The sequence below is a fragment of the Monodelphis domestica genome, chromosome 8 (genome assembly GCF_027887165.1).
Source record: "Monodelphis domestica isolate mMonDom1 chromosome 8, mMonDom1.pri, whole genome shotgun sequence".
In the NCBI taxonomy this organism is placed as follows: Eukaryota; Metazoa; Chordata; class Mammalia; order Didelphimorphia; family Didelphidae; genus Monodelphis; species Monodelphis domestica.
Window position 1 is genome coordinate 145,311,266 of NC_077234.1, and position 288,358 is coordinate 145,599,623.

General features: G+C 33.2%; 1 protein-coding gene across 3 annotated transcripts; it reads right to left on the minus strand.

Moving 5' to 3' along the window:
* Positions 1 to 229,956: 229,956 nt before the first annotated feature.
* On the minus strand, positions 229,957 to 238,736 carry SLITRK6 (SLIT and NTRK like family member 6). 3 transcript variants are annotated; one of them, XM_007501402.3, is made up of 3 exons: positions 238,278 to 238,736; positions 238,134 to 238,187; positions 229,957 to 235,650 (listed from the first exon to the last, which is right to left on the minus strand). In XM_007501402.3, the coding sequence occupies exon 3, from the start codon at positions 235,624 to 235,626 to the stop codon at positions 233,101 to 233,103; it is 2,526 nt and encodes an 841-aa protein (XP_007501464.1). In that variant the 5' UTR covers positions 235,627 to 235,650; positions 238,134 to 238,187; positions 238,278 to 238,736; the 3' UTR covers positions 229,957 to 233,100. The 3 variants fall into 3 exon arrangements, with proteins under 3 accessions (XP_007501464.1, XP_001366967.1, XP_007501463.1); XM_001366930.4 differs by lacking the exon at positions 238,134 to 238,187; XM_007501401.3 differs by lacking the exon at positions 238,134 to 238,187 and having other exon boundaries at positions 238,257 to 238,736.
* Between the last annotated feature and the right edge of the window lie 49,622 nt (positions 238,737 to 288,358).

The window sequence follows — 288,358 nt, forward strand, 5'->3', positions numbered from 1 at the left end:
GACTTGTACAAGTATATTCATAGCAGCAGTTTTTGTGGTGGCCAAAAATTGGAAATGAGGGGATGCCCTTCAATTGAAGAATGGCTGAACAAATTATGGTATATCTTGGTGATGGAATGACATTGTTCTAAAAGGAATAATAAAGTGGAGGAATTCCATTGAGACTGGAACAACCTCCAGGAAGTCATGCAGAGTGAAAGGAGCAGAACTAGGAGAACATTGTATGCAGAGAATGATACACTGTGGTACATTCGAAAGTAATGGAATTCTCCATGAGTGTCTATGTAATATCCTGAACAGTCTGCAGGGATCCAGGAGGAAAAAACACTATCCACAAACAGAGGACAACCTGTGGTAGTAAAAACACCTAGGAAAAGCAACTGCTTGACTACAGGGGTTAAGGGGACATTTCTGAGGAGAAATTCTAAATATACACTCTAATGCAAATACCAACAATATGGAAAAGGGTTCGAATCAAGGACACAAGTGAAACCTAGTGGAATTGTGCATCCGCAAAGGAGGGGGGGAGAAAATGATTTTTGTTCAAATGAATAATGTTTTGAAATGACCAAAGAGAATAGTTAAAAAAAAAAGAAACAGTAAACTCTGATCCATAAACATACCACTGAACCACTGAACCTTTGACTCTCAGATATAGAACCAACTAATCACAGAATCTGAGTTGGTAAGGACCTTGAGGGATATAGAGTTAAAACATACTCATGAAGTAAATGCCCTAACTTTGCTTTAGGGTCTTTAGTGAAGGGGAAACCATTAACTACAGATTAAGTTTAATCCACTTTAAAAGGGTTTTTCCTAACAAATTTTAAGGTTTTTTTTCTTTTTTTTTAAATATATTTTATTTGATCATTTCCAAGCATTATTCGTTAAAGACATAGATCATTTTCTTTTCCTCCCCCCACCCCCCATAGCCGACGCGTAAGTCCACTGGGCATTAGATGTTTTCTTGATTTGAACCCATTGCTTTGTTGATAGTATTTGCATTAGAGTGTTCATTTGGAGTCTATCCTCTGTCATGTCCCCTCAGCCTCTGTATATAGGCAATTGCTTTTTCTCGGTGTTTCCACTCCCATAGTTTATCCTTTGCTTATGAATGGTGTTTTTTTCTCCTGGATCCCTGCAAGTTGTTCAGGGACATTACACCACCACTAATGGAGAAGTCCACTACGTTCAATTATACCACAGTGTATTAGTCTCTGTGTACAATGTTCTCCTGGTTCTGTTCCTCTCGCTCTGCATCACTTGCTGGAGGTTGTTCCAGTCTCCATGGAACTCCTCCACTTTATTATTCCTTTTAGCACAATAGTATTCCATCACCAACATATACCACAGTTTGTTCAGCCATTCCCCAATTGATGGGCATCCCCTCGTTTTCCAGTTTTGGGCCACCACAAAGAGCGCAGCTATGAATATTTTTGTACAAGTCTTTTTGTCCATTATCTCTTTGGGGTATAGACCCAGCAGTGCTATGGCTGGGTCAAAGGGTAGATATTCTTTTGTCGCCCTTTGGGCATAGTTCCAAATTGCCCTCCAGAATGGTTGGATCAGTTCACAACTCCACCAGCAATGAATTAATGTCCCTACTTTGCCACATCCCCTCCAGCATTCATTACTTTCCTTTGCTGTTATGTTAGCCAATCTGCTAGGTGTGAGGTGATACCTCAGAGTTGTTTTGATTTGCATCTCACTGATTATAAGAGATTTAGAACACTTCTTCATGTGCTTGTTAATAGTTTTGATTTCTTTATCTGAGAACTGCCTATCCATTTCCCTTGCCCATTTATCATTTGGAGAATGGCTTGATTTTTTGTACAATTGATTTAGCTCATTATAAATATGAGTAATTAAACCTTTGTCAGAGGTTTCTATGAAGATTTTTTCCCAATTTGTTGTTTCCCTTCTGATTTTAGTTACATTGGTTTTGTTTGTACAAAAGCTTTTCAGTTTGATGTAGCCAAAATTATTTATTTTACATTTTGTGATTCTTTCTATATCTTGCTTGGTTTTAAAGCCTTTCCCCTCCCAAAGGTCTGACATGTATAGTATTCTGTGTTTACCCAATTTACTTATGGTTTCCTTCTTTATGTTTAAGTCACTCATCCATTTTGAATTTATCTTGGTGTAGGGTGTGAGGTGTTGATCTATTCCTAGTCTCTCCCACACTGTCTTCCATTTTTCCCAGCAGTTTTTATCGAATAGTGGATTTTTGTCCCAAAAGCTGGGATCTTTGGGTTTATCGTATACTGTCTTGCTGAGGTCGCTTTCCCCCAGTCTATTCCACTGATCTTCCTTTCTGTTTCTTAGCCAGTACCAAATTGTTTTGATGACTGCTGCTTTGTAATATAGTTTTAGGTCTGGGACTGCAAGGCCCCCATCATATGTGTTTTTTTTTCATTATTTCCCTGGATATCCTTGATCTTTTGTTCTTCCAAATGAACTTTGTTATGGTTTTTTCTAAATCAGTGAAGAAGTATTTTGGTAGTTCAATGAGTATGGCACTAAATAGATAAATAAGTTTGGGTAGGATGGTCATTTTTATTATATTGGCTCGTCCTATCCATGAGCAGTTAATGTTTTTCCATTTGTTCAAGTCTAGTTTTAGTTGTGTGGCGAGTGTTTTGTAGTTGTGTTCATATAGATCCTGTGTTTGTCTTGGGAGGTAGATTCCTAGGTATTTTATTTTGTCTAAGGTGATTTTGAATGGGATTTCTCTTTCTAGTTCTTGCTGCTGAGCTGTGTTGGAGATATATAGAAAAGTTGATGATTTATGTGGGTTTATTTTGTATCCTGCAACTTTGCTAAAGTTGTTGATTATTTCAATTAGCTTTTTGGTTGAATCTCTAGTATTCTTTAAGTAGACCATCATGTCATCCGCAAAGAGTGATAACTTGGTCTCCTCCTTGCCTATTTTGATGCCTTCAATTTCTTTTTCTTCTCTAATTGCTACTGCTAGTATTTCTAGTACAATGTCAAATAGTAGAGGTGATAATGGGCATCCTTGTTTCACTCCTGATCTTATTGGGAATGCATCTAGTTTATCCCCATTGCAGATGATATTAGCTGTTGGTTTTAGATATATACTGTTTATTATTTTTAGGAATGACCCTTCTATTCCTATGCTTTCTAGTGTTTTTAATAGGAATGGGTGTTGTATTTTATCAAAGGCTTTTTCTGCATCTATTGAGATAATCATGTTATTCTTGCTAGTTTGCTTGTTCATGTGGTCAATTATGTGGATGGTTTTCCTAATGTTGAACCAGCCCTGCATCCCCGGTATGAATCCTACTTGATCATGGTGAATGATCCTTCTGATCACTTGCTGGAGTCTTTTTGCTAGTATCCTATTTAAGATTTTTGCATCTATATTCATTAGGGAGATTGGTCTATAGTTTTCTTTCTCTGTTTTTAACCTGCCTGGTTTTGGAATCAGTACCATGTTTGTGTCATAAAAGGAGTTTGGTAGAACTCCCTCTTTGCTTATTATGTCAAATAGTTTGTATAGTATTGGGATTAACTGTTCTCTGAATGTTTGATAGAATTCACAGGTGAATCCATCAGGCCCTGGGGATTTTTTCTTAGGAAGTTCATTGATGGCTTGTTGGATTTCAATTTCTGATATGGGATTATTTAAGGATTCTATTTCCTCTTCTGTTAGTCTAGGCAGTTTGTATTTTTGTATATATTCATCCATTTCTCCTAAATTGGTGTATTTATTGCCATATAATTGGGCAAAGTAATTTCTAATGATTGCCTTAATTTCATCTTCATTGGAGGTGCTGTCCCCCTTTTCATCTTTAATGCTGTGAATTTGCTTTTCTTCCTTCCTTTTTTTTTAATTAGATTGACCAGTACTTTGTCTATTTTGTTTGTTTTTTCAAAGTACCAGCTTCTTGTCTTATTTATTAAATCAATAGTTCTATCACTTTCGATTTTCTTAATTTCTCCCTTAATTTTTAGGATTTCTAATTTGGTTTTCTTCTGGGGGTTTTTAATTTGATCGCTTTCGAGTTTTTTCCTTTGCATTTCCAATTGATTGATCTCTGCTCTCCCTTGTTTGTTAATATAAGCATTCAGGGATATGAATTTACCTCTGATTACCACTTTGGCTGCATCCCAAACGGTTTGAAAGGATATTTCGCCATTGTCATTTTCCTCGATGAAATTATTAATTGTTTCTATGATTTCTTCTTTAACTAAAAGGTTTTGGAGCATCATATTGTTTAATTTCCAATTGGTTTTAGATTTGGTTTTCCATGTACCATTACTAATCATTATTTTTATTGCCTTGTGATCTGAGAAGGCTGCATTCATTATTTCTGCTTTTTTGTATTTGTGTGCTATGTTTCTGTGACCTAGTGTATGGTCAATTTTTGTGAATGTGCCATGTGGTGCTGAGAAGAAGGTGTATTCCTTTTTATCCCTATTTATTTTTCTCCATATGTCTATTAATTCTAACTTTTCTAAGATTTCATTCACTTCTTTTACCTCTTTCTCATTTATTTTTTATTTGATTTATCTAAATTTGATAATGGTTGGTTTAAGTCTCCCACTAGTATGGTTTTATTGTCTATTTCTTCCTTCAATTCTCCTAGTTTCTCCATTAGAAATTTGGGTGCTATATTATTTGGTGCATACATGTTGATTAATGATATTTCCTCTTTGTCTAGAGTCCCTTTTAACAAAATATAATTACCTTCCCTATCCCTTTTGATCAGGTCTATTTTTGCATTGGCTTTATCAGATGTCATGATTACCACTCCTGCCTTCTTTCTATCAGTTGAGGCCCAGAAGGTCTTACTCCAACCTTTAATTATAACCTTGTGGGTTTCTACCTGCCTCATGTGTGTTTCTTGAAGACAACATATGGTAGGGTTTTGGATTCTAATCCATTCTGCTATTCGTCTACGTTTTATGGGTGAGTTCATCCCATTCACGTTCAAAGTTATGATTGTCATTTGTGGACTCCCTGGCATTTTGATTGCCTTCCCTAATTCTAACCTTTTCTTCTTCGGCTCTACCTTTTAGTCCAGTGATTTACTTTGAATCAGTCCCCCTTGTCCCCTCCCTTGATGTTTCCCTTTTTAGTCCCTCCCTTTTTGTTCCCTCCCCCTCCCCCCTCTCTTTCCCTCCCTTTTTGTTCTCCCTCTCCCCCTCCCCCCCTTGGTTTTCCCTTCTCCTTACCCTTGTTGGGTAAGATAGAATTCAAGATCCCAATGGATCTGGATGTTTTTCCCTCTCAGAGTTGATTTCCCTGAGATTGAGGTTTAAGTAACCCCCCCCCCTCTTCCTCTCCTTCTTATAGGAGTTTTCTTCCCCTCCCCTTCCCATGTGAATCTTTGTGTGAGAACGATCATTCTATTTGTTCTTTCTTTACCCCCTATTTATACATTACATTTTCCCCTCATATTAGTATACATAGATTGATATAAATGTAGTCCTTATAGAAGAGAGTTTGAGTAAAAGAAGAAGATAACATTTTTCCCCTTTCCTTAATATTTACCTTTTCAGGTATTCCTTGCTCTTTGATTTTCGTTATCAAACTTTCCACAGAGCTCTGGTCTTTTCTTTGCAAAGAGTTGGAAGTCTTCTATTTTGTTGAATGCCCATACTTTCCCTTGGAAGTATATAGTCAGTTTTGCTGGGTAGCTGATTCTTGGTTGGAGACCCAGCTCTCTTGCCTTTCTGAAGATCATGTTCCATGCCTTACAATCATTCAGAGTAGAACTTGCAAGGTCTTGTGTGACCCTGATTGGCATTCCTTTATATCTAAATTGTCTCTTTCTGGCTTCCTGTAGGATTTTTTTCTTTTGTTTGATAGCTTTGGAATTTGGCAATTACATTCCTGGGAGTTGTCTTTTGGGGGTTTAGTGTAGAAGGTGTTCTGTGAGCTCTGTCTGTGGCTGTATTGCCCCCTTGTTCTAGAATCTCTGGGCAATTTTCTTTGATTATATCTTGTATCACCATGTCCAGTTTGGTGTTTATTTCTGGCTTTTCTGGGAGTCCAATTATTCTTAAATTATCCCTTCTCCCTCTATTTTCCAGATCTATCACCTTGTCGGTGAGATATTTTATGTTCTCTTCTAATTTCTTGGTGTTTTGGCTTTGCTTTATTAGTTCTTGCTTTAAAGCCTGGTTTTCTTTTACAGTTTGGTCAAACTGGTTTTGTAGATGCGTGAATTTCTTTTGCATTATTTCCCACTTTTCCTCCCAGAAGGCTTCCATCTTTTTGGTCATTTCTGATTCAAATTCTTCATGGGTTTGTGGAGAGTTTCCATTTCCTTTGGAAGATTTTGGAGCATTTTCTTGTATATCTTCTTCTATCTGCTCTGTATTTTGTATTTTGGCTCCATAGAATGTGTCCAAAGTCACCCCTTTCTTCTTAATTTACTTGGTATTTTGGGGCTTCTGTGCTTCTGTGGAGTTTGCCATCTCTGAATGTGGAGGATTAGCTTTTCTTATCTCTGTCTGGTGATCAGAGGCTTTAGTCCTGGGCAGATTGTTGGTTCTATGAGCTTTCCCTGGGTTAAACTGAATATGCCTCACTGGAACTGGAATGGAAGGGTCGGACCACATTGCTTTCCGGAAGTTGCCTTCAGAATCGCTGGCCATGAGGCTGTTTCGTAGGCCTGCGGGGGCATGGGCTGCAGCTTCCACAAGCTCGGAGGGCAGGGACTTTCACTGAGACATGGATAGCAGGATCCAACCCATAAGGCTGTCTTGCTCCAGGCAGTGACTTTCACTGGGACTCAGATAGAGGGCCCTGAGGGTTGTTGTTCCGAGGACCCTGCTCTCTGAGCCGGGCCAGGCTGCGGCTTCCCGGAGCCTTGGACTCTGCGCTCCTACCCCTTAGGTCCGAGTGATCTCGGGTTCTGGCTTTTGAGGGGAGCCGTACCTTTTGATCCGGGTCCAGGTCCAGGAGGAGGGTTCCCAGGGTCTGTGCTGTTGATTGTTTTGAATTTCGGCGTCTTAGGAGCTTATAGTTTGAGATCGGTCGGGAAGGGTTTTCCGGAGATCTGAACTTTAGCTTTCTCTAAGCCGCCATCTTAACCGGAAGTCCCAGGAAGACAAATTTTAAGTTTTGCTCTTCTAAACTTTTCCCGTTTTTTCCAGGTTATTCAAACCAATGGATAGGCAAAATGTCTCACCTCACTTCCACAGTTCAGCCCTTTTGAAACATTTTGAGCACCATAGTAGGTACTTAATATATACTTATTCACTTACTTTCTTTTTTAGAGAATTACCAAACCAAAGAAGTTAACTGATTTCAACAGAAAATCAGTAAGTCATATAATGGGCCGAGATTGAGCCTAGATCTTCATAACACTGAGGACAATTCTGTATCCACTGTCCACAACTACCTCTCTAATTCAATGCCAAATATTTATTGTGTCACAGCCCACTAAAGAAAGAGTCCAAAAATGACATAGAGGTAAAGGAGAGAAAGAGATCGTTCAGAAATCATTATTTGAGTCTGTCCGGGAAGATTATTTTGAAATGTGAACATCCTGAAAATAGTTTGTAATAATTATCAGGGGAAAAAATTCAGGTTCTCTTGGTTGAGGCACTAGGGAGGTAAATTAATGATATCACCTGGAATTAGGGAATTATGGGCAAGGTCTAATGGTTTGGAAGAATATATTTAATGGGTCAAATTATAAAACAATGTGCATGAGTATGTTCTTTTTTCTTTAATTTAAACCTTCTCATGGCAACCTTTTTCTTCCTTCCCTCCTCTATTCCCTTCATTTTAGATAGGTCATTATATTTAATTTTTGTTTATGCTTATCATTTACAGCATAACAAGCCAACTGCCACTGAAACTGAAAAGAATTTTGTTCAGATCTTAATCAGACATAAGAATGACCTCAGATAAATTGTTCATTATCTTTGTCACCAATGGATGCTATAACCAGATTATCAATAAGTAAACATGACAAAAGAAGTTTTGTTTTAATTTTATTGCTCTATTGAGAATCTAATTTAAAAAATTCTGCAAAAATAATGAGAAATCTGAAACATTGACACCCTTTAATATGGCATTAGGCTGAGCAAACTATCTAAAATTATATTGAGTAACCTATAACCTAGTATAGATCTTCCTATGTATTTATTAAACACATTCATTATTAGCTTTAAATGGCATTCATTGATGATATATATATATATATATATATATATATATATATACCAAGTTAAATCTAAGGTCACATTTCTCTATGATGGTAGAAATAAAGTTTTTTTTTTTTAATATTAATGAGAGAACAGCAAAGTGTATAATTACACTGCTTAGTCATTCAATGGATACTATACTTTGTTTTTGAAAATGAAAAACAAAATAAAGTTTTTACTTTTTTTCCTCAGAAAGTTTTTTACTACAGGTAGCATAGACATTTCTTAAATGTACACTAGATATCCATATATAACTTATGTTAGCAGCAAATTAAATAGCTTTAATAGTATATTTTACATAAAAATGAATTGTTGTTAGCAATCCAAATGTACAAAATATAATAAAAAATTTAAAATACCCTGTAATTCATAAAATCAAGGAGATACATTTTCAAATGAGCTAATATAAAATTCCTTTAGAATTTTCATCCTCATAGTGTCCTGATTGCTAACTTAAAATTATAATTAACATTCCCATTTGTTATAAGTTAGAAAAGACTTAGAGCCATATTCAATCCAGTTCAAATTTAAGGAGTTGGAATACAGGTGTTTGTGTGTGTGTGTATGTGTATTTGTTTGTTACTTAGATCTTCAGGAATTATGATATACCTCAGAAGACTGGGGCAGGGCAATACATATCTTTTCAGATTTTCAGAATCAGGAAAGGGATGATAATGTCCCAGCATTTAAAAAAACAATTGCAATTGAGGTTTTTTTTAATTTGTTTTTTCTTATTCAGTCAAAGTGAAGTAGTCCAAAAAGGGTAGGATAGTAAAATTAAAATAGATAAAATAAATAAAAAAACTCTGACAGCATTTTTTAGGGAACAGACCTGCCTTCCCTCCCCCCTGAAGTCAAGCTGTTTATTCAGACAGCAGACCAGTCTCTAGTTAGCTTGGGGGTGAGAATTAGAAAGGGCAGGAAGACAAAGGAATTCCAGGACTATCAAAGAGGTCAGTATGGAAGCAAGATAACATATGGCTAAATAGGGCTAGGTAACTTAATGGATGTGAAAATAAACAGCCCCTAAATAACAACTCCCACATAAATCTGAGGATTGTATCCTCATCTTTGACCCCACATTCCTGTGTCAGTAATAAGGGCTTGTTTGATTAAGAATCTATATGTAAAAGGAAATAACTTTGTATGTTGTAACCCTATATAAACTATTCCAAAATGTTAGATTGAGACAGATTCACCAAGGGAAGGCTGTCCCAGCTGGAAAATTCTCCATTTGTTCTTTTATTAATAAATCGCAGTTCCAGTCATTTTATTCTGGGTGTTTGAACTCACTTTGTGAAGTGTACCTCTTCAAAAATACTATTAAGGAATTGCCTAATATTATTAACTAAAGCAGACCATTAGTGAATTATTCAGCTACTTCAAAATAGTACAGATATTTCAAAAAATTATAGATTCATAGGATTTCAAAAGTCAACTAATCTAAACCACTGATTTGATCAATTAAGAACCCGAGGCTTTGTTAAGTTGACCAATTTGTTCAAGGTAATTTTCTAGGCAGATTTTAATTGGATTTTATAAGTGATGACTCAAGAACATAAAAGCAATCAGAAAAATAAAATATAATAATAAATTTGAGCCTCATGGTGAAAAATAATTAATTTTTCACTTAAAAGAATGTTTCTTAGGCTTTCAGACATTTAATTATCACTTTAAAAATCCTTTCTAAGAAGCCTTTTGTAAACCTTAAAATTTCTTAGACTTATGAATGTTGGAAATTTCCCCATTGGGAAATTTCATACTTGAAAAAAATTTCCTACTGATAGTAAGAACTCTATTGGAATATGAAACTCCTTGGCATGGGAGGATCCTTCTCCTCCCTACTTAAGACTACTTTAGGACAGAAACCTTTTGCTAAACAATGGAAAGGGCTTTGACCTATGCTTAAGCATAGAACTGGAAGTTCTTTGAGTCATGATTGATTTTAGAATTGATACAATAGAGATACTTGGAATGACAGAACCAGGTCTTGGAAACAATCTCCACTCTACTCAGAGTGACAGGATTTAGGAAGGGCTACAGCAAAGATCAAGATTTAATTATTTGAGAATATGACCTTCAACAGACATGTGCAAAGGGGGCAGACCTCTGGGCGGTCCTGGGTTAAGTTAGAGCCACCATTGGCACAGGGGAGACATCGACAGTGATTGATAGATGTGAGAACTGAGGGGAGGGTGGATGCTCTGAAGGAGGTCTGAGAGGAGAGAGCTCCTGGAGGGAGGAGGTTGATGCTCTGAAGGAGGGCTGAGAGGAGAGAGGTCCTGGAGGGAGAGCTCCCGGAGAGGTCTTGAAGGAGGCTGTGGAAGGAGAACTTAGGAGGAGTCAGGAGGAGGATTCTCTGGAAACATTTCTTGAAAGGAGGCTCTCTTGAAGGTGGAGCCTGAGGTTAGCATGAGAAGCCTTACCTAGAGAGATCTTGGGTGAGTGATAAAACCAACTGATTTATCTCTTAGGACTGAGGTCTAGGCCTTATTGGCTTGAGGCCCTTCATTCTTATTCCTTTCTTCCTTTCTCTCTTTTTCTATTGATTAATCAGTGTATTATAAATTAAATTTCCCTATAAAACCCAGTTGGCTTGGGCATATTAATAAATTGGGAATATATTCCCTGGTGACCATCTTATATTTATATAAATCCAAGACACAGTAGAAAACATATTTCAGCGGTCATAATTGTTATATATTTCCCTTGCTCCCAAACATTTTAATTATCACAGTTTATGGCTCCCACTCTCTTATCTACAACTATTTAATGCTGAAAACTATTTTAAATCTAACACTTTACAAAATTTATGAATACTGGCCATTTGATTCAATTGTACTTATCAACAAAGAACAATTTACCATTGTTACAAAACTTAGTATGTGACCATGTTACATTATTTATTCAAATTTATATAGTGTCCATTCATAGGATTTAACAAATAATTTTACTCAATATCTAGATATCATGAGTAAAAACAAACAAAAATAACCCTGAAAATGCTTTTTTTTTTATATTTCTAAGTTAAATTAGTGATATTTAACTCAAATAATAATGGGGCCAATAAACTGTATATTAAGGGTCACATAATGATTCAGATAACCACAGGATTTTATTACCTTAGATTCATTCTGTTTTTACTTATTTTGTTAAATATTTAGCAGTTACATTTTAATACAGTTCAAGCCACACTCAGAAACATTGGGGACTGGCCACATGCAACCTCCAGCCATGTTTTTGAAACCTCTAAGTTTGGTGATATTCAATTAAGTTTTTGTTGCATATATTCGTATGCCAAGAATCTCATTCATCAGTCTTAGAACTGAACCTCATGAATGAAAACATTTTCCACAGAAAAAAATGTTCAATGACTTAAAATATAATTTAAACTTCTTAAAAAGCAGTAATTAAAAGCTTTATTTGGCCTAAATTTCACCTAGAGTATTAAAATGGGATTAGGATATTGTATCTGTTCTGATGGAAATATTTATATTGTGGGCTATCAGCCACCTGCTTAAATTATATTCCAGATGCCAGAAGCATTATGAATCAATTTACACACAATAGACCTTCACAGGAAATAATAGCTTTTATATTTGAATATTTAATTTCCACCCCCTCTGATTTCATATATTGTAGGAGTAGTTTATAATCTATAATAAAAATCTTTCTAGTTGATGAAAGATTCATATAGTATAAGCCAAGGCAAAATGTGATTTAAAAATCAGGAAGTAACAAGAATATCATTAGCAGGTATTTGCCATGCTTTATAAGGAATCTGTTTGTTAAGATCAATTTACCATTTCCTAATACATTTCAAGCATAATTTGATTATCTTCATATACTTGAGACAAGAAAAAAATTGATTCTTTTACACAAAAATAAAAATAATGCTTTCTTTTCCCTTATCCAAATGTTGAGTCAAACATTTGGAAGTCAATAGTATTGTTGATTGAGCATTGCCAAAAATGTTAAGTGTCTCCTATTTAAATTGCTATCTATATCCTAGGACTGTGAGGCTTACTTGAGATAATATTTGCTAAGCTCTCAGCAGAGGGCCTGAAACGTAGTAGGTGATATATAAATGGTAGCTATTAACTTTATTATTACTCAACAAATGAGTCTCTCAAAATGTGATCTTATTAATCTTATCTATAACCATTGTTAGGATTAATAATTATAAATAATATCAATTAATTAATTATTAATTTATGAAATATTGATTAATTAATTAAAATTAATAATAAAGTTACAGATATTTACACTTAAAGTAAGTGCATGAATAACAAATACAAGATGGTCTACATATAAATATGGGTCAAAATCTCTCACAAGTGCTCTCATTCTACAAAGTAGTATATTAGATTTTCAATTTTTATTGTGAATTGAAAAATATCTCAAGACAAGAAGAAAAACAGAGATGATAAAAATAGAAAACTTTTAATGATTGTGTTTTGTTGTAGATGTATATAAATTAAAGATTTGTATATGTGCATTCATGTGTGAGCATATGTATACATGTATGCATATATTTATATTTAACAAACATTTTATGTGTATTTGTTCAGAGATGTGTATTTAACCAGGTGATAACAAAACAATTAATAACTGGATTTTTAAACATTCTGTATCTCTTCTCTCTTCCCTCTGCAATTTTAAAAATCAATTCATAAGACACAGCTGGGTCAGGTAGTGTATAGAGTCTCATGCCTGGAACTGAGAGGACCTCGATTCAGACTTTGCCTCAGATACTTCCTTGCTGTGGCAACGATCCTGGGCAAATCTTTTCACTTCAGTTGCCTCATCCTTGTCACTCTTTTGTCTTAGAATTGATACTAAGACAGAAGGTAAGAGTTATTTTTTTTAATAATTAGTAAGAGAATGGGAAGGGAGAAGATAGAAATTAATGACTTTGTATTTTTCTCCTGCATGTATTGTTCCCTGACAATATTGTACAGAGAAAAATCACTTACAATTCTGTTTTACCTGGGAACTTCCCTAAACCTCTAAGTTCTTTTCACCTGAGTACATCAAACTATCCCAGCTATCTGTCAACCTGGAATATCCCACTGTGAGACCCTTCCCTTCTTCCATTGTTGAAGAGAACCCACTGGTTCCAACATGTTGTGTAAAAGTACCAGGCATCCTCCTTTTCTCTAGAACCATTTCTTGACTTCTAGAGTTCAAAATTATACCCCACCCTGAGTAAAAGTCCCTTCCCTCTTCAGACCTTTTTTGCATGTTTTCTTCCCACATTAGATTATAAATTCCTTAAAGGAAGGATGATCATTCTTGCATATATGTACATTTATATATAAAAGTATTGCTAGTACAGAGTCTAGAACATTGTAGGTGCTTAATAAATGTCATTTCTTTCATTCTTGGAAGTATGTAAGTTAAATAAAATGATGTGTATAGGAGAATATATATTTTCATTCAGAATATAAACCTGGTTCTGTTACTCTAATACATTACTTCTCTAAGAAGAGGTTGATCATAGGATTTATCCTCTGCCTTTTGGAGACATGACAATTGGTATCTGATAAAAACCAGTTTGACTGGTATAACCCCAACCCCATCATATAAAGCTATTACATTCAGATCAAGGGCATTTTCAGCCTCTTCCTGGTTATTAGGTTTTTCTAATTTACAAAGAAAAAAAGTGCATTTACAAATATTATTTTACAAATAGGCCCTTTCCCTACATACTCTACCTCATTAAAATACATGTATAGTAGCATCATTAAGTCAGTCAATGTATCATTTAGAGAATTGAGGGTTATAGTTTATAATTATAAATCATTTCCTTTAATTGAGGAAATTAACATATTAAAATGTACCAAGAATATGAATGTGCTCGTTCATCCTCCTACAAAACATTTAACATTGTGGAATTGTGGAAATCCTTACTTTTTTCAAGACATTTATCACAAGATCCCTAGTACTGATTATTCAGGTATATGCCATGTATGTTTTCCTACATTTAAGATCCCTACAGTTTTATAGGAAAAGGATCTGGGTAGAAGTGTTGTGTGTTCATTATGTCTAGGAACATCATACTATTTCTTAAAAAAATTAATAAATGAAGAGAAAGAAGCTATGGCATATCATTATTTACTGGTGTACAATTTGTTACAATCAAAATAATTGCAAAGTTTCTTCAGAATATATGGTTTGGGGTAATTGGAATAATTATTTTCTACATAATTAGTAACTCTAATGATATTTGTTGAAAAATGATCCATTTGCATTTTTTTCTTTTTAGTGGTTTAGATACACTTGCTTGGTGAATGCAAAGAAAAAAATCCCAATTTTGTCATAACGCCTCCATAGGAAAACATTTGTATAATAGGAATAAACCCTTAACCAAGAGAAATCATGTGTTAAATATTTTCTTCTTTTTTGATATCTTTAAACCTGAAATCTTCTCTAAAGCTTGGTATGCTTTGGAAAACAAAATAAATCAGGATTAAGTTCAAGATTTTATTTATATATTTATCTATATACATATATAACTATTCAATTTTGGAGTTTTCTTTTTCACATTTTCAAAATGAAGATATAATTGAATAATAACATTCCAGTAATATTTATGATAACATCAATAATAATTTTCTTTTTCATTTTTAATCAGGTGATTGAAATTATTATTTTTTCAAACATGAGTTTATACTAATATTATATCTTCATAGCCATGAAGATCTCATGGAAGAATAGGATAGAAAATGATATTTCTCTTATCTCTGTTTCTTTGGAGATATATAAATCCTTATTCTATTTTAAACTATATCCATTAAATAATATCCTTAATGCACATATGGAGATGCATGTCTATGTCATTCATATATGAAAGGAATGAAGATATATGCTATTTTTTCATGACACAGGTCTTTTTACATATAATTTCATATGAAGTTCACATCATTTTCTACTCTAAAATCCATGAAACTCACAAAATTTACCTCACAACTTCAAATTAATAAGTGAAAAATTTATCTTCATTTTCAACCATATGTAATAAAAAAGTTATATATTTCTTTATACATGGCACCAATGGATATAGAGTTAAACATTAAGGAATATTAAGGAGAATATCTTGAAGAATTAATGGCTAAATAAGCATAGTAGTATCATGTTTTTCATGCATAAAGAGCATTGTGAATATAGGCTAATAAGCAATTTTAACTCTTTGGATTAAGTTCCAATTATATCTTCTTTATGGAAAACTTCCACTTTGTCTAGTGGTACTGGCTCTTTCAAACAAAATCCATCATCAGGCTGATGTTCTCCTATCATTAAGAAATTAGTAAGGATATCTATGGGGATCTCTTTACTTTGTTCCCCAAATGTGAAGACATTGGGTGAAGATTTGAAAAGGAAAGGATTTTATATGCATTACCCTCTTCAAACACATTTTAATGTTTCAAAAACCAACTTCTACTTTATTGAAGAATTTCCTTTCAACTTAATTCTGAATTCTGTTCTACCAACAAAATGTTCATAAAATATTTTTAGCTGAAAAAAAATAATCTCAACAATATCTTAGGTACATCATTCTTTGAATTTTAATAGTCATTATTGTTATTAATTTCCCTAAAGTTTATTTTAATTAATCCATATCTTGTATATATTTAGTGGTTTAATTATTTTCAAGGTCTTCAAATTTTAACATTTTGAACATTTCTTTAATGATCAAGCATTATTGGTCCATGTGGAGGTGAATAAAGTGATTTATGAATGATAACTATTAATATCTGTAGGTTTTGGAAATTTGTACATCAAAAGTTCCATTTACTTTTATATTCATAATCATTTTGTAAGCAGTTGTTGCATTGTTTTTCAATTGTATCTGACTCTTCATGATCCTATTTGGGGATTTCTTGTCAAAGATACTGAAATGGTTTGCTATTTTTCTCCTGCTCATTTTACAGATGAGAGATTGAGGAAAGCAAAAGTCAAGGTTCTAAAGGGAGCTTTTTCTGAACCACTTTAATCAAAGTTCCTTCAACATAAGATCATGTCCAATGTAATATATAATATGTATATATACATACATTTTAATTATACATAGTTATTTATACATCTCAAACGTGAATATGGACTCCTAAATATAGGAATTTTTTTTTTAATTTCAAAACTTTTCATAGGGTCTGGCATATAGTACAAGTTTATTACTCACTTCATGACATCACATGCAAGTTCATAGATTACTTACTATTTGAGTTAGGTTCTGTTGACAAAGGGGCAATTAGGTGGCTCATTGGATAGAGTGCTTGACCTAGTCAGGAGAAGTCATTTTCCTGTGTTTAAATCCAATCTCAGATAGTGACTAGGTATGTAACCCTGAACAAATCATTTAACACTCAGTGCCCCTGTTTTTTCATCTTTTAAATAAGCCAGAAAAGAAAATAGCAAAGTATTCCAATATCCTTGCCAAGAAAACCCAAATGGGGTAACCAGGAGTCAGACATAACTAAAGAACAACAACAAAAAGTGGTAAAAGGGAACCTTTGAGTTTTCTTGAGTAAAGAAGTGGCATGAATAGACCTGTCTTTAAGGAAGATGACTTTGGCATCAAGGTGGAGAATGAGCTGGAGAGGAGAAAGAAAGCCCCAAGACAAGAAGACTAACTGAAAGACTATCAGGATAGTCTGGGTATGAAAAAGTGAATACTTAAAATTAATTTGAGGTTAGTAGCAAAACTGGTTTTCTTTACCATATCTTACTGTATCATTTAAAGGAAAAGGACACTATAAAACTGTAGGTATATTTAGTGCACTTCTTTAAAGATTTCCACAAATTGGTATTTTTCCAATATGCTATTTTTTCCCAGTTTTCCTCAAGAGGACAAATATGAATAGTTACTATTAGGTTTTATAAATTGTATAATCAGCAGCAGCAGCAGCAGCAGCAACAGCAGCAGCGGCATGAGAATAAAGTCCTAGAAATAAGGGACATACTCATTTTTGTTTCTACCATATTATAGAATATATATGTGTATATGTATGTGTGTGTGTGGTATATCTTTACATATATATATATATATATCATTCTTATAATGGAGAGGTCTTATATGTATTTTGAAAACATTTTCAACTTTATACTTCCTAATGCCATTCTCATTAGTATTTTCTTTCTATACTTTGTGAGTTATGAATTTTATTGTATTTCTCTGTTTGCAAAATACATTAAATGAAATATAGTAGTATGGTTTCAATCTCATAAAAATCCTATTGAGAAACACAAATGCAAACTTGCTAAATAACATATTTGTTTCTAATATTGTTTTTGCCTTTTGTAGTCACTTTATCTAAACACCCTTTATATTAGACTTTTTTGTAATATAAAAGTCTCCGAAGAAATATGACTTACCTTCCACTAAAATATTTCATATTAGCGTGCTTATTTTCCTCTTTTTTCTTTTTTTATTTAATTCTTATGGAACTCAGACATATCATGACAATTATATTTTATATTTATATTTTCTTCATAACATTTTGGAGAGAGATAATGATCTTTTGTGGCCATAAGCTATGTTGTGTCCTAGTTTTTTTTTTTTTAACACAATCTTATGTCATTAAACCAAGGAATTAAATACCTTTCAAAGTTAGGTATACCCTAGAAAAATAGTTATAGCTAAAGAATGAATCACCTTCCTGAAAAATCTAATGAAGAGCCTATCCAAATTTAGGTAGATTTGTTCTCAGACAGCAATCAATTAATTCCTGGACCTGTACTTGAAGTTGATACAACTTATTAGAATCTCCCAGAGGTGTATTTGTTTGTTTTTCTACTCATTTGTACACTCCACCAAGGCATCACAGTTTATATTACTAAAGATTTTAACAAAGCACACCCAAACACACACACACATGTATACAGACACATCACACACATCAACTGAGAGTAGAGACACAGCATAAAACCTGAAGAAACTCTAAAATAAAATGAATCCCAAATATACAACTATCATTCTATGGATTTCTACTAAATTACATAGAATTAATTTTAATGATATGCCCATAAAGTTTTTAAATGGAAATAATATACTTATTATAATTTTAAAGTAATTTGTCTTTCTAAAATAATTTAAACTACTGTCACAAAAATACTAATTAACTAACATTCAAATGATCTAGTTAATTAGATTTTTAAATTAATAGTCAGTTAGAAAATGTTTCATTTTTTTCTTGACTTTTCCAAACCATGTATCTATTTTCCTGCTTTCTTACAATCAGGACATTGTATATAATAATGCTGTTGTATGATCATTTAAAATTTTATTCTGGCACTTCATCTTCATTCTGAACAAGGTCCCATTTTCATCAGACCAGCCTTTCCCCAGAGTGTCAGTTTAATGCCACTGACTCTCTGTTAGTTATTTCAAATGGGATATCCAAGGAATAGTTTAAACTAAAAAGGTTCAAAATAGAAGTTTCTTCTTCAATTCCAAATCCACCTTCATGTCAAAATTCTACATTTTTAAAATGTGTACCATCATTTTTCTAACATTTTCAAAACTTTGGAATTATACTTGACTCAACTGTTTGGTTAATAAAATTGGTTATCACATGTTTATATTACTTTATAACATTTCTCATATATATATATATATAAATATATATACATATATATATATACACCCTTATTTCACATGTCTACCTTAATCACACAAACCCTCATTATTTCTCATCTATATTATTGAAATAGACATCTGATTGTAACCCTTGCCTTAATTTTCTCCCTTAAATTCGTGCTCAACACAGCTGATAAAGTGACTAAGCCCACATCTGACCATTTTAGCTGTCTATTCAATAAATCAAGGTGGTTCCCTATTGCTTTTTGAATAAAATATAAATCCTTCTGTTTCTTTTAAACCTTTACAAATTGGCCTGTTTATATTTTGGTCACTTTTAGATTTTTTTTCCTATTCAGCTTTATTGTTTAGGTAAAATGGGCTCTGTCTTCCTTATAGACAGCTCTTCATCTCTTGTCTCTGTGCTTTCTCATAAGCCATAAGCCAGAAGGAATTCTCACCTTATCTTTACCACTGTGTACCCTCAAGCACCCATTTCTATGTAAACCCAATTTCTGATCTTGCAAAATACCCATGTCCTTCCACTATAGCTTCCTTGTATTTATTGTTTTTCTGAGTATATGTATATATAAATACACACATATACACATTAGTATATATGTATTTATATGTGTATTTATTATCTGTGATATATATATATATATATATGTATACCTAAATCTTTATAATCTGTCAATCTGTTTCTAATTTAACTCTATCTATCTATCTATCTATCTATCTATCTCTCTATTGGCAGACAGTTAACAAAAACTCATTAAGGAACTATTAAGTGTCATGCACAATACTAAGAACTGCAGATATAAGAAGAGAGAAAAAGCCCCTGCCCTCCAGAAGCTCACACTCCAATGGGGAAGAAAACATAAAGCCAAATATATACAAACAAGCTATATACAAGATGAATAGGAACTAATAAATTAAAGGCACTAGTGTATTAAAAGGAATTGGAAAACACTTCCTATAAAAGGTTAGACTTTATGTAAGCCTTGAAAATGAAAGTGGTGAATTTGTGGGTTATAATAATATGAAGTATGTGATTATATGTATCTGAGATGGGGTGGAGGAGTAGTTATGGGGAGGGAGTAGGTTGAGGAACTGAATGATTAGAGCATGTGAAGGAGAGGCAATATGTATGTTGCAGGGCCCAATTATAAGGGCATAAGTTACAGAGAAAATATTGTGAATTACATATTAACCTGTTTGAGGAAGGAAGAGAAGTTATCTAGAAGACAGTTGACAACAATTACCAGGATTTTGTTTGCTTGATAGATATGAAATGAAATGATAGAAACCGAGACAAAGATATTGTTCTTAGTTTTATCCTCATTCTTGTTTTTGTTGTTCTTTGTATCTCTTGCTCCTAGTATATGACAGATACTTAATGGATATTTGATGATTCATTGATGCAGGGTCATAATAGGTAGCCCTTGATTTTCTGTACCCCACTGTTCAGTGAGTTTGATGTAAGTGATTTTCTTTTCCATTTGCCTTTTCATAGTGAAAGTTGTTAAGGAAGGAGTCATAGCTAATTACTAGTAAACTTTATTGGGTATCTCAAAGTCAGCTTCAAAATAATGAAATTAAAAATACCTTTTGTTTGAAATTCTAGCCCAATATATAGATAGATGCATAGATATAGATGACAGATAGATATGAATAGAGATACACACATGAGTACTTCAAGAACCCATTTTTGGATTGTTGTGAACATTCCTGTCACCAGGATATAGCATGGTATATACAACCTGTTAAATGGTTTTCAAGAATGTTTATGAATAATCAAATTCAATCTTCTTCAGGGAAAAAAAAAGTGGATGAGTCTCCAAAAATATTCTATTAGATTGCTACTCAGATGAAAAGAATAAATATTACATCATGTAAAATCAAATACCTTTGGAGGAAATAATAAAACCAATACAATAACATTAAGAATTTGAGAACATTTTTATTAAATACCTATAGTTTTGCAAACAACATTTCAATCAAATAAGTTTAAAAAAATAGTAGATAAAGATTCTCTTTCTTATATTAAAAATATCATATAGTATATTTAATATCAAAGATTGGCTCCTGATATTTTAAATATTTAATTTAATTTCATATTTATTTCCATATTCTGATCATTGTTTCAGTATGGATATAAAATGTAGCATCATATTACTGTGAGATTTAAAATTGGTGAAGCCAGTAAACTGTAGTGAGTTAAAATGGTGGAAGATATAAATTGTGATAGATATAAGAGAGGGTGAGTAAATTTGACCGCAGAAAAATATGTTTCACTATAGTGTCTTGGTTTTTAAATCAAATATAAGGTGGTAACCAGGGAAATATTCCCAATTATTCAAATACCCAAGTCAACTGGGTTTTATAGAGATTTTAATTAATACAAATGTGGAATTAAAGAAAAGAGAGAAAGAGAGAAAGGGAAATAAGTATGAAGGGCCTTAAGCCAACATAGCCTAGACCTGAGTCTTAAGAGAGAGAGATAAGTCAGTCAGTCTTTTAACACTCACCACAAGGTCTGCCTAAGCAAGGATTCTAGTGACACCAGGCCAGATCCATCTCAGCTGACTTCACCAGAGAGAGTTCCAAAGGGCCTCTCTTCAGAGCCTCCAGAGGGACAGAGTTCCCTCAGAGGAGCTCCAGTGAGATCTCCTTAGAGATTGTCCTCCAAGAGCTTCGCTTCTCCAGAGCCTCTCTCAAGAGATTCTTCAGAAAAGATCCTCATCAGAGATCCTACAAAAGGATTCTTCTCCTCAAGCGATTCTGCTTCTTATATAGGTTTTTTTTCCTATGTCACCTCCCCTAAGTCCTTACATCTACCAATCACTGTAGACGTTTTCCAAAGGACTGCCCATCTGAATTCTTGCTAAGCCGACAAATCTCCTCAGTAAGTCTGAACCAGTGAAAACACAGCTGAGTCAACTAATCTCATTAAGAGAAAACTTGTCCGACCCTTTTAGGTACCTATCATCTCATTGTATCAATTCTAAAAAACAGGCATGGCTCAAAGAACTCCTTGCCTTATTATAAGCATGGGTCCAAGTACTTTCATTGTTTAGCAAGGAGTTTTCTCCCCTAAAGCAGTGTTAAGTACGGGTGGAGTAGAGGTCCTCCCATAGCAAGGAATTTTCTCATCAAAATGTGGAATGTTCCCAGTCCAATGGGGAAATTTTTAACATTCGCAAGTCTGAGAAATTTCAAGGTTTACATTACAAACAGTAGACTTTAAAAATATTTTTTTATTTTTTCTGTTATTTAATATGAGTAATGTCAATTAATTAATTAATGTCAATTCTTATGAAACCTATTGTTTTTGAAATTGAGGAAAAGAAAGAAAAGGAATTGAAATATTTTCAGTAACAATAGTCTTAAAACATATTTTAAAGTCTGCAAACTGAGATTCACTGATTGTCTTCTTTGTTCTAATTAATTGCAAAGAAGATTCTAATGGTATTAACTTATGAATTCCATGATATTTTTATGATATTAGTGAGGGAGAACAATGTGCTACATTTGATAAATATTTGACATTAAGGAATTTAACTTTTAGATTTTTTTCAACAATTCCCTGCCTATCCAAGAATATTTCTTAAATTTCAATGCCCACAGGCTACAGACTAAAATTAAATTGGAAGATTAAAATTAAGAAAATTAACTCAAATGTCTGTTAAAGTACTATTTGTTTACCTAAATTTTTCAAGTGAAAGGCGTTTGGATCAATTCATATTTCACATCTATACACAAAAGGCATTTAATAGAACATCTTAGTTCTTCTTTTCCTATTATAAATTTTCTAACTCCTGATTATTATAGAAGAAAACTGAAGCACATGTGATCAAATGGACATAATCATAAGACTTATTTTCATCCAGTGCTTTGCTTAATAACTTTCTTTGAAACTCTATGAAATATGTAAGTTAGAAATTATTCAGCCCATTTCACAAAAGGAAAAAAAAACTAAGTCACAGAGACTCATCCAAAGATGCATAGCTATTAAATATTGGAGTTCAGACTAGAACTCAATTTTTTCTAATCCTAAATTTATAACTTTTAACAATATATTCTACTATTTCTAGAAATTAGTGGAGCATCTATTTCCAGGCCCTAGATTAAGGAAATAAATGAGCTGATATAAACTGCTTAATTGCTCTAAACTTTAGTTTTCTTCTATAGAATTAGAGTCTAAATATAAATAGGCAGTTTCAAAGCTCAATCAATCCCATGTCTGGGATTTTATTAGTCTAGGAAACTGGTTGGAAAGAGTAACAAATGGATTCTAATAATATTTAGGGTGTAGATGATAGGTTTTGTCTTGTGGAATTTTTTGTTTTTTCATTTCTCTATAGGATCTCACAAAATTTGGGACACACAATGACACATGTTATTTAATGGGTAAATTATTTTTTTTATTTTGAAACTAACAACAAATATGTCAAAGATCTATGGTCTTATCAATGTATGTCTCTGAGAAGAAAGGGGAGGGATTTCATTCAACAGTCACCCATGACTTTTTATCCTTGTGAATTCTTGTAAAGAGATAAGATCTAAAATGAATAAAATAGTCTGCTTTCATGTGGCATCCATATATAATGAATAATACATTCATTAAAATTTTAAGAGACATCTTGAATACACATGGTATGCCCAGTAAAATTCTAGGCAATTGAGAGATACGGTTTTGAGGAAGTAATCTTTCTTTATCTACCCTTGTTGTATCTCTTTTGTAAAAATAAATTGGCGAGGTATGAAAACAAAATATTTATTAAAACGGTATGGATATATTTGATAAAAGTAATCAAAAGTATCTTCAGTGATAAAGTGAAGCTCAAATGTGAACTTCTCTTCATGGCCAGGTGCAAGGATGCTAAGGAGACTCTTATTAGTATAAATAAAATTATCACTATTATCCTTATAAATCTTAACTTCACCTTCAAATTATAAAATAGCAAAGGCTAGTGGGTTAAGTCTCAACAAAAATCAAATTAGAACTCTAAGCCTTGACAGACTCAGAGTCAAAACCAAAGACCAGATCTTTCTTTGATCTTCTCAGATATAAACCAAACTATAAAAACCACAATAGATAGTTAACAGTGTTTCCCAAGTTGGGTAAGGAAAGGACTTACCTTCTTCAGATCTTTCCCTCAGACAGAGAGGCAAAGATTTTTACCTCCTCCAGTCCTGAGAGAGAGTCTCTGAGAGTGTGTCTCTGCCAACTGCCAGAGACCAACTCCCAACTACCAGAGAGAGTAATTGACATAGAAAAAAAAAACAGTTATAACTGTCAACATCTGAAATCAACATGCTCTCTCAGCTCTACTTCCAACTCCAATTCTTTCTCAAGCCAGTCACTTTACTTCTTATCTCTAGACTAATAAAACAATACTTGTTTTCTGATATCATCTTTACACTTTCAATTCTTTATATTGGAAATTTCATTATACTCATTTGTGCACATATATTCCCTGATTTCAGAGTCTGTGTTCCACATCACTTCATAGGGGTCTTTCCAGTTCACATAGAAATTTAATTCTCCATTTCATCATTCCTTATAACACAATAGTATTCCTTCGCCATCATATATCATAATTTTTAAGCCATTCCCCAATCAAGGGATACCTTCTTATTTTCCAATTTTTTGTCACCACAAATAATATGGCTATGGATATTTGGGGGAGGTATAAACCTAGTAGTAGTCTATCTAGAATAAAGGGCATGCAGTCTTTTAAAGCCCTTTGGGCATAATTCCAAATTACCTTTCAGGATGGTTGAATCAATTCACAACTCCACCAGCAGTGTATTAGTGTTCCAAATCTGCCACATCCTCCCTGACATTTGTTATTTTCCTTTACTGTTATATTGGCCAATCTGCTAGGTGTGAGGTGGTACCTTAGGTTTTGTTTTTTGTTTCTTTTGTTTTTTTTTTTTGACTAGCATTTCTCTAATCTGGAAAGATTTAGAACAATTTTTCATGTGATTATTGATATTTTTGATTTCTTTGTCTGAAAACTGTTTATTCATGTCCTTTGACCATTTTCCAACTGGGAAATGGCTTGATTTCTTGTACATTTTACTTGGTTTCTTATCAATTTGATGAATTGGACTTTGTCAGAGATATTTTGCCAAGTGAGTCCAGGGCTATTGAGCTTCAAATCTCACTGTCAGGGCCTGGAGCCTCCACAGGTAAGTCTGTGATGTTTTTTTTTCCTTAGTGTAGCCAGTCTCCTCCAGTTCTGAAATTGCCCTAATCATGGTTCTACTTCTGACACTAGATGGGGGTGGAGGGGTGGTAAGCCAGAACTTTTCCTTGTGCAATTTTGCCACCTTATAAGGTGGAAATTTCCTCTTACTGCTTACCTTTCACAATGTGTGCAGTTGAAGAGCACCTTTACTCTTCCTGCTTTGACTTTTGTACTTTTGAGATACTTTGTAATGATAAGCTTGGAAAGAAATTTAGACTAGTTTTAGGATTTTCCTGCTACTATGTTGCCATCTTGGCTCCTGAAACAGTTATTTTTTTTTTAAATATATTTTATTTGATCATTTCCAAGCATTATTCGTTAAAGACATAGATCATTTTCTTTTCCTCCCCCCAAACAGTTATTTTTTTAACATTATTTTATTTGCTCATTTTCCAACGTTATTCATTAGAAAAAAAAATCACCTTTTTTTCCCTCCCCCCTCTCCCACCCCTCCCATTGGCAATGCATGATTCCTCTGGGATTCACATGCATCCTCAACCCAAGCGCATTTCCATGTTATTGATTTCCATAGTAGGGTGTTCATTCAAAGTCTCTCTTCGATCATATACCCTCCACCACTGTAGTCAAGCTTTTGTCCTTCCTCCCTGTTTTTATGCCCACCATTTGTCCTCTGCTTGTGGTTATTCTTTTTTTCTCCTTGGTCCCTGAAGGTTGTTTTGCTCTTCTCACTCTGCATCACTTCCTGGAGATCATTCCAGTCTCCATGGAATTCCTCCACTTTATTACTCCTTTGAGCACAATAATATTCCATCACCAAAATATACCACAATTTGTTCAGCCATTCCCCAATTGAAGGGTATCCCCTCATTTTCCAATTTTTGGCCACCATAAAGACCGTAGCTATGAATATTCTTGTACGTGTAGTTTTCTCATTATCTCTTGGGGTACAAACCTAGCAGTGCTATGACTGGATCAAAGGGCAGACAGTCTTTTATCACCCTTTGGGCATAGTTCCAAATTGCCCTCCAGAATGGTTGGATCAATTCACAACACCAACAGCAATGAATTAATGTCCCCACTTTGCCACATCCCCTCCAGCATTCATGACTTTCCTTCACTGTCATGTTAGCCAATCTGCTAGGTGTGAGGTGATACCTCAGTTGTTTTGATTTGAATCTCTCTGATTATCAGGGACTTAGAACAATTTTTCATGTGCTTATTAATAGTATTGATTTATTTGGCTGAAAATTGCCTATTCATGTCCCTTGCCCATTTATCAATTGGAGAATGGCTTGAATTTTTTGTACAATTTATTTAGATCTTTATGAATTTCAGTAATTAGACCTTTGTCAGAGGTTTTTATTATGAAAATTTTATCCCAATTTGTTGCTTCCCTTCTCATTTTGGTTACATTGGTTTTGTTTGTACAAAAACTTTTTTAATTTGATGTAATCAAAATTATTTATTTTGCATTTTGTGACTCTTTCTATGTCTTGCTTGGTTTTAAAGTCTTTCCCTTCCCAAAGGTCTGACCTGTATACTATTCAGGTAAACTATTAGTTTACCTAATTTACTAATAGTTTCCTTCTTTATGTTCAAGTCATTCACCCATTCTGAGGGTATCTTTGTATAGGGTGTTAGGTGTTGACTTAGACCTAATCTCTCCCACATTGTCTTCCAATTTTCCCAGCAATTATTGTTAAAGTGTATTTTTTCCCCAAAGCTAGGGTCTTTGGGTTTGTCATAGACTGTCTTGCTGAGGTCACTTACCCCAAGTCTATTCCACTGATCCACCTTTCTGTCTCTTAGCCAGTACCAAATTGTTTTGATGACTGCTGCTTTATAGTGATCTGAGACTGCAAGACCACCTTCCTTTGTATTTTATTTTCATTATTTCCCTGGATATCCTTGATCTTTTGTCCTTCCAAATGAACTTTGTTATGTTTTTTTTTTCTAATTCAGTAAAAATATTTTTTGGAAGTTCAATAGGTATGGCACTAAATTGATACATCAGTTTGGGTAGAATGTTCATTTTTGTTATATTGGCTCTTCTCTTTGGAAGGATGTCTCGACATTGTCATTTCCCTCGATGAAATTATTAATTGTTTCTATGATTTCTTCTCTAACTAAACTATTTTGGAGTATCATATTGTTTAATTTCCAATTAGTTTTTGATTTGGTTTTCCATGTACCATTACTGATCATTATTTTTATTGCCTTTTGATCTGAAAAGGCTGCATTTATTATTTCTGCTTTTCTGCATTTGTGTGCCATGTTTCTGTGACCTAATGTATGGTCAATCTTTGTGAATGTGCCATGTGGTGCTGAGAAGAAGGTGTATTTCTTTTTATCCCTATTTATTTTTCTCCATATGTGTATTAATTCTAATTTTTCTAAGATTTCATTCACTTCTTTTACCTCTTTCTTATTTATTTTTTATTTGATTTATCTAAATTTGATAATGGTTGGTTCAAGTCTCCCACTAGTATAGTTTTACTGTCTATTTCTTCCTTCAGTTCTCCTATTTTCTCCATTAGAAATTTGGGTGCTATATTATTTGGTGCATACATGTTGATTAGTGATATTTCCTCATTATCTAAAGTCCCTTTTAACAAAATATAATTACTTTCCCTATCCCTTTTGATCAGGTCTATTTTTGCTTTGGCTTTATCAGATATCATGATTGCCACTCCTGCCTTCTTTCTGTCAGTTGAGGCCCAGAAGGTCTTACTCCATCCTTTAAGTCTGACCTTGTGGGTTTCTACCTGCCTCATGTGTGTTTCTTGAAGACAACATATGGTAGGGTTTTGGATTCTAACCCATTCTGTGATTCATCTCTGTTTTATGGGTGAGTTCATCCCATTCACGTTCAAAGTTATGACTTGTGGACGCCCTGGCATTTTGATATCCTTCCCTAATGCTAACCTGTCTTCTTCAACTCTACCTTTTAGTCCAGTGATTTACTTTAAATCAGCCCCCCTTGTCCCCTCCCTTGATATGTTTCCCTTTCTAGTCCCTCCCTTTTTGTTCCCTCCCCGTCCCCCTCTTCTTCCTTCCCTTATTTGTGTTCCTACCCCCCTTGGTTTTCCCTTCTCCTTTCCCTTGTTGGGTAAGATAGAATTCAAGATCCCAATAGATCTGGATGTTCTTCCCTCTCAGAGTTGATTTCCCTGAGAGTAAGGTTTAAGTAAAACTCTCTTCCTCTCCTTCTTATAGGAGTTTTCTTCCCCTCCTCTTCCCATGTGAAACTTTTTGTGAGAAAGATTATTCTATTTGGTCTTTCTTTTCCCCCTATTTACACATTATATTTTCCCCACATATTAGTATACATAGATTGATATAAATGTAGTCCTTATAGAAGAGAGTTTGAGTAAAAGAAGATGATAACATTTTTCTCCTTTTCCCTTTCCTTCATATTTACCTTTTCAGGTATTCCATGCTCTTTGATTTTCAATATTGAACTTTCCACAGAGTTCTGGTATTTTCTTTGAAAAAACTTGGAAATCTTCTATTTTGTTGAATGCCTATATTTTCCCTTGGAAGTATATAGTCAGTTTTGCTGGGTAGCTGATTCTTGGTTGAAGGCCCAGCTCTCTTGCTATTCTGAAAATCATGTTCCATACCTTATGGTCATTCAGGGTGGAATTTACAATGTCTTGTGTGACCCTGATTGGCATTCCTTTATATCTAAATTGTCTTTTTCTGGCTTCTTGTAAAATTTTATCTTTTGCTTGAAAGCTTTGGAATTTGGCAATTACATTCTTGGGAGTTGTATTTTGGGGATTTAGTGTAGAAGGTGTTCTGTGAACTCTTTCAATGCCTGTATTGCCCTCTTGTTCTAGGATATTTGGGCAATTTTCTTTGATTATATCTTGCATTATGATGTTGAGTTTGCTGTTTATTTCTGGCTTTTCTGGAAGTCCAATTATTCTTAAATTGTCTCTTCTCCCTCGATTTTCCAAGTCTGTCACCTTGTCAATGAGATATTTTATGTTCTCTTCTAATTTCTTGGTCTTTGGCTTTGCTTTATTATTTCTTGCTCCTTGTCTTCGAGTTGCCTAATTCTGATCTTTAAGGCCTGGTTTTCCTTTTCACTTTGGTCCAGCTGGTTTTGTAGATGCATGAATTTCTTTTGCATTATTTCCCACTTTTCATCCCAGAAGGCTTCCCTCTTTTTGATCATTTCTGATTCATATTCTTCATTGGTTTGTGGAGAGTTTCCATTTCCTTTGGAAGGTTTCAGAGCATTTGCTTGTGTTCCTCTACTATCTCCTCTGTATTTTGTATTTTTGCTCCATAAAATGTGTCCAAAGTCGCCCCCTTCTTCTTGTTTTTCTTGGAATTTTGGGTTTTTTGTGCTTCTGTGGAGTTTGCCATCTCTATCTGAGTGGGGAGGACTAGCTTTTCTTATCTCTGTCTGGTGTTCAGAGGTTTTAGCCCCAGGCAGATTGTCTGTTCTATGCAGTTGTTGTTCTGTCTTCCTGGGGAAGCCAGGAATTGCTGGTGTTTCTGTGTTACTGCCCTCCTCAGTTCCCTCCCAGTGCTTCTCCTTTGCCTTACTTCCACGCTCTGAGCCTGGCTCAGCACTCTCCACGAGGTTTTTCAGTGCCTTAGCCAGCCAGAAGAGCCTACACTTTGAAGGGGGGTGGCACGGCTTCCCAGATCTCTGAGGGCTACTGATAAGATTAGCTTTTGCTGGATTGAACTGAGTGTGCCCTCAGGCAGGGACTTTAGGTGAGACTGGAATGGAAGGATCCAGACAGCCAGCTGGGGGTTACAGGCTCCCCCCGTCTCTCTCTGTTTCCCTGCTGCCTGTGTTGGGTGCCCCCTCATCTGAGTCAGGTTGTTTTCAGGAAGCAGCCTTCAGAATAGGTAGCCCTGAGGCTCTGAGGTTCCCTCTGCTGCCTGGGACTCAGCGCTCTGGGTTGGGGGGATGGGTCCTGGGACCTTCCTTCTGCCTACCCCTTAGGTCTGAGTGATCTTGTGTTCTGGCTTTTGGGAGGGGGTGTACCTTTTGGTCCAGGTCCGGGAGGAGGATTCCTGGGGACTATGCTGTTGTTCGTTTTGAATTTTGGTGCCCTAGGAGCATATAGTTTGAGTTCGGTAGGGAAGGGTTTCCAGAGATCTGAACTTTAGCTTTCTCTAGGCCGCCATCTTGACCAGAAGTCTCTGAAACATTCATTTTTAAGGAAAATATGATTAAACATAAAGTAGACTGACTGTTAATATGAGAGTTTTTATTAAAATGTACTTTTCTTAAATTCCAAATACATGTGAATTTTTTGCTGTAAACTTAGAATCATATTATCACATTTCTTTTCAATTTTACCAATAAAGAAATCTGAATGTTTCTATGAAATGTACCATTTCAAAACAGTCAATTACTTACCTTCATAATCTTGCTTCTCTTTCTAATTGTCTTTTTTTTTTAATATTCCTCACTCAACAATTGCCCATTATTTGTATTCCTTGGAATATTCTTTGTTTGTTTTTGATATCTCCCTGTCTCTGACATTTCACATCAAAATAGTTACAATGTCCTCTGGTTTTTTCATGTCCACATACCTCATGTTCGTTTTATGCTCTTTATTTCCATCATTTCCACTCCTAATTTTCTCATTGTAATAGCCTCCAATTCCCCTCCTCCTTTACCTACCCACTCCTCCAATATAAGTCACAGACAAATTTTGCTCATAAACCTAATCATAGTAAAATGGGAAAAAATAGAAAGGGGGGCAGGGGACTGAGGGTTTGGCAGAGAGTTGTAAGGCAACAGGTTAAAAACAAACCAAGAAGAAAGAACGAGGAATGGTTTTGAAGGCAAAGTATAAGTCAACAATAATGAGAACTAACCAAATAAAATGTCATTGAATTTTACAACAAGGAAGTTAGTGTTTACTGCTGAGAGAATAGTTACAATAGAATGGCTGACATACAGGCCAGGTTTAAAAGGGTTGAATAGAATATGTGGTGATGAAATGGAGGTATCAAATAGAAACCAGTTTTTCAAGAAGATTAGTAGTGAGGGAGAAGAAAAAAATTTGGTTAACAACAGAAGGGTCAGGTTTTTTGATGTTTATTTAATTAGGTTTTATTTGGGGGAGGGAATGGTTAGGCATCTCTGAGAAGTGTTATATAAGATTGTCTAGTGGACATTATTAGAGCTATATTGAAAAAATTATTTGAAATATTTATGTTATTGTATTAGATTTAGAGAAAAGTAAACATAAGTATTTCTACTTGGTGCTATGGGAATGCATTAAGAAAATGAATTTAAAAGTTCATAACATGGATTAACCACAGTAAAAAATAGGTTACCTCTTTTGAGATATGAGTGAAGGAGAGGGAGGTTTCTATATTAAGCAAGACAAAACAACTGCTTGAAAACCTAAATAGCTCAGAAGTTTTCTGGATCAGATGAAGTACCAGTTTCAATGCTTTTTAATAGATGGTAGCATAAATAGAGAAGAGAAGTATAAAAAGCATATTTCAATGGGACCAGAATTGACTAAACCATCATTTGTTGAGGAAATTCTGGGAAAAGTCATTATTCATGCAATAATTAGTCAAAATAGCTGACTAAGAGGATTTTTAGACCCTTACTGAATTTTTGCTTCAAGGATTTTTTGTCTTCTGTCCATTCAAATTTTCCGTTACACAGATTTTTCTACACAATTGCAAATATTTTTTAATGTTTGTTTGATGTTGTTTAATATTGTTTTTGTTTTGTCCTCCATTAAATTATGTGCTTGATGCAATTTCTAAGTATTTTAATTTCTATTGGTTATGACAGACACACTGCCAGGCCAAGTTTGACTTTTATTGTCATGTACAATAAACATTTAAAAAATTGGATTCAATCTTGTGAAATTATAGAAAAATATTCAAAGGAAAATTTTACTTCCTCAGTATAAAAGTAGTGTAAGGCAAACTACATAGAAAGTAATTTAATCTTATTACTAATATGTGTATTAAAAATTCAGATTATTTCTCTAGAATATTAGACTAAGTCATAGATAGTAAATTAATCAAGAAGGAAGCTTGCTTTTAAGGCAATGACTAATGACTTTTGAGGAAGATCAGTGATTTCCCTTTAAAGTTGAGATAAATAGGACTTGGGGGTCTAATATTAGTGAATTTGGTATAACAGGAGTTCTTTACTTTGCGTATATGTGTGTGTGTGTGTGTGTGTGTGTGTACCATAGATCTTTTGGCAATGTAGTGAACCTCATGAACTTCTTAGAATAGTGCAATCATATATCTATCATTAATATATCTAGTTACAAAAGTTTACAGATCCCACTTTAAAAACCTTTGATCTCATCCGTGAATGTACTCATCAAATGGAAGAGGATAGTATAGTGGATTAGAAGCCAGAATGCCACAATATGCTGGTGATAAGAAAATAATTTAAAATCGGGAGACATGCACAGAGTAAAGGTAAAGTCCTGGAACACAATTTATTTTGCTTCAGCTAAATTTTCTAAGAAGCAGAAATAGAAATTTTGATGTCAAAGAAAAAAATAAAAATTGACCTAATTAAGAGATAAGGAAAGAACATGAATATTGATTAAAGGAATCATAGACAATATCAATATTTGACACATAGACACCAAATGGCAGAGCATTCAAAAACTCTATGGATTTCAAGAAGAAATACATAATAAAACATTATTAGTATGGAACATTGACTTTCTCCTTTTACAATTAGATAAATGAAAAAAAAGTAAACAGCAAATTAAGGAATTGAATATCATTTAAGAAAAGTTAAAGTTGATAGACATGGACTATAGGGGGACTGTAAGGAAATGGAAAAGAATATATGTTTTCTCAGCAGTACATGAAATTCTGAGAAAAATTAATCATTTACACAAAAACCTCAGAAAAAAGCATGAATATTAAATGCATCCTTTTATAAAATTACATTGAATTGGAGTCTGTAGAAGAAAGGCTAAAATTAATTGCAACTTTAATAACTTTATCTTAAACAGTGAGTCAGTCAAATCAGAAGTCATAGAAATAATCAGCTGTTTCATTAAAGAGAATGAAAAAAATACCAAAATTTTATGGATGCAGACCAAACAGTTCTTAGAAGGTAAATTTATATCTCTAAATGTTTACTTCAATAAGACAGAAAAAGAACACATTAATGAACTGGTTATTTATTCAACAACAACAAACCCAGAAATAACAAATTAGATACCCCCAATCAAACACAAAATTAGATACACTGAAAATAAAAGGAAAGGTTATTGAAATTGAAAGAAAACAATTGAACTAATGAATACTACAAATAAGTAGGTTTTTATGAGAAATCAATATGATAGATAAGCCATCAATCAGTTAATCAGATTGGAATCAGATCCAAAAATGAAAGAAGAAAACAAAGTTACCACTATTGAAAGTGAAAAGTCCAAAATTTCAATCAAGGAAGAGGAAATTAAAGCAATTATTAGAAGTTATTTTCCCCTATTACATGCCATTAAGTCTGATAACCAAAGTGAAATAGATGATATCTAACAAAATATAAATTGCCCAAATTAACAGAAGGGAAAGTAAGAATTATTTAACAAATCCATCTCAAAAAAGAAACCAAATATGACAAGGAATTCCCTAAGAAAAAAGCCTGAGGGCCAGATGGATTCACAAGTGAATTCTACCAAAGATTTAAAAAAATTAACCCCAACACTATATTAGCTATTAAGAAAATAGCTGAAAAAGAAAATACAAAATTCCTTTTATGAGACAAATATGGAATTGATACCTAAACCATGAATAGAAAAAATAGTCAAAGTAACCTATAGAAAAATCCCAAATTAATATTTATATAAGGTTTTAAAATAAAATGCTAGCAAGAAGATTTCAGCAATATATTACAAGGATCATATAATAGGAACTGTTAGATTTTATGCCAAGAATATAAGAATGGTTTAATATTAGAAAAACTATCAATATAATTAATCATCATAATAAAACAACAGAAAAAATATGATTATTTCAACAGAAGTAGAAAAAGTTTTTGATACAATACAAGATACATTTCTGTTTAAAAAAATACTAGAAAACATTGGAATATATGGAGCATTCCTCAAAATGATAAAGAGCATCAGTATAAAACCATCAGCAAACATTACCTCCAATGCAGGTAAGGTAGAAGACTTTCCCATAAGATCAGTAGTGAAAAAAAGATGACCATTATCACCACTACTATTCATTATTTTACTTGAAATACTAGCTATATCAAAAAGAGAAGAAAAAAATGAAGAAATTAGAATAAACAACAAAGAAATAAAGGTATGATTCTTAAAATGATATAATGATATACCTAGAATAGCCTAGATAATTGATCAAAAATTATCAAATAATTAATAACTTTAGCAAAGTTACAGGATATAAAATAAACCTGCAAGAGTCATCAACAGTTTTCTATTCTACCAGTAAAACCCAAGAGCAAGCAATAGAAAGAGAAATCCCATTTAAAATAACTGTAGACTATATCAAATATCTGGGAATCTACTTGCCAAAACAAACCCAGGAACTATATGATCATAATTATTTTCTCATGGATAGACTGAGTCAGTACAATAAAAATTACAATAAAAACCCTTTGATCTAACAAGATAAGAAAAATTCCCTCTAAAGGCTCAATTAAAAAGGAAGAAGAAGAGGGAGAAGAAGTTGGAATATTGTGTAAAGCCCTGGACAGACACATGGAAAGAGAAATATTGACAGGGTTGACCAGAACCAGATGAAAGTAATTAGTATACAATGTGTTGCTGAGTAAATGAACATTTATTAAACACTTATTCTGTACCAGGCTCTGTTTTAAGTAATTTTTCTGTCATTTTCAATTGTGTAAAATTTTGTTTGATGTTGTCTTGGAAAAGATATTGAGTAGTTTGCCATTTCCTTATGCAGATCATTTTACAGATGAAGAAACCAGGACAAACAACATAAAGTTATTTGCCCAATGTCACAGAGTTATAAGTGGCTTAGGCTAGATTTGAACTAATGAAGTGGATAAAGAAAAATTAAATGATGGTTAAAGATAGAGGAGGGGGAACTATGATGGAAAAGTCAAAGAGAAGAATGACTTTGGGGAAATTAAGGCATGATTCCCTTGGGTATGATCCTTAAATAATTCAGGGAAAAGTCATTCAATAAGATGTAGGATATTCCAAGAGCAAACGATACTTACTATGTTGGAGTTCCAAGACTGAAGTAATTTCCCATGATGAAGAAGGAAACAAAGGTGTCCCAGAAGTCTTTAGTTTTTAGCTTTTTTTAAGCTTGAATAATTATGGCCATAAAATATGCATATATATGTGTGTGTAGATATATCTTTGCATATTCATGTTTATGAACATATCTGTAGTCCTGTAGTTTTTCCACAGCTGCTTTTCACTAACTAAAAAAGTACACAAAAAGGAGGGAAACAATCTTAGAGGTTCTTTATGGAATTATAGAGACTCACTTTTTGATTTTATGTCTATATATACATATATATATATACATATCTGTATATATGCTGGGATAAAATATCTTTGATCTTTATCTATTTTATGACCACCATTTTATTTATGTTTATAATACCACCAATGTGGAAGCAATGAGATAACTAAATGGAACAAGGATAATTTTAACTATCTGTATATATGACTAAGTACCTGGGACTTCTGCCTCCTAAGGTAGGAATTTTTTCTAACTTAAGTGTATCTCTCTTACTTGTTTTTAATTCAAGGGATAAAACCTTTTTTGGAATTTCTGTGTCTCATTAGTAAACATCTCTCTTGCTATGAATGCAAGAAGATTTGTGTTCCTAAATAAAGATTAAAAAACTTTAATCTTTAGAGATCAGAGAGACTTGAGGGAACACATTAGTGCCTATTGCATCTGCTGTCCCTCTGTGCTGTTGGAGTTCAATGTGTTATGGTCAAATAGAGCCACATGGGTACTAACATCTGGGGAAACTCATCAGAACACTATTTCACTAGAGGGTTTTTAGGACCACATTTTGAAGCACAGTGAAATTAAAAATCTTAAAGAGTCTGTTCCCAGAACCAAAAGCATGCTCATCTATTTACTCATGTGTCAAATGACCTGTATCTCTTTCATCTGCAGTTTATTTTTTGGTCAAACTATCATTCTATTCCATCCCTATGGATTTCCTGTCCTATTCAGCATAGTACATGTTCTAGCACCATGATGGTGAAACTATGGCACATGTGCGCAAAAGGGCATGTAGAACACTCTATGTGGTCACTCCTGCAGTTGCCTACCAGAATTTACTACTACAAAGCAAGGGGGACTGGAGTGGAGCTGTTCCCCTATCCCTCTCCATGCACCTGAAGACATTCCTCACTTCCCACACCCCTCTGCCTAGCAGCCAGTTGGAGTGCTTCCTCTCTCCCCTGTCTGCTATAAGTTACTGTGGGGAGGGGCTCACAAGCTGTCTGAGGATTCAGCATATACAGAAGCTTGTTGAGTCTGTGACAAAATTGATTCCTGTTGTCTAGCTACATTTGAGGAAGAGGAACTAGGTTTGAGGGGAACATAGGTCATAGTGTGACACATAACTGAAGAGAAGTAGAGTTTTAAGAGAACAGAGCACTTGGACCACTCTCCTCCTTACCTCCATATGTGCCTCTCATCACCTGCCCCTCTGCTCCAGCAGCTCAAAGGGATTTTTCTTCTCTACCCTGTTTGGGGTAAGGGGGAAGGTGGGGGACAATATGCTTGGGGGCTGGGGCATGTCACTCCATCTCTGAGTGGGGTGGCCAAATCACTCGATCTGGGGCTGGGGATGGTAGAGGGGCCCAGTATTCTGTCTCTAAATGGTTTGACATACCTATTCCAAACCTTCTCTTATCTCCTGAATATGTTCATTTATTTGTTTCTCCATTCTATCAAATTCCAGGAAAGGGTATTTGGACATAAAAAAAAATCCAAAACACAGGAGTAAACATATTTCCTTTTAGATCTAGTAATATGTGACTCAATGATTATTTTATTCCGGGTACTTAGATGTGTAGTAAGGAGATTTTGCAAACTCAGTCAGCTATTCCTCTGGTCTATCTTGTGACCAGGAGAGACGCAGCTTTTCCCTTCAATGTAATCCAGTCACAACTGATACACCAACTGACTTCTCCAGTAGCAATCTTTGTCTTCAGCCCCTGCTCCTGGGAGTGGTCTAAGTGGAATTTTGACCTTGCAACCTCTCATGCCTCTAGTTTTGCAAAATATTACTACAATTGCTAGAGTGTTTCATATGATTAACAAAATATAAAAATGATTTTATGAATTTTACAGTTCAGAATATATTTAGATCATGAAAACTGAAGACAAAAACTGTCTATTAGTAACACATTAAAAGAGAGAAAATCAGAACAATTCAATGGCTATTCATTTTAATTTCTCCAACAATGTGAAGCAGTTCAAATTTGAAATAATATAGCATATATAAAGCGATACTAAAAACTCAGGAGTTATCCAGTTACATTATCATCATTATTAATAATTTAATAATCTATGGATTTTTGATGTCATCAATTTTGATCAAAAGAACAACTATCAAATTACAAAATGTTTTACAGAAAACATCTCATTTGATTCATGAGTCTTATGGCCTTTTGTATTGGATGCTACAACATTCATCTTCTTAATTATACACATAAAGAAATTGATCCTTAGTCAGGAAAAGTGAGTCATATTTCTGGGCCTAAATAGTTAAAAAGTATCAATTTCTAATCCAGATCTCCCCCTGACTAAAGGTCTCACTCACAAGAGACTATTTGCCACCCTTCTATTCCACAACAAAGAGTTTTGTGAATCACAGTGGCAACAAAACCAAATTTCTACATACAAGCCAGTCCTTTTGTGATGGGCTACTTAGTAAATACTAATATTGTTCTTCAAAATCATTCATGATAAGCTTCTGGGCATGTACTCAAATAATTGAAAATTCTGTCATAACTTGAAGATTCATAGACTAGCATTGCCTAAAGGAACTCAGTGTCACATCTATGATATAATAAAACATAAGAGTAGAAGTTTATAAAAGTTGTTAATACTGGTACTACTATTGCATAGCTACACACCTATTATTTTACTACTCTTCATAATGTTTATATTATGCATAGATAGATTTCTTTGAATAGAGAGGAACCTTTAGAAACTGGAAGACTTCTCCTTGTCTGACATCATTTTAAAATGTATTTTTTAACATATTTATAGATTTTGGATTTTAATCCATTTTTATTTGTTTCCATTATATAGGTAAATTCATCCCATTCACATTTAAAGTTATAATTATTAATTGTGTATTTCACCCCATTCTATTTTTCTTCTTTGGTTTTCCTTCCTTGTCTCTCTTTCTATTTTATACCTCATCACATATCTAGCTTTCTGTTAATGATACCTTTTTAATTCCCACCCCTTTTCAGTCTCACGTTTATTTTCCTCCTGTGCTCTTTTAAAATCTCCTCCCTTTTCTCTTCCACTTGCCCTTATGGTTATTAAAATGAGAGACATATATAGGGTACAGATAGAGTTATGAAGTAGGATATATTATTATAAGCTGTCAAAAATAAAGCATCAGGGATAGTAGTAATGATCTCAGACAAGGGTAAAGCTGAAATGTATCTAATTAAAAGATAAACAGGGACTCTATATTATGTTAGAAAGTATAAATAATGAAGAATTATCATTAAAACTAAAAACACACACATGGAATGTTATTCCAAATTTAAAAAATTAATGTAGGTAGAGATGAAAATAGACAACAAAACTATAATATTTTCTTGAAATAAAAAAAAATGAAATCATTTGGGAAAATAAAAGGTCACGAATATAAAGGGAAATAATTCTTAAAACTAATGCAGGAAGTCTAGTATTTTCATTTAAAGTTTAGCAAGTGAATGCTTTAATTTTACCGTCTGCTAAAGTTGACCTCTGATCTTCTTTATTTCTAAAGATATCTGTGTTTGGATTCTTTCTCTTTTGCTTACCAAGTTGGTTTTTGTTGTTGTTATTTTTGTTTTGTTTTTGTTTTTGTTTTTATTATTAGCAGCTTTTTCTCTTAATTTTCAATTTTTCAAGTATTGGGCTCTTCTTCCTATGTGAGAATGATAATGTCTCAGGATTTAGTCTGTTGCTGTTTTATTTTTTGAATGCTCCAGCAGGGTTTGTTCTCTTGGTTCTTTTAATTTCTCTATTTCAGTATCCCCCAAAACGCTATCACTTTCAGCATTCTTATTCCTTGTGGTTTCTACAGAGACTCTAAGCATCTCTTTGTCCTGGAACTGCAATCAAGAATTCCATTCTTCCAGCGTTCACTCACTTGTGTACATTTGCTTCTCCTCTTCTGTAGCCACAGTTTGATACACCATCTAGTCAGCACATTTTAGGTACCACATTTTTCTCTTAATCAGCCACACACAAAGTCAGCTGGTTGAAGCTGAGGTTGTTAGAGTGTCGCTTAGGTCTCTCTGAACTTCTCCTCAACTTGTTTTATTTTGGACAATCCTTTTCCATGACTCTTAAACCCTTTTGCTACTTTAAAGTTCACTGATAAACATTATTTCTAAATATTTGCAAGGGAATTTGGATAGTGAGGGAATCTTCTGACCTAGTCTACCATCTTCTCCAAATACCACTGTAAATATTCTTTAAGGCATCTTGTTTTAAAGGATTTTGTGCTTTAGTCTCATTGTTCCAGAAACAACTGTTTGAACACAATACTGTCTTATATATGAATGTATAATCACCTTTTTTTTCATTTTTTCAATGCACTTTTTGTTTCATCTGTGTCTTGCACTACTTATTCTGTCACTAAGGGTTTCACTTTCTTTTCTTTCTCCTTATATGAACTTGAGTCAATCATCCTAAAATCTATCCTCCCAAGTCAAATAATAGGAATACCTGCTTGGGCTTCACTGTGAACAAAAGCAAAAAGGATTAAAAGAGAAATAAGTAATTGTGTCAACATTAACATTAAAAAATAGCTTATAAGTTCCCAGAACACTTTGCTTGCAAATTCTACATTCTGGCCATGAGAGCTTCTTAATATGTGTACATATAATTAATTTCTCCATAATCTTCCTTATTGCCTTCATATATATTTATTAAATTGTCTCTGCAAAGTGTTCAACAGGTTTTTCTTCCTCCAAAAAGGATCTTTTCAAGACCTGAATTTCAATATGGCCCTTGTTGTGGTAGAAATTACAGAAATAGAAATGAATTTAAGTGTAGTTAAAAATTGGTTTGCAGAGGATAGTACGACCATATCCTAGGAACTCTAGATGAAGATTCTGGAATGTGAGAGGAGAAATTTTGATGATACAATGACCAACTGTGCTTTTCCTGTCCTGGAGCTGAGAGGGCAAGGAGCTGATCTCACTGCTGAGCCTGTTTTACCAAGCCTATTTATGAGAGAAGGGAAACTTTTTGATTTCCTTTGGGAGCACCTTTTCTGACAAAAAGAAATATACCTGAAGAAGACCCTACATACTCTCAACCTTGACAAAGAATATCATTGTCCAGAGTCAGTTGTTGGTGTGAAGGCTGAGGGGTTACCCTCAGCCCTGGCCCAGCTAGGTTGCATTAAAATATTTAGATTGGATCCTTTTTTCATCTTGAAACCTGTCACATCTTGATAAACCAAACAAGGGAGAATTTTAGTGTCAGGAAGAATAGAGAGGGCTTTGGGGATATTAGCAAGAAGCAGGGAGAAAAAGAAGGCATCAAGAAAAAGAAGCATTCACCTTGCTCTGAATTTAGAGGGAAGAGGGAAATAAGAGACTTAAGTGATTAGGGCATCCCTGCTCCTAAATCCTCTCTTCCTCCCTTTTCTTTTACCAATAAACCTGCTAGTTTTTATATCAACAACTATTTGGAAGAGTGAGGTGCACTCTGGCCCAGTGTGGTATGGCCAAGTGCCTTACTATAGTAAAAGGCAACTGAGCTATCACTTGGTGGATTTCAACATACACACACCCCAAGGAACCTAAACTACTGTCATTCAAGTTGTCGGTGCCTTACCATCTACCAGAGGCAACCTGACCATATTTTTGTAGATGTTGATCTACAGAAATCCATTTTTAATGCAGAAATATGATAACTATTTCTAACATTAACAAAAAGATTTGTCAAAGCCAAGTTAGACTATTCTTAAAAATGTGACAGCAAGTATAACATTTAAATTATCTACTAAATCAATGATACAAACAGCACAAATTCATAAGTCATTCTAGTTGGATGAAAGGATGACACAGAAATAAATCAACTTGGATATCAAGGACAATGCAAAGAACCTTACAAAAATTTATCACTACCAATATGTTCCTTTGCATTTCCTTAACATTTGTGACCCTAATACTAACCAAAACATTCACAGTTGTTTGGTCTAGTCTCTTTGAATCCTAATCAAAAGCATTAAACAAATTTAGAAGAAAGAAACAAAATGTCTACAGGCAAACTCAGAAAATACTTAATCCCAGAGCAATGGACACCTTCAGAAGAGGCAGAGTAGTATATCCTCAGGTCTAGAAAATGAATTTATAGATCCCAAAAGGGGATATCCTCCTTTTTTTCTGAAAAACATAATACCATGCAGTATACACAGGGTCCAGATAACGAAAAAATGTAAATACTGAGTAGGAGTAATTGAGAAAACCTGAATAAAATAGTGAATATTTTGTAATGTCCTAAAGTTCATAAGGATTAGGTTTTCTGTTTTTTTATATATTTCATATTCTTTATTTATTTTTGTTTACCATCTCTTCCACAAAATGAAGAATGTGAAAAAAAATATTTTTATGATTGCACACGTAAAATCTATATCAGATTACTTACTATCTCAGGGAGGAGGGAAGATAGTACAGGAGGGAGGGAGAGAATTTGAACTCAAAAACATTTTTGTAAATGTTTAAAATTGTTTTATATATAATTGGTAGAAAATGTTATTTAAAAAGAAAGAAAGAATATGCTCTACATTTTTATCTAATTTGTGCATTGGGGTAGGGAAGAAAAAAGCAGTTTCTACCATAATCTTCCAAATATTGTCATATAATGGCACCTCTAGTGACATATTTGCATGCATGAGTATATGTAATATTTTTTTTCATTTCAAAGAAATCTCACTTTAATCAATTTAATCAAAATAAGTATATATATATGTATATATATATATATATGTATGTATATATATATATATATATATATATATATATAACTTTTGTATTATCCTTTAACTAGAAAGAGGCTCCGAGTTCAGTTTGTAAGGTGGGTATCTCATATAAGGCAAGTTCTCCTTAACTTTCAGACTCAAGTACTAGAACTATGAGAATGGCCGCCATGGGAAAAGCTGTCTTCTTCTTTTTTTTTTTTAAACCCTTACCTTCTGTCTTGGAATCAATATTGAGTATTGGCTCCAAGGCAGAAGAGTGGTAAGGGCTAGGCAATGGGGGTCAAGTGCCTTGCCCAGGGTCACACAGCTGGGAAGTATCTGAGACCAGATTTGAATCTAGGACCTCCCATCTCTAGGCCTGACTCTCAATCCACTGAGCTACTCAGTTGCCCCCTGTTATTTAACATTATACTAGAAACACCAGCTGTAGCAATTAGAGAAGAAAAATAAATTGAAGGTATTAAAATAAGCAAGGAGTAGAGCAAACTATCACTCTTTGCAGATGATATAATGCTCTACATAAAGAGTCCTAGAGAATCAACCAAAAAGCTAGTCAAAAATATTCAACAATCTTAGCAAAGTTGCAGGATACAAAATAAGCTCACATAAGTCATCAGAACTCTTTATATCTCCAACATATTTCAGCATCAAGAAAGAGAAATTTCATTTAAAATCATGCTAGACAATAGAAAATACTTAGGAATCTATCTGCCGAGACAAACACAGAAACTATATGAACCAAACTACAAAACAGTCTTCACACAATTAAAACTAGATCTAAACATTTGGAAAAACATCAACTGCTCATGGGTAAGACAAGCTAACATAATAAAAATGACCATCCTACCCAAATTAATTTACTTATTTAGTACCATACCCACTGAAATACCAAAATATTTTTTTATGGAATTAAAAAAGAACATAACAAAGTTAATCTGGAAGAACAAAATGTCAAGGATATCCAGGGAAATCATGAAAAAATATATGAAGGAAGGAGGCCTTGCCATCCTAGATCTCAAACTATACTATAAAGCAGTGATCATCAAAATAATTTGATACTGGTTAAGAGACAGAAAGGAGGATCAGTGGAACAGACTAGGGGTAAGTAACCTCAGCAAGACAGTCTATGACACGCCCAAAGATCCCAGCTTTTGGGACCAAAACACAGTATTTATCAAATATCAAATCTGCTGGGAAAATTGGAAGATAATATGGGAGATATTAGGTTTGGATCAACATCGCACACACTACACCAAGATAAACTCAAAATAGGTGAATGACTTGAATATTAAGAAGGAAACTACAAGCAAATTAGGTGAACACAGAATAGTATACATGTCAGACCTTTGGGAAAGGAAAGACTTCAAAACCAAGCAAGAACTAGAAAAAAATCACAAAATGTAAAGTCAATAATTTTGATTACGTAAAACTAAAAAGTTTTTTTGTGCAAACAAAACCAATGCCACCAAAATTAGAAGGGAAGCAACAAATTGGGAAACAATCTTCATAACAAAAGCCTTACAAAGAGCTAAACCAATTGTACAGAAAATCTAGCCATTCTCCAATTGATAAATGGGCAAGGGACATGAATAGGCAATTTTCAGATAACAAAATCAAAACTATTAATAAGCACGTGAAAAATTGTTCTAAATCTCTGATAATCACAGAGTAGCAAATCAAAACATCTCTGAGGTATCACCTAACACCTAGCAGATTGGCTAACATGATAGCAATGTAAAGTAATGAATTCTAGAGAGGATGTGGCAAAGTTGGTACATTAATGCATTGCTAGTGAAATTGTGAATTGGTCCAAACATTCTGGGGGTCAATTTAGAACTATGCCCAAAGGGTGCCAAAAGATTTCCCACCTTTTGACCCAGCCATAGCACTGCTGTGTTTGTACACCAAAGAGATAATAAGGATAAAGACAATGTACAAGAATATTCGTAGCTGCTCTCTTTGTGTTGGCAAAAAATTGGAAAATGAGGGTATATCCTTCAATTGGGGAATGGCTGAACAAATTGTGGTATATGTTGGTGATGGAATACTATTGTGCTCAAAGGAATAATAAAGTGGAGGAATTCCATGGGGACTGGAACAACCTCCAGGAATTGATGGAGAGTGAGAGGAGCAGAACCAGGAGAACATTGTACACAGAGACTAATACACTGTGGTACAATCGAATGGAATGGTCTTCTCCATTAGTAGCAACATAATAATCCTGAACAACTTGGAAGAATCTACAAGAAAAAATACCTTATCCACATTCAGAGGAAATCTGTGGGAGTATAAACACAGAAGAAAAACAACTGCTTGAATACATGGGTCAAGGGAATATGGCCTGGGATGTAGAATCTAAATGAACATCCTAATCCTTGCAGCCTATACACAGTAGTGACTCCAAGATGGAAGGTAAGGTTTTAAAAAATGTTAAATAACAGAGATGATAACGGGCATTCTTGTTTCACTCCTGATCTTATTGGGAATGCATTTAGTTTGTCCCCATTGCAGTTGATGTTTGCTGATGGTTTAAGTACATCCTGTTTATTATTTTTAAGAAAGGTCCTTTTATTCCTATGCTATAGAGTGTTTTCAATAGGAATGAGTGTTGTATTTTGTCAAAGGCTTTTTCTGCATCTATTAAGATAATCATATGACTTTTGTCAATTTGCTTGTTAATATGGTCAATACAGTGAATGGTTTTCCTAATATTGAAGCATCCTTGCATTCCTGGTATGCATCCTTCCTGGTCATAATGAGAAACCATCATTTTGACTTGCTGGAGTCTTTTTGCTAGTATCTTATTGAAGATTTTTGCCTCTATGTTCATTAAGGAGATTGATCCTCAGTTTTCTTTCTCTGTTTTTGACCTGCCTGGCTTTGAAATCAGTACTATATTTGTGTTGTAAAAGGAATTTGGTAGAACTCCTTCTTTGCTTATTCTGTCAAATAGTTTGTATAATATTGGGATTAGTTGTTCTTTGAAGGTTTGATAGAATTCATTTGTGAATCCATCTGGACCTGAGGATTTTTTCTTAGGGAGTTCTTTGATGGCTCTTTCAATTGTTTTTGTTTTTTTTTTGATATGGGGTTGTTTAGGTAGTCTATTTTTTCCTCTGTTAGTCTAGGCAATTTATATTTTTGTAAATATTCATCCATATCACCTAGATTGTAATATTTATTGCCATATAATTGGCATTAATAATTTTTAATGATTGCCTTAATTTCCTCTTCATTAGATGTTTCATCTTGGATTCTATAAATTTGGTTTTCTTCTTTTCTTTTTTAAAATTTTTTATTTAGGTTGACCAGTACATTATCTAGTTTATTTGATTTTTTCAAAGTACCAGCTTCTGGTCTTATTTATTAAATCAATAGTCCTTTGACTTTCAATTTTATTAATTTCTCCTTTGATTTTTAGGATCTTTAACTTAGTCTTTATCTGATTATTTTTAATTTGTTCACTTTCTAGTTTTTTAATTTGCATTTCCAATTCATTAGCCTTGACCCTCTCTAATTTGTTAATATATGAACTCAGATATGGATTTCCCCTGACTACTGCTTTTGCTGCCTCCCATAGATTTTGAAAGAATGTCTATCATTGTCATTTTCTTCAATTAAGTTATTAATTTTTTCTATAATTTGTTCTTTAACAGATTTGGAAAATTGCATTTTTATTTCCAATTTTTTTAAATTTAACTCTCCATGTACCTTTACTAATTATTCTATTTCTTTTCATTGCATTGTGATCTGAGAAGGTTGCATTTATGATTTCTTCTCTTTTGCATTTGTTTGCAAAGTTTTTATGACCAAGTACAAAGTCAATCTTTGTGAATATATTATGTGCTATTGAAAAGAAGGTGTATTCCTTTTTGTCCCTATTTATTTTTCTCTACATATCTACTAACTCTAATTTTTGTAGGATTTCATTCACCTCTCTTACCTCTTTCTCATTTATTTTTTGTTTTGATTTATCTTGTTCAGATAGAGGAAGATTCAGATCTCCCACTTGTATAGTTTTTCTATCTATTTCATCCTTGAGCTCTACTAGTTTCTCCTTTAGAAATATGGATACTATGCCATTTGGTACATACATGTTAAGTACTGAGATTCCCGCATTGTCTTTTATCAGGATGTAATTACCTTCCCTATCTCTTTTAACTAGATCTATTTTTACTTTGGCTTTGTCAGATATCTTTATTATGACTCCTTCCTTTTTTATCAGTTGATTCCCAGTAGATTTGTGTACATCCTCTTACTTTTGCCGTGTGTCTCTACCTTCCTCATTTGTACTTCTTGTAGAGAGCATATGGTAGGGTTTTGGATTCTAATTCACTCTGCTATTCCCTTGCATTTTATGTGTGAGTTAATTCCATTCACAATCAGAGTTATGATTACCAGCTTTGAATTTACAAGAATTCTGATTTGTACTCCTAGTCCTGCCTTTTATTATTTCACTATTTCCTTCTACACCAATGTTTTGTTTTTGATCAGTCCCCCAATTCACACCCTTATTTTACTTTTCTTTCTGCCCCTCCCTTTTTATTCCCCCCTTATTTTCTTTACAGTCTTTTTAAAATACCCCCATCCTCTCCCTTCCTTGTCCTGCTTTCCTCCCCACCAGTCCATTTGTTACCCTTCTACTTCCCTATAGGGCACAAATCAATTCTCTGCCCCAATGGATTGGATTGTTCTTCCCTCTTTGAGTAAATTTCAATGCATCTAAGAATTAAATATTTCCTTTCTCCAACCTCTTTACCCTTTCAGTACATTGGTATTCTCCTCCCTCCCACCATGAGCTTCTTTGTGACATATAAATTCATCCCCTTTTGTTTCTTTTCCCATTTCATTTATTATTAACCTCTATTTTTTAGCTCTAGTTGCATATATATATATGTATATATATATATATATATATTTACACACACATATATACACACATACATACATGTGTATATTTATGCATACATATATCTATATACATATTTATGTCTTGGCATTTCATCCTATACAGTTTGTCACTGTTTCCTCTAAGTTTAATTCTTCTATCTGCCCAGGTGATAATAACAGTTTTTAAGATTTACCAATGACCTTTTTTCAGGATACGTATTTAAACTTATTGTATCTCTTTAAAAAATTGTTTTTTTTTAATTTTAGATTAGTTTTTCTTTTTTCTCTCTTCTTTAATTACTTTTTGATGATTCTCTTGAGTTCTGTTCTTGGGCATCAAATTGTCTCTTTAGGTCTGGTCTTTTCTTTACAAATGCTTGGAATTCTTTTATTTTGTTAAATGACCATACATTCCCCTGAAAGAATATATTCAATTTTGATGGGTAGTTTGTTCTTGGTTGTAGACCTAGTTCCCTTGATTTCCAGTATATCATATTCCATGCCTTTTGGTCCTTCAGTGGAGACACAGGCAGATCCTGTGTTATCCTCACTGTGGTTCCATGTTATCTGAATGATTTCTTCTCAGCAACTTGTAATATTTTTTCCAATGTCTGATAGATCTTTAATTTGCCTATAACATTCATGGGTATTGTCAGTTGGGAATTAAGTACAGGAGGTGATCTGTGGATTCTTTCAATTTCCACTTTTCCCTCTTATTGTAGAATATTGGGTCAGTTTTCTTGAATAATTTCCTGTAGTATGTTGCCCAGGCTTTTTTTTTTTTGTCATAGTCTTCTGGTAGGCAAATGATTTTTAAGTTGTTTCTCCTGGAACGATTTTCTAAATCTTCTATTTTATTAATGATATGCTTCATATTTTTCTCAATTTTTTCATTCTTTTGATTTTGTTTTATAGTGTCTTGTTGCCTTGTGAAGTCACTTGCTTCTAATTGTTGTATTCTGGTTCTTAAGGACTGGATTTCATCCCAGACTTTTTGGTCATACTTTTCCTTCTGGTCTGACTTTCTTTGGAGGTCATATTTCATCCTCTTTGCCTCATCTTTCATCTCCTGTGCCTCATCTTTCATTTTTTTTGCCTCCTCTTTCTTCTCATTTTCCTCATTTTCAAGCTGATTAATTTTGACTTTCAAGACACTGTTTTCTGTTTCCAGATGATTTATCTTGCTTGTAAAGTTGTCTTCAGCCTCTCTTGATTGTATTTTGAATTGTATTTTGAGTTCTTTCAGGGCCTATATCCAATTCCCTGTTCTTTCCTTTCTTCCTTCCTTTCTTCCTTCCTTCCTTCCTTTCTTTCTTTCTTTCTTTCTTCCTTCCTTCCTTTCTTTCTTTCTTTCTTTCTTTCTTTCTTTCTTTCTTTCTTTCTTTCTTTCTTTCTTTCTTTCTTTCTTTCTTTCTTTCTTTCTTTCTTTCTTTCTTTCTTTCTTTCTTTCTTTCTTTCTTTCTTTCTTTCTTTCTTTCTTCCTTCCTTTCTTTCTTCCTTCCTTCCTTTCTTCCTTCCTTCCTTTCTTCCTTTCTTCCTTCCTTTCTTCCTTTCTTCCTTCCTTTCTTCCTTTCTTTCTTTCTTTCTTTCTTTCTTTCTTTCTTTCTTTCTTTCTTTCTTTCTTTCTTTCTTTCTTTCTTTCTTTCTTTCTTTCTTTCTTTCTTTCTTTCTTTCTTTCTTTCTTTCTTTCTTTCTCTTCTTTCTTTCTTCTTCTTTCTTTCTTTCTTTCTTTCTTTCTTTCTTTCTTTCTTTCTTTCTTTCTTTCTTTCTTTCTTTCTTTCTTTCTTTCTTTCTTTCTTTCTTTCTTTCTTTCTTTCTTCCTTCCTTCCTTCCTTCCTTCCTTCCTTCCATCCTTCCTTCCTTCCTTCCTTCCTTCCTTCCTTTTCTTTTTTTTTGCTTGGAGTTCCCTCATCTTTCTCTGTTCCATTTCATAAAAATTAAATTATATCTCTAATAATTAAATTATTATATTTTATGAGTTTTTAATGGTAATAAGGAATAAAGAAGATAGAAAATAAAAACCACATGCCCATGGCCCATTTAGAATCCACTCACTTAGCTTAACAATATACTCCCTTCATCATTGCAAAGGAAGAGAGCATGGGAGGCATTACTGCCAATTAAATACCAATTGTAATCTTGCCAACATGGAAACTCAGGAGAGATTATAGGGAATTTTGGGAAATACCAAGGATTTCTGGGGAATGAAGTCTAGGGTTCAAAATCTCCATTTTTACAATGTGCTCTTTATTCAATGCCTATATGGAAGCTATCGATTATAATTTCTTTTTTTCATTTTCTGTTGTTTGCTCACACTTACCCCTTCTTTACTCCCTGCTGTTGCCTGAGCTCTTGCTCCTCTCATTTTTTTGTGGTTTTGGGCTTTCATTCAGCCTTCACAATTTGAGTTTTGTCAGTAAATCTCTCAGTGTAGTCTGTGGGGTAGGGGTGTTGGAGATTGAGCTTCCCTGTCCTCTGGATGCTTTGATGGGATGAAGTCTGTCTGTATTCCTGGATTTGCCCTGGGGCCTAAACCTTGGGAGGGGGGTGCAATATGGAGTGTTTCCACTGATGCAACTATGCTTCTAACTCTGAGCTCTATGTTTCACCTCTATCTGCTTCCCCCCTGACTGTGTTGAAAACTCTGAGCGTGGCACAGCTCTATCCACAAGGTACTCCCTCCAGACCAGTCAGTTTGCTGACCCATAGGTTCTAGCTGCCACTGGAGGCTTAGTGGCCTAGATGGGGTATGGGCCCTGGGACCTTTCTTCTTCCTTCTCCTTCAACTGGAGTGTTCTTGAATTCCATCTTTTGGGGGTGTACCTTTTAAGTTGAGTCCAGCAGGAGGGTTCCTTGGCTTTGTCTTATTATTAGGTTTGATTTTCCATCCCCTAGGAGCATTTAGTTTGTAATTGGTAAGGTAGGGTTTTCAGAGGTCTCAACGTATGCTGCCTCTATGGTACCATCTTGACTCTGCCTCCCTATGTTTTCTATTTAGGGAAATTAGCCATATATGCAGATTTTGTTGTTCAGTCATTATTCTCATGTCTGACTTTTTGTGATCCCATTTGGGGTTTGCTCAGCAAAGATACTGGAGGGATTTACCGTTTTCTTTTCCTTATAATTGTAAAAAAGATGAAACTGAGATAAATGGAGTTAAATGGCTAAATTTCTCTAATATATAATGATTTCACTTTTCTAGTATAAGCTGTCTTTTTTTCCAGTGATTTATCAGAATAACATTTCTTTTTGTACAGAGAATTTTTCTTAGTACTCAAAGCCAATGGAATCCATTCCATACATTACAGATATTACATGCTATAATGGGGAAAACACTGGGCTAAAAACCAAGACGTTGGTTCTATTCTTTTATGTTAATATTAAGTGATATGCATAAAACCAAGACACAGAGATTTAATAAAACATAAAACTGATAGCTTTGACTATATTAAATTTTAGAAATTTTCACCTAAAGGAGCAATGAATAGAAGATTAATAGAAGATTTAATTAATAGAAGATTAAAAAACAAACAACAAACTGATATAAAATATATAGTAAGTCTCTCTGACCAAAGCTTAATTTCTCAAATATATAGAGAACTGGGTCAGATTGATATGAATATTAAACCTTTCCCAATTGACAAATTATCAAAGGATCTGAATAGGCAATTCATAGATTAAAAAATTAAAACTATATTTAGCCATATGAAAAATGTTCCAAATCATTATTAATTAGAGAAATGCAAATTAAAACAATTCTGAGATAATATCTTATACCCATATTATTGACTTGAATGACAAAAAATGAAAATGATGAATTCTGGAGTTATGGAAATATGAGAACACTAATATACTTGTTGGAGGTGTGAACTGATAAAACCATTCTGGTGAGCAATCAGGATGCCCAAAGGATCTTAAAACTCTGCATACCCTTTGGCTGCTATCCCACTACTTGGTCTCTATCCCAAAAATTAATGATAGGGGAACACACCCTACCTTTAAAAATATTCATAACAATATTTTTTGTGGTAGGAAAGAACTGAAAACTGAATTGATATACATTGATTGGGAAAAGCTGAACATGTTGTGATTTATGCTTGTAATGGAACACTATTATATCATGAGAAATGACAATCAAATTGATCACAAAAATACCTGGAAAGCTTTATATGAAGGAATGCAAAGTAAAGTGAGCAAAGCCAGGAGAATTGAGTATACAGTATGAATAATAATGTCTGATAATCACCTCTGAATGACTTAATAATTATTATAAAGGCAGGTATCCAAGATAATTCTAAGTGTCTCATCACAAAAAAAGAATATTTATCATCATAGAAGGAACAGAGTCCAAATGCAATTTGAAAAATACCATTGTTTATTTCATCCATGAACTTTTCTCAAGTATAAGTAACATGTGTCTTGTTTCATAACATGATGAATATGGAAATATGTATTTTATAATGCTATATGTACTACATATCATATTACTTGCCTTCATGGGGATGAGGGAGAATAGGGGTGTAGAGAAAGTATATGGATGGTAAAATATTAGAAATGAATATTAAGAAATTGCATTGTCATGTAATCCAGAAAAATATAATTAATAATAAAATAAAAATAAATAGTTTATATGACTTTGAATCAGTTACAGCCCTTTTTTGGGCCTCACTTTCCTTTTTATATGTTAAATAACTAATTTGAACTAAATTTCATAACTGATTTCATTTTTTGTATTTAATGACATGAAATTATTAATGTTTAAAATTAATAAAGATAAGGGATAAATAGGATTATAACTATGTCTTAAAGGAACATTAGCATTCTAACCAAATGCATTATTTTTACAGATGAAGAAACTGAGGTCCAGAGAAGTATGTGGCTTTCTTAGGGTTATACAAGCACTAAATAATTTTGAAATGAATGTTATTCACCTAGTCTCCTGCCTAGCAAGTTTTGAAGATGATTCTGTAAGTTATTCATAAATAAGAATTAGGAAATTATATTTGTTTTAAATTAGTGTGTGCATATGACAGAGGAATGTATTATTCTGTACATAAAGTTTTACTTTTTTCTGCACTGTATATACTCTTGACATTTTAAGAACCCATGCCATTTTTTGATTCTTTCAAAATCTAGCAAAAGACATTGAATATAGTAAAATCATAATAGATGTTTGTCAAAATGAATTAAACAAATTTTACTTGACATTGTCATGAGTTGTGGTGAAAAAATGTTAAAGAAAATACTTTGGTTCACATTGTCTTCAACTATAGATTCTCTGTTATTGGACCTATATTTTGGTCCTATAGCTAGCTGACATGTTATTCAACAATTTAGATTCACCTCTAGGTGCTGATGAGGTACTGAGTAAGCAGACATGATATTTTAATACTAAAATATAAGGAAACAATTCAAGTTTATAAAGAAAATATTAGAAACTTAAAAGATAATGTTTCTGGAAATAAACTGGTTTTGCAAATAAATCTATAAAGTTTAACTTATTTTTGTTTTTTCTTTAAGTTTCCTTGTTGTTTCTCTAAGTTTCTTTGGATGATCATTTTGCAAAAAAAAAGGTTGTAAGTAGTTAGTTTAAAAATGTAGTAAGGTAATTTGATAAAAATAATTGTTCAAATGTAAGAATTTCCTTTTTTACTGCACCTTGTTAGGCATTATATGTCCACATCAGTCACAAATTGCATTAGTTTTTTTTTAAGTATGCAAATTATTTTCTGCTTTAAAAATACAATAATATTTTTCAATATATTAATGTATATTAATAAAATAAAAATTTAAAAATTATTTATTTCTCAAAGCTCTATGAGGAGAGCTTTTTAAAAGAATGCTATCTACCTCCAGAGAGAGAACTGTTGAACTGTTGGGATAGAAATGCAAATGAAAACATATGATTTATCATTTCTTTAGTTGGGTATATGTTTTGGTGTTTTGGTTTTATATGTTCACTTACAAAAATGAATAACAGGGAAATACTTTTTGTGTGATAATACATGTATCAGTTAGATTGAATTGCTTGTTAGCTCTTGGAATAGGGTGGCAGAAAGAAAGGAGACAACTTGGTTCATATAACTTCAGAAAACTTATATGTAAATTACTAAAAGAAATTGAAAAAGTTACTAAAGGAAACAAATTCTCTAAAATTAAAAAAAAAATTAAAAGTTATATGAAGTAGTTTAGGAAAACAATATTTTTCTTGTTTTAGAGATGAATCAATTTCATCCCAGCTAGCAAGTGGAAGAAGCAAGAATTGACCTTAAGTTGTCTGATAAAAATATAGTACCTTTCTTGTATTATAACAAATAATAGCACCTTCTATATAATACTTTTACAGATTGACAAATGAAAAATGAACAATTATTGAGAAGCTCAGTAATGCATAAATAAATAAGTAAATAATAATTTAAATTTTTCTTTGTGTATAGGTGTATAAATTTACCTGTGTATATATATACATATACATATGTATTCCCATATTAATTTGTTTATTACATAGCCCTTTATGGTTACAAATTCAACTCAACAATCATTTAATCCAATATTATTTTTTGTCAGACATTTATATTAGGCTTTTAAAAGCCAAACTTCTTACCTTTTGCTGGGGAATATAATATATGCAGCAATAAATAAAAACAACAAAAAATGTATTTGAAATTAGGAAGATTAGGTTAAGGTGTTGATTTGTTTTTCCCACTCTGGCCTACATGCTGAAGTTCTTAATTTGGAGTGTCCTAAACAACAAGTATTTATAGGCCCATCCTAGAAAATATACTGTATATCATATGTATTTGTCAATCTTTGTATATACACACTCATAGATATAAGGCACAAGTATTAATATGATATATTAAAGAATTCTTGCTCATATTTTATTAATTTACACATAAAATTATTCAGTGATTTCACTATGTTCACAAAATTTTTAAGGTAATAAAATCAATAGTACCAAAATCTAGATTATTCAAATAAGAAGAGGGGAAAAAATATCTGATCCCCAGCATGCCATGCTATTAGTAAATTGGGATTTCCTTTATGATATGGTAGTAAATGAGCACCTTGTCCTTAGTATTTCTGTTTTAGATAAGCTTCTAGTTCAATGTTAAATGGACAGTCATATATAATTGCCATATTTTTGTCTTCCTTTCTTTAGGTATTGTCCAAGATCAGCCAAAAAACAAATATGATCTGTCCTTGCATTTTCAATGCCAATGAGAACAGATTAGAAAGTATATTCCCCCTCCATGCCTCAAAGCATAACAAATTGTTTGTGTCAACATGGAATCTAGGAATCCCAAATTTTGGCACTATAGGCAAAGTATCAGCTGAAGGTCCTGAGTTCGATCTTCAGAATGAGGGTGTGGTATACTGGAAAAGGCTTCAGGAGACAAAGAGTCACTGGACTTTGGCTTGGGTTTAGTTCTCACCTGAAGTGGATTGTCATTCCCCTGAGGGTCTCTCACTCAGCCTGAAACTGCTAGCCTGAGATTCCCTTCAGGGTAGATTCTCATGGGAAAAAGGGAACAAGTATAACTTTGGAGTCTCCAACCTATAAACTAGTCCCGACTTGGAGTTCATCAGATCTCACTAGGCCACAAGTTTGGGATTCCTAGATTCCATGTTGGCAATCCTAAGGCCAGCATCTGGGTACTTGTGACTGCAGCATGACTGGATGCTATACACATATCATTTTGGCAATATATAGGTAGCTGTGATAAAAGATTCACTCACAAAAAACCACCAGCTAAAGAGTCACAATTATTAATATTCTAAATAAGTCTTCTTCATACCTTGAATATATCAGTGTATGAAATTAAAAAAAATACTGACTTGAATTTTTAAAAAAAGTATATTTTTTGTTGTAACAAATTAAATTTCCTGGAGGTTACATTTTTATTTTTTTAAAATATTAGTTCATTAATCTGCCAATAGACTCCCCTCACAGCCCAGACCCCACAGATTTCAAGCCAGAAAGTCAAGCTGGTCCCCAGAGAGAGAAAGCAGAGACCTACACACCAGAAAAATTAGGAGCTATAGTTGGGGAAGGGGAGAGAGAGAGAGAGAGAGACAGAGTGGCTAGAAATTGGGGGCAAAAGAGGGAGCAGCCAGGCAAAAATGACTGAGTTCCTGGCCTGCAACCTCCCTGCTATGTATAGTGTGCTTCACAACATGACAGCATCCTACTTGAGATCATCACTTAATGAAGTCCTGGTTTAGAGACAAATATGGAGCAGGTCAAAAAACCCTACCAGCATTTATAGTTAGACAAAAGAAAGGAGGATCCAATCCAATGTCATAGTCTATGGGAGAGATAGTTTGTAGTTTTTTTTTTAATCAAACTCTTTTGGGAGACCAAAAGGGTGACATCTCCTCCAAAAATATCAGCTCAATACTCATTTTTCATAATTTCCATAATCAGAATTGAAACTTGTTATTTTTTGCTAACATGGCTCAAATGAATAAAAATAAAGCATTTATTGAGTACTTGCAATGTGCCATGCATGTTGAAATGAACTAAGGTTTCAAATACAAGATCAAGATAATCACTGAACTTAAAAAAAAAAAAAAAATATATATATATATATATATATATATATATATATATATATACATGGCAGAGTGATAGCCAGTATCAGACTTATGGTATGTTTATTTTGAAAGGCAATACAAAAAAGTGGGATGGAAACAGAGAAGATGATAAAGCAAATTTCTGGAGGCAAAAATGATGATTTTTAAGATAGAGTAGAATAAGAAACTTATCAGGGGCCATAGCTGGCTTTGAATTGGTACTCATACACATCATTCAGGCCAAAACAATGCAGCACAGCTTGAGTGTCAAATTCACCATGGCATGATCTCAGGAAAAGTAGATGTCTGAAAGTGTGCAGTACACATGCACTCATCAATCTGTTTAGTGTCCTTGAGTCTGTTTCGTGTCTATGCTTCTACATATTCTAGTCATAAATAAAATAAACTGAAAGAGAAGGTCAATATATCACATATGACCCATCTTAGGAATGCAAGCTTAATTAATTTTTCAAATTAAGTTCACATCCTGAAAGTGTTGAGTAGTTGCTCCAAAGTTGTTTTGTTTTAAAATAAGTTTTATAGTAATAGAGATCCTTGGATTTGGAGGCCAATGACCTCATTTTTCTGATGGAAAAACTTCAAAATAGAGGATTTAAATTAGTTGCTCAAAGCCAGATTTGTTATTGTTGTTGACATAGCTGGGAAAGGCATGTAGGTCTAAATGCCCTATTGGAGTGTTCACCCTAATATGCTACCCTGACTTACCTGAAAAACACTTTACAAATATAAACACATTATTGTAATATGTGTGCTCCTGCATAGTTTATCTATTCCACCAGAGTGAATTTTAATATTTCAGCATTTTCTTTTATTTTTAAAGTAGAAATTGTCTCTACTAGAAAATGAGAAATATGGGAACATTGGTTTAATTTACCAATGTTTATTTTTGTTATGGAAATAATCTCTTATCAAATTTTATACCTTTTCTTTTCAGCAAATTTAATAGGAAAGTACAAAATGTTTTAGCTTTTATATATTTTCTAATCAGACATTTTGTCTTAAACAGCAGTTTCTTGTTCCCCAATCAATTATATCCTGAGCATAGATTAGAATTGGTTTCATTCTCAAGTGCCTGAAGCATGAACAATTTCATTGGAACAAGCTTTTTATTTTGAAATAATTTCATAATAATAATTTGCTGACTATGTGATAGATCAAATAATATTACTGGTATTGAAAAATGAATATGACATCCACTATGTAGGTTTTAGAAGCTATATCCTCAAACACACCCATTCGCCATTATCCTAGAGCAATGTGACATTTTTATAATACTACTACTAATAAAAATGTCTGTAATCCTATGTATTGATATGATTATGCAGCATTTCATCAGGTAATTTCACATATTTTGTTAAAATTAACATTACTTTTCCTGAAACTTCTATTAGGGAGGCAGATGGGTTACATTATTGGCCTTAATCTATATGGAAATTGAGAAAATAGGAATCAGCCTAACTACAGTTGAAAAAGGTATTGAACATTGAGTCATTGGAATAAGATTCTTGTTGTATCTCATATAGCGATCAGTTTCCTTATATGTAAAACAATGAAGTTAAACTTTGGATCCTATAAACATTGCAAATTTCTATACCATGCTTATGTATGAAATAATTGCAACCAATTTCTTGTAATAAGTTGTAAGAGAAGTCGAAGTGGGAATTAGAAATTGATTTCTTAGAAAAAAACAATACTGATCAAACTGGTCTCTTTATATCTCAAACAACTTAATCAAGAATCAGTGTTCTCCATTTACAACTGCCTTCTGAGCTTACCTTTTCATTTGACAATTCTAATAGTCCTTTCTTGGTATATACTTTTACCTTGTTTGTCTTTATGACTTCAGTGATTCCTGCTAAACTATTGAACTTTTAAACTTCTAGCCTTAAATTTCCATAGGGAATAGCAACTTCATCCATAATGTTTTATGATTGTTCTATTTTATCTTTTTTTTTTTACTTTATTTATAATGTCTAACTGGGTTTTATCTTAGTTTTAGGAAAGTAGATTCTGTTCCATTATGATTAGGAGAAGTTATAGGGTGGGGACATTTGGGGGGCATTTTATTACTAAAGATTTTATCAGTATTATTAAAGAGAAAGTTATTCATCAATAATAGTCACAACTTCCACTTATTAACAACTAAAAAAGTTGATGATGACATTTGTGATGAATCTAGCTAACAGAGTACATTGTAATGAATTACAATGTGATTTTCTCCCCATATAATATTCTATTTCTCATTGTCATTAATTTTCCCCCCATTGTACAGATCACTAAAGTTGTTAACTTTTGAATTGGTACATTCAATCCATATATATTGGACAGTATGGTGTAGTGCAAAGAAAACAAGCTTATGCTATAAGACCTCACAGCTGTGACACCACAGTCCAAATCAGTACAAATTCTACCTTTGATACTTACTGTTTATGTGACCTTAAGCAATTTATTTACTTAAAGTCTCATTTTTCTAGTGAACATTCTAAGATGAAAATTTACAAAAATTTGCAAATGCCAACCCTTATCATATTGGAAACTCTCTTTGGAGTTCCATTTGCCAATGAATTCATTTATATAGTGCATGTTCCCTATATCTATTTTAGATCGGTAGACAGTGATCTAGATCCATAATTAAAAAAAAAAGTTAATAGCATAAATTGCACTTGGGAAATGACACTGTGCTTTTGATAATCTCAAACTTTTTCCTATAACATGACCCCATCTTTTTAACACCACTGCTCTCCTGGCATATGGGTATGGCTGTGAATTGAGGTATTTCTGATCATGATTCTTAACATTTAATTATCAAAAACAGAGCTTTGCTCTGGAAACCTGAAATCCAAAGACAAATAAATTTTGTTTATAAATGTGTAGATATAATTTCATCTATAGGTAAAAAAATATTTTAGTCCACGACTTCTGCTATATTTATTTTTCCATTTTTTTCTTTTATTCCCTCTTCTTGTTACTAGGGAATGTGGAAAAGGGCCATTTAAATTAATTGTACTAATTCATTTTTTTGTTTATAGAATATCAAGAAACTCTGGTAGTCTATAATATTAAGAATGAGAGATAAGAGATAAAAACAGGGAAAGAAAATAAAGACAGAGACAGAGAGACACAGACAGAGATGTAGAGAGAGAAAATTAATCAAAATTGTAGTCTTTTCATTTTCAAAACGTTTGTTTTATTAGAATATAGTAGGTAGCTGGCAAAAACTACAGAAAAGTAAACACTATGAGAGTACCTGTACCTCTCTATAATTTATTTGGTTGTGCTTAATGCTTTTTAAAGAACTGATTACTATGTTATTACTATGAAAAAAAATTGTCTTTATTATTATCTTTGATAATTCTAAAATAAATTATTTTTCCCAAGAAGTCTCAAGTTGGGAAAGTTATCAAAATAAGGATAATTACTAGAACTCATTTCTTCAGTCTACTACCTTTTGTTTTTGTTTGATCATTACCATACTCATTTAGAGCCAGTTTTTATTGTGTGAATAGCATTGTATAAAAAGGAGTTATTTTGTAAAGTTGAATAACAGAAAGAAAAATTGAATTATAAATTTGACTTTTGTATACAAGCAATTTTTTTTCTTTTTGCTGGATTATTTGAGAGATTTGTTGATAAAAGCTCATAGTAACTAAGTTTCCAGATTGACATTTTTTGTCAAATATAAATTGAATAAATTAGTTCTGACTACACTACTCAACTGATTGATATTAGTGATTGCACTAGGGAGTATGATACCATTCAAGGTTTGTGATAAATGTTTCATAGATAAATGTAATCTATTTCTGACACTAGGAACTGAGCTCATTCATCAAACTCATCTTTGCTGAGGATTATGATTTCCATTTTGAATGAATGTTTCTTTTATGATTATTTTAAAAATGAGGCTAGTATTCTTACTTGTTAGTTATACACTTTGTGATTTGTGATATTATTTATTTGATTTTGTTTATTGATTATTTATAATATTGTGATTTTTTATTAGCCAGCTTTTCATTTAATGGGAACAGATATGTATTATTATGTAAAACTTATTGGGAAACTCACAGAAAAACTGAAAAACAGATGAGGGGAAACCAGGGTAGTGCAGTGCCTTGAAATAATACTATGTAGGGATAATGCTGTATAATAAATTCAAATTATCTAGTGTACCTCAATAAAACTGGAGAAAATAAAATGATATATGGAACCATAATAAGGAATTCTGACACTTTAGGCAAATACTGTTGCAGTTGAGGGAGTTACTTAGTTTTTCTGAGTCATATGTAGCTGAGATAGACTTGAAAGTTCCCCAGATGAGGAATGGGGAGTCAAAAGTATTGTATAAATGGAGATTTCGAGCCTTTGGACTTCATCCCCCAGAAGTCCCTTAGTTTTTCCCAGGGTTCCAATTTCTTGTGCCCCCAATGTTTTGCGTGATTGTATTTAAGTGCTATAACTCCTCCTAGTCCTCATTTGAACCTGGGACCAGGCTGAAATCAGGCAGTTCTTTTGTTTTAGTTATTTTAATAAAACTTTATAAAATATAATATTTAGTTATTGATTATTAATTTAAAATCCCACAGTTTGGTGACCACGAAGGGGTTACTAATTCTCAAAAAAAAAATATTTTAAGCAGGTAGCCTTACAGTAAAGATAGTAAATTTGCCTGGTCGCTGCCCACCATGAGGATCTGTGGCAGTGTGTGTCTATGCTCCAGCTCCATCTTGCTGCCTGCCACTACTTGCTGTTTATCCTGTCTATCTGCTTGGCCAGCATTCCTCATTTCTCTCCATACAGAATCCAGACTACACCATGAAGATAGATACCTGCAGAGACCACATGCTGTACCAAAAGATCCAGAGTGAACTTTGGGATGTGAATTGAATGATGGGGGGGTTTTAAATGCCTTTTTTTTAATGTATACTCTGATGCCAAAGAGGAATGTCCCCAAATTGGTTGTTCTCAACCTAGTCATCATTGGTTTCCTTCTCTTTTCCTTTATCCAAAAATCATTGCAATTTTTAAGTTATGTTTCCACTATTCTTTCGGGGAAAATGGTTTCCCAAATAGGATCATAGGAGGAAATATGTATAATTGGAGATTTTAAGCCTTTGGACTTCATCCCCAGAAGTCCTTTAGTTTTCACAGAATTCCACATTTTCTGTGATTGTATTTAAATGACTATAACTCCTCCCTCATCCTCTTTTGAACCTGCCACTGGGCTAAAGTCAGGAAGTTCTTTTGCTTTAGTTATTATTAATAAAACTTATACTATAATATATATTATTTAGTTATTATTTATTAATTTAAAAACCCACAGTATTCAGCTTGTTTTATTGGTAGTTTGGCAACCATATAATTAATCATTAGGATTCATGATAAAGATGAAAATTCATAGGTGACAGCAATAAGCATCTGAATGTGACTTAATTTACTTTAAAAGTGGAAAGGTTTGTACTAATTTGACAGAGAGAGTGCTTGAAATTTCTTATGGGGAGCAAGGAGTATGGTAATTCTTCTTCTTGGACTTTATGTCAAAGAAGGAACACTAAGCCTTGGGGAGAGAATGCAAAAATGTGGTGTTTTCAAGAGAAAGTTGAGTTTTGAAGTACATCAGAAAATGGAAGCAGTGAAAGAGGACTAATAGCAATAATAAAAATGATAATTCAAATTGTTATGGCATTTTACTATGAACATGAGATCATATGATTAGAACTTATAGATAGGCTTGAGGTTATGCATCAAAATTACTCATCAAATAGAGGGAAAAAATAAAGTTCAAAGTCCAGATTGCTCATCAAATAAAGTAAAAAAAAATAAAGTTCAAAATGTCTACTACTATACAGTAAAAGACCAGGGACTCAAAAACTATCGTTGGAGCCTATATCTAAAGGTTTCCACCATACATAATAGAGGGCATGTAGTTATAACATTCTGAAAAATTATTAGATCCAATGGAATAGATGCCCAGGTCATCATGGTAGAAAAATAGCCCTAGCAAAAAACCTGTTGGACACTTTCCAATGATAGTCATAGAGATAAGCAAGAATGCAAAGGAAGCAGCAAGATAAGTTGAGAACTATTGTTGAAATGAGAAATTCATTTCAAAAGCAGATGGACTCATTGCCACTGGGAGATTACCATATGGAACAATTAAGCCTGCTCAGTCTTTGTTTGTGATTTGGATTGAAATAATAAGGGTTCTTTTTTTTAATCAGTTACTATTTTTGACCATCAGTGACAATTCCATTAATTGGTTCTGATGATCAAGAGTTAACCATATTTAAACATAAAATTCTAAAGATATTTTTTCACCACTACCCTACTGTTAATCTTCTTTAGGACTTTTAGTGAAAGGAAATCCAATGAACATGTTAATATTTATCTTTCTGCTTAAACATAATCAAACAGGAATATCAAGACAACAATAAGTCTTCTGTCAATAGACTTTGTCAATAGTTTTTTAATCTTGGATACAGGGAAGGTATTGGGAGGAGTTATTCTTTAGTTTTTCCAGATAGAAGTCAAGACACAGAGAAAAAACAATTCAGCAGAAAGGTTGAAAAGGAAGACAGTCAAGAAAGAAGTGAAAATTTGATTCACATTATTAGCTGATTACCCTACTACCTGCTCACTGTACTAATCCTACTAACTATATATGTGTATATATATATATGGAAATATATATATATACATATAGAAAAAAATCTTGGCACCAACTTCCTGGATTAGTAAGAGAAAACTCAATAGGCTAAAAAATCTCTCCCACAATCATTCTTTGTATGTTATTCTTAAAATGGAAAAATGTTACTTGAGAGGTAATAGTAATAATAACTATATCTATATAATACTTATGTGCCAAACACTGTGCTGTGCTTTAAAATTATTATCTCAACAATATGGAAATATATTTTGCATGATATGCATATAACCCACACCAAATTGTTTCCACCTCTGGACTGAGGGAGGAAAGGTAGAGAGGGAGACAATTTGGATCCTATAACTTCAGAAAAATTATGAAAAAACTGTTATTACATGTAATTGGTAAAATGAAATATCATTATAAAAATCATTATCTCATTTGATCTTCTCAACAACACTAGGGAGTAATTGTTATTATTATCTTCATTTTATAGATTAGGAAGGACCCAGGCTAGTCAACCTACTTCTTCCAGGTTCCTCCCTCTTCTCATAAGAGTACACCCATAATCATGATCTTCAGTTCATTTTTTTGTCTCCCATTATAATGTAAGCTTCTGAGACAAATGGAGGTGAAACAATTTGCTGAGGATCACACAGCTAGTATCTGAGGCTACATTTTTAATTATGTTTTTTCTGTCTCTGAGTCAAGTATGCTTTCCATTGTGTCACCTTGATGCCAGTATGATGTAATATTTTAGCTATTTTGATTCATTACATTAATACCTTTTATGAAATTGTTTATCATATTTTAATAAAAAGCAAGTTCCTAATAAAATAAGACTATGAGTAGACAAACCTTTGTTGTATGGAGCCAAGTTTGCTAGAAAAGGGCAATATGATGCTATACAATGTAAAGCCCAGGGCTCACATACAGACATTGAATATTATGCTCATGGTAAGGAGAAGATAATATTGGGCACCAGAATTTGTTATCTGGTACTGAAAAGACTTGATGAGGATGAACTTGGACAACTTCTTCATTTTACCTAAAAAATATTCTGTTTTTCCTCTCTGTTCCTGTCTGTTTCTATTTCCTTCTCTCTTTGTTTCAATGTCTGTCTCTGTCTATCTCTGTGACTGTCTCTCTGTATCTGGTTGTCTGTCGGATCTCCCTCCTTTTTTTTCCTTCTCTCTTATCTTAAATGTCAGTGCTGGATTTGCCCAGGAAGAATAAGCAAGTTTTGGCCATAAAGAATCACCTTGTTGCATTTGCCATTGTCACTCCTTTGGATAGAATGAACAGATTTCTTTAAAAAGCTAATTCACTTTATTGAAGCAAACTGGTAGATTTTTAGGAAAGAGAAACCTGGGCCTAAATAAATGGGTCTCTTCTTTCCTTAAAATGACATGTTACTTTGTCATATTGAAATGGGCTAAACGAAAAATTCAATTAAAAAAAACCTCATCCATAATCACCTTTTAAATGTCATTCTTATAGGTCCTTTCCTAGGCTCTTTAAAGTGACCTTGCTACCATTCTGTTAACTGGTTGTATTTTTTTTCCTTCTGCTGCAGCTCCAAATTTTATTAGTTTTTATTTCCTGATCTTAATTCTTCTAATTTTGAATAACATTTAAAAGTGCTTCCATTTTAACAATTATTTTACCTCATTTCCTTTTGTTAGACTCCAAATAGTTGAGCATGACAATTCTTAGACAAATTCATTAGTGATTGTCATATACAAACTACATTTTCACACAGGAAACAAAAGTGACCTGACTGGGAGGAAATGAGCTATTTGTTATTGCATCTTGAAGATACAAATATGCCAAATTGTAAATAATTTAATTCGTTTTTTATGTCATTTTATCTTACAGACTAAATGCTAGTTCTTGACCTCAAGTTGACTTTGTGCACATAATGAGAAAGAAGAAATATATATAGCTTACTTTATTCATGAATACATTAGCTCTTCTACTCATTCAATGAGCATTATTTAAACACATCTCTGCACTGGCCACTGTGCTATGCAAAGAAAAAAATGAAAATGAAAAAGTAATTCATTTTCCTGTGAGGTTTTTAAGCTATCCCTCCCTAATTTCATCCTCTATTTTCAAATGTCTTCTTTAGTGCTTCTTTGACCTCATTTTCCCATTGGTGGATTTTTCTCCAAATTCTACAATGGGGAAGGGTCTAGGCTAGCAGCCTCCCCTAAAAACCCTCAATCCTGATGGCATAACCTTCTCTTCTATTAGAATGTAAGCTCCTGAAGGCAGGAAATATTTCTTTTTGTGTGTATTAGTACTCACAGCTGGCACAAAGAAGTACTTCATGTTTGCTGATTTAATAAAAGCTATTTCAAGCAAACAGTATGTAATGACATAAATAAATATAAAACAAGAAAACAAATGCTTGTTAATTGAAAATAAATAATCAAAAGGAACTCAATGACAGCACATGGTGAATAATAATTAATTTGTAGTGGTGAGAACTTTAGAATATGGGAATACCAGAAGTGTCTCCTTATAGGAAATGATAGGAGCTGAACCTTGAAGAAAGCTAGGGATTCTCTGGTGCAGAAACAAGGAGAATGTGTATTCCAAAAACTGGAGATGATTGGTTCAAAGACTTTATGCTAAGGATGGAATGGAGTGTAAGTAAGCCAGTTTGCCTAGAAAATAAGGAGGATTAAAGGGAACAATGTGCAATAAACAAGGCACTGATCATGCAGGGCCATAGGTTTCAAGAAGAGAATACATGATAGTCTATCCTTTGGAGGAGATGGAACTTTGGAATTTTGTTTTTATTTGTTTGAGTAATCTTATTCAATTTCCAAGATCGTTTCATAGCATTTCTCTCATTTTGGGCTATATATATATATACATACAAGTATTTATTGATCCAAGCTTTCTTTTAGGTTGAAAATGTGTCACCATCTAAATAGGTAATATTTCATAACTCATAATTTCAAGTAATTTCCTATGTATGTGTAGCAAAAGAGTAAATAGGTGGAAACAAATTGGAAATAAATATAAAATCTTTATCAGAATTAAATATAATATCTTGTGAATCTAAATCTTTTAAGTAGGATCAAATGTTATTATTAAAATGTGTAGATTACATTTCAAAGAAATGTATCTGTAAAAATATTATCTGCCATTATTAAGTTCATATGTTATACCAGAAAAAGCATTTTTAGTCATTGACATTTTTATTTAATACTTATGAAGCCTAACTCTGAACTCCACTAAAACTGATTGCAACAAATTGTGCTGACAACCATTCTCTTACTAGAATTTTCAGCTTCTAAAAAGACATTACTATCTAGTGATTTCAGTGAAAATAGTTTATGATGCATGAAATAACCATTGGAATTTCTTCAGATTGTAAAACAAGCTTTTAGCTATGGAAACAATCTTTCTCATAGTATATGGATTATTTCTTGAAAAATTGTTATAAATGTAAATGTACCAATCATTTATTCTTCATGGGAATGAAATTATGTTTTACATTCATTGAAGTGAATAAATGTCTTAAAAATGACTTAAAGACATATGTTTATATACATATATGTATATGTATAATTCAAATACCTTAACTTGATAAGCTATATTGAGTACATGGAGAAAAATAATGGCTCATAAAAATTTTAAAATGTTGAGCTCAGCCAAAATGAACCATGAAGAATGAAGTCATAAGTAAGGCTCTTTATTATGGAGTATTGAAATGCTTCTGAATAGTTATGTTAAATGTCACTTCCTATACATATATTTCCAGGCAGTTCCAAAAAAGGGAAGTTTGTTCACTCCAAAGAGAACAGAAGCCTTACTCTATTACTCCCCCACAAAAAAAGCTATCCCTTCCTCTTTTCTGAATTAATCCATTTCTGATTGATTATTGGCAAGATTTTAAAACATATTTTTAAAGGATAGCTTGTTGGAGCAAATGGATGGTTCAGTGGATTGATAGCTAGGCATATACATGAGATGTCCCGGTTCAAATGTGACATCATATCCTGGTTCAAATGTGACATCATACACTTCCTATTTGGGAGATGCTGGAAAAATCATTTAACTCCATTGCCTAGCCATTACCACTCTTCTGCCTTGGAACTAGATAGAACACAGTATTGATTCTAAGATGGAAGGTAAGAGCTTATGAAAAATAAAGGAGAGTTCATGTATATTTTGAAAATGAAACAATGATTATAATTAGCCAGCATGGTTTCATCAAGATTAAGCTGTTGTTATATTCCCATGTTTATTTATAAATAATTTCCTTTATGTTATTTTCTATTATTTTTATTTCATTTATGTACATACTTTAATTATTTTCAATGAACAAAAACATCTTATCCTTCATAATTCTTTTCACTTGATAAATTGGAGAAGCAATTTTTTTACATTTTTTTGTATGGCTTTAGAGTCTTTATTTTATCTTTATTTCTTATCCAGGTAGAGTTTTCTGATCTACATTATGAATGATGGTAAGTCACATCCCTTACTAGCTGTATTGCCTAGTATAGTTTCTGAAATACATTTGTATCTATTCTGCAACTATTGTTCTTTTTTAAGAATTAAAAGGAAATACTGTTTTAACAGTGAGCATTATTATTGTAATGTTGGTCATTTTTTGTTCAGTGAGTTTGGATTTTCCCTTTATTGTATGAAAGAATGTTTTTAGTTTGTTATTACATTTCTATATTTCTCCATGGAATGTAGATATATGCCTTATTTGTATTGGTATATTTTTAGATGACATTTTTCCCAATATATGCCTGTCCCCAATGATTACTCATTAATCTATCCCTTGAAACATATATTTTTAAAGAAGATGAAATAAAGCAGTTTGGAAAAAAACTGCCCAACTAAACCCAACTAAAATATTACCAAATTTTACAGTATGTACAATATTTTATAACCACACACCTGACTCTTAAAAATAAGGGAGGGAGTCACATTCTCTTATCTCTTCTCTTTTACACATATTATTTGAGTCCAGTAGACAGGAAATAGAAGGAGAAGAGATAGTTTGTGAAGAAAATGTATAAGACACATTTCAAAACCTGAGCCTCCAAAGCTAAGACCATAGCTATTTTTACAATCTCTCCTCATCTTAACTTCAATTTAGCCATCTCAATAAAAATAATAAAACTAATTTTCTCATTTTTATTAATAATTAAGAGTGGACTGACCACTAAAGGACTTTAAGAAAGAGTCAAGTCTCTAGACTAGACTGGAGGAACTTAATGGTCATTTATCCAGGCAAAGAGAAGAAGAGAACATAGCCACTAGCAAATATTTGAAAGCCTTTCATGTATAAGATGTTTTGGAATTTTGGATTTGTTCTATCTCTCTCAAATAGATATACCTAGGCGTAATGGGTAGAAGATGAAGAAGGTCAGATATAGACTTGCTGCAAAGGTGAATGGATTATCTCAAATATGATTTCAAGGCTTATGTATCACTTGACAGTTAAGTCATAGAAGAGATTTGGGGAGTTTTGTTTGTTCAGTGAATGTAACCTGAGGTAATTGCTCAGGTTCTTTCTTTCCAAAACTGAAATTCTCTGATTTTCTTATGATTCAGAATAAGTACATGGAAGCCCATTTCAGTGAGACATTGTTACAGTTCACACTTAGGGAATATTTTTTATTCCTATTTCCCAGGTATCCATAAACTGAAGTATGAGCTGTGGCAGAATCATATTGGAAATCATTAGAAGTCACCTTGTTCAACTCTACCTTTCTCTGAAGAAATCTAATGAACAGGAATTTATAAACTGTGGGAGTCTATTCAATTTATATTCAGGAGTGTATATCTGCCTCTGAAAGTTCTACCAACTATAGAGAGACATATGAATACCCCATTTTTCTTGACTTTAATATTTGAATGCCTTATTACATTTAGTCATTAAATAAAGTTATTGTTCATTTTATTGGAATTTTTCTAGTAATAGAAAGCAGCAACTCCTATATGTATAATTATCTTATTTACTTGGAGAAAAGGAGATAAGTGCTTAGAGGGTAGATCTTCAACATCATCAAAAACAACAACAGGTCATGTTTATCTAAGGTTTGCAAAGTCTTGTGTGTATATTGTTTTTATTTTGCTTTGTTTTGTTTTGTTTATAAATATTCTCATTTTCTTTCCTTATTATATCCAACTCGTGAATCATTTTGTGAAAAGGAGTCTATTTAAACATTCATACTCCCATCTTGTTCTTGTTTTTTCAGATGCAATGCTATGATTTTGTTATGAATCATTTGCATCTTTTATCTAAGACTACATTATATAGTCATTTACTCTAAGAACTGAACTAATTAAGACCAGCAATAAGATCTTTTGCAATTACATAGCTTGTGTTTTAATTCACATTGGACAATTTTGTTAAAAACTTTATAATCTAAGTATCATTTTCATGGTAATCAAAACAAAAGAAAAATATAAGTTAAATAATGTTTATTTCTTCCTTTGAACATTCAATGTCTTATTTACCTGCTGGAGTGGGCTGATTTCAACTTTTTTCTTAAAAATACATTAAAGGCTTTTTCTTTTTTTTTGGTTTTCAACACAATCTCATTTCATCCTGAACATTAGTGTTCTTTCATGTAATTCTTTTGTTTTTATTCTTAGCAAGTTGTTCTTTCTTCAGTTTTTACATATCTTTTAAAATCAGATTTCTTCATAGAGTTTAAAATATCATTCTGTATAAACAGTATTTTTTTCATTTTTGTTGGTATCCTCTGGGATCAAGATGGCAATATCAGCTAAGCTCCTGACCCTGTGGGCCAGTGCTTATGAAAAACACTTTTGTTATTCAGATCAGACTAACACTCAAAGTTGAAAAAATGGCAATCTGTCATTTGGGAAATGTAAATTTAATAAAATAAATGCTAGTGATGATTTCAAGAGAATATGATATGATATGATATGACATGACATGACATGGAATGACATAATATATCTAACCATTCCAAATATACATTTTATTCTAAACTTTGAAAAACTTTTTTGTAGAAATTAGGACATTCAATCACAATATACTTTGATTCACAAATAGAAAATAATTTCCTCCAACTCCTTTTTGGATCATAAGTGAGTAAATCTGGGTTGTATAAGTTCTTTTAGTTCTATCAGTAAATGAGTACTTCCTTCCCCTAAATATCACAAAGCACCTAGATGGTACCTATTTTTATTCATGAGCCACAATATATGTGGATCTATAGTGGCAGTTAGGTGGCAGAGTAGATAAAATTCCATGCTTGGATACAGGAATATTACTCATTCTGTTTTCAAATCAAGGGCCTCATACACTAGCTATGTGGCCCTCACAAATCACATTGTTTGCCTCAGTTTACTCATCTGTAAAATGAAGTGAAAAGGAAAATGCAAACCACGCTAGCATCTCTACCAAAAGAACCCCAAATGAAATTAAGAATATTCAGACATGACTGAAATAACTAAATAACAATGGTTGGATGTGTTATTTCCCCCATGAGAAATTAAATTATATGAAGGCAGTGAATATAATGATGCCTCATATGATGGAACTCTAGCTGTAGATGTCGTACATGGTAGTTCCTGATCTCTTCATTATTGTTCCTCCCAATCTGGAAGTAACAGTAAAAACCATCCAAACTCTGCCTCCTATTTTTCCCTCCTGCAGAATAAGAGAATTTTCTCTTCTTTCTTCTCTAAAATATGCCCCATAGACAATTAATAATGAATCTTTTAGAGGTGGAGTGACAGGCCCTGCCCTCACCTCATCCCCCAAACCACAAGCCATGCCCTGCCCTCCACATGACTGCCAGTTTCTCCCTTTTTCCCCCTTTACCCCACAAAAGGGAGGGAGAAAGAGCTCCCATTTGGCTTCTGGGAAGAGGGGTGGGTGAAGTGAAGAATGTCCTCAGCGAGTGTAGAGAGGGGCAGGAGAATGACCCAAGGACTCAACTCCCCTTCAGCTCTTCCTTCTATGAGTCACCCACCTTACCCACTTTGTGCTTCCATTGGGCTTTTGGGCAGAGGGGTAGGTTACATGAAAAAATGTCATCCTAAACAGTAGAGAGGGGGAGGGGAACATCTCCACCAAAGTCCCTCTGTCTTTCTAGTAAGGGACTCTGGGGAGAGGGGGAGCAGAGTGACCATATGCCCAGAGAGAGCACTCTGTGAGCCATGTTTGGCACCTTTTCCATAGGTTTGCCATCACTGCCCTAGACTATCTCCTTAGCCAACAAACCAGGAATTAAGTGCTTTTATTATTCATATCACCTATCCCTCTTTTATTATTACATTTTATTTTATATTTAATGGGAAGTACACTAAATCCATAGATCTATTCTCACTCACCACTATCATCACCTTATCCCTCTCTGTTTCCATTTATAATCATGTTCATTTAAAAAGAAAGGATGTTTGTGGTTAGATTAGAGGGATGAGTTTATGCAAATGAATTAGAATTAAGAAAGCAAAACCATTAATGAACTAGTAAAGATTCCCTTTAGAAAGGTCAAAGAAACAACAACCTCCATTTCCAGAAAGGAAAGAGGAAAAAAGAGGAAACCCCAATCTCTTTCCTGAGCAGCCAATGTACAAAAAAAAATCTCCTTTTCTCTTTGGTGAAGAAAACGCCTGGAAGTTAAATCTCATGATTTATATCTAAGACTCAATTAGTTAAGATAAAATTATAACCTCTTTCTGTCACTACTCACCTTCTCCCCTCTGAGTTATGAGATACTTTCTCAAAAAACATGAGTGGGGCTAGATGTCTATTTAGCCTCCAGTAATTTTTGTATTTTCCCCAACATCTAGCAAAGTGTTAAGCACCTAATAAGGATAAGAGAAATATTTGTTGAATTTTGTTTCATTGAATTAAATGATATATTTTTGAGCTTCATAAACACAATAAAGAAAATTTTGGAAGTCCTCTGATTATAATTTTATAAGAAGGCAGAAAAGTAAGAGACATGCTCATCCAACATATTTTTATTCTCCTAAAGTACAGTAGATTTTTAAAACAGACATTGGAGCGTATATTAATGATAAAGTTCTCCCAATTCTTTTATTTAAGGATTATATTGTGGTGATTTTATCAAGTCCTCATACATGGCTGTGTTTCTTGTAGTTATTCTGAAGTCAAATAAATAAGCATTTAATAAAATGACCTTACAATACACATAGGGAGAAAGACAAAGAAAGGGAAGCAGAGGAGAATATCTACATAAAACCTACTTATGATGTACCAGATACTAAAATAATCACTTTTAAAATATTTCATTTTACCTTTTTCAATTACCCTGTGCAGTGATGGTGTTCATTATGGCTGAGGTAATTGAGACAAAGAAAGCTTAAATGTATGAAGATGGAATTAACTCTACCCTTGCCTACTTTTAGATGTAATCACCAGAAGCGTTTACATCCCCAGAATCCCTTAAGTAAGGGGAGGTCCATAACACATGTGCTAAACTGGGTGACAACTCAGAAACAACTGACTGCCCACTGAGCAGTCCTAAGAAAAATCTAAAACTGTGACTAGTCCACATAAAGTGGAAGGAAGGTACAGGAAGTGACACAAAGAAGGATCTTTAAAAGTAGTTGCAACTTCCTGTGACAAAGTCTCTTTCTGCTTTCAAACTTGGCCTTGGAGGCACTCTGGCTTGGGACCTCAGATTGCTTCTGGTAAGACTACTCTTGAATCATCTTTTTGGAGTATCATGTGGGTGAATGAAAAGGATTGACTCCTTTACTGGCTCCTGAAGGGACTAGTTTCCAGAGAGACCCCCTGTCTTAGAGAAGGCCTTGTGGCTAGAACCCTTGCTTTTTTCAGCACCAGGCCATCTGACCCATTGTCATATGGTGGAGAGTTAACAAGCCCTGCCTATTTTGAACCAGGCCAGAGTAATTATCTAGGGTGATAGGACAGATACCTTCTCTACTCTCTCTCTCATTTATCTACTTTCACTCTTTCCCTCTATTTTATAAGTAAATACTGCTTAAAAGTCATTTTGACTTGAGATATATTAATTTTGACAACCACATTTCTTTTATATTTAATCCAACTTTAAATGTTTTTACCCTTACAAATGACTTGTTTATGTTCACATAGATAATACATTTCTAATTCTGGATTTTAACTGAGGTCTTCCTTACTCCTATCCCACTATTTTTTCCCAGTGTACCATATGAATGCCAATAATACTTCTTGTCCATATAATAATATGAAGTTGGATAGAAAACTGGAGCTATCACATTAATACATATCTGGAAGAGAAGAATTCTTGGTGGACAAATAACTGAACCTTTCATCCACGAAACAAGAATGTAATTGATTGTGTTTTGAGAATTATACATTTTCAGTATAACCTCAAGCTTCTCCTTTATAAGTTCTCATCATTTTTTCAACATCCATATTCTTATTCTTATGAAATTACTTATGATTATCCATTATGGAATATCACAGTCTCTAAAAAATCAAACTTTTAGGTCACTCAGAGAGTAATGGAACAATTTTATGACAGGTATAAATAGACTGAAGCATATTGACAGTATGCATGAAATGGTTCAGAAGACATCATCCAAAAGGTCAATGAAAGTCATGTTGCAAAAATGAAAGAGATATCAGATGTGACACTAGACACTTCCTTAGAGCCACAAAAGTGGCAGCATGTGTCAGACAAATCATACTAGCACAAAGATAGTGGCCACCATTTACATCTCTTCAAACCCCAACATAGACAGCACAAGACTCTTGAATGAAGAGTCTATGAATATTAATTCCCTCCAGACTATCAGCTTTGTTTGCATTCTGGCCCATGAATCATCATTCCAGAAATTGATTCTATGGCAACCATTTATGTGCTATAGAAACAGCTATCAAAGAACTAAAATAGAAAATTCTTACTATTTAAATCCTTGTCACTGAAATAGTGCATGTTTTACTTTAAAAATCTTTTCATGTGTATTTAGGCAATGCATTTGAAAATCGCCAAAAGAACTCAAGAAAAGTAGGTGGGAAAATAGATAAAATGTTAGACATGGAGTCAGGAAGTCCTAAGTTTAAATCCTGCTTCAGATTCTAAAAAGCTGTGTGGTCCTGGACAAGTTACTTAACTTTTGATTGCTCTTGTTAACATTTTAAACCTATTTCTTTAAGAAAGGTATGGATATACCCACTCAGAGTATGTTTGGAACTTTGGGTTTGTTTCCTTCTTGAGTTCTGAAAAAAGAATATTTTCCTAGAGTTCTTGTTCACCTATTTCCACATCAGTGATATTTAATGTGCAGTTCCAATGGAAAGAAAATTTCATCTCTAGCACCTCTATAAATGAATTTTCCTTTCAAAGAACCTTGATAAATAAATCTGGGAAACAGATTTAGGACCCTTGAGAGCAGTGGTTATAGCTTACCAAAGGAAAGGAAAGTTTTCAGGACTACTAAAGACTTTCTTTGCAACACCTATTTCTATGAGATACAATAAAAGCTGTACTATTTTCAATGAATAGTGTTAGCTGAAAACCAATCACTAACATGGAAGGTAGGGAGGAAGGGAGGAATTGGTGATAAAAGAAAATTTTATTTGTTGTATAGCCATGAGTCAAAGTCTGAATTTCCTAAGAGAAAACATTTGTGTGTTGATATGATTCATATTAATATGAATTATAACCAAAGTCTATACCCAAAGCTTAGCCTCCTCTCAAAAAAAAAGGTCTTTTATTTCTCATAATTAATAATTATTTGATACGCCCAGGAAGGTGAGTGGTTTTGGAAAAACCAATGGGTGAATATTGTTTCTTTAAGGTTTCTAACTGATAGACATTGGTTATTTAGTGGAAAAAAATGTCATCTCTGATAGGTAAAGCCATTATTAGGTTTTGAATAAGCTAATTGTTCCCATATACCTCATTAATTCGAAAACTGTATATATTAGATATGTAATTTATTTCCAAAAATCTATATTTATACTCAATGGGTCCAAATTCTTATACAATAATAACCTCATATTATGAGTATCACTCCCCCCCTACATCTCAAATAATACAGGTTTCTTCCAGATCCAGAGCATATCCTTGTATTTCAGCAGTTCTGAGAATTTAGGGTCAGTTGGAAATTTGCCATTTATAGACAACTGAAAGTAGTTAGAATTTCTTTCAGTCTGGCTATCCAATATCTCACTGTTCCCCTATTCATATTATCAAACTTATCACCAGAAAGACCATAGAACTTTTTAGCTTTTTAAAAAGAGTTCTTCACGATTTCCATCTGTCCTGTGGACTTCTCTGTTACAGTCTTAGGTAACCTAGGAGCTAACCTATTTCCTTTTACAAAAGCTAAGGTTTATTCACTATTGTTATGTAGAAATGAACTGTAACTAAAGCTTCTTCTTGGGTAACTTCCCAGATGCTTTTCTTCCCATCATTTATGATGTGGCTTTTGGTGTAAAGACTTCATGGAGGTTTCCTATGCCCAGACAGTTTAATAATCTGATATTTCAGAATTTTTTGAATCTTTTACTTTAATCTGAAAAATGATGAATGAATATATTCTCTCTCTTACAGAGACTTTTGGGACTAAAAACAGGCTATCTCCTAAATGTTTTAAGCTTTTTGAAAGGAAATGTCTGTATAAATTAGTTAATTATATTTGTTCTTCTTTTCAAAAAATTTCTCAGTGGAGATATTTTTGTTTGTTTATTTTTTGTCTATAATTAAAGGGTTTTTTTTTGTTTTTTAAACATGTCTTACATTAGTTGCTTTATTTAAATTTTCAAATTTGGGCTCAAACACATCATCCAAAATTGTTAATCTGAATTCATAGGTGTAGAATCAAAGGTAATTTGTGTTTATGTGATATTTGTTCATACAATATACTTTCCAATATAGACACAAAATAAATTAGCGAAAAAGAAATATATGAACATCACTGAAAACAGAACAATGACCCCTTTTATACTTTGGACAGTAATTAGTCAAGTATCATTAACTAACTGTAATTTTGATGGAAAATATGTTGATTAGGAAAATCTGTAATAGTATAGACTTAAAAAAATGCCTTTCTTTCAAAGTAGAGTAAAATGAAATATTAAATTTCTCTCATGTGTACATTTTCATGCTGTTTTTGAAAATAGGTTTACAATAGACCACAGTTAAAAAATATTCAGTTATTTCTTAAGATAGATGCCTAACTATCAACATTGTTAGTAAATACGTGTATATGTATATATATATCTTTGCATATCTGTAGTCAGGTATCTAGCTATCAAATATTTATTACCATAACAAAGATAATTATACTCTATATTTATGATGCTGTAATAATATAATGGATGTAGTTCATTACATCATAATTAAAATTATTGACGAAGAAAATGTCAGTGATTTTACAAAAGTTGCATAGCTAATTTGTAGTAGATTTTAGACTAATATTTGATCCTTTAAAGTACCGTAAAGAGTACTTGCTCTCAGTTCAATATTCTTTACCCTATATGATGATATGAGGATGGATACTCACCACTCATGACTAAAACTGGTAATGGTTTACAAAAAAGTTGTTACACAGACATAGCCACATAACTTAATCTTATAAGAACTAAAACCCCATAAACTGGCTTATTTAAAAACCATTAGCAAGATATTTTGAGTGCTATAGCAATGCAGTATAATTCAGCTGAGCAGGTACAGTGTGTCACAAAAGTCTTAGTGGTTTAAAATTGCATTAAGCCTTTTGGATCATTATATTTATTGAATAGTTAGTGTGAGCAAGGTAATTTGTTAGTTGTTTCAGGAGACAAAAAGAAATGAAAAACCTAGTCTATATTCTTATTGAGTTTGTATTGTTACATTTTTCCCAATATTTATTAAAGAGAATCACTGTAGTACAGCATAGACTTTCATTAGGATTAATAAATGAAGAATTCATCTAATGTGGAGTAGAGATCCTGTTATGAGATGCCATACATATTTTTACAAAATGTACATATTTTAAGAATAAAATAATATGGTGTACTATTACTTTTATACACATTCCTAATAATATTTTGACTTTCACTTTCAAGTTTCCTTGGACAGACATGAAACCAGGTAATTCATATGAAAGAAAGCAATTTAAATGGCTATATGCTCATTGCAAGAAGGCTTCTTCTGCACAGCAGCTGTTAGTCTATTAACTTTGAATGGTTTCAACATGAAGTTTAAATCACCACAAGCAACTTATTAAAAATTAGAGAATTAAAGGCTCTAATCTCAAGACATAGTTTCTATACTAAAGGGTCACATTGAAGACAAATTTTATGAACATATTTTAATCTAAAACTCAGTACAGATCAAAGAATGTGTGGGCCCCAAACACTAGGAATAGATCTGAGGAAAGAAGACACACATTGAACAAAAACTAATAATAGATAATAGGTCTAAAGGTAAATACTAGCAATAGATAAACAAAATAAAAATAGCAAGCTCTATTAAAATGTACAATTTAATTAAGGAACTGTCATATTAAAACTTTGATCAAGATGATAAATAGTTCAGAAACTACATGGTATATTTTGCAGTAGTTAACTTAGTATATCACTGAAGTATGATATTGTTTAATTGATCATAAATAAATCAACTTGAATTAATTAATTCTATTGACAAAAATAGTATCCCCTGCATTTTAATTAGAATTTTCAACAAATTAGGTTCCCAATTTTTAATGATCCCAGGCTATCTATATTGATTGCAAAGTTGTAATATATAGGGGGCATCTGGGTGGCTCAGTGGATTGAGAGCCAAACCCAGAGATGGGAGGTCCTGGGTTCAAATCTAGACTCAGATACTCCCTAGCTCTGTGACCCTGGGCAAGTCACTTAATCCACATTGCCTAGCCCTTACTACTCTTCTGCCTTGGAACCACTACCCAGAATTGATTCCAAGAAGGAAGGTAAGGGTTTAAAGAAAGTTTTAATATATATTGATATTTAAAAGTTGATATTACAAAATAAACAGAAGTTACTTGTAATAAAATCTGTACAAAATGTTTAAAACATAAATAAATATATATGTGAATGTAAAAGAAAAAAGGGGAGTCAGGTTTTTGCAAGAGGAATAATTACTGAATAAAGATATCTGCTGTTAATTTGTGCTGGAAGGAAAGGGACAAATTAATAAGGCCCTACTAAATGCCAGGAGATGTGCCAAGCACATTACAAATATTATATCATTTGAACCTTATAACAATCCTTAGAGACAGTAGCTATGATTATGCTCATTTTACATTTGAATATACCATGATGAGAGAAGTTAAGTTGACTTGTCCAGGGTTACATATCTAATAAGTATCATATCCAGTAAGGCTGAACATAAACTCAGATCTTCCTGATTATGCTCCAAGTGTTGTAATCACTGTGTACCATATTATATGGAGAAGAAAATGACAAACTATCTAGTATCTTTGCCAAAAAAAATACATATGGGGTCATGAAGAATCAGACATGACCAAACAACTGAACTACAGGAAAGACCTTATGATACTTTATTTCATCTTTCAAATTGTTCTACATATTAAACTGTAATATCACATGGCTCATTTGCTTAGTCAATGAGGCTAAGCTGTTATGAAATAGACTGAAGGAACACATAGGAAGTCAGTCAATAATTCACTATTATATACCTACTATGAGCTAGGTACTCTGATAAGCATTAGCGATTCAAGGAAAAGCAAAAAAAATGTTTTTGCCTTTAAGAACCCACAATTTAATTAGAAAGACAATAAGCAAATAGACATGCACAAACAAGCTACATCTGGAATAAATAGGAAAGAATTAATAAAGGATAGATATTACAATCAAGAGAGATTATAGAAGATTATGTTTTTAGCCAGGAAGTAAAGATGAGGAGAAAGAGCATTCTAAGCAGGGGAAATGACTATGCTTAAAAGACGGAGTCTTACTTCTGGAACACCAAGGGGATCAGTGTCAATGGACAGACTATTTGAAAGGATGTAAAGTATAAGACTGAAAGGAATAATACATTATATAGATCTTTGAACACCCAACAAATCAGTTGTGATTTCTGTTTTATTCTTGTATTTCACTGTATGTTTAGTATGCAGGTAATCTGGTAGGACCCATACTTTAGGAAAATTATTTGGTGGGTTAGTAGGCTGGATAGGAAGACATTTGTGGGGGTAGACCAGAATAGGCTATAGTAATAGTCATGGTATGTGAGAGTGGTTGCAGTCTCTGATGAGAGAATGGGGTATATTTAAATAATATGACAAAGATTTAACTAATACTTCTTGGCAACAGTCTAAATATGGCAGAGAAGTAGAATGATATAGTACAAATATGGCACCTAATTTCCAGATAAAGAATGAGTTAAGGTTTGGACAATTCAAATTTAAGATATTTACCAGACATTTAAATATATCTGAAAGACAATTACAAATGTAAAACTGAACATCAATAGAGAGGTTAGAGCTAGAGCTAAATGAATAGATCTAAGAACCATCAACATAGAGATGATCATGAAATGCATGGGAATTAGTGAGATCAACCTAATTAAATTTATAGAGGGAGAAAAGATGGAGATACAAGACAGAGATCTGTAGAACCCTTTTTACCTCCATGCCAGCTCAGAGAAGTGGCTTCTTGCTCACTTGGCCTGAAAGTGGCTCCCTGGAAACATGTGGTAGAAGTACATGGCCCTGGAGTTTTTACTCCTGGGGGAGTGGAGTGGAGAATAGAAGACTCTTTCAAACCTCAGCTAAAATTTAGGCTATGCCCTGAGGAATTTACCTATGAGAAAGTATGTTTTAATTTGTCTAAAATAGAGTTTTTGCTTTTACCTGTTGTCCCTACAAAATTTAGTCTCTCTGGCTAAGATTTGTCACCCATCCTCCACTCAAAGTTTAATTGATTAGGGTGTGCCTGTATTTACAACAATTTTATTTCTCTGAAGTCTCTAGAATACCCTGCCTTCTAGCTTTGTGAAATCCTAGCCCCTTGTCAGTAGGGTCACCTACTGACAAAAAGTAGAATTCCAAGCAATTTAATAGTTCATTTTAAAAATATACAGGCAACCAACATGACACTAGACAGCATAACCCAAGTTGGGAAAATATGGTTTCTTGTCTATCTAAAATGACTCGTGATCCCAGAGAACATTTCACAATGGCTTTATTTAACACTATTCCTGGGTATATTTATAATAAAAAATCTTACATTTTATCCATCCCTCTTTAAGAAAACTCCATAATACATAGAAACATTCCTTGTCCAATCCAACAGGTTCCTCCCACTACTCAACCAATGCTTGACCTCAAATTTGCACTAAAAGACCACCTTAAGAGACAATTGGAAAAGATCTCAAGTGATCTTGATAAGAAGCTAGAGGATTGTTTGGAGGATCTCAAAACTTATATAAAAGACCTTGAGAAAATCTTGAGAAATTCACAGATTCAAAAGATAGATTTATCTCGCCATATTCCTCCTTTTCTAACTACCTCTATAGCTATCTATAATCATCCAACCTGACCAATTTCCACTCCCAAACTCATTACCCACTCTATGGCAACCCAAACATGGATTCATGTAACAGAAACAGAAAATAATTCAGCTAAAATCCTATTCCACAATTTTAACACATAATTTAACAAATATTAAATTTCAGAATAGCTGTTTGATTCCATTTGTGGATGATTTGCTTTTGACCTCAGCAAATGCTACAATATGCCCAAAATATAGTAAAATCTTCTTAGAACTACATAAGAGATGCCACAAGATCTCAAAGGCAAAGGTTAAGTGGTGTCTCCCCAACGTGGAATATTTAGGATTCATTTTAACTCTTGGTGTCTGCTCCATTTTCCCTAAGCAAGTTAAAGATATCCAAAAATTGAGTGTCCCCTCCACAAAGAAACAATGAGAGCAATTTTAGGACTAACAGGATTTTGTAGACAGTGGATTCCTTGCTTCGGGAAAATCACTAAATCCATTATAGCTCTGCCAAAAAAAAATCAGTCTCTGAAAAATGTCATTTTTCATGAAAAATATCATGGTAAGAGAAAAAGCAGTAAAAGTGGTGACCCAAAACCCTAGGTATAAGAGACTATCAAGGAAAGGAGTGATAAATAATGTTCTAGGCTGTAATGATGTCAAGAAGAATGAGAAAATGTCATTCAGTTTGTCATTTAAGAGATCATTGATTCATCTATTCAAAATATATTATTTCACATATTTCATTATTTCGAGAATCATTTGGGTGAATGTATTCCTACCTTGTAATATAAATATATCCTGATCTTAATGGTTATTTATACCATAGTTTCAATTATTTTTATTAGATTAACCTCTTAGCTATGATCAACTTTTGGGAAACAAAATTTTTGTCACTGGAAAGGAGAAAGAAAAATTTTGGGCAAAGCATTCTTAGAGCATGGGGTAATAGAGTTTTAGAAAGACTATAATTGATTGACATTATTTGGTGTAGGGAACAAAGTAATTATGGGTTGAAAAATATAGAAAAGAACTTTGTTAATTATCCTTCAGTGTTAAATTAAGAATAATAAATTAGAGATAAAGAACAAAGAAAAGAGATAAATTTAAAGACTGGCTCCTCTGGGAGTTGGTATTATTGTACTGCTTAGCTCCATTTGATTCAGTCTTTACTATATAAGAAATAAGACTACGAATAGCCAAAGCCTGACTTGAGTTACAAGGTAGTATGGTACTTTAGAAAAGTTCATAAACCCAAAGCAGCATAAATTTTGGTCTGAAAGAGAACAAGATCTTACCTCATCTATACTCCTCATCTTCAAGATGAATAATCTAAGTGGGAGAGGGGAATGATGTGCCCAATATCATATAGGGATTGAAAGTAGGAATTAAACCTAAGGTCTTCAATGACAAATCAAGTGCTTGATATATTGTGCAATAAAAGTGAGGCTTTCTCCTCTTCCTTTAAAGGCCAGAATAACAAAAAAAGGAGAATAGACAGAGATGCCTTAAATAAAATTTCAAAATGATGAACCAGTTACAGGATGATATGATAACTTTAGTACTGTGCACATAAATAAAGCATTTTTAAAATTGTGAATTGTGAATTTTCTTTTTCTGCTGAGTTGTTCCCCAGAGTCTACATACCATTTCATTAAGATAATGTACTTTAACAAACCCATTAATTGAGCTCTGTGTTTCCATTGTAGTTTTCTAGTAAATATAAGATTCAAAAGGAAGAGGTCCAGATTCATCAATTTTATGGCCAAATACACTAAAATTGGTTGGGGAGGGGGGTGATGAATAGCTCAGTGGACATAATATAAAGAAACTTAAATTTAATAGAGCTAAAGGACTGAAGATACTCAATAGTTATTTGCCAGGATCATTTGGTTCTACTCAGAAATTCCTTCACTTTAAAAACTTTCTTGAATGTAAGACAACTACAAATTAATGATTCTGATTAAAATTCCCATACTAGATGTGGTAATTATTGTTATTACTAATAAGAATAATAATTCAAGTTATTTTTATTCACTTTAATGTTTGCAAAATACTTTTTATATCTGTTTTCTCATTTGCAGAGATGGGTATTATTTTCATATATCACCTTGGGTGGTAATGAATTATTCCTATACTGCTACTCTTCAGAACATTGTGGTCACTCTAATTTTGAAATCCCAACAGAGTTAGTTTAAAAATTAAACAAAATTAATTAGCCTTCATCATTTTAGATTTCCAACTCTTGCATTGGTGGTAACTGCTTTTCCTCAGGTGAATGGAAAGGAATTTGTGATTTCCTTTTCACATACCAGAGGCACACACAACTTCAAATACTATAATGAAGAATGCTTTATTTTTTACTAAAATTGTTTACAAAATCTGGTAAGATAGTGAAACTTTTCTTTCTATATGAATTCCAAGAAAGGAAAAAATCTTTCTCTCCAAAGTTTTATATATATATATATATAGTTAGATTTAAAATAGTTTTGAGTGTTAAATAGTTGTAGATAAGAGAGTGGGAGCCATAAACTGTGATAATTAAAATGTTTGGGAGCAAGGGAAATATATAACAATTATGACCACTGAAATATGTTTTCTACTGTGTCTTGGTTTTATATAAATATAAGATGGTCGCCAGGGAATATATTCCCAATTTATGAATATGCCCAAGCCAACTGGGTTTTATAGAGAAATGTAATTTATAATACACTGATTAATCAATAGAAAAAGAGAGAAAGTAAGAAAGGAATAAGAATGAAGGGTCTCAAGCCAGTAAGGCCTAGACCTCAGTCCTAAGAGATAAACAGTCAGTTGGTTTTATCACTCACCCAAGATCTCTCTAGGTAAGGCTTCTCGTGCCAACCTCAGGCTCCACCTTCAAGAGAGCCTCCTTTCAAGAAATGTTTCCAGAGAATTCTCCTCCTGACTCCTCCTGAATTCTCCTTACACAGCCTCCTTCAAGATCTCTCCAGGAGCTCTCCCTCCAGGACCTCTCTCCTCTCAGACTTCCTCCTGAGTTCTCCTTCCACAGCCTCATTCAAGGCCTCTCCAGGAGCTCTCCCTCCAGGACCTCTCTCCTCTCAGACCTCCTTCAGAGCATCCTCTCAGAGCAAAACCTCCTTCAGATCAACCTCTCAGAGCAAAACCTCCTTCAGAGCAACCTCTTCTGTCCTCCTTCAGAGTCACCTATCTTTAAGGACACCATCTAAGTCCCCTCCCCTCAGTTCTCACATCTACCAATCACTGTCGATGTCTCCCCTGTGCCAATGGTGGCTCTAACTTAAACCAGGACCACCCAGAGGTCTCTCCCCTTTGCACATGTCTGTTGAAGGTCATATTCTCAAATAATTAAATCTTGATCTTTGCTGCAGCCCTTCCTAAATCCTGTTACTCTGAGTAGGGTGGAGATTGTAGTTTCTAAGACCTGGTTCTGTCATTCCAAGTATCTCTATTGTATCAATTCTAAAATCAATCATGACTCAAAGAACTTCCTGTTCTATGCTTAAGCATAGGTCAAAGCCCTTTCCATTGTTTATCAAAAGGTTTCTGTCCTAAAGTAGTCTTAAGTAGGGAGGAGAAGGATCCTCCCATGCCAAGGAGTTTCACATTCCAATAGAGTTCTTACTATCAGTAGGAAATTTTTTCAAGTATGAAATTTCCCAATGGGGAAATTTCCAACATTCATAAGTCTAAGAAATTTTAAGGTTTACAATATATATGTATATATATATATAGTAAACCTTATATATATAATGGAAAGTCCACTTCATGTAGACTGTAATATACATGAAAATACATGAAGTGGAATTTATATTTTTTTTCCCAATGGGAACATTTCTTTTGAATGGAGAGGAAAACTCATAGATATGGGTGTATGTCACTTTATTTATATCTAGTGAATTTAGTACACTGACATAAGGCAGATTAATTATAATACATTAACTTCAAGACATTTCTTTAGTAATTTCATATTGTATTAAAAATTAGGAACTCAGTCTAAAATTGTTCTTATTGTTATTAAAATCAAGGACAGATTAGCAGAGTTTTAGGTGCTGTTATTATTATGGAAATATGCAACTCATCTCTAAATTTGCATATTTGAAAGGCTAAAATATAATAGTTATGAATAAACATTAGCTGTGGAATAATAATGTTACTGAAAAATGGATATCCCAAATGCTGCCTAATTGACTTGTCATTTTAAGACAATAAGAGCAAAATTGTTTATAGGAAAACAGAATAGTGTTATCTACTTTAATGAATAAATTCTTTAACTAATCCTACATATTTTGGTTGAAATTAATCATTCATTTTTTAGCCTTTCTTTAGGCTCTTTGATTGAAATTTGAATCAAAAAACTAATTTACAAAAAAAGATTAAAATAACTTTGAATAATAACAACTATTATTGAGTGCTTTTTGGGGGAAAAATTAAACAAGGTTATATTATTCTTTATTTCTTTAACACTGAAATTATATTTGAGATATATTAGAGTGACTCTTTTATATTAGACTCAGAAACTGAACAAAGGTTGATTGGTATTTAATTCATAAAACAGTGAATGCTAAAGTTTGTGACTCTTTCAAGTTTATTTTATAGAAGGCTTACTATCATTCAGTTTTTACTATAAATATTTCTCTGTTTATCAACTTTGTCTTATAAACAATGTTGAAAATGAGACCGCCTTAGATTTCCAAACAATCTAGTTATGATTCAGCCACTTCTAGCAGAGTTTGACAACTCATCAGAACATCAAATCACAAAACAACTGCACCACATTCACAAAACTATCAGGAAAACCTGTGTGATAAATTTTAAATCCTTTTTAATCAATACAAAACAATTTTTCTGTAAGAGGTACCCTCTTCAGTAGAGAAAAGGGAATGCAGTAAGACTAGAGGTAGCCTTCCAAAATCATGGGTGATGTCTCCCTTGTATTGTTGTTGAAATATCTCTTCCCATTATCCTTATCTGTCAGCTGTCATTAGTCTGCTATTATATTCCAAAGTTGCCTTTGAGTCATTCATAGACATTGTTCTATTATATGCTATTGTTCCTACTTACCAATTCAGACCATTGCTTGTCCACACTTCTTTACTTCAAAATGGTGGTGTTCATTGTTTCTTTTACCTATTTCATATAACTGGGATTTTTTGCTATATTTAGAGTTTTTAAGCTTTAAATTTCCTGGTTCTTTTCTGCAAAAGTGAAATGATGTATTTAGAGCCGACCCCCACCCTCCAAGACCTTTGCCTTAGGACTTTCCTTACCAATTTTAGGCATTTTTTTCTTTCTTAACCTTCTTCAGAACTCTATCAGAGTGATTTCCCGAGAGGCACATGAACATTTCCACTATCATCCACACAATGATCCAAATCCATAGCATACTAAGCATAAAGCTTGAATATATGTGAACTTCAGTAATTAGGGAAGATCTAACAGACATATAACTTTTTTAATCAAATGAGCAATATTGTCCCTCCTGAAGTCTTGAGGTCATTAGTGCTTTCCATATTTTATTAAATAGTTGTTGTTTGTTTTATGTTAAAGAGACCCAAGTGATCATCTACTTTGAATTCATTATTTTCAAAAGCAAGGGAAACAGAGCAGTGAAATGATTTGCCACAGGTCTGTTCCATAGTTAATGTTATTGGTACAGCCAGGATTTGAACCTATGTCTCTTCACTTTGTCCAGTGTTTTCCTTTGCATCATTTTATGTTGAATTCTTTTAAATGTCATTTACTTAATATATATTTTGGTTCACATTTAGTAACAAGTAACTAAATGTACATGTTAACCATTTTTTCTGAGTTTACAAGCTAAACCATCTATTGGTCACCACAGAGAATCAAATTTATTTGTATCATTAAAAAACAAACAAACAAACATAACTTCACTTAGCTCTCCCTCATTCAGAGATTGATCAGATGCACTCCAAGAAATGTTTTCTCTTGAGTTTTATATTTGTTTTTTTTTTCACTTCACACTTTTAGGCATGCTACTTTTTATAGATGTTTTATGGTATTATACACATTAAGATACATATAATTTAAATTATTTTTACTACTTGATTGATCTCTCTTTCATATGAGAACAGAACAACTGAGTAACATTAAATTCCGTCTTATGTAGCACTTATGCAATTGTACTATTTATAGTTCATTGAAATTGTTTGCAGTGTGTTTGACTCATTATACATTGATTGCACCATCTTTACTCATCGCCATCACAAATATTTTCATTTTACTGATTCATATGCCTTTAAAGTGGATGATCAGGGTTATTCTCTCAGGAAAACCAAATTCCTGTGCAGCATGTTAGAAGTACCAAAGAAAATTAGTTGTCAGAGAATATAAGGTGATGATCCTGAAAACAGAGAATATTAGAATAAATCCTTGCCCTGCTATTTTGTATGAAGATTTGATCAAGCACCACTCTGGGTCTTCATTTCTTTATATGCCAGATCTGACAATTAGAATGGGTATATGAGATTCCTAGAGTTCTTTGTTCCATGCACATTTATGCTACCTCTTTAATAATATATTTCAAAGAAACTTTATTAGAAAATCTAAAGTGTTGTAGAAATGGAGAATAATTTGTGCTGCCATGGGAAGGTCCAGCCTCACTCATGATTCCAGGGGTTCCCAAGAGGTGGCTAACAATCAGTCAAGAAAATAACAAATGGAAGACAGCTGTATATCTTTCCACCATGGATATGCTTTGCACCTGATAACTGCTCTGTCATCCCCAGGTCTGGTGTTTATACCATGTTTTTATACCCATGTTTTTGGCACATGGATACATTACCTAATACATACACACACACACACACACACACACACACACACACATATATATATATAAATGGAGATAATTGGAAAAGTGAAACATTAACTTTTAACAAATCACTTGATTAACATTCTAAATTCTGGTATTGTGGTTATAGATTCTTGATAGAATAAAGGTTTCACACAAGATAAGTTATTTCATCACAAGAGGCTTAATTTTCTCATCACCCTGTGAGGATTTTGAGCTTCTAAACAATCAAGGAAATTTACTTATTACTTTTAATAAAATGAAACAATCAATCAGGAATTCTTAAAGATAATTCAACAATCATAATATAACATTGAGGTTGAGAGGTACTGAGAACAAATTTCAGATTGAATGTTAGATGGATCATTTATCAGGGTTTACTAGGGAGTTTCTCAAGGGGAAAAATCAAGTCACTGAGGCATAATGAAGCTTGGCGTACCCACACATTTTGTGTGGGCCTTTATGATTGATTTGTATCCTAGCTTCATAAGAATAAGTTTCTGTGAGTGGGAAAGTTCTAGGCTTGGCTTATAGCTATAGTTTTACTGGGAATTATATACCTAAGTAAATGTTAACCCATGGTAGTCTTTTGGGATTGGTTTTGAAGGTCTTGTCTTTTGGTGATGTTTTGGGGAAATAGAGTACAGTTATTTTACTCTTGTTTTATTCCTTCTGAGTTTAGGGAGAATAGCAATCACATCAATTCCACAGGTAAGGAATGTTAATGAGAGAGGTTATGCAAAGGGGATTGAGTGGGCAGTCAAATCTTTCCAATGGCCACTCTGTGCCCTCCTTAGCTATCACGAGTGACTTTGTCAAGGTGTTGGGGTCTGATGGCTCCCAGCATTGTGCAAAGGTAGGGTGACTTGAGATGAACAGAGTCTTAGGAAAAATCAGTAGGTCACTGACTATGATAGGGTAGGTACTCCATAAAGGTAATAATGTTTTTAAGTCTAAAAATAGTATGTTAGAGATGGTCTGTGAAGGGCTTCAAATGTCAAGCAGAATTTTATTATTTATCAGTTGGACAGATTGTAGTCAGTGATAACTGTGAATTTGGGGACCTCAATCTTTGGAAGAATGATGGTACCCTTGATAGAAATAGGAAAATTAAGACAAGTACAAAGATTTGGGGGAAGATAATGAAAAAATACACATATATTGAGTTGTTAGGGGTAAATTTAGTGTTCAGACTGAATATAATTTTAGTCATCATTAGGGATTTAAATTCAAAATCCCTATGAAATACTTAAGTAAGAATGGAATTTTATGGTTGTTTATTTACAATAGAAGGAAGAAATTAAGAATGAGAGGTGGGGGGGGGGGAGGGAATTGATCTACTCTGGCCTGATCTGAGCCAGGGAAGAGTTCAGAGGCCTTGGCCAAGAGGCCTCTCCAGAAAGCCAAGGGAAAGTGTAATAGATAATATTGGAGGGGGTATATTTGATGGACATTAGATAACTAATACATCAGGTAGCTATCTTCCTTTGCCTACCCTCCTCCCTGTAAACCTCCCTTCCTCCCTCTTCCAGCCTCTTCTTCTTCAGCCTCTTTCTTCTTCCTCTTCCCCCTTCTTCTTCAGTCTCCTTCGAAGTCACTCAGGGTGAATTTTGATGTTTCAAAGGAAATACTCTTTTCTCTTCTTTATCTCAAGTAAGGGTTTATTGGGGAAAACATGAAAGATGGAGAATAAAGGTAAGAGTGTTGGAATTTCCCTATTATCTACATTGAATTCAATCACTACCATGAAACAGAGCAAATCAGAGAGAGAGATATGGACTATTGTCCTTCTTCTTCTGCCTTCAAATTAGCCAGGCCACATCCAACTTGATTATCCCAAATCCCAGAGATAAACTCAGCTTCTACATTCAAAGTCACCACCATCAGCCAAGAAACCCCAAAAATCCAGTCAGTAGTTGGCTCTTGCCTTCAAAAGTTTCCCAGTCACAATCCAAATGGAATCTTGCTTTGATAGTCAGCTGATCAATCCCAAGCTTCTTGTCTTGCATGCCTTATAATTTCTCTCTTCTCCACAAAAGGAAAGTCAGCCTTATCACTCACCACGTGACCATCTGAAGGAAAGTAGTCTGAGATTTTATGCTGAGCTCCTCTAGCTTCGAGTTCCATAGCCAAGTCCACAAAAGGTCCCTCTTACAGGATGGGATGTGAAATATAAAGGCAGTTATTTACATCATTTCCTGTGTCTCACATGTACCAATGGTAGCTTAAACTTGGTTTCAGAGAGCCCAGGCAGTCAGTCAGTTGTTTATGATTTGTCACTTGCTAGCACACATGGGTCATAGACCTTCCTCCCCCCCATGTGTATACATTCCTGGTTACTAGAATTCTAAAACATAGGCAGGGTAGAGTAAAACTAAGATTCACAGAGTATGAGATGTCTTTAATAAAAAGAAAAAAGTGCCTTGAAAATTTGAATTTGAAACTATTTGATAAAGAATCTTCAGACCAGAAACTAATAGATCACATGAATATGGTTAATTAACCACATGATTCTAGAGCATTAGAATAACAGGATATTCCACAATATTATGGGAATCTACCAACTTCCTGTATTTGACTGAAATTATAAAAAAACTCATTCATCTTCCCACTCTAACCCACTTTATATTTAATTCATACTTGGTATCACTTTTTAAAATAATGTACTGCATTCTTTTAGCTGAGGTGGCAAAACAACTTTAATGTTATGCCCAGCTTTTTTCTAAGTGTGCTTCTTGTTTGGGGAGGAAGGGATTGGCATGAGCCTAAAGATGGGGTCATTTTGCTTTGTAAACAGGTCCCACTGAGATTTTGTGAACTCAATTCCTGTTACTTAAATTAGCTATTGATGGAGTATAGCAACCAATTAAAATGAACTTCCTCTCTCCAGATAGAGCCCTCAAGTATTAGTATACTGGCAGCCTGGAGTCAGAAAATCTTTTCAAATCAAGGAAGGTTTGATAATAGAGACTAAAGAAAAACCCTAGCAATAATTATAGTGTAGTTTATAAACGATGAGTTTATTAATATTCATAATTGTTGTTTGTCATAAATGAATGTTTTCTGGTCTGATACATGCCTATCATGTTCCAGTTAGCAAATCCTTTTCACAGTTAGAGCATGCTTGGACCTGTCCCAGGGATCAAATCATCTGCCCTTTTCCTCTAAATTTAAAATGGCTTCAAATGTATCACATCTTCCCTAAGCAATGAGGTTAAGAGAGAATGAATATTATGAAATTGTAGCTTCCTAATAGTTTTAGATTTCTGGGCTTTTGCCTAAACATTTTTGAAGAATGCCTGGACAGTCATTATCACTTCTAGTCATTTAGTTGCTGAGGAGCAGGTAACTACAATATGATTACTGGGAACTATGAAGTATACTTTAATATGTAAATTTCTTTTAAATCTTTTAATTTTAAAAGCCATGAAAGCAATCTAAATATTTACATTCTAACAGAATACTTTATCATGAAAGTATTGATTTTTTTTACCTTTCTACACTAATGGAATATTAGTTTAAATCATTTCATATGATTTATCTCATTTGATTTTCAAAGAGGAAAGCATTTCTTTTCTAGAGATATGGAAATTAAGGCCCAAAGAGTTTCAGAGACTTTTTCTAATAAAGAAGCCAATATTTTGCAGTTGGGGTTTGAACTGGTGGTATATAGGCTGATAAGCCACATGTATAAAGCCAAGAAACTTCTTATCTTTAAGACACATTGATTCTTACTTCATGTTTTTTTTTCTTTTTCCTTTTATTGATTTTTATCATATTATCCTCCAGACATTCTTGTCTTGTCAATATGCTAATGGAATTATTATATCATCACTTTTACACTTTAGACTTAACTCCTAACTGTACATTCCTTCAACTCCTATAATTTGCTCAATTTCTTATTCCGTGATTAATTCCCACAAAATTGTGAATTCAAAGGGCTATACTAAATATAATGTCAATTCATCTTTAAAAGACAAAAGTTCCTTTAACTAATTTCTTCAATTAATTTTACTATTCATAATTCCTCATAGATTAATCCTTTTTTAATATATTTTAATCTATAAATATTAGAAAATTGATTTTGTTTTGTCTAGTCTTTATATTTTAATTGTATTAACTCCAAGACAGAAGAGTGGTAAGGGCTAGGCAATGGGGGTCAAGTGATTTGCCCAGGGTCACACAGCTGGAAAGTGTCTGAGGCCAGATTTGAACCTAGGACCTCCCATCTCTAGTCCTGGCTGTCAATCCACTGAGCTACCCAGCTGCCCCCCATCTGTTCCTTCTAAGGTGATAGATATCCTTTTTTTTTTTTTGGTAATAAGTCTCTTGAATTTTCCTAATGTTAAAGGTCTTAAGTATCATCAGTAGCTAAAGTATCCTAAGTGTTTTAGGTAACTTAGGGGCTTCAAAAAACAGATAACTCTTAAAATTTTTAGTAATCACTTTCTTACTAGTAATGTCAGTTTAACCTTATTGTTTTCCTTTATTACCTTAAAATATCTTAAGTATTTTAAATATCTCTTGTATCATAAGTATCTTAAGTATTCTATCTATCACTTTCCTTTGCAAAGAATGTAATCCACTCTTTCTTTTAATTGTTTTAAGTAAATTAAGTACTTTAGGTATCTCAACTGCTATTGAAATCTTAAGTACCCTACTTAGTTTCCAATGTAGGGATATAGTTAGTTTAACCTCACTGATATCCTCCAGTTTTTTTAACCTTCATATGCTTCTTTTGATTGTTGAGTTTGATTATCAAATTTTCCTTTTAACTTTCCTTTTTTTTTGTCAGAATTGCCTCAATTTTCTCTGTTTCATTGTGTACATTTCACAGGGAAGCTGATTTTTGATTGGAGAACTATGGGGAATATCATATGCTATGCCTTATGATCCTTTAATATAGAAGCTGCTAGGATCTTGTGTAATCTTTAATGTAATTAAATTATATTAATTAATGTAAACATTAATTTTATTGGATTTTTTCCCCTTATTGTTTGTTATATTTTCTCCTCAGTTAGGGAGTTCTAGAATTTGACTTTAATAGTTCTGGGATTTTTAAATTTGAGATTTCTTTCTGGAAATGATTGATAGATTCTTTCAATTTCTATTTTCCTATATTTTTCAAGAACTTAAGGCATATTTCACTGATAATTTATTTCAATATGGTTTCCAGGTTCTTTTTTCTGATCCTGGCTTTCAGGCAATCCAATGATGCTTACATTATTTCTTCTGTATCTATTTTCCATGTCAGTTGTTTTTCCAGTGAGAGGTTTCAGATTTTCTTCTATTTGTTCATTCTTTTGAATTTGCTTTATTGTTTTCTTCTCTCTCATGAAGTCACTATATTCCATTTGCCCTATTCTTGGAGGCTTTGTACTTCCATTCTTAATGAATTTATTTTTATTTTTTGAGGTACTGTATTTTCATTTTAGAGAACTGCTTTTCTTCAGAAAAAAAATTTATTATGTACAGTTGATTTTTTCTACTATGTTTCTGTAATTTTTCTTATAAGTTTATTGTTATTTGCTTTTTTGTCATTTTGTGGAAATCTTCCAGGTTTTCATTTTAGGTTTGTGTGAGATAAAAATGATGGCAAGTGCCCCTCTCAGAAATGAGTACCATTGCCCCATTCACTGAAACAGACAAAACCTGGAATCAGAAATTAGGAACAACAAAAGGAAGTTGTTTAGTCCATTCATAAAAGAGCACTTCAATTATGGGTCCCAAGAAGTACAATTGACTAAACAGCAAACAGGCAATATGTATAATTTCCCAACACAAGGCCCTTTCCCCCTACCCTGTCAGGCTCCAATAGTGGGCCCAGACTTACAATCCACTTCCATTCAGTTCAGGTGAGGTAAGGGAAGCAAGTGAGTTGCTTATTATCCTTTCTATCCTTCATCAGTAACCCTCCTGAATGCTGGGGGCCATCAGGCCACAATGCCTTGACAGAATCACGTGTGGTAGCTAGGGGGACCACAGAGTGGTCCTTCATGAGATGTGACTGCCCACTCTATCCCCTTTACATGACCTCTTTCATCAATGCCCCTTACCTATGAATTGACATGATTATTCCCCCTAGTCTCAAAAGAAATAATTCAAGAGAAAAACACCTATACCCTAATTCTCTAAAACATTATCAAAAGATCAGATCCCTAAACCCAATCCCAAAAAGGCTATCATGGGTAAACTTTAATTTAGGCATATAATTCCCAGCAAAACCACAGCTACAGGCCAAGTCCAAAAATGTCCCTACTCACAGAAACTTATTCTCATGAAGCCAGCACACAAATCAATCATAGAGGCCCATACAATACATACAAGTACAGTACAGGTATACTAAACTTCAATATGCCTTAGTGACTTGATTACACAAACTCAGGAACTCAGGAACTCCCTAGTAGAAAGTCTGAGAAATGACCAGTCTAAATTTGAATTATGTTCCCGGTACCCCTCAACCTCAATGATATGATTGTTGAATTGTCTTTTAAGAACTGCTGATTAGTTATTCCATTTTATTAAAAGCAATAAGTAATTTTCCTTGATTGTTTGTAAGCTCAAAACTTCTCACAGGGTAAAGTCACCTGTGATGAAATAATTTATCTTGTGTGCAACCTTTATTCTGTCTTTAATCACAATACAAAAAATCAAGTGATTTGTTCAAAGTTAATGTATCACTTTTCCAATTATCTCTCTTTGAATATGTGTATCTGAATGCCTAGAAAATGGGTATAAGAATAAACACCTGGCCTGGGAATGGCAGAGCAGTTGTCAGATGCAAAGCAGTCCCATGGCCGTAATGACTAAGCTGTCTTCCATTTGTTATTTATTTTGACTGATCCTTCACCACCTGTGGGGAATCCTTGAGTGGAAGTGAGGCTGGACCCCTCCCATGGCACCTAAGCTAATCCTGGAGTCCTCAATCAATAAAAGGTAAAGAAGTAGCCTTTGTGATCTGAGTGCTCATCCTGAGAATAGCACACTCAATTCTGTCTCAGGCTTGAAATCCTTTCACATTTTCCTTAGAGGCTTCACATAGTTTCATTTTTATATTGCTATCTTCATCTGAGATTATATTTTGATCATCTTTCTCACTGAAAGATTTTTCTTGTGCTGGGCTTTTTCTCTTTCTTTGACTCATTTGGGGGTTATTCTCCCTCCCCTTATTTTGTCTATTTGTTGAAGTTTAGCTCTTTTTCTAAAGTGGAGTGAGTACTGTCCTGAATTTGTATGGTTCCTGGAAAAGACTCAGCAGCTTCAGTCTTTCACACTGATCACTCTGCAGAAACAGCCTGCTTGGCCTATTGTATGGAGCTTATCAGTACAATTTCCCTAAGTTGGGTCTTGCCCATTCCCATGGAGGCCACATTTTATGAGGCAGAGTTTTGGCCATTGCTATCTACACTGACTCACAACAATCCTCTTTTCTGACTGAACTGTGCTGGCCTACTTTCTTCCCAATGCTGCTGTTTCTATATTGAGTGGCTTTTTTTGATGAGCAAATGGGGAGATAACCTACAGACTTATGGTAAATCACAGCTATGAACTCTAGACTTTTTATCTTATTGGTCTATTCAGGAATACCATAAGAAACTTTTCTTTTGGTTATTGCTCCACTTTTCATCCCTTCTGCCCTTCAGATGGGGAAATATCTTCTCTTCTTCACTCAAACATAATAAAATAGCCACTTTTAATTTATAATCATCTTTAAAACAGAATTTTGAAAGCACTATCTTTTTTGAAGAAGGAAGGGATTATTAAACTCTCACTATTATATTTGGTGTTGGGGATACCAAAACTATAACAAATCAGTGGTTTTAGAAAGTAAAGAGGATATGAGTGATGTGGGTGAGACATATTTAGAAATGCTGGTTCCAGGAAAAGACCCACCAATTATTAGTCAGCAAAATGTACTAGTTGAACATATATTATATGTATCCCAAAGTAATTGATAGTGAAAAAAGCATGATATGTCTATGAGAAGACCACAATAACATCCACACAAATGAATAACATGCCAAATGAAAAATATTCAGAAATGGGGAATAAAACAAAAGCACTATACAGATCTTCTGAATATTGACCCCTCAACTAAATACAGAATTTGTAATACACAAAATGGGGCAAATACAGAGCTAGACAGTTTGATAAGTGAGCAATAGTGAAATGAACTAAAAGCAGTTATTTTTATTCTAGGAAATTGCAATATTTATCAAACTGATTATTTCTGGTCAAAATAACCAATTATTCACTCAAAACAATAGCTGTATTGTCCAATCAGAATGAAACTCTCAGCAAAATAGCTCAAGTAAATTCTAAACTAGATCAAAAAAAGGAAAATAGATTTGAGGGGAAGAAAGGAAGAAAGAAGGAAGGATGGAAGTAAGGAAGGAATGAAGGAGGGAGGGAGGGAACAAAGTGGTTTTTACACAAACATATCTCTCACATATTCCTCTATAGACTGTGAATGACATCTATTCTGAGCCATGCAATTATCCAAGACACCTCCAAGAGACTCATGACAAAAAGTCTATCCACCACCATAGAAGGAACTAACAGAATCTATATGCAGATTGAAGCATACTATTCTTCACTTTTTCCTCTATGAATTTTTCTTTACTCTAAGAGATATAGATTTTCTTTGACAAAAAGATGAAGATAGAAATATGCATTGTAAGATAACACAAGTGCAACCTAATTGTCATATCATCTACTGTCCTGGGGAAGGGAAAGGAGTGAGAAATGGAGAAAACGAGGATAAAAAATGCCCGAGAGAAATTATTAAAAGTTGTATCAAAATGTAAATGGAAAAAATGGAAACATATTTAAATAAACAATGTTATAGATTAAAAACATCAATTTTATATCATTTTGTGGGAGTAGTTTAATGTTATAAAAATAGATAAATATATATTATTAGTTAAAATATATAGAGATATTAATGTAAACAAAGTTTTAGGAAAAGAAAAATACAAGTACTATGTCAAGAGTTTATACCTATGGAGAATTTTGGCTTTTCCACTCATTTGCATATAACTTATTACATTGAATTGATAAAATGAAAAAAGTAATCATTTAAATATTTGAAAAATGAGAGATTTAAAATATTATCAATTAGATTCATGGGATATGGAGAGATCTGTTTTTTTGTTGTTTGTTTCTTATTTAGTTTTGTTTTTAATTTTTATTTATTTTTAAATGTAAGTTGAATAACTACAGGATGCAAGACTGGTTCAATATAGGAAAATATTATTATAATTGATCATATCAATAACAAGTCTAAATGAAATCATATGAGTATTTTAAAAGAGGCAGAAAAACTTATTTCTCTTTAAAAACAAAACAAAACAAAACACTATAATGCATAGTAATAAATGGAGCTTCCCTTAAAATTATAAGTAGAATCTACCTAAAACTATCAGCAAGCATTATCTATAATGGGAACAAGTTAGAAACCTTCACAATAAGATCAGGAGTCAAGCAAATATGTTTATCATCATCACTACTATATTCAATATTATACTAGAAATGGAAAAGCAAAAATAGAAAAAAAGACTTTGAAGGGATTAGAATACGCAATGAAGAAACAATTTTTTTCACTCTTCTTAGATATGATTGTATATTTAGATTAATCCTAGAGAATCCAAAAAATAGGTTAAATGATTATCGATTTTATTATTTATAGGATATTAGATAAATTCAATATATAATCAGCATTTCTATTTGACATGAACAAACCCAGTAGGAAGAGATAGAAAGAGAAATTCCATTTAAATTAACAATAAATATATGAAATATTTGGCAATCTACCTGCCACTACAAACTCAGGATTTTTATTAATGTATTACAAAAATCTTTTCACACAAATAAAATCAGATCTACGCAACTGGGAAAATATTAATTGTTTGTGATTAGGCTGAAGACATGATAAAACAACAATTTTATCTGAACTAATTAACTAATATTATTCATCTGAACAAAGAAAAGGCCAAGAATATCAAGGAAATCCATGAAAAAAATGAAAGTGGCCTAGCAGTACCAGATCTCAAATTGTTACAAAACAGTAATCATCAAAACAATTTGGTACTGGCTAAGATTTAAATTATATTTAATACACGAGTTTTCCTCTAGTATATGAACTGAGATATTTTAACTTCAGAGACACTTTTCTTTCAGTATAACAGTCCCCTTTCTTAGTGATTAACCATATTGAGATTATTATTATTACTTTTGTATTTTCTCTACAGAGAAGTCATAAATTTCTTAAAAGCAGAAAAATGGTTTGTTGTTACTCTGGTTTTCTCCTAACTACCTAATAGCAAACATGCAATCAAAACATTTTATAATTGAATTTTACTATTTTATCTTCTTTTTATCTCTGCAATAGCTAATTGACATCAATTGGTTAAACAGAACTGAAACTGTACTTACTGACAGCTAATGTGGAACAACACATCAGAATAAAGCTTCAAGCTGTTAGCATTAGGGAATCACTTCATCACATATCATGGATATTCTGAGAACCATGGAGTTAGTCTGGCTCTGGGAAAATAATTCAAGAGCCTCAAAACACAGGGAAATACTTCTTAAGAATCAGACCTATGGTGAATGAGATAACTTGCTATCACTCCTGCTCTTTAAATTGAGGCTAGAGAACCTTTTGCTGGGATGATACAAATAGGATTCCTGTTCAAATATATGCAAAATTAAATGACATTTACCAATTCTATAATTCACATGTATACAGTACTGTGCAATTACAAATTATTTTTCTTACAACTATCTTTGAGGAAAAGAGGATATATTTGCCTCATTTTAGATGTAAGGAAACTGAAACTGAGAACTATTGCAAAGTGATAAAGCTAGGATTTGAACCCATGTCTTCAGGAGTCTAAACAATGCTTTTTCATTAATGCCATTTTATTTTAATGAGATAACGAGGATATCATAAAGAAGGAAACATACACATCTTTATTTGTATATTACATTGTAAGGTGCATGAGTAAATATATGCATATACGTATGTACAGATGTGAATCTTAAAAACTACTCAGACTGTACCTTAGAAGATTTGGTTTAGCTATTCCCTTATTGTCACAATAGAGATACTTGGTCTAACAAGAATCAGGAATGTATTGGGAACTTTTAAAATTATTTCACCCTACTCAGACAGTACCTCAGGCATATGAGAACTAAGAACTTAATTCAACTCCAAACACTCAATTGCCTCCTTACTTTTTACCCCTTCCTTTTAAAGAAATTTTCTCTTATGTCACCTCCCCTAAATTTTCATGTCTACCAATCACAGTACATGCTTTTTTCCAGGACTGCTCATTCTTAGTTCTCACCTTCTTTTGTTCTCACCTTCTCTGGTTAGATTAAATCCTCTGAGTACTTCATACCTCTTTGTTAAGCTTGCCTTCTGTAAGTTCCTTGACCTTTTTGTGATTAATTTAAACTTTACAGGTACTTAACACCCTTTTGTTTTAGATCTAGAAATAGACATAGCTTAAGGTTTTAGCTTTACTATAAGGTATGAATTAGGGACTTTCATTGTTCAATCAGGAATTTATAATTTATCTTCCCCTAAGGCACTCTCTGAATAGGGTGGAGTAATTTTAAAAGTTTTCAATACATTCCTCATCAAGTACCTCCATTGTTAAAAATGGCGAATAATTTAACCAAAACTTCTAATGTAGAGTCTGAACAATTTTTAAGATTCACACACATATATACCTGTGTGCATATATGAATGTTGTATATAATATGTGTGTGTGTTGTGGTTGTCACTCACCTTGAAAATCAAATTTGTAGCAACTTTTAATTAAAAATAAAATAGGAGGCAGCTAGCTGGCTCAAGGGATTAAGAGCCAGACCTAGGGCTATGGAGTCCTGGGTTCAAATTTGCCTTTCTAACTGTGTAACTCTGGGAAAATCATTTAACACTTATTGCCTAACCTTTATATCAGAACCAATTCATAGAGTTGATTATAAGGGTTTTGAAAAGTATTTAAATAATAATAGAACACCACAATGAAGATGAACTTCAACCCTAAGTTCTTCCAGTGCTTATCATTCCCAGTTTTGGTAGAGTTTAGTAGCATTAGAAATCATAATACAGTAGCTGATTTTTGTTCCCCCACCCAAACAAATTGTTAGTAAAGCAATTAAAAACAAATATTAGCATTGCTTGTTAAATGTCTTTACAAGTTCTTCTCCCTTATATGTTTGACAAAATGTTTGTACTTTTGTATTTCCACACTGTTTTCCTCCATTGGAAAAAAAGCAAATGGTAATCGGACTTAGATATGCAATAAATATTAATTAGTACCTGAGGAAATGTATAGGGGTGAAAGAGAAGTCACTAAATTCTTTGTGCCATTTGATTTGGACATATATTAGGATACAAATAGAATTCTTGTTCAAGTGTATGCTGGATTAAATGACCTTTACCAATTCTATGATTCCCATGCATATACTATTGTGAAGTTACAAATTGTTTTTCTTACAACTTTCTTTGAAAAGAGTAGAAGTAATATTTGATATATTTTATATGTAAGGAAACTGAGGCTACAAACTATTATGGATTAACAGACACTCACTACTTAGATTGTATTCCAAGGATATTATTGCCAAAAATACATAAAAGCACTATTGTGTAAAAAAAATCAGAACAGCAATATTTATGGTGTCAGAAAGTTAAAATTATATATATATACATATATATATAACTGAAATAAATGAACAATTTTTTACAGATGAAGGTAATAGAATATCATTGTATTATAAGGAAAATTGAATATGAAGAAATCTGATAAATACTCCATGGAGAGTGAAAAATTTTCAGCAGAAAAAAACAATAGCTAGTGATTATATGGCATTTTAAATTTTGCAAAGTTTTTCACAAACATGATCTCATCTTTTTACTCCTACAGTTTTTAGAGGTAAGTACACTTTTGTCCATTTGAAAGATAATGATACTGAAGAGAGAGCTTAGAAGTAACTTGCCAAGGATAATATTTCTTTTAAGAATCTGAAGCAAGATTTGGATTCAAGGTCTTGTTACCCAAAGTCCATTGCTTTATGCTTTGTCTCAGTTAGTTATTTCTACAAAGTATGAACTGTAGTTCATTTAAATTTGATTTAATTAAATTTTAAAAAATTAAAAAATAAATTAAATTAATTAAGTGATTGATAATAAATGAACTAATTTTGTGTGTTCATGTTTTAGGAAATGTACTTTTTAGCACTTTTAGTTTGATATTTGGTGACAAAGCAAAATGTGTAAATAAATGATCATTTTTCAATCTATCCTACTTGTAACTATAAACAGTTAAATCATGTTATTACTAGGTATTTAATGCTTCTCATAATTTAATTTATTAAACATATGATGTATTAGCAGTTTATATGGTGGTCAAGAAATATCATATTAATTTGACTTACTGACATTTTAATTTTATCTTTGAAAGTATCTTTTTCTCATAAACAAGATTACTGTGAGGATGTTAAACTATCTCTAAGTCAAAGGAGGAAAATTATTATTTTTCCTTTTCAGCTAGGAAAATACATTTTGCTAGATAAAATCTGAAACATTGTTTTGTCTATTCCCACTCTAGAAACAACATAAATCATCACTGAACAATCACTAGCTATTAGATCATATCATAAATGACAGTAGATTTAGGAAGCATAAAAAAGATGAAATAAATTCAGGATTTATGTCTATAATATTGTTTTTCTCCTTAATCAATGTTGCTGTAGTGAAAGAAAAAAAAAGGCTTTGAAGAAACTGCTGCCCACACCCAATTCAATATCTTATTTCATATTTCAACCTCATGAAGAATTGCCCTGAAACTAAAAGAAAGCAGAGTTTATGAATTAGTAAATCAGATATCAGAAATGTAAGTGCTTTATATAAGCTTAATTATAATATTAACATGCTGAGAAAATAGTGAGTTCCTCTTTCCTATTATCTTCTTTTAAATAAAAGTTCCTTGAGAAATGACACAATTTTTATCTATTTGTGGTCTGATCAAAGTGTATACAGTATTTATCTCTGCATTTACCTTCATGCCTATACACTTTGTGAAATGCTTTGCAGAAATTTTCCAGAGTATCCACCCAATATAGTCAATACCTTCTTATTGTTCTGTAATATCTAGCAGACAACCCTTTAGCGTTGCTAAAATAATTTATTGAATATGCTTTCTTACTCATTAAATTCAACCCAATTACCTAAAATTAATAATTAAGCACCTGAAAAATGATGTATTAGTATAAAAATCCAAAAATTAAAAATTCCTTATTCTCAAGGAACTTATATCTTTCTGAAAGGATACGATATGTACACAAATAAGTAAATGCCAATTGTATACAAAATAATAAAAGGAGAAAGGGAAGAGGAGAGAATTGGTGGGGTGAGGGATTGTCTATTATCATCACCTTTTCTATGCATACTCATTTGGCTCAACAACCAATTGAAGACTTTTTCATCATTTCATAATAAGCTTATGAGAAACAATCGGAATATCTGGTTATGTCATGAATTTGGAATGGAAATTGTATCTCCATCACACATTCACAGAGGCAGGATCACCAATTTGTCACATGGATCATCAGGGCAAATACTAACCTTACTCTAAGTACTAGGTGTTTGTCCATCTATTACATTCATATATTTGCAAACATATCGTTTCTCCTTGTCAAAATGAGAAGTCCTTGAGTATAGGTGCATTTCTATTTTGTCTTAGCATCCCAGGGCATAGCTCAGCACCTAGTCCCAAATGGAAACTTAGTAACAAATTGTCAAATTTAATTGAACGCAAAATTTACTTGGAATTACAGTAAAAATATGAGGAAAACATACATTCTAGGCATCAGTGATCCATAATACTAAAGTATAGACATTGTGGATGAATTATGAAAGGTAGGTATAAGCCAGATTGTGGATAATTTTAAATGTTATGTTAAGAGGTTTAACTTTTCTAAATGCTTTTCAATTGTGTCTTCCAGATTTACAAAGATGGTCAAAGCACCTAAAGAACTCTAAGCCTTGACTTCATTTCTCCATCTGAATCATCCTGAAACATGTATTATCTCCTTCATTTTGAATGGAGTCATGAGTCCAATGAGTCAAATGAGTTGAATGAGTCAAAACAAATATTGACTCATAGTTCAGACACATATCATATAAGTTGCTATATAGTGTCCTTTTTTTCATTGAAAATAACCCTTGCATCTGGCCTTTTCAATTCATGCAACTATCCTTATTCATTACCTCATCACCTATTTCTTGAACCTTATGAACCTTCAGATCTCTCTACTCTGACTTATCTTGCACACAGATTGAAATGTGATTTTCTTGAAGCACAAGACCATATTGCTCTACTCAGTAAACAACAATGACTCTCTATTGCATCAAGAATAAATTGCAAATTCTTCCTTGGTACTTTAAGTCATTCAAAACTTGATTCCTTATACACTTTTACTCCTCTTCAAGTTCATTATGGTTCAACTACAGTATCCTTCTTGTTTTTGATATTTAAACAATTCATTTTGTACTTTGATTTCATTATATTCCATGCCTACCATGTCCGAAATTTTTACCATTCTCAATTCTTCATTCTGAGCTTGATTCATTTGCCATCTTCTATAGAAAGTCACTCATGCTTTTCTTCCCCCAGTTGTTAGTTAACCCCTTTAAAAATGCCTTGTATCAGTTTTTGTAAAGTCCTATATTCACATGATGTCTCTACCAACTGGAATGTAAGTTCCATAAAAGCTAGAACTGTTTCACATTTGTCAACTGTTTCACATTTGCTAGCATAATACATGGCACATAGTTGGCCCTCTAATAAGTGCTCAATGATTAATCAATAATCCATCAAATATTCTGAATAATGGAGAGGCAGGAGAGTGGAGAGGAGGAGATACAGGGAAAAATAATTTTTGCAAACACTAAAAGAAGAAAATATCAAGGAGGGCTAAGTTGTAGAGGTTTTGACATGTTGCAAAAGTATCAAGAAGGATGAGGAACACAAAAACACTATAGCTATGAAATTTCATTCATCCAGATTTTAATCAAATTTCAATTCATTTCTACAGATATTTATTATATGCTTATTGTGTGAAAAGTATGATTCTAGTTGCATTTGGGAATACAAAGATAAAATATAACACTATCCTTCAAACAAATAACATTCTAGTAGGGTGATGTGACTTGTATACACACAGGTATGATAAAACAGAGAAAGCAGTAAAGTTTAAGAAACAATGTACTAATATACTTTAAGAAAATTTAAGAAAGGGAAGATCCCTCTTCTTTTGAGGAATCAGTAAGGCTTCATGAATTAAATGACACTGCAGCTAAACCTTAGAGGAAAATATGAGCACAAATGAGTTAAAAACTTGGGAGAAGACCTGTTTGAATTCACAGAGATGAATGAACTCAAGTTCTCATCATCTCAGATTCTGTAAAGAAACTATAATGAGAGCTCTATCCTAATCCCATACCCACTGCTTTCCATTCAAGCAAATTAGCTAGTTTTTTTTTCCTTAAAAAGAGTTTTAAATATCCTTCAGATTTGATTGGTTCTGTGGGCTGAGGTTTAGGATATTCACATTGCTTCCTGATTTTCTGAGTACTAGAAACCACAAGTTGCTCTAGTCAAAATCTGAGAGTAGGTGGGTGAGCAAATGATAGGAAATTCATGCTTATTCTATATTTCAGTGAGTTATCCGGTCCTTGATAAGGGTTAGTGATTTTCCCTTTGTTGATGGTTGAATGGTCTTTAAAAGTTTTATATTCTTTCCAAACAAAAAATAAATAATCAATCTGCCTAAAACAGAGGTCAAAGAGAATGACTGCTGAGAAAACATCATTGTGTCTCACAATAAGGTAATTAATGGACATTCTTTCTAATTAGTTATAGTTTGTTACAGGTATGGAGATAGCTTTTAAAGATTTTTTTATGCTTAACAGTTCCAGCAAAAAATAATAATAATAATTGAGGGGGCAGCTACTCAGCTCAGTAGATTGATAGCCAAGCATAGAGACATGAGGTACTGAGTGAAAATCTATTCTTTGACACTTCATAATTGTGTCACCCTGGACAAATCACTTGAACTCCATTGCCTAGACCTTATGGTTAAATATCATCCAATGCTATACAGTATTGATTCAAAGATGGAAGGTAAGGATTTAAAAAAATCTGAGATAAATGCATTTTAAATATTGTTTAAACACAGGATGATTTATTTATCTGATGATTCTATTTCTGAAATTAATAGTGAAGTATGTTAAGATTCAAAAAGACATTTTAACTCTCTTCTCATGACCTCCATACCAAATCAAAAGTCAAATTATTCTTTGCATTGAACTCATATTTAGATTTTTTTTTCCAAAAGTAATCTAAGTCTGAATTGAACTGTTAATTATGTTTTAAATTGTTTGGATAGACTCATGGTATTAAAGAAGAGCTGGGAGATAAGATGGCAATTAGAAATGAACAGGTTTGAATTTCCCAAAGGAAAATTTAGACTTAATCAAAGGCAAAGCTTACAATTCAGTGTTTTTGAAATGGGAAATGGATTCCTGGGGACATACGGAGATCACTATCACTACTAGAGGTCTTTCTCATGAAAGTTTACACTTTTATATAGTGCATTCTGTTATGGCTTAGACAAAGTATTCTTTTAGTGCTGTAAGAACTCTGAGATTGATCACAGGATCAGCATGACATTCCCAATATAGTGGAATTTCATCTTAAATTTGGACTTGGAAATTGAGAAAAATTTGGGAATGAGCAATAGAAAATATATCCCAGGCAGGGGTTTCAGCATCAGATCAGAGAAGATTATAAGGTGATATCCTAAAACAACCAAAGATATATATTTAGATATACTAGAAAACTCAAATTTGTCAGTACTACTCATTCACTCTTAACAAGTGTTTATTGAGCACTTATTTTATTTCAGCCATGGTCATCCAAGGACAAAAATGAATTGGTACCTGTCTTTAAAGTTCTGCTATTCTAATTGTAGAGAGTTACAATTATTATTTTAAAAAATATACATTATACATGATATATACAAAATTAATACAAAGTGGTTTTTATAAGGAAAATAATAAAATTAAGAGATGTTGGGAAAAATCTTCAGGCAGGAAGTAGTTCTTGAACCACTAGAAGAGGTTCTGAATCTTGGGAGGATAAAAGGGATTGCAAGTGGAGGAATTACAATTCATGCAGGGTAGGACAGATAAATCAAAAGCACAGAGATGAAAGATAAAGGGCCCTAAAAAAATCAAACAATTTAGACTCAGCAAAAAACAGAAAACTCTTGGATATATGTAGGAGGAGGAACATGAAGGGGTTCTTTGGTTTTGCTATGTTTGAAGGAGTGACCATGAAATGATGAAAGGAGGTTAGTCTGGGAAACGTTTATGAACTAAAGTAAAATAAGGAGTTATTAAGTTCATAAAGCTAGTTAAGTGACTCATACAATAATGTCAAGATTAGACTAGATTAGAGACTGTGAAAATGAAGAGGAGACAAATACAGGAAATGTGTTGAAAGGAAAACTATTAGGATTTCATAACTGAGTATGAAAATTAAAAAGGAGGAGAAAAAAGTTTACTACAAATTTCAAGTAGATATTATTGGGAGATTTCAGTATCACTGATGGATGAAGTAGGTCAAGAAGAGAGATTCCTGGGAAGCAGAATTTCAGGGTAAGTCATTGAGGAGTTTGAGGTGATATGAAAATATCTAAAGTGCAATATCAAGTACATGGTTAAGTGCATGAGATAGGATTTCATTTTAAAGAAAGCAAGGAAGACAGAGATTTAGAAGTCAGAAGCCAAGACAGTGAATTGATTAAGAGAGCATAAAACTAAGCACAAAAAGAAAATTCATAGAGTACGAGTAGAAAAGGAAATCCATCAAAGAAATGAAGATGTCAGAGGAATAATAAGAAGACCAGGAGGATATCATATTATAAGAAAGAAGGAAAATATTTAAAAGGCATTATTTTTAAATTTGTATTGTTATCTATTTCCATTAATAAAATAGAAAACTGCTCATTATTAAGTGATTAACCTTTGGCCAGTATATTACTGTTTGAATTTCTCAAACAACCAATTAATTGCTTATGTGAAAGGATCAGGTAAATGACTCATTTGTTTTGGCACAGATAGTATTTAATAATATAATTACATTAGAGAGGAAACACAATAAGTTGATCTGTTTGACACATTAATGAATATTCCCTTTCAACTACTAAAGGTTAGTTCTTTGAGGGTAGGCCCTGTTATAATTTTGTCTTTATGTCTCTGTGGTATGTAACACAGAGGTAGGCACATGAAAGACAATATCAATATCTGTTTATTGGCTATTGTTTAATTAGAACACAAATGATCAGGGTTTTAAATCATAGGATGCCAAATTATCTTGGACCTGCCTTTATACTCACTTATAATCAACAAAAATAAATTATTTTAAAGTTTATTTTTACCATGTTGTTTCTTAATATTATGGTAGCTTCATGTTTAATATTTTTTGGTCCTTTTAGTTCTGTTTCATTTACACCATGGTACTTTCCTCAATTCTATATCTTATTATCTATCCATATGAGATGTGCAACCTTTTGCAATGAACTACTGAGAAAGCATTCCTCTTCCCAGTGGGGAAGCTCAGAGGCATATAACCATTCTGTTAGCAAGGATAGATAGGCAATTAAGACTCAAAAAGAAAAGCATTGGTTAGATAAAACATTTATATTTTTAAATTAAGTCTGACCTAGTCATGAGATGTGATAAATTACAAAGATTTTTAAAAATCATGTTAAATTTAGCAAGCTTAAGACAACTGAGGGTCTGAATCTTTTTAAAACAAAGTCTGAAGAAATCTTTTCATTGTTATTACTATTTGATTGCCATTCCTCTTTATCTTTGGCATTCAAATTTGGGAAGGAAGTAAAGGGGGAAAATCCCCCCAAACTAACTAAAGCACACATGGTCAATTTATAATCCCAATTATGATTAGCAAAGAGTACATTTTCCTGACCTATCTTGTATCTAGTAGTCATATTTCAGCATTGCAAAGATTACTACAACTAATCTTTTTATATTATAGGCTCTGTACAATTAAATATGGTACTCAAAGCTATATAGCAAGGAGTCAGGTAGGTGGCTCAGTGTATTGAGAGCCAAGTATGGGGACAAGAGACCCTGGGTTCAAATCTGTCCTCAAACACTTCCTAGCTGTGTGAGCCTGGGCAATCCATTTAATCTCCATGCCTAGCCTTTACTACTTTACTACTTTAAAGTACTACTTTACTACTGTTGATTTTTAGATAGAAGGTAACAGATTTAAAAACTTGCAAAATTAAACAAACAACATCATAGCCAAAGTATCTCTACAGATTTCAGTGGAAATGACTTAGATGTTGAAGGGGAATATAATCTGAATTCAAATCAAACCTCAGATTCTTACCAGCTATATAATGCTGGGAAATCACTGTCTTTCAGCCTCAATTTTGTAATCTATAAATTTGAGATAATATTAATACCTACCTCTCTGATCCACATCTGCTGCCCCTACCACTACTCCTGGACCACAGGACTCAATGAGTGCAGTTGAGGATGACATAAAGAAGTTTTGTACAAGGTTAGACAGGAGAGCCAGGATCAAGAAGAACTACAAAGACTCAGAAGAAAATGAAGCAAGTTGATGCTGACATGATGGATGAAGGCAAACTCTTCCCCCAGAAGCACCTTTCTATCCATCATCTTTCTAGTGTCCACCTGGACCAAACCTACATTCTGCCTATCTTCACAGTGTCAGGACAAGGGGAGCCAATCATAGTGAGAGGAAGGAAGGGACTGTCAGAGCTCCTTTCCTGGTGGATTCTTTCCTCTCAGATTTCTGCATGTACCAACATCATCACCACACCCCTCAGGACATGGTCTCATCCCTGCAAAAAGTAAATTCCCAGGAGTTTTAAAAGCTTGCCTGAATCAAATATTAGGTATATGTGCAAACATATATAGGTATGTATATATGTGTTCCTATTTTTAACAGATTTTTAAAGGATATAATTAATGCCTTAGTCAAAAAAATTCCTAAAAATGTTCCTCAAAATAGGACCAAGCATATATATCTAGAGGAATCTATAGAAACCTATTTCTTTCCAGGGTGATGTTGAACTATCAATGAATGCCATATGAATATGGCCATTTTATCTGTTCTGTATCCCCACAACTGTATTTTGATCTAGTCTACAATGCTACATCTTTTCCACAATAATATATGAGACTTTGTCGATTTTTTGCCAGAGATATAATTGATATTTACATATATACAGTCCTCTGAACTTCTAGGCTAATAACCCATCAAAAAAATAACCTGAGGTTAAACAAACAAGACATACTTTTGTTAAAATCTGATTTTTTGTAGTAGTTTCTTCTTTTTCCATGTCAAGAGAAAGGGAGGCCTTAGTCACACTGTATACTGTGTATCTGAACAATTAAGTAATAGATGCCGCATTTATTTTTAAGATGTTATATTATTTTATGTTTTCTAATAGCATCCTGATTTTGAATAAATATTGAGAAAGTATTGAGTGTGAAATTTGTTTCATACTTCTGGAGTTTTAAAACATAATAAAAGATTTTAAATATAGGAAACAATATAGCTTTCCCACAAAGTCCAAATTATCAAGTATTTACCTTAAAATAGGTAAAATTCCATAACTGTAATCATGTAATTTTTCAATGAAAGAAAGGTATTGTGAACATAATTCCTTTAAAATTAATTGAAAAATAAAGTATGGCCACAGAAAAACAAGAAGTTTAAGACCTTGAAGAGATTACCATAATTGAAATAACTCATTGGAAAAGAAAAAAATTAAGATCATTCATTTCAACAAAGCAAATATTTATTAAATATTAATAATTTAAGATGCTCTCCAAATCTTTGAGTGAATCAAACTGAGGTTCTTGTCAGTGGAAGTATTTATCAAAAATTTCAATGACCAGGGAAGAATTAATGGAAATTTCTACATGATGTGGGAGTTTGGAGTAGAAAATCTCTATGTTCTCTCCAGGCTCTCAAATTTTGTAATTATTTGATAATAATACTTGAAAATAGGAGGATAATGAGGTATCATGAAGGAGAAACAAAGAAAAATACTAGAAGAAACCATTAAGAGTCATCCAACCCACACTCACAAATGGACTTATAATATAAATAATTTATATAATATGATTATTATATAAATGTGATTATAATTATAGTGATATCAATTGATTAAAACACTTTAAATACAATATATTAACTTGATATTTAGTCCTTGCCTAGAGCAACATAAAGTCCTTTAATTAAAACTTTGAAAAGAAAATAAACAAGAATCTTTCATTCAGAAAGTATGTATATCCAGAATATACATAGCTTTTTCTTTTGACTTTATTGTTCAAATTTTTGACCTGAAAGTATTTGTTCCCTCTTTTAGAAATGGGGGGGGAAGGGGAGTCTGATAATGAGCTTTTCTGTCTATACACTTTTCAATTTGCCAACTGAGAAATAAAATAAGTGCCGGATTTCCTCATTGTGAAAAGGGATTCAATCCAAACAATGTTATGGCAACAGATAATCATGTAAGAGCTTATTCATGGTCTGACTATTGTTTAATAGGTGGAAAACAAAGGTAAGAGAGCCATATTTATTTGACAGAACATTTGCCAATTAAATTAGCCACAGGGAGATCTATGGGTTTGATTTTAAGAACAATTTTTACTTTTATGAGTCTTTTCCTTTGTGCCTTTCAGAAACTTAGTTGGCTAAGTTTATTATTAGTATGATGTTCTATTACTTCTTGAAAATTTGGTACTTATGTTGGCAGTTTATAAGCAAGAGTACATAAAGTCACATGAAGCTTACTTTTCATATCTATGTTCTCAAGTGATAATTATTGTTTTATTTTAAATAAGAGGGAAGCAAAGATAACATATAAGGAGGAAGAAAATTTAAATGAAACAAAAACAAATGAACTAACAAGTTAAGTGAGGCATAAATTGCACTCCTTTGCAAGCACATATGAGTCCTCTTCATATGTGCTTTTCTCTCTCTGCCTCTCTGTCTTTATATATATATATATATATATATATATATATATATATATATATATATCTGTCTCTCTGTGCATCTATCTGTCTCTCTTTTCTTCCCTCTCTTCATTCCCAGTACCTTCCATGGCTTCATTTATTATCTTGATATAGATGAGTCTCAAATCTATATATCAAATTCCCATCTCATTTCTGGATTCCAGGCTTTTCCCACCAATACCTGCTAGAAAGCTTTGTCTTAACATCCCTTCATTCAATCACACTTAACAATCTCAAAGTCAATCTCAATTTGTCACTCTCCATCTTCCACATCCATACAATTATGAAGTTTTGTTAATTTTATTTTCAGTGCAATTCTTGAGTCATTTCTCCTCTGCTGACATGGTCAATCCCTCCCTCTGTAGTTGAATCCCTCATCACCTCTCACTTGCAGAGCTACTATAGCCACCTAATTTGTCTCCATTCTTCTAGATTACCCACTCCCAATTAATCCTCCAAATAGCTTCATGATAAAAAAAAACATTCTTTTAAAAATATGTATTGAATTGAATTAAGTTCATAACATAGACAATAAGTGGTGCAAGTTCAGATAAGCTAGAGATCACTTTGAACAAAAATGTTCTTGAAAAGTTTTATTCAAGAGGAGGATGGGGCTCAAATTTTAGGGATGAGCAGGCTTTAGATAGATGAAAGACAAAAAGGGAGGAAATGTCATACTTGTCATTCCCACAGTTTCTTACCATCAGGAGCCAGGCTCATTCTTCATGTTAGCATTTCTCTTCCTCATGCTATCCAGTCCCTTGCTACCTTCCCATCTCAAATAAATTATTTAACCTCATTGACTAAGGCAGGGTACAGGTGGCTATTTCTTCAGTGTTGGCCTTACTAGTAGTCCACAATAATAAATACATTACTCTTTGCTCTGAAGCAACCAGACTGGCATGCAAACCTGTGCATGTTATGAGACATTTCTTTGTCAACAAGGATTTAAATCAGAGATCCTATAAAATTCCATCCAATTGAACATTCATTTCTCTGTTTGTCAAAAGATTTCTTCACTGATCTGTGACAGGAAATCATTATTCTCACTTTACAACATGTTTCTATGTGACACTTATATCGAACCTTGAGTTTGTGGTGATCCAAGATGAGTAAGATATACTGAGGCAGCATTCATTGAGGTGAAACAAGTCTAGGTGTTAAAGGCCCTCACCTAGGACTTTAGCAGAACTCTTTAGATCTAAGGTTCTTTATTTCCATTATAAGATAGATGTTAGCTTACTATTTATTAAACATCATTGATGATAATTTTATCTAAGATTCATTGTGTGCATCAATTGTTTCATTAATGTATAAATGTCTTTGTGATTTCCCTGGCAAAAAGGATGATTTGTGATGTATTTTATTGAAGACTATATGAAGAACCACAAAATTAAAAGGTACTTTCTTTCAATATGAAATTATGATTTTAATAATTATCATTAATTTTGTTATAATTAAAGGAGGCAGCGACCTTCATATTTATATGTAAAAAGATTAAATACAGTATTAAATCAAAATATGTGATTTGATTGATATAAGGATTCTCTATTGACTTACTCCATCTTGTTTCTATAGCTTTTAGTCATAATTGCACAAAACTCAGAGCATTAAATAACTTTCATGTGTTTCTCCAGATAATAAATATAAGAGAAAAGGTTTAAAGATAAGCATTTCTTAATCCAAGTCCAGCTCTTACCATGCTGTTTCTATCAGATTCCCTTATCATATAGATTGAGATCACTTCCTATGATAATAGAGGGTTTGGTATGTAGGCAACAAAGATTACAAGCTGCAGAGTAGAAGATGATCTGCATTAGAAAAGGGAATTTTCTCAGTCTGAGCAGATTTTAGTTTTCCAATGAAATCATATGATTAAAATATGTATGCATAGGCACATTACTTTTCATACACAAATACCTTTTTAATATGCACGTATGTATACATAGCTCATCTCACCTATTAGAATGTAATTTTTTTTAAACAGAGGCAAAACCTTTTTTTAAAATTTTAATAGCCTATCACACCTAGTTGATACTTTATACATATATATTGATTAAATTAAAGAATCTGCCATCAGTGTCTTTCCCTTATTGCAAACTATGTCTTTTTGACATTATGTATTCAGTATGTTAATGGTTCTATATGTCAAAGTAAAATTTCCCACTTAATTGTGTTATAAAATTTCAACTTTATGCTTTTAAAACATTTATAATATTTAAGTATCTGCTAGTGTGGAAAATTACAACTATAATCAGGAATGTGTTATAAAAATTAAAAATTATCATTTTAAACTGGCAAATAGATAATTTGAGTTCAAAAGGAAAGTCATTTCCTGGTATATTCTATTAGAATTGGGAATTTAATACACCATATCTTCATTCCAACTTTCTTTTTGTTTCTTTCTTTCAGTATTTGTATGGGAAATTAGAGTAAAAGAGAAGGTTTTCAAAAGTAATCTAAATCCTGAGTGTATATATATATATATATATATATATATATATAAATACATTGTCCATCTAGTTGTCTTTCTGTCATTGATTTTGTTGTTTTTCAGTTATTTTTGTTATGTCTGATTTTTCATGAACCCTTTCAGAGTTTTCTTGGCAAAAATACTAGAGTGGTTTGCCATTTCTTTCCCTAGCTCATTTTACAGATAAGAGAACTAAGGGTAACAGGATTAAGTGATTTATCCAGGGTTTTACCACCAGAAGTATCTGAAGTCAAATTTGAAATAAGGTCTTTCTGACTCCAAGCTTTATGTTCTATCTGAGCAATCTAGCTGCTCAACTATTATCTATTTGTATTTCTATTAAAGATAAATAATGGAGGAAATTAAAAGAAAATTAACAACTTTTCCTATGGGCTTTAGTTGTGCTCCATGCTTTTCTCCCCATTCCCTATTCATTTGTATCCAGAAGTGAATGATTTTAAAATTTGGGAAACTTGAACCCGGAACAGATAGCTAAATAGACTCACAGACTGACTCTAAAATTTATAACATTTGTCATCAAAATTGATGCTGCCCAAATGTAATTGACTAGTGAGGATTTAAGCAAAGAGTCAAAGAAACTTCTTACCCTAAGCAAAGAGAAAATTCTTAGAAATGCTTTATTATTTGTTCTCAGACAATGCAGGGTTTTGTTGTTAGTTGCTGTTTAAAGATTAAATTCTGGAGGTACTACTTATGAGGAGTGACGCTGTGATTCAAAGAACTTCATTCAAGGAAATCAGAAATCACCTTTGGGAAGAAAATATTCCTCTTAAGTTTGAGAAAAAGAAATATCATTTATAAGAGGAAATCCACAAAGTACCCTCCCCCAAACACACTCTTATCTGAATGCACATAGCACTTATTTTTACTAGACATGTTATATCTTTTGATGCCAGAAAGTCTTTGACCTTTAAGTTAGAAGAGTGATAACATGTTCTATTCAATGCCCATTGAGGAAGATGCAGCAAGTATTTGAGTATTCTAGCTGAAGCTAGAAGATGGAATCATGAGGCTCAGACCCAGAACTACTAGAACAATATCTAGCAACAACCACATGAAGCCACCATGTAACACTAGCTAACAAACATAATATGCCATACAAGACCAAAGAGGAGCAGAACAACTGGAAGTAGCGGGGGATAACACCAGACAATTTAGAGGTCCTGCAATGTTGAGGAATCAGAGGCAAGTTATCCCTGAATCCAGGGCCTGATTACTATATGTAGCCATTCTTCCCATGACAATGTTGTGCAAATGATTTTCCTAATTATCTTGTTATGCTCGAACTACACTGCTATGTGGATGATAAAGATGCTTTAGACTAACTTTATTTACCTGGGGACCCAGAATGATTTGGAGAAACATACTGTTTTTGAAAGTGTGATCAAAACAGTCTGACTGAGGTGACCATGGAAAGATGCTCTTGCAGTCCTGGGTTATTTGATTGGACTAGAGTCTAACCAAGCAGTGGCTCATTGCATGCCAGCTCTCAAAATAACTTTATCCCTAGGATGAGATAATTATTTGTCCTTACAGTTCACAAAAACATATCTGGTCCCATATTCTCTATTTCTCTTAACCTAGGTAATTTTGGAACTGTTTGCTATTATCATTTAACCTTGACAAGGCACTTACTGGTATTGATTCTGAACACTCTTTTTGCATTAAGGTCTGAGAACCTGATTACTTCATATCCTTGTTTACCTTGCTAAAGAATGTGCTTTCAAACTCCCCCCACCCCCTGCAGATGTGCCAAAGAGTCTATATTCCTCCTTGCACCTGGGAATCCCTAATCATACTATGACTAGATGTCTCTTTGGATCAGTTTCTTCCAGAACCTTCTGCTTCCCTTTGCTAGACAAAAATTATTCTGTTCCTTGTCACTTTTGAACTGAACTCCTAGGCAACAGAACAATTTGCTTCACATGCACAAGTACGTCCTTACTTAATAAAATCTATTCTTAATTTTATGGGCACTGTATCTTTCTAGTATCCTTTCCTTTGGGTATCAGGGAAGTAGGACTCGGGTCTCATTGTATGTCTGCTTCAGTTTACAATAAGTACATTTATGTTAACTAGATTTATGATGGAAACGGTTTGTTCTTATTTTTATTACTATGAAATTTCATAAAATATATCTACTTTGAACTAATTCCATTTTCTGGATGACTAATTAAAGTAAATACTTGAGTGGAAATCTATAAACCATGGGTTTCAGTTTATTTAATCCATTAGGGTAACTTGATACTGGGATCTAAAAGAAATTATGAAATGATGTGTCTCCTGTTACAATAAATGGAGAGGAAGAAAGAGACAGAAATGGAGAGATGGAGAGATGGAGAGAAAGAGAAAGAGAGAGAGAAAGAGAGAGAGAAATGGAGAAATGGAGAAATGGAGAAATAAAGAGACAATCAGAGAGAATAATTTTTTTTTAAATCTCCATTTCCAAAAGTCAGGTTGAAGATAATAAAATCTGTTCCAGTGGGAGTTCAGTGTTGGAATGTAATTGGAGAAGGAAAAAGGAAATATGCAATTATTAAATGGAATTTCCAGTGGTTATGGTATTGAACCTGGAATCAATGAGACTTCTTTTTTAAATGTATAGAAGACACTAGTTGTGTGTTTCTGACTGTATTACTTAATCTCTGGGCCCAGGCTTCCAATGCTGAGAGAGTGGGACTGTCTCTGTGCATCGACTTTTCCACTTAAATCTTCATGCACAGGTGTCTTTGTGCACAAAAACACACAAAGACAATCGTCATCCTTGGTTACCGAGAGACTACTACACACATTTAATCTCTGAGCATCAGTTTTAATTATTTGTAAAATAAAGATAATAAGATCAATTTAATACGGTTATTATGAAGATCAAATTACAGCTATATGTGTTTTGGAGGCTTCAAAGCAATACTTAACATACATCAATTCCATTTTAATAATAGACATATAAATACATACCTTTATGTGTATAGTTATTTTTACATGTGCATATGTATATAAAAGGTTCTGTGTACATGTGTGTATATTATGAAGCAAATATATTTTTAATTATCATAGTATATGTAGCAGTATGTACATATACATATATTTGAAACAATGGAATTAAGTCAAAATGTTGCTAAAAACACAAAATCAACTGAGATGCTTAACATCAGCAAAGGACCAGATATGGAAAAGTATAGTATATTAGGAATGAAGAACCGAAAACAGAAATGTTTCACAAGTATATGAAGTACTGGAACTGAAATAAAATGAGAAATCATCTTTTTTTTTTATCATTTTTAAAAGCACAACAGTATTCCATTACAATCATAAACCACAACTTGTTTAACCAATCCCCAATTTATTGCTATTCCTTCAATTTCCAATTCTTTGCCACCACAAAAAAAGAATTGCTATATATATTTTCCACTCCCTCATTTTTTTTTATCATTTTGGGATACAGATCTAGGAGTCCTCTTGTTGGACTTAAGGATATTCTTATTTTTAAAGGTTGTTGGACACAGTTCCATGTTACTCTCCTAAATGGTTGGATTTGTTCGAAACTCCAAAAGTTCATTAGTGTTCCAATTTTCCCATATCCCCTTCCATCATTCATTATTTTCCATTTCTGTCAACAGTTTCAAATGACAGAGGGCATGAGTAATCTGTGTTTAACCATGGGTCATTTAATATTTTATCAATGTTGTGAATAAAAACATAGATGTCAGTACTATCAAATGTGTTGGCAAAATAAAGCTAAGAGTTACAGAGAATTCATTTGATGAGTTAAGATCCAAAAAGATCTTGAAAATTGAAATCATTAGAAGAAATCTAACATGAACTTTTATAGTTACATATGTAGGCTTATATGAATTTGAAATTGACTCCACAAGAAATGAGGAAGATGTGGTTAGATAGCAATTTCTCTTAGTTATGTAAGATTACACACTCAATATGAAATTTTAAAAAGCCAAAGAAACTAATAGGATTATAGCTCAATTAAGGGAGAAACTGTTTCATTTCTGTGCAGATCCTTTCTGATGTATCTGTTCAGTTCTTGGTGTCACCTTTTAGGCAATATATTGTAAAATGTTAAAATATGTCATTTAGATAAGGAGAGCTTTAAAGTCACCCATGTAAAAATGAATTAAAGAAACAGACAAGGTTTTGCTTAGATAAGAGAAAACTTATTTGGAACATGAAACACATCCTCAAGTATTGAAAGGTAGTTTTATGAAACATTGACTAGACTCATTCTCTTTGGCCCAAGAGAAAATAACTCTGAGTAAGGCTTTTAATAACATGAAGGCAAATTTAAATATTTATAAAGATAAACAAAACAAAACAAAACAAAAGAAACACCAAAAAGCAGCTTCCCATTAGTTATTCAAACAGGAAATAGTGGGTCATTCCCGCTCCTTAGAAATAAAACTATATGAACACACATATGGTATAATGTAGAGAAGATTTTTTTTCAAGTAATGGATTGGTCAGTATGCCCTAAGATGAGAATAGTTGTGATAAAACCGATATTTGTATGTTTACAATTCACCTAGAGATATTCATAAAGAGATTGGTGGATTAAATATTTCTTAAATGACTGCTAGTTTGCTTGCCTGGCACAGTAAGAAATATTCTGAGTGATTTAGTATATTCACTTTAGTCCTTTACCTCCTATTTAAAGGACAGAAGCCATACATTTTTAAAATCCCCATTTCCAAAAGTCAGGTAGAAGATAATAAAATCTATTCCGGTGGGAGCTAAGTGTTGGAATGTAATTGGAGAAGGAAAAAGGAAATATGCAATTATTAAGTGACTATTAAATGACCGATGCTGTTTTTAGTGCCTTACAACTATTCTATTACTGCAGATTATAAGGTAATTTCATCTTTTATAGGTGTGATGGCAAATCTATGGCATATGTGCCAAAAATGGCATGCAGTGATCTTTCTGTGGACATATGTGCTATCTCTGCCAGATTTAGTTACTAGAAAGTCAGAGGGATTTGGGTGGACCTGTTTCCTTCCCCCTCTCTACTGTGCCTCGCTACCCCTCTGCCCAGCAGTCTAATGGAAGCACTTACTCCCTCCTTTTCTCCTTTCTCTATCTGGGGTAAGGAGGTGGAGAGGGGGTGCTGCAGTACATGGTTTGGGTGGATAGAGAACATCAGACAGTCTGGGTTTCCAAAAGATTCACCATCACTGTTCTATAGTCAGATTTGCACAGGTAATATTGATTCTTTTTGCTGTATTCTTTAAAAGTAAATGAAAGATTGTGAATTCCTCCAGCTGCAACTGATTATTTTATTCTCAGTTTGAGGCATTTTTACTGTTTTTGTCATCTGAAAAAAATACAAGCTGGCACTTTAGAGTGTTTTAAATATGTTTAAAATATTTTGATTTATTGAAAAAACCCTGAGTTTTTTCTTTCTTTAGTAAAAGGGAATAGGATTAAAAATTAAAAGTTGTTGGCATTTTCATAGCAGTTTCTATTTCTCATGTGCTGTGTTTCAAATTGGAACTTGTTCTGTCTTGCTAATTTAAATTCCAGGGATGTTTCTAGAATTTATTTCATCTTGGTGAAGTAATTCCTTTGAGAATAATCAGAACAGTATGAGAACATCCATATCATTTAGTTATTGACTTAATTAAATATTATAGTTTCTGATATCAGTGACTCAGCTTTTTTTTATCTTTCTTAAAGATAACATGTTGAGGAATATCTTTTATATAAAATACACTTATTGTAAGTCACGACATAAGTTATTGCAAATTGTTCCGATAATTTAATATCAATAAAGAGAGTTTCACAACATACTGATTCTATTACCTTGCAAAAATAATTCTGAGGATGAAAAATAGTAATAAAAATATAAAATGTAATACATAAGGAAATATAAGAATTAAGTGCCTAGTATATGTAATAACATTATGTGGAAAGTAACAATTTCTCTCCTTTTCATTTCTTCTGATAGAACTAGAAGTAGATAAATATAGGTATATAGGCACATATTGATGCATATAAATATTAATGTAATTATATTAAATATGCACACATATACAAACAGGCACACAGGTACAAATTCATATCTATACATATGAATAAAATGTATTACAAATGGAGAAATGAGAAAGAGAGATAGAGACAGAGATAGGGAGAGAGAGAGGGAGAAAGAGGAGACAGACAGACACTCAGAGAGGTATATGATCTATCCCCTTCTTCACCTCATTTGATGTGGTCACAGATAGTGTTCACAAATGATGAGGTTTTAACATATTAACAAGGAGTAATAGCCAATAATTCTTTTATGAGATGCATCACCTCAAATAGATAATGAGTTAATGTTAATGCCATTGTTGGAGATTAATCATTATCTCTGGGGAATTTAAGTAGATAAGCCCTATAGAAATTTTGGCAGTTCCAGAATGGTAGTTTATAAGCAGAGACATGTCTTTGGATGATATCCTTGACTATGAGAAGAGGTGATTTTTCTCTTCCCATCCCAAATTGGTTCTGAAGTTTTGAAGCAGAAATATAACATCCGATGGGAAACAATGATATGCTCCAGACAAACATGGATAATCAAAGTCCAGTAACCAAAGGAAGAAAACAGTTTTAAAGAGTAGAAAATTTAGCAACAGAGAATACAGTGGAACTATAGGAACCCAAAGGATTCAGTTGCGGAATCCATCAATTAGAAAGTATTCACCACGGGGAATTGTCTGAGAACTCTATAGAAAAAGGACTTCCACAATTTGCAGTATCAGGAAGTGTAAGCTACTAGAGCACTACCTGTACATTAAATGTGTGCCTTACATACTTGTCATGGTCTTTAGTTGACTAGGACACTGGGTTGATTTTTAGAATGAATGTTTTACAGCTATTGTTCTTGTTTTGCCATCTGAATAAATATTTTTGCTAAGAGCAACGTGACTGTTAATTGAAAGAATACTAGTGAATTTGGGGAATAAAAGTGTTGAATTCAATAATCCAAGAAACCAAAGTAATGACCATGCTCTGGGAATTCATCCTGAGTGAATATTAGAGGAACAGAACAAGGAGGATTAATATAGATGGATAGATAAATAGATAGATTGTTTTAATAACTCATGTAAAGTATATACAAATATAATTATGATAAATTTTATATTTGTTTTTGAAACTGCATCTGAAAATATGTTGATGCTTCCCATTTGACATAATCACTGAATTTCAAGTTATACTCTCTTCTATAAACTGTCACCAAAACAAGACATGATGTCTCCTTATGTAGAGCATTATGCTCAATGCCAATTAAGGTATAACATTACATATTGCACAGGTTTTGTCATGTTTACAATCCTGTTATACAAATACATGTACCTATATATGTATAATATAGGCACATAAGTTAACACAAGCACATAAATATATGTATTCACCATAAACATGGAATGTTACAGGGTATTCAAGAAGAGTAGTACCTCTGGGATGAGGGCATATTGAATCCTTTTAAGGGTTGCTTTCCATTTTCTTGTCCATCTGCCACCCAAATCTCACCTGTGGCTCCTTTGGCCTTTTCAGTTCCTCAGTCCAGTAAACTCTCTTGGCAGATGAGATAAACTAGTTTTAGGGTAACCAACTGGCCTCAAAAACATTAGTGATTCAGAGAGATGTTTACCTTTTTGCACAAACCTTTCCTGAGCAGAAGAGGCAAATGAGAATAATTTGATACAATAGCCAAGAAGGTGTCAGAAGCAATGTAAACCTCAAAATTTCTTAGACTTATAAATGTTGGAAATTTCACCATTGGGAAATTTCATACTTGAAAAATTTCCTATTGATAGTGGGTCTTGACTATTGGAATGTGAATCCCATTGGCATGGGAGGTTCCTTTTCCTTCCCTTCTTAAGATTACTTTAGGACAGAAACCCTTTGCTGAACAAAGGAAAGGACTTTGACCTATGCTTAAGCATAGAACAGGAATTTCTTTGAGTCATGATTGATTTTAGAATTGATACAATGGAGATACTTGAAATCAATCTCCATCCTATTCAGTCCTAACAGGATTGAGTAAGGGCTGCAGCCTAGATCAAAATTTAATTATTTCAATCTCTACCCTACTCAGGTTAACAGGATTTAGAAAGGGCTGTAGCAAAGGATCAAAGATTTAATTATTTGAAAATATGACCTTCAACAGACATGTGCAAAGCCAGAGACTTCTGGGCGGTCCTGGGTTAAGCTAGAGCCTCCATTGGCACAGGGAAATTGATGGACAGGTGATTGGTAGATATGAGGACTGAGGAGAGGGAACTTGGATGGGTTTCCTTAAGGATAGGGGGGGCTGAAGACTCGTGGGGTGGTGGTAGTGGAGAAGTTGGAAGTTGGTCGGTGTGGTTGGTGTGTGCTCTGAGAAGCTTGCTCTGAAGGAAGCTGAAGGTGGGGGCCTCTGAGACTGTTTCTCCATTTTGGTCACGTGAGTAATAGGGACTGATCTCTTTTCTTTGCCCCAGCTATCTAAGGGCTTGGGCCTTTTGACCCAGCCTAAACAGAAGGGGTATTTAAGCCCTATTCCCTTCTCTCCCTTTTTCTCTCTATCTCTAATTCCTTTCTTCCTCCGATTGTAATTAAACTCCATAAAAGATTGACTGCTGACTTGAGTTTTCATTTAGGAATTACATAGCTGAATTCCTTGGCGACCTTAAATTAATATATATCAGTCTTTTAAAGTGATTCCCTTGTCACAGCAAGCAGTGTGTATGCAGTGTTGGTACATTATTAGACATTGAAGAACATCCCAAGCCAGTGTTATCATTACAATCCTCTTTAAATAAAAGGCAAAACAACCAATAATTAACCAACCAACAAAAAAGGTATATTAGTTTTTATACACATATAATTACCAAAAATATACTCAAAGTACATAACTATGCACACATGTGGAAGATGCATTAATTAATAAATTAATAGCTTGGTACATATTTATATGCCAGCAGTCTTCAATATTAAGCAGTTGCTGGGGTCTATATAATCACAAAGTAAATGAGATGAGATAGAAAAGAAAATACATTTACATTATTTTTAATGTATTCCAAAAATTGATGATTGGAAATATCCAGATATATTGAGTAAGTGTTTCAATTTTCATTTATGTAGATACAGGCTTATTGCACATTGACAGAATGATTCATTAAATCCTATGCTGTTCTTAGACTATGTCATAAAAATTCCCCTTATAAGAGTCCCTCAAATTAACTGTGAAAAATTATAAACTATAGTGGGAGTAAAACCTCAAATTAATTTTATAGCATTGGGAACAATGTTAAAATGATTCATGATTTCTCCATGTGAGAATTTATTTATTTATTTATTTGTATCTCATATCATGACTCTAGAGTAGAAAGGCTCTAAATCAATTTGCGCATATTGGGGAGAATCACCTGACACCCAGCTCTCACTTGTGGCTCCCAGTAGCTGCTAGCATGTGGCAGTGGCCACACCCCGGGCAATAGCTTTGACAGGCCAGCTAAACCTTATGAGGGTAGCTATGGGGTCGTCGACCCATGGTTAACCAAGGCTTTGCTCACCCAGCATGTGAAGACATTTTCGATGGAACAGGCAGAAGAAACCAATAAGAAGGTTCAACGGCTGAGAGGGCGATGCAGCAAAGCACTGTGAAGTGCTCAGGGCGTGTTGGAGCACAAAGGACAACACGGCCACCCAATGCAGCTAAGGAAGTCTCCAGGTGTAACGATTTTTCGTGCCACTGGACCCAGGCTTCCAATGCCGAGAGAGTGAGACTGTCTCTGTGCATCGACTTTTCCACTTAAATCTCCTTCACGCACAAGTGTCTTTGTCCACACTCATCTATACACCATAGATGAAAACACACAAAGACAATTGTCATCCTCAGTTACCAAGAGATTACTACTACTGTGTCTGGAGTATGAGTCAGAAATTTCATCCAGTCTACTTCTTTTTGAATTTTTTTTATGCTTAGAAATCTGAATTTTTTTTTCCTTTTTAACAAAATTTGATTAACAGATGAAGGGGAGAAGGGTTCTTTTCTGTCATAAATGACAAACACTTCCCCTGTCCACCTTTAGGTATAGGGAGGAGTGGAGAGTTTGATAGATCAGCTCTTAATTGGCTATCCACCAATTTGAAATTCTTGGAATATTTAAAGAAGGAATTGAATAATGACCTCTCCAAACTATTTATCAAACTTCCTGATACAACTTCTGAATTGTTGGTCATTTGAGTGATCCATATATCTATATATCACTTTAAAGAATATGATGTTGGTCTAGCCCATAAGTAGATATGTAATCAATAAACATATTCTTACCGCAAAATCAGTCTCTCAGTAATTTTAATCATAATAAGTATTGCAGCCCTCAAAGGGATTACTGAAACCGTTTTTACTGAAACATGGAACTTTTTTTCCATAAAGTAATTAACTTTTCTGATAAATAAAAGATAATGGTGAGTTCCTTCCTACTGCTGCTGATCAGATTTTTAATGGGGCTTTGTGTATGTATATTAATTATATAATTTTGTATGTCTGTATGTCTTATTGTTGTGGGAAAGCTTGAGGTAAAATCCCATGTTTGAGACAGGTTACTGACATAGGCACTGTACCCCCAGAAACTCAGCAAACTATTATCAGGGAAGTTCCTTTGCTCCCTTACATCCTTGTGACTCCTAGCCTAAAACATCCAATGACCCCTATAGGATACTGACATGATTGTCTTCCTTTGATCCTCCTTTAGATTTAAGATGGGCAGAGATGCACCTCCAGGCTACACCTCCATCCTATCAAGCTACATCTCAGACATCTATCTGTTCCCTAAAACTAAGGAATCTTTTATAAGGGTCATTCCCTATGTCTCCAAGCAGACCCCAGTCAGATAACCACCCCTCCCCCCACCAAATGCCTGAGTGGCTACCACTCTAGAGTCAAGTCCACACTATGACACAGCATTTAATGTAAGAGTAGAAAATCCCCAGAATTGATGGATTCTAGAAGCAGCCATCCATCTTGCTGTTCCACCTATACTATCTTGCTGGCCATCCTCAAAGTTACTTTCTAAACTAATAAATGTCTCTTTTTTATTTTTAAGCTATGTTTTGGAGTCTTGCGTTCTTGCAGAAAGGTATCCTTCCCAAACCCCAGGGGTGCACCTCTTCACCCCATCACAGTTACCTTTTGAAAGAATGCAAAACTCCAAAATTTAGACTAAAAATAAAAAAAGAGAAATTTATTCATTTGGAAGCCTGGTTGAAAGGCTGGGAGACAGTGTGTAGGTGGAACAGTGCCTCCCTGAAGAGATGGGGGTTTGAGTTTTTATACCCTTTTGACACCAGAGGTTATAGAATAAGGAAGGGGGAGGGTGAATCAGGAATAAGGTAATTCATTGAGGTGGGGGTATAAGGGAAGATCAGTGGAATTTGATGAATGATAAGATTAGGTACCACCCAACTCTTATCAGAGTGGAACTTGGAGGTGCACAACTATGTTAATTGAGGATCATGGGGAAAGTCCAAAGGGGTGGGGTGGATGCTCCTAGAAAGGAATTTCTTATGTCTCCTTTAACCTGGAACACTTCTTAAGTTTGGGGGGTCCCGAAGGAAACCTGTACCCCCATATCATTATAAGGTAGCATTGAGATCCCTGAGGTTGACTGACCTAGAATGAGAGAGATGGGTGGAAAAATTTGTTCCAATGCTTCAGGTTTTTGGCATTAAAATGTGGAGGGGAGTGTTGTGTTTGAGATTGCTTTGCCAGAAAACTTCTCTTTTTAGGAAGTATTTCTCAAGATAAAAGTTAATGCTCAAGGGAAAGGAGGTCCTTCAGAGAAGTGGATGAGGCTATATCTTTTTGTTTGCCCCCAATCCTAGAGCTCTTTAGGGCTTAAGTTTAGGCACAATTTTATCTACTCCACTATGTGTGCTTTCATGAGAATACAACTAGTTGCTTCTACTGTTTGTCAATCTGGAAAAACACAGAACCACTATGGCAGTTACAAAAGAACAAGTCTTTAATCAAGACAAGAGAGGCAGAGTTATTATGGCCACCATACAGAGTCATGCAAATACACAACACCAATACCACACAGAGATAAGCTCTGAGGCTCTGTGAACAATGTCTCCAGGAAAACGTGCCACAAATAGGAACCTCCATCAAACAAAAGAATTTGGGATCTTACACATATACTTTGGAAAGTATAGCAAAGTGACTGACCAATTACATATGGGTTTGGGAAAAAGGTTGTACCCTGAGGCTTCGGTATCTGGAAGAGGACCAAACAGAATTAGAGGAACCAAGGAACCAAAAAGGACTTAAGTATCTCACTCACTCCTATTCAGATTACTTCCTGGATGCTTGATGGTTTGTACTTCAGTCTGAGGCAAGGGTCTGTTTGGGACTTTCTTGAAGTCAAGTTCCCATGAGACTAAGTTAAATTTGAGCTTTCATAAAAGAAGCTTGTCAATTTGTGTGTGTGTATCAGTTTGTGAATTACCTCAAATTTAAGCTTGAAGAACAAAGGTAGTAGGTGGAGAGATTATTTTAAAATAGAGGTTTTTCCCTTCTGCCTTTGCTAGAGGCAACTTCTTGCCTGCTAAAATGAAATATTTTAATTGAAATTTGAAGAGCCTTAAGTTTATTTTCTTCTTTTTCTTCTGCTCAGATGTGCTTCATGGTGCAGTCAGTATGTAGGGGAAGGAGACTGAGAATTGTAGGTTTTTTACTCTGGGCAACCTCTCCCTCTTAGTTGGGAATGCTGTTTCTAGGTTTGGGGAGGTTTTTTGATTGTTGTCTATGTGTTTGTTTTTTAATGCAAAAAGATACATAGAAAAAAATATTGAAATGATGCTAGCTTTTCTTTTTGAAGGCATTGTGGTCCAACTCAGTACAGGAAATAAAGAGTAACTTTGTTTTTGCTTGCAAAACAGGGGGAACTTTGTTTCTAATGTTTTATCAGCATTCTAGGTAGTTTGTTTTGACTGGGAAAAAACACAGAACTATTAAATAGTCAAAATCACTCTTTAATCAAGGGCAGAAGGGGTTCAGCACTAGTAGGCCTTGACACAGAGCTGGATGTCACACATGACTGCACAGAGTCCAAGGATTGAACTCTGGCCACTCTAGTCGCTGACCTCTGGGAATGCCAAACACAAGAGAATGACAATTCCAAAGAGCCATTAAAGTTAGGGAGTTTAAATACCTTTCTAGGTAAAACATGGGGGTTGAGGATGAGAGGGAAAGTTGATTGACTTTATAATGGTAAGAAAGGAAAAGGAAGAGTTCCAGACAAAAGGGAAAGACCCAGCCCAGGACTGGGCTACCTTGGTAAAAGACTTTAGCCTAGGGGGAGAAACCATTGGGACAAAAGACATACTTAATGGAGGGAAGAAAAGAAAATGATCTTTGTTTCCAATGAATAATGTTTGGAAATGACCAAATACAAATTAAAAAAAAAATAAATTAAAAAAATTAAAAATTAAAATTAAAAGAAAAAGACATACTTAACCTCTGATGGGATTAACTATTAACACCCAGACTACCAGTATACCTATTATGAGTCTGAGACCAGTGAAGTAGGACCTTCTCTCAGAGAGAAAACTCTACTCTCCTGTGACAAGGTCCAAACCTGGGGTTTCTACCTCCCAACTAAATAAACTTGGGACTTCTAGATTCCACATTGACATTTGCTAAGACAAAATTGAGTACCTTTAAAGATTCCTTAAATTGCAATGTTTAAACTATATATGTATTCTCTCTCTCTCTCCAAATTAGGGCCTGGTATTGTATTTTAACATCTGTCTGAAGATCTTGTTTTATGGAGTCCCCAAATTTGCCTTTGTCCCTTGGAAACTTGCCTTCAGGGAAACTCCCAAACTGACTGCTGCTTGTCTTAGACTGAACAATAAAACTTTAAGTACCTAATGATCTCAGCACGGGGTGTATGGGGTGCTCAGGGAGGGACAGTTTCTCTGGTATGGAGGGCTTGTTGTGCCCTCCTAGGGCAGCTCTCCAGCCTCTGACCCCCACCTGACACCCAGCTCTCACTTGTGGCTCCCAGTATCTGCTAGCATGGGGCAGCGGCCACACCCCGGGGAATGGCTTCTACAAGCTGGCTAAACCTTGTGAGGAAAGTTATCGGGTCATTGTTGACTCCTGGTGAACCAGGGCTTTGCTCACCCAGCATGTGAAGACTGCTTCAGCCTAACAGACGGAAGAAACCAATAAGAAGGTTCAACTGTTGAGAGGGCGATGCACCAAAGCACTGTGGAGTGCTTAGAGTGTGTTGGAGCACAAAGGACAACACGGTCATCCAATGCAGCTGAGGAAGTCTCCAGGTGTAACTACTTTTCGTGCCACTGGACCCAGGCTTCCAACGCTGAAAGAGTGGGACTGTCTCTGTGCAACGACTCTTCCACTTAAATCTCCTTCACACACAAGAGTCTTTGTTGCACACTCATCTATCCTAACCCCGTCCACCCTCTTCAAGACCTGCGGCGATGGGGGAGTGGCGATGCAACAGGTGGAGGTGATCACTGGCAGTTGTAGTCACTATCCTGCAAGCAGGTGGCCCACGGACCAGTGGTCGCTGGACTCTGTAGGGCAGCAGAGACATCAGCAGCATCCTGAGCGACTGAGCAGACCTCTCTAGGACAGCACTACTCACCCTAATCAAGGGAGGGGACTAGAAAAGGTGTCCCACACCGCGGCTCGTGGGTCATCCCTTTAAGCGGCTGAAATCAAAGGAAACAAAATACAAAGAAACTCATACTAGGAGCATGGAACATCAGAACATTACTTGATAGAAAGAATACCCCAAGACCTGAGAGAAGGACAGCTCTAATCGGTAAAGAACTGGCACGATATAACATTGACATCGCAGCATTTAGTGAAACACGCTTACCAGAAGAGGGATCACTCAGTGAACCCACCACTGATACACCTTCTGGAAACGTAGAGCCACCAATGAAGACAGAATCCACGGTGTTGGCCTGGCTATCAAGACCAGTTTGCTCAAACAGCTGCCAGACTTGCCTGTGGGCATCAGCAAGAGGCTCATGAAGATCCATTTGCCTCTCAGCAAAGACTAGTATGCCACAAGAATCAGCGCATATGCCCCAACACTGACCAGCACAGAGGAGACCATCGAGCAGTTCTTCGCTGACATGAGTGCCGTCCTGCAGTCAGTGCCCACCAATGACAAGCTGATACTACTGGGAGACTTCAATGCCCCCTCCCCCCCCTTGTCCAGGATCATGAAAGATGGAAAGGAGTGCTCAGCAATGCCAGGATCCAAAATACGAGCCAGGCACTTGGGCAGCTGTGCTCCAAAGTCCTCCAACACAGCGGTGTAAGCACTGCAACAAAGTTCAAAGTGTACAATGTAGTGGTCCTCAGCTCACTCCTGTACAGTTGTGCGACATGGACACTGTACCAGAAGCACATGAAACAGCTGGAGCAATTCCACCAACGCTCTCTCCGGTCAATCATGAGGATTTGATGGCAAGACCGAATCACCAACCAGGAAGTCCTCGACAGAGCCAACTCCACCAGCATCGAAGTCCTGGTCCTCAAAACCCAGCTACGATGGTCTGGACACGTCATCCGCATGGACCCATAGCGAATACCAAGACAGGTATTATATGGTGAACTGTCAGCTGGACTCAGGAAACAAGGCCAACCAAAGACAAGATTCAAGGATCAGCTAAAGTCCAACTTGAAGTGGGCTGGCATTACACCAAAGCAACTAGAACTCGCTGCCTCTGACAGAAGCAGCTGGTGTACCCACATTAACCATGCCGCTGCCACCTTTGAAGATGAACGACTTTGAGGTCTTGCTGCTGGGCATGAACGCCAACACCAGGCCACAACCACACCTCCCATAACAACTGGTGTTCCATGCCCCATGTGCCACAAACTCTGCGCCTCAGTCTTTGGACTTCAAACCCATATGAGGGTACATCATAGATGAAAACGCACAAAGACAATAGTCATTCTCGATCACCAAGAGACTACTACTACTACTGATCTCAGCATAGGGAAAATTAGTAGATATAATCAAGTTTTGAGTTCCCTTTGTCTCAAAAGTTTCTCTCATTGTATCTAGATTTCTCTCAGGTAGTCTTTGTAACTGTTTTAGTGTTTCTGTGTTTTTCCAGGTTGACAGTCATAAAATCTGTCATAACTTCAACTGAGAATTTGTTCAAACTATTTTTTTAAAAATAGAACAGATTTAACTATGGCAATCATCAAAAAATTATTGAAGTATTATTAGGACTGATAATAAAACATCTCATTGAGCTGTTGTTTATTGTCTATTTTGAATATGTGGCTATAAATAGCCTAGGGAAACAGTTAATTTTGTTTGCTTAAAAGGCAGTGACCCCTGCCCCACTAAAGCTAAAACTTTTGCATCTGTCTTTGCTACTCCAATAGGGAGTGATCACTTTGGAGGATTTTTGTTAGTTTTTTAAAATTACTTAGTAAAAGGGATTCTCATATAAATGGAGGTGAAAGTTATATTATCACTTATAACATGTAGTTTCGATTTGTTTATCAGTATTTTCCATTCTTGTTTTTAGATGAACTCAAACAGACTTTAAAATTTGTGCTAAAATTCTACTTATGATTACTTGAATTTTCTGTGTGGTATTTGTTATGGGGTTTCAGATGTGTACCCCTGGGGTTTCGAAAGGATACCTTTTGCAAGAATACAAGACTCCAAAACTTAGCTTAAAAACAAAAAGAGAAATTTATTAATTTAGAAAGTAATGTTGAGAATGGCCAGGAGAATAGCAAGGTGGAACAGCAAGATGGGGAGAAGTTCCTGGGAGGACAGCATGAATGGAAAGACTGTTCCCCATGAGGACAGCATGGATGGAAAAGCTGTCCCCCATTAGGACAGCATGGATGGAAAAGCTGTCCTCCAGACAACATCAGTTCTGGGGATTTTATACTCTTTACAACAGATGCTATGTCATGGTGTGGACATGACTTAGAGTGGTAAACCCTCAGAAATTTGGTGGGATGGGGTGGTTATCTGACTGGGGTCTGCCTATAGGCATAAAGATTCATCTCTTTGTCCATCTTAAATGTAGAGGACAAACAAAGAGGGTAAACATCTCAGGACCCTAGGGGGGTCATTGGGTGTTTCTAGGTTCAGAGTCATGAGGATGCAAAGGCAAGGGAGTTTCCCAGATAATAGTCACCTGGTTTCTGGGGGTACAATTCCCATGTCAGTATTCATTTGATTTTTTAAATTTTTATTTAGAATATTTTCCCATGGTTACATGATTCATAATCTCCTCCCTGCCCTGCTCTCTTCTCTCCCCTCTCAAAGCTAACAATCAGTTCCACTGAGTTATACAAGTATCATTGTTCAAAACATATTTCTATGTTATTCATATTTCTAGTAGAGTGATCCTTTAACATCAAAACCATAATCAGATCATTATTACATTATGTGATCAAGCATAGATTTTTCTAATGCATTTCTGGTTCCATAGTTCTTTCTCTGGATGTGGATAGTGTTATTTCTCACAAGTTCCTCTGGATTGTCCAGTCATTGAATTGCTGCTGGTAGAAAATTCTTATTACATTCAGTTATGCCATAACGTATCAGTTTATGTACAATGTTCTGCTGTTTCTGCTCCTTTCACTCTGCATCAATTCTTAGAGTTCTTTCCAGTTCACATGGGATTCTTCAATTTCGTTATTCCTTTCAGTACTATAATATTCCATCACCAACATATACCACAATTTATTCAGTCATTCCCAAATCGATGGATACCCCCTCATCTTCTAATTTTTTTGCCATGTAGTATCAATTGTCAACATGGAATCTAGAAACACCAAACTTGTGGCCTATTAGGATCTAGTGAACATTAGGATTCAGGACTAGCTTATAGGTTTGAAACCCCAAAGTTTGTACTCTTTCCCTGTTCCCATGGGAATCCACCCTGAAGGGAATCCCAGGTTAACCATTTCAGACTGAGTGGGGGACCTGCCGTGGGCAAAGTCCACCCTTGACCATGACTCCAGGGTCTTCCCAACTTCTGATGAATGATCAGTCAACAAAAATAACAAACGGAAGACAGCTTAATCATTACAGCCATGGGACTGCTTTGTATCTCAAAGCTGCTCTGCTATCCCGATATCTGATCTTTATTTTTATACCCATTTTCTTGGCATGCAGATACACAAAATCAAAGAGAGATTATTGGAAAAGTAATACATTAACTTTTAACAAATCACTTAATTAACATTCTATATTCTTATATTGTGATAAAGACAGAATAAAGGTTGCACACAAGATAAATGATTTCGTTACAGGTGGCTTAATTTTCTCATTACCCTGTGAGAAGTTTTGAGCTTACAATCATGGAAAATTACGTATTGCTTTTAATAAAATGGAAAAATTAATCAGCAGTTCTTGGAAGACAATTCAACAATCATATTATCGAGGCTGATGGGTCTGGGAACACAATTCAAATTTAGTATTAGACTGGTCATTTCTCAGGGTTCTCACTAGAGTTTACCACTGGCAAGGTATTGGTTTGTGAAATCGAGTCACTGAGGAATATTGAAGCTTGATGTACTTGTACTTATTATACGAACCACTATGATTGATTTGTGTGCTGGCTTCATGAGAAAGTTTTGGGCTTGGCCTGGAGCTGTGTTTTTTTCTGAGAATTATGTACCTAAGTAAAAGTTGACCCATGATAGTCTTTTTGGGATTGGGTTTAAGGGTCTGATCTTTTGGTGATGTTTTGGAGAATTAGGGTACAGGTGGTTTTGCTCTTGCATTATTTCTTTTGAGACTAGGGGGAATAATAATCATGTCAATTCATAGGTAAGGGGCATTGATGGAAGAGATCATGTAAAGTGTTTTCGGTTGGCAATCACAACTTGCCAAGGACCACTCTGTGGTCTCCCCAGCTACCAGGCAAGTCTGTCAAGGCATTGTTGTCTGATGGCTCCCGGCAGGGACCCTCAGGTGAATGACAATCCTAGTTGGGTGGGACTAGACATATGCTAAAGATGCTCTTTTTCTTAGGTAGTCTCCTCTATTGTATCAGAGACCCTTTCCCAAGAAAATTCACACCTGAGCTGAGACCATCCTTTAGTATCCATTGTAAGCAGCTCCTTTTACACCTTAGCCTCTAGCTATGATTCCTTTCCCAATGTTGATTGTATCCTGTCAGTCTAGTTTGAACACTCCCATTTTCCTTGTAGCTATAGCAATGTCAATCATCTTTCCCTGCTACTGGTTTCCCCCCAAATGGTACAGAGGTTCCCCAAATTATTTTGTTCCTTGGAGTTCTCATGTAGCTAGGTGGCACTCCAAGGGGTCTGTGACCTGAGCAGCCAGAAGTCAATCTTCGAACTCTGTGCAGTTGTGTGTGTGGCATGCAGCTCTGTGTCAAGGCCCACTATTGCACTGAACCCCTTTCCCTTGATTAAAGAGTGATTTTGACTATTTAATAGTTCTGTGTTTTTCAAAGTCAACACATTTGATAAAGATTATATTGTAGTGATCTTAGTAATGTATTTAGGAAAAGTCAAATTTCTGGGTTATTTTGGATTAAAAGCAAGGTGTTTGATCAATTGTATAACTTAGATATCTTAATTAAGGTATCCAGCTGGGACATGTTAATGTGGAGCTAAAATAGCAATAGAGTTCAGGGCAAAAATGGATGGCTTGACAAATTACAAAATTGCAGTTGAATTAAAATATGCTTAATTTGTATTGTATTTCCTCTTTCCAGAATAAGGTCTAAGGTTTAACAAAGATTTAAATTTCTGTTTGGTGTGGGTTATCACAGCAACTAAAGAGGATAGAGAACCAACCTTCTTTCCTTTATCTACTCTGAGGTCTCCCTTTCCCAGTGGCCTCATGTGGGTTACAGCCTCCAAGTATAAAATAAAACAATATTTAAGCTAGCTTGGAGAAAGGACATGTGAGATTCCTCATTTGAAATAAGTCAGAGAGTTTTGAGGGGATGATCAATAAGAGGAATATTGGCCCAACTCTTTTAAACAAAATAAAAATGAAGGTACAAGTGTGGGTGAATACTGATTTAATTAAGTGCTGAAACTAAATCATGCTATGGCCTCATTGACAATGAAGTATGTTTTCTTATTAAGTGGAATACATAATTTTTATTGAATCAGGACCCAATATGAAAAGAATAATGATAAATATGCTGCTTTTTGTTATTTTTCTTTAATGAACTCCCATTCTTCTTTTAAAGGAATATAATTATTTGATATTTTACATAAGATTTTAAATGTGATAAAGCAAATCTAAGATTAATATGGGGGTACAAAGGTACAGGCTTCCCTCTGGATACCCCACACTCCAGAAGTGTTCTAGGCCAAAGGGGACATGAAACACCCCCAACCTCAATGATATTACCTCATTCCTAACTCATCCCATCCCCTTTTTTCTTATTCTGTAACCCCTGCTGTGAAAGGGACATAAAAATCCCCTTGCTCTATCTCCTGTGGGAGGTAATGTCCCACCTGCTCTGTTCTCCTAGCCTAATTGAACATGAATACCAAATTAATAAATTTCTTTTTTTTTCTAAGCTGAGTTATGGAGTCTTGCATTACTGCAAAGGGTACCTTTCCAGAACCTAACGGCTCATTTCAAGACCCACCACAACAAGATCATATGATAATTTTGTAATAATTTTTTCATATTTAAATTTTTTTAAATATTCATCATAAGGTTAAATATAGTAAACTCTTATGAAGATATAATGCTGTTATTTCTCTTTAATTTATCCCTCATTAAATGATTAGCTAAACTTCTAAGAAATTATATAAGGTTTTGAACAGTTATTTTTGTCAGCCTTATTGATAATGGGTTGTAATATTCTATTATATTTTCATTCCAGATTCCAATTTTGAAACATTTAGTTAATTCTATAGTTATATGTTTATTCATGAAAATTATAAATTAATCTGTTATTAAATAAAAGGTACTGTATCAATTGGATTTTTTTAAAGGAGAAAATTGAAAATGTCTGTTTATTTTGATTTATTTGCTTGATATCCATAACAACAAGTGAGATTATTATCCCCTCTCTCCATTATTACAATTTGGGGTGTTGTATTAAATTTTATTTATCTTATGGAATTATTTAATTTTGAATTATGAAGTTATTTTCTTTATATTCTATTTTGAAATATCATTGGGTATATTTGATAATATATAAAAGGAAATGTATTCTCATTCAGTTATTCTTACCTAACTAAGCATAAGTTTCAAGTTTTAAATGTGTAATATTGAGTATTTAATTTTTTTTCTCTTATTTTCTAATGTTTGAGAGTGCTACTGGTTCAAGTGTAAAAAATGTACAGTGATCCTTCACCTATCATAGGTGTTACATTACAGTGACTCCAATGATAGGTGAAAATCCACAAATTAGAGGGAATGTAAATAGACCAATACTACAGTCACTGAGCTAATCAGCTCCCAGGATACAGAACTTAGCCCTGTGGTTGGTCTCCTTTCATAAGACAATGGTGTGTGTGTATACAACCTCATGTTGGGAAACTTGCTCAAGTGGTAGTGGCATATTGCATGTCCATTGTGCACAGTATGGACCCGTGATATAGTGAAAACTCTGATACAGAATTAGATATTTTTTTTTAGTCCCACAATACAATGAAGCCAGCATAAGTGAATCCCAATATAGCAAGGGACAACTATAAAGTCAATTCCTCTCAAGTCTGTCTTTATTAAGCCTGCTTATCAGATTTTATAAAACCTTCTTACAGTGCTTTGAAACTCTGTATTGTCATAGTTAAAGAACTTGCTTTTTTCTTCCTGTTAAAATAAGAAACTTTATGAATAAAACCTTGTGATAAATGATTTAAAAATAATTTGGATTATTATTTTATTGTGTTTGTTAAAAACTGGAATATAGTGGAGCTGCCTTTTTGAATATAGCATTCACTTCATAAGTTAAGATGATAATTTTTATTATGACTGATCAGTAGTATACTGTTTGATAATGAGATAGTGTAAAAAATAGACTCGAATACAGGACTACAATCCCCATGAGCCTTTGCTCCACTTCCCCAGAATGCCTTGTAATCTCACCTGGGCAGAGATCAAGAAGGTATTTAAGTTGATTCAAAGGCTTTTGAGGGGCTCTCGGCTTTTTTGGACTTCCGTTTTGGAGCAGAGGTGTCTCTTCCATGATGTGAGGTTATTTTGTCTAGGCCACTAGCCTAGGCACATGTTTCTTACTTGTATATTTTTAAATCTTTAACCTTTAATAAACCTCTAAAAAATATAATACTCCTTGCAGAGAGAAACTAATTTCTACCTGCCTCAGTCTCCCCATTTCCCCTAAATTTTAACTGTTACAATAGGGGGAAAATAGCAGTAATCTACCCCAAAACGGTAAATGATGATTTTGCTTCTTAGGGATTTTTTTAATAAGCTTTAATATTTTCCTATATTGAGGTGTTTGTGGTTTGTTTGTTTGTTTGTTTTTAGATTTAAGATTCTGTCCCTACATCAATGCCATCACTCCTTCCTTAAACAGAACTTCCATGTGCTCTTGCAGTTAGAGGACAATCACTGGAACTCAAGGAAGCAAACTTGGGAAGGTTAAAGTAGACTTTCCATAGGTTCCATTGTGAACAGGGATTTTAAATCCTAAATCTAGTTTTGGGACCCTAATATGGAAGTGAGACTTTATGTGACCCTTGGTTGTGGCTCTTACCTGAAACCAAACAGTTAAAATCCTTTGCATCCATTTTGATGCTGTATGAATTTTATTCCTGCCTTACCTTATAAAATCAAAGTCTTCTAAATTAAGGTATTAGATCAATTAAATATATAAACATTATATTAAATCTTTGTGTTTAGTTTAAAATTGAAATATCTTAGTTATTATTGTATGAGATCAAAGGAATTCAACCCAAAATTGTATTTTCTTTTGATTCCCTTGAACACAATCATATAGATAAGTTTTTTGTTTTGTTATCTGTCAATAATTATTTAAAATTCTTCCAATATCTCAAATTGACATAATTAGGCAATGATTTCAGAACATTTAAATCAGAATATAATTCCCAATTGTGTGTAATCACTTATCGTGGAAAAAAAAAATGTTCTGTGTTCTGTCTTTTGTTATTTCTAGGAGACATCTTTATTTCTTATTTTTTGTAATATTTGAGTTTATTTTTTATATATGTTCAATGCAAGCAGATAGCACAAGAATATAGAGAAGATTAAAGATCATTACTCTGGATATATTATATCTAGTCTATTTGAGCATGACTAGAAACTAATTACATTTGACTACAGGCAACTTGTTTGAGATGATATGAAATACTGTATCTAGCTTTTTACAAACTCTATCCTAAGTTTATTTTGATAAAAGGAAAGGTGAATTTGGGTGAATTCCTATATGTTACTATCTAGCTTAGTCATAGTATTCATGTCACCTATGACTTTTTTATAGGATAAGATCCTTAGAAGAATCTCATCCTACTGAATGGAGATAGGAAAAATTAAAAATTGAAATCTCAGTAAATAACTAATAACTAATAATAAACAATTATACTTAATAGAATCAAGATAATGAGTGAAAAATTTGAAGAAAGTTCAAAAGATCAGATGATTATATTTATGTCAACTATCTCTAATTTTTTTCTAAGACTATAACTATATACTAATAACAAGTAAGAATAGCAAAAAGTATAAAAAATATAATTCTTTAGTGCAGATATTTATAATCATATATCTTTTATCTTAATCAAAATAGAAGCCTAATGTAAGATATAAATCAGTGTCCAATACTCCAAGTATTATGTTTTACAAAATTTATTAATAATCATTTGATGTAAAGGATTAAAAAGGAAATAGAAATATAAAATATAATTATCTAGCCAAAATAAGACCATGTGAAGAGTTCTCTCATCTCATCTCTCCCAAAAAGTCTGCTTCAACCAGCAGCCAATTACAGAAAGAGGGGGGGGGGGCAGGGTTACACAAAACTTATATCCTACCTACTTCACTGTGTAACATGAGAAGGAAAGTGGGATTCTGGGAATTGAAGTCCAGGGAAGAAGGTTCTGAATACACACTAAGGATTAAATTAATTCTCAACAACTGACTTAAATATTGACAATGCAAAATTTGATTTAAATTATATTAAAATTTATTTTTCAAGTAATTTTAGGGAAAGATATTATCATTGACCTAGACCAGGAGGAAGCAGATCTGCCAAAGAGACTACTGTGAGGACCAGCATGACTCCTGGCAGCTTAGAAGATGTCAGCAATAAAAGATGACCCCAGAAATCAGACTCCTGCATCATAACACTTTGATCCATTAGACATAATGGTCTGAATAGTGAGGTTGGCTCACTGATTTTTTCATGTCTCTCTCATGCCTTGTGTAAAGATTAAAATTTAGGGGAGACTAAGGCAAGATAGAAATTAGTTTCTCTCTGCAAGGAGTATTATAGTTTTATGAGGTTTATTGAAGATTAAAATATAAAGAAAGCACAAGTAAGAAAAGCACATGTCTAGGCCCAGAGAGCCTATTTACGACCACTCGCATCTTGCCTGCTAGGTGAAGAGCTGCATGTGCTCCAAAGCGGAAGTAAAAAGAGGCTAGAGCCTATTCACAACCAGGTTTAAATACCCCATCTCGCTCTCGACCCAGGTGAGAATTCAGTGAGGTTAGAGGGCATTCTGGGTAAGTGGAGCAAGGGCTTCTGGGGATTGAAGTCCTGGATTCCAGTCTATTTTTACATTTGTTATTTTGCTTGTTGATAAGATTTTTTGTGATAGCCCTAACACCAATGGCTCCTTTCAATGCCTCTATCAATCATTTTTTAAACAATATATAGTAGGATTCTGGTTTTTAATCCAGTCTGCTCTCTGCTTCCATTTTATGGGTGAGTTCTTTCCATTCACATTCAGCATTATGATTATTAACTGTGTATTGCCCTCCATCATATTATCCCCTTTCAACCATGCTCTATTCCCTTTTATCTTTGTTCCTCTTCACGAGTATTTTGCTTTTTGTCACACCCTTACTTCCCCCTTCTTCCAATTACCTCCATCTTCCCTTGTCTTATTCCCCTTCTAGTTCTCTGTGTGGTAAGACAGAATTCTTTACCCCATTGAGTAGGATAAGATAGAATTCTATACCCCCTGAGCATACTTGTTTTACCATCTCTGAGAAAGTTATGATGAAAGTAAAGTTTAAGCACTGCCTATCACTAGTCTTATCTACTTTCTCTCTGTAATGATTTTTCATGCTTCTTTATGTTATAAAATTTACCTCATTCTAACTCTCCCTTCCCTTTTCTTTCAGTGCAACCTTGTATTTCAGTCCTTGATTTTTTTACATATCATTCATATACATATATATCACATATGTAATTGCATATTATCATATATCATCATATACATCATTTCATCATAATCAGTTACTTCTCCATCCTTTTTCTGGGTAAATTCCATCTATCTTCTCTACAACTAAGAGAAATTTTTGAGAATTAAAGAAATACATTTTGACTTTAATGAGTCCTTTAAATTTTCTTTTTCATATTTACCATTTTTGGACTTCTCTTGTGTATTGTGTTTGGACTTCAAATTTTTTGTTTAGGTCTGGCTTATTCCTCAGGAAAGCTTGGAAATCTTCTATCTTTTTGAATGTCCATTTTTCTCCCTAAAATTATGTATTCAATTTGGTTGGATAGGTGACTCTGTGTTGTAAACACAAACGTTTTGCCTTCCTGAATATCATATTCCATACCTTTTAATCCATAATGTAGAATCCACTAGGTCCTTTGTGATCCTGATTATTTGAAAGTTTTTTGTTTGTTTGTTTTTCTGGCTACTTGAAGTATTTTTCCCCCTTTGCTTTATGGCTCTTGGATTTAGCTATTCCTGAAAGTTATCATTTGAGGATTTATTTCTGGAGGCTATCTGTGAATTTTTTCAATTTCAATTTATTTTCTTCTCTGAGAAATTCTGGGCAGTTATCTTTGATAATTTCTTTTAATATGATGTCCAGGTTTTGTTGTTGTTGTTGTTGTTGTTTTTTCTTCATCATGGCTTTCAGGTAGTTCAATAATTCTCAAATTGTCTCTCCTTTATCTATTTTCTAGATCATTTTTTTTCAATAAGATATTTCATGTTTTCCTCTTTTTTGCTGCTTTATTGTTTCTTGATTTCTCAAGATATCATTAGTTTCTAGATGGTAAATTCTGATTTTTAAAGTCTGGTTTTGCTCTGGCAGTTTTGGTTCTCCTTTTTCAATTGGCCAATTTCTTCTTTTATTTGCTTTCCTACTTTTCCTCTGCCTCTCTAAAATTTTTAAGTCCTTTTTGAGTTCTGCCAGAATCTGTGTCCAATCCATATTTTTTCTTTTGGACTTTGCATGTGTTTCCTTTGTTTTGACTGTCCCCTTCTATGTCTGTACCTTGCTTTTGTCTCCATAAAAAAAAATCATTAAAATTAGGTGATATTGTTGTTGTTTATTTATTTTTCCTATCTATTTATAGGTAGGATCTCTTTTCTGGAAAGTTTTGGTACCCTCTTGAATTTCAGTCCTTCCCTGATGTTATTCACAGCTTATTTTTTGGGTTGTTACTAGTTTGTCAGATGGCTTAAGGGCTGAGAGTTCTTAAATCCCCCTCCCATGCTGATTCAATTGACCCTTGAGATGTTGAAAGCATCAAGACTTGCCTCAGACTTAGGTGAAAGCTTTTGATCTCACTCTGATCTTGTTCATGTCAGGAGCTTATCAAATACTTACCCTAGTTTTAGTCTCAAGGTTTTGGTCTCACTGTGTACTTGATCCAATCAGGCACACCCTTGATTGGCCTGTCTTGAAGCTCTGCCCTGAGCTTCAGACAAAAAGATCAATATTTAGTACTTATTACTTAGTATTATTAGCCACCTCAAAGTGTGAATTAATTCCTTATCCCAAGCTGAGACTAGAATTCCCTAGGCTGGGGTTCTGGACTTCTCTATAGGTTTGAAATTTGAGGGGGCATGGGTTGGCTTATACCACTATTTGTCCAAGAAGGTTCTAAGGGTCTGGATGTTGGCTTGAGGATATGTTCCAATCCTTGGGCAGCATATGTGGCATGCCATGTGGCTTGTTTTGGCTCGATCTTCTCTACTTGCTGGCTCTGCTTACCTCTTATCCCAGGGCCCAAGATGTTCTTTGCCTACCTTTTGGGTTTTTCTTTTCTTGAAAGTTGTTTCACTGTCATTCCTTGTTGGTTCTTTCACTCCTGTATTTGTTTTGTGTCAATATTTGAAGTGTGCTCAGAGAGGCTTCTCATGGTGGCACAGAGTTGCTCTGGATCATTCTACCATCTTGGCTCTGATCCCCCATTTTAGAGATGAAGAAACTTGGATCCAGAAAAATCTTGTGCAACAAATATGTGAAACTGGATGTGATTTGAAGTTTTCCTAATTCCATGTCTAATGCTCTAACCTCTATAGTTATATTTTTTAAAAAAAATCTATTTTTATTTGATTTGGAATGTTTACTGCTCAAAATTTCAATGAGTACAATGATTTATACATTTCTATAATTAAAAGTAGTTTACTATCTTAATTATTTGATAGAAGGGAAGATGGTGACAAATATTATGAAAATTGTACAACATATATATTTGGGAAAATCATGAATGATTTCTTTAATAAGATGAAGTCATTATTATACATCAAAGATATTTCAATTTAAGGAAAACATATTTTACATTGCTAAAGAAAGGTGAAATATTACCTTTACTATTGAATTTTCTAACAATACTTTGGCAGTCTAAATTCTCTTGACCTCATTATACAAAAACATACATATAATATTAGTGAATGCTTCTATTTTTGAAAATATTTATTTAAATTCATTGAGAAACATACTATAATGCTCTTCACTATTAGTTTAGTTATAATTCAGACTACATTGAACTTTTGGTGGGATTGGATTTGGTTAATGATATATCATAGAACACTTATCTAAAAAAAAGTTTTGTGAAAAGTACTCAGACCAGTATGCGGCTTCTATAAAAATAAATATGAGGTTGTTTTCTACAAACATTTTTAAAATTGCACATTTTCCATAAAATTTCCAAGAAGAATAAGTATTATTATATATAAATTCATCAAGTTTAATTATATTGACAGTTAAAATATGCAAAAAAACAATTAAAAATTATTTCAATTTTATCAATTGAAAATGGACATAAATAGGATTGTAAGATAAATAGGAATTGAGTCTATAAGGTTAGTCTTGATTCTCAGGAATGCATGTCATTTAAATTGTAGCTCAAAATTATAAACATTTCTGTTTCCACATAATTTACAATATATAAGCTAAAACATTTGAAGGAAAAATTAGATATTGGAAAACTCTTTATGGATTTAGAACCAACAATGAGGAAAATTTCACCCAATTTTGAGACATTGTCCTTCTCCATCCTAATCCTTTTGCAAAATAATAAGGTTAAGAAATATATAGAGTATTCCAGCAATTAAGGTTGATTGGGGATGCTTAGTTTTAAAAAAAGAGAAAATTTTACACACTTCATGTAGGAGATATAGAATCAATCTACCCAGAAGATAAATGTAACCCAAAATAAATTTCCTGTATGCCTTGATTTATTTGTATTCCTTCCATCAAGTGATAAATAGTTTGATTATTTTGCATTTCTCATATTTCACAGCATGCTGCATGATACTTAATCCATATCTTTCAATGAATAATTCTTAAACTCTAATGAGCTGGCTGTCCAATTATTTTATTACCTTGGCTGTACTAAGTCACACTTGGGTTATTGTCCTTCAGTTTTACTACAGGGACACTACCCTACTTTTTTCAAGTAAAAAATGATTCCTTATATATATTTTAATATAATTATTCCTGATTGTTTCCTTCAGTTAACATGAATATTTTAATCCTCTGAGATCATAGTGTCTCATGAATTACAGTCATATAGTATGATTAGGATAAATTTGATGTTAAACATGGGCAGCAAGCAGATAGTATCTAATAGAAGTCCCTCATATGCTATCTTATTATAGAAAATGTAAGAGAAGTTAATGATCCCTGTTGCCTTTTATATTACAACAAATCTACTTATCTCTGGTCAAAATAAAATCAATGAAAAAATTAGATAACAATTTAAACATTATGAGTTTGATCATTGCACAGGATAATGAAAATAACTTTGAAAAAATGTAGGCTGACTATAAGAGTTTTAGAATTCAACACAAGACACTATAATTAAAAGTTTATTGAAAATGCAGCATATGTTTAGATGTGTTCACATTTTTAATTCAATTGAGAAATGGCATTGCATTACACAATTGTTTTTCTCTTCCATAATTCTTTTCATTTCATTGCTATCATAAAATACATTCTTGGCTTTATTTCCTGAAACTTCTTTTCATGTATTTATATGATAAGTGTATTGCACACTTAATAACCAGTCTGAGCTAGCTTATGATATTTCTTGATTCCTTATGAATAGTTTCTTAGAAATTTGAATATGAACCAGGTGTGGTAGAGAAAACATTTAGACTTGTTGGCAGGAACTTTGTTATTGGGCTTACAACATAAGAAATCACCTAAAATGCATAACATTGTGTTCTACTAAATTGATTCACTTTCTTCATCATTTCTATTATTTTGCTGAAAAAATGCACAGCAGTCTTAATGGGAAAAAATTATCCAGAAATTTTTACGCCTGATATTCAATTAGTAGGTAAAACCAGAAATTATCTTGATTTTTTTTAATGATAGGAGATAAGAATAGATGATATGATTTCACTGGTAAAGGAAACTCCAAGTGTAGAAAGTTTCCCTAAATATAATGGTCCACTTTCACTGCAATTTATGGCCTTAAAAGTTTGTCTAAAAACATGATGGGTCAGTTAATTTGCCAAAAGCAAGCATGTGTAGGGGCAAAGCTCAAAACCTAGACTTACTAACTCAGAGGGAGTTCTCTAATCATTAAATGTACTGTCTACCATATCAAAATTATAGAAAATCTACTACATCAAACCTCATTTTATGATGAATTCTGAAGAAAGGACTACCTATTCACTTTTAAGTAATGAGGGGAGAATATAGTTATGTAACAATAACAAAAATCCACATTGAAATTATACTTAATGAAGACAAAATAATTATATGTACCGATTATCACTAATATATACTACTAGGTACCAGTAAAAAGAAAACAAATACATATTTCAATTAATATAAATTGTTAATAAGCTAATGATAGTAATAAAAAGTAATAGAATATTCATAAATATTAAATAAATTAATAATTCCATGTTCATAATAATATAGCAATAATTTATACAGTGACTTTTTGCCAAGTTCTAAAAACATTTCATTCATTCTCAGAACAACCTCTAGATGCATTTTCTATTATTTTCCTAGTTTATGGGTTAAGAAAATGGAGCAAGCTTAGTTTAAATGACTTGCCTATAGTCACTGACAGTAAATGTCTGGGATAATTTAGACTTAAGTTTTCTTGACTCCAGCTCCAGTAGTCTATCAAATATGCCATAGTGCTATGAAAGATCTGGGCAGGATAGCTCAATTACTTAATTCCTCTCAGCTATAAAATGGAGAAATATATGATGAACATTAGGAGGCTACAATGTTTCCAATTAATATTTAATTCAATTCAATAAGTATTTAATTCTGATTCCCTATGTGAGGCAATTGGATTTAAAAAATACAAACACAATATTCTCTGACCTCAATAATTTTATTAGAGAAGTTCTTTACAGAATTCCAGAGAGAAGTATAACAAGAAATGGTAATATATTTGTCAAGAGATTTGGTAGCTCAGTTGAGAAATAACTAATAAACATTATGCAAGTTCCATTGTGGTTTCTAGAGGAGTTCCAAAGCATGTTAATGCTCTTGAAAGACTTATAAGAAAATGAATGTCAAAATCTTTTGAATGATTATGTATTCTATTTAGAAGGATTTGACCTTTTCTTCCTTGTCCTGCATACAATCAGCACAATTTTATCCATCAACAGTAGCATCCAGATGATCATATTATCTAAAGGTAATTCATTCTTCCCTGTACATTGCTCTTGAGAATGGTAAATACTTTGTTAAATGAAACATCACTACTGATTATATGTCTCATTTGTTATTGATAACCACAGGCTCATTGAAGAAATTATAGCTTTTGTTACATTTTTTGCAAAAATCTTGAATTAGCTGCAAAGATTCTGGTTTTCTTTTCTGGAATTAGATGTATAATCACAAAAAAGAGAATTCTATCATGCCACATTGAACAAAGGATCATACATGATACCATGCATTTCTATTATATAGAGTTTGATATTTTCTAAGTATATATAGAATTCAATGAAATAATTTCAAACTTTTCCTATTTTGTCACACATTCTCCTCAACTGCATTTTCTTCTGTTCATTTTTTAGGTACTTTAATTACTTTACTTTATTTTTAATTCCTAAATAAGATAAGTGACTTATCTTATTTATTTTAGGCAACACTAATTCCACTTAGCATGAAGAAATTTTACTTTAGCAAGAAACTAAGTAAAGAATAGGGACCCTATAGATACAATAGATATTTTAGAAAAGATTCAATCAATAATTAAATTGAGCTAGAGAAGATGATGGCCCATGTTACATTCATATAAGTGTGTGATTTCATGTAAACTAAATATACATCATTCATTTTAAGATAATCCTGTTTGATAATGACATTAATAGACATTAAGATGTTAAGAGAAAATTATTATATTCATAGATATTTTTGCCTATCCTCTTTTTTTCTTTCCACCAATATCTAAAGAATAATTAGGATTCCTTATATAACTTATTTGTACATGGTTATTTTCATGCTATTTCAATTTCCCCATTTTCATTATCTCTATGAAATGTATTCTTCACTAACATTGATTTGCTATATTTCTATTCATCTCTCATTTGCCAAACTGCTACCTCAGATCTGTCTTTATTGTTCTCCCATTATAGTTTTAGCAATTTAACTTATGATAGTCTCATTTTCCATATCTATCATATAGTAAGCAACTTGACTTGATGCCCTGAAACATCCTTTGATCAGTCTATGGAGTTAAAATATTTACATGGCCCACCACTTTGAATATTTTTGCCCTCTTGTCTTAAAATTAAGCATATCCTAATATTCAATGTTGGACTGTTGATAATTACCCTCTACTCTATAATTTGAAGATTCCTCTTAAATATGTTTCTTTCTAAAACAAAATCATATTTTACTTCATGGTTATAATATCACCAAAAAACAAATATCATTGTCACCCTAAAATATTTTGGGGTTCCAAAGATTCAGTGGTCTGAGATTTCTTATATAATTGCATCTTAGGACACTCACAAAGGATATTTGTGACAAAAATGTAGGAAAAAATAAAATGGAAATGTGTTAAAATCACCAAAGGGAAATGGATTGAAAATAAAAATTAAATCAAGTCAGCTTCAAAACAACAATGGAAAGGATCACTTTCATTTTTTTCTTTTTATTCCAAAGTTTACAAAACCAAATAAAACAAGTATTCCCACAAGCAAATAAGTTTGTACATTAAAAAAAATCAGAAATATTTCATAGACATAATTACTTTTCTTGATATGTACATAATGAACCCCATTCAAAAGTATCCCACCACCTCCCCAAATGATCTAATTTAAATTTTATATTATAAAATGCTTTCCATATTTTGTTGACTCATAAATTACTTTCCTATCAACAAATCTGGAAAGTAATATGTTCCCTGTTTTACCAATTTACTTATGATCCTTTTAGGCCTAGATCATGTATCTGTTTTGACTTTATATTAGAAAAAGTTGTAAGATACTGGTATATGTATGCCTAGGTTCTGTCACATTATTTTCCAGTTGTCCCAACAAATTTTGACCATATATTGATTAAAAATCCCCCAAACCTAGATCTATGTCCTTATCAAACACAAGGTTATCTGTCCTATTCCACTGATCTATCTTTCTGTTTTTTAGCTAACACAAGATAATTTTTTGTTAATTACTGCTTTATAATAAAATGGAAACTCTAGTACTGCTAGACCTCCTTCCTTTATATTTTTTTACAAATTCTTTTGATATTTTTTATCTTTTGTTTTTGCAAAGGAATTGTATTATTATTTTTCTAACAAAATAAGATTTTTTTTTGGAAATTTAATTAGAAAATAGTTTAGTTTAAGTAGAATTGACATTTTAATTACACTGGATATGTTCATTCTTGAACAACTAATATTTCTCCAATTGTTTAGATCTCAATTTATTATTGTAAAATTTTTTCTTAATACATATTTTCATGGAGTTTTGGGATTTGTTTTGGCATGTATATTCACAGGCATTTTATTTTATCTAGGGTTATTTCAAATAGAATATCTTTCTATCTCTTGAAGGACTTTCTAAGTAATATATAAAAAATGTTGATGATTTATGTGAATATATTTTATATTCTGCTACATTGCTAAAACTATAGGAATATAGTTAGGGGTGGTCTGTTTGTTTGATTTTTTATAACTGAAAATAACTGAACTTACTTCATTCTTGGATCTTCCTCTGAACTAGAAGTATTTTTGACTCTCTGCCTGAATTTCCATCAAGTTGAAGGAGGGGTTTTTGCTCTGAAAGACTCTCCCAGGATAGTCAAGATTTCTTGGAGAAATCTTTGACTTCTAGTTAGAGAATTTATTTAGAGGAAACCAATTTCCCTGAGTCCAAAGATCATCTTCCAGTGGTCCATCTGCTCTCAGAATTCCTTTTGAGCTAAGGTAATCCAAAGCTTTGCATCTATAACTTTGGGTTACTTAGTGCAGCAGGCAAACCCCGTCTTTTTTAATTATTGTTGGGGAGATTAGAGTAAGTCATATAGCAGGGGAAAGGGTTTTTTTTTTTAACAATTTTATTTGGTCATTTTCATACATTATTAATTGAAAACAGAGATCATTCTCTTTTCATCACCCCCCCTCCATCTCATCACCCCTCCCCTAGCTAATGCACAATTCCACTGGGATCACATGTGTCCTTGTTCCGAACCCATTTCCTTGTTGATGGTATTTGCATTAGGGCGCTCATTTAGCATCTCTTTTCAATCATATCCCCTCAACCCCTGTAGTCAAACAGTTGCTTTTCCTCGGTGTTTTTACTCCCACAGTTAGTCCTCTGCTTGATAGTTTTTTCTTTTTTCTTTCTGTCTTTTTTTTTTCTCATAGATCCCTGCAGATTGTTCTGGGACATTATATTGCCATTAATGGAGAAGTCCGTTACATTCCATTGTACCACAGTGTCTCAGTGTACAGTATACAGTCTCTGTGTACAATGTTCTCCTGGCTCTGCTCCTCTCACTCTGCATCACTTCCTGGAGGTCCTTCCAGTCTCCATGGAATTTTTCCACTTTATTATTCCTTTAGGCACAACAGTATTCCATCAAAAACATATACCACAATTTGTTCAGCCATTCCCCAACTGAAGGGTATCCCCTCATTTTCCAATTTTTTTTGCCACTACAAAGAGCAGAAGTATGAATATTCTTGTACAAGTCTTTTTCCTTATTATCTCTTTGGGGTACAAACCCAGCAGTGCTATGGCTGGATCAAAGGGCAGATAGTCTTTTATCATCCTTTCAGCATAGTTCCAAATTGCCCTCCAGAATGGTGGGAAAAATTCACAAGTCCACCAGCAATGAATTAATGCCCCTACTTTGCAACATCCCCTCCAGCATTCATTACTTTCCTTTGCTGTCATGTTGGTTAATTTGCTAGGTGTGAGGTGATACCTCAGAGTTGTTTTGATTTGCATCTCTCTGATTATAAGATATTTAAAAAACTTTTTCATGTGCTTATTAATAATTTTGATTTCTTTATCTGAAAACTGCCTATTCATATCCTTAGCCCATTTATCATTTGGAGAATGGCTTGATTTTTTTGTACAACTGGTTTAACTCTTTGTAAGTTTGAGTAATTAGACCTTTGTCAGAGGTTTTTGGTATGAATATTGTTTCCCAATTTGTTGCTTCCCTTCTAATTTCAGTTACATTGGTTTTGTTTGTACAAAAACTTTTTAATTGGATATAGTCAAAATTATTTATTTTACAATTTGTGACTATTTCTAAATCTTGCTTGTTTTTAAAATCTTTCCTTTCCCAAAGTTCTGACATGTATACTATTCTGTGCTCACCTAATTTACTTATATTTTCCTTCTTTATGTTCAGGTCATTCACCCATTCTGAGTTTATCTTGGAGTAGGGTGTGAGGTTTTGATCCAAACCTAATCTCTCCCACACTGTCTTCCAATTTTCCCAGCAGTTTTCATGAAATAGTGGATTTCTGTACCCAAAACTGGGGTCTTTGGTTTTGTCATAGACTGTCTTGTTGAGGTCATTTACCCCAAGTCTATTCCACTGATCCTCCTTTCTGTCTCTTAGCCAGTAGCAAAGTGTTTTAATCACCACTCCTTTATAGTGTAGTTTGAGATCTGGGACTACAAGTCCTCCTTCCTTTGCATTTTTTAAAATTAATTTCCCTGGTTATCCTTGATCATTTGTTCTTCCAAATGAACTTAGTGATGTTTTTTTTTTTCTAATGCAGTAAAGAAGTTTTTTGGTAGTTCAATGGGTATGGCACTAAATAAGTAAATAGATTTGGTTAGGATGGTCATTTTTATTATGTTAGCTCATCCCACCAATGAACAATCAATATTTTTCCAATTATTTAGATCTAGTTTTAACTGTGTGGAGAGTGTTTTGTAGTTGTGTTCATATAGTTCCTGTGTTTGTCTTGGCAGATAGATTCCTAAGTATTTTCTATTGTCTAGCACGATTTTAAATGGAATTTCTCTTTCTTGATGCTGAAATGTGTTGGAGATATATAGAGTGCTGATGATTTATGTGAGCTTATTTTGTATTCTGCAACTTTGCTAAAGTTGTTGATTATTTCGACTAGATTTTTGGTTGATTCTCTAGGATTTTTTAAGTAAACCATCATATCATCTGCAAAGAGTGATAGCTTAGTCTCTTCCTTGCCAGTTTTAATACATTCAATTTCATTTTCTTCTGGAATTGCTACTGCTAGTGTTTCTAGTACAATGTTAGATAACAGAGGTGATAATGGGCATCCTTGTTTTACTCCTGAATTTATTGGGAAGGCTTCCAGTTTGTCCCCATTGCAGAAGATGTTTGGTGAAGTTTTTAGATATATACTGTTTATTATTTTTAGAAAAAGCCCTTCTATTCCTATACTTTCTAGTGTTTTCAATAGGAATGAGTGTTGTATTTTATCAAAGGCTTTTTCTGCATATATTGAGATAATCATGTGATTTTTGCTGGGTTCCTTGTAAATATGGTCAGTTATTTAGATGTTTTTCAGAATATTGAACCATCCTTGCATATCCTGGTATGAATCATGCTTGGTCATACTAGATAACCCTTGTGATGACTTGCTGGAGTCTTTTTGCTAGTATCCTATTTAAGATTTTTGCATATATATTCATTAGGGAGACTGGTCTATAGTTTTCTTTCTCTGTCTTTGACCTGCCTCTCTTTGGGAACAGTACCATGCTTTTGTCATAAATGAATTTGATAGAATTCCTCCTTGGCTTATTCTGTTAAATAGTTTGTATAATATTGGGATTAGTTATTCTTTGAATGTTTGATAGAATTCATTTGTCAATCCATCTGGACCTGGGGATTTTTTCTTAGGGAGTTTTTTAATGGCTTGTTCAGATTCTTTTTCTGATATGGAGATGTTTAGGTAATTTATTTCTTCCTCTTTTAATCTAGACAATTTATATTTTTGTAAATATTCATCCATATCACTTACGTTGCCATATTTGTTGCCATATAATTGGGCATAATAATTTTTAATGATTGCCTTAATTTCCTCTTCATTACAGGTGAGGTCTCCCTTTTCATCTTGGATTCTGTGAATTTGTTTTTGTTTTTCTTTCCTTTTTTTAATTAGACTGACTAGTACTTTGTCTATTTTATGTGTTTTTTTTTCAAAGTACCAGCTTCTGGTCTTATTTATTAAATCAATAGTTCTTTGACTTTCAATTTTATTAATTTCTCCTTTGAGTTTTGGGATTTCTAATTTAGTCTTCATCTGAGGATTTTTAATTTGTTTGCTTTCTAATTTTTTAATTTGCATGCCCAATTCATTGACTTCTGCCCTTCTTAATTTTTTAATATATGAATTCAAGGATATAAATTTGCCCTTGAGTACTGCTTTGGCTGCATCCCATAGGTTTTGAAAGGATGTCTCATTATTGTCATTTTCTTCAATAAAGTTAATGTTTCTACTATTTGTTCTTTAACTGGTTTTGGAGAATCATATTGTTTAATTTCCAATTAATTTTTGATTTACCTCTCCATGTTCCCTTACTAATTATTATTTTCATTGCATTGTGATCTAAGAAGATTGCATTTATTATTTCTGCTCTTTTGCAGTTGTTTGTATCATTTTTATGCCCTAATACATGGTCAGTTTTTGTGAATTTACCTTGCACTACTTAAAATAAGATATATTCCTTTTTGTCCCTATTTATTTTTCTCCACATGTCTACTAACTCTAATTTTTCTAAGATTTCATTCACTTCTCTTACCTCTTTCTTATTTATTTTTTTGGTTTGATTTATCTAGTTCAGATAGAGGTAGGTTCAGGTCTCCTACTAGTATAGTTTTTTCTATCTATTTCATCCTTGAACTCCTCTAGTTTCTCCTTTAGAAATTTGAATGATATGCCATTTGTTGCATACATATTGAGTATAGATATTTCCTCAGTGTCTATACTGCCTTTTCTCAGGATGTAATTACCTTCCCTATCTCTTATAACTAGATTATTTTTTACTATGGCTTTGTCAGATATCATTATTGTGACTCCTGCCTTCTTTTCATCAGTTGATGCCCAATAAATTTGGCTCCACCCTCTTACTTTCACCCTATATGTATCTATCTTCCTCATGTGTGTTTCTTATAGCCAGCATATGGTAGGATTTTGGATTCTAATTCATTCTGCTATTTGCTTGCCTTTTATGGGTGGGTTCATTCCATTCATATTAAGAGTTATGATTATTAGCTGTGTATTTCCCAACATTTTGATTTCTACTCCTGTTCCTGCCTTTTCTTCTTTCACTATTTCCTTCTACTCCAATGTTTGTTTTTAATCAGTCCCCCTATTTCCCAAACTTATTTTATTTCCCTTTCTATCCCACTCCCTTCTCAATTCCCCCTTATTTTCCCTGTAGACTTTCTAAAATTACCCCCCACTCTCTCCCTCCCTTGTACTGCTTCCCTCCCCACCAGTCCATTTGTTACCCTTCTGCTCCCCTATAGGGCACAAATCTATTCTCTTCCCCAATGGATTGGATTGTTCTTCCCTCTTTGGATCAATTTCAAAGCACCTAAGAGTTGAGTATTTCCTATTTCCACCCTCTTTACCCTTCCAGTGTATTGATATTCTCCCCCCTCTCACCATGAGCTTCTTTGTGACATATAAATTTATGCCCTTTTGTTTCTTTTCCCATTTCTTTTAATATTAACCTATATTTTAGCTCTAGTTTCATATATATATATATATGTACATATATATATAAAAGCATACACATGTGTATGTATTTATACATGCATATATCTATATACCTATTTATGTCTTGTCCTTTCATCCTATAATTTGTCACTGTTCCCTCTAAATGTACTTCTTTTAGCTGCCTAGGTAATAACAACAGTTTTTGAGAGTTACCAATGATCTCTTTCCTTATAGGTATACATATCATTTTACATTTTAACTCATTGAGTATCTTAAAATTTTTTGTTGTTGTTTTGTTTGTTTTTCTTTTTTCCCTCTTTTAAAATTACCTTTTGATGATTCTCTTGAGTTTTGTTCTTGGACATCAAATTTTCTGTTCAGGTCTGGGCTTTTCATTATGAATTCTTAGAATTCTTCTATTTTATTGAATGACCATTCTTTCCCCTGTAAGAATATAGTCAGTTTTGCTGGGTAGTTGATTCTTGGTTATAGACCTAGTTTCCCTTGCTTTCCAGAGATTCATATACCATGCCTTTTGGTCCTTCAGTGTGGATGCAGCCAGGTCCTGTGTTATCCTCACTGTGGTTCCATGGTATCTCTTGTTCTTGAATATTGGGGTAGTTTTCTTGAATAATTTCCTGTTGTATGATGTCCAGGCTTTTTTTTTTTTGTCATGGTGTTCTGGTAGACCAATGATTCTTAAATTGTATCTCCTTGAATGATTTTCTAACTTCTCTGTTTTGTGAATGAAATGCTTCATATTTTCCTCAATGTTTTGATTCTTTTGGTTTTGTTTTATAGTGTCCTGTTGCCTTGTGAGGTCACTTAATTCTAGTTGTTGTGTTCTGGTTTTTAAAGACTGGATTTCATTCCTGGCTTTTTGGTCATCCTTTTCTTTCTGGCCTGTTTTTATTTGGAGGTCATCTTTCATCCTCTTTACCTCATCTTTCATCTCCTTTGCCTCATTATCCAGCTGGTTGATTTTGCCTTTCACGACACTATTTTCTGTTTCCAGATGTCTTATCTTAGTTTTTAAATTCTTTTTTCCAATTGTCTTCAGCCTGTCTAATTGTGTTTTGAATTTCATTTTGAGTTCTTCCAAAGCCTGTATTCAATTCACTGGGATTTCTGATTTTTCCTTTGCTTATCCCTCCCCCTCTGTTTTGTTTGCTCTTTGCTCGTTACCTGTACTGAAGCTGTCTATTGTAATTTCTTTCTTCTTTTTCTGTTGTTTGTTCATATTTACCCCTTCTTTGTTCCCCAGATTTGTCTGTGCTCTTTCTCCTCTCATTTTTTTTTTGTTTTGGGGCTTTCTGTCAGTCTCCCCTCTTGGAGCTTTGGAAGATATCTCAGTACCGTCTCTGGGGGAGAAATATTGGCTTCCCTGTCCTCTGGAGATTTTGATCAGATTAAGTTCAGCTAGGTTGGGCTGTATGTACTCTGAGGCCAAAAAGTCCTGGAAGCCTGGAGCCAAATGTCTCAGCCACCCAGGCTCTCTCCAGTTCTCTCCAGCTGCTTCCCCGTGGCCTATGTTCCACACTCTGAGACTGGCACAGTCCTGTCCACAAGGTACACACTCTAGACCAGTGCCTTTACCTGACCAGATTTTCCTGTCCTTAAAGGAGGCCCTTCACTCTAGGGGGGGACAGTTCCTGGCCTCCCTGAGCTCTGAGGACTCCTGTTGGGATTAGGTTCAACTGGGTTGGTCCAGATGTGCCCTAAGACAAAAACCTCTGGTGAGACTGGAGCCAAATGACTTAGCCCCCGGGGCTGCTAGCTCTTCGATCTCTCTCTGACTGTTTCCCTATCACCTGTGTTGGATGTTCTGAGCCTGGAACAGCCCTGTTCACAAGGTATAAGCTCCAGACCAGCACCTTTGCCCGCCCAGAGGTTACTGCTGCCACTGTGGGCTCAGCACTCTGGGTTGGGGGAGAGGGGCCCTGGGACCTTCCTTCTGCCTTCCCCTTAGCCCTGAGTGTTCTTGGATTCTGGCTTTTGGGGTGTGTAACTTTCGAATTGAGTCCCGAAGGAGGGTTCCCCGGATCTGTTCTGTTGTTAAGTTTGAATTTTAGTCCCCTAGGATTGTGATTGGTAAGGAAGGGTTTTCAGAGGTCTGAACTTTTGCTGCTTTTAAACTACCATCTTCATAAATTAAGCATTTTTATAGACTTTAAAATGTTTAACAATTAACATTTCCTTTTATTTTTAAGAATATCAGTATTATTTCTCTATACAATAACATAGTCATAATTCCTGTAGGGAAGTTTGCAAAGCTGATTTTTCCTATTTCAAATGTCACCATGATTGACATTTTTAGGTGTCATGTATGATTTCTAGTGCTTTTCTGTTTCCTTCCTATCAGCTTTGATTTCTCATGCCTATAATTATCTTATCCACAACAGCTCAAATATAATTTCCATTTTATGGGCCAGAAAATTAGTCAGTTGAATAAGATGTAAGCAAATAAATACTTTTGTTCTGAGATTAGCAAAGTCGTAGGCACATATTAGTTACTGAATAAATGTCAATTGTTTTGTTGATAAGCAAAATACTTAAGTTTTACTATATTAACTTTTTAATATATAGTTGATATTTTAGTGAACCTTGTTTTTCATTTTCTCTTTACTCCTGGCTTTGGTTGCTTTGAATTTACCTACATGGCTGATTAAGTCACATGATACTCTATTGTGGTTGTACTAGTAATGGCAAATATTGTAACAGCTAAAGACTTTCATTGGGAATCTTTAAAAAGTATTAATTAGATGTACAAATATCAAAGAAAAAGGAGCTATTTTGTAATGCTTGATTTTATCAAATTTATTACTATAATATTACAAAGTAAATAATTTCCACATATATTCAACTCCAAATCAATATTCTTAACCACATTGCTAAAATTATATTTCATTTTCATTCATACTTTCCCAATGTCAATAAATATTTAAAAACTTGCCTTGATATGGGCATGTTTCTTACTTTAGAAATATTATTTTTATTATTTTTTTATAAAACTCTTACCTTCTATCTTGGAACCAATTGGTTCCAAGGCAGAAAAGTGGCAAGGGCTTTACTTTAGAATTATTGATGAATCTTTGCTCATTGGTTGTAAAATTACATATTAGTATTAAGAAAAATTTTATTCATTTAAAAATATATGTTTAAGTATCCAAAAGACAATGAGTACTGGGTTAACAGAACAAAACCAAATATTGCTTTATAAAATATTTGATCAGAATGGATTATTTGAATTTTATTCTCTAAAAAGTATGGTAGTAAAGCAATAGCCAATCACATATATTGAACATTTTATTAAATGTCATAAGAATATGTAAAATATAAAATAAATGGTTCCAGTTTTCCAAGTTACCATCAATAGAAGACAAGACTTAAAATCAGAAGAAAAATTCAAATCAGTATATATGAGATCAATTTTATTTTTTCTTGATTATTTTTAAAATTTTTTCCTGATACAATTTTCAATAGTTTTCTGACATTTGAAAATCTGTGTTCTCTTTTTCCCTCTCATGCCTTCTTCACTCCTCTCACCAAGATGGTAAGTAATATAATATTGGCTGTGTATATGTTAAATGCAATATATATTTCCATGTTCATCTTATTGTGAAAGAAACATATTACTTACACTAGAGAAAAATTAATGGAGGAAATAAAATTATAAATGACATTGTTCAATCTTCAAAATGACATTTCATACTCTGTCAGTTACTACTTTAGCAGAAGATTGTATTTTTCATCATGAGTCCTTTAGAGTTGTCCCAAATTCTTGTATTGCTGATAATAGTTAAGTCATTCATAGTTCATCAACATACTTTTTTCCTCTTATTGTTTCTCATGGTTCTGCTCACTACACTTTGCATCATTTCATATAAGTCTTTCCAGGTTTGTTGGGTTATATGTGTGTGTGTGTGTGTGTGTGTGTGTGTGTGTGTGTGTGTGTGTGTGTATTGGTTATTTTATTTGTCCTTTCTTATATGGGATCAATTTTAGCTACAGTTACAGAATCATGGAATATAAAAAGATAATTAAGTCCAAATTTTTTTCATTTTAAAAATGAAGAAAGAGGAAATTGATTCATAGAGAACTTAAGTCAGAAGTTCAAAGTCATACAGCAGAGGCAAAGGCAGGACTTGAGAAGTACCATTGTATACTGGCCAAAGTGATGATTTTGGAATCAGAGAAACTTGCTTCAAGTTTTTTTCTCTACTACCTGTTTCACTTTTGGAAAGTCATTATCAATCTAAAGTTTAGTTTCATGAATTAGATACAGTTCAAATAGATATTTAATGCCCACTTCAGTTTTAAACTTTTGATTCTATGACTAAATCCAAAGATTTCTGGCTACTCTTCCTGCTATATCATGCAATCATGAGAAAAGCTTTCATTCAAGAAGTGGAATTTGATCTTGACCAAAGAGAATGTTTCAATGGCAAAAATGCTAATATGAAGCCAAAATGCTATTATTTGAATCAGACTTATTTAGATTTCTACTTTTCTGTCTATGATCTAGAGCTAAAATGAAGGTCTCTGGACCGCTTATTCCTCATTTTTAATATGAAGAGATTAGACTAGATGACCTCTACAATCCTTTCCAAATCTAAAACACTTATTGTAGATTTGTGCTTACCCATCCTCTAAACATAGTATCTTCATTACATGTTGTACCATGATAAAAAGAATTATGAAATGAAAGATAAATTTAATGATAACTTATGTACAATACTGTAAAGTTAATGTAGGTGTGCCATTTGTTGGATCTTCCAACGAGGCTGAAACCTTTCCTTTATTACTGTTGTATCTTTTTTAACAAAGCTATTGAGGGATGTCCATACAAGGGCTTTCTTTTTTCTTCTTGTATATGACAAAGAAAACAATATTATCCTCAACGAGCTTTGTTGGAAGAATATAAAATTTAACTTTTTGCTAAAAAGCAGGAGGAAGTCCTATAAGACAGGAGCAGGAAGTCCTTGAGAGCAGAAAGATTCCAGAACATTAGAGAGTGGCAGGCTGTTGCTTTCCCTAACAATCAGAAAAGACAGGAGGGTTTTCTGTCTGGTTATTCGAGGGTGGGTGGACCTAGAGAGCCAGATATTCCCTCTCCTGTGGCTTTCCTTGAGATTCTGCCTATCCCTGCTGCTGTTGCTGAAGAGTGATTTTTTAACAGAGCTTCTCAAGACTCCTGAGGACAACTGTCAGTAATATTTTCTTCTGAACCCTGTTCTGTAACCTTCAAGACTAACTAGGGGGGATGTACATTAATTAGTTATAATTCGATAGCTTTGTTAGTAGTGAAAATCATTAATTAGTGGGGTTTAGTACATTGACTTTGGGAGTTAAGTCTAGATCTTTCCAATTCCCTTCCCTTCCTACCTTTAGCTTTAAAAAAAATATTACATGTTCTACCTAGTATTTTAGTTATAGATATTTCAGCTTTTAAAATTTATGTAGTATTTAGATCCATTTTGAAACTAGAAAAAAACTTAAATGATTAAATGTTTCTGCCAACTGTTTTGTTGTGAACTTTCTTCATTTAACCTTTGTTCTGAAGTTTCCCTTTTTTTCTTCAGTGCTTGTATCTAGCAGCTCCATCAGAGCTTCATTCAACAGTTCTTTCCAAGACTCAATAATCCCACCACATCATTCTCATCCACTTTAAGCTCCAATTCCATTGCTAACTTTAAAATCTTGTTATTCTGTTCTTCAAATGTTTCATTTTTGTTAAACCTATTAAAATTGAAAACAAACTGTAGGTACACTTATTCCAAACTCTTTCCATTTGTATTTCTGTTACACATTCTCATGCCATAGCAATTTATGGAATTTCCAGAAATCTTTCAATCTCATGTTCTTACCTGCAAGCAAAGCTGTAAAGACTGAACAAATATGGTGATTAAATAATAAACCTTGAAATTCACCAGTGTCTTTACAAAAATGATCTTGAGAGATTGATTTGGGTATAAGAATATATTTATTGATAATATCAGGTTTATTGGTTAGGTCACCATAATAACCAATAAAGTAATGTAGGTTTCCATGACTCTTTCCACCAGGGGCAATCCAAGTTGGGCCAGAAAGTCTAATAAATAGATTTTTAGGAGCTCATTATTCAACTCCTTTTTGAAAACATCTCAATTCATCTTCAATTGTGGATAGCTAATTAAGAGGTAGTTGTTAAAAGTATCCATCAGTTCAGATTCCCACAAGTGTACAGATCAGGTATGCCAGAAAAGAACCTTTGCCTTATTCATTCATTAACTGAATTCTGTTAAAATAGGGAGACATTCTTTGGGATTCCCAAGGAAAAAGAAAATGCAAAAGTAGCAGGCTCAATCATATCTCTGACCCAGGTACCAGGCATAGAAATCTATAGTAATTCTCCCAATTTATAGGAATTAATGGAGTGTATGAAAAATAAATAGTCACACTAGCATTCCCAGATCCATAGGTTGTAATAACAGGGTAGTGAGAAGATAGAACACTTGGACATTTTCATTTAATTTATACATAAGATCATTCATTCAAATCTGACTCAGACACTATATAGCTGTGTGCCTCTTGGCAAGGAACTTAACCCCTATTTGCTTAGTCCTTACCACTTATCTACCTGGGAACCAATACACAGTATTGATTCTAAGATGAAAGGTTAGGGCTTTTTTTTTCCCTTTTAAATTATTCAGATGTGAAGTGTGATCTTGAATATTATCCAAAATATGCTGAATCTTGAAAGATTCTTTCATTTTATAATTATCATTACAAAACTTCTCTACTTCTTAAATGAAGCAGTGGATAAACCATTGTTAGAAGATGATATGGATTATTCATGCCTTAGAGTCAGTGAAATGATTCACAAGTAATCTGGCCTCACTGATTCCTTTCAATACTCTGCAATTTTTCTGAGTCCTGAACAAGAACATATTTTAATTTGCAATTCCCAGATGGATTTCCTCCAAGCAGAAGAGTATATCTATTTTTAGAAGGTTTATGTCCTTACCTACTTTTTTTCCCATCAAGATATAAGTTGGAGATGAAATAATTGGGAAAAATAGAGGATGTTTTTATCTACATTAAAGTTTTGCTGTGACAAGGAGGGACCTTCATCTTTTATTTTTGTTGGAAGTCTGGCATCTGTGCTACTTCAATATCTTCACTAGCATCTTTTCCTGACAAATACAAATTATGAAATAATGCATGATTTTAAAATTGTGTAAACCATCCATTGTTTTCTGTAAATATCTGTGTTGTTTAGGGTTCTTTAGTTTTAAATCTTCAAAGTGGCTTTGAGCTCTGACTTGAATTGTCAGTAAGTTTAAAATAAAATTCTTTTGAGTCTAGTTTTCTATCCACATACTTAATATTTTCCCCATCTCTAGAATGGCACCTTCACTTTTTTCAAAGAAATAAGTCAATGTCATGTAAAGATTATTTTACTTATTTTCTCCATTGTCAAGACAGTAAACTTCACTATGATGTTTACAGTTGACTCCACAACACTAATTCCACATAGTATTCATGACAATTTTTGTCTTCCTTCATATTGTCTAATTAATTTCACTTTCATTCCAAAATCTATTGGCTTATGATCTTATGTTCATTAAATATTTCAATTTTCTGTTCAAGGATTACTTTGCCATCAGCCACAGTGGAAATATTAGAATCACAATTGAACACAAGAAGAGACAGGATTATTCACTGTCTACAGTTAGGCATGACTAACAATGCTTTTCAACTTCCCACCATCATTTATGCTGACTCCATCATATGGAGAGTCTTTACAGAGTCTGATTAGTATAAGAAATTTTCATAATTATTTTTGGAGTGGAGTAAAGAATTTCAAGATTCTATACATCAAATTGAATTTGCATAATTTATATTTATATAAAGCAAGAACTGTCATGTGTGTATGATATATGCATATATCTTATAAATAGTTGATTGTGGGATTCTGCTTTTATAATGTCCATTTTGTCACTGTCATTTCATTGGACCATTTAGTGCACTCACATTTAATATTTTGAGGGTTAGATTTCTTATTTCTTCCATTCTTACTAATAGTTAATCATTTTAAATGGCTTTTTCATCCATTTCCTACATCAAGTCAATACTTTATAAAGAATTGTTTTTGAGGTAAACTACTTGGTAACCAATTCTTTAATACCATGTTTTGCCATCTCAATGGCCTCTTTGTCTTCCTAAGTTTCCCTACATAAAAATGCCAAACCTTTCCCAAGATTTGGATTTGTAATTAAAGAATTCATTACTTTTATTTATTCAATTATGCACCTATTTTCCTGTTTATTCCATCTTTTGCCCCTCTAATTCAAGTGGTTAATATAAAAATCACACTTTTCCATCAACTTCTTGTTTGTTTCATTTTTATTTCATTTCTGTGTCTATTTTACACACAAATTTTCTTTGTACTCTTCATAAGTTAATTTGCCTTCCTGTCTTTTCTGAAATATTATTTTAATTTATGTTTATTGTAATTATAATTTTTCTTTGTGAGATTAAAAAATCAATCATTTGTTTATAAAAAAATTCTTTTATTTTACATTTAAGTTCTCATTTTAATTATATGCTTCATGATCTATATTCTTACTTATTCCTCATTTAATTTCATTATATTTCTCATAGATTTAAAGTTAATGGAGTAATAAGATTGAGCTCTTTTTTGTAGTACATTATTCTATCATTGTTTTTATAGATTTTGTTCTATCATTTTGTTTGTTTTCCATTTTTTCTCAACCAGAGCAATATTAATTGATGAGGAAATCAATTAGAAATAATCCTGTTTCTCAAGATGCTCCATTCCAAATCTATTTCCTTTTCTCATTGTTAACAGTTTGTTTGTTTGTTTGTTTGCTTGTTTTCCCTATTGGCTATGTTCCTCATCTCTGTATTCAGTCTATTATTCTAGGAACTCATCTATAAAACAGAAGCAGACAGCAGTATGGATTAAAAACCATAACCCTCCATATGTTGTTTACAAGAAACACACTTGAGGCAGGTAGACATACACAGGGTAAAGGTAAGAGGTTGGAACAAAATCTATTGAAATACTATTGAAATAAAGAAGGCAGGAGTATATTGATACATGATATCAGCAAAGCTAAAGTAAAAATAGATTTGATTAACAGAGATAAAGAGGATAATTATATCCTGATAAAAGGCAGTAAAAATAATGAGGAAACATGAGTACTCAACATATACACACCAAATGGTATAGCATCTTGATTTTTATAGGAACTTAAGGAGGAAATAGATAGTAAAGCCATTCTAGTGAGGGACTTCAAACTTCCCCTATTGGAACTAGGCAAATCAAACAAAAAAATAAATAAGAAAGAAGTAAGTGAAGTGAATGAAATGATAGAAAAATTAGTGTTAATAGATATTTGGAGAAAATTGAATAGGGATAAAAACAAATATACCTTCTTTTAAGAAGCACATGGTACATATACAAAATTGGCAATGTACTGGGGCATAAAAACACTGGAATCAAATGCAAAAAAGCAGAAATAATAAATGCAGTTTAGACCATAATACAATAAAAAAATTACAATCAATAGGGGCTTATGGAAAGACAAACTTAAAATTAATTGGAAAATATGCAATTTTATTCTTCAAAATTGGTAGATAAAAGAACAAATCAAAGAAACAATGACTGATTTCACTGCAGAGAATGATGATGATGAGACAACATATTAAAATCTAAGGGATGCAGCCAAAGTTGTACTCAGAGAAAAAATTATATCCCTGAGTGTCTGTATTAACAAAATAGAGAGGGAGGAGATCAATAAATTGGGTATGCAAATTAAAAACCAGAAAAAGGACAAATTAAAACTAAATTAAAACTAAATAAAAACTAAAAATTAAATAAAAACTAAATTGAAAATCCTAAAAATCAAAGAAGAAATTAACAAAATTCAAAGTAAAAGTACTATTGAACTAATAAATAATATTAGGTATTGGTTATATGGAAAAAAAATATATACATAGGTAAAGTATTTGCTAATTCAATTAAATATTTCTCTTTGGAGTTCAATTTGCCCCTAGAAACTTATTTGTCCTTTCTCCTGTGTAGGCCAAAAATGCCATCTAAGAGAAGTTAAAATCCTAATTCACTAGCTCCTTTCAGTTGAATTGTTTACAGAAATTCTGTCTCTGATTTCAGATATATGCTAAATACCTTCAGGAAATATTGTTTGGTAAGATTCCTTCCTCCAGTGTTTTGGCTTAAAAGCTACTCCTTTCACTCTTTTAGTTTTCACTCTTTCCATTTTGCTCCTTTTTTTTCTGCCACATCTCTCATACTTCTTCAATTCCTTTTCTTGCTGAGATACTACAGGAACCATCATTTTTCAATGTTTATATATGGACATAAAATCGATATATTAGCTAGTTCACCATCATCAATCTCTCACACGTATGTGCTTTTATCTAATAAAATGAATTGATCCATTGGGGCAGAAAAGAATCATTGTAGCAATTTCTGACAGTATATTAATTCTTTTTCTCTTTTTTAAAAATTAAGATTATGTTTATCTCACTATAATTTTCATCAGTTGATGAATTTTTTAAATCTATAGATAATTATTTTAAATTAATCTCTAAATATGGGAAATTTTATTGCCAGTTTTTTTTCCTCAGTGTTGACTTTTATACTTATTTATTTTTATTTTTTTTATGTGTTTGCAAGTTAAATGTTGTGTTTACATCTGTTCCCCTTTCCAATAGGAAGACTTCAAATGTTTCTTTTCTAGTGAGAATCTATCTAACTCATCAATGGACTCATGTTTGCAGGCAATGCCATTAGGGGTCATAACTGGAAATGTTTTGCTTTCTGAAATATATCTTTCAATTCTTTTCTGTAGTTTCAAGTGGGTACCAAAAAATAAAACAAAACCAAACCTCTATGTTTTCCAAAATGTCTTTTCTTTATAATTGAAGGTATTTTTCTTGAATGACGTTGATGTCTTGCCGCTGCACATGAATGCCGACACCAGGCCACAACTGCACCTCCCGTAACAACTGGCGTCCCATGCCCCATGTGCCACAAACTTTGTGCCTCAGTCTTTGGACTTCAAAGCCAAATGAGGGTACATCAATAGATGATAATGCACAAAGACAATAGTCATTCTCGGCCACCAAGAGACTACCACTACTAGTATTTTTCCTGAGTTCTTACAGAACCTGTTGTTATGTGTTCCTGAAACTGACCAATTTAACAGTTTTTTTTTTTTTGGAGTTTTAAACTTTCTAGTTTTCTTTATTTTTGTTATTCTTATGTATAACCTCTTGATTCTTCTATTTATGATTTAGTTTTAGTTTTCTGTACTCATAAGTTCAGGAAAGTTTCTTTCCTATATTTCACCACATTAGGTGATCTTCTTCTTAAAAAAGTCATATCTTTCTGTGAAACCCATGTTTCATAACATCTCTCTGCATATCCTGTCTTTGACATTAATGACTTTGCTTTCTATAGAAATCAACTGTTGTTTTAACATTGTTGCCTTTTTTCATTATCCTGTCACATTTCCCACCAATTCAATATCTTTATCATTAGCATCTTTGATCTTTGGACAAACTCATAACAGACTCAATGATTTCCTGATCATTAGAGGAGGCTTAATTTAATTTTTATTTCTGCTTTGTGAGCAATAAATTATGGAATTTGTTCATTTCTAATTTCTTTTCTTTTTTATTTATATCCTTTTTTGAACCATTGTGGAATTTCTTTTATTCTTGGTCCTTTTGATACTTTCTAAATTGGAATGCCAAAGGTTTTTATAATGGATTAGACTTTGGTTCATTTCTCTTCTCCTTATAATATTTGTAAGCAGAGATATGTAATTCATTGACAGTTTGGTACTCATTTTTTCTCATTTTAGAATCTACTCTATTGAAGGTCACCATGCAGATATTACAGAGTTTTATTTCTCTTGAAATATTTGTCTTTCAGCCTATTTTTTCAGTTTTATTCCTCTGAAAATCAACTTCTAACACATTTATTTTTTAAGTTCTTTTATTTAATTAATTAATAATATTATTCCATAGTTACATGAATCATGTTCTTTCCCTCCCCCCTCCCCCCTCCCTCACATAGACAAGAAATGCCACTGGGTTTTACATGTGTCATTGATCAAGACCTATTTCCATATTATTAGTATTTGTACTAGGGTGATTGTCTAGAGTCTACATCCCCAATTATATACCCATAGAACCATGTGATCAAGCAGTTGTTTTTCTTCTGTATTTCTACTCCCATAGTTTTTTCTTCAGATAGCGTTCTTTCTTATAAGTCCCTCAGAGTTGTCCTGTATCATTGCATTACTACTAGTAGTGAATTTCTTTGTGTCATAGTGTATCCACCTCTATATATAATTTTCTCCTATTTCTGCTCCTTTCTCTCTGCATCAATTCCTGGATGTCATTCCAGTTCACATGGAATTCCACTAGTTCATTATTCCTTTTTCAATAGACACCATAATTTCTTCAGCCATTCCCCAATCTAAGGGCATCCTCTCATTTTCCAATTTTGCCACCACAAAGAACACAACTATGAATATTTTTGTGCAAGTCTATTTCCTTATGATCTCTTTGGGGTATAAACCCAGTAGTGGTATGCCTGGATCAAAGAGCTGGCAGGCTTTTAACACCTTTTGGAAATAGTTCCAAATTTTCTTCCAGAATGGTTAGCTCAATTCACAACTCCACCAGCAATGCATCAATGTCGCAATTTTGCCATATCCCCTCCAACATATATATTATTTTCCTTTACTGTCATATTAGCCAGTCTGCTAGATGTGAGGTGGTATCTCAGAGATGTTTTGATTTGCATTTCTCTAATTATAAGAGATTTAGAACTCTTTTCATGTGCTTATTGATAGTTTTGATATATTTATCTGAAAATTGTCTATTCATATCCCTTGCCCATCGATCAGTTGGGGAATGGCTTGATTTTTTGTACAATTGATTTAGTTTCTTGTATATTTGAGAACTTATTCATTTGTCAGAGGATTTTTTATAAAGATTTTTTTCTCCAATTTGTTGCTTCCCATCTAATTTTGGTTGTATTTGTTTGGTTTCTACAAAACCTTTTATTTTTAATTTAATAAAATTATTTATTTTATATTTTGTAATATTCTCTATCTCTTGCTTGGTCTTAAATTTTTCTTTTCCCATAGATCTGATAGGTAAACTATTCTATGTTCACCTGATTTACTTATAGTTTCTATATACATAGAAATAGATATTTAGATAATAGGAGGGTTTTGAGCATAGTTCTAATCTGGGGTACCTAAACTGGGAAATTCTAAGAAAAAGACCTCATCCTGCACAAACACATGTCCCCCCAAAACAATTGAACAGAATTAATGTCTAATTATTGCTATTGTTTATAGAAAGAAATTCTGAGTGGGTGCTTTAAAGATTAGCTTTTTCTGGCATTAGTTAATAAAAAGTTTACATTTTTTAGGGTTACCTTTTTTTGTTCTATATACTAAGTGATAATTGTTATATATCTTTCATAGTTTCATTTTTAGTTTTCAGGAATTAGTCTGAACCTGGATAAAAGTCTAATACTTTATCATGTATATAAGGTTATCTCAGGATTCTTAGGTCTTTTTTATCACTCTCTCCCCTCATTATCCTGATAAATAATTTAACTGATTGAAGGAAAAATGTAGAATTTGATATTCCCTCACTACCATCACAGCCCCTCATACACACACACACACACACACACACACACACACACACACACACACACACACATACACACACACACACACACACACGGAGAGAAAGAAATGTATAATCTTTGGTTGTATTGATATTCTTTGGATTAGAGAAATAAGAGATCCATTGTGTTTTTCTGTGCTTGGAGGAAAATTGAAGGAAATATTAACCTGGAAATGAAAAGATTAGGGAGAGCTTGGAGATAAATGAAGTGGAAGTAAAAGAAAATGGATCATAAAATGTTAGAAAAAGGTTATTAAATATTTTATCAATATGTAGAAACATAATTTTTAAAGTAAGCAGTATAGAGTTTAAAAAGGTGATGACTGACATGTTCAAATTCTTTAGATATATCAAGAATAAAAAGTAATGAAAGAAAAGACATTTAATTTGGCAATTTAAGTATCTTTGGTAATTTTAGAGTAATTTCATGTGATCAGATTAGACAGTAAAGAATTGAGATCATAACAGCAAAGGGAGCAAAGACACTGAGTGCAGATCACATTCTCAAAGGATATAGCTTCTAAAGTTTCTGGTGGTGGAGCCAAGATGGCAGAGTAATCCAGAGCAGCTCTGCGCCACCATGACAATTCTCTCTGACCAAGATTAAAATATTGCCACAGAATGAATAAAGGAGTGATAGAATCAAAGGGTGTAGTCTCAAAAGTTAGGAAGGATATAGGATAATTAGAGGATTTTTATAGGGATGGGTAAATATTCAGTAGACTGGAAGAGAATGGAGATTAATGAATCAGTTGGGGGGAGAGTGGAAAATCTATTGAAAAAGATAATTGAAAGCAATCATCTGTGGACATAAAATTTTCCTGAGCAAGGAGAATACACTTATATATGAGGGTTGGAAGAAGATTTTGGGGGAAGACAGCTTAGTTATATAAGATGAGGAAAGTAGAAGTTGAAACTCAGTAAATATCCTTTAATTGTGTGTGTGAAAAATAAGGCAAGGGACTCAGTTTAGATGGTCAAAGTAAGAAATTTGAGGAAAGATGAAAATATTTGAAAAAGCCATTATGGTCAACAAAGTGGCAAATAAATTAAGCACATGTTAAAGTATAAGTTTGTTACAAGTCTAACTGATATTATATAATATAAATTCATATAGGATCAAGTCATCTCTTTTTTATGATTTTCTCTGTCATAGTTTTGTAACCCATGGAAAGAAATCAAGGGTTTAGACTGTGAGAATAATACAAGGCTCAGATTGTCAGGGTACAATCTTCAATAGGATGAGGGACAAAGGCATCAAATGAAGAAATTAGTGTAGAGGTGGAAAGAAAAAAAACACCTAAATATAAAGAGGTCAGAGATCACCATGAGAGAGATTATTAGAGATTATTATCTATAACCCTGATACTGTTAAGGTTGTAAGTCAATTGCAATGGTAGAAGGAAGGACATTGTTCAGGAAGCAGAAACAGAACTAATGAATAGAAGATACAAAGAGGTAAATATATAAATATAAGTTCAATTTTAGGACAGTCTTTTGAACAATTAGGCCTTCCTAAAAGTGGAATGAGCTTCTTTAGGAGGTAATGTTGTTTTCTCCCACCTCCCCTTCCTTAAATGCATTCATTTGGAGGTTAGATGACCATGATGTAAAGTTTTAGAGCAGGAATTCTTACTCTGTTAATAGCTTAAACTTTTTAACCTCTAAAGTCTCTTCTAAAACAATATATATATATATATATATACATATATATATATATATATATTTAATTCTCTGTTACTAAAGTAGAAGAAAAAGTACTATAAATTATAATGTAGTGGTAAAGTGCTTGAAAGCCATCCCATAGAAGTATCTTATTTGGAGTCATCAGCTATATGGCATAAGACGATAGTCAGATTATGGTGAAAATATTGAAAATCTTAGCATTTTGAAGAAGAAAAATATAATTTGCAAAGCATATGCCAACATAAGAGTAATATTATTCATGTAAAATACATTCAAAAAGCATAAGTGAAGAATATTTTGATGGAGTTAATTTTGCTGTGAGAAAATATGGCCACTACTTGAATTATTAGTACTCTCAAATACTAAAATAAAACTGTCCTCTCATTAGTTTTGGAGTTCACAGCACGAATTCAGATCACAACCCAACCACACTGGCCTTACTATTCAACTTTTTTATAAATCCTCTCAGAAGTATTCCTCAGGGAAACTATGTAATAAACTTGAGTTCTTCTTAACTTCTTATGACATTTTTGTGTAATGCTTTTGTTATATGCTTATTATCTCTCATCCTTTCCATATGATCAGACTATCTTCTGATCCCATCATGCATTTTCTGTTCTTTTGAATAATTAATTGTCTGACATCAATTTTCATTAACATTCAGGGTGAAGTTTAATAAGCAGTAACAGAGAAAATTGGGCTGACTGTAAATATCCGTTTCTGCTTCTTAACAGTGCATTCAAAGAAACATTACTCATATTATATGCTAGCATAGTATTTCAAAAAATAAATTTAGTTTTTACCTTCAAGAAGGATGCTTATAAATTATTCCAGAGTCTTAGAATCTCTCTTTTCTCACTTACTCCATTTATTGTCACTTTATGGAGAACTGGTTTCCCCCTGATTTCATTGAAATTTTCAACTATTTCTGGAATTCATTATATCTTTTTTTCATATATTTCTGATTCATGTGTCATGGTGTGAGAGTTATTTCAGCATCTCACTTTTATGATCACATCATCCAACATTATCACTCAATCCACATATTGGTCGTTTCTAACAATGAATCCCACTAGCATTCAATCTGCCTGGCTCAGTTTCATTCTCTCTTCCCTAATCTCTGTCCTCATAATAGGAATTGTCTCTATACATATTCATGTTCTCTCAACTACCCTAATGTCCCAATTTCACCTATTTAATTCTCATGAACTATTTTTCAATTTTACCTAAGCTACATGGATGTTCATTTGCTTAATCTTTCCATCCCCTTTGACTGTCCTACTTCCAAGACCATGAACTCTAAAATAATTTATTATGTGTTTATCACTGCATCATTTCCAACTTCTTATTACTTCTAATTTTGTTCTTTATTCTCAGAAAAACCTTCAATCCCTGTATTGCTGAATTCTTTCCCAGCACATGACACTTGCACCATCTATAGTTCTCTCTTATCAATCTCAACTCCTTGATGAATCATTTTAGATATTTCTAAACTATTTGCTACATCTCTTATTGCAGTTTTTTTGCAATTTTTTTTTTTCATTCCTCTTTTGGGTTTCCAAAGCACTTCTTCCCAGTTCAAGTTCTCCTAAATAAAAATATTTAGGCTTATCATCCTTCTCCCAAAAAATCTTCTCTTCTTCAAAATTATTGTTATTTTAGAGGATGCTTTTCTTCTCTCAATCATCTAGACACAAAATCTATCTTATCTAATTATCTAATAATTTAGCTTCATGAAATCTCACTTATATAATTTCTGTCTACTCATTAATCGCACCTTACTTCCAGCCCTCCTTTTTTTTTGCCTTAACTCAGCTTCCTAATTGCCCTCCTTTCTTAAATTCTCTATCCCCTTTAATACATTTTTTATTCTTCACCTACCATGGAGGCTGAATGGTTTTGATGAAATATGAATCAAAGTCTTAATATGTAGAAATATGTCATACTTTTCTCCACTATCCACACTGCATTCTAGCTACATGGACCCACTTGCTATCCCTTACACAAAACATCTCATCACCTGCTGTCAACTTGCCTGACACTCTCCCTTGTCTCAGCTGATTCCTAACTTCCCAGTCTTCCTTCAAAAAAGGTCAAATCCTCATTTTTGCAATAGGTCTTTTCAAAATCACCAAATACTAGCTTTTTCTCTATGAGGTTACTTCACATTTACAATATAAATATTTTCTATGTGCCTGGTATATCAGTGCTACATAAATGCTGTTATGTGTTATCACTGTCATTTTCATTTTGTCTTCTTTATTAATATCTCCCCTGCTTCAGGGCAGAGACAATTTTGTTTGTTTGTTGGTTTGTTTTTTGTCTTTCTTTGTGTTCCCAGTACTTACCACAGCGCCAGACATATGGTAAGGACTTTTTTTACATCAACTAGCCTTTGTTAAACACCTACTTTTTTCCAGGCAGTGTGCCAAGTTGAAAAGGATACAAAAAACTGTAAAAAATAGTCCATAATCTCAAAGAGGTGATGAATGACAAACTGATATTCTCATAATGGACCTGACCCTGATTCTCATAATTTCATAAAAATGAAAAATACACTCATTTATTTTACCAATATGGAATAGCTTTGAGTAGGGGCTCAATAATGAATATTGGATAGAATGCTAAATTTAGAGTCAGGAAGACCTGGGTTTAAATCATATTGTGGCATTTACAAGTTGTGTGACTATGGTAAAAACAACCTAATCTCTCTCATCCTAAATTCCCATGCTTTGCAATTTTAACAACTAAATAAAATGGCTTCTAAATATCCTTACAATTTTAAATTTATAATCCTTTGATCTGATCTGATCCTATTTTCCAAGGTCCAGCCTAATTAATTTTGAAGCTGTTCATCAGCTTGTAATTATAATTATTTTGACCTAGCAACTAGAGTTCAATGCCTACTCTTACTGAGTGTTTTTAAATTTAGAACATTTTCATATCTTTTAAAACACAATTACAAGTTGTTTTGATATGGGATATAGGCTTCCACAGACACCCTAATATCCCAGAAGTGTAGCATTCCTGTAGTGTTAGGGAAGGTGACTTTGATGAGCACTTCCCAGCTTCCTCCTGATAAAGATCTATTTTATATTCCAGATATATCCTCTAAACTGGACAATTCACCCCCTTTTGACTTTGAGGCATAGAATATAACTACATGACCCATCTCGGGTCCAGAGACCCAGTAACCTGCCATCATCATCCTTTTTCTAGTCACTTAGACCCTATTGTCAAAAGGGTATATAAAGCCTAGAATCCATCTCCTCTAAAAGGCAGTAATAGACCTGCACACTATCTCCCAATTCTCTCAATGTGAATTCTAAATCAATAAATTTCTCTTTTTATTTTTTAGCTAAGTTTTGGAGGCTTGCAGTCTTGCAAAGAGCAACCTGTCACGAACGTTGAGTTTTACCATAAAGTTCTCTTAAAATGATTTTACATGATGATTGCAGCATAAACAAAAACATTTTAGGCTTGATGCGTTCTAACAACAATCACCACCTTGATCATTAACTATCTTTACCAATTTCCCATTTGTGAAGTAAAGCTTCCAAATTATTTGAACTTAGGCATGTGATCTAAGCAGGACAAAGATAAAACAAAACACTCCAGATATCAAACTCTAAAGTTTACAAACTATTTTCCCTATAACAATTTGTGAGGTAAGTAGTGAAAATTATATAAAATTCATTTTTTAAAAGAGGAACAAGAAATCCACTGATGATATGATTTCCCATATGGCCACACAATAATTGTTTTAAAGTACAGATTTCTACCCAGGCTTTCTGACTCAATGATCACAGGTCTTTTCATAATACCACAGACATGTAATGAACCTTAGATGTATTGAAGGATGAATCTATTGATATTTCAAAGAAATTCTCAAATTATCTGTCTATTTTGTATAATAATATAGAAGTGGTAAAGAACAGAACCTGGTATTAGGTTTCTTTTTTAGAAAAACCATTGGATTTTGCTTATTAAGATATCATTATGCATTTGTTTTTTTCTGTTAGATTAAAATTAATGACCATATTATTTTCTCAAATGAATGAAGTTAACAGATGTTATTTAAGATATTTTTCTTTTTGAATGAAAACTATTTCCACAATGAATCATTATTTTAGTGACTCACATTAATGTCACTTCATTTTTTATTTTATAATTTATTAGCATGGATGAAATATAATCTCTCTCAAAATTAACATAATTTCACTATTACCTTATCTACATAGTTTAGTTACAGATATATGTGTCACTTAATTATATTTGGAAGTTAGACATTTGATTAAATGGCTAATAATAATAACTATCATTTATATAGTGATCATCACAAACATCCTATTAGGTAAGTGATATTATTAGCACCAGTTTACAGAATAGGAAATTGAGATGGACAAAGGTTATACGACTAACATTTGACTAGAACTCAGATCTACCTCATTTCAAGTCCAGTTCTCTACTCACTGTTTTCCTAGTTGAAAGACATTAAAATTGTTTTAAGATCACATTGGATATTTATTTCCCAAAACAAGATGCACTTGGCTTTTATGAAATATAACTTTTGTCTCAAAATATTTACTTTTTAAAAAGTGTTTTGTTTCAAAAAAATATTTCCAAGAAGGATGTTAGAGTTCAAAAATGCATTTTGAGAAGTCTGTGCTAATGAAATAGAAACAGAGTTGGTTTTGCTTTTATGTTAGTTCCTCCCTTTTGTCTTCATTTGGAATTGTTTACTCTTTTCTGCCTACTAATTTATCATACTCTAGCTCACAAAGAGATCAAGAAATTTTGAAGAATAAAGAATTACAACAGGTGCCTCTTACATAATTGAAGTAATACAATAGAGTTTATTCAAACCTTTCAACTTCTCCAGGGACAGTTTGTTCCTTTAAAAGCAGACAGTCCCTTTTAGGGAAGATGAGGAATCTTCTTGCTAAATTGTTTAATATACCATTAGTACATGATAATATTCAACAACAACAGAGAAAAGAATGTTATTAGGGACAGGGTAGAAGAGTTAACTTTTAAAACTAAATGGTATCCATTGCCTATGCAATGAAAATAAAATGGAAACAACATATTTTAATTTTTTAAGGTTTTAGGATTTAGCAATATCTATTCAAGTAATATTGCTTTTTAGCCTTGTGTTCAACCCTATTTCCATTATTTAATATCATTGTTGTTGCATATTTTTCTAAACACAGATACACAATTTAGATAGACTGAGTCAGAATCTCCAAGTTGTAAACAGTTAGGTTTATTATGGGAGGGCAAAATTCCAAAATAAAGTTGAACCAATCATCAAAATCAGAAGACCCTGACCATTGTGAGAAGACTTCTTTTATCCTCAAAGAATTAGACAAGTTTTATGCTAGTACAAAAATAGTACATAACAATACTTATACCCATCTAAAAATAGAGGGACATGAAAGCAATGTTTATTTGTTAGTTTACCTAGGAAGCACTTCTTATTGGTAAAAAAAAATATTCAACAATAGCTTAAGAATCACTTGATGGAAAGTGGGAGCAGGGGGAGCAGTGTGGTCCCTGAGCTAGTGACAAGTATAAGATAACAGTGGGTGGTTTTGGGTGGTACCAGGTTCTGAACCCAGGGTCCGGAATCATGAATCAGAGTGGATCACAAGTACAAGACCATAACTTTTGCTGAGAGTGCATGATATAGCAAATTTGAAAGTTAAGGTTAACAATGAGGCAGACTTTAAGGCCTGCATTAAAGCAGTTATTTACTTAATTCAGACCATTAATACTTATACTAAAATGTTCACAAAAGCATCCTAAAATCATGAATTATGCTATCTTAGAATTACAGTTATTAGTATCTCAAGACTACTGTAAAAACTAAATCTCTAATAAAAATATTCAATTTTAAGAGATTTATTAAATGATCATTAGAAATCAAGGCATAAAGATACAAAACAAAGGCCACTTTCCCATGGCTGATCAGCTAGTTCAAACACCCACCTTACCACCACCAAGCTTGGGACAGGAAGTAAAGAGGTGGGACCTTCTACATCCCCACCTAATATCCCCTATGTACAGGAAGTACGTAATGACAGGAAGTTAGTGAGCTTCTGGGGAATGTAGTTCTTTTTTAGGGTATCTAATTTTCAATTATACACCCCCCCCAAGTTCTGTGGAAGACTGGTCTCTCCAATGAATCTTATAAACATTACCAACTTTGAAATTACAATAATTTGGGAATAAAAGGAAAAGAGAAGAAAACCAATGCTTGCTAGGTTCATTGACAAAAAGTCATTTAGGGGGCAGTCCCCTTTTGGCATAAGAGTATACATACACAACAAATGCATTCAACTCCACACAGTTCAAATCACCACATCCCAAAGTTCATTTTTGATCTTCTGGTGCAGTGTGTGGGCTGTGCAGGCATCTTAATGGTGCCTTCTCCAAACAGTTCACTTTCTGGATTCAAGAAGTAGCATGTTTCTTATCCTAAAATTACTCTCAAAAAGAATTTAAATTTTGTAATTTATAATAATAATAATACATTCTCCTCCTGAAGAGGGTGTTTAAACACCCAGGGGTGACTTAGGACTGCATGACTGATTTATGAGGTATATGAATCAATTGGCAAGAGAAATCAAAAACATTAAAAAAATAAAAAAATATATAATTTCTGGATAAAATATAGACTATCAAAATCTTATGTGTAAAAATTTTAAGTAAAGGAAAAATAAATCCATAACAGATCCTTGAATCAGGGCCCAATTAAAATGATTCAAGCAATTATTCATTTACACAATCAGTAGTCAGGACTATTGAAATTTTGACAAACCATGAAAGACAGAAAAGGGACTAGATTATAGGAGCCAGATAGGAGCCAAATTTGAGATACTTGGTAGAATGTGGGATAAGGCCTTAATGTCTGTCTCACTGTTAGCCTTAATTTTAACAAATGTTAAACGGTAGCAACCTCAAACCCCAAACAAGTTCAAATTCTCTTGTCTTGGCTCACAGTTTTCATCAATCCCATCTGAATTGGTTGGTCTCCTTGACCTTGGCCTTCATTGGCACTATGCAGTTTAGCTTTGTGATTCTTTGGCACTGTGCAATGGCTCTTTTTGTATTCTCATCTTGGAATCAGACAGAATCATTAAGCAAAGTCCCATAATTTTTTAAACAATATCAATGGTATCATTTTTATAGTCTAGAGATTTGGGGTATCAATTAATATTAGAACAAATGTATTTTAAACTTATATTACTGCAAAATTAAAAGAAAAAACAGTAAAGAAAAAATTCTCACCAAAAAAATGAGATCCATTTCCTTTTTAACTTAACCACTGTGTGACTACAAATGATTTTCAAACTAAAATAGCAACACAGTAGATAATGAACATTCAATGGAATACCAAAGTCCCCAAAATTCATAATAACCCAGTTAATTACAGTAGCAAACAAACCCACTATTATATTTCATATAAGTTGCTGTATGACAAAAAAACAAAACAAAACTATGAACTAATAGATATTTGTCACAAAGTTTACAGATATAGCAAATCTTTCAACCTTTGCAAATATATTTTTAAACAAAGTAAAAATTATTTGGGTCTAGAACATCATCATGGAATCTAAATTGTTTTGGTGGAAGTGAATTAAACTGAAGAATTTTGCAGGAACTTTTTTTGGTTTCCTGCTTCATAGAAACACCTTGGTAGGACCATTTCTTTGTTTTTCTACCTTTAATACAATATTCTTTCTAATATAAATATAAAAAAACCATCCATTCAGAAACCACTAGTTAATTAAAATAATTTCTGAAGACCCCTTTGAATTGCCATTTAAATTCTTAGCTCATAAAATTTTTCAAAGGTTGTTACCATGTTGATTCCATCCATCATTTACATGACAATTAACAAATGCAAAATGGAAAAAAAAGCTATTTATGGGTTTTTACAATATTTTATAATATTTTGTTCAGTAGTTGTATGGGAAAGGTAACAAAATATATCTAATAGTTAAAACACAGTAGATTAAATTGATTCAGGATAACAGAATTGTATTGAATGCATTAATAGATAAACTTAAAAGAACAAAACTAAATCTTAAACAAAACAATCAGAAAAAATATAATAAAATACAGAGGCTTCTATAAAACATTGGAGTCTGAAAAGGCTCAAAAATTTCACCTCCAAATCTCTTTAAAGTTACCTTTTATTTTATTCACTGAGATTACTTTTGTCAGTACTGTGGAATTTCCCATAGCAAGGGAGAACATGGGTTTTAGGAATCTCAAACTGGGCAGACCCAAATGGCAAATGGTTGCAGGGAGATAAATTTCTCCCCTGAATCTCACGTAAGATAAGTAAAAAGTTCAGTGTACTCATGAATGGTAGAAGCTTTTTGAAATAGGCAATGCACTACTCATTCATAGAATATGCCATGCTTGTAATCATCTTCCTGTTTGGAAGAGTCTCTTCCTTCTCCTCATCCATCCCCCAACCCCTGCCCCAGGTACACTGCCACTTGGAGGCTAATTGTTGCTTAAGGAAAGAATAACCCAGTTTTTTACCATCTGCCCTGACTCCTAGCTTCTTGGTGGCAGCAATCAGCAACAGCAATATGGGTCAGGGTCTAGTCAGAGGCCGATATTAGGAGCAGAGTTGCTGGGGCTGGGTCCCAGGCCAAGTGAGCAATCTGGATCAAGAAGGTCAGGAGGAATCAATGAGGAACAAGAAACAAAGGAGGAATGAGGAATGAAGGACTCAAGCAGTTGGGCAAGAGAAGCAGTTCATCTCTTCTTCACAAAGAGTTCCCCAGCTAAAAATAGCCTGGCCAGTAGGGAGAGCAAGCAACTGCAAAAAAAGTAGGAAAAGAAAAATGTAGCAGCTCCAAATAGAGTTGTAGTTTGTGAGGGTGGGTGGGGTGGGCAAAAAGTCTTGGCAGGAGAAACATAACTTAAAAAAAATTATCTAGGCTATTGTAAATAAAATTGAGAGAGTTTCTTGTATCTTTTGGTCACAAACTGTAAAAATTAAATCTCTAATAAAAATATATTTTAAGAGATTTATTAAATGATCATTAGAAGTCAAGGAATAAAGAAGTTACTAAATAAAGACCACTTGCCCATGGCTGATCAAGTTTATACAGGAAGTAAAGAGGTGGGACCTTCCACATCCCTGCCTAATATCCCTTATCTACAGGAATTATGTAAAGACAAGAAGTCTTTGGACTCCTGGGGAATGTAGTTGTTTGTTTTTTTTTTTAGGGTAGCTTTTCAATTATATGCTACTACTAACATTAAAACTGAATCTTCATATAAGGTTAGGGGATTTTTCTCTCAGAATGTTTTCTTCTTTGCTAAATTATTTAAGCTTCTAGATAGTTTGTTACTCTTTATAATGGGAAACACCAGCTTTCTCACCATTCACAATTGTTTTGGCTATCTAATGAGACAGTAAATATGCATAACTACCTTAAAAAACCAACAGTTCTTAACATATTGTTTGTGAACTTGATTTATAAATATTAAATAGTATTTTTATTTTTTAAATGTTTTTAGTTTGTGTATTAAGTCTTTAATATCCACAGATCACTTGTATGCCATTCTTAGGCAGAAAAAAATGATATTATCAAAAGGGCAAAAACCTTAGTGTGAAATATATATATATATATATATATATATATATATATATATATATATATATATAAACATACATACATGTACATTTATATAAATTTATATCATAAATCCATGATTTTATGTACTAGTTACTCATATATTTAGAAAAGTCCTGAAAAATAGAGCTATAAGAGATATTAGTTTTTAAAAGGGGGGCAATGAGGAAAACTTTTGAAGAATATGATAGCAAATTATAGAATCACAATTTCTCAGATTCAAAAAGCAAAGGACCTCTGAGGTTATCCTGTGTGGCCTCTTCCTAAAAAGAAATGTTCCTTATAACTTCTGTATTTGAAAGTCCAAGTAGAACACAAGGAACACAAGAGTAGGAAGTTCTGGGCAGTCAGAGAAGTGCATTCAGTAATTGAAAGAGAGGAAAAGTCTAAAACTTTATCCACATATGCATAGTTGAATAGATAATGAAGATAAGATTCACCTACTTAAATCTTTGTTTTTTTGGTCTAAGATAATATTTGCACATGAAATACTAGTTTTCTGTTAATTATTACTTAATCCCTCTACCCTTTCTTTCCTCCCCACTCCTACCCCTACTCCATTGTTACTTTGCTTGTTTTGGTCTATGCTGAAACTGGTGCACAAACTGTCTTCTCTATTTATTATCCAAAGTAATAGAGAACTAAAAGCTGCCTAGAGATCTGATTGAAGCATTTATCTTGAGCAATTGTCACTATATCAATCTAATAAGTCTCTTGCTTCTTCATCCATTTCGAATCATCTAAGTAATAAGACACATAGACTCCATCAGATGATAACAAACACTGAACATATTATCTTGAAATTGTTCACATATATAATTGTTTAACCTCAACATCTGTGCTGAACAAGCTAGTTTTCCTGTTCAGGCTTTATGTGCTATTCTGTTTCTCAGGGGGAAAAGTGTCATATAGATACAGCCTGAGTTCTTTCTAAGTAGTCATTCTGTTTGATCTTTAATCAAACAGATCTGCTAATAAACAATAATATCCCTTTCAAGTATATATTTTTCCTTCATCTTTTTCTTTTTCCAGACTGACATTTATTCCTTTTATGTAGTTTCTGTGCTTGACTCATAATAATAGAAAAACTTTTCATGTCATTCTTTCTCTCTCTCTCTCTCTCTTTTTTTTTAGTGGCATTTACTTTCCCTCATTATATATGCTCCTTTGTAACTTCCCAGGTGATCTTTTTTTTTTCTTAATTTTTTTTTTCATTTTCAGATCCACATGTTTTCCCATAACCTTTTACTTAACTACTCAGATTAGGTGATTTTCTAAGAATAATCAGTGCTTACAAGTCCATAGTTTTCTTCAAATTAAATGGCTATGTTTTAATTATTTTTAATCTCATTTTGTAATATAAACCCTTTCCTTGATTTCTCTAATTCTACTCACATTCTCTGTTCTTTGCTGGTATTTTTCATTAATTTGCTTTTTGATTATTATTCCCAGACTTATCTCAGTATGAATGATTCTCAGAACTAAAATATATACTTCTCAATATTTTCTAGATCTCCAAATTTCAAGTAGTAAAGTTCCTACTGTCAAACATCAGCAACATTGCTACATTATATAGCTACAGATCTTTGTCAATAGTCTATTTGTTATTAAGGTGTTTTATTTGTTAAAGATAGGTTCTTTAAAGATAATGACAATAAAGATAGAAATCTCAAGTTGTATCTAAAGATTTCACATGCAAATTCAAAATATTATAAATAAATATATATAAACTGAATGTATTCTCCATAATATCCATCCATATATATCCCATTAGCCATCACAACCTATTTCTAAAGTGTACTAAAATCAAACGTGAAAATATTCACAATTAGTGAAATTTGTCTGACATTTCATATGAATTACTGAAGAATTTATTCCTCAGAATTGCAAAGGAAGTATTATAGAAAACTTTTTAATGTTTATTGAATCTTCTGAGGTCACATGTCACTTCTAATTATAATAGTCACTCAGGCAATGTAATTAAAAAAACTATCACAATTTCACTAAATTAAGAAAGTAATGTGATTGATACTCAATGACTCTTATTCTAGTACATGAGTGAGGTACAAGGAAAATATAAAGATAACAAAATAATCAAAATAATCTCATACAACCTTTTCTGATATGGCCTCATTTCCATGAAGTTAAAAAGAAAAAAAAAAATCAGGAGATAAATAAAAAGAGAATTTTCCATGATTATATGTCCAGAGAGAGCCATATATGAATACTTCCACTAAATGTCCACTTCAAAGATTCATCTTGGCATGGAGGTGAAATAGATTCTCATGGGGGAGAAGAAACTACTAAGACACAAAAGTTAGGTGCATTGTCCTGGCATTTGATTTGGTTTTGAGTTTCTTGAAAAGATATTTGGATACATTTGGAGAAGGTTATCCTTCTGTGTTTGGCTATGATCAAAAGGATAATTTTGACTACATTAGTTAGGGATAATCATCTATTAGGTACTGGAAGGTTTCTACTTCTCTTGATATGGGGAGTAATATGAAAAAAGAGCATTTTGTAGAATTAAAATAAGTGCATTTATTTTGTAATTTTCAGGTTTCAAAGCTTTTTTGTACATGAAATTTAATTGTCAATAACTCTATGATGTTAAAAGATAGATATCATTATAATATTTTAAAGTAAGAAGAAAACACAGGCTATGCAGAAAGATTACCTAATTAAAAAAATTAGTTAGAGTCAACTTTTTTTTCCTTGTTTGGCTCTTTGACACCATGCTGTGTCATACAGGCCCCAGGATACCTCCCTGAGCTTGAAGGAAAAAAGAACTGATTAACATGCATGCTGATTATGAAAAAAGATTTTTAAATTCTGAAGCAAAACACTTGAAGTTATAAAATAAATATTTTTCTCAACAAGAGAGGTCTTTCGATTTTCTTTTCTAGATGGTTATGTTGCTCTGTTTGGTTATTTAGCCAGGGGAAAACACTCATTTACTTCTTTAGAAACCTTCCCACAATATGATTCTTGAAATATAAAGCATGCCCATATATTCAATATATAACTCTATTATTTAAATTTTATTTTTTAATTTTGATTATATGAATAGAAAAGGAAGTGAAATTTATATTTGTTTGAAACTGATTATACATATATATGTATATATACATGTGCATGTATATATATGTACATATATATATATTTATATATATATACATATAGTGAAGGAGGCAAGCATGCAAGACAGAAAGCTGAGGATGGATCATCCATCAGTCAAATGAAAATTCCATTTGGAATGTTACCAGGAATAGCAGTTGGAGCCAAGCCAACTACTGGACTGGGCAAAGAGGCTTTTTGGCTGACTGGCTGAGGTGAAAGAAGCTAGTTGTATCTCTGGGACTTGAATTAATTAAGTTGGAGGTGACCTGGCTGATTTGAAGGAAGAAGAAGAAAGACAGTTGTCCTCATATCTCTCTGACTGATTGTGTTTCATGCTAGTGACCGAATTGCCATTACTGACAATATCCTCCAATCCAACACTTGCTGTAGAGAACAGGGATATCCTACCCCTCTTTCCTTATCCTCCATCCTTTTCTTGTCTTCCCCAAATAAACCCCTTGTTTGACAAAGAAGATTAATAACTATTTCACTGAAACCTCACAGCTCACACTGAGTGACTTGAAAGGACCAAAGAAGCAGGAAGGTGAGGCTGAAAGGCTTCTGAAGTGGGAGGAAAAGGGAGGAGGGTAGACAAAACTTGATCCATTAGTCATCTAGTATCAAACAAATATACACCCCTCAAATTATCATCTATTACAGATTGGCACTCCTAAGAAGAACGCATTTACAATCCCTAGAAACAGCAGAAGAAAAATTGTTTAAGCAAATACTCTGTGGAGCTGTTGTTCTGGCAGCCATTACTGCATTTTGGGTCTATAGTATACTCTATAGCAGAATGACCAGCATGATTTTTGATTCTTTGGATTATATTGGCAACACTACCATGTTTATACTGCAGTTTCCATTTCAGACTGAAACTATACTATGGCAGATTTTGACTCAAGTTTACATCATTTCTATGGGAGGTTTACAGACTCTAACCTATTTGAAGACTATATATATATTTATGATCTCCCACAAGGCAGAACAGATAATGGGAGTAAATACTAATTTAGAAACTGTTATTAAGAACTTATTTGAGGAATTTATCAAGGCTAAATTTCTATTACAATATGTATATGTGATATACCAATATCACAAATATATATATATATATATATACATATATATATATCAGTTGTGGTATTTGACACATTTTTCTTTGAAAATGAAAAATGATGGGTCTAATCTATAGCAATAAAATCTAAAGAACTATAACTGTTTGACCAAAAAAAAATTTTAATGAATTTTTTCTGGAATTTTAATAGTTTGAAAATATTTATTCTAAAATTTTATTTTGCTTTGAAAAATCATGAGAGGCTCTCTTCCTTCTCTCACTATCTAATTTTAGAGGAAAACAAAAAACAGTGAAAATTGAATTATATAATGTAGCATGTAGGAATATCCTTGAATACAGCAAATTATTGCCTTCATCATTTTTTTCTTATGAGTAATTTAATTCTCCTCAATATTATATACATGATTAGTATAAGCTCAAATTTTTGTGAGGGTTTTTTGTGTTTGTAACTTATATCAGTCAATCACATACACATATATTAATATATGCATACTGGGCAATTAAATAAATATATTGGTTACTTCTCTAGCTAGAAAATATGTATGTACACACATATTTTGTATATAGTATTTATGAAGAGAGAGAAAAATGAAGAGAAAGAGAGAGAGAGAGAGAGAGAGAGAGAGAGAGAGAGAGAGAGAGAGAGAGAGAGAGAGAATATATAAAATAAAAGTTGTTTCTGGAAGCTGACATCTATGCCAAAGTGAAGAGAAAGGACAAACCTTCCAAGTTTCTGTTTTTAGAACAGAGACATTTTCTTGGATTCTGAAAGCATTTTAAAGGATTACACATGTAGCTGCTCTTCACAAATGAAAGTGTCACAGTGAAAGAAAAAAAAATCAATGCACCGTAAAAACTGTGCACTGTCTCCTTGAAGAGAAGAATCACTTTCAGAGAAAAAGCCCAGGATTTCCTTGGGGAGCTAATGCTACATGGAACAGCCTTTCTTGACAGTTATATGGGCTCTACTTTGTCAGTCATTGCTTGGTACAGTGTGACATTCTCTTGGCAAGATGTCACTGCTTTTCATGTTCAACTTGTTACCATTGCAGAGCTGCCATCTAAGTTAATAAATAGTTTTTCATTCGGGTGATTAATGAACAGGCATGAGTCATTTAGCTATTGATGAAGAATAGCAGATGTTTCACCTCACTCTCATGGTATTATATTATTAGAGTCCATCATAAGCACACTGAAGAAGTCTCATTTAACAAATCTGAACTGTGTCTGACAGCATGAGAGTAAGATCTATAGATTCTCCAAAGATGCTCAATCCTTAAATCTTTAATCTTTTTCATCAACATTACTTCATTGATTTACAACTTTCTAAAAAGAAATAATAGTAATGATGTCTGACATTTATATATTTTTTCTTTGGCCTTACACTGTTTAACATTTTTATAAATTACTTGGATAAAGACAGATGGCATACTCATCTCTTTTTGCCATTGACAGCAAGGTGGGAGGGACAGATAATACTAAATGATAGAAAAAGGATACAAAAATACCTTGACAGGTTAGAGAATTACTTTGACTCTAGTAGACAAAATTCAATCGAAATCAATGTAAGATCTTATACATGGGCTCAAAAAAAATTCACAAATATGGCATAGAGTAGGCTTTTTTAGATGGCAAGTTGTCTTAAAAAATAACAAGGGTGTTTAGTAGGCTGAAAGTTCAACAGTGTCAGGAGTAATATGTGGAGTACAAAAAACTAATTTACTCCTGCACTATTTTAAGACAGATATATTTTCCCAGAATAAGACAAACTTAATCCTTCTATGCTATCTTTAATTAGATGGCATCTGAAGTATTATATTTAGTTCTGGATATGAGTTTTCAAAAACCATTCATAAACTGGGAGATATCTAGACAAAGACAGTAAGCATGGTACTTCTTCAAAGGAATAGAAATACTTAACTTGGAAAAGAGAAGTAATGGAGGTGGGATCAAGAGCTTCCTTTATGTATTAAAGGGCTGTTATGTGGACAAGGCATTTGACTTATTTTATTTGGAACCTGCTGATGAAGAACTTAAGGGTCAAAAGATGACGGGATTCACAAAAACGAATAAATAGTATGTAGCAAAACAGAGAGATCCTCTGATTCTAAGTACAATGTTCTTTTGACCAAACCACTCCAACAAGTGTTTATAATTTTATTTTTGGGTCATTGATACAAGGAATTCCACTACTAATATAAGGTGACACTTTCTCTGAAATTTGTAAAACTAGAGATTTGCCTAAGATGTTAAGGGTTAAGTGACTTATTCAGGAAGACATCCAGTATGCTATCAAGCGCAAGCTTTGAACCCATTTGAACCATCTTCTAGGTCAGTTTGCTGTTCACTATGCCAAACTGAAATTACAAATTGAAGGGAGAAATAGTGTTTCCATAATTAAATTTTCTCTTTTTCATATTCACCAGCTCCGGTTCCTCTAATCAAACCATGCATGGCTTTGAAGTCCTTTCATGAAATTTGTTATACTCCAGCATTTCAATCTTCTCTAATATAGGGTAATACTAATATAACACAACAGGTTTTTTTTTTAATTTAAAAAAATGCACTACAACCTTAGACTTAGAGCTTAATTAGACTTTTGAGATAATCTCTGATTTTTTTTAAATAGAGAAATGATCTGAGCAAGAGAAAGGAAAAAAAAACAGACTTGTTTGAATTCCTAAAAATAATGACAAAGAATGAAATTTGAATCCAATGACCTTGGATTGCAAATCTAAGGTATTCTTATTCTAGTTCTTATTGAACTACAGATTAAGATCAAATTATTTATGTAGAAACAAATTCACTATGATGAAATAACTTTAGTATGGCATGAATGGAAAATAACTGACATTTGTATTATACTTTAGAATTGCAATACATTTAGAGGCATTTATTCTTTTGACCCTGGCAACAATGTTGGTGGGGAGTTACTATAAAATTTATGTTGTATATACTAAAAGATTCTATTATATTTTGAAGATAACTAAAAGGAAAATTAAACTTTCAGAACTATTACATGAACAAGATCACAGTTATATAGAATGAGAGGAAAGATTTTAATTCAAAGACTTTCTATCCAACTTCAATCCTTTTTTCCTCTATACCATAATCTCTATAAAGTAGATATTTTGTTAATTAATTTTTATATCACCTTTTTATCTAAACTTGAGAACAATATATTTAGTGTACAATAATTCATTTTAAATAACATTTGATTATGATTTAAGATTTTAAAGCAGTTTACATACATAATTCCATTTAATCATTGCAACTATCCTGTGAATTAAGCAATAAAGATTTTATTATTTTTATTTTACACGTGAGAAAATGTATAAATAGAAAGTTAGATGACTTGTTCAAAATCACGTATCTTTTAAATGTTATAACAAGATTTGGGGAAGTTATTTATCAAAATGTCTCATGATGTCCTTCAAGAGGGAGAAATTTAAACAGTTTAATTTTACATGTAAATATGTTTGGAATTGATTGAACTCATAAATATAAAAGGTTCCAATTCTTTCATTCTTGTCAACTTAGCCTCTAGGCTTTAATCTTACCTTAATAAAGCTCTTCCTTACTTGGGAGGTGGAGTCAAGATGGTGGCATAGAGACAGCAAATGTTCAGGCCTCTGAAAATCCTTCCTTACCAATTGCAAACTAAATGCTCCTAGGGGACTGAAAATCAAACCTAACAATAAGACAGAGCCAAAGAACCCTCTTGCTGGACTCAACTTAAAAGGTATGCCCCCTAAAGCTGGAATTCAAAAACACTCTGGTATAAGGGGAAGGAAGAAGGATGGTCCTGGGATCCCTCCCCCACCTAGAGAGCTAAGCCTCCAGCATAATCTGGAAGCACTGGGCAGGGAAAGGCATTTGTCTGGAGGGAGTACCTTCCTGGCAAAGCTGTGCCAGGCTCAGAGTGTCGAACACTCTGCAGTAGAGAAGCAGATAGAAAAGAAGTGCAGAGCACAGAGCAGGCAGAAGTTGTAGCAGCAGAGACACTCCATATTGCCACCACTCCCCAGGTTTGGGACTCAGGGCACTTTCAGCAACCCAGTCAGACTTAATTCCATCAAAAACTTTAGAGGGCAGGGAAACTCAAGCTCCAACACCCCTCCCCCACAGACTGTTGAACTTAATCCATTCAAAGACTCCAGAAGGGAAGGAAGCTCAAGCTCCAACACCCTTCCCCACAGACTGCACTGAGAGATTTACGGACAAAGCTCCAAGAGTGAAGGCAGAAAGAAAAGCCCAAAACAGCAAAAAAAAAATGTAAGGAGTAAGAGCTCAGGCAACTGCGGGGAGTAAAGAAGGGGAAAATATGAGAAAAAAAAACAGAAAAAGAAAAAAGAAATTACAATCGACAGCCTTTATACAGACAATGAACAGAGTGCAAATGGAACAGAGAAAGATAAAGGAACACCAAAAAAAAAAAAAAACATAAAACCCAGAGAACTGGATAAAGGCTCTGGAAGAAATCAAAATACAATTCAAAACACAGTTAAGAGAGGCTGAAGACAAATGTGAAAAGAACTTAAAAACTAAAATAAGTCATCTGGAAACAAAGGCACTTGGACTAAAACAAGAAAATAGTGTCTTCAAAGCCAAAATTTACCATATTGAAAAATGAGACAAAGAAGATGAAAGATGAGGCAAAAGAGATGAAAGATGAGACAAAGGAAATGAAAGAGGAGGCAAAGAGGATGAAAGGTGACCTCAAAAGAAAATCAGACCAGAAAGAGAAGGATGACCAAAATGCCAGGGATGAAATCTAGTCTTTAAGGACCAGAATACAACAACTAGAATCAAGTGACTTCACAAGGAAGCAGGACACTATAAAACAAAATCAAAAGAATGAAAACATTGAGGAAAATAAGAAGCACCTCATTCACAAAACAGAAGATTTAGAAAATCATTCCAGGAGAGACAATTTAAGAATCATTAGTCTACCAGAAGACAATGACAAAAGAAAAATCCTGGATATAATACTACAGGAAATTGTCCAAGAAAACTGCCCTGATATTTTAGAACAAGAGGGAAAAGTGGAGATTGAAAGAATCCACAGATCACCTCCTGTACTTATTCACCAACTGACAACACCCATGAATGTTATAGGCAAATTTAAAAACTATCAGATGAAGGAAAAAGTATTGTAAGCTTCTAAGAAGAAGTCATTCAGATACCATGGAAAAACAGTGAAGATAACACAGGATCTGGCTGCATCTACACTGAAGTACCAAAAGGCATGGAATATGATATTCAGGAAAGCAAGGGAACTAGGTCTACAACCAAGAATCAACTACTCAGCAAAACTGACTATATTCTTGCAGGAGAAAGGTTATTTAACAACATAGAAGAATTCTAAGCATTTGTAAAGAAAAGACCAGACCTCAACAGAAAATTTGATGCCCAGGCACAGAACTCAAAAGAATCATCAGAAGGTAAATAAAAAGAGGGGAAAAAGAAAATCTAAACAAAACAAAAAAAACTTTTTTTTTAAAAGACCCAATAAGTTAAAATAATATGTATTGCTTTAAGAAAAGAGGTCATTGGTAACTCTTAAAAATTGGTATTATCACCTGGGCAGCTAGAAGAATTACATTTAGTGGGAAAAGTGACAAACTGTATAGGATGAAATGTCAAGACATAAATATGTATATAGATATATGTATGCATAAATACATATCTATGTATATATGTATATATATGTGTGTATATATATATATATATATATATATATATATAAAACTAGAGCTAAAAAGAGGTTAATACTGAAAGAAATGGGAAAAGAAACGAAAGGGAGTAAAATTATATGTCACAAAGAAGCTCATGGCGGGAGGGTGGAGAACATTATCCACATTCAGAGGAAAAACTGTAGGAGTAGAAACACAGAAAAAAACTGGTTGAATACATGGGTCGAGGAGATTTAGAATCTAAATGAAAATCCTAATGCAAACACCGAAAACAAGGAAATAGGTTCTGATCAAGGACACATGTAATACCCAATGAAATTGCAGGTTGACTGCAGGAAGGGTGGGGTGAGGGGAGGGAGGGAAATAATATGATTCTTATAACCAAGGAATAATGTTCTAAATAGACTAAATAAATTAATTAAAAAAATAATAATGCTCTTCCTTTCAATCATTTTTATCAATGGTATGAGTGTGGGACATAAATGATGTGCTTATTCAGTTTATAAAAGATGAAAGTATGTACAGCACACCTCTTCAGAGATGACAACATGGATTGTAATATTTAACAAATAAAGTTCAGAATTGCATCTTGTTCTTAAAACTTGCATTAGTAATTCACCAGTTTGTCCAAACACTTGTCTTACTTTTTCCCATTTTTTCCATTCCTGAACATAATTTAAAATTTATTTTTGTATTATTTTTCTTTGGATCATATGATGACATAATCTGAAGTATCTAGAAGAAATACAGCTCAAACCAGGGAGCATTTCAAAAAGAAAATTCCAGGAGAACCAGTTTTGAATAATTGATAAAGTGCTTTACTAAGAGTCAGGAAAATTTGAACTGATATTCTGCCTTTGATACTTATTGGCTTTTTTTAAATTGACCAAGCTTTTTGAACCAAAAGTTTCTACCTATAATACTAAAATAAAATATCTTGTAGTGTATGACTCAAAGGGAAAGTCCTTTAAAAAATATAAATCACACTATTATTGGTTAATATAGTTATTTTTGCCATATGTTTTTCCTCAAACATTCTTACCCATTTCTGCTTCATCCCTCTCTAATTTTAGTATACTATTTATTATATAACTCTAAGTTAATACATATTATAATCTTTTTTTGATGTTGTAGTAGTAGTAGTGGTTATGGTGGTATTAGTAGTAGTAGTAATAACAGCAACAGTAGCAATATTAATAGTAGTACTTGTAATGTAAACATTTAGAACATTTTAAGACTTGTAGAGCACTATATGAATCAAGACTAATTTCATGTTCACAATAACTTTGGGAAGTAGATCCTATTACTAATTCTCCTTAGCACATGAGGAAACTGAAGGAGACAAACAATAAGTGACTTGCCTAAGGCTATATAAGTAGCAAGTTTCAGGGGCCATATTTGAACTCAGGTCTTACAGATTCCTTATCCGGTGCTTTATGCAAAATGTTACCTGTCTGGACCTAATTCTACTTCCTAATTTTCTCTTCTGGATCATTCATTTCATATATTAAGGCATTTTTTTTCCTCTGAGTCTTCCACATGACTTCAAAGATGCTCTATTTTAGTATAATAAACATGCAGTAATATTTTTATTTTTTCCCATGAGTTTTCTTCAACATTTTTCTAAAAGGCTAGAGTACCATCATTCCCTAAAACCTTTGAGCTCATACCTCTTGTTTCATAAATTTAGATTATCAAATAAACTTTTGTGAATGGTGGATGTGAACTCAGTATACAAAGTACTAAAAATTGAAATTTAATTTTTTTTGTATGTCTACTTTACTCAAATATCCGTCTTAATAAAATAATTTCTGAGTGGAAGATTAGTTAAAATATGTTCAAGAGATTATGTATTAAATATGATGACTGTAAAACAATATTCATATTTTTGTACTTTGAGTTACTTAACATTTGCAATTGAATAAGATTCAGTAGCTAATTAGATAGATAGATAGATACATAGATAGGTAGGTAGGTAGATAGACATGCAGACAGGCAGGCAGATAATTATAAACAAAACAAAACAAAACAAAAAACCTTAAACTTATGTGCTTTTCTGTGACCAATGACCATCTGCTGCTTCTTTGAAATTTGGCAAGCATCCTTTTATTGCTTCTCATTTTCTCTTCTTTATATATATATATATATATATATATATATATATATATATATATATATATATATATATATATATATATACTGAAATTGTAACTTCCTCTTTTGTTTATTTGGGTCTCCAGTATTCAGTAAGTACCATTTCTTTCATGGAGCTATCCAATCCAATAAATTGTATGAAACACTGTGCTACTCCCTAGAGATGAGGACATAAAACCTAAAATAGTCCCAGATCTAAAGGAGTTTACATTTCAGAATTAGAGATGGGAAGCAAGCCATACTCTCTATAGGGAGATTTAAAAATCCAAACCTTTGGCTCCTTCAGTCCTGAGGAGGTATAAAACTGATTGGTGGCTTATGCATCTTACTTTGACTAGGAGGAGACTAAAGTGAACAGTACAAAAATAGCTTTGTCAAAGCCCAATATTATCCTTCATCTTCATGGTTTGAAGAATATTAAATCTGATGTTTTTGTGTCCATTCAGTTTTTACCATCCATTTCTTCTATTCCCCCACACTTATTAATCTAGGAATATTGTTTTAGAATTTGAACCTACATTTATAAAGTGTTTAACAATTTGCCAAGCACTTTGTTAATGATGTTACAATTATTATTTCATTTGATCATCCCATCAATCCTGCCACGTAGGTGCTATAAGTACCCATATTTTAATTATAAGGAAACTGAGGAACACATAAATTAGATGTCTTGCTTGAGGTTGCATAGCTAGTAAGTATCTGAGTGGATTTCAGTTCAGTTCTTGACTCCAAACCCAGCACTTTAGCTCCCTGTTCTATTTTCTTGACTTAAAATGAGCTGTAATCAAAGCTTACAGATTTCTGTGTTACTCATCTAATTATTTTCTGAAAATCCATCTAAATTATTTAATTTTTATTGAGCACTGAGTCAGATATCTCAGATTACATTATCATCTTGGAAAGCAATGCTGTCTTTCTCCCACTTGAAGTCTCACATCAAATAGACTGTTTCTTCAATGAACTACTATATGCAAATGGGCTCCAACCATGATGTGCTTTACTCTCTCCCCTAAGCAATTTCTTATCAATTATCTTCACAAGAGGGCATAACACTTGGAAAACAGCTATTTCAGTTTCAGAAATTCCACTCTAATTTCACATGCCTATCCTTCCCACACACATTTCCATTATTTACACTTTATAATTTCTCTTTAGATTCAAAGTTCTAATTCTCCTCATTTCTTCTACATTTGAGGGAAAATACATATCAGAAACCAGGAAATCCATATTGCAATGCATGAAATTATCAGAAGATATGGCTTGTTTCTTCTTTTTGGAAGCAGTTTATACTCACTTAAATTTGTTGTTATTTGTGGACCTTCTATGTCTCACCCAAAGTAGGCATTTAAATAGATTTGTCTTCTACCTTATTCCATGAAACTCAAATCATTGATTCTTCCTAACAACTATCTTCCATGTAAAGGATAGTTCTTGCTAGATTGGATGATTCAGAATTTCTCCAAATCCCATTTCCTTTCTGCTATATTCTCCTACCCACTATTCAATTGATTCTAGCTTTCAGTCTAATGCATACTTTTTTTTAATATATAATTTATGGGATTACTTGTTCCATGATGACTAGGAAATTTTGATCTTCTCTAAACCAGATCATAAAGTTCCATGAGCCAGGTGATTAATTTTAATTCAATGAAGTTTAATTCACATTGTCAGAAGATTATGCTCAGAACTGTGTTGTGCTAATAAATGTTTGTTTCTTTCCTATCTCTACAATTTTAGGGCTTTTGATTTCATTAACAAAGTTTTAATAAAATTCTTTCTATCTTTGTCTAACTCTCATTCCCTCTATCTCTTTTTATCTGTTTTTCTGTGTTCCTCTGTGTCTTTGTCTGTCTGCCTCTCTCTGTCAAGCTTTGACTTTGACTCTTTGTTTCCCTGTCTATCTTTATATTTTTTTTATAATATAGGAATGATTTCTTTTTTGACTTTTTCCCTTTTCTCTATTTGTATCTACAGAACATCCAAAGACTAGGGAAGATTTCTTTTAAATTAGTTTTAAAACCCTATTAAAATCTACTTTCTTGAAATGTTTGTTTTGAATTCTTAGTCACTGACCTGTAACTATTCAGGATTCTGTTTTAAAATAATTTCTAAGACCTTGGTATCATATTGATAAACAGAGTTCTTTTTTGATTATGATACTTACCTTGTTAGTGTAAAGAAATGGTTTATAAGTGTTATAGGATTATATATTTTATAAAAAAATTATAAGCACTATTTATTTGATGAGAAATATTATGAAAGATTGAGAAGATCGTTGTTCTGAATTCTATGACACTACTAATTAATATTAGCGAGTAATGACTATAATATAAATTTATTTAATTTTATAATTTAACATCTCAATGCTCATGAATGTGATATTAAAATGTATCACTTTAACAAGAATAATTTGATTTGTATGAGGAATAAAAAACTTTGTCAAATATAGCTATTGCATTTTTCATTTTATATATATTGACTATTTGTTAAATTCCCCCAAATATGTCATTCATGGATTAAAAATAATTAAGTTATATTTTTTATTAATTAGACTTATTAATTAAAGTATTGTTGCTCTTTGATTATATGATCAAATGAAAGATATAAAAAGTTATACAAAGGTACATGAAGAAAAAACATTCAATTAGCAATGAAAAAAGTCAATGTACCTTGATTTATATTCTGAAGGTCACTAAAAATAACTCTGAAAGGCACAATATGATTGAAAGGACCAGGAGAAATCTTTCCTGGAAAAATTTAATCTCTTAATAAAAAAGGAAAAATAAGTCATTTTAGCATCCATGATTGGTTATAAAGTGAAAAATTTGTGAAGTTCAGCTTTTGACATATTAAAAATATATCCTGAATCACTTCTAGAGTTTAATACATTACTAGTGCTAAAAGACTGAAATAGAATATTTTAAAATGGGAATCTAAGCTTCCCCAAAGCTAAGCTAAATTGTTTATTTGTTATTCTTAATAAGACTGTTGACTGAAGAATATTTAAAAATATTGTGAGCTATTTAGTGGTGCCAAGTGTTGGAGTTGGACTGTGAGATAGATAGGTAGGGCTCCTTGTGAATATAGCAAACTGGGGGAAATATTAGGGGAAAGAAACAATTTATACTATATTTATTATGATATATATTGCTACTAATATGTGCTTCTACTTTTACTAATGTAAATGTATGGGTAAAATGAACAGATACACTTAAATGCAAGATATAATCATAACATCCAATATTCCAATTGCATACTATTTTTATGAAATTAGACAATAGAAATATGACAAAACCTAGAAGGAGAAACATATACACCTTAGGAAGACAAATGATTGAGGGAAGTAAGATTGTTATTCACTCTTAAATTTTATCACTTGTATAGTTTCAGAAACAAAACATTTCATACTCACATACATATATGTATATATATATATATATATATATATATACACACACACACACAAATATATATAGAGAGAGAGTACATGCATACTCTATATATCTAGAAACATAAATGTGTGAATGTGGGTGTGTATGTATAATACCAGTTGATTATCAGCTTTTGAAAAGCTATGGGAGTCCATAATAAATCATTTCATTTATTTGAAAATAAAGAATGCAATGAAATCAGATATGATTAAACAAAACAATGGATTTTACTAAAGAGAACATATATATCCATTTGTAATTGCATATGAATTTGTTTTTTTTTTTAACATATCTAATGAGGGAATTTGTTTTGCATGAGTATGAAGAATTGTTAATTGTGTTTTTTTTTCATTTTTATCCACAGTGGAGAAATAGTTCAAAAGGAAATAAAAGGGATATCTGTTAAATAAAATGATATGACTAAAACAATGATATTAGAACTAGGACAGGAAAAAAGTGGTGGACTTGGTGAGTCATAAAAACAAAAAATAACCCAAGTGCTTTATTTAAAACTTCCTAATTAATATACAAATAAATGACCATCAAAAGCAGTTGGAGACTTGGATATTTTGGGGATGTTCTTTAATAGAAAGTCTATAAGATGTAGCAAAAAATGAAATGAATAACTTTGTTTACATTAAATTAAAAGTTTTTAACACGCAAAAAAACCCTAACACAACAAATATTAGAAGGAAATCAGCAAATTTGAGGGAAAATTATAGTAAATATCTCAGACATCTTAATTCTCAGTAACATAGAGAATTGAGTCAAATTTATAAGAATATAAATCAATTCCCAATTGGACAATGGGTAAAGGATATAAACAGTCAGTTCTCGAAGGTAGAAATGAAAACTATCTATAGTGATATGAAAAAATGTTCCAAATCACTATTGATTGGAAAAATGAACATTAAAACAATTTTGATGTATCACCTCACATCTACCAGACTATCTAGTAGTAGTAGTCTCTCTGTAACTGAGGATGACAATTGTCTTTGTACGTTTTCATCTATGATATAGATGAGTGTGTACAAAGACACTTGTGCGTGAAGGAGATTTAAGTGGAAAAGTTGATGCACAGAGACAGTCCCACTCTCTTGCCGTTGGAAGCCTGGGTCCATTGGCAATAGAAAAGTTGTTACACCTGGAGGCTTCCTCAGTTGCATTGGATAGCCTTGTTGTCTTTTGTGCTCCAACACGCCCTAAGCACTCCACAGTGCTTTGCTGCATTGCCATCTCAGCTGTTGAACCTTCTTATTGGTTTCTTCCGTCTGTTAGGCTGAAGCAGTCTTCACATGCTGGGTGAGCAAGGCCCTGGTTCACTAGGAGTCTATGACTCAATGGCTACCCTCACAAAGTTTAGCCAGCCTGTTGAAGCCATTGCCTGGGGTGTGACTGCTGCCTCATGCTAGCAGCTACTAGGAGCCCTAGGAGCTACAAGTGAGAGCTGGGTGTCAGGTGGGGGTCAGAGGCTGGAGTGCTTCCCTAGAAGGGCATGACAAGCCTTCCATACCAGAGATACCACCCCTCCCTGAACACCCCATACACCCCACCAGACTATCTAACATTACCAAAAAGGACAATGATAAATGTTGGAGTAGATGTGAAAAACAGAGACAGTAATGCACTGTTGGTAGAACTATTAACTGACACAAACATTCTGAAGAGCAAGCTTAAACCAACTCAAAAGACCAGAAAAAAAAATATATATATATACCTTTTAATTCAGCAATTCCACTAATAGTTCTGTATCCCAAAGATATTAGAGAAAAGGAAAAGGACAGTCTAGTATAAAAAAATATATGTATAAATGTATATATATATATATATATATATATATATATATATATATGTTGTAAGAGGATTTTTTGTTTGTTTTTGTTTTTTTTTATGGCAAAGAATTGGAAACTGAGGGGTTGTCTAAGACTTAGGGAATAGATGAAGAAATTGTAGCATATTGTTGAACTAGAATGCTATTGCATCACAAAACATGAACTTCTGGCAAAATACAATACCCATTCCTATTAAAAGCCCTAGACAACATTCAAATAAATGGAACATTTGTCAAAATGATAAATAGCGTCTATCTGAGACTATCAGCAAAGGTTATCTGTAATGAGGATAAGCTAGAAGTACTCCCAATAAGATCTGGAGTGAAACAGGATGCCCATTACAACCACTCCTATTCAACATTGTACAGATAATTCAACATTGGCAGATAATATGATGGTATACTTAGAGAATTCTAAAGAATGAACCAAAAAGGAATCAAATAATTAACTTCAGCAAATTTGGAGGATATAAAATTAATGGCCATAAATCATTAGCATTTATCTATACTTCCAATAAAGCACAACAAGAGATAGAAATAGAAAATCCACTAAAATATAATGTAGACCATTATAAAATGCCTGGTAGTCTATCTATTAACACAAACCCAGAAACTATATGAACATAAGTACAAAACATTTTCCACACAAATAAAGTCAAATTTAAAAAAATTAGAAAAAAAAAACCATAAATGCCCATGTATAAGTATAAGCCAATAAAATAAAAATGATAATTCTGGTCAAATTAATTTACATATTCAGTGCCATAACAATTAGGCTACCCAAAATATATTCCATGGAGTTAAGGAAAAATAATAAAATTAATTTGGAAAAATATAATACCTACAGTATAAAGGGAATTAATGAAAAATAAGTATGAAGTAAATTTGCTTAGCTATTCCAGATCTCAAACTCTATTATTATAATATAATAGCTAAGGAATAGAATGTAGAGTAATGGAATATATTAGGTATTCACTATGGTAAATGACCATAGTAACCTAATGTTTGACAAACCCAAAGGTCCAAAATTTTAGAAGAAGGACTCACTCTTTGACAAAAACTGCTGGTAAAATTACAAAACAATATGGCAGAAACTAGGCATAAACCAGCACCTCAAACCATATACCAAGTTAAAGTCCAGACAGATATATGATTTATTTGTTTTTTTGATTGTGCCACAGTGTATCTGTCTTTGTGTATAGTGTTCTCTTGATTCTGTTCCTTTCACTCTGCATCAATTCCTGGAGGTCATTCCAATTCACATGGAATTCCTCCAGTTCATTATTCCTTTGATCACAATAGCATTCCATCATCAATAGATACCATAATTTGTTCATCCATTCTCCAAATGAAGAGCATCCCCTCATTTTTCAATTTTTTGCCACCACAAAGAACACGGCTATAAATATTTTTGTGCAAGTCTATTTCCTTATGATCTCTTTGGGGTATAAACTCAGTAGTGGTATGGCTGGATCAAAGGGCAGATAGTCTTTTGAAGAATTTTGGGCATAGTTTTAAATAGCTTTCCAGAATGGTTGGATGAATTCACAGCTCCACTAGCAGTGGATTAGTGTCCCAATTTTGCCAAAATCCCTCCAACAATTATTATTTTCCTTTTCTGTCATATTGGCCAATCTCTTAGGTGTGAGGTGGTACCTCAGAGCTGTTTTGATTTGCTTTTCTATAATCAGGAGAGATTTTGAACACTTTTCCATATGCTTATTGATGGTTTTGAATTCCTCATCTGAAAACTGCATAATCATGTTCCTTGACCATCAATCAATTGGGAATAGCTTGATTTTTTTGAACAATTGACTTAGTGCCTTATAAATTTGGGAAACTAGATCTTTGTCAGATGTTTTTATTTTATTTTTTCCAATTTATTGTTTCCCTTCTAATTTTGGTTGCATTTGGTTTTGTTCTTAGAAAACCATTTAAATTCAATGTATCTAAATATTTTTTTTTTACATTCTGTAATATTCTCTATCTTTTACTTGGTCTTAATTACTTTCTTTTCCCATAGATCTGACAGTTATACTAGTCTATGTTCACCTAATTTACTTATTATTTCCCTCTTTATATTTAAGTCATTTACCCATTCTGAATTTATCTGGGTGGAGAGCCTAATCTCTCCCACACAGTTTTCTAAATTTTCCAGCAGTTTTTGTCAAATAGTGGGTTCTTGTCCCACATGCTAGGATTTTTGGGTTTATTGTAAGCTATCTTACTGAGGTCATTTACCACAAATCTATTCCATGGGTCCTCATTTCTGTCTCTTTTTGAAGATCATTGCCTTTTAGTGAAGTTTAAAATCTGGTACTGTTAGGACCCCATTCTTCACATTTTTTTTCATTAGTTCCCTTTTCTTCTTTTTTTTCCAGAGGAACTTTGTTGTATTTTATTTCTAATTCTGTAAAAAAATGTTTCTTAGTAGTTTAATAGGTAAGGCATTGAATAAGTAAATTAATTTGGGTAGCATTGTCATTTTTATCATATCTACTCATTCTACCCATGAGCAATTAATGTTTTTTTTCTAGTTATTTAGATCTAATTTTAAATGTGTGGAAAGTATTTTGAAGTTGTGTTCATATAATTCTCATGTTTGTCTTGGCAAATATATTCCTAAATATTTCATATTACCTAGGGTGATTTTAATGGACTTTCTCTTTCTAACTCCTGCTTCTGAGTTTAGTTGGAAATATATGGAAATAGTGATGATGTATGTGAGTTTATCTTGTACCCTGATACTTTGCTTAAGTTGTTAATCATTTCTACTAACCTTTTAGTTGATTTTCTAGGATTCTTTAAGTAGATTATCTCATCATCTGTAGAGAAAACTAGTTTAGTCTCCTCATTCCCTACTTTAATCCCTTCAATTTGTTTTTTTTTTTTTCTCTAATTGCTACTGCTTGGGTTTCTAGTAAAATGTTAAATAATAGAGGTGATAATGGTCATCCTTGCTTCACTCCTGATATTACTTATCCCCATTTCAAAGGATCCTTGCTGATGGTTTGAAATATATACTATTTATTATTTTTTGTAAAAGCTCATCTATTCCTATATTTTCTAGCATTTTCAATAGGAATGAGTGTATTTTGTCAAAGGCTTTTCCTGCATCTATTGAGAAACGCATGTGATTTATCTTGGTTTGATTATTGATATGGTCCAATATTTGGATGTTTTTCTCAATATTGAACCATCCTTCCATTCTTGGTGTAAATTTCACCTACTTATAATGGATAACCCTTGTGATAACTTGCTATAGTCTTTTTGCTAGTATTTTTTTTTTGAGATATTTGCATTTATGTTCATTAAGGAGATTGGTCTTTAATATTCTTTCTTTGTTTTTTCTCTGCCTGGCTTTGGAATCAATACCATATTTTTGTCATAAAAAGAATTTGGTAAAACTCCCTCTTTGCTTATTTTGGCAAATAATTTGTATAATATTGGGATTAGTTATTCTTTAAATGTTTGATAGAATTCACTTGTGAATCCATTTGGTCCTGATGATTATTTCTTAGGGAATTATTTAATGGCTTATTCATTTTTTTTTCTTCTGAGATGGGATTATTTAAGTATTCTATTTCCTCTTTTGTTAATCCAGGAAGTTTAAAATGTTGTAAATATTAATTGCATTCACTAAGATTGCCATACTTATTGCCATATAATTGGGCAAAATATCTCTTAATAATTACCTTAATTTCCTGGTCACTAAAGGAGAGGATACCCTTTTCATCTTTGATACTAAATTGATTTTCTTTATAATTTGATTAATTAGTACTTTATCTATTTTATTTGTTTTTTCAAAGCACCAGCTCTTAGTCTTATTTATTACTTCAGTGATTCTTTTACTTCTAATTTTATTAATTTCTCTTTTGATTTTTAGGATTTCTAATTAATTTTTATTTGGGGATTTTAAATTTACTCTTTTATATTTTTTAAGTTCCATGCCCAATTCACTGACCTCTTCCCTCTCCTATTTGTTGATATATGCACTGAGGTATATACTTTTCCTAGGAATACTGCATTGACTATATTCCATAGAATTTGATATGTTGTTCCCTCATGTCATTCTCTTCAATGAAATCAGTAATTATTTCTTTGATTTGTTCTTCAACATACCAGTTTTGAAGAATTAGAATATTTGGTTTCTAGTTAATTTTAAATCTGTCTTTCCATAAGCCCTTATTGATTATGATTTTTATGGCATTATGGTCTAAAAAAACTGTTTCATTATTTCTGCTTAGAAATAAAGGGTGATACCATAAACAAATGAAGGGAGCATAAAATTATTTACCTGTCAAATATATGAATAAGAGTAAAATTTAGGTCAAAACAAAACTTAAAGTATATTATAAGATGTAAAAAATTAACTTTAACTATATTAAATTAAAAAATATTTTGCACAAATAAAATCAATGCAAACTAAGACCAAAATGAAAACAATAAACTGGAGAATTCTTTATCTCAAATTTCTCTGAGAAAGACCTCATTTATGAACTCAACGAATTCAGAAAACTGAGTTAAAGTTTTAAAAATAACAGTCAATTCCCAATTGACAAATGGTCAAAACATGTGAATATGCAATTCCATAGGATCCATGATGAAAACAGATATTCACTGCCATAGAAAGAATTAATAGAGTTGAATACAGTTTGAAGCATATCATTCTTCATTTTATTTGCTTTGTAACTTTGTCTCTAGTGTAAGCAATATATATCATATTTCACACCATTATGAACATGGATATTTGTTTTGTATGATAATATCTGTATAATCTATGCCACATTATTGGCACTTGGGGAAGAGGAAGGAGAGGAGGAAGGAATAGAACATGAATTGCAAAATGTATGAAAATAATGAAAAAATATCAACCTATAATCATGAAAAAAATAATTTTAAAGTTTTAAAAAATCTAGTTTAAAATTCTAATGAAGTCAATATGAAACAGAGATTTGAGAAAGAAAAGAGCTTGCAGTACAGAGATGTGGTATGGAAAGGATTAAGGCAAATATGAGATTTCTGCATAAAATAAAGGAGAAAAGAATGGGATTATAGGAAAAGAACCAAGAAGAAAGTAGTCAAGGGAACAAAGGGAGAAAAAACTATTGAAGAATAGTCAACAATGTAAAAAATTCTTCACAGGAATTAAGAAGGATGAGACGAGAAATGATTATCTAATTTGGCACTTAAGAGAACATCAGAAACTCTAGAAAGAGGAGTTTTCATTCAATGATAACATTGGAAATCAGAGTACAAGAAGCTGAACATTGAATGTGAAATGATGAAATGGAGGAAACTGTTTCAGATATTTTGTTTCAACAAATTTGCTTATGAAAAAGGATAGATACAGACTGACAGCTTTTGGGAATTGAAGGATTAACTGAAAGTGTATTTATTTTAAAAGATTATAGAATTCTGCTCATATTTATAAGTATTTGGAAAGGAGCCAGCAAATATTAAGAATTTGCAAATAAGAGAAACCTAGGATAATTAATGGAATATACTCTCATAAGATCAAAGATCTAGAGCTGAAAGGAACTAAAGAGGTTATGTAGGACTATACTTTCATTTGCAGATGAAAAACCTGAGACATTGAGATTTTATTATCTTCATCTGTCACTAGAATAAATGAACAATAATTATCAAATAATTGATTAGTTTTTAAAATATATAGTCTGAGAGAAAAGGGAAATCACCAAAAGACTTAATTTTGTTCATTCAATTAGACTAATATTACCATGAGTGACTTGTTTCTATTAATAGGGTATTCATTGAGCTGCTAGGTGGCTCAATGGATAAAGAGGTAGGCCTGGAGACTGGAGATACTGGGTTCAAACCTGGCCTCAGACACTTTCTACCTTGTGTGCCTTTGGGCAAGAGGTTTAATCCCAATTCCTTAATCTTACCTATTTGCTCATTTACCACTCTTCTACTCAGAACTAGTATACTGTATTGATTATAAGACAGAAGGTAAGATTTGTTTTGTTTTAAATAGAAAGAAATACAGTTGGTTTCAGGAGAAAGAGGCCTGAGAGAGTCAGATAAAAAAATCTATCTTCTGAAAATAAAAGGATTGATATTTAATAGTGAATTCCTAATGGGGTTTTATATAACAAATTATAGAGGACACAGTCTGTAAGTTTTGTGTCTTTCTCAATTTTATTTCATATAAGCAGAAATCAAAAAGGCAGATGAAGATAGTAAAATAGCATGGTTTTAGAGGGAGGTGAAAAGTGATAGAATGAAGATATAAAAATCAAAGATACATGAAAAGTAAAGTTGAACTAGATAACTTTTGGATAAAAACTTTTGGAGGGATAATGAGGAAATAGTGGAGGTGATATATCCTAGAAAGGGAGAAGTAGGAGGAAAAGAAGGGAGAAGGAGCATTAGCAGCAGCTATAACCTCAGCTAGAGTAGCAGCAGCAGCAATGGCAAGAGCAGTAGCAGAAGCAGTAGCAGTAGTAGTAGTAAGGGATATATGAGATTTTCAAGGAGGACTAGCACCACTGCTTTGAATATAGAATACTTGCTTACAGAATACTTTCAGAGCTACTCATCTACCTTTGGCATCTACGTTTCACTCAACTCTCAACTTTTACTTCAGGGAGTTGTAACATGATCTGAAATCACAGTTTGGTAAAATCATCTTGGCAAGTGGATTGGTAGCAGAAAGAAGAAAAGGAAATTTGAAATTCCCTTATATCTAAATTCAAATTAATCTCAGACATGTAGTAGCAGTGTGCCCATGGGCAAGTCACTTAACTCCATTTTTCTCAGTTTCCTCACCAATAAAAGGGATTAGAAAAGAAAATGGCAAACCACTATAGTATCTTTGCCAAGATAACCCCAAATGAGGTCACAAATTCAGAAATGACTGAATTCACTGAACAAAAGCTAAAAGGAGCATGGAACTTCCTAATTATATCCACTGATGTTGGCTATACTCTAACCATTATCTTTATCTCAAAAACCAGAAAATTGGGCTTTCACCTCATTTTGCATGGATCTAGTCATTCATTATACTTCACACACACTTTCACTCTATATACTCACTTGCCCTTCTCCTTTCCAGTTCTCCAGGATGTGTTAACTTCCCCATTAGAATGTAAATCACTTCATAGCAATGACTATCTTAATTGAGAGTAGGCGTATCATCAGTTTTAGAATAAGGATGGACATATAATACTTTTATTTAACCATCCACATCCAAACATCTATCTATTCCGCTATCTATCTATCTATCTATCTATCTATCTATCTATCTATCTGTCTGTCTATCTACCTATCAATTTATATAATTATATTTTCCTTATTTCATAACTATTTTTGCACATTACTTCCTCCTTTATACTTTAAGCCATTTGAGGGCATGGCTGAGATCATATCTACTTTTACATTATAACTGCCATTGTTTCCAGAAACAAGTCTATATTTTACCTTAATGTGGTCATCTATAGAACATTATATTCAGTTCTGTGTTGCATTTCCAGGGGGAAAATGATTAATTATCTAACTAGTGTCCAAGGAAGTGCAAACAAGAGGCTACATAAACATAAGCACAGTTATTTGTTTTCTTAATTTTGTTCCCAGATAATGTGTTGATATGTTTAATAATTGTTTTCTTCTAAGTTTCTTATTATTTGTTTTCCTCTTTTTTTAGAACTCTTCCAGGGTTTGATTTTAGGCTTATTGTCATTACATATTTTGCCTTGAAGCTTCAAACATTTTAATATTTTTATTACTATCTTTTTCTGAGCTTTTATTTTGGTCATATCTCTTTTCAAGATATTTTCATAATGTAATGCATTTTGTCTATCTTTTGCTAATGTGGGGATTATTATTACCTTTGCTTTTGTCTATATACTGAAGCTTACCTCCATCTCTGGAGTGGAGAGAATACTATCCAATTCTTATACTGTGCCTGAATTTGGTTCAGCTGTCATGGCCTATATGGCCTGCTAGGTGGAGATTTGCAGCTGTTCAGTTCATCTGGTTGGAGTTGGTTTCTGCCCAATCCCTCCAAATCAGGACCTTGTTGGACTGAGTTCTTTCCAATGCTACTTCTTTTGTATCATATTGGTTTCTGCTTTTACCTTTCTGAGACTGGCAAAAATTCCCTTTCCTGTTTTTTTTTTCCTGTTTCTCTTGTGGTTTGTACTATTGCCTCATATCCCAATGAGATGATTCCTCCTTGCTGTCTCTCAACCTTATTTTGGTCCAGAGCACTGTTTAACCCCTTCTTACATTGGTTCTGTTGCTTCCATATTTACTTTGATGCATTTATGTTCTTCCATGGCATTTAAAGGGTGGCTGATTAGTTTTGAGTGTTTATTACTTTGGCATCTTGGCCTAATCTGCTGCTGCCATTGTTCAAGACTTAATTCTAGTTTTCTGACATTTTGCAATCCATATTCAATCCCTCCCTTTCACCTCTCCCCACTTCACTTAAAGGTAGGTGATATGATGTAGTTCATACATACAATGCATATTTCCATGTTCACAATGTTAGGAAACTAGACACATTATTCCTTACACAAGATACAAACTTATGGAACAAACAAAGCGAAGAAAGATATGTTTCATTCTGCATTCAGATTCCATTTCTTCTGTGGTGGTGGATATTCCTTTATGTCATCAGTCATGGTTGTTATGGATTCTTGCATTGTTGATAATAACTATATTGTTGTTACTTTGCATCACTTCATATAAGTCTTTCTAGGTTGTTGTTTGCTTTGGGCATAAGCATTGGTTTAATCAGATAGTGAACACCATTAAAAAGACTTATATGAAGTGAGCAAAGTAAAGTGAGCAGTACCAGAAGAACATTGTACACAATAAAAATAATAATATATGATGATCAACTGTGAACTGTTATCAACTATTATCAACAAGGCAAGGCCCAGGACAACTACAAAGACCCCTGATAAAAAAGAATATACATTGCCATAGAAAGAAAAGAGATAGAGCCTGAATGAAGATTGAAAAACACCATTCTTCATTTTATTTCCTTCATGAATTTTTTCTCTAGTGTAAAGAATATGTCTTATTTTGCAACATTTTGAATAGGGAAATATGTATTGTATGTATGTATTGTATTGTAAAATCAATATCATTTTATTTACCTTCTTAAGGATAAGGAAGGAATGGGAACAAGAGTGAAAAGAATGAATGAGATATAAATTTTGGGAAATATCTAACATAAGATTTTGTTTCTTTTGGATATGTATACTTATAATTTATTACATATTTAAAATAAATCATATTTATTATATAGTATACTGATACATTTTATATATAAACTAAAATAAAAAACACTAGAGAACATTACAAATATGGAACATTCTTAAAATGAAAATAGCAATATCTAAAACCTTCAGCAAGCATTATCTGTATGGGGGATGAGCTAGGGAACCTTGCCAATAATATCAGAGATAAAGCAAGAATGTCCATAAATAACCAAACTATTCAATATTTTGCTAAAGCTACTAGCTGTACAAATAAGAGAAGCAAAAGAAATTGAAAGAATTAGAACTAGCAATGAGGAAATAAAGCTAACACTATTTGCAGATAATATGATGGCATTCTTAGAGAATCAACCAAAAAACTAATTGAAACAATTAACAACTTAAGTAAAGTTGTGGAATATGAAACAAAACCTACATAAATCATCAATACCAATATAAAGCAAGAGAAAGAGATATCACATTTAAAATAAATTTAGACAATATAAAATACCTAAGAATCTACCTGCCAAGACTAAACCAGGGAATATATATAATCACAACTGGAAAACACTTTTCACAAAAATAAAGTTGGATCTAGATAATTGGATACATTAATTGTTCATGGTTAGGCCAACCAAATAAGATAAAAAATTCATTCTGCCTAAATTAATTCATCTATCTAGTGTCATTCCAATTGAACTACCAAATATTCAGAACTAAAATATTTAGAAAAAAAATTAAAAAGGCCTAAATTATCAAAAGAATTAATGAAAAAATATTATGAAGGAAGGTGGCTTACTTTACTAGATCTAAAACTGTATTATAAAGTAGGAACCATAAAAACAATCTGATTCTGGCTAAGAAATAGAGTAGTAGATTAATGGAGTTGGAAGAGAATTTCTTTCTCCATTGTGTTGCATTGCTTAACATAACCTCTCACTGACCTGAAAGTCAAAGACCACTGAGATGTACAGATATAAACATGCCCACAGAAAAAGGAAGTTAGAGAACCAAGTAACCAATGAGATGAGAATCTGAACCCACAGCCACCCACCTCCCTGAACAGTGCCAGATAAATTAAGAAACTACGGTTGACTCCTGAGATGTGACATATGAAAGTTAGTGGGTTGAGAAAAGAACTTATAAGGTCAGACCAGTGACAGTTCCTGGGTTTTCTGGGTGGAGTAAGGAATCTAAATGAACTCTTTTCAGTGGTGAGCTTCAATCCATCATGGCAGCCAATAGAGTAGTGAGCTAAGTAACTATCTCTTTCTTATTTTTGTCTCTTTTTACTATTACTACCTATAAAGGGGAAAAGGGGGTTAATTACAAAAAAAGGTTAGACTGGATTATATTAAGAATAGGGTCACCAGGAATTTAATTTATTTCCAAGAGATTTCTTTGCAATTTATTTGAAAATATAGAAAGAGTGAAATAAGAAAATATGAGAGAGGATAGGGTAAGATATGTAGCCTAAACACTAAGTAATTTACTCCTGGGTCCTGGCTCAACCTATACAGGGAGAGTTAGTCCTTAGCCATAGAGGCCTCGGCAAGGTCTCTCCTGAGGCTATTCTCTTCAGAAAATCCAGGTAAGGAAAAAGCCTTTTCACTCACCATGTGTCAGTCCAAAGGAAGATATTCAAGGACAATCTTACCAGCAACAGGGTCTCAGGTCCAGTCACCAGATTCTTCATGTGAAGATTGGATTTAGCTATCTCCTAATTGTAACAATGAAGATACTTAGCTCTTCCTTTATAGTGAAGCTAGAATTCTAAGCCACAATCTATTTTTAGATTTTAATCTGCAAAAAGGTGATGACTCAGTATTTAAGTATATCTATTCATTTTAACTACAAAAAAGGTGTTAAGTAACTACAAAAGGTGAATTTACCAAAAAACAAAATTGGAGTTAAATAACCCAAAAAGATATAATCTGACCAAAGAAGGTGAGAACTACGGAGTGGGAAGTCCTGGAGAAAAGAGTCTGCTGTGATTGCTAGACATGAAATTTAGGAGAGGTGACACAAGAGAAAAAGATTCTTTAAAAAGAGGTAGAAAGGCTAGAAGAAGAGATTTGATTTGAATTTCAAGTTGGATGGAGGAGGCTCTGACTCAGAGGAGAAACTATAAGACAAACCCTTGAGGAGTAACTGGAAGACCAACCTTTGAGGAGCGATCGGAAGACAGACACCTAGACTTCTTTCCATTTAGACTGTAACCATTGGTGAGTGAAAGGCTGACTTAGTGACCCTGCTTTTTTCTTCTCCTGATTTGGGCTTAGAAATTCTAACTGATATCAGAAGAAGCCAGAGTTTTCCCTCTCTCTCTCTCTCTGTCTCTCTCTCTCTCTCTCTCTCTCTCTCTCTCTCTCTCTCTCTCTCTCTCTCTCATTCATTAATATCTTCCTTCAATTGTAAATATTGTAAATGAATTACCATAAATTCCATTTACCTTAGTAATTCATTTGGGATTTAGAAATTAAATCCCTGGCGACCACTTATATAAATATTCAGAGTCCAACCACAATTAATTTTAACATTCATCAGTCTCCAACTAGAACTGATAACCCCAGAAGAAGCTGAAGTCCAAGTTTTTTTTTTTCAATCAGAAAGTTGTAACTCACTTTTAAAGACACTTTCTTTTGCCTCACTTCCTGTGCCTTCCCCTAATTTTATGTCTACCAATCACAGTTGAAGCTTTGCTTTAGGACTACCCAGGAGCAATCTAATTCTGATTCATCACCCACTATTGCACACATGGGTCACAGACCTCCCCACTTAATGATTAAGTGGGATATATACACTTTTGGTGATTAGATCTAAAAATGGGCAGATATACCCACTCAACTGTAAGTAGCATGTTAACACTTTTGGTGATTAAATCTAAAAATGGGAAGGGGAGTTAATTTAATTTTCACAATCAGGGGAGAGGTAAATTTAGTCTTCACATATATTAAAGTAAAAAAGTTATTAAAGCTACTAGCAGCCTCATAATTTAATTTTAATTATTACAGTGGATTAGGTTAAACACCCAACATGTACTAGAAAATGAAGATAGTAACTTAGTGTTTGAAAAACCAAAGAGGTAAGCTTTCAGAAGGAGAACTAACTCTTTTTACAAAAACTACTTGGGATAGTAGAAAACAATATGACAGAAACTATGCATAGACCAACATCACATGTCATATACCAAGATAAATTAAGAATGGACACATGATTTAGAATTATAATGGAATACCATAAGCAAATTAGGGGAGCAGAAAATAATTTACCTAATAGACCTATGGATAATGCAAAAATTTATGACCAAATAAGACCTAGAGAATAATACACAATGTGAGAGAGAAGTATATTAAAATTAAAAGGTTTTACATAAAAACAATATAACAAATATTAGGTGGGAAACAAAAAACTGAAAAAATTATAGGAAATATTTCTAAAAAAAGCTCATTTCTCATATATATATATATTTGACTCAGTTTATTAACATATAAACTGAGTCAAATTCATAAGAAAACATGTCATCTCACAGTTGATATATGGTTAGAGGTTATGAACAAGCAGTTCTTATCAATAGACTTTGAGAAACTAGGTATATATCCAGAAGATCTCAAAGATAGATAGGGGAAAAGTACCCACATGTACAATATATATATATATATATATATATATAGAAATATATATATATATATATACACAAATTTTTGTGATGGCAATGAATTGTAAACTGAGGGAATGTCTATCAATTATTGAATGACTGAACAAGTTGCAATCTATGATTCTAAAAGAATGCTATTGTGCCTTAAGAAATGAGGATCATGACAATCAAATACATTCAAATCTGGAGAGACTTATATGAAGTGATACAAAGTGAAATGAACACCACCAGGGAAATGTTGTACATAGTAACACCAATAATATATGATTATGAACTGTGAAAAACTTAACTATTATCAGCAATGCAAAGGGACTCATAATGAAGGAGCCAATGGAGTCTGAAGGTAGATTGAAGTATTTATCATTTTTTGCAAAATTTCTTTCATGAGATTTTTTTTCTTATATTATTCATATGCATCCTCTTTCCCAAAAAGACAAATATGGAAATAAAGGCCATGAGGGACATGATTGATTCTTCAGTTAGCTTATGAACAGTCATCCTATAAGTCAATTCATTTTATTAAAGTAATTTTCTCAAATCTCCTTAGTGGGCAGTAACATATGAACAAATTACATTTACTTACACAGAAAATTGGCCACATGATTTTGACCTGAGTAAAACATGATGGAGTTCTACTTTTTCATTGGATAAGAAATGGTAGAAGCTGATTTTTCTCTTATTCACATTACATGCAACACTGGGCACCCATATCTAACAATGCCTTAATCCTCTTTCTTCTCCACTCTGTTAGGTCTATCATATTTATTCTTGTTTCCATTTTATGACAAATTTAAAACATCTGCAAAAGTTATGCTTGGATTAAAAAAAATTGTGATTATAAAGCCAACAGACAAGCAAAGCAATACATTTTTCTTTAAAAGAAACTCTTGGTGACAGGTGAGAGAACACACTAATTTAATAACAGATGATGAGTTAAGGCAGTTTATTGCTTTTAAAATCACTTAGGAAGAATCTCATGAAACCCCGTGTTCTGATTCTTCAAGACAGACTGTCAGAAAGATTCCAAAGAACAGTACTTACATAAGTTACACTTTATGCTATAGCATCTTTTACTCTTTTCTACTAAAATACATCAAATTTGTGTATTACTTTATAAATATTTGGTGTCTGGTTGAATTGTGGGAATTGAGTGAACCACACTGAAACTCCATCTTATGAATCAATTCAGGTTTAATTTCCCAAATATATAATAAAGTAAGTCAAATTTACAAAAAAAGTCAAGCCATTTCCTAATCAACAAATGATTAAGGGATGTGGATAGGCAGTTTTTACATGAAGAAATCAAAACTATCACTAAGCACATGAAAAAGTGTTCTAAATCATTATTGATTAGAGAAATGCAAATCAAAACATCTCTGTGGTACCACCTCACACCTAGCAGATTGTCCAATATTACAGCAAAGGAAAGTGATAAATGTTGGAGAGGATGTGGCAAAATTGGGACACTAATACACAGCTGGTAGAGTTATGAATATGTCCAACGATTCTCGATGACAATTTGGAACTATGCCCAAAGGGTGGAAAATGAGTAGGGGTCCACTGATTGAGGAAGAGCTGAATAAACTGTGGTATCTGATGATGCTGGAATATTATTGTGCTGAAAGGAATGATGAACTGGAGGAATTCCATGTAGACTGGGAAGAATATTGTACACACTCAAATGTAATAAACTTTTCTACTAGCAGCAATGCAATGACCCAGGACAATCCAGAGGGACTTATGAGAAAGAATGCTATCCACCTCCAGAGAAAGAACTATTGGAAGAGAAATTCAGGAGAAAAACATATGATTGATCATATGGTTAAATACGGATATGATTAGGGTTTTGATGTTAAAATATCTCTCTACTGCAAATATGAATAACTTGGAAATAGGTTTTGAACAATGATACGTTCATATCCCACTGGAATTGCTTTTTAGCTCCAGGAGAGAGTAGGTAAGAGGGGATGGAATCAAGAATCATAAATATTCTAAAGATGAAAAAAATAAAAAGAAATATATAAAAAAGAAAAACGGGGAAGGAGATGTTATTAATAAAAATAGGAATAGTTTAAAAGGTGCCAGTTCTCAATAATTAACTTGAGTAAGTTCTATTCTAATTGATAAGTTTAGGACAACAAAGAGCAAATTAAAAAGTATTTTAAGAAGACCCCTTTGTTAATTTGTTCAGTTATACAATGCATATTTCCTATTGTTTCATGGGCTTTGTAATTGATTCAATAAACTAGTCAATATATTTTTAGTACAAAATATGGAAAATTACAATATGAGAAAAACATATTGAAGATATTGCCTTAGAGATGTCTGAGAGTGTTTTATCCATTCAATCACATATTGACAAAAGTTACAATATGTTTACATAAACTGTATCATGTGTTTTACATTCAGTGAGACCTTATTCATCTAACACCTTGGCTGAATGAGATATTATTACACATAAGTGGATTTTATGGATAAATAAAGCTTGCCATCTTAAGGGGGCCTTCCTTTGGAGATTTCTGATTGAAATTCTGATTGAAATGTTGCCAAAATGTATGACATGTTTATTACATAGTACTCTAAACATATTTTTAACATTTTCTTGTTACTCATCACCATGAACATCAATCACTGCACTATTTTGCAATACAATGAAATCTTCAGGTTACTATTATGACATATCAGGGAATTTACCCCTATACTAAATAATCGCAAATTGAAGTGGTTTTGTTTAACTTCTTTTGTTTGTTTTTCTTTTAGTTTAGAATCTTGATTAGTCAACTGTTACTTTTCAGACTCCATTTTGTGAACCTTAAATTTTCTAAGACCCTACTTCATAAGGTTGGATTGTGAACCTTAAAAATTCCCCATTGGGACCATTCACCATTGGGCAGTGAAAGTAACTTAGATCAGAAATGTGAGAACTGTACTTAGATCAGGAATGTGAGAACTCTACTTCACCATTCTTAAGCATGCCTTAGGGGAAGATAAAGTTGTAAACTCCTTTCTGAACAATGAAAAATACTTAAACCCATACTTATAGTGGGACAAAAAGTTCTTAGGCCATGCCTATTTTAGGACTAATACAAAAGGGTGATAAGTACCTATAAAGGTCAAGCAACTTGTGAATTTACAAGGAACAAAGAGGTGAGAAACTTACTCAGAGCTTTCCTGGTGTGAATTATTCAAAAATCCACACCTTATTAGGTGTGGACTAAGAATGGTCTGTCCTTTGAAAAACGTCTACTGTGATTGGTAGATATAAGGACTTAGGGGAGGTGACATAGGAGAAAATGCCCTTTAAATAGGAGCTCAGATTCATTCAGATAGGCATTCAGATTGAGGGTTGAGCTGGTGAAGGCAGCTGAGTTGATGCTGGCCTGGTGTCACTAGAATCCTTGCATGGACAGATCTTGTGGTGAGTGATTAAGGACTGACTGATCTTTCTCTTAAGGGCTTAGGCCTGGGTTGGGCAGGGCTGCCCTGGGCCGGCCTATCCTTTTCTCATTATTCCCCCTTTTCTCTCTTTCTCTCCTTTTCTTTAATTCCTCATTTTTATTAATTAAAATCTCTATAAAACTGAGTTAACTTGGGTATATTTCATAATTGGGAATATTTCCCTGACTACCACCTTATATATTGATTTAAAAACAAGACATTGTAGTGAAAACATATTTTCTGTGGTCACAATTTACTCATCCACTATTTAATCACTACAGTTTATGACAACCAACTATTTTAACTCTTACAATTTTTAATATTTAGAAGTTGTAAAACTAGATAATTAAAATGTTTACAATCATATACAAAATAGGAATCAAGAGTTTCTAGTGGTCTATGATGCTATCCTTATTGAATTTGAATATATGGATATCAAGAGTATTTTTTATTCATCCAGACCTTTTTAATATTTTCTCCTTGTTTTTTTTTTCTATAATGATATCATTTGTAGTTATAAGATTAAGATAATAAAATAATAAATTCAAAGCTGTAACAGATGTGGGATGACATTTACTTCACCCCTGAGATGTTAAGTGACTTATCCATTGTCTTACATGTATGTGGTAATCACTAAATGAGTGACTTTAAGATAAGTGAAACATTCTGTAAATTAGATAATTAAGTCCATTGAACTATTAAAAATAACTGAATACTACATAAGATAGTAAAGCTTTGACATGAAGGTTAATGTCTATAATTTAGGGAATAGAAGTAACATTTAGGAATTACTTAGAGATTTCTCTAGTACCATTTAAAGATGAATTTATTTTATTTAAAGATGAAAGAATTGAGTCAGACAAAAAGGTTTAAGAATCATAATTTTAATCCAGGTTTTTTTGCATGGTTGTATGTAATTTAATATTTTACATTTTCTGACTCTAGATTGAGCACTTGATTTAGATATTGAATGTTTTCTTGATAAGGTAATCAGGGCAAATCATGAAATGCATTTTTGTTTTCTGGTAGGGGGAGGTAGGTTCTGAGAATATTTTTTATCTTGGAGGAATGAGTCAGAAAGCACACAGAAAGAGGGATCATTATGGGGGTTGGAGATATAAATAACATGTATTATGAGAAATGAACAGAAAGAAGTAAGCAATGCAGGTGAAGGACATACTAGTGCTGAAGTTTTAGAAGCAGATATACCAGCCCATTTTTTCTTAGCAATGTTGCAATGCTCTTCCACAAAGCACATTTTATGTTGATGTCTCAACTGCCCCACCTTTAGTAGAGGCCTGAAGCAAAATATTTATAGCACTATGAATTTCAGAGAATATTGGCTCATCTTCATGTAATAGTGAAGTATTTATCTGACATCGTACCTCCCCCACCCCGCTTTTTGGCAGTACTCACTCACATAAAAAAATTAGGGAAATGAGGTGGATGAGGCCAAACAAAATACATTAAATAACAAAGTAGTCTCAGACAACCATTTCCTTTTTTTTTTGCAAGCACTATGACTTGCATGAATGACATGGGTCAATTTTGCATTGACTGAATACAGTATTGAATGCAATAATAGATTACAGATAACTAAGCAATACTAGGAAAAAATAAAAGAAAACTCATTGGTCCAGGTCTTTGATGGATCACTGAAGAATGAATTATATTCCTCTAGATTAGTCACAAATCTACAGTCAAGGAGATTTAGTGTTAAAACTTGAGATTTAACCCTGTTACCCTTCATAATGCTGTCAAAAAGTAATGAAAATTATTGCATAGGGGGAGAGTTTCAGTAATAGTTTTTGCATGGACAAGCACAAACATAGATGTTTACTTCCTAGTTTATTATGTGAAAACTGAACATTTCAAAATAATAATTCAAAGAAATCACATAACAATCCTTCCCAAACCATATGAATATGAATATGAATATGAATTTGATGTATGAAAATGAAGCTGGAGTTTTATGGGCATTCAAATATTTCAAACAGGTAACAATGCTTTTATAAAATGAATATGATGTTCTGATCAACCATCACTCCCAGAGAGTAGAAATGGTATGTTTAAATTGAGCACTAGAGCATTCAGTACATGCTTTATATAATGGTGGATCACATGATAAGAGTCTTCATGCATTTGAAGGTCTAAAAGATTATTATGTAAGTCCTCTTCTCTGTTCTCTCCACGACCTCTCACATGCTGATTCTATCATTATCAATGGTTTCAAGTATCATCTCTACCTAGAAGATTGAATGATCCTCACACCCAATATAAGTGTTTCTCATGCTGAAATCTCTCATTTCCACCTTCTTGCTGAACATTTTGATTTGGATGTCAATAGGCTTCTAAAATTCAACATGTCCAAAAAATCAAATTTATTAAATCTTTCACAAATCCATGTTTTTCCTGAACTTTCCTATTACAATGATTCCTTATTTTTCAAATTTAAATCTTTTCTCAATCCATAAGAATCTTGTTCTCTGCCACCTCAGATATTAATATCTCCTCTCTACTTCTTGATTCTCTCCACTTTTTAGTTTTCCATTAGGTGGCTCTCTTCTGGCTCTCCAACTTTTCAGATTTCTCCTTCTAATTCTCCTTTACTATATCGTGTTACAAGTCATGCTGTCTAAATCTGGTTGCCCACCAAGTGCTAGGCTTTTTTCTTTTCTTTTTCTGTAATATTTCTCTTTACATATGGATTCAATTATCAATTCTACATCTAGGATTCTTACATCTATTTTTCAAGCCCTAACTACTGTCTTAATCTTTAATCTTGAAATTCCAACTAACTTAATAGTTTATAATTGAGACTGTTACCCTAAAAAAGAACTACATTTCCCAGGAGCCCACTGACTTCTTGTCATTATGTACTTCCTGTAGATAAGGGATATTAGGCAGGGATGTGGAAGATCCCATCACTTTACTTCTGGTACCGAGTTTGGTGTTTGAACTGGCTGATCAGCCATGGGCTTGTGCTCTTTGTTTTGTATTTTCTTTATTCCTTGATTTCTAATGATCATCTAATAAATCTTATAAATATATAATATTTTTATTATTGAGATTTAATTTTAACTTTTATAGTAGAAAATTCAAACTGTATGTCCCAAAGACATCATAAATTCAACATGTTCAAAATGAAACTCATATTTTCCCACAGACCCTACCTTTTCCCTAACTCACATATTGCTTTCCACAATAGCACTTTCATTTTGGTTACAATGTCATATCCTAGTTTTCATTCTTTGTTCCTAATCCTCTTTCTCTCCCCATATCCACTATTTTGCCAAGTCTCATACCTTTGTAATATTCCTCCACTATTTTTTCATTGTAAGTTATTTATTTAGTCAATGTAGAATATTATTCCTTGGTTACAAGGATCATATTCTTTCCCTCACTTCCCTCCCCTCACTCTTCCCATAGCTGATGCGCAATTCCCCTGGGTATTTCATATGCCTTTGATCAAAAGCTATTTCCATGTTTTTGGGGTTTGTTAGGATTTTCATTTAGAGTCTTCTCTAGCCATGTAATCAAGCAGTTGTTTTTCTTCTGTCTTTCAACTCCCACAGTTTTTCTTCTGAATGTGGATAGTGTTCTTTCTCATAAATCCCTCCGGGTTGTTCAGAATCACTGCATTGCCACTAATGGAGAAGTCCATTCCTTTCAATTGTACCACAGTGTATTGGTCTCTGTGTACAATGTTCTCCTGGTTCTGCTCCTTTCCCTCTGCATCATTTCCTGGAGGTTGTTCCAGTCTCCAGGGAATTCCACCACTTTATTATTCCTTTTAGCACAATAGTATTCCATCACCTACATATACCACAATTTGTTCAGCCATTCCCCAATTGATGGGCATCCCCACGTTTTCCAGTTTTTGGCCACAACAAAGAGCACAGCTATGAATATTCTTGAACAAGTCTTTTTTCTTATTATGTCTTTGGGGAACAAACTCAGCAGTGCTATGGCTGGATCAAAGGGCAGACAGACCTTTATCACCCTTTTGGCGATAAATTTGGGTGATAATTCCAAATTGCCCTCCAGAATGGTTGGATCAGTTCACAACTCCACCAGCAATGAATTCATGTCCCTACTTTGCCACATCCTCTCCAGAATTCATTACTTTCCATAGCTGTCATGTTAGCCAATCTGCTCGGTGTGAGGTGATACCTCAGAGTTGTTTTGATTTGCATCTCTCTGATTATAAGAGATTTAGAACACTTCTTCATGTGCTTATTAATAGTTTTGATTTCTTCATCTGAAAACTGCCTATCCATGTCCCTTGCCCATTTATCAATTGGAGAATGGCTAGATTTTTTGTTCAATTGATTTAGCTCTTTATAAATTTGAGTAATTAAACATTTGTCAGAGGTTTCTATGAAGATTTTTTCCCAATTTGTTGCTTCCCTTCTGATTTTAGTTACATTGGTTTTGTTTGTACAAAAGCTTTTTAATTTGATGTAATCGAAATTATTTATTTTACATTTTTTTATTCTTTCTGTCTTGCTTGGTTTTAAAGTCTTTAACCACCCAAAGGTCTGACATGTATACTATTCTGTGTTTACCCAATTTACTTATGGTTTCCTTCTTTATGTTTAAGTCATTCACCCATTTTGAATTTATCTTGGTGTAGGGTGTGAGGTGTTGATCAATTTCTAATCTCTCCCACACTGTTTTCCAATTTTCCCAGCAATTTTTATTGAATAGTGGATTTTTGTCCCCAAAGCTAGAATCTTTGGGTTTATTGTATACTGTCTTGCTGAGGTCTCTTGCCCCCAGTCTATTCCACTGATCCTACATTCTGTCTCTTAGCCAGTACCAAATTGTTTTGACGACTGCTGCTTTGTAATATAGTTTGAGGTCTGGGACTGAAAGGCCCCCATCATTTGTGTTTTTTTTTTGTTATTTCCCTGGATATCCTTGATCTTTTGTTATTCCAAATGAACTTTGTTATGTTTTTTTTTTTTTTTAAATCAGTAAAGAAAGATTTTGTCTAAGGTGATTTTGAATGGGATTTCTCTTTCTAGTTTTTGCTGCTGAGCTGTGTTGGAGATATATAGACATGCTGATGACTTATGCGGGTTTATTTTGTATCCTACAACTTTGCTAAAGTTGTTGATTATTTCAATTAGCTTTTTGGTTGAATCTCTAGGATTCTTTAAGTAAAACATCATGTCATCTGCAAAGAGTGATAACTTGGTCTCCTCCTTGCGTATTTTGATGCCTTCTATTTCTTTTTCTTCTCTAATTGCTACTGCTAGTGTTTCTAGTACAATGTCAAATAGTAGAGGTGATAAAGGGCATCCTTGTTTCACTCCTGATCTTATTGGGAATGCATCTAGTTTATCCCCATTGCAGATGATATTACCTGATGGTTTTAGATATATACTGTTTATTATTTTTAGGAATGACCCTTCTATTCCTATGCTTTCTAATGTTTTTAATAGGAATGAGTGTTGTATTTTATCAAAGGCTTTTTCTGCATCTATTGAGATAATCATGTGGTTCTTGTTGGTTTGCTTGTTGATGTGGTCAATTATGTGGATGGTTTTCCTAATATTGAACCAGCCCTGCATCCCTGGTATAAATCCTACTTGATCATGGTGGATGACCCTTCTGATCACTTGCTGGAGTCTTTTTGCTAGTATTCTATTTAAGATTTTTGCATATGTATTCATTAGGGAGATTGGTCTATAATTTTCTTTCTCTGTTTTTGACCTGCCTGGTTTTGGAATCAGTACCATGTTTGTATCATAAAAGGAGTTTGGTATAAGTCCCTCTTTGCTTATTATGTCAAATAGTTTGTATAGTATTAGGATTAACTGTTCTCTGAATGTCTGATAGAATTCACTTGTGAATCCGTCGGGCCCTGCGGATTTTTGGTTAGTGAATACTTTGATGGCCTGTTGGATTTCATTTTCTGATATGGGTTTAATTAAGAATTCCATTTCTTCTTCTGTTAGTCTAGGCAGTTTGTATTTTTGTATATATTCATTCATATCAACTAAATTGGTATATATATATTGCCATATAATTGGGCAAAGTAATTTTTAATGATTGCCTTAATTTCTTCTTCATCTTAGGTGATGTCCCCCTTTTCATCTTTGATGCTATTAATTTGCTTTTCTCCTTTCCTTTTTTTAATTAGATTGATCAGTACTTTGTCTATTTTGTTTGTTTTTTCAAAATACCAGCTTCTTGTCTTATTTATTAAATGAATACTTCTATCACTTTCAATTTTATTAGTTACTCCCTTAACTTTTAGGATTTCTAGTACGGTTTTCTGCTTGGGGGTTTTAATTTGATTGCTTTTGTGTTCTTTTATATGTATTTCCATTTGATTGATCTCTGCTCCCCCTAATTTGTTAATATATGCACTCAGGGATATGAATTTACCTCTTATTACTGCTTTGCCTGCATCCCAAAAGGTTTGAAAGTATGTCTCGCCATTGTCATTTTCCTTGATGAAATTATTAATTGTTTCTATGATTTCTCCTCTAACTAAATGATTTTGGAATATCATATTGTTTAATTTCCAATTAGTTTTTGATTTGGTTTTCCACGTACCATTACTGATCGTTATTTTTATTGCCTTGTGATCTGAGAAGTCTGCATTTATTATTTCTGCTTTTCTGCATTTGTATGCCATGATTCTGTGACCTAGTGTATGGTCAATCTTTGTAAGTGTGCCATGTGGTGCTGAGAAGAAGGTGTATTTCTTTTTGTCCCTATTCATTTTTCTCCATATGTCTATTAATTCTAATTTTTCTAAGATTTCAATCACTTCTTTTACCTCTTTCTTATTTATTTTCTGATTTGATTTATCTAAATTTGATAATGGTTGGTTCAAGTCTCCCACTAATATGGTTTTACTGTCTATTTCTTCCTTCAATTCTCCTAGTTTCTCCATTAGAAATATGGGTGCTATATTATTTGGTGCATATATGTTGGATTAGTGATATTTCCTCATTATCTAAAGTCCCTTTTAACAGAATGTAATTAACTTCCCTATCCCTTTTAATCAGGTCTATTTTTGCTTTGGCTTTATCAGATATCATGATAGCAACTCCTGCCTTATTTCTGTCACTTGAGGCCCAGAAGGTCTTACTCCATCCTTTAATTCTGACCTTTTGGTTGTCTACCTGCCTCATGTGTATATCTTGAAGACAATATATGGTCGGGTTTTGGATTCTAATCCATTCTGCTATTCATCTACGTTTTATGGGTGAGTTCATCTCATTCACGTTCAAAGTTATGATTGTGACTTGTAAATTCTCTGGCATTTTGATATCCTCCCTAATTCTAACCTTTCTTCTTCAGCTCTAACTTTTTAATCTAGTGATTTATTTTAAATCAGTCCCCCTTGTCCCCTCTCTTGATATATTTCCCTTTCTAGCCCCTACATTTTTGTTCCCTCCCCCACCCCCTCTTCTTCCCTCCCTTTTTTATGTTCCCTCCCCCCATATCCCCTTTGGTTTTCCCTTCTCCCTACCCTTGTGGGTAAGATAGAATTCAAGATCCCAATTGATCTGGATGTTCTTCCCTCTCAGAGTTGTTTCCCTGAGAGTAAGGTTTAAGTAAAACCTCTCTTCTTCTCCTTCTTATAGGAGTTTTCTTCCCCTCCCCTTCCCATGTGAATCTTTGTGTGAGAACAATTATTATATTTGATCTTTCTTTTCCCCCTATTTAGACATTACATTTTCCCTACATATTAATATACATAGATTGATATAAATATAGTCCTTATAGAAGAGAGTTTGAATAAAAGAAAAAGATAACAATTTTCTCCTTTTCCCTCTCCTTCATATTTACCTTTTTAGGTATTCCATGCTCTTTGTTTTTCGATATCGAACTTTCCACAAAGCTCTGGTCTTTTCTTTGCAAAAACTTGGACATCTTCCATTTTGATGAATGCCCATACTTTCCCTTGGAAGTATATAGTCAGTTTTGCTGCATAGCTGAATCCAGGTTGAAGGCCCAGCTCTCTTGCCTTTCTGAAAATCATGTTCCATGCCTTACGGTCATTCAGAGTGGAACTCTCAGGGTCTTGTGTGACCCTGATTGGCATTCCTTTATATCTAAATTGTCTTTTTCTGGCTTCTTGTAAGATTTTTTCTTTTGCTTGAAAGCTTTGGAATTTGTCAGTTACATTCCTGGGAGTTGTCTTTTGAGTATTTAGTGTAGAGTGTATTCTGTGATCTCTTTCTGTGGCTGTATTGTCCCCTTGTTCTAGAATCTCTGGGCAATTTTCTTTTATTATCTCTTGTATTATGATGTCGAGTTTGCTTTTTATTTCTGGCTTTTCTGGTAGTCCAATTATTCTTAAATTGTCTCTTCTCCATCTATTTTCCAAGTCTATGACCTTGTCGGTGAGATATTTTATGTTCTCTTCTAATTTCTTGGTCTTTTGGCTTTGCTGTATTAATTCTTGTTCTTTTATGTGCTTGTTTTCTTCCAGTTGGCTGATTCTGACCTTTAAATCCTGGTTTTCCTTTTCAGTTTGGTCAAACTGGTTTTGTAGATGCGTGAATATCTTTTACATTATTTCCCACTTTTCCTCCCAGAAGGCTTCCATTTTTTTGATAATTTCTGATTCAAATTCTTCATGGTTTTGTGCAGAGTTTCTGTTTCCTTTGGAAGGTTTTGGAGCATTTGCTTGTGTTTCCTCTCCTATCTCCTCTGTATTTTTTATTTTTGCTCCATAAAATGTGTCCAAAGTTGCCCCCTTCTTCTTGTTTTTCTTGGAGTGTTGAGACTTGTCTATGCTGTTTGTTATCTCTATCTGAGTGGGGTGGTCTAGCTTTTCTTATCTCTTGTCTGGTATTCAGAGGCTTTAGCCCCAGGCAAATTGTCCATTCACAGGTTTTACTGCTCTCAGTTCCCTCCTGATGCTTCTTCGTTGCCTTACTCCCACGCTCTGAGCCTGGCTTTGCACTGTCCCCGAGGTATCTCAGAGCCTTTGTGGGCCAGAAAGGCCTACACTCTGAGGGGGGAGGGGCCAAGGCTTTGAGGGCTCCTGATAGAATTAACTTTCCCTGGGTTGGATTGAGTGTGTTTTAAAGCAGGGACCTTCCCTGAGACTCGGATGGAAGGATCCAGCCTGTGGGCTACAGGCTTCCTTCTGTCTCTCTCTGTTTCCCTGCTGTCTAGGTTCCCCTGTGACTGACTCAGGTTATTATCAGGGTGTGGCCTTCAGAATAGCCGGCCCTGGGGTCCTTTTGCTGGCTCTTAGGTTCCAGCTACTGCCTCGGACTCAGCACTCTGTGTTGGGGGGGATGGGCCCTGGGACCTTCCTTCTGCCTATCCCTTAGATCCGAGTGATCTCGGGTTCTTGCTTTTGGGGGACTGTACCTTTTGATCCAAGTCCAGTAGGAGGGTTCCCTGGATCTATCCTGCTATTTGTTTTGAATTTCAGTGTCCTAGGAGCATACAGTTTGAAATCGGTAAGGAAGGGGTTTCTGGAGATCTGACCTTTAGCTCTCTCTAAGCCGCCATCTTGACCAGAAGTCTCGAGAGAACCTCTTAAGAAAGGGCAATTGGGATTTACCAGTTGCTCTTGGGGTTTCTGACACTTCCCTCTGGGAGGTGGACACTCAGAGAGGAGGAGTATAATTTTCCCTGTGATCACTCTGGGGAAAGTTTGGGAAATAGATCTGGAAGCTTAACAACTTGGAGAGAAGAAAGTTTGTTCTCGAGAGGGTTTGCTGGTAAAGAGAAGCAAATGGCAGATGAATCTGATGTCCTCATACAAGGAAGTTTCAAGTTCAGACTTCATTTGCTGAGGACCCCTGCTAAGCAGACCCCCTGCTGTGTGGACCCCTGCTATGTGAGAAAAAAAAACACTTTCACTTTATGAATAGAGGAAGATTGCTGGAGATGTTTATTATATAATGAAACTATATTATATATATACATATATATATGTACATTATAGAATAATTTAGCAAGGTATATTTATTTTAGTAGATAAAGGTGATCTATGGGGTGCTCAGGGAGGAGTAGTATCTCTGGTATGGAGGGCTTGTCGTGACCTCCTAGGGCAGCTCTCCAACCTCTGACCCTCACCTGTTGCCCTCACTCACTTGTGGCTCCCAGTAGCTGCTAGCATGTGGCAGAGGTCACACCCCAGCCAACAGCTTTGACAGGCCAGCTAAACCTTTTGAGGGTAGCCATAGGGTCATAGACCCCTGGTGAACTAAGGCTTTGCTCACCCGGCATGTGAAGACTGCTTCGGCCCAACAGACAGAAGAAACCAATAAGAAGGTTCAACTGTTGAGAGGGCGATGCACCAAAGCATTGTGGAGTGCTTAGAGCGTGTTGGAGCACAAAGGACAACACGGCCATCCAATGCAGCTGAGGACATCTCCAGGTGTAACAACTTTTCTTGCCAATGTACCCAGGCTTCCAACGCCAAGGGAGTGGGACTGTCTCTGTGCATCGACTTTTCCACTTAAATCTCCTTCATGCACAAGTATCTTTGTGCACACTCATCTACATAACAGATGAAAGCTCACAAAGACAATCGTCATCCTCGGTTACCGAGAGACTACTACTAAAGGGAGAGAGGTTAGCCTTGGTTTACCAAGGAAGAAGAAAATCTCTGGCGAGATAGTTTTGGGAATGGGTTTATAGATAGTACTTCTTAGATTAGGGAAATATATAATTACCACAACTCAACACTACTACTTTCTTTTCCTTTCTTTCCTCTCCTTTCCTTTTAATAGTTCAATAATTAAGAATAACTTTTTATAACTAGTCTTCAGCTGTTTCCTCAATAGCTAATATAATTCATTGCCTCAGTGGTGAACAACTAGTGACAACTATTAACACTGATCAATAAAAAGGGTCAGTACTCCCTTTTACAAACTAAACTGGTGAGAAAAGCACAACTATTTCTTTTCACAGATGTTCTCACTCTCATCTTTTCCTTCAACTTCAACAAATTGGCCTTCAGGTGTTTGTTTTTGTTCTCTGTTGTTTGTCCTTACTTTCAGCTGTCAGAGATGATGTCCATAAGCAAGAATGTATTAGTTTTTCTTTCTTTGTTTTTCATTTTACAGCAATTTTTATTTTTTTCTTTAATTATTTTAGGTGTGTTACTCTTTGTGATTCTATTTTTTTTTTTCTTGGCAAACATATGAGAGTGGTTTGACATTTCCTTCTCCAACTCATTTTGCAAATAAGCAAACTGAGACAAATGAGTTGAAGTGACTTGTCCAGATCCCATGGTTAAAATAAAGAGTCTAAAGTCAAATTTGAACTCAGATCTCCTTGATTTCAGATCCAGCTATCCATCTACTGTTCCACTTAGCTGTTACACAGACTTGGATTTCAAGACATGCATGGTGATCTTGGAGCCAGGATTACAGTGGGATGGTATAGTCCCATAGCCAGAACATCTTGGAGGTCATGCGAAGTCAAAGTAGCAGGTACTCAGGGGCCTTGGTATTTGAATTTGGAACTGTCCCTATGTTCTAAAGGAATTGAGGTAATCTATAATCCTAATCCCTATCTTTCTCAAAGAGGTGATGTAGCAGTCCACCCATAGCTATGGGCAAGGGAAACAGTTAGTATGTACAGAGTGGCTTAGAAGAGAGCATGCTCAGTCTTGCGCATGGCTAGGAAAGCCTCTGACCCTTGACCCCAGCTTCCCCCAGGTTTCTTTGTGCTCACCTGGCTAAGATAAACCACACCTATACCTTGTCATTAAGCAATGATAATCATCCCTAGGTATTGTGTATATTTGCATATCAAAGAAATTAAATACAGGGCGCAGCAAGCTCCGCCCTCTCTTCTCTCTCTTCCTCACTTGGATCTCAGCTCTCACTGATGCCTGTCCTTGCTGGAGTCCTTGGCCTCTGGCCAAGGTCCATCTTTGATTCCTTTCCTTCTCTACCTCTCCCACCTGGGACCTGGCCTTCGGCCAGGGACTTTCTTTTGTCTATCATGTCTCCGACCTGTGTGGTATTAAATTTGGATCACTGGACGGGTACAAGCCTTCTGAGTAGTCCATTGATCAGAGTTTTTGCTGTGGCTCCTTGATAATTAATAAGGCTTGGATATCTGACTCATTCCTGCCATCTCATATCTCTAACTAGGCTCCGTCATCCCCTTCGCGGCATATAGAACTTCTATCCTTCCTCTTTCTTCCTATCTTGAGGCTTCTCGCGGGCTCGAGGAAGCTTCAGGTAATGTTTGGGAGAGTGTGGGTAGGGAGATTATGTCTCTCATCTGTTGGAGGACTAAATTTATTTGTGATAATATCTTTGAGAAAATTTTTAAATAAAAGATACATATATTATTTGATTTGATTCAGTATATTATCATCATGAAGCTATTTTTCTTCATACTCAAAAAATATAACTATATTCTTATGTGTGTATTTATTACCAATAGATTTATCTATAAATGTGTACCTACATAAGCATTAATATGTTATTTTAGTTATTCGTTTAACTTAATTTTACTTAATATATTCTTAATTCTTTTTTATTTTGGAAGGGTGGGTGGGAGGAGAATCTAGACCTGTGATTTCATTTGCTAGTATCATTATTGAAAATATACTTTCTTTTACTATTATAGGTAGATAATTGCTTTAAAACATGTAATATTAGAGAATTCCTTGGGCTCTCAGATATTAAGTGACTTACCTAGGGTCACACAACTACCGTGTGTCTAAGGAAGGATTTGAAACCAAGCCTTTGTCCAGTTCTCTATAGTCTCTCATTTATGCATTTAGACAAGAAAAATATATAAATATTTGTTTATTTAACCTGTGTAATCTTAGAAATTATCAAACATGATATAACTTCTTTAATGTTAAGAGTATAACTACTTGTTTCAGTGTATTAGGAGCTAGGTCTAGAGAGGGGAGGTCCTGGATTCAAATCTAGCCTTGGATACTTCCTGCATGACCCTGCACAAGTCACTTAATCCCCATTGCCTAACCCTTAACTTTCTTCTGCCTTGGAATCAAAAACCAGTATTGTTTCTAAAATGGGAGGGTAAGCGTTTAAAAGAAAACAAAACTCTACACACAGATTGTTGTGGGTTAAGGACTAGTGATCTAGAGACCACCATAAAAGTCTCTTAGGCCATTGAAAAACATTGATACTAATATGTCAATCTTAATATAATTATTTGTCCAAAATGATATTTTGCAATTATTGTTTTGTCTCTGCAACCACAAACATACCTGTGTACTTCAAAAATTTCTTGTGTATCCTGAAACTTGATATGCACACAGCCAGTTCCAAACAGCTATTAAGAGGCAAGGGTTTGTATCTCCCTCTCAGAAGAGTCCTGGGGGATATAACTCCCTCCCTAGAAGCACACTGCTTCTGGGTGACCAAGTTTGCACACCTTAATGGGCTGTTTCTGGGTCCATTCTCCTGTGCTTCCCTATGCCATACTGATCTGACATGAGTATTATTCTGTGCTCCTCTGTATTTATCTCTTTGTATTTTAGATTCTGTTTTCTCCTCTTCCCTTATGTTATTCATGGAATTCATTGATTCTGGAGCTTGTTTTGTCTTTGACTGGCCCATGCCCTTTCCTTAGACAGAAACTTTGTTCCTTGCCTTTCCTTTGGAAAGTGGCACTTGTAGTAGGGATTTGAACACTGTGACACCAACTTTACAAAGCAAGAGTCTAAAGGGGAATATTTCTCCTCCCTAGAGAATCTCTGCTGTTGGAAGAATGTCACAAGACACACGTACTCACACATATTATTGCTACTTTTTTTTACCAAATCACGTACTTGCTTCAGGAGAGCAGTTTGGGGAGGGGAGTTGAATATAATGTCATTTCTATTTTTTAAAAGTTCCATTTAGTATGATTACTTGATAACTTTTTTAAATAAGAAAAAATATTTTTAGGCATAGCATAAATTTCATATACTTCACACAGGTTAACTAGGTCTTCTTAAGCTTTGGGATTCTTGTAGGTCTATTATTCCATGTCCTGATGATCACAAAAACTCATCAAATAGCTAAATACACTGCATGGAACTTAAAAAAGGTATAAAAGCACATTCAAGCATGGGGACACATTGGTAGGTCATTCATCCATTGCCAAGATAGAATTAATTTCATTTAATAACCAAAGTCAGACTTGTGCATCCAAATGTATTTTATTAATCTGGAAAACACCTGCAAAGACAGATGAAAAGACTGAAAGCCTGCTCCACCTCATACTTTCCCTTGTAATTGGCTGGTAGTGGGGCATGTTTTTTGATCAAGCCAATGGTTCCCTTCAGTGGCCCGAAATATGAGTCTGGTCAATTTGCTACAAAAAACAGAACTCAGAGGCAGATTCTCCAATGTCATCTTCCAATCCAAGATATTATACTTGTGGCTCACATTTTTACAGGCATTTTTTCTAGTTATAAAACTAGCAAGTACTAACGTTCAGAATAAACATCTTTTAAAAAGTTTTTTTTTTTTAAATTTTGTCTCTCCATTTAGACTGTGAACTTCTTGAGATGAGATTTCCCTTTTGCCTTTCTATATATCTCCACTTCTTATACTAGTGCTTATCAAATAGAAAGTTCTTAAAATTTTTGATTGTTTATATTAAAATAAAAAAAAAATAAGTTTACATTTTCTGGAACATCAGAGGGCATAACTGGGACTCATGAATAGAGAATGTCTAAAAATGAATTTTGTTCAATATAAGTGAACCTTATATAGTATAAAAATAAATCTCTTTTAAAATGTTAGATTTTACTCTAGGAGGTATTTTATTGTAGAAGGAGGATCCCGACAATGGATTGAAATTTTTTAGGCCATGAAGCTGTTTTTAATCTAATCTATACATTATTTTCACAAAATTCATCACAAAATTAATTTAAGTTACTAAATGGATTTAAATATTAATGATTCAGTCACATTTTAAAGAAGTAATCTTTGTTAGATAATATAATTATGAAAATGAGCTAGTTCCCATACTTAAGGTTTAGAATAGGGAGAAATAACCTATAAGAATGGGATGATAAGGTCTTCTAGTTCCCTTTGACACCTGTGTTTTCATGAATACTTATTAACTCTAATAACTAAGTTGGGCCAGGACAAATTTTCTTAAAGCTAAAGAGCAATGAGGTGATGGATCTTTGTGCCCTGAAATAATCCCATGGAATTCCAGACTTTATTTTGTTATACTGCTCTAAATTCTGCCATTTAGGATTCAAGGGATTGATAATCTTTGGTTTAAGTCAGTTAACAGCTCGGTATTAATTTATATACTGTGTGTTTTTCTCCGCCTATTTAGCTATGGTCATCCACACAGAAAGGAGTATTATATGATGGAATGGGAAAAGAATAACTTTCCTGATTTTAAACTTTATCTCATAATTGCATACAGTTTTATGTATCACAAGAAATCAATTAGGTCAATACTGCAGGCATCATTATTTTTATTTAAATCAGAGGAAACTGAGTCACAATTGTTGAGCAACTTGATGATCATATAGCAAAAATTTATTGGAGCAGGGCCTGTAACATAACTAGCAACACTCAATTAGTTAATTAGTGAATTAATTCCCCTATAGAATCTGATGGGAAAAAAGTAAGATATAACTATGGAGCAGGGGGTACTCTGTAAATAAATAAGTGGCATGGTGTTAGGAGCATACAGAAAAGATTTTGTCAGTGATTGGTCAGTTAGGAGGTAAGTGAAAAAAGATGAAGCAAAGGAGGCAAGTGGGAATGAAAGGGAGAAAATCTCTAGGTTTGAATTTCATTGGACATAAAATGAAAAATAAATAGATGTTTTCAAGACATCAATGATAGTATTTTAATTAATTATACTTTCCAGATTTATTTATTATAACATCAAGTCTGAACATAATAGATATGTTGTTTCTGTTAAATGGGTTCAGGAATGGGTAATGCTTTTCAAATGTAATGAGAGGCAGAAAGTAGATTTCATTGGTAGTTTCATTGGTGGTTTCATTGGAACATGTTACAAGTAACTACTAGTTCTTGTTTCAAAGGAGAATATTTATTCTTTGCAGTAAAAGTCAGAAATAGGAAATTTTAGAGAGATATGAAGAAAAAGGAAACAAAAGGTAGAATTAAGTAAAAATTAGAAAATTTATTTAAACAACTAAAATAACTTGGTTAATACTTTGAATTTCATTCCATGGTTGAAAGAAAATCAAGTTGGAGGTGACTAAGTTGGTTGTATGTAGATTTTAAACTTAATGTCATATATGATCAATGATAAAAAAATTATAAAATTATATTTAAAATACTTAAGGAAGGATCCTATTTTCAATTACACATACATGTATGTAAGGCGAGATAAGTAATTTAGGTAAAAATAAGGAGAATTATTTAGAGGAAAATTAGAAAAAATCAAAATTACTGTTAAAAAGGGAATTTTATTTGCATAAATTAATCATATTGGCCATCCATTCCAATTAAACTAATTTTTTCTTCATTTTGCCTGTTGTTATTTCACATGTCTAAAATATGAAGTCATATATTTATACATATACATATATAAATATATAAACACATATATGTATATATACACAATCACACCTGTATTTTAGGGATTTAAGATTTTTCACATTTTTAGAGTTGTAACTTTTGATTCATGCCAATGGCATAAAAACATGCATAGTATGTAGACAATACACACAAATGTTCTATAGAACCTGAACTGTGATTCCTTCTATGAAAAAAGTACACCTAAAATTTGAGATGCTTCCATCACTATTTTACTGCTTAATCAGAAACATAGATTTTTAAATTATCTCATTAATCTGATTAACTAGTTCAAACAACAAAGTGGTATCATTAATCCTCAGCAGAAACTGTTGTGATAACTCTTTACCTCAGAGTTGTCTTTTAATTTGAAAGAACTCCTTTGTACTGGCAATCCATATATATTTGAAAATACTCTATGACAGGTAGGACATATTATTTGAGCACCTCATATGTTATTCATAGTTAAATTCCTATAACTTGAATGCCAATAGAAGACTTCATAACGTTCAAAACAATGAAAAATTCAGAACTATTAAATATTAAATGGAAGAGATAAAAGGATTTTATAAGAAAAAAGGAACAATGAAAAACTTATTATAACACAGAACATATCTTTATAATTGTCTTCTACTTTTAACATTTTCTATTAGCACATACCTATTATTTAGGAAGTGAAAATGGAAATAAAACATGATTCATTTTAAATTAAACTTGACACATTATTGCTAAGGTTTTAATTACAATACTGAGAAGAGAAGGAATTAAAAATGTTTCCCATAATAATCCACATATTTGTAACTCTGATAAAGACTGAGATTGCATCATTAATGATTGTCTATATAAAATCCCAAGATATTTAACGATAGACTGTATTTTCACTCTTTTGGTTTGTTTGTATGTTTGAGTTTTTTTTTTTTTAAATGATGAATTTGATTTTAGGATACTGGATATAAATAATAAAGTCCTACTAGATCATATTTTGGAAATTTCATATTTCCAAATTGGTAAAGCATTTTACTCTTCTCAAAATAAAAATAAGTTATTCCATCCTTTCCAACTCTTCATGACCCCACTTGGATTCATTTTAGCAAAGCTACTGGAGTTTTTGCCATTAACTTCTCCAGTTTATTTTACAGATGAGGAAATTAAGGCAAACAGAGTTAAGTGACCTGTCCAGCAACTAATTTTCTGAGACCAGAATTGAAGTTACAAAGATTAGTCTTCCTGACCCCAGCATTCTATCTTCTATGCCTCCTAGCTACTTTCCTATTTAGTATTATGTTTCAATCTTATATTCAATCTTACGTATTGGGAATGATTATTTACACAGTTGTTACTGTGTATTTATTACTATCTCAAACTTTCCTTTATAAAGTATGATAATGCAAATAATGAAGATGCAAGACTTTTCTGAACTGTATTGAATTAACTTCCTTATTTCCATTGTTTGTTTGGATGCAAGGAAGCAATCAGTTAACACTACTCTGAAGGCCTCATTTGGATAGATTGGGTAGAAAAACATGAATAATGGCAGGATGAGCATGGCATATAGATTTCTTCTTTGGGAATAGAATGTCCATTTGGTAATACACATGAATAGACTTTGTTGTTCTTTAATCCAGTTGAAATCTATTTCCTTGGCCTTTCTTTAAGAGGAACAAAAAAGCAAGTGTACAAATTGGTACAGTAGTATTCTGAAAGCTTTAACATGAGAAAATTTTATCTTCAGCATATGTTTCTAAAATGGGGAAACATTACAAGTAGATTCCTGAATTCTTATGATACCTGCTGCTTCTTTGTAAAATATTTGGCAGCCTCATTCTCTTATTTAAATTCAAAGAATTAATTTATCATGCATTCCTAATGAGATTGTGAGCTCCATAAAGGTAGGTACACTATCTTAAATGTCTTGCTATATCCCATAATACTATTATATATCCTTGAACAATGTCAGACACAAAGTAGGCACTAAGAAATAGTTCTTATTTCATTGATTAGACCACAGAGAGTAGTTATTCTATAGCTCAAGTTTAATTTGCTTTGAAATAATCAATATATTCCTCAAGGCCATGAATTGATATTTGAAATCTCAAGCAAGTATCATGTGATCAGCACCTTATTTTCTAAGCCTTAACATGCATTTACAAAATTCTTTCAAAGAGTAATGCATTCAGTTACAGAAATTGACAATTAAATTTAAAATTGATTATTCCTTAGTCTATGTGTGCCTCCTCCCTTTTTCAGTTTCAGTTCTTTCAAAACTCTGAAATGAAACAATATATTAAAAACTACACATTTAAAAACAAACATCTAAGAACAAACTAAGTACTTGAAATAACAAGTGAATTGCTATTTTTCTTTGCTTGCTAATCTTATGAAAATTATTTTTTGGACTGAGGTACATTTGTTTCTTCTACTCTTCTTTCAAAATGATCTAAAGGATAAAACTTAGCATCTTCTCTTATTTTCTCTTATTCCTTCTATTTTAATATTACCAGGATTCTGTCACCTTAGATGTCAAAAACTTTGAGGGTGTTTTTAAAAAAACTGAGAGAAAAATCCAAGTGGATTATGTACAGATAAGAAGAAAAAAGAAATGTATGCCATTTTCATTCATCCAATAATTCCTAAATATAAGTTAATATATGCTCCATTTCTGTTTCAGAATTGGGAGATGCTAATACCAATTACTATTGGCACCAAAAGAAGGAAAGAAGGATAAAAGTTATGGCCATAAACTTCAAGAAATATTAAAGAATATTTCTATGTTATAGGATGTGCTGAACTGAAACTGCAAAAAGGATTACTGTTAGCCAACCCATCGCCACTCTCAAACCCCCAACTTCTCCATTCTTCTTCGATGAGATCATTTTCAATGTGACTGCCTAGATATACAGTATGGCCAATGATCCTGAGAAAGAGTTGTACTTGCCTCTTCTCCTATAATTCAGGCTTGTCCTTGTCTTAATACTCTCAAATTCTCAACAAGAGAGAACTGTAAGCATTCTTGTCTTCATGGAAAAGGACTCTGCAGGAAAAACAACAGAGAGAAATCCACAAGTTCACTGCCAATCCTTTTTTCGAATTAATGGGAAATTCAAAATTTAGCTTATTCTTCTTAGGTGATGAGTATTTTTATAAACTGTGATTTTTTTCATTTTTTTTCTCTACAGAGTTAATCCCTCTATACTAACTTAGATAAAATCCTTAGATTTCATATCTGTGCTTTTCCTAAAAACTCAAATTGTGTAGGTGAAAATTTTATTATCAAATATATATTTTATTAAGTTCATATCACTAAATCATCTTGTAAGACACACTTATACCCATCTGAAAAAAATATTACTTACCTTGGAAAACTGAACATAAAATTAATTACAATGAACATTTAATATATATGCATAGGCATGTATATATCTATATTAATTGACGCACCTGCTAAATAGATTCTGTGTGTGTGTGTGTAATTTTATTTGTATTAGTTTTTTACAGAATTTTCTACAAACTTAGAGGCTGTCTCAGTCTATAAAAAAGTGTCAAGTTCCAAGAATTCAGCCACTTTATTATGGAGGGTTCTTTTTTCCCCCTATCACTAAAGAAGTAAAAGTAAGGATTTACTTCTTCCCAGAACTGTACTCACAGTCCTAGGAGGTAAAAAAGGCTGACATGGGATAATCATTTATCATCTAGTACTTTAAACCTTAAAAAAAATACAAAAGAAAAAATGATGGCTGGGCAGGAGGAGAATCAATGAAAGAGAGTTGAATCTCACTTTGAATCACCATAACTACTGTTGCTTTACACTGAATATACTTATAAATATAGCTTATTTATTTATCTTATAATTATGTATATGATACTATGGCTACATTCACTAGTTCTATTCAATAATTAATTAATTCAACTTAATTTGATTAATTTATCGTACTACATAGACATATATACACTAACACACATACACAGTAGTATTGGCATGAAGCAGACTTCAGTCCAGTGTACACAAGATATAAAGTATAAATTCCATTTCAAACTCTAAATACATTAGGGCCAGCCAAAAGTCCAATTCATATTGCCCAAGGGCAGGATTGATGACTACTATTCCAGTCCATCAGTCATGTGTAGAAATAACTGCTATATTATGTGATTCAGAAGAATATGGTAAAATATTTTGTATTAAGAGGAAAAGGAAGAAATAGGTAAGGAAAGAGAGAGAAGAGGAAATTAAATGTTTGAGTTTTCTTCTAGAGTAATTAATTAATCAAGTTCCCATAAGTATAAATCCCAACATACCCCAGTACTATTTTGTTCCTCACTAATATTATAAGCATAGAAAAAGTACTTTAAAGAAAACTACAACATTTGGGGTGAAATATTTAAGTTCTACATTTAAGTTTTACTAAAAATTATCAAGCATTTTTTATTGTATTAAACATGAGGGATATGAAGCTAATTCAGTAGATTTTGGTTCAGCATATTCAGCATATACCTAAGAAAAATAAACGTTTGAAAAAGTCATTTAATTCTGACTGTCCGTGAATGGTGAAAATAGTTGCAAATAAACAGAGAAGTGAGATTAAAAATGGCAAAAGCCCTCTTCCTCCCAACCCAACAGCTCTCAAGAACATCAAAAAAATGATCTTGAGGACATGCCTCTATCTGCCACCATGGATATATTCCAAGGGTCCTCCAGGCATGGAAATTTTATTAATCTTCCTAAGTACCTTTATGTACCTGTTTTGAATCAGCAAGTATTGGCAGACTCTCAACTTATGAATAAACATGCAAAGGCCTGAATTCTGCATATACATTGTCCTGCTGTTTGAAATATACAGCGTTTAGAAAAGTGAGCTGGGGAGTTTGTGTGTGGGAGAGCACAGGGTTGAGGGGGGATAACCTTTCTGTGGGGTGTTGACTATTGCCTGCTGGGCTTAGTTGTCTTTGTTGTTAAATATAGTCATCATTATTTATGCCACACACATTTCTACCTTGAAAACATTTGTGTTACAAAAATAAATAAAGGGTTTCCCATTATATTTGTTTTTGCCTAACCTCTGGAAAATAATGGATCTTAAAACAAACAAATGATTAATTAAAAAAAAGGATACTGTCCTATTTCTTAATAGCTGTATATAAGGCGATTACTGATATTTTAAAGCAAAAATTTCCAAAAGGTGACTAAATTATGTTCTCAATCAAAATGGTATGATTCGTTAAAGCAATGCAGGGAAGGGATTTTATGATAAATGCCTATTTAGCCATCACCCTTTGCAGCTTATTCAGCCCTTTGTGGACTTATCATTCTGATCACTTTTCAGCCAGTTTGAGAAAGCTTCATTTGTGCCTAAAGTGGTACACTGAGTCTTGAGAGCAAAATATTTTCTAGCATATACAGTAATAAGTTAAACATTGGAAAGAAATTCAATAACTGATGCATGTCAACAAAACTGCCCTTTTCTCCTACCATGCAGTGACCTGTGTGCTGATTTGAAAACAGAAGTTGGCTGCTTCTGAGACAAGAGCCCTGCATATCTCTGAGCAGCTAACACTGATACTTGTTTTACTCTAGGAAATGCTATTGCATGACAGATTAGACAACCAGAAGAGAGAAAATAGGAATGATCAACATGTGTATTAAATGTGAAAAGGATTTGCTGAAGGGGGAAAATTCTGGTCAGATTTTCAGTTTGGCACAGTGTCAATCATGCACAGAAATTGAATGGCCTTTTTGCACACTGTGAACAAGATGCTTCTGTGTACATGACAACAGACAGAAGCATCATTTTGGACTCCTGACTTTATTGAGTTGCAGATCAGAGTGAATTTTAAAAAAGCAAATTTTAAGAAGACTTTTTTTTCAGTTTAGTTTTATTTATACTGAGTAATTCCCTTGAAAGGCACCCAAGAATAATTATTTTTTGTGAACCAAAAAATATATACAAAACTGTACAGAATAAATAGTTTATAGAAATCTAGCTATATTTTCTTGTAAAATAAAGCTGCAGTGCTCCACACTCTAATTCCTTTGTACAACTTACCATTATCCATGTCTTTTGCTACTCATTTGTGGCAAACCGTTGACTTGAATATTTACAAATAAAATGAAAACAATAATCTCCACCCACAACCCTGTTTTTGTTTTACACCTTTAAATTGATGGCCACAGTGAAATTCATTTTCTCATGAACAATCAAATCCACCGCAGAAGCCACTGCTATGAAAGAAACCAAACTTACTTGCACTAAATATATTTACAGTGGATTCTCAGACTGAGGATTGAAATTGAACACAAGTGATCATATAACAGATTACAGCAGCATTGAAAATGAGATTGTCCAAACTTGGATATAACCACTATGTGAAGAAAAATAAGAGATTTAGTTCTTTCCCCAAAAACCTTTCAGTGTTTCTGTTTTGTTTATGATTGAGACCCTTCACAGTGGTGTTGGATAAATGGCTCCCAAAAATGTTGGATTTTTCATGCCTCTGGATTTATACATGGCTACCTCTCTCCTTTGATGCTGTCACTATTTAGACTAATCAGATTCCAGTTCTGTACTCAACATGAGAAAATAAGTGCAATTGTAAACAATATTTACCCCTCTAGTGGATGGACTAAACATCTAATCAATATACTTCTTAACTTTTAAATTGCCAGTATAGGTATATCTTAGGGATATACTCCAATTCATACTAAATAATTGAGGAGAGGATTTCAACAGAAAATGATTAGTTCCCAAATAGTGTATGTAAGAAGATTGCCCATAAAACCTTTTAAAAAATCTAGAAGAATGATAATCCTCCTTGCATAATTAATTACATACAAGGTTTGATTTTATTTGGGGTAACATAAATCGCCTGAAAAACAATGCAATGGCTTCTCCCAGTGATCCCTGAGTTTCATTCTTTTTCTCCACACACCCTTCCATCCCAGGACTACTGCTGTGCTTAAGTTCTGATTTATAATACACTATTTTAAGGCACTTTTATTTACAATGTTCTGACTTTAGACAGAATCACAGCATTCCTGCCCAAACCCCCAAAGTGTAGTCTTATGTTTGCTGTTCCAGGACTTCTAAGTAGTCAGGTTCAGCATGTAAGTTAGCTTTGAGCTCAAAATACTCATTTTTCGTCTGTTCCACTAACACCTTCCTTGGTCTGGAGTACATTAATGTCTCCATTAATTTTAGCTCCTCATGTGTTCCTGGATAATGCACCTCTATCTCAGGCTGGAGCTGGGCAATATTTTTCCTCAGGTACTCTGTGATCCCCAGTTGCTGAAGTTCTCGTTCTTTCTCTAGGATGTTTCTATATAAGGAACTGGCATCCTGGAAGGATAAAAATTCTGCTGATTGATCTGTGGCTTTGTATTTCACATTTGAACCTGTGAGCGGTGAATTATTTTCCCTTTCCAGGAGACTTCTCTGGAGATGCTTTGAGTCATTTCCATCCTTGTCATTTTTCTCCTCCTCTTCTTCTAGATGTTTGGGGCTGAAAGATGGGCTTCGGTAGACATGAACCATTGGGCTCACCATATGCTGCTCATACATTGATGCACCGGGCCTTTCAGTTGTGTGATGTGTCATCTTATGACCATACATGCTATACTGGAGGTGCACAGGACTGCTATCTCTCATTTGCTCATCTACTTGTTTCTTTTTGCACCTTCTCCTGCGATGAAGAACAAGAACGACTATTCCAGCAGCACAGAAGACAATGGTAATAAACACAATGAGGAGACCCAGGATTAAAACAGAAAGGGGAACAGCGTCTGTAAGTGATCTTAAAAGGGTATCTGCAGTATTGGTCGTGGTGGAAGGAGTAGTAACAATTATAAAACTAGGATGGGTTTGTTGGGATGGGCTATTAATTAGGCCTGGACACAAAAGTTCACTATTCAATGACTTTAAATCTTTTTTATCTAGATGCTCTGGGGACGTGCAGAGAACATCATCAGTCACAACATCTTTGCTTAGTTTTTGAATCCACTGCTGTAACCCAACTAAATCACAAGAACAGTCCCAGGGATTATCCTCAAGCTCAATCTGGATCAAGAAATCCAGTTCATCTAAGACATTACTCACGGGCAAATGTGCAAACTGGTTTGTTTTGAGGTTTATCCTGGTTAAAGGAACTCCTAAAAAAATGTGAGGTGGTAAAGTTTGGAGAAGATTGTTATTCAAATAGAGGACTTTAAGTTTGGGCATTGTATTAAAAGTCCCAGGTAGTATTTCCTTGATTGCATTATACTCAAGATATAGATATTCAAGATTCTGGAGCCCTAGGAATAAACCCCGCTTTAACTTGATCAGATGGTTACCATTTAGATAGAGCTTCTGCAATCTGGTGAGATTCATGAAGGATCCTTCTTCAAGAACTTCAATACGGTTGTTTCCCAAGTGAAGCATTTCCAAAGTAGAATATTCCACCAGGTCAGATTTCATTACAGTTTGAATAATATTGCCTGCTAAAATAAGTTTTTTAGGATTTTGGGGAGGAGGCCTTAAGTCCGATAAACTTTCAATATTTCGTTCCTGGCAATGAATTAAAAGTCCTGATGGGGTAAGGACTTTGCAATTACAAGGAATAGGACAATAAGGCCCTGGAATTGGAGTAGATGGCTTTGTAGCATAAGGTACAAAACCTGGTACCTTGGTGGGACTTTTTAAAATAGATGTCATCTTGGTTGATATATGACCGTCATTTATAGAAGAGGTCACTACTAGGTGTAATGAGCCGGAAGGATCCTCATATTCTTCATGTACTGGAGGTGTGGGACAGATAGATTCCTTTTTGAGTCTACTTAGAACACTTCCTTTGACAAATGGGGGGCTGCTGCAAACAACATCACCAATGATAGACTGGGGAGGCATATTTTCCAACCATGTCTTTAACTGCAACAAGTCACAATTGCAGACCCATTTATTGTCTTCCAACTGGAGGTCCAGTATCCTACCAATGTGTTCCAAAAAGCCAACATATGGCAATGTTTGTAACTGATTCCCACGGAGGTCCAGATGGGTCAATGGGACAAAGCGAAATATATTTGGAGGAAGAAACTCAATGGCATTATCATTTAAAATTAAGACTTTTAGTCTATGAAGCTTGCTAAAGGCACTTGGTTCAATCACTGTGATAAAATTGTTATCTGCTTGAAGAAATTCCAGGTTCTCTAAACCATGAAAAGTATCTTCTTTTAGAATTTCTAAAGAGTTATGATTAATATGAAGCTGCTTCAGAAGGCCAAGACCATTAAATGCACCAGGCTCAATATCCACAATATTATTAAATCCAAGATGTATTAAGATGGCATTGTTAAGACTGGAAAAGTCATTTGTGTGTAGTGTAGTCAATCCATTGTTTACTAAAAATAGATGGAAAGGTCTTGATGGTGGCACATTTATTTGTGATAAAGTCTTGATGCCTCTTTTCTCACAATTTATAAGCAGTAAACCATCCTTTTCCTCACATGAGCACAGAGAATCACAAGATCCTCTAACTGGTGACAATGCAGGTGGAGACTGTATAGAAGCTGAGGCAATCAAAGCTGAATATAGTAGATGAATCCAAAGCTTCATGTTGTTGTCCAATGGGTTCTGATTCTGCAAAATAAAAATTGAATAACATGGAACTTCAGTGTGGGTAGTGAATGGCCTTTTCTCTCATACATTTCCAAACTGTCATTTGCTGATTTAAACATTAAAATATTCTTTCTTTGAAAATCTTAAAGATATACTAAAACAAATTTCTTGTTAAGAAACGAGTAAAGACCTGACCTATTAATTCTACCATCCTCAGATTATAAAACTGAAATAAAAATACATTGAAATGAACTATCTTTTATATAAAATCCTCATCAGTAAAATGCATGTCTGATATATACTAAAACATACAACTGAATAAAAACTTTCAGGGACTTGAAATGTTTGAGTTAAATATGTTTGGAACCATACTGACTTCTTTCTGTTCCAAGCAAGATGATTTATAGACTAAAAATATGAAAAAAATACTGAGGTTTTAGCCAGTCCTGAAAGATAAATGCGCAGAAAGGCAAAGTGCAATTTGAAAGAACTTTTGATCCAGGCAATAACATTTGCTGTTTCAATTGTCTGAAAATGGTGTCAAGAGTACCCTAAACCTCTGCTGGAGTCTGCAGAGACAATTATTTCCAAGTCCATAACACAAGAGATCAGGAAAGTCATAATTTAGGGAAATGCCACCACTGTCCGTGGTTAAAATCATAGATTACTGCTGAGCCCCTTTACGATTAGGCTTTCATTGTGTAAGGTACTTTGAGAGAGCAGAACATGACCAGAAACATGTGCTCGAGAGCTTTCATGCAAGATTTCCATGAGGCTACTTTAAATGAAGATGATCACATTTCAAACTGAGAGTCGTTTTTGGATGCTTTAATAATAAAATCATGGGTCTATTTACAATCTATTGTCACAAAGCCTTTAAGAAGAAACACTGAACATCAGTCCTTTCCACTCTGTAGGTTACTATACTTAAGACACAGAAAACAGAAACTGCTTCTCAAATAACCTACTAGCAAATGCCAGTTGACCTCCCCAAGCATAGTTTTGAAACAGACTAGAGGGTGCTGAATGTCATCACATAATTAACAAGCTGATGTTCTGGCTTATTAAGAGCTTAACAAGACTTTCTTTTTTTACAGAGGTGAAACTAACTGTACTCTATTTGAAGCATTTGAGAATATGGGAGTGATTTGGGAAATTGACAATGAAAATGAACCCAGAATAACACTCCATAGGATATTTCATTAAAGGAGATTCAAGTGTTTTAACACATCACAGAAGTCTTGAATCACTCTAGTCTATAGAATCAGTTGGCAATGGTCTGACCTCATGTTATTCACTTTTCTGAAATGTTGGTTTTAATGCTATCTGTAGGCTAGGTTAGGGAATATAATACACACACACACACACACACACACAATGCTATCATACTGGCTAATTCACTGTGTTGTATTACTTGCCCTTTTCTGGTTGAACAATGACACATTCATAGAAGAAACAGAACTTTAAAATAAAAATCACACAAAATAACATCCTCCTTAGACACACAGTCTAAAATTAAAAAAAAAAAAAACAATCAAGGCAGAAACTTAATGAGAGTACAAATTATTTATTTTTAAAGTGCTAGCTATTCTTTTAACAATAGTACAGAAATAAAATTTAAAATAAATCAAAAAACCTCTTTCCTTCTCTATAGAAAACCCAACATATTGGGAGGAATTGCTTTGGATGCTGAAATGTTTTTGAGTCCTATAGGAACATAAGACAAATATTCACTATACTTTCAGTCTTTGTACCAAGCAACATGTAGTTCAGTCTACAAGTTGGGATTCACTCAAAACAACAAACAATGAAGCCTCTCTCCCCCCCAGCCCCTTTTACATGCAATAGGAGGAAATATAATGAACCATTCCGTGAGGCGAAGTACTTTCGGAAAACAGAAGATAAATTCCAGATGTTCATTCCACATTTTCCTTTACATCTTATAGAAATTACATCCAGCAAAGTCTTAGTAAAAAGAGAGAGGGAGAGACCTTGGGAGCCCAAAGGTTTCTTTTTCATGCTTTCAGAACTAGTCAAATGTGAGGAATTATATAGTAAATTGGTTATAGTTGACAAAAAATCATAAGGCTGAACCTCATTTTAAATACCTTCCTGTTTATACCATTGTAAAAAAAAATGAATGTTTCCAAGCAGTAGAATAAACGGTAAACAAGCTTGGTAATTGTTACTCATACTGAAATCAAGGATATTTAGAAATATTTACCAGGAAGAAGCATGCATTTAGCTCACAATATCCAACTGTAGCCTATAATCTGCCCCTATCCCAACTCTTCTGCACAGCCAGCTGTTTTTACTAAATGTCTCCTCTCAGAAGGCAGGCATCTGGTACTATATTAGGAATGCCAGTGCCTGAGACTGGGAAATTCAACATCATTTAAAGCAAAGTTACCCACAAATAGCACAAAGGCAGCAAATCAGTTAATGAAGGAAACTGCAAGAGTTTGTGCCAAACTAGTTGGAAGCCACTTAAAACGTTCACTTACCTGTACAGCAGACACTTCTGACACTGTCAGTAACAAAATGCACAGTTGGAAAAGCTGTTTGGAATAATTCAGGTTCTTTTGTTAAAAAATGCAAAACACACCAAATAGACAAACACAACCCACCACCTTGGGATGTCTTCTTACATTTCACTTTCCTGCAAGTCCAGACATAGCTGCAGCATCGCAAAGTGAAAACTCCAGGTCAAGAGACAAAACGCAGAACATTTTACTGAAAAGCTGTCAGGCACAGTCCATGCCCCACCATCCTGAAGCAGTTGCCCTTTTTCCTCAATTAAAATTCACAGCATACTTCCCAGCTATGCTGACTTTTTCTGCATATAGTTAACCATTTGCAAGCTTCCGAAAGCAGTAAATAAACAAGATGTTAAACAGAGCTTGAATTGATCACTCTGGCTTTCTTGGGCTTCAGATCCGAGCTGCAGCTAGGTTCTCTTTCCTCTCTTTCTAGTCTTTCTTGTTAGCTCAGTTTGTTATTAGTCAGATTGCCAAGGGCTGGGAGGTAGGCATAAATAAAGAGACTTCTTGGCTTTTGACTCAGCCTTTAAGCCCTTCCCCATCAGAGAGCTTTAATCTGCCAGTGTCATTTAATACAAGAGACAGCTCCACCTTGGGACTGCTCAACTCCTCCTCTTTCTGAAAATGGTCTCACCTCCCTCTCTCCCCTCCCACCCTCTTTTGCACTACTTGCATACTAACCATAGGGTAAGGGAATTTGTATGGGAAGCATTGTATACTATTTAGTGAAACATTTTAATGAATGATTTTTCTAATGGAAGCAGGGGCCAAGAATATTTCTATATTTTAAATTCTCAAATCTGTCACATATTTCTATGTTCTAACCTGGTATGTGTGTGTGTTCTAGGAAAAAAAAAACATTTTATTTTCTTTGTTTTGATTTTTGAAGTGAAATTGAAGTTTTCATATCTCAAACCTCCTGGTGAGCTTGAAATTTAATAAACACTTGGAAATTGGCAGACCATTATTCTGAGCCTTAAACTAGGTTCCCATAAGTTGAATGGGAAAATGAAGGTAATACAGTTGTCAGCAATTTGACTTTTCAAGAAAAGTCTCAATTTGTTGGCATGTTATCTAAGGTGACTAGCAAAAGGCTAATCTCATTCATCCAAAGGAAAAACAGTTATCTTTTAATTGGGTTGCTTTCCAAAAGTAGCATAATATCGATGGAGTGAGGGATCTAGCAGTATTTCAGGTTTTTGAAATAGGTGACAGATTTCTAAAAACATTCCTTTTCATGGAATTACAGATCACTGAGCAATTCTATTTATGAGATCATTGGGGCACAGGTCTAGAGATGACCTTAAAGGCCAGGTAGTCCAACCCCCTCAGTTTAATTATGGATATAAATAAAATTCTTCTAGCTTTTTAATGAACAAAGGTTGGGCTGCCACTACAGGAGAAAGAAAATGTTACTGCTTTCCTAAAAGCTCCGTATTTTTTCAGCTCACCGTTTTTTTTTTAAGTTTTAAGACCTGTGTTATAGAATATATGTTCTATGCTTCATTATTCCTTTCCATATACCTAAAGTATAATAATAATGGAAATTGGAATCCATTTCAGGTAACTAAAAAAGATAGGTGTTTGAAAAAGTGATGTTATTACTTTATTCCTAATAATGCTTTCAATCTTATTTTATGTAAACATGTTCTCAATATTTAAAATTCATATTTTTAAGTATTATAAATTATTGTAAGTACACTGTTAACTTTTTTACTATTTTAGCTAACTCAAAGCAATATTGTAAAAATAATAATTATAGGAAAAAATAAGTTAAGTAGATCCTGTAGGAATATGAGTTTCTTTAAATTCAGTCCAGTTTTTTGCTCCTTTTTTTTAAAATCTCTCACTAATACATTCTCTAGAATGAATTATCCTTTTGAAAAATCAGCTTATCAGTTTCTTCAATTCTGGTAAAGTTAGTGAAGCTTCACTAATAAAACCCACAACTGTCAGCATACCTTATTTCCCAAAGGGCCTGATTAAAAAAAAAGAAAAGAAAAGGTAATGCTTTTTTACCTTGCCACAAAGAACAAGAACTTTAGCATATCTAAAGTGAGCAAATTACATTCTGGGATTTATATTGAAATAAACTAGGTATCAAAATATAATTCAAACACTATATTGTTTGACTATCTCAAATTAGAGTTCTTTAAGAAGAGTATGACTTAAAATGACCACTTTTTTTTTAAACAACATAAAGAATTCTCACTTTGTGAAATGGGTGGCAAATTAACAGAATTTTCAGGCCTTTTCATTTCTAACTTTGCACAACTAATAATTTCTGATTCCATTTTATGGAATTCTGAAGGCTAACTGCATTTTTTTATTCTGTCAGTCATTTAGTATTATTCTATAATTGTTTCCTTATTTTTATGCTATGGCACTCACAAATGACTAACTGTGATTTTGGTTGATAGAAGGAATTATTATAGACATAATATGTTATACTATACATGGTCAACATACTGGCTAAACTAACAATTGAACTGGCTCTTTCACTATTTCTAGCAAGGCAGGCTTTGGTAGTATGGAGAGAAAAAGAAGAATAATCATCCCCATTTCCCATTGCTAATTAATTTTTGTTGGTTCATCATATTTTGTTTTCCATGGAGGAGTGAAAAAAAAGTAAACATTCAAACAAAACAGGGAAGAACAATATGACCTGAAAAAATGGAAGAAAAATGCAGAAAGAGGAAATAAATTCTACTAATATGACAAAGAAATTAAAGGCCCCCAGAGAAGATATGACATGTTACTTCTTACCCTCAATATAAGTATTAGCAATTTCACTTCTTGTTATCTTTGCAATAGATGTAACAGTGATTTTCTAAAATTGTTCTTTCCATAGTTGGGCAGTTTCCTTGGTTAACAACAAATAATAAACCTTAAAATTTTGCTCTAACTACATTATTTGGGAAAAGAAGAGGAAAAATATGAAAATCAGGCCAATCTCCTTCCTCTCACCTTTTCAGTGCAAAGGCTTAGAAAGGGAAGTATTAAGGGGCCATCTAGGTGACTCAGTGGATTAGGAGAAAAGCCTAGTGATGACAAGTCCTGCTTTTGAGAGGTTCTGGGTTCAAATATGACCTTGGATAGCACTTAGCTAGGTGAGTCTCTTAGCCATTGCCTAGTCCTTACTGTTCTTCGACTTTGAAACCAAACCAATAGACAGAAGATAAGGGTTTAAAAAGAGAGAGAGAATTAGTGGGCAAATGAAACAAATTCTGGCACAAGTCATTGAAGTCACTCTAGATATAAACTAAAACCCTGAAAATCATAGTATCCCAAGCTTAGAGTTGAGAGTGATAATAAAGGGCATATCTTGAATCCCTACATTAATAGATCTAGAATTCAACCCAACTTTCCCTCATTCCCAGGCCAACATATTGTTTTCAGCTTTTTTCAGTAATATCCAACTGTTCATCAAAATGTCTTGATCAGACAAAAAAAAAAGTTCATAATAACTTTGAGGAACTCTGAAATTTTAGTGTAATATTTTTTTAACCCTTAGATGAATGAATCAATAAGTAGGATGATCTTTAGTTGTTGCTAATTCCTTCCACAGATCATTTCTGCAGATGGAGAACTGAGACAGCCAGAGTTAAATGACTTTTTCAGGATCATATGCCTGAGGCCATGTGTCAGGAAAGTAAGTCTTCTTGATTCCAAGCCCAATGCTATATCCTTTGTTACACCTTAGCTACCCAAGACAAACACATTTCCCAAAGTATCATGCCCCTTCTTGAATGGGGAATAATAAGTATTCATTCAATACAATATTTTTTTTTAAAAATTCATACTACAAAACAGTATTTCATTACTGACCACATTACTGATGCCTTTTAGTAATGAATAACGGGATAAGTTTTCAGTCTCCAACCTCAGACTGTATAAAAGAAGGATAGGGAGGGGGCTAATAGTTGGTTTCTATGTTGCATGATTCAGAGTTGTGAAGATTACATGCCATCACAAGTCCTCCACATAGTTTTCCTCACAATAAATACAAAAGACATCATGCTATTCCTCATTTTCAGAAATCAACCTGCACCAACTGCAATAAAAAGCCCAACAATAGTGATTCCTTTGCCAAAGTTATCTAGCCTTGCATTCATGTACACACTATATTTCACAAGTTGGTTGGAAAGTTAAAAAAAAATTTCCCTCAAATGGTTGATCTGTAAACCAAGTCTGTAAGTTGTGTTACTATGCTGTATTGCAAATTTATCTTTCTTTAGAATATAAATTCCCAGAAGCCAAAGACTGAGATTATACAGCATTAAGCAGAGCCAAGCAGAGGTGACAATGCTCTTGCCCACTAAGACTGTTTCTCTTTATAGAATGTTGACCCTTCCTAACTTAGAGATTGCAAATGCACATTCTGCTTGATGAATAGTTTGATAAAATAAAAGGCATTCTGGGAAAGCAAGTAACAGTATGATGTAACTGATTGATGAAACTGAAGAAGCTGCATTATACATTAAACATTTATTTACTAGGAAGAAAGCTTCATAAAAAAAGGGATATTGAGGTATTTGATACAAACAAATAGAAGTCAAAGACTTTTTTAATGCTTGTTTCTGAATACATATCTTTTGAAGAATGTTTCTTTTTTGAAACTTAAAATAAATCATTACCCATTGATTTTTTCGCACATACTAGATTTAAAGATCAATTACTTTTCCCATAGCGTAGACTGGAAGTTATGAGTATCACAAATGGAATAAAAGTTTGTAATATAAGTTCTGTGATTATAATGAGTTATGATAGATAGACCTTAGGAACACCAGAATTTAGTTAGCATAAGGACACTGGGTTCATACAATATAAGATTATAGATATCACAACTTATTAAAGAAGGTAGTTAGGCCTTTTAATGTACTTTATCTAATTTTCTTATTTTTCTCAAGTTCAGAAAATGGCATGCCCAAGGTAATAAGTAGTAGAGCCAAGATTTGAACACAGATATTTAATCTCATTTCAAATCTGGATTCCGAAGTGAATGTGAATGAGTGTGTTTGTGTGTGTATTGGGGGGGGGTGAATGTTCATGAGACAATGGACAAAGAAATGAAGAAATGCTCATTTCACAGTTGTTGTTTTTCTTTTTTTTTTTTTCCTGAGGCAGGCTGTGCACCAAAGTCTCCAGTTCTGTTTCAATGTGTTCTAAAAGGTGTCAGATTATTTTTAGGCAGAAAATCTGGACTGTATACTGGAAAAAGGCTCTTTACTCTCTAAGTGGTATATTGCTGTCTGTAGGACATGGTTATGCAGGTTTTAAAATTCATCTGTCTCCTTTTATGCCTCTTTCAAAAATTAAAATGGTAAGTCATAACTAAGGTGATTTTGAAAGAAAAAAATTAAAATCTTCAAACCTAGGGATGAAGTAATGGGAGATATATCCTTTGAAGTGCTACAAAAAAAAATAACCTTGAGTCACACTGAAACTCTAATGCCTCTGAAATAGAAATCTTGAAGGACTAAGTATATAAAAACTTTTGATTTGAGCACAGTAGGAGATTAGAAGACACTGATCTTCTTTTTGTTGGTAAGTCCTTCACTCATCCTTATAAAAACTTGGCTTTAAAACTCAGATACTTGAATGGATGTGATTTCATCTATGGGGTACTCATAGTGAATATCACAAAACACATTGGACAAACGTAAAAAAAAAGTAATTATCTTTTCATGAGAAAACTATATTCTTAATGAATATTGGCAAACGTTTGCTTGATATAATTTCATGTTAATAGATTCACTTTTAATTTTACTGGCAATAAAAAGTAAAGTTGTGGTGATTATTTCTGTGCCATTTTTTTCATGCCCAAATCCTACAGTTACCATTATTTTGGACACTTAACATTTGAATGGTAAAAATTCTGTTCATGTTTCAAAAGGAATTACATTTACAGCACTCAGGTTCCCATATAATGGATGTTAAATCAGTTTGAAGGCCTAGAATGATGATAATGCTTTATACAATTGTATTGAAAGGATCCTGCCTTTTCACAGGAGAAGAATGCATGGCTTCATCATAATTTAGGAATACTCATCATTCATCAGACAAAGACATTTTATATCATATTATCAAGGAAAATGTCCTACTCAAATAAAAAAATAAAAGGTCATGACATCTTTGAGGAACTCTGAAATTTTAGTAAAATCATTTTTAAACTCAGAGATGAATGGATCACTAATTAAGGTTCATCTTTTCACTGAACCTGGAAAAGGTATAAACACATTTTAATTTAACTTAACGTTTTCCTTAATGTTCAAATTCAATTTGAAGCCAAAGGGGGTAAAGTCATTGATGGAATAGCCTACTCCAAGAGATATTTGTCCTTTCAGTTTCTTTTTTTTTTTTGTAATTTACATTGATTGGGCATCCAATTATCTTGTCTCCTTGTTTCTATCAGCAAGATGATGATAAAGAAACCTCTCTGATGGAAAGATAGCCTAGACATAGAACTTTTCTTCTCAGATACAACAATCTACATTATTTAAAAGATCCCCTGATTAATTTGGGTTTTCTACTAATATTTCACATTTTTAAGGAAATAGGCCTATTCATTAAAATATGTGAAAAATTTAATATTTAACATCTATCTATCTACCTGGGTGCCTTAAATTGCAGAGTAGACTGTATTAGAAGGAAAAATGAAGTGAATTATCACAATACTATTATAAATTAAACTGTTTACTTATCCAAATATTTTTTCCATTTAAAAATAACTATTTTTGTGAACTGCTACCTCTATATAAAATAAAACTGTTTGATATATAAAAGTTATTTAACGTAGTAGGTAGGGCATGCTTCTTAGATCTAGGAGTTAAAATTCTTCCTTTAACACTTTCAAACTGTATTGTCTTATAACACAACCAAATGTGTATCCTAGATAGACAGATTAAGGTTAATATTGCAAGAATTTCTACAGAGGAATATTAATGCTTACAGAAGGATATGTCACCTAGTCACTCAGTCACAGATCACAATAATACTATGGATATATGCTTTCAAAAATAAATATCAAAAGTGAAAAATTGAGACAACCATTAAGATGTTTCTTAAACTTACCCTGGAGGAAAAAGGAAAAATGAAAACAAAAAAAGGCTGAAAAACTTGATTATTTTGAAATTAGATGTTCTGGCATTAGATATACATTACTAATGAGAAACATTTCAATTTCAAATGTATTAAAATCCATTTGGATTACCCATATTTACATATACACACATATAGCTCTGTACAGACATATGAGCACAATACCCTCCTAGCAACCTACCTACCAACCTATGTCTATGCTGGCCTGCATGCACAAACAAACACCAACAGATTTTCATACCAAGCTGATTTCTCTCTGCCAATATGTACACTTTCATAAAGTATCCATGTACTCTGGGAATGCAAACTCATTTTAATATTAGGAAAACATAATTACAAAAGTAAATCATTCCTTTCATTTTATATTGTAGGTTGTATAGAAATTTCCTTTTCCACAGATAGTATACACATTTTTAAAAATAGACACATTTGTTGAGAAAAAGTAGCAGCAACTAGATAAACAGATAAATCGTGGACTGTGATTTAAACTGTAAGACTATTTGTCTAACTTATCAATCTGCTAAGAAATTAGTATTAAAAAGCAGTTGCTGGAAGATTAGAGTCAGCACTGGTGTACTAATGGTAACCATAAGTTGAAATATTCTCAGTGACACATTTCAGTGAAAAATGTTGGCATTTTTGTTAAGAGAAATCTTGCTGAAGGAATCTAAATGTAAAATAAGTAATATTAAATTTTTAGTATTAAACTTTGAAAAGTCTTCTGAAACTTATAGTAGGAACTTTTTTGGTTATGAATAATTCATTTATATTCCTATAATAGTATATTGCTTCAGAACCCAACTATCTTCAATAAATAAAAAAATGCATACTTCATTTATATACATAGGAATTGCCTGAGGATAGAAATAAATCTCTGCATTTGTGCTTAACTGAACTTTTGATGATAGTATTGTTCTCTTGAATTATTTTTTTCTAAACAACTACTTGTTGGGCCTTGAGGCAGTGGGTTGGTTTCTGATGCATGAGATTTGGACAGATGTATGTAAGGAATAATGTGCATCCTCTATAAATTTAAGAATGTTTTGAGGGAGAATAATTTGTAGTAGCAAAGAAATGGGAATAGTTAATGTCCATTTATTGGGGGGTGGATAAACATGCTATGGTAATGCTGCATGATGAAATATTATTACGCTGTAAGAAACAATAAGTATGATGAATAAAGAGAAGCATGAAAAGACTTTATGAACTGATGCATAAATGAAATAAATAAAATTAGAAATAAGAAACATAATGCACTTAATAGCTAAAACAAAATAAATGGAAACAACCACCACCAACAACAAACAAGGTTGGATCTCACAAAAATTAATCAAAAGTGACTCTAAAAAGTATAAGAAAAGGCATCTCGACCTGCTTCTTTGTAGAAGTTCTGGACTAGTGGTATGATCCATTACTCAAAATCTTTTTGTTTTTCCTTTTGGATGTATTGGTTAGTTTTGTCAACTACCCTACTTTTATTCTTTGTTTAAAGGATAGCTCTCTGAAAGGAATTTGAGGAAAGGCTGTATTTGGAAATGTGAGCGATATGAAAACAAAATATAATTGTTACTCTTTTCACAATCAAGATTGCTTAGGCTATTTCTTTGTAGAAATATGGATGGAATCTAATGGGAAAAAATTAAAAGATCTACCTGATTTAATTTTAAATTTATCTAAAGAAGACAAAAATGGCTAAATCAGGTCCAGATGGCTGGTCCTGTTCCATTAGGACACATGAAAATATTGCTTTTTAATTCTTATGTCTTTTAGTACAATTCAACAATATTTTTCCTCTTTGCATCAGGTAGGTTAAATAAGAAGATTAAAAATAAAATAGCATCAACCCTCAAGAAGTAAACAATTTAATATACAAGCATAGCATATAGATAAATAAGAGGATTAAGTAAACATATAAAATAAGTAGTAATGAGGGAAATAAAATGCAAAGGGCTCTGAATGGATATAAACAGATTTGTGTTTATTCAGCTAGCAGTATAATTATGTTTTCATCAAAGTCATAGAAATAAGTAGTGTAATAAGCTTGGAACAACTTGAGGTTTGTATGTCATTTTCTTCTGCAAATTGCTGCAACTTTGATAGTGTGAATACTATTAACCCCTTTTCAAAATATCAAAATTCAGATGAAAGGTCAAAAAACTTATGCCTAATCACAGAAATAGCATGCTCGAGAACTCAGAACTCAAAATGCTTTCAGTGATGGTTTTTTAGGAAAAATAGGAAATAAAAAATGTTCATTAATTCACAATAAATCCATCAAAATAATAACAAAGACCATAATTAAACCATAACTGAAGTACTAAAGAAATATAATCTTTTAAGAGTAAGTTGGTGGCAGAGTGGATATAATAGTGTTGGGTCTGGAGTCATGAAGTCCTGAACTCAAATCCTGCTTTAAAAAGTTAGTAGCTAAGTGACTCATGATGTCACTCTGCTTTCCTCAGTTTCCACAAATGTGAATTGTGTATAATAAAATTCTATACAGTTATTAAGAGAATAAAAATTTTGTACCTATAAATAGGGTTGTAAATGAGGATCAAATATTTGTAAAATTTCTTAGGACAGGGCATAAGGTCAAATATATAAATGCTTATCCCTTTCTCCTATTCCCTACTATATTAGCACCAAATTGAAGTCACATAATGAGGCAAGTATTATCTCATAATATGTTGTAACTATGAGTAACAAAGAAAGTGTCAAAAGTACTCTATTACATATTAATATGTATCAAATGACAAATGAAAATGAGAAATCCCAAAACTCTCTAGGGAAAAACAACAGGTCCAAACAATTATTTAGCCAAAAAAAAAATCATAGCCAATTTCATTAGATCATTCTTCAGGATCAAATATTATTTTAGTCACCATAAATATTGGGAAAAAGAAGGAAGAAAAATATATAATCTAAAAGCAACCCCTAAAGCTTTGGAGCCTGCAGTGAAATTTTAGGGCTTTCTTATACTGCGTTCTTTGAATCTCACCTTTTCCTATTCCTTTACCACCCTCTGGTGGACAATAGAAATAATTTTCTTCCTTAATTAGAAAAGATTTTCAAAATTTGGTAATAATATTATAAATATTAATATCTGATAGAAGCTCAAGAAAAAAAGATTTTGGAGTGTCACATATAGTCTGCTTACTTGAATTTATAGGGATATTGGGATGAACTAAAAAGAAAATAAGTAATATTTCAAATTTGTGAATGTTTAATAAAAAAATACTGAAGAATCTTAACTTTTGATCTTTTAGAAATTTATTACTTTGGATAAGAAAACTATACTTTAAATTATAAGACAATCCACAGTAAATCTGATCAAATGATTGTAATTTTTAAAATTTTTTTCTGAAATATATGAAATGAAAATTAGTTTATACATAGATTTCTAATGAAGTAAGATTACATATGTATACAAGTGTTTAATGTAACATTTGTTCATATTAGATTATTGAATTTGTAAGCCATTTTCTTAATCCTTTAATAAGGCTCTGATGTTTAAGAAAACACCTGTGACTACTAATAGATGTGACTGCTTATCATATCTATGAAATATTGTGAATTGCTTATGTAGGTATTAAGAGCATCTATATTTAAAAGATAAAAACAAAATGTGAAGCCATTTGTAATTTATTTTCTATAAAATATCACATGTCTGCCCTCTTTCATTCTTCCCTGCTATGGTCAATGAGTTGATTTGACCTCCTTTGTAAGAAATGCTTTATTGGTGCTATTAAAATTATTCATAATGAGCACATATAAAGAGGGATACAATAAATAAATTAGGAAAGGAATGATTACTTTACCTGTCACATTGATGGATAAGGGAAGAATTTATGTCCAAACAAGGAACATTATAAGATGTATAACAAAACCAATGCAATCAATATTATAATGGGAAAAAACAAACTGAGAAAAATATTTTATAATCTCTCTGAGAAAGGACTCTTTTCTCAAATATATATAGAATTAAGTCAAATTTATAAGAATACAAAATAACCCACAAATGACAAGTGGTCAAAGGATATAAACATATAATTCTCAGATAAAGAAATTGAAATTATCTTTGGTTATACCAAAAAATGCTACAAACCTATATTAATTAGAAAATGCAAATAAAGATTCTGCTAAGGTACCACCTTATACCTCTCAGACTGACAAACATGACCAAAAAAGGGAAAGCTGTTAATATTGGAGGGGATTTTTAAAAATTGAGACACTAATATACTAATAGTGGAGCTGGGAACAGATACTGATATACTAAAAGCAATCTGAAAACATGTCTTTTGGGTCATAAAACTGTGCACTCTTTGATCCAGTAATACTACTAATAAGTCTATAATCCAAAGAGATCAAAGATAGAAGGGAAAAAAAAAACTATTTGTCTAAAAATATTTACAGCAGCATTTTTAGTAGCTAGGAACTGGAAGCCAAAGAGATATCCATCACATGGGGAATGATTGAATAAGTTGTTATTTTCATTGGACAGTTTTGTGCCATGAGAAATGATGATCCAGAAAATCCCCCCAAAACCTGAAAACACTTATATGAAGTGATGCACAATGAAGTGTACAGAATCAGAAGAATATCTTACAGATAACAGCAATTATATGTATAATGATCCACTTTGAATGAATTAAGCATTATCAGCAATGCAGAGATCCAGAACAATCCTAAAGGACTCATCATGAATTCTGTGCCTTAGAAGGAACTGACAGTCTGAATGTAGATTGAAACACATCACTATTCACTTTCTTGCCTCTGTGATTTGTTCTCTAGTGTAAGCAATATATGATTTCTTTCATAGTATGTTGGACACAGAAATATGATTTTTATAATAACACATGTACAGTCTATCATCTGCAAACTCCTGGAAGTTGGGAAGAGTAGGAGGAAGTGAGAGAACATGGACTGCAAAATGTCAGAACATCATTATTAAAAATTGTATAAATATGTTTTAAATGTATTAAATTAAAAATTTAAACACATAAACAAGGTAAAGGAAGAAAAACAGTAGGAAAGAAGAAAAGATGGTAGAAAAGAGGGAAGAAAGGAAAGAAGATAGGCAAAAAAGAAAGGTCTTGAATCATAATTAAATATAACAAATTCACATTTTAGTTGTATCTAAAAAATGTGCTTCTCAATCTGTCTACTAGTCCATCAACTTTCTATAGTGATGTAAGTGAGATTTTTTTTTCATTTCTCTGGACTCATGGTTTTGGCAACTCTGATGATGCTCTATGGCCTCTGAGTCTTTCCATGTCCCTTAATTTTGAAATAAAATCATCTTATGCTAAAATTATTCTCTGATATAGAGACAAAAGAGCTGTTGCTAAATGAAATAAATCTTATTTAATTTGTCAGACATTTTTGTTATGAAGATAAAAACTATAGACAACTAATTTTTTTTTTCCTAAAAGGAAAGTTTTTAAGAAATTATCCATATTTTTTAAAACCCTTACTTCCATCTTGGAGTCAATACTGTGCATTGGCTCCAAGGCAGAAGAGTGGTAAAGGTTAGGCAATGGGGGTCAAGTGACTTGCCCAGGGTCACACAGCTGGGAAGTGTCTGAGGCCAGATTTGAACCTAGGAGGACCTCATGTCTCTAGGCCTGGCTCTCAATCCACTGAGCTACACAGCTGCCCTCAGATAAGAACACTTTTGACCCAGGCTTCATACAGGTCATTTTGACATTGAATCTCCCAACACCCATGAGCTCTCTAAGGGTCCTTGGCCTCCAAGTGCTCCTGTCCTTCATGATGTTTGTATGACCTTCTGGTCCCTGTAGCCTCTTACATGAAATAGTTTGATAAAAAAATACATTATAAAATAGATTAAAATACCTAGGATTACCATAGTAACATGTATACTTAATATGATATCACACACTTAGAAGCACTCTAAATAAATATACACACTTTAAATTATAACTCAAATATTATCCTGGGACTACATTCTTAATTTGATTCCATCCACCAACTTTTGTCTGGGACTAAATTCTTATTATAAATCATACCATTACATTTTATAGTTATAGAAATCACCCTTTAAACATTTATTATGATATTAATTATTAATTTTCTGGTTACACTTTAGTGACAAAGAAGATCAGAATAGGAACTCAGAAGGACTCAACACTTTTCACAGAAAAAAGTCAGACCTATAAAACTGAAAAATTAAACAACAACAATAATTGCTCATGAATAGGCTAAGCCAATATAAAAATAACGATCTTATGTAAATTAATTAATTTATTCAGTGCAATACCAATCAAACTACCCCAAATTATTCATAGAGTTAGAAAAAATAACTATATTCATCTGAAAGAACAAAAGATCAATAATATCAAGGGAATTAATTGAAAAAAAATATAAATGAAGGAGGCCTCACTCTCCCAGATTTAAAACCATACCATAAAGCAATAATAATTGAAACTGACTAAGAAATAGAGTAGTCCATAAATGGAATACTTTAGCTGATCAACACAGAGTAGTCAATGCCCACAATAGTCCAGTATTTGATAAACCCCAAAATCTAAGCTTTGATGTGAAAGAACTCATAATTTGACAAAAACCACTAGGAATATTGGAAAACAATATGGCAGAAACTAGAGGCTGACCAATATTTCAAATTCTATATCAGAATAAAGAAAAAAATATATACTTGATCTAGAAATAAAGGGTGACAACATAAACAAATTAGTTGAATATTGAAAAGTTTACCTGTTAAAATTATGGATAAGGGATAATACTGATGGATAAGGTAGGGGTCAGGACAAATCTTATCTCAGACACATAATAGATGCATTAACCTGGGCAATTCATTTAATCACTGTCTCTCAGGTTTCTTTATCTATAAAGTGGTAATAATAATAACCTGTACCTCCTACAATATTTGTTAGCATCAAATGGGATAATGCTTATAAACATACCTAGAGTAGTGTCTGGAATATAGTAGGTCATATGTAAATGCTTGCTATAATTTCATCGCAATCAATTCAAACTCCAGTCATATGTAATATAAATTATACACACACACATAATATATATATAAACCTCTTTTGAAAGCTTCAGTTTTGTCCTTCAGACAGTCAGCCAACAAATGTAGGAATTGAAATTGGTAGGCAACACAGATCAAGTCTATATCCCATAAAAGAAAAGGTAATCTTTAAAATCCTGGAACTCTAAATCTAATTACAGTTTTGAGAGACTATAATTTACTGAATGGGAATTTTTTTTCATCCTGGTTATTGAGACTTGCACAAATTCAACTTCTAGTAATGGAAGGTTTTTTGATTTGTATAAGTTAGAGATGGTACTCACATAGAGGAAAATTTCATTCCTAAAGCTTATGAAGTCATCAAAATTAAGAATTTAAGCATAACAACCCTAAATAAATTAACAACTTTCGATTCCAGTCATAGAAACTTTTAGAGAAGATAAATATAGCAAAAATGTAGCTATGTCAACTCTTCAGGCATTCAGTTTAATTGAAATGAATGTCTATAAATATTTTTATATTAATCTAAAATTAACTTAATACCATTGAAGTTCATTTGGATTATAGGAAACTTCTGCCAGTATCCTAATATCTAGTTTTTGTTTTCCTTGTGTAGCTAGCATATTAATTTAAATATTTATTTCTGTATTTCTTTTCCCTTTACCCCTCCTCCTCTTGAAATGCATGATCTTTGGATCCAAGAGGTACTCTTTGATTAATTATTTTGTTTTTTCCCTTTCTTTGTAATTCCAGGGTTTACCATAATCCTTGGCATAAGGTAAATTTTTATTATAATTTTGATATAAGGCTGACTGAAAGACTGACTTTTAAGAATTTTTTGATGAGGTATGAGTTAATTACAGGTTTATGTCTTGACTTGAACATAAATTGGATTTAAGTAAGAAAGAGTTGTGAAATCATCAGCCTCATTCTCTCTTCCAGTCATAAAAATCCAATTGCAAGACAAAATCCAAACAAATAGTGAAGGCCCATAATGTAGTTGATGATCTTGGCATCTAAGATGTTTGGCCAAGTTTTAAGGCAGTGATGGTGACCTTTTTAGACACAGAGTGTCAGGCCCCACCCCCTATCCCACCTCCTAGTCCCCTTGCCTGCCCCCACCCATAGAGTGTCAGGTGTGCCCTGCCCATACCCTAACCCTACACAGGGGAGGGAGAAAGTGCTCCTATTGGGCTGTTGAGAAGACAGATAAGTGAAGTGAGGCATTTCCTCTATGAAAGTAGAGAAGGGTAGGGAAGTGGATCAATGGTTTTGCTCCCCTTCAGCTCTGCTACCCCTGAGCCTCCCATCTTCCCTGCTGTGTTCTCCTATTGGGCTATTGGGCAGAGAACTGGGGGATGTGAAAAAATGTCATTTGGTGCAGTGGAGAAGAGTAATTGAACATCTCTGCCCAAGATCCTCTGCCTTTATAGTGATGAACTCAGGGGTGGGGAGGGAGGTGGCCACATGCTCACAGAGGCATGCTATCTTTGTCACCCATGCCATAGGTTCTCCATCACTGCTCTAAAGGCTACATAACACCTCATTTAGCCACCTCTCATAGCTTTTAGAACAAAATTTTCTCATCCAATCATTCCATTCATTCCACCAGTGGAAATATTCACATGCTTTAGTTAAACATCTCCCTAACTCTCCAACAGGTTTTAGGCTTGTCAGTTACCATCAATCTGGTTTATCCCATCTGTTAACATGGCTTTACCAGGTATATAATCTATGCCATATGTCAGCCAGTTGGAGTCACAGGTGAAATATGGATTGCAAAGGTGAATAAGCAGCCCTGAAAAGGGCTTGGTAAGCCTTCAGACCAGTGGTGATAGACATCCCTGAAAACCCTTTAAACTAGTACAAAACAATATAATTTCTTGACATGCTTACAATTTAATTATAAGGCCAGGGAATATAAACAGGACAATTTCATCATATTACATCCCTTGTCCAGAAGGAATTTTAAAGCAGTTTATTGTTGCTGTGCTTGTGTTGGGAAAAAAAAAAACAAAACAAAACAAAACAAAAACAAAAACAGGAAACTGAAAGGATGTCTTTTAATTAGGAATGGATGAAAAAAATGTGGGCATATAATTAGAATGGAATACTATTTTTAAAATTTATTTAGAATATATTTCCATGGTTACATGATTCATGATTTTTCCCCACCCCTCTTCCCTTCCCCCTCCTGGAGCTGAGAAGCATTTCCACTGGGTTATTGTTCATGTTATTCATATCTGCAATAGAAAATACCCTAATTTTGTCCCTATTTAACTATTTGATCAATCATATGTTTTTCTTCTGCATTTCTGTTCCCACAGTTCTTTCTCTGAATGTGGATAGTGTTCTTTCTCCTATGTTCCTCTGGATTGGCCTGGATCATTGCATTATTGCCAGTAGAAAATCTATTACATTCAATTTTGCCACAGTGTATCAGTCTCTGTTTACAACGTGTTCCTGGTTTTGCTCCTTTCACTCTGCATCAATTCCTGGAGGTCATTTGAGTTCACATAGAAATCCTCCAGTTTATCATCCCTTTCAGCACAATAATATTCCATCATCATCAGACAACATGATTTGTTCAGCCATTCCCCAATCAATGGACACACCTTTGTTTTCCAGGGATTTTTTGCCATTACAAAGAGGGTGACTATAAATATTTTTGTACAAATATTTTCACTTATTTTCTCTTTGGGGTACAAAGTCAACAGTGGCATGTCTGGATCAAAGGGCAGGCATTATTTTAAAGCCCTTTGCACATATTTCCAAATTGCTCTACAGAATGGTTCGATTAATTCACAACTCCACCAGCTGTGTATTAGTGCCTCAATTTTGCCACATCCCTTCCAAAATTTATTACTTTTCTTTTCTGTCATATTGGCCAGTCTGCTAGATGTGAGGTAGCGCCTCAGATTGATTTGATTTTTTTCATTCAAACACTGCCTGTTCATGACCCATGATCATTTGTTGATTAGGGAATGTTTTTTTTTTAATTTGATTTAGTTCCTTATATATTTGGGAAATTAAATCTTTGTCAGATAGTTTTGTTATAAAAACTGCCTTCCCAGTTTGTTGTTTTCCTTCTAATTTTGGTTGCATTGGTTCTATTTGTACAAAACCTTTTTAATTTGATAGAATAAAATTCATTAATTTACATTTTGTAATGTTCTCTATCTCTTGCTTGGTCTTAAACTCCTTCTTTTCCCACAGATCTGATAAGTATGCTATTCTATGTTTATTTAATTTATTCATGATTTAAATTTTTATATTTAAGTCATTTGCCCATTTTGAACTTATAAGGTGTAAGATATTGATCTAAACCTAATTTTTGCATACTTTCTTTCAAACTTTATCAGAAGTTTTAGTCAAATAGTGTATTTTGGTCCCAAAAGCTGGGATCTTTTGGTTTATTGAACAATAACTTGCTGAGGTAATTGTAAACATTGAAATTTCTCAGACTTGTGAATGTTAAAAGATTCTCAGACTCAGGTCTAGGCCATGTTGGCTCAAGGCCCTTCATATTTATTCCTTTCTTATTCTTTCTCTCGTTCTTTAATTCCTCATTGTATTATTAATTAAATTCTCTATAAAATCCAGTTGGCTTGGGATTCATAATTGGGAATATTTCCCTGGCGACCACCATATATTTGATTTAAAACAAAACCCTTCTATTTCTCCTCTGTACCTAATTGAGAATGGAGCAAACAGCCTAGAAACAGGAGTACCAAATAATTCAGACAGCTTATTTCCTTTAAGGGAAGTACCCACTTTTAATAAAAATGGAAACTTGGTATCTGTAAGACATCAAACACCTTTTAGCCCTGAGGATTTTAAAAAAAAAATTGAAGGAAGATATGCCATCATTTGAGGATGAACCAATATTAATTATAAAAAAATTAGAGAACATATTCAGAACTTTTGACCCCACTTGGTTGGATGTTGAGAATTTATTAGAAGCATTATTAACAAAGAGAGAGAAAAATAATATCATCTCTCTGGCTAATGAAAAGCGAGGTAGAAGAGGACATTATTGGCCAACTGAAGATCCACATTGGAACCCAAATGTTGAATTAGATCACACAAAACTAAACCAGGCCAGAGAAGCATTATTGATAGCCATGCGAGCTTGCTCTGATAGACCTGAAAAATGGTCAAAATTTGAAAGAACCTGACAACATATTGATGAAACACCCTCCCAGTTTATGGACAGACTTATTGATGTAAGGAATACATATATGGACCTTGATTTATCCAGAGAAAGAGTCATTAGACAAATATGTAGGCAATTTGTTAAGAATTGTTGTTCAGTGGTAAAAGACTACTTTAAAACTAGCTGTCCTAATTGGGACTCTATGGACCTCGAAGAACTGAGGAGAGTAGCAACCTATGTTTATAAAGGTCATGTAAAAAGACCTGTTGAAGACGATACATCAGTGGAAGATTTAAAGAAAGAAATTGAAATATTAAAGTGACAATTAAAAAATAAGGGAGAGCCTATAGCCCCTTTGTGGGAATTCACAAATAAATCAGTAACTTGCCACTTCTGTGAGAAGAAGGGCCACAAAATGATGGAATGTAGAGCCTTTCTTAAGATGATTGGAAGAAATACACAGTTTAATAACAATTTTAGAAATAACAACTATAGAAATGATGATAATGGTCATAGAAACCACAATTTTAGAAACTTTAGAAATTATAATGATTATGGAAATAACCATAATGAATATAGAAATAAGAACTTTAGAAACCAGAATTATAGGAATAGGAATTGGGACAATAATGACAATGCTCAAAATGAAGAAAATGATAATACTCAACAACAATATATAAGCAATGGTGCACATCCAAAACATACTCAAGGTACTAATGACCCTCAGGAACGTGCCCTTCAGGGGGGTGCCCAAGGAATGAACTAAACACAATGAAGGTGATTCTTCTTAGACTCTATTGATTTTGTTGATATTAATTAACCTTTTTCAGTTTTGTCTCCACTCCAAAAAGTAGAAAAGGATGAACAAAGAACTTAAAACTATGATTGGAAAATTATGCACTGAGAAACATTTAAAATGTCCTGAAATCCTACCTCTGGCCCTATTTTATCTTAGAACCTGGCCTAGAGGAGACCTACCTAGAGGAAACCTCACCATTTGAGATGCTTTTTGGACATCCGCCTATACAGGCTAAACCTTTTTCCCCTGCATATACATCACTATTAGGGGGAGATATTACTATTGCTTCCTATATACAGGAGTTACAGCACAAACTACGTGAACTTCATGAATCCGGAGCTGCAGTTGATTTTTTGTTTAAGATTGTATTTTACATAAAATTCAATTTGATTTTTGTTTAAGAAAAGATCTTCAAGAAAGAAGCTTGAAACTCCTAAATAGAGAGAATGAATTGTTGCACAAAGATGCTGGAAAACCTACACTACATCAAGAAGATCAAGAATGAACTTTGGATATGATTGATTGAACTGAACTTTGATTGAACATTTATTGTAAATGTACACATTTATGCCAAAAGGGACTGTCCCTAATTTGACTTTCTGTCAATGCGCCTAGCAAAACAATGGTTTTACTTTCTTTCTTTTCTATTTCCTCCCTCACTATTCTAATTTCTCTTAGAAAATTGAATATTCTGTATATCTATAGTTAGAAGTCCATTTAGAACTACAAAATGATTATTTTAAATGATTAGTGGGGAGACTAGTCTCCCAATGATCTTTCAGAGGGGATTGTAAACCTTGAAATTTCTCAGACTTGTGAATGTTAAAAGATTCTCAGACTCAGGTCTAGGCCATGTTGGCTCAAAGCCCTTCATACTTATTCCTTTCTTACTCTTTCTCTCTTTCTTTAATTCCTCATTGTAATATGAATTAAATTCTCTATAAAACCCAGTTGGCTTGGGTATATTCATAATTGGGAATATTTCCCTGGCGACCACCTTATATATTTGATTTAAAACAAGACACTGTAGTGAAAACATATTTTCTGCGGTCTCAATTTACTCACCCACTCTTATATCTACTATAATTTATATCTTCCACTATTTTACTCACTACAGTTTACAACCTCAACCATTTTAACTCTTAGAGTTTATGGCATCCACTCTTTTAATTACCACATAATTTACCTCTAATCTAGTACATTGATCCATCCTTCTGTCCCTTAGCCAATAAAATATTGTTTTGATGACCACTGTTTTGTAGTACAGTTTAAGACCTGGTACTGCTAAGTTCCCCTCCTTCACATTTTTTTTATTATTTCCCTTGATATTCTTGATCTTTTGTTCTTCATGATAAACTTTTATTATATATTATTTTCTACATGTATAAAAAAGTTGTTTAATAGGTATGGCATTGGAGAAATAGATTAGTTTGGGTAGGATTGTAATTTTTATAATATTAACTTGTCATACCGAGGAAAATTTAATGTTTTTCTGATTATTTAGATTTAGTTTTAATTTTGAGGAAAGTGTTGTGTAGTTGTGTTTACATAAGTCCTATTTTTATCTTGGCAGATAGATTCCTACATATTTTGTATTGTCTGGAGTGATTTGAAATAGTTTCTCTTTTTAACTCATGCTACTGTAATTTTTTTAAAAAATATATAGAAATGCTGATGGTTTATTTGGGTTTATCTTATATCCTCCTAATTTTCTAAAGTTGTTAATCATTTCCACTAGCCTTTTAGTTGATTTTCTGGGATTCTTTAATATGTCATTATATTATCAGCAAAGAGTGATAGTTTAGTTTCCTCATTGCCTACTTTAATCCTTTTCAATTTCTTTTTTTTCTCTATTATGCTTAGCATTTCTAGGACAATATTAAATATTAGAGGTGATAATGGGCATCCTTCCTTAATTCCTCATCTTATTCAGAAGACTTCTAACTTATCCCCATTGCAGATGATGGTTTTTAATGTATACTGTTTATTATTTTGAGTAAAGGCGCATGTATTCCTATACTGTCTAATGTTTTCAAGTAGGAATGGATTTTGTAATTTGTCAAAGGCTTTTTCTGCATCTGTTGAGATAATCATGTGGTTTTTGTTGATTTTATTATTGATATTATAAATTATGTGGAAGATTTTCCTAATATTAAACCATACTTGCATTCCTGGTATAAATCCCACCTGGTCATAGTGAATAATCCTTGGGATAATTTGCTGTAATCTTTTTTGCTGGTATTTTATTTAAGTTTTTTGCATCTATGTTCATTGAGGACATTGATCTGTAGTTTTATTACTCTCTTTTTGGTCTGCCTGACTTTGGAATAAATACCATATTTGTGTCTTAAAAAAACTTTGGTAAGTCTCCTTCTTTGCATATTTTGCCAAATAATTTTTAGAATATTGGGAATAGTTGTTCTTTAAAAGTCTGATAGAATTAAGTTATGAATCCATCTGGCCATAGGTGTTTTTTCTTAGGAAATTCCTTGATGACTTATTCAATTTCTTTTGGTGAGATGGGATTGAGTATTCTATTTCCTCTTTTGTTAATCTAGGCAATTTATATTTTTGTAAATATTCACCCATTTTATGTAGATTGTTGTATTGCCATATAATTGGGCAAAAAAAAGTCTTAAAATTACCTTAATTTGACTTCTGGGGGTGAAGCCAATATAGAGAAGTAACTAGAGCAGCAGCTCCATATCACCACAGGAATCTTCTTTGACCAAGATCAAAATACCTACACAAAAAGAATACAGGAGTGAAAGAACCAACAAGGAGACAGAGTGAAATAACATTCAAGAAAAGAAAAACCCAAAAGGTAGGCAGAGACAATCTAGGGCACTGGGATGAGAGGGGAGCAAGAGGCAGCAAGATGCTATACGGTAGGGAGTGAACAGTAAGCCAAGAACAAACCACAACCTCCCCAACCCCACCCCACATCTGGTGTCACTGGCAACAAAATTAATCCCTAAGGAACATTCAGGCCCTGAGAGCCTGCCTGGACAAATAGTAATCCAAACTTACTCACACCCCTTGAAATTTCAAACCTGTGGAGAAGTCCAGAGTTCCAGCACAGTGCAATCTTGACTGAAGGGGGCTGATCTGTGTGAATTCAGAGCAAAGCCAGGAATTCCAGTCTGGCTTGGGATGGGGACATAATCCATGGTTTGGGGTGAGGACACCCAGATTCTTGGGGGGAGCCTGCCCCCCATATTTTTGCCCAAAATTAAGGGCAGAGCTCCAGGACAGGGCATTAAAGGGTGTGCTTGACTGAATCAAGAACACAGTGAGACAAAAAGCTTGAGCCTAAGCCTGGGGCTAGAATTTGATCAGCTCTTAAACTGATCAAGTTAAGAATGAGATCAAAATCTTATCCACAAGACTGAGGCAAGTCCTTAAGCCATCAGGATCTCAAGGGTCAACTGAATCAGCAAGAAGAGGGGGCTCTCAGAGCTCTCAGCCCTCAGATCATCTGGTAAAATAGTAACACAGAAAATAGGCTGAAAATAGCATCAAGGAAGGACTGAAGTTTAAGAGGGTACCCCTGTTTGCCCTTTTATTTACCTATTATACTCTTTTTATCTGCTATTTACTCCTTGCTACAGCTTCTTGATGGCTTTGTTCTCCTCTCACCCTGGTTCCACAGATGGTCTCTGCCTATCTTTTGGGTTTTCTTTTCTTGAAAGTTGTTTCATTCTGTCTCGTTGTTGATTCTTTCTCTCCTTTATTAGTTTTGTGGTGATATTTTAATATTAGTCAGAGAGGATGCTTGTGGTGAAACAGAGCTGCTACTCTAGTTATTCCTCCATCTTGGCTCTATTTCTGCTTCTTTTTAATGTCACTATAATGGAATACTATTGCATCATATGAAATAAAGAACAAAATGATCACAAAACTACCTGAATCGACCAAATGAAGTGGTGAGCAAAATCAGGGGAATGTTGCATCCAGTGACAGGTATAAAATGCGGTGATCAACTATAAATGACTATTATCAGAAATGAAAAGATCCAGGATTCAAATCAACTCCAGGGGATTTATGATGAAAAAAGGTTATCCATCAGTAAAGAAGGAACTGATAAAAGAATGAATATTAAAGCATACTATTCTTCACTTTATTTCCCCCATTAATTTTTCTCTGGCATAAGGAAGAAGTATCTTCTTTCAAAACATGACAAAAATGGAAATATGTGTTAGTTATATTATATAAAATATAACAATGATATTTACAACTTATATCATATTATTTGCCATCTTGGTTAATGGGGTGAGATGGCAGAGAGGGGGAGAACATAGACTGCAAAATATCAAAAATAAATATTGAAAATTGTACTGACATATAATCTGGAAAAAATAAAGTCAGTGAGTACAAATTCCAGAGATTACCTAAATCTTGTATAATAAAACACTTAACAAATATTCTATTTGTTATTGACAAATGATAATGGTATGGGTGTAGGTAGAGGTTTATCAGGAAAGTTTCACATTTGAGCCTTTAATATTGGAGTTATGAGGATTGTTGTCTGGCTTAACTCTGTGACTTAATGTTGTTTTCATAATTAAATAGCTATGGAAGACTGAGATGATATTGTTTTTGTCAGGTATTAGTGAAAAAAGCCTAAGCTGGTAGTGCCTCTACATATGGCAAGGGTACCTATATAAAGAGCATCAATTCAAATCAGTTCCCTCTTTTAGGGCAAGAGGCTAACCCTACTTCTTTCATTCATAAATGAAAGAATAAGTATCAAGGCAGAATCTTTGATATCAGGGACAATCCATGCTGCTTTAGCACTTAATTAATTACAAAAGACTGGTAAATTTATTTAAAGAATAAAAATGGTTATAGAGCAGAATAGACAAAATAATACTTTTTTTACCCCCACATAAATATTTAGAGATAATGAAGATCTGAGGTATGTTGATATAGGACAGATTATACAGTGCCTGCCTGTTATTGAGACCTTCAAAACTGATTTCTAAGAAGGGTTAATGTTGGGGCCCTAAATTTTATGTGTAAACTGTTGTGGGGAATTTAGGAAGGGGAAGAGGTTTAAACAAATGGGAAAACACACTTAAATAAATGAGTTTATTAACAAAGAAAGGGATGATGGGGAAGGGGAAAGGGGAAAGGTTTGCATCTGACTCTTTCCCCAAGATATTTAACCCACTATAGTTAATTTCCTAATCTTAACTTGTCAACTAAAGATTTGTAAGGATAAGTAAGATAGGGAACCCAGAATCTCACACACAGAGCCCTTGGTGGATCAGGGAACAGGAATCTAGCTGTTGAGTCTTCAGATGTTCCAGGAAAGAGAGAGAAAGGCTCCTCCAAAATCGCTCTGTCCACCGGAATGTATGGGGATCTCCTTCTCAATCCTTTTGACCTTATTCTAAGGCAGCAGCTTACAAGATGAGGTTGTCCAGGGAGAGTCCAAATCCACACCCTTCGGGCTTGACCCTCTGCTCCAGACAGACAGTTGGAAACCTGTCCCTTTAGCAGCTTAGAACTCTGACCCAGCCAGGTCTTGGAGAATTCTGAGGCTTAGGGGCTGTCAATCAATTCTTCGCATCTTCTGTGCACTTTGTAACTTCTCTCGCTACACAAGTGATACCTGTTTAATTCTTATTTTATGAATCTTGTCTGAGCAAACGGCATTCAATCTTAAAGCCCCAACCGAAAAATTAGAGGGTTGGACTTAATGATCTACAAGTTCATTTAAACTCTATGATTTCTATGAAAAAAGAATCTACTAAGTTTGGAGGAGTAGTAATCAGTATCATTTGGAAAAGATAAAATTGTGTCTCTTTTAAAGAATTGAAAGAAATGAGTAATAGTGGGAAAGTTAGGTTCAATACTAGATGAGAGATGTATTTCAGTAAAGATATACTATTTTTATTTTTCAGTAAAGTCAACCAAGCCAACTTTTGAAGGCAGGAGCCTTAGTCCTAAAAAAGAATAATCAGGGTTTCATTTTTGTAATGTGGTTGTTGATCTGAATACAATGTATATGTATGGAGAATTGTTTTTGCCTAAATTCATTTTCTTTCACTGCTTCCAAAGTCATAAACCAAATTAAAAGCTGGAAACTTTCACTGGTTTTAGTGTAAACCAAATAAAACTTAAGCTCAATACTTTTTGTACCTAACTGAAGATGCCTTGGATTTTCATTTCGTTTTTTCTTAATTTTACTTTTTGGTTTTTCTCTGCTCTGAATAAGCCAGCTCTTATTTCTTCAATTATGTAATTTGTTGCTAAAAATATTGCTTTCCTTTAAGATAAGAGAATATAACTATAAATAACATAAGGGAAATAAATCTTGATGTACTATTACAAAATATTCATTCTTAATATCATTAGTAACTATTAACAAAATAACCAATGTAAGCAATTAAAATTTACCACATTCATGAACAAGAATTAAAACAGATACCATACAATGTAATTATTTGACATTCTACAATATTGTTAAAAATTTAAAAAAAAATATATACATATATCATAATTCAGAAAATAAAAATGCAATGGAAATGTTAGGTTTCATTTTTGCCAAGAATATAGTTTATATATGAAATATTCAATCTTATACTACTCCTTAGAAAACATGCTTATTTAAAAATATTAATGAACTTAATCAAAAGTTGTACAATGATAAAGAAAATTTCCTTCAATATAAATAATTTAATGCTCCAAAATTGTGAACTAATATTTAGTTTATAATTCAATATCACCCTCTGCTGGTAGAAAATCTGTAGTGAGAATTTCATAAAATAGTTGTTTCTTCATCCTAGGCTATATTTGAATGCTGAAAATACATACAAAATAATTTTGTTTATTTCTTTCATTTCCTTCCATCTCCCAATGATTATATCTGAAGTTATAACTGAAGTTATTTTAAATGCAATCCATGTCTTTTACATATAGGAATCAGTTGAATAATTGTATTACTAATAATTATTTGACAAAGTTAATGAGTATATACTTCAAAATATTTTTTCATATATCTTAAAATCATGTTTATTGTCTTTTGAAAAGCTCATGGTAATCTACCATAAATATACTTTAATTAATAATGCAATTATAATTTTATGTTGAAATAATATCCTGGTACACAGTGAGAAATTTGTTCATTACTACTCAAAGTCTAACTACAAACACATGCATCCATACATTAAAGTACATGTGATTGGACATTATTGGCACAAATCCTCTGTTCATTAATTACATCACAACTGCTCTATTGTTAGATAGACTGAATAGAGAAGTGATTCCCTTGGAAATCAACCTTTCCTCCTTATTAACTAACAATTGAATAAATCAGAAAATGTTCTACTCTACCCATTTTATTTTTGGTATGCTTTCTTCCCTACATCTTTATGACACTGTACTCAATGTATCCTTCCATTCTCTGAATATTTCTTCTAATGGTTGACTCCTGAATATCTTTAGTCCCTTGAACACAAAAAGGTAATAACTGTGCCTTGCCTGTCATTCTCATCATCTCTTCTTACACTCTATTCTTTTATGATCCTGTCCAACTCCATGACTTTATTTATTTTATCTATACATATAATGTGAAAGTAAATGTCTTTACCTTCATTCAGCTTTTTCCTAGACCTCTAATTCTACATTTTGATTGTCTACTTGTATGTACTATCTTATATTTCAAATTTAACGTGTCAAAAACTAAAAACATCTTCCTTCTTCCTCTTAATTGAGAAGTTGATTAGTGAAATGGTAGATAGAAATTGGGACTCCATACACTTAGTATCTGAGTGACTGTAGAACAATAAGACAATCTTTTTGTGCCTCAGTATTGTTCTCTGTAAAAATATACTAAATATATCATCTGTTTCCCAGATTCATTGTGTAGATCAGAGGAGATAAGTTATTAAAATTGTTTTGCAATCCTCACAATACTATATAAATGATAACTATTCATGACTCATTTGCTTTCCTACCATTAATGGAATCATTATCTTTTTCTGCTCACTAAAATTTGTAATATTTGAAGTCATCCTTCATTCTTTTCTATCCATTCTTTTTTATTCTTTTCCCACATTTCTAGTCAGTTCCTCAATCCTGACCTTTTTACATCATTAGTAATTCATACCTGAGTTTCTTGTTTTCCAACTAAGGTAACCTTTCTGACTTAAATTCACTTTTCTCTTTGACGATTTGAATAGCATCATTATTGCTTTTCTTTCTTTACACCTTCCAACTCCATCATTCTCAAGACTGCAAATTCCTTTAGATTAAGCTCAGTTTCATGTTCTGCATTTTGATGAAGTGTGTGGCCTTTAATAGTTATTTAATAAATATTTTCATTGTTTTTTATGGATTATACCCTTCTGGGTAATGTTTATCTTCAGATATCCCAATATATAAAGTTGGAAACAAGAATATCAATCATATAACAATTTTTCCCCTGCAATCATTATCCTGGTACCTTACAACAATGCTTCAGCTATCTCCTCATTCTAATTCTACAGTCTTTTCCCCCATTAGCAAATTCCCTGGACCTTTATTTTGTAAAAGGGCATAAATTGTCAATGCCTGATTCTTAAAACTCAGCTACCAAGAATGCCATACAAACACTTTATTTTATCTTTCCTATTTCTCTTTTTAGCTACACCTTGAATGTGTTGCTTTAATTTATTAGAATATATTCTCATTTAGGATCAGAGTTTACCTTTCATTTTTATTTATATTTTGTTTGTAGTACTGCTGCTGTCATTTAAGTGCTTAATATATTCTTGTTAACTTGCCTTGGTATTCATCCAAAAAGAGAAAGCATCTTAAAAACATCAGAGATAATTTTTGCCAGGTAAAAAGGGAAAGAAAAAAATTAACTTTGAAGTGGCCCAACACCCCATTCTTGAGAAATGGGGCACTATAATGCTAACCTGAATACATGTTTGGAGGTGGAAGAATTTCATTCATTTTTAGCTAGTTGTAAAGAATATTTCTTAATGCTGCTTCTTTTGACAGGTAAGTTTCATGCATTAAATATATTTAACTTTTTCTCTTTCTTAGTGTGGGTATAAGGTTACTAACTAACTATATAGTCGTTAATTTGAAGAAGCCTTTGCTATCAAATGAAGGGATTAAAATAGGAGAAACAGATCTATATATTTTTTTTTCCAGTAATTTTCAGTTGTATCTGACTCTTTATGATCTCATTTGACAAAGGTATTGGAACACTTTTCCATTTCTTTTTTCAGCTCATTTTACATATGAGGAAATTGATGCAAACAGTGTTGAGTGACTTCCCAAGAATCACATGGCTAGTCAGTGTCTGAGGTCAGATTTAAACTCACAAAGAAGAGTCTTCCTGAATCCAGGCCTGGCATTCTATTCAATGTGCCACCTAACTGCCCCAGATTAATATATATTATACAAGGATATTATGAGTCTGTGCATGCATGCTTATATATGGAAAAACACAAAACCCCCTACATATATACATATATTCACTCATCCCTTAGTCATTTATTATTTCTTTAATTTATCATGAATTTTAAATTTTAAAATTTACTTATTATTTATCTATTAATTATTTAATGTACACACAACAATATATACAATATATGGATTAAGATTCAGTCCAAGTGCTGCAGTGATTAACCCCAGTTAAATCTGAATTGTCAATGGAATTCAGAATTCATTGGTCTAACCTCTTGATTTTAATGATAAGCAAAATAGGACCCAGAAAGATTAAATGGGGTAGAGTTTTCTTCAGTTCTTTAGAATGAATAGCTAGGTGAGGTAAAGCACAAAGACAAAAAGACAGGAAACTATGACAAATGAAAATTACCTGAAGAATTTTTTAATTACCCCCAAGAAAATAAATATAAAGATACATGATTGCTATAAGATTAAAAGATTGCCTTATAGAACAGAGATTGGGAAAAGAGAAGGGAATAAGTATTTATTAATTTCCTACACTGTGCCATGCTAAGGACTCATAGCAACCCTGGGAGGAGGATACTATATTATCCCTATTTAACACTTGCAGAAACTGAGGTAGACAGTGGTTAAACTACTTGTCCAGAATAAAAAAAAAAAACTATTAGGGACTGAGGCTAGACAGGAACTTCGTTGTTTGTAATTCTAGCTAGGCTCAAGTGCCTCAGATTCGACTATTTCTGCCTCTTCCCAGAGGGCAGATACAGAATGAATAGATAGAGGTTGTAGAGGGGTATATTTCAGGTTGATGTAATGAAAAAACTGCTTAATAATTATAATTGTCCAAAAGTATAATGAATAGCCCTGCATTGTAGTGATCTCTATCAGTGGAAGTTTGAGATTAGAAGACAAGGAATAATTCAGTCACAAAATGTCTTTGGAATATCAATTTAGTTGCTATATGCAAAGTCAGTAGAATAAATGAGCTGTAGATTGTTAAAATCCTAGAGTAATTAATTCCATTAAATTCTTGAAGCAGGATTTAATTAGTTGTCAATAATGCTTAAGTCTGGCCACAGTTTAGTTCAATGTGTCTGTTCACTGATAGACAAAGAAGCAAGTCATTATTTTATTATTAATATCAGTATATTTTACTAAGACATTTTTTCTTTTATAAGCATAATCTCAATATCTTGTGTTTGTGTCAATGAACATTATAATCCCAATTACCTTATCAAATTTGAGGAAAGTAATAGATTTTATAATAATTAATACTTTTTTAAATTATCTTTTTTCTCATGAGTGCCTCTTGTATGATATTGAAATTGATTTTATCTTTATTAAGCATAATTCATATTTACTCAGGTACCCATTTTTCTTGGACCTATGATTTTAAAGAGTTAGGGCACTCTTTGTGAGGAACCTCCTCCACCTAAAATTTTTCTACAATGTAAGTCTGACAATTTTTCTTCAACTTAAAGACTTGGACAGGTGGCTGTAGAGTCTGAGAGTGTAAGTGACTTCCCCAAGGTCATAAAGTCAATATATATTAGAGGGAGGACTTTACCTCAAGTATTCTTAACCTTAAGGTAAGTTTTTCTATAAAAATCTTTTTTTCAAAGGTTTTTGTTAGTATGATTTTTAACAATTTTTCTGACACTTTGCAATCTGTTTTTTCCCTCTCTTCCTTCTCTAAGATACTAAGTAATATGATATAGGTTGCCCAAATGTTCAACAATATACATTTCCATGTTCATCAGGTTGTATAAGAAGTTGTAATGTTTACCCTATAGGACAATTAATGGAGGAAAGTAAATGAAGAATAAATAGTATCATTCATTCTGCATTCAGACTTCATCTATTCCTGCTGTAGCAGTAGATAGCCTTTTTTTGTCATTTTACCCTTGGAGTTCTCTTGGATCTTAGATCCTTATATTTCTGAAACATTTCAGTCATTCATGGCTGATCATCACACATAATTACTGCAGAGTATGCAGTGTTCTCATGTTTCTTCTCACTTCATTTTATATCATTTCATGTAAGTTTTTTGTAGGAATTTTTGTAATAATATATTTGTCATTACTTAAGGCACAATAGCATTACATTATAATAATATACCATAACTTGTTCAACCATTCCCCAATTGATAGACATTCCTTCAGTTTCTATTTCTTTGACACTACAAAAACAGGTGTTATCGATATGGTTTGTACAGGATAGATACTTTTTCTCTCTCTTCGATCTCTTTGGGATAGTGACCTAGTAGCTGTATTACTGGGTCAGAGGTGTAAGGAGGAAAAGGAAAGGAAAGGTTTGCAAACAGTGAGTTTGCAAAGAGGTGCTTACTAGCTGCACATTACAGAACTATAAGGACCCTCTTCTAGAGTGTGGTGAAGATAGAAAAAAAAAGATACAGTGGGTCAGTTGAGGGCTTTTGGTTCCTGTCCCTGGAAAAACATAGAGGGGTAACTTCCTGTGGCTTGTTCCTGTCTGAGCAAAGTGGGAGTTTGCCTACCTTTTCCTGGTGGAGACAAAACTGCCTGTCCTGCTGTCCTAATATCCTGGTTTTGAGATCCTACCTACTTCATCTTCCAATTTGTCATCTAACCATGTTCCTGAGTCCTGAGCATGTGTCCTGACTGCTTTGAAGAGAAACTGCTGGCAAGCTATTAAATTGTCTATGGCAAAGGCCTGAAACCATCTTGGACCCAAGCGAAAGAGGGTTGAACTCTTGAGTTCAACCCTACTATTCTGACAAACTATAAACTTATCCAAATATTAATTGGGAGGATTAGTTAGGTCAGGTAGTTATATAGCTTGGGTTATATAACTTGGGTTTCATAGACTGAGAGTGTAGTAAATAGGCAGCATCAAGAAGCGAAGGCTGTCCTTTGCAGAACCTGTAGAAAGGAGAGAGAAGTATCTAGAATTCATAGTTTAAGGATTCCAAATTACTCATCCTACTCATTAACATTTGGATAAATTTATAGTTCATCAGTGAGGTCACACACTCAGGACTCAGGAAATAGATGACATATAGAGAAAATATAATATACAAAATTCCTGAGAATTGATCAAGCCAATCTTTACTCAAAGAACATTCAGGGTTATCTCACTACATCACAGGGGTCCTATTTCTTTTTAGGAGGATAACTGTAATTGTCAAGAAATCTCTCCTTCCTTAAATCATACAAATTTTTAATTCCTTTCATTGATTTTATTTCTGCTTTTCAAGGTCAAGCGGAGAGTTTCATCCATTTCTTGTGTTAGCGCTTTAAATTTGGAAATAGAACAATCATCTATCAACTGAAATTTATTTAATCCAGGCTAAATCTTTCATTAGATCTTAATGATATATTATGTCTATTTCCTTTCCTATTCTGTTCAACCCCTTCTTGATACTCTCTAACTATTGATTTTATTTCTAAAAAGTGCCATGCTGAGGATAGAAGAATAAGGGATAGGGAAAAATTTAAAGGTTGTTTATTAAAGTGAGAGAAGAGAATTTAGCCATAAACCCTGGGAAAGATTTTAGAAGGGGAAGCTGTGTAGAAAGGGGTTTGGGGAGTTAACTGGGAAAAACTGGCACTCCAGAAATGTTCTTTCCCTGAGATGGAAGGGATAATACTTGCTCCATCAAATTCCTGTAACCTGATTAATTTCATGGAGAAACTAAGTGAGTTTGGGCTTGGAAGATACCTAGTTGGTTTCCCTGCAGTGCTGTGGACAATTTGGCTGTGACAATCAGGCTCTGGCAATTTGGCTAAGGTAAACCAAAGGATTTTACATCTGGGTCTTTGAGTTTTTCCTAAGAAGCCAATCCCAGGCTTGGAGAAGGACTCATTCCACCTGTGAGTCCAGTATCCTCAGAATTTTAGAAACAATCTGGGATATTTAGTTTAGCAAAGTAGTCAGATGGTTTTAGGGATTAGAAAAAGCAGGAAGTTGCTATTGGTTTAAAGAAGATCAGAAGAGCTCTTTTGTGAGAGGAGCATAGAGAGTGGGAGGAGATAGAGCCCTGTAGAGTTAGTACTTTACCTACCATTTCCCTAACTTCAACAAGTAAAATAAATCTGGTTTCCTATAGTCTCAAGGGGTTTGTGCTTTGATGGCCCTTCTAGGTCCTTCCCAATGAATATATCTCCTTTGGGAGGTATATTTTTTTTAACATCTAGAAATGAATGCTTCTAATACATGCTAATTATGGTATAGGATAGTGGGTATATCATCTCTTTGTTCTTGGAGAGCATTTCATAATTAATATAGGTGAAGTTTACATTAACTTTTTAAAATCACCTTTCAGTTCCCTTTTTATATTTTAAAACTGTAAGCATACACAAATACACAGAACACTAGGCTTAAGTAGAGGAGGGGGAATTGAGTTTGCCATGTGCTTTTTGTTTGAATAAGAAATACTTTTAAAAAACTTGATCTTTTATTTCAACATTTCAGTAATCCTTCAGTATATATGAAGCTTGATTATCAGCTGTACACATACCAGAGTATAAAAAAGTACTTAAAAGAAGGAAAGAACCAGTAAATTCATGGACATAAATGGCAAATACATTTTTTAATTTGATTTTAGAAGTGATAGGTAACCCCAAAGTTAATTGAGTAAGTAGGGCAACATGGAAAAATATTCACATTTTAAATTTAGTTTTTGTTAAACATTTTTTCAATAATATATAGAAATACTTTCTGGTAAGTTAGGATATTTTTCAATTCCATATTTTCTCCTTCCCTCACTCTCTTCCTCCAATCCTGATAGTCTGATATAGTTTATACCAATGTTGTCATGAAGATGAAATACAAATTTCATTTTCTTTATGCTCTGAAAGAGGACATATATCACACATATAATAAAAAAATCATGAAGGAAATAGTGTGAAAATTGACATGTTTTGATCTACTATCAATTCTATGAGTTTCTTTTTAGCTATAACATAGTATTTTTCATAATGATTCTGTCGAGGTTATCTTAGAATTTTGCATTGCTGATAATAGTTCTATCCATAGTTGAACATCATATAATATTTTCTATTACTTTATAGCCAGTTCTCCTGGTTCTGCTTACTTTTCATTACTTCATATCAATTTAAGTTTTTCTGAACTTATCTTGCTTGTCATTTCTTATGTTTTATTAGTATTCCATTACAACCACAAATTACAAATTGTTCAGACACATCTCTATTATTGCATATCCCTTTACTTTCCAATTATTTGCCACTATAAAAAGAGTTGCTAAAATATTTTTGTACAAGGAGGTCCTTTTCCAATAGATGGAAATCTCAGAATACAGACTCAGAAGTGATACTTTAGGGTCAGTGGTTAAGTGGTGTTTTATAACCCTTTGGGTATGGTTCCATATTGCTCTTCAGATTAATTGTATTAGTTCTTGGTTTTACCAATACTACCTTGTGACCCAATCTTGCCACATTCCCTCAAACATTGATCATTTTTCTTTTTGGTCATGTTAGCCAATCTGATAGATATAAGCTGGTACTTTAAAGTTGTTTTGATTTGCATTTCTCAAATCAATAGTTATTTGGAACATTTTATATGACTATAAATAATTCTAATTTCTTCATCTAAAAACTGTATATTCATATACTTTTACCCTTTATCAATTGTAAAATGTTTTGTATTCTTATAAATTTGAGTCATTTCTCTCTATATGGTAAATATTTACTTCAAGGAAATCATTTTGAGAACTAAGTGTTGGTGCCCCTTGGTAGGGAAGGATGACTGAGAAAGGTAGATCAGTTAGAAGACTAATCAATAATCCAGGTAAGAGATGTGATGAGGAACTTTACTTGAATGTATCTAGAAGATAAGACATATTAAAGTGTAGTGATAAGAATAAGGAAAAAATGGGCTCAGCAATGATTTGGATATATAGGATGAATGGGACTTAGGAGTATAGGGGATGCCTCCAACATTTTGATACTGAATGAGTGGGCAACATTGATAATAAATTTTGGAAGAGGAAATTGAAATGTATAAAGAGAAGCTGATGAGATGAGACTAGATTTTAGGACAGATTATAGGAATCATATATGTTTATATATATATATATACACACACATATATACATAAATAAATATATATATACATAAAGAAAGAGGGCGTAGGACAAATAATTATAGATTACTTCAAAGTTACTGCATTATTTTGATACAGAGTCAAACAAGTAAGAGAAAACAAGGAGAGAAAAATATGGGCAAAAAATTTGAACTGAGAGAGTATCTAGGAAATGATCAATGTATCAAACTTGGCAGAGAGGTTAAATAGTGAACACAGGGAGTAGAAATATGAAAAGCAGATGAACCCACCATCTACTCCCAAAAGCAATCACATATTATGTACAATGCTTCAAATACATATACTCTTTAAATATAGATGGTTTCTTTGAGCTTTGGAAGGAAAAAATGAAGTAATTTTCACAGTTTTGTTGCCTGAAAATCTTTAGACACATGATATATAAAAATTATTATAAAAAATAAAAAAGAAAATTTGATTTCATAAAATTAAAAAATTTAAAGGTGAGGAAAATTAACATAACCATGATATGAGGGACATTTTTAATTGGTGAAATATTTGCATTAGCTAAATAGTCATTATATATAAGATATAAAATATCCTAAACTATAAGACCATAAGCATTATCTAGTTTATAATTGATCAAAGATTATGAACAGTTATCAGAATTACAAATTAATAATAATTTGACAAAATAATAATAAATGACATCCAGATTAAAACAACACTGAGGTTTTACCTAATAATCAGAAAATTGACAAAAAGTAAAAATACATTAGTAGGTGATGTTCAAAGAACAATGGGGAGACAAGAATATCATTAATATAGTTGCAATAGGTTAAATCATTCCAAAATATTTTCTTTTTCAGGTGGATAAATTGTGTATGCATTTATCCTAAAGATCTCCTATCATATATAGACATATAAATTATAGAGATCACAGACAGAAAAAATATATACTATATATTTCAAATTATCAGTATCTACCACTTCAGTATGTGTGACAGCAAAAACTTAAAATTGGGGTCCTATCAGAGTATAGCTAAACACATTTAGTCTAAATTAGAAACTAAAATATACAATATTTTTAGGTCTTAAGGACTGACAATATAAAAATTCAGGTGAACAGAGAAAAAAACATGAACTACAGAGTAAAGAAAGTAGAAGAAAAATGTAATAATACACACAATGACTATAACAATTAAAATGAAAAGAAAAAATTGAAAAATAAAATTCTAATTATAGTAAATAAACTTGGCCTGGGAGAAAATATTAGGAAACACATCTGCTTACCAGCTATGGTAGATTAATGTTACAAATATTTTCAAATATCGTCACTGCATTAATTTTGTTCAATTTTTAAAACTATGTGTGTATGTATATGTGTGAGTTTCCATTTAGTAATAAGGGAAAATATTATTGGGAATCTGTGAAGGTAATAAGAAATGACTGTGATGTAAAATTAAAAGGCATCACTATGTTTTATAAAAACTAATTTTGTACCAATATTGATTAGCTCATCTAATGTTTAAATATTTTATGTTGTAAACAACTAGAGAAAACTATCAAAGATTATAAATTGTATAAGAATTAAAGACTCATTAGTATAAGGGACTGCCTCATCTGAGATCTTGCTATATTAATGATGATAGATTCACTTTAAATCCCTGTCTTATGACAGTTTATTAATAAAATAACTTGGGTAAATTGATTTCTATATATTTTATTGAGACTACCTTTTTATGAATTGAGAGGAAGGATTTGGATTGTGTTCTTCTAATGAATTCTTAGCAAATAAGGTGATGAAAAGATCAACTACATTCTTTTCCAAATATCTTTTGTTAATAGGCTTCATCCAGGGAAACATGACAGGTTAGCGAGGCTGTTACTTCTGCATGTTTACTGTCCCTAGTCATTCTCCTATTTCAGGGTTTGATACCCATTATTTCCATGAATTGTCTTTTTCTTGTTCATTTCCAGAGCTCAAATTTGCAAAAGAATAGAAAAAATACCTTAAACATTTGTACACCATTATTGTGACTTGTATTTTAGAAAGAAATGTCTTTACCTAGTTTGATTTTCTTGTGAATGCAGGTAGTTAAGGTATCTTTGGATAAAAGTGTCTTTTGATATCCTATCAAAACTAATCATATCAGTAAAAGCCTACTCAACTTTGACCAAAGCTGAACCCTAAGGGTAAAGTGGTGCTTGAAGATTGGAAAGTAGGTATATCAGTAATATTGGTGATGTATGATTTATATTTTGTTGAAAAAAGAATACAATCATCTCCATTTTAAGATTTATTAGATATGAGGCCCAAAGAGGGAATGAGTAAAATGTCATTCATGTCTCATTAAGGTATTGATGGAATTCACATACAGGATATTAGAGTTTGAAGAGACCTTAGAAATCCATTATAAATAATTAGAAATAAGGTCGATTGAAGTTACTTGACTTAACTAAGTTCACAGAATTAGCTAGTAAAAGAATTGGAATTTTGATTCCGAAAAATGTTAGAGACTTGTACTCAGATCCTATAATTGCCACTCTAATCTATTTCCTCCTTAAATAATTTGGCTTCCCAGTGTGATATTTCATTATATTAATATTAAAATTTTGAGATATAAAGTTCTCGGTATGAAAAATAAATTAATTTGATTGCCTAGCAATAATATATCACTTAATGGTCAGTGGTGTCTTTTGGTTACTAATAACCAAAGACAAAGATACAGTGTTCTGGGCTATCTTAAATATTTTTTCTGTCTTTCATCATTTGATCATTATTTAACCAGGGGCATTGGGAGACCCTGAACAGAAGAAAGATAGTCCTAATTGGTTGAATCTTAATGAGGTGGTGGTGTAGGAAGTTCTTAGCCCCTTCCAATTACCATATTGTTGAGGCAGAGTTGTTAGATGAGAAAGTCGCCTGGTCATGAGATTTCAGCAACACCCATCTTATGAACTCTGCCAATACTCATGATCTGGACAAGAAAAGCCTTTTCATTCTGGTCAGATTTCATCTTCATGAACCAAGTTGCCCCAGACTGCAATGAGCATAGACCATGAGTGCAAGCTCATTACCCCTGGCCAAGATCTCATTCAGGCTAGATTCTTTTGATAGTAAAGAAAAGTCAAATTCCTACCTGAGTGAGGCTCAGTCCAATTTGGTTAGAAGGAAATGCCTTCAGTAAGAATGCAATGACTTCTAGGATTGTACAGGGAATGGCATCTTTTAAACTTAGTGCAAGTGATAATCTGTTGACAGAAAAGAGAATATGACCAACTGATATTAATGTCAAATGATAAATATTAATTTTTTCCTCAGTTGTCATCCTAACTGAAATGCTGACAACTCATTTGAATGCTTTTCTTGGCTTGCAAATAATTGTAAAAAAATTAAAAACTGTGAGAAAGAGAAAAAATAAGTATTCTTACACACTATAGTGTACATCTTTAATCCCCAAAGTCACACTCTTAAATGAACATGAAGAGATATCATAATGTTGTTCACTATTCATAAATAACTAGGTTCCATAAATTTCCTTGGAACTCAGATTGAACTTAAAGAAGACATAGAAACATCACAGGCATATGTATGTGTGAGTTCTTTTAAGGATCTATAATGGTCTGGCTTCCTATGATCTTTGTAAAAGGGCTCTCTCTCTACCTCTTTATAAAAAATGTGAATAATATTCTCTCCCCTCTTCTTCCCATTGTCAGGACTCTTGTTGATCTTAAACAGAATATAAACTCATTAAGGATGTTCTTTATAGTTTATTATTTATAATAGTTCATCTCTAGTGCCTAGTACTATCTAATTTGATTGCTTGATAAAATTTTTAATATTGAAAAATCACCATACTTATTGAGAAATCAGTATTAAACATATTACTTGTCCAGACTGCTTTTTGCTAAAAATTTACAACTCTGCACAATATGATTATATTTAAAATTGAAACTAGTTAAATACAAAATGAGTAAAACATTTCAATGTGGTTACAGTAAGCATAACTTCCTCTCAAACTCTTTAAAGCCTTTTGGAAATTCTATAAGTGGACTAATTGCACATGAAATTTCATCCAAAGTGATTCCAAAAATTGGATGCCTTATGAAGTAAAACTATAACTCATATGAAATTAGAATACTTCATCGCCTTGGGTCATAATAATAAAACCCTTGTGTAAAGTCTTTCCTTACTCTTGAAAAAATAAAATCTTTTCATTATAATATATGCATATTCTCTGTATGAATATACCATTTAAAAAGATAATATGAATCAAGAAATGTAGAATTATATTGAATTCTTTATCTCATGCCCTTTTTCCCCAATTTATAGCAATATTAAATTATTATTATTATTATATTATGGAAATCTTAAAATAATAATAATCGCCTATAAATTGGAAAACTCAAAATTTTCACTAATCCTCATTAAAACAAAAAAAATATTTCTTTACCAGTGATAGAATAATTACAGCTATTTCCCAAACAAGAAAGTAAGAAGTCCTACAGGATATCTACACTATCCTCTATCATCACTCCAGTACAATGCCCCAAAAGACCAATTATATATATATATATACACACACACTCCATCCTTGATTTTTGCCCATTTTCCTATTGAAACAATCTACAGACATTAAGGTGAATAGGGAGGTATAGAAGGGAAGAAGGAAATTTGGTTTCCTATTTTTCCTTAGGTGACTCTAAATTAAGGAGTCCCAAAATAAAAGAAACCAAAGCTCTAATATATATATATCACACCTTCTCTAGTCCTATTCAAAACATCAGAGGCTAATTCAAATCACAGAAATAAAGAGGAAAGGCCAGTGTTATATGGAGTCATCACAGAGAACCCTATCTAATATAAAGGGGAAGCATTTACTCCAGAAACTACTTGTGGCACTAAGTAAGGGTAAGTGACAATGTGAAAGGAGTCAGAGATAATTTACAGTCCAGCATGAAATGTATAAAGTGGGGGGAAATAAAAGAAACTATTTCTTCTTTAGAAAAAAAAGTACACTTAATCTAGCAAAGCTGCAGATAAATCCAGAGAAGAGATTAAATTTAGAAGGGAAAATGAATATGACTTCTAGATTATATTGTCACCCTTCCCTTGCTCTGCCTCACCATGTAAAATAAATATTGCAAAGCAAAGGAATTTGGATCAGCACCTGATGAAACATAAGAACTTATGGACTTCTGTGAGCATTGCATTGCAGTAGGGTGTTCTAAGGAAGAAACTGGAATCAAATGAGAAGTATGAAGAAAAAAATGGCAGAATTGCAGAAATAATTAGCAAAATTTTGAAAAATTATAATAGGAAATATTTTTTGCAAAGAAAGAAAAGAAAGAACAACAGACTGAGAATAGAAATATGTAATTTTATAAACTTCAAAAGGGACATAAAAAGTAAAAATGAGCATGATATCACAAAACACATTGATTTAAAATGTAGGATGTGTAGAAATAACTTAGGGATCATAGACATCCTGCCAGAACATGAGAAATATAAAATTTCATATCTTAATGAAAGAAATCATATATAAAACTTTCATGATTCTCTAAATATTCTGGCAAATGCAGCATCCAAAGAATCCACAATTAACCTCCTGAATACAAAACACAACTTTAAAACAGTATATGATTAAAACTCCAAGACATTCATGCTTAAATTCTCAACAATTCCAATTAAAAATGGTAAATTTCATATCCTGAGTAATTTTTTGGTGGGATTTTTTGGGATATTTATAGAGATTCTAAGAAATTCAGATTGGTAGGGGGGAAACCCTTTAAGATAACTTAGTTCAAGCACTACATTTTAAAGATAAAGAAACTGAATCTCATTGTCCAACACCATGTAACTAATTATTTGCTGATAAGTAGAATGTGAGCATAGATTTACAAGCTCTTTAACCACACAATGTCACTTTCTTTCTCCTATCAGTGAATTCCGGAACCAAAAGTAATTTGCTAAACTTGACAAGGCAAGCAACTTAAATGAGGTTTTGGTTTCCACTTTTGATATAAATCATTCGTTTTTTATACACCTGAGCTTACAGAAGCAACAGAAGAGAATATTCAATCAATATTAACCAAAAAGTAGTAAATTGACTATTCCAATTAGAGTATTACAATGAACTCTAGCTGTTCATTCACTTCCTACTGATTTGTATGTGGAGTAATAACATCAGATTTACTATAAACAACTATAAATCCTAAGCTTATAAACATATAAAATATTCATAGTGTTGAAAAAAGTTAGAACAGATTTCTTAGAGTCAGATATATATATGTGTGTGTGCGTGTAGTATTTAATCTAGTTTATATAGAATTGTGAACACATTGCCAGAGAATTTAATACTTTTCCATCTGTTCCTCCACTTAATGTGGGGTTTCTCCAAAACTAATACAGATAGGTTCTGAAACAGTACCCTAATTAAGGGAGTATAATCATCATTGCAATAAAACATATTTCTCCAGTTGGCAAAAGTTATACACATTTCTGCATAGACCAGTAATGGATGAACTCATCTAAATTTCAAAGCAAATGTGATTTATTTAATGACTTGCTGAACAATTCCTGGAATTTAATAAAACATTTTTTCCAAATTTTCTGCACACACAAGAGGCAAATATGTCCTCACAATTAAAATAATGATGATGATTATGATGATAGCATAATTTAAAAATACCGGCTTTAACCAATGAATTAACACTGCCTCATCACAAACACAACATCAGAAAAATAAAGGTTTTAGTTCTAAAAGTCATGAAATTTTAGATACTGGTTGGGGTTTAAAGGAAGAATTGAATTTGAATCTTCCCTATACTTAGCTGTGTGATGCTAGGAAAATCATTTAACTTCTTTCAGCCTCAGTTTCCCCTATTTGTAATATGTTGATAATAATATTAACAATAATACCTCACAAAATTGTTGTGGAAATGAAATGAGATGACATATGTAAAATGGCATGAATATTTAAACACATGCACACTATCATTTTTGTTAATAAAAATAAACACGGAGTCCTTTTTTTCTCAGTACATTCTACAAATCTTTTGTTTTGTTCTTGTAATCAGTCATCAGCATTATTTTCTTATAATCAACTTCTTTAAGTATTATGAACTTTTTCAACTGGAAGAAGATATAGACATTTAAAAAGTGAACATTGTACAGAGTCACAGCAATATATTAAAGATAATAAATTATAAAAGAAAGCTAGCTTTATCAAGACAAAGATCCAACAAGCTACAAAGAATCCATGATGAAAAATGCTATCTATCTCCAAGGAGAAAACTGATGAACTTTGAATAAGGAGTGAAATATATTTTTAAAAATTTCCTTTGTTCTAGATTGTGTATGCATTATTTTTCTTTTGCAAAACAACTAATAAAGAAAAAAATATTATGTATGACTTCACATTGTATACTTGAAATTAAAAAAAATCTCACCTCAAGGTGGGGTGAGAACTGGAAGAGAAGAAGAGGATTTAGAAACCAATGTTTTTAAATGAATGTTAAAAAAAATTACATGTAATTTGAAAAATATTTAGCAAATTAAAATATATTGAATAATTAATCTGTAAGTATTTTCTTCATTTTTGTCTGATTTTTTGTAATGACATTATGGGTTTTCTTGTTTGGGGTTACAAGAGTTTTTTTGGCATTTCTTTCTCCAAATAATTTTATAGATAAAGAAAAAAGGCAACAGGTTTAAGTAACTTGTCCAGATCATTTACAAAGTAGTAAGTGTCTGAAGTCAAATTTGAATTAATGAAGATGAATCTTTCATATTCAAAGACCATTGCTTCATTCACAACAACATATAATAAATATACAAAATATCTATGAAGTAAGATAGATAGACAGACAGACAGATGGGTAGATAGATTGATAGAGTGTTAGATAGATTGATACTTATTTAGGATTTTTTCACACACATGCATACACAATTATTGTCTCTGATAAATTGGTATCTTTCTTTGACCAGGAATTGTTTCATGTCCCTTTGGAAATCTGGCACCTCACAAGTGTTTGGAGCATCTTAAGCAATTAATGAGTGGTAGTAAATTGATGGATAGTTAGCATATGATAGTGAAGAGTGCACTAATATATTTAGAGTCAAGAGGTCATGATTAGAAACCAGATTGATCTAATTGTTGTCTACATCATTATTAACAAATCATCTGTACATGACTTTACTCATATGTTCTTATCCTCTGTTGTTCTTATATCCCTGGAAAGTCTTATGTCCAGTGTCAGTCAATGCATTAGAGCCATTTCTCTGGTTCTTTTTTCTAATATTTCATAGATACCAGTGAAACTCTGAGGCTGTCCATTTGCTCTGTTTCACTCTTATTTTATAAAACTGTAAATCCTCCTTTATAATAATATATACCTTAGATGATGTCTATTATAAATCAATTTTATTTATAATAGAAAAAATATTTTAAACATATGAAGATGTAACCCTAGAAAAAAATTTTAAGGATAAAAATTTTTCTTGTAGAGAAAAACTAAAGTTTAATTTTTGTAGAATTGTGATGACATGTAAGTGAAATTCCTTGGAGAGGCTGTGGTTATTATTTAGATTTCTCTGATTGACTCTCAATATATTTGGAATATTTCTGATAGTCTGCATCCTCCAAAGGAATTTGATTGGCTTTGGAAATTTCCTTTTTTATTCTATTCATATTAGATGGGGGCTATGATTACTTCACACATGGTGTTAAGTCCAATGGAAAACTGTGCTGTAATGGAAAAAGGCTCAATGCCTTCTCTTCTCTTGGTCATGTGGCTCCCAAGAAATGCTCTTAGTCTTTGGCTTATTGATTCCTGTTCCCCCTCCCATCATAGGTACAGAGAGTAGAATCCTTAATCATTTGACAGTAAGTAAGAGGTATCTAGTAGTCAGAATATAAAACTGGTACCCCAGGAGTAAGGAGAAATCTTCAGAAGTGACTTGGTCATTGACCCCAATGGTTCATTAGGTAGCAATGCTGATTTTGGCAGTAGATGTGGTAGGAACAATGATATATAGGTATTTAGCTACATTTTGAGGCCGTTACTCAAAAGAATAAGGTGATGTAGTGAAGAGCATGCCCTGTGTTATTAAGGAAAATATTTCTGTATGTTTTCTTTCTATATTCTTGAAAATCCCTTTGTAACAACTAATTGATGTTATATGGTTAAATAGAATTAGGTTTTTAAGTCACTTACTTCATATTAATGAAGGGAACACAACTATAGCAGCAGGGAAAAAATCATCCCAAATCCCTGAGGGATTGATCCTCTATGTATGCTCAGGCTAATAGAGCTTCTTTTGCTAAGATTCCATTAAATGAACTATATACATATTTTATTTTGACACTTTTCATCCCTTTCTCAACTATATGGGTATATATGTCACATATATATTACCAATTAAATAAAAATCTTATATATATATATATTTCTATTATCCTCATTTCCCTTTTAATTAATTTAATTTTAAATTTTCCACTATCTAATATTTTATAGCAACTCAGGATATGAAGAGCAAATTTTATTTGATATGTAATGCAAATCACCAAGCTGAAGTTATTATTTTCCCCACATCTTTCCATACTAGATTTTTAACATGAATTATAAAGTTCCAATGTCTGACACATCACTTGTTTTTCCTTCTTTCTCCCATTTGCTGCTATTGTGTAGAGGTGACACTTCAAAAAAAAACTATGTCAGTGGAGGACACACTCTAATAGTTTGGATGAGTGCCATTTCCTTAGGTTTATAAGATTTTCCCCTTTAAACTGAAAAGAGTAATTTGTCAAATTCACTTACTCAATTTCATTCCCATACTTAATAACAAAAGGTCATCTAAGTGAGAGAATTTGTGCTAAATGAACATTTGTGGCAGGAAAGGGATACAGAGAGCTAAAATAGCAAAATGTATTCATCCAGTAAGATGAAATGAAGAAGGCTATTCTTTATAGTCAATGGAGATTTTAGAGGTGCTAGACAATATGTAGATATTGCATATCTTCAACTCTCGCAAATTAACAGGTATGTAGAAAGGCATAATATAGGAGAAAATAGTTCCAATAATGGTTTATTACTTTTCCAGTTTTATTCAAGAGAGGATACATTTTCTATGTGTTTTAGCCATTTTCCTTCATGTCTTAATTGATTTGGTACAGAGATGAAGGAGGGAAAAACAAAGAAAAAATGTTGAAAACTCTTACTTTCACTTCTAGATCTTTCAATTTTGCTATTAGTTTATGAAAAGAAGAGTGGGGGAAGCACCCATGAATGACTTTAGGAATGTGTTCTAGAGATAAAAGTCTGTTCTCCATTGCTTTGTTTGTGCTAAAAGTTACATTATAAGGGTCCTAAAATCCATTCCTCATACAAGTGGCAATTAGCTCATAAAAAGTCTCATGAGCAAAATAAAGAGGAGACATCTAATAGTTCATGACCTGAATTTCTAAATTAACTTAAATCTCCTTAATCTATCTCTATATGCTTAAGTATTCTATAGCCATATTGAAGATCTTAATGTTCATCCATTCATGGACTTTTGTGGTATATCACAAGTGGGGTGTCTTATCTGTGATAGGTTGGCAGGAAATTACCTGTCCTAAGAATTGGCCTTAATGTATATTTCCAACTGATCATGAAAAGACCAAATTGAAGTTTGGTAATAGACTATTTGTCTGTTTTCTGAATACTACTATGGCTTCTACCAAACAAGTAATTATATATTTCTTCAGTTCTTCACAAGTGTTATCGCATTTTAACCTCAACAACAATCCTGAGTTGTGGATACTATTTTTACCCCCATTTTACAGAAGAATTAATGGAGGTAAACAAAAGCTAAATGGTTTATCCAGGATAAAACGACTATTAAGAGACTGAAGCAATATTTAACTCTGGTCTTTCTGATTCTAGCACTAGCATTCTATTCAATGTACTACATATCTGCTAGATGGAGAAAGATCAACCTATTTAAATCAAAAGTGTTATTGTCAGGTGAAATAGAAAAGGTTATCTGTGTGACACTATTTCTTTTTGCTGTAGTTGTACTCTGACAGACTAGAGAGTGCTGCTACTAAGTATGGGGACACACCTGATGGTACTTAGTTACAATGGAGGTAGATGTACTAAAGAGAGACACTGAGAGATACTGATACAGGGGAATGCTCTACAGATCCCTAGTAATGGCTGATGGACAAATCTATTTCCTAAACTCCTCCTCCCTCTTCCTCCCTCACTCCCTCCCTTAACAACCCACTTCTGGAAGCCTTTTGGCTTCCTCCCTCCCCCCTGAGTGAACTATAAAATATTCTAGTTTTCTTTCTCAGGTAAGGGGTTTATTGTGATAACAGGATGGGACACTGAGGTAAGAGGGATGAGGGTATCCCTAATCTAAAATGAAGATTATGAGGGCTTGGGAAGTCATAATTGTGAAAGAGGGACAATCAAAGATGGATGACAACAGTTAAATCTTCTTTCTTTTTCACAAAACCACCAAGAAAAATCTCTCCTTCAGCTTGGCTTTCCTCCAACTCTTGGTCAGTCAAATCTCAGAGAGAGCAGATGTTTCCCCGTGATCAGAAAGCCCAAAACCAAACCAGCCAAACAAGGTTCCTTCACCCATGCTTAGAAGCTAACTGGGATCAGTTCTCAGCTTCTTTCCCTTCAGTCAGGTTCAACTCTCAGAGAGAAACAAAACCAAAGTTCCAGTTTCTCCCCTGGTCAGCTTCAACTCCCAAAACCTGAGTCAGAAATTTTAGATCCTGCTTCTTCTCCTCTCTGTGGCCAGACCTTCAACTGCCTCTCCTAGAAACTTTGCGTTTGGAATCTTCTTCTTCATTTACAGGCAGCTCAGGTCCCCAGCTTGTGTCTTGCATCTTGGCTTACAAGTCCTCTCTCTCTCTATGCCTCTACCTCACAGACTGGTTGTAGCGAGATTAGTTTTCAGGCACAGCAGTTGTTTAAGGCCCCCTACAAATTTATCGAAGTATGTAGTCTTTTATTGGAGGGAATAATCACATTCTCTTAATTAATGTATCAAAGTAACGAGGCAATATTAATTATATAACACCTAAACAGTTACCTTAGTAATTTAGACATCAGCTAAGAATAATGAAGGAAACTGAAATGCCCAGAGAGAAATCAAAATATGTCACAAAATTCATTCACCAAAACAGGAACATTTTATACCTAAGATACTTAGAAGTTCATTCAGAGTCTTCATTATCACTGTTTTTTTTTACATAAACTAGATTCCCTCTTAGAGAAAAATTAAATTAGAAGGGAATGAAGAAATGGAGATTATCTTCGAAAAGAAAAGAAAAAAGTCGGGGAAAGCATGACATCTGTCTTCAGTCTTTGAAAAGTGATCATGGTGGAACAAAGTTTCAGCTTGTCTTGTGTATCTCAGAGGACAGACCTAGGAACATTGGATAGAATATTTGAAAAGAACATTTTATTTTGGCATAATGAAATCTATTCCAAAATCAGAGCTACCTAAAATTAAATAGATAGCCTAAGGATGTAAAGAGTTGCCAGTAGACTCCTTAAAGAAAAGTCTGGATGTTCAATTTCTCAAAGAATGTGTTGAAGGGAATTATGATCAGTCTCAAGTTTGAATAGCTTGCCTCTGATTTCTAGCCAAAATCCAAAATAATGGGATTCTATGGTTTCTAGAGAAAAATGTAATAATAGAAGTAACAAAAAGCAACTTGATAACAAAGGAGAAAATAATCAAAAGCACACACCGCACACAAAAATACAGAAAACACACATATGCAAATCATTTAAAAAGAAATACATCTTGAAAAATACAACATTCTGTTTATTGATTGTTTGAGGGGGAAATAATTGTATTAGAATAAAGTTTGTTGAAGCAAAGGCTATTTTTTTTCTGTATATCTCTATCATCTCCTACAGTGTTTTCCACAAAGTAGCTGCTTAATATATGATTATTGAATTCATTTCTTGAACTGAATACTTTATGCCACAAAAGCATGGAGACCTTCACTTTATAAAATGTAAAATTACTGATGTTAAAAATGAAAGATCATAACTAACAAAAGAAAAAAAGTTCTATTCAGTTTCAACACAAAATATAATTTGAGTATTTTTCTATTAAAGTGGATAATTAAAAAATAAATGGTGCTTAAATAGGCTAATCTTAAAATATTCATTTAAATATAAAAACCCTTGCCAGTAATTATAGATAAATGAACCATTACCACAAGTGTGGTCAAATACAGGTTGATTGGTTTTTAAAAAAAATCATACTCCAATTTTTAAATGAATATGCAAGAGCCTCACTGTTACAGACAAGATTTTCTAGAGTCTAACTTGATCAGTTTTAAAATAGCATAATATTGGGCATATAGAAAGTATAAAAAAGAATTGTGAAATATATAAAAGAGGAACTAAACACAAAGTTGTCTTTTGAGATCCTTTGATATTTATTTAAACAGTTTTCTTATTTCCAAAAATATTTGAATTCCCATATTATCTACATATATTAGGAAGTCAAATTTTCTGTTGAGACGTCATAAAACATAGGGGATAAAGGTCAACTTTGTAGTCAGGAAAATCTGAATTCTATTCCTAATCCTTTTCCTTATATTTCCTTATATAAGCATGCAAAATCATCACAGGTATATTTATGTATTCCTAGTTTCTCAGTAGAATGTCATCTATTTTTCTCTGAGATAACAATTTTATAATTTGTTTTATGGATTGTAATTTGATATACTTTAATTTGTCATTTTAAAATCATGATCAACAAACTGGATATTTTTAAATCCCTGAATTTTTGTTTTCATGGTAGACTATCATAAAGCTTTACATCATCTTCCTTCTAGTTAGATGTAATTAGTATTTTACAGACATTTCAATGGTGGTTTCAATATAAAGAAAAATCTATAACCCATATATTACATTATCCATTGTCCCCCAAATCATCAAGTTTTCTATATCTTAAGTGAGTTTTAGGAAATGGAATAAATATGTGTGACGATGCTTTCAAGTTAATGTAACATGTGATATTTTAATGCTTTTTAATCCCCTATTAAATTCCTATAGTGAAATTCTTCACAAAAAACAATATTTTACTCTACGACACAGCAACATGGCACAAAAGAGTGCTGTCTTTGGAGGCAGAAACATTGAACAGAGACTTTAATTTTCTATCTTTAAGACCTTGGTTAAATCATTTAATCTTTACCAACTTTACTTTCTTCACCTATAAAATGAAGAGATTGAATTACATGCCCTCTTTTGTCCCTTTCAGCTTTGACTCCATTATACTATGATCAATTTCTTATTCGACACCCCACGTATATAAAACCAGTTGCAGAATTTAAATAAAATGTGTATTTCATAACATTTTCAATAGTATTTTGAAAATCACCTATCAAATCTATAATCTCTAATTGCAGGATGTTTAATTACTTACTTAGAAAGTCTTAAATATCGTTTTTTGCAAGAATATTATAAGTATTGCTTTTTGAAGCTTCCTCGAACCCGCAAAAAGCCTCAAGATAGGAAGATAGAGGAAGGATAGAAGTTCTATATGCCGCGAGGGGGGTGGCGGAGCCAAATTAGAGATATGAGGTGGCAGGAATGAGTCAGAAATCCAGGCCTTATTAATTATCAAGGAGCCACAGCAGAAACTCCCATCAGTGGACTACTCAGAAGGCTTATACCCGTCCAGTGATCCAAATTTAATATCACACAGGTCGGAGACATGATAGAGAAAAGAAAGTGCCTGGCCAAAGGCCAGGTCCCAGGTGGGAGAGGTAGAGAAGGAAAGGAATCAGAGATGGGGGCCAAGCTCCCGCAAGGACAGGCATCAGTGAGAGCTGAGATCCAAGTGAGGAAGAGAGAGAAGAGAGACGGAGCTTGCTGTGGCCCAGTATTTAATCTCTTTGATATGACACAATACATAGGGATGATTATCATTGGTTAATGACAAGGTATAGGTGTGGTTTCTCTTAAACAGGTGAGCACAAAGAAACCTGTTTTCCTGCCTAACCTGGGGGAAGCTGGGGTCAAGGGTCAGAGGCTTTCCTAGCCATGCTCAAGACAGCATGCTGAGCATGCTCTCTTCTAAGCCGCTCTGTACATACTAACTGTTCCCCTTGCCCATAGCTAGGGGTGGACTGCTACACTTTTGATCAGGTTTTCCATGTGCTCTCAAGAGTTCCCTTTCTCAGCAGGCTGTCTAATTATATAGGAATTGACTTCAGAACATAGTGTCTAGTAACTGATAATTTTCTTCCATATAGTTAATGAAATTACATAGAAACTTGGACACATGTAAATATTTTGTCACGCATGAGAAATAGTTCCAAAATATATTCACAAATTGTCAATTTTCATTTGGCAACTTTTTGTGGCAAAAGGTATATATCAATTTAATATTGCTATTCCTAAAAAGATAGCATAAAATATTTGTGCCATTCATAATATTTTAACTTTAAGAATGACAATTAACATAGAAAGTAAACATCTTGTGTTCAATTTGAAAAACCAATGATAGTTTCTCATTTAAAAAGTTTGTGAATTAAAAAAAAATGTTCTTTGCCCACCAGATGGCATTGTTGAGAAGCTTAATTAAATTCTGGCAATAGTGAAGCAGTGAACTTAGCATATTTCTTATGACT

What these genes read in the sequence shown, in the direction of transcription:
- SLITRK6 (XM_001366930.4), bottom strand. Translation starts at nt 235,626, where the DNA reads ATGAAGCTTTGGATTCATCTACTATATTCAGCTTTGATTGCCTCAGCT.